This window comes from Dermacentor andersoni, chromosome 4, assembly GCF_023375885.2.
Source record: "Dermacentor andersoni chromosome 4, qqDerAnde1_hic_scaffold, whole genome shotgun sequence".
In the NCBI taxonomy this organism is placed as follows: Eukaryota; Metazoa; Arthropoda; class Arachnida; order Ixodida; family Ixodidae; genus Dermacentor; species Dermacentor andersoni.
The window spans coordinates 115,435,180-115,670,490 of NC_092817.1; the positions used below are offsets into that span (position 1 = coordinate 115,435,180).

Consider the following 235,311-nt stretch of genomic DNA (forward strand, 5'->3'; position numbering starts at 1 on the left):
AACGCTTGCCCAAAAATTGTACGTAATTCGGGTCCTCCACACGAAAAAGGGTCATACGACGCTCGACTGTGCTAAAATACGGAAAGGAAGAAAAGAAAAAAAACCTGCTTTCCTGCTGAGGAAAGCAGGCGATCTAGGCCATCTCCGACGAAATGCTATAGAGCGCGCGCTGGCGTGCCTTTTATTCAATCAAAATGATATGCGACGTCTAGGTCGTCTAAATGTGTTTGCAACGCATCCTAAAACATTCGAGCGCCCGAGCTGCTGCAGCTGCTGTTACCGCGAGCTTAGTTTTTGTTTTGTTTTTTTCACGGCTCGGTTCCGCGTGCGCACGTGACACGTGGATCATGCAGCTGCGCAAAGCTGACCGTCCACCGACGAAACGCGGGTAAACGCACATGAAAGATCACGCAAGTGCTCCCAACGCCTGCGCAGCTTCGAGGAGCGTAAGTGAAACGGTTCCCAGCAGTTCGAAGTTTCTTGACGGTCGTCGACCGTTGGTTCTACGTCGCGGACCTATAACCCCTGTGACGCGTAAGTACTATTACTTCTCTCCGTTGATCTGTGCCAAGGTAAAGAGCACTCCGAGTCTCGGCAGTAGCGGCCCTTCGGATGTGGTGTCTGCCTACTCCATGGTAGTTAAAGAACGCGTGGCTTATATGTGCGCCCATTCTCAAACTTAATTTTGCTCAGGTTGTCAGCGTCTGCACATTTGCCTTTCAACGCGCAAAATTTGCTTATGCATGGGCGTCTTACTTGTTATACCTTTAATTGGCCTTTAGCTTGATGTTCCACTAAGTGAGTACGTCGGTATGTGAATTTTGCGTGTATGTGGCTGTCTTCCTCGCGATGTACATAGCACCGATGAGTGCCTAGCTCCTATCCTAGCACCAGGAATTGATGGAGGTGAAATCCAAAATATGCTCGTATACTTATATAGGTGCAGGTTAAAGAATTCCAGGTGGTCAAAATGAAGTTCATGACAGTGGCTTGTTGGGCTAGTTGGTACAGTCGCGGTCAAAAATACGCGGCCCACGGCTCCAGTCGGCGGAGCGGCCGCGAGCCGCACCGCGGCGCTCGCGTCGGCGCTGCGAGAGTTTGCGCTCTGACGACAGGTATCTCCCTCGCTCTCGGGCGGATACGTAACGGACGATACGTAACGGGCGGATACGTAACGGTTACGGACGATACGTAGGGAGATACCTGTCGTCAGAGCGCAAACTCTCGCAGCGCCGACGCGAGCGCCGCGGTGCGGCTCGCGGCCGCTCCGCCGACTGGAGCCGTGGGCCGCGTATTTTTGACCGCGACTGTACATGGTTATACTAGGAATGTGCCAGCAAACTTGAAAGTAGAAAAAACATTGAGAAGCTGACAGACAAGGCTCTCCACAACGGCATCCCTCGCTAGTCATAAGCAACTGTTCTCTGTCGCGACAGTAAACCCCACAAAAAGGGTGCAATTTTCTTTACTGCGTTCATCGCCTTTAATTACAACGCAAGCACCTGCAAATGTGACAGTGAATACCCGCCTTGGTTGCTTAGTGGCTATGGTGTTGGGCTGCTAAGCACGAGGTCGCGGGATCGAATCCTGGCCACGGCGGCGCATTTCGGTGGGGGCGAAATGCGACAACACCCGCGTATTTAGGTGCACGTTAAAAGAACCCCAGGTGGTCTAAATTTCCAGAGTACCCCACTACAGCGTTGCCTCATAATCAGATAGTGGTTTTGGCACGTAAAACCCTATAATTTAATTTTAATGTATACCCGTGTAACTTTCAGTGAAGCAAGCGATTATAACGTTGCTTGTTTCAATGAAATCTCCTTGCGTGTATTTGTGTGCAATGCTCCCGCAACTTTACCAACCTTAGCACCTTTGGCAGCATCATAATTTTAGACAACTTACAGCGCCACCAACTTTATATATTTCTTTGTTTGCGAAGTTGAGTCGAATCAGTTGTTTGCCAAAATGGCGTCCCGCAGTGGTGGCGATCTCTCGAAGTTGCGCGTTGTTGATTTAAAGGAGAAACTATCAGAGCGCGGATTATCAACATCAGGTAACATTACAGATAACACAATACAGCTATCTTCGATTTGGGATCCAGATATGTTAAATTGCGCGCGTTCAGAGACCGCGTTACAAGAGCCGTGTTGTGACGCACACGCCGGCCGGTAGTAATGTTTGGAGTCCGTAGCATTTGTGATCAACAATTTTAGCCTCCGTGACTTCACAAATTTTCGAAAAGACATAGTCCTTAGAGTAATTAAGAATTTATGCATTTCCTGATTATTTATCCGTTCGCGGGTAATGTGTCAGTGTGTGCACCTCCGCTTTCAAGGTTCGTTTCGGTGCTGACTCGCCGTCTTTCGCTTTGATCGCAGGACTGAAGGCCGACCTTGTGAAAAGGCTCCAGGCCGCGATAGACGAAGAAAATGTAAGTACGAGCCATTGGTGATGTGCAAGTGCAATTGGAGTGTTTGCGTGTTTTGATGATCGACAGCAGGTTTAACGAAACCACGATCGGCAGCTTTTTCGTTCTACCATTTGCGATTAGCCGGGCGCTTGTCAGTTTTATGATCACGTTGGTATTTTTGCTGCTAGGAGGTGACTCCAGCGCAGGAAGAAAGCATGGACACTGAAGAAGACTCGCAGGTGGGTGTCGATTCTGCAGACACTCTGTTGTCGCTCTCGATTTTCTTTTGGTCTGCATCTACTCGGACCCAAAATAGTGCCGTCACAGAAACGCTCTCTCGTTTGAGACATTACTTGACACCGTACTTCTTCTTGTCAGGGTGCCCAGGAAGCCCCTGCTCTTGAGCAAGAAGATGCGTCGATTGAAAAGCCCGAAGACAAGGTATGTTTTGACCTTTGCCATCCTTTTGAACATATTAGCAGGTACCCCACTTTGATGGGCCTTGATTTTCGTGCCTACTCCTTCGTCAGGGCCAGTATTGGCACACACCAAAAATGTTGCTGCGCTAGAACTCCTCTTAAGAACAGCTGTCTGCCAGTCGTCATGTTGGACACATTAGCGAAAGCGGTCGGCCAATGGCAAAGAGTTTTGTGAATTCGGCCCCAGTTCCCTAGCCTAAAGCTTTTACCATGTAGAATACATTATAACCTGTGCAATCATTTAAAGAGAAGACGTACACGGCAATACAGGCTTGTATTCTTTTTTCCAGCAATTACGTTTCCTCATCCATACAGCTATGTCATTAAGAGTTTGGTGCTTCAAGACGTAAGTAGGTGGTTTTAATGTAGAGTTACTCGCTTACTTCTTTATAACTTCTGTACTGGTTTGTAAACCTGGGCTATTCGATACTGAATTATGGCTCGGAAATGCGAAATGACAAAGTAATGTGTATAAAAGTCTTTCACAGCTAGACAGCACTTGTCCCGTGTTGTAGCTATTATTCTGCTGCATTACAGGGCACAAAATCTATGAAGCAAACAAGCACACAGACAGACCAAATAGCTTTGTAATGTAACCTGGAGGGCCAGCACTCACCTATCAAGACTGCCCTTGTCACGTTTTGTAGACTGTCACAACCCTATAATCAATAATCATCTGTGCCATTAATCGAATAAGGCTTCCTGCCTGCCTGAGCATTGACCTAAACAAAGTGCTTTCTTTTTTTTTGAGGTGTCATGAATTTTTGAAAAGTAATGACATAGACAGTATCAGATTACTCCTGCTAGCACGAAATGAAGGCACCCAGTGTGGTTGGGATGGCGAAATCACACCATGCTGCCAGGTTATGTGGTGCTGCTATATGGTCTGCACTAGCATGGTTCAGTTCAGTTTATTATTCTTTAAATGCAATGAATTGGTAAGACAATATACAGACGAGGGTCCCAAAGCCAAAGACTGCAACGGGACCCTCGGTTCACTAGCATTTGTCTCTAACAATACTTGTTGCATGTTCATGGGATGCAGCTGAAACGTCTTGGCTTTTGGAACTAAAAGCACCTCATCTTTGCAGCTACATGTAAATTTTCTACCAACTTCATTTTGGCATCGTGAAGTTGTACAACAGTTTTATTTTGTGAGAGCACTTGTGCTAACTTTTGGAAGCTGTGTTTGGTGAGCTTAATAAAAAAAAGTCCGCCTCCATTCTACCATGTGAAAGTAAATGTACAGCGAAGCTGTTGCTGACGTTAGTTAAGCAACACCAACATTAAACGACGTGACACAAGCACCACCACCACGATCAACATGCATCACGCGTGCATGCATGTTTGCAGGAGTGCTGCATACATCCTCATTTTTCTGGGCTCTTCGTCAAGCGTAAGTGCCTTGTTGAACTAAATGAATGTTTAAAAGTAAATTGTGTCAGAAAATGCATAAAGTACAACTTTCACACAAGCCACAGGCACGACAACTTCGGATTGTAATCTGAATACACAAGAAGACATCATTTCTGTTATGCGGAAAGTGAAAGACAAAGCCCTTTTCCAGCTGCCATTTGAGGTCTGTTTGAGTGGCTGCGGCTGCCTTTTGGTGGTACTGTTTTTCGACAGTGTTTGCCACAATGCCGATTACAACCGCAGCACACGCTGTGCGATGCTTGCAATGGGCAGAGCGCCCACGCCTCAAGGACAGATACATTGTGTGCACACGTTCGTCGCACGCATGTGTGCGAAAGTGCAGCATTCATCCTCATTCTCCACCTAGCACAACTGCGATATTGAACTAATTGAATCTCTCAAAGTAAAATGTGCGATAAAACTTGTAAAGTGCGACTTACACACGACCTGCAGACATGACAGCGTAGGATTATAATTTGAATATACGAGAAATCTTGTGGGATAATGTAGGAGAGGTGCTGTCTTTGGGTCGCAGACCAAAATATCCTGTCCAACTAAAGGCTTACAGCTTCGCTGAAAAAAAAAAAAAAGTGGCACTTTTGTTGAAAGTGTGATGCACTGGCATTGATAGCTAGTGCAATATATTACGTACATGAAAACTTTCTGTGTTTCGTTTTGTGCCAGTTGCAGAAAACATTTGTTCGAAGTCAGACACTGCACATGCCTCTGGAGAAATGGTTGCATGTAGACTAGTTGGTTTTCGGTTCATGGATGCAAAGTTGCGCTGCATAGTTCTAACATTACACATGAGAAGAAAACACAATCACACAAACAAGATGACATGATGTGCAACGTCGTGTGTGTGTGTGATGCAGTTTTCTTCTTGTGTGTCCTGTTAGAACTATGCAGTGCACCTTTGAATCCACGAACTTTTTAAACACTAGCTTTTACCTCCTAATGTTATTTACTCTGATTCTTTAGTTTATTTGGCACCTGCGCTGTGCCGTCATTGCTTAACTTGTTTTACCTTGGTGCGGGTTTATGACTGCTTCATGAGCCTTGGTGCACACCAGAATTGGTACCTCACGAGCTACTAGTTCTCTTAGCTCTTGCATGCCATTGATGTCATGGTAGTGGGATTGGCTAGAGCGTAAACTCCCAGACAGAAAGTCCCAAGTTTGGCACTGGTTGAGATATTCTCTTCCTGGAACGTAGCCGATTTATTTCATTTTATCATCATCATTACAACATTATGACAGTGATTAGAATTGCATTGTCAGGAGCGTACTACTCTTGCTTCATTTTGCGTATTTGTTGTCCCTTCTGCACTGATGGGCTTTCTCCTGTTGTGTGACCATCCTCAGGAGCTCTTGGAGCACCAGAAGGAGGTATTGGGCAAGGAGCAGGTGCGACTGCTCGAGGAAGAGAAGGAGCTCCTCGGAAAAGCACAACAGCAGCAGATCATGCTCGAAGCTGAGAAGCAGCAAAAGGTGAGCAGGTAGTTCGCCATTCCTTGCCAACAACCTGGTGCGCACATAGCCTATTTATCTATTGCATCTCACAGGCATTATGCAATGGTGTTACATCACTAGGGTTACAGAGGACGTACTATCGCTGACAATTAAAACACAGGCAAGCTAGGGTTAACTGGGAGGCATTCCTTCATTTTCCACTTTTGCTAATTCGTGTGTGGTCGGTGCAATTTTGGCTTGCACGGTTATTGCGAAACCTACACCAGTCAAGGCCTTATATACTAGCCATGCAACAAGACACTGTTCAGAATTTGTGCTTGCAACGCATGCTAAAACATTAGAGTAGATCAAGATCGTACCTTTGAGTAGTTACTTGCAGAAGTGTTGTACTATGTAATCTCTTGTTTGTGTCATTTGTCTGTGATTGTACGGTACCAATCTGACGTGAGTGCAGTTTCAATATCCTGTACAGTGGAAGGCTACATTTCAATGAAAGTAAAATCCCAGCCTGATCATGTACTGAGATTTCGGTGCTCTTTCAACCTGTAGCCATTCACTACTGTGCTTCTCATAGTACCTGCTGTAGCTCTGGGACCTGGAGAAGTCGTATAAATGAAACCACAACAAATTAGGATGAAAGTGCCTGCGATGGCTCTCTCTGTGTCTTTCATTGTGGTCGTCTCATTGGTCTGCATTATGTCTTTAGGCCACAGATGTGTGTTTACTTCTTTTGTGCCAATCAGGTTGCTTGTAAAAGCAGCAGCAGATTAGTTCCCTCCATTCTTTTGTGGCAGTTAGCGCTTTCAGATGCTATGTGACACTTTGATTTGCCCACTCTTTTCAGTCTTTTTCTTGTGGTAGGTAGTGCTTTGAGACCTTTGGCAACTTTGTACTGCCTTTGGGATCTGCTCATGCCATAATGGGCCAGATTGTAACATTTTCTCGCTGGAGTACAATACGAAATGTGTTGTCATGCTGTCGCCATCATACTACCGTCGTCCCCTTTCTACTGCCGTCACAGGCATTCTCGCATTGCACACTCTCACTTTGCACTAACGTGCCCATCCGTCTAGCAACACTGCGTAGGAACCTAAACAGTGGATAGCCAACTACCTGCAGAATACTTCGTATAACACTGTTCGCACAATATGTGGCATCAGGATAGTTTTTTGTATTTTACTTGCACTGTGTAGTCACAAAAAGCTTCAAACAAGCACACACGGGAGACCAAGGTGAGCTCGGGCTCCCCGTGGTAAGGCAAAGCAGTGAAGACGAGCCCGTTGGTTATATTTTAGCAGTGCTCAAGAAAAGGATGACAATCACTTTTTCATGTCTTCAGAAGAAACTGTACCATATGAACCCTTGCCACATGCGTGGAAGGAAACAATAGAGAGCGCAGAAGGGAGCAAACTTGGTTATTCCATGCACCGGGATGTAGAGGCACTATGCATAAAAATTCAGGAATGTTTGTACAACTTTCAGCGGCCACTTATCACAGACAAATAACAGCATTCAGTATTGTTTTACTAATCAAATTAGGCTAAATGTGGCACTGCACGACAAGGAGTGAAGGTGTCTAATACATCTTTAGCAAGGAAGACAACTATTGGCGTGGTAATAACTTTTGTGAGCAGATTGAATTCAAATTAAATAGTGACAGAATCGAATTGAATACTTTATAAAATGTATTTGAATAAGAAAAAGCCGTTTTCACTTATTAATATAAAATTATATTCATATCGTTCAATGTTAGCAAGTTTCTGTCATGACATTGCACGTTATGAAGAAGCATTGTTTAATAAATGTCCAAATGGAGTGTTCTGAACAAATAAGCAATCTTATTTTAACAAGTAATGCTTATCTAGCGTTCTTTGGAAAGAGGGGATGTTTGTGGTTTAGAAGGGAATGTCTTAACTTTCTGAGCAATGCATAGTGCACTCTACCACATAACTCCTTGTCCACTACAGTTGTCAGGATTAAATTTATTGCTCTTTTGCTCCAATTTATGTTTTCCGCAACTTGATGATTTACGCTCTTCGAAAGCTGTTAGAAACGTATTCGTTTTAAAATACTGATTTTTTTATACTAACAGTTGATTCAAAGACGGAATAAAATAGTCTATTATTCGAATTGTTATTTGCAGTTTGTTAACATTCGCCCCCTTAAAGGCAAATGATAGGGCTGTTACTGGTCATGAGGCACAGAATGCCTACAGGATTGGTGCCGAGTGCCGGAAAGGCAACTACTGCACTGTGCAGAAGTCTATGCAGCTCGACAGAGATCGCAGCAACCTCTCGAACATCAGTTTTTATCATTGCAGCGTGACATCACAAAATGCATTGCTGGTGCTATAATTGTGTGCAGCGATTGACCAATTCAGATGAATTTACTCCTGGATGATTTAGGTACAGCAGCAAAAGGCAATTAGGCTGACCCTACACTTTTTGTAGCACCGCACTTTGTTCGTCTCACTCAACTTCTGCAATGTGAATCGCTATGCTTCGCGACGGTTTTCATCTGGAGCAAAATGTGGTACAAGTGTGTCCTTCTTTTTGCAGATCCTGGAGCAGACTCGCATACTTGAGGAGGAGAGGCAGCACAGGCTTCAGCAGCAGGTGAGGCAGCGGCTCTCCACTAAAATTCACAAGTGAAGAAGTGTTAGGGACTTGGCTGTAAACAAACATACTGTTCTTTCCAGTTGTTGCTCCGAGCAAAGGTTAAACTTCACTTGCATTTACTAGAATGTTCTTAGAAAGCCTCATTGCTAAAGAGGACACCTCAGTTTTTCATCACTGCTGCTTGGGGTTCCGATTTATCTACTATATACTTTGCATCACTAATTTTAAGCAGTGCAGTGGAAGCTGCGGGTCGCATCAGCAGACCAGAATAGAGAAACCGAAGGACTCCTCCATCGTCCACCTCTGGTCGACCTCTGCGTTACACCAACTTAATGGAAGCTTCTTAGTAGGAATAGCAGCACACGATGGCTGTGCCCTTCTCAGAAAGCGCTACTGGCTCTGGTTGACACATGTCCCAGCCTTAACTGCGCTGCACAGAGACGTTGAGCCGAAGTATAGCTTGCATAGTACCCTGACTTATACTTTGTAATTGTCTTGAGCTATAGCATTACTGATGTTATAATTCAAACTCCTAGGGATGACAGATATTTTTCAGTTTTCTGAAGTCGATTAAAATGGATTGAAGACGAAACTTACGATTTGTGTGGAAGCAGATTCATACACAGATTAATTTTATGTCATAAAAGCACTGTACAACTGACCACTGTAAGTTCTACGTTAAAGCTGTCCCATGAATGCACATTCTGAATAGTGGAGCCACAAATGTGCAGCGTAGTCATTGTAATCTTCTTACAAGGCATTCATATTCACTGCTACCTTGCTTCATTGGATTTTTCCAGAAAGCGTTCATTCCGTATTTCTGTACATGGTTGCTTCACGAAACGCTGAAATAAGTTGCAGCAGCACTTCTTATAAAAATTGGCATGCAGATGAAGAGCTTTATGCAGACCTTGGCCAGGGCTTGTGTACTATACTACTGTCTTCCTTGTGGGGCACAATCTACACCCTAGATGGCACCGCAAACCGGCCATCTGGGAGGCAAATTCAAAACCACGTAACGAGCGGGAGTGTGCCTGCATTCATGTGCATTCATAGCAGCCTTCATTCATCTACATCATGGAGGAATAGTTGTTTGTCAGCTGGCATTTTACTTAACAACAAGAAATGACCCTGCTTCTTCAACGTCAGCCTGTTAAATACACTGAGGAGAGACATCGTAAAAAAAAAAAAAAAAACAGCCATGTGCTGTTTCTTGAAGCATTGCAAGCTTGGCTGAGTTATTTCTCCAGCCAGCTGTAAAGTGTAACGCACTGGATGAGTGGCATGTATACCAGGTGAAATAGTTGCAGCTGATTGGCACAGGACATCTGAAGAAGCTGTGTGCTGTGGCTTGCAGCAGGAAACGTAGTTCCAGCAGACCAGCACACATTCAAAAAGGACAAAGATGGGAGAACAGATTGGCGTGAAGCATCGGCCTCCAAGGAAGATTTTGATCCAATGCAACACACAAATCGGAACACCTTCCGCACACCAAATTGGATGCCTACATTTAGTAAACCATCAGTAAATGTAAAATGAAACTGGTTTTTCACCAGGCTGGCCAGTAGCCAATGTAGGCTAGTGAAGTAACTGAGCTTCTCCTGTGACAGTGGGGATGGCAAACTAGGTTCGTTCATTCTGGTCAGTATGCATTATTCTGTCAAAATGAGAACGAACTGACAGAGAAAGCACGCAAACACAAGTGGTAGCTCTGTTGATGGTGCGTCAACAAATGTGCAAAGTGTGCCAGGTTGCATGTACTTGTGTTGCATTGAAAAATAAAACCTTTGTTAGGAGTCAATTCACCTCACTCTGTCCGGTGCTGTCCATTCTGCCTTTGTCCTAAGGCTGAAATGGGTTTGGACTGAGGCTGAACTGACTACATGGGACAATAGGGAAATGAGGTAAGGACGTCACTGAACTATCAACCAAGGGGAGGGGTGTGCATGTGTCAGCACTGTCTCTGCACCTCTGACCACCAAAGGAAAAGCATGTCTTCCTGGCAGGTGACTTTCGATGGTGTATCGGCCTCCCTACGGGGTCAATATTGTTACGTGTGGAAAGACACAAATGCAGATGCTGTGTATTTGCATTGTATTTGTATTGCGGTGGCAATCATATGGACATTCCACATGCATTTCCACCATCACCATGATGTTCCGGATAAAGTCCAAGTGCAACAACATTGTGGCAGTGCGTTCTATGCTGTGTGTAAGAGTGAGCCGAGGATGGTGGCTCCATCTTGGAACGCCCAAGTGACGAAGAGGGGGGAGGAAGCGCGTTGTCTTCAATAGCGTGTAAGGCACTGGGGGAGGGGTTCTACTCCGCGTGCCCTATCTTGAAAGCGATCTGCGTTAGGGACAGAGTTTAGGTGCACCGATGGCTGATAGCTTCATGTGCACTGTGTTCTTGCCGCTTAGTTTACGTTTAAGCGAGAGGCAGCGTGAAGGTCAATTCGCTTGCTGCTGCTGCTGCCGCGCTTCCTCACGCCGGAATTCTGACAGCGAGTGTCCGCGGTCATCAAGTGAGACGTGTTCATGTTTGCCTGTTGCGAGACACCATGCTTGTTAATTTAGTTAGTAAGGGTATGTTCTGAAGTTCATACGGCCGATAAAACTACTATCCTTACTTCATATAGCTGTCTAATAATTTGCTGTTGCGATCGATGCTTCGCCTTTCGGGCGAAACTGCAACATTATTTGCATATGCACAGCTTTATGTGATACAGCATGCGAAAAAATAAAACCAGGTTGATAATTCAACTACGTCCCCGTCTTGTTTTCCTCATGTCCCATGTCTTCAGTTCAACTATTAGTTCAGCTGCCTTAGCGATGAACCAACTAGCTCAGTTAAATACCATCCTGACATGCCTTTGTTCATTTTGAATTGTGTACGTGTCTGCTGAAAGTAACAGATTATATGATGCCGTCCAGTCCTGGTATCTGTGTCCAGTCCTGCACGCGTACGTTTCTGAAAGAGTGTAGCTTTCATTGTTGAGGGCGCCGCACTTACGCTTCGTGCAGCTGTTCCCCGTGACCGAGCAGGTTGTGGCCCACCAAGTGGTGACCACACCAGCAGTGCTGGTGACTCCCGCTGGTAGCCCGCTTGCTGTGGCCACAGCCAAGGCTGCGGCAGCCGCTGCCCCCGCTGCTCCCATGGTGCTGGCGACAGCCGCCACGGCCATGTCCCCCATGTCAGCAGCCATTCCCCAGCAGGCCACGGTGCTGGCACCGGTCAGTCCCCCCCCTCCCCCTCCACTTGATATCTGCTCACATTGGAGGGACACTAAAAAGAAAAAAAAAATAGGTGGATTCATGAAACAATGCTAAGGGAACAACACTCTTACAATAAGAGGAGGCCTGATGAACCAGAAAACAAAATACTGGTGGCAGCAGCAACGTCCCTCAAGTTCCTGCACAAATTTGCCAAGATGTTACGGATGCTGATGCTGTCTACTCAGTGCAGTTAATTTTTTATCGGTACAGACGGACTATATTGTGTATTTGGATAGCCAGAAATGCAACTTGGGAAGTTTAGAGAATGTTTACTGCACCGTAATGACCTTAAAAAGAAGGAACGAAAAGAAAAGTAAGCTTTAATAACCGTGATCTCGCACTGAATAATGGCAATGGGTTTTCAGCACCAAATTTATAAAGGGGTAGTTTAGCCTTCAGTTTCCTTTCTGGTAATTTCCCTCTTACTTATTAATTAACGAAAATCCAGTTTTTAAAGAATACCTGTTTAGTTTGAACTCACTGACCGTTTCTCGTTAGTATTCCTTTAACCAGTAGCAAGGTACTGTCAGAAAGTGGTGAGCAAACCGTGCTTGTACCAAGTCAGCAGAAGAGTCTGCTGATGAGAAAAAAAATACATTTTAGTCTAGGAGCAAGTTATATTTCGTTTCTTTTTCCTTGCACCTTATCACTTGAGCAGGAATTCTTGTTCATGTAAAGTAGGACCTTGTGAATGCATACCTGTAGGAAGTGTCGGCAAGATTCACAAGTGGTAGCATGAATTAATCAAGCTTTATGCCTCCCTGTTATTTCCGGCAGCAGCAAGAATTTGATGTGACTGCCGTCAATTTCAGAGCAGGCCCTTTCTTTCCCTCTGGCTTCTTCTTACAATTATTTTCTGTCTACTTATGTTGCAAGAGCTTGGCAATGGCTCCTTGAGACTTCCGTGTAAAGCAGAGGTCTCAGACTTGCTACAAGTTTCAGGCCACACAAGAGTATGTGCGCCATTGTTTGCTGCACAGTTGCGTGTTCAGATTACGAAGCTGCCTGTGGTTTTTTAATTGGAGGTGGGGGACACTGACTACTCGAGAAGGCTGGCCAAGTGGCATAGCCTCGAAGGCTGCATTTAATACCCATTATCTAGAGGTTGTTAGGGTGGCTGCTGCTAGTGGAGGGACAATGATGCTTGCTTGCAATTTCGCTGTTGAAGTTATGTAGAACTGCACTTGAAGCTCTGTATATTAACAAGGTTTTACTGTAGCCCGCATGCTGCACCTGTGTTCAACACATGCTAAGTCATTCAGTGTGATTTTGAAGCAACTGGTTTGAAATGGCAAATGTTACATGTGTGGTTGATCACTCCGGTTTCACATATGCAAGCAGTTTTCATGGCTAATTAGGGCTTTGTTAGTACATATGATTGGCAGCTTCAGGTATATAAGTTCAACCTGTTGCTAAGGTCAGCAAAAGTTTTGTGCCACTAGCAGAATTCTGGAAAAAGTGTGTGAGGCAAAGTACGACTTATGCGACTGTGGCATTGTTTGTACTGGCTGGTAGAGAGAAGCTGGTTTTGATTGCCAAGCTGGTTTTAATTGCCAAGCTGGTGTTTCTATAGCTTTTCACATTGTGCAAGACTGGTGTGATGAGTCGCCTGTACACTTGACACTCAGGCATCCTGTATGCTGCTCAGTTTAACGATAACAAATGCCCGTGCGCTGGCGCTTATGCTGACATTGCTACCATAGCGTTACTCATTGCTGCCATTTCACACCGATAATCTTTTTTTTTGAGCACGTGCTTGGACGTTTGTTTGGAAATACTATTACTTGGTCAGGATGGTAGCTGCTGGTGTCATGTAGTACAGAAAATTTCTAGAGCAAATGTTGCTCCCATCATTGACATCAGTTTTCTTGATTTCAAGTCAAGTGCATTGCAGTGACGGCTTTCTAGGAATTGCCTGCGTGCATGTCTCGTATGCTGTACCACTTTTTTTACTGAAAAGTTGCGACGCATTGTCATTCCCCGTGTCGTGCCCCTTTTTTGGCACAGGTGAGTCTGGTGGGAGCAGCACCTGTTGCAGCAGGTCAGGGCACTACCATCCTGACACCTGTTATGGTGACCCCCGTTTCCACCGTGGTGCCTCCGCCACCACCGCCACCACCGCCGCCGCCACCGCCACCACTTCCCCCGCCCCCTGCCTCATCCCCAGCTGGTGTGACCCCCATGGGAGTCATGCCACAACCTCCACAAGCACCAGCTGGTCTGCAGGGTCCTGGTCCTGTTCCACCGCCACCACCACCACCACACCTCCCACCACAGGGAGTACCTCCTCCAGGGTTACCCCCACCCGGCATACCGCCTCCTCCAAGGGGTGCCCCTCCCAGGGGTCCACCACCAGGAGTACCTCCGCCGGGAGTACCTCCGCCAGGATTACCACCGCCAGGACTGCCCCCACCAGGAGTACCGCCACCGGGGGTACCGCCACCTGGAGTACTGCCACCAGCTCGTCCTCCAACTGGCACTGTAGGACAGAGAACTGGTCCTGCCCTGGTGAGTGTTTTGAAGTTGCCTCTGTGCCCAGTGGTGGGATTGGTATAAGACAGGCTCTGGAACTCTGGGAGGGGGAGCACAGCGAGTGCATACCTTTCCTGCACTTCAGGACCTCTTCTTTCATTTCTTTTAAGCCTCTGGTAAGGCTTAAAGGGGCCTTCGAACACTTTTCATTCCACCTTTATTCAGTCGCGGATTGCATAGATTGATTTGGAGAGATAAATGCAGCAAGAATGCAGCAATTGGGTACACAGTCCGAACTTATTCAGCTGAGAAATTTCAAAATGCAACAAGAGAAATGCGTGCCCTCAACTCAAATTTTGCGATGTCTTCTGTCCCCATTTCTCTCAGCCACTGATCTAACCCCTCGCAGCCAATGGTAAGAGCCCGAAGCGCCTATGTAGCGAAAGGTTGCACTTCATGTTTGCCTACGCATTCTGTGCTCACGGATACCGATTACTGCGGTGTACTGATGAGGCCGGTAGAGCAACCTGGGACTGCGCAACGTCTCTTTCCTTCAATTCAGCTATATTTCAGCGCAGCACCGCGAACTAGAAAGAGTGTGCAGCAACAACGATGCAACGAGGTGAGAAGGCTGCACCAAGAGAACAACGTGCAAAACGAGGCGGTGAGGCTTTCAAGGCTGCTCACTAGCGTACAAAAGCAAAAAGAGAAGCGTTTCTGCTCAGAGTCCAGAGTTATGTCACCATACCAGAGGTAAAATAACAGCCAGCACACCTACCTAGTTTTGTGGTTTTAGTGATTTTTTTGTACGGCCGTATCTGTTTGCACCAATATAAATATTACAGCAAACAATAATAAACTCAATTCCTAAATTATTACGTTCTTGCTTCAATGCATTGGTTATCTGCAACTCACTTTTTAACCAATCACAGAGCACTGGGTTGCGACATCGATGATGGTTCTGGCGAGCGCCACTGCGTGATGATGTGGTCGGCAGCGACGTAGTAATTTTCTTGCGTGATTAAAATATTAAATATTGCTATATAACTGCTTTGACCTATGCTTGAAGCATCTCCAACTGTTAGTCTGCGCAACATGCAACAGAAATATGGTGGCTTGAAAAGTGTTTGAGGGCACCTTTAATGTGAGGACAGGCTGCAACAGTGTTTTGTCTCTTGCTCCTTTTTTCACTTCAATCCTATATTATTTCTGATTATTTTCTGAGAGGGGGTTAAGGTAAAGCTCCTGCATTCTTCCCTCTTCCCTACGCACACTTAAAAAACTCCTGGAGCCATTGGAGAGACAAATGTGTGCAGATGGGGGTGGGGGTGCGATGTGGTGTCAACAATGTTGAAACAAAAGGCTCTTGAAGCACAACCTTGGTGACACGAGCAACAGTGATAGGCTTCCACGTGGATTACAAATGCTTTGTTGGCTGTGTTGGTAGTGCACAGGGACATATGAGAGTTAGGGTGGCGAGGATGAATAGCAGTAAGTGGTCTGCTATTCTGGCCGAGTCGACTGGCTGGCCAGGCCACATGGCAAAAGCATCAATTAGTAGTGCCACAGTCAAGTGACGTGAAGCACTTCGGCAACAGCAAAGCAAAGTGTAACTGACGGTGGTTGATAGCAGACTGAAGTGATGACGCTTCATCACCACCACCCTGTCCCTCTCTTGAGCACCCATAGAAGACTGTCCACGCTCTTTTAAGCTCTCCCATCCGCTCACCACTCATGTGACTGGCTTCACACGCCTCTTACCAGCTTCACACACTTCACACACACCTTTTTTCCACTTTGACACTCCAAATGCTAATGCACTAAAAGAAGCTGGTTGGCTAAAGGTTGAAGCTTGACACTGGGCCTTTCTAGTGTATGGCACTTTCTAGTTTACTTGAATATCTGCAGTGCTAATATCGTAATACGAGATCGGACGCATACTGTATGTTGTATATGTGAACATGGCATTCTGAAATATGATTTACCGATGCCACATTTAGACAGTACAAAGCCTCATACATACAGGACAAGCGCCAATGTTTAACTATACTCACTATGCAATTGCACAACTGTTTGACAAATCCTTACAATAGTCGTAACATCCATTATTGCTGCACGGTGAAGATGGTTCAAGTTCAGTGTTTTGCGCTGCATCTATGTTGTTCTGTCCGGACTCATAGCCGATAAATCGTATTTCACAATATGTACTCTTAGCCAATAGGGCTAGCTTTATTGTTTGATTGCCTTTGCCCAGAAAAGAGGTTACACTGAAAGAACAACGGTATCAGCAAGCACAGTTGGCGATGGTTGAAAATCAGATCTGTGAGTCAAGCGCGTCAGCTTTTATGCATGACTCATCGAAGGTTCCAGCATAATCGCTGATTCCCGCATTCCTCCCAGAAAGTACTACACAATTCGTGTTGCGCATACGATCTGATTGCACAAGGTTCGGCAAGAATATACACAACAGATAGAATCAACGATAACATTCGAGTAAGTTCCAATCATGAATGTGCATCTTGCGCTTGGGGATAACTTTAAGTTGTTAGCGGTTGAAATGCAGTCCTTGAGAAAAAGATAGTACATGTGTCAGTATGTATGACCGGATGTGACTTCTGTGCCTTTGTATCTCTGTTTTATTTCTTATTTGGAGCATGAATGATGATTCCCTGCGTGTCATTTTTGTTAGTCTACTGTTAGTGTAGTGTTAGTATAGATGCCCTTGCTATGCCATTTTCAGTTACCTATGAGTGGCAGCTTGAATAGCGCTGCCTGTAGCAAGAATCTGGCGTGCAGATAAAATAGTTTGCATCCAGCTGCTCATGCAACAAAGTGACTTTTTAGGGGCGTGAAGGAGTCTCTTATTTACGATCCCATTCTAACTTTGCTGAACCTCGTACGAAGGCCCAATTTATGAAGAAGTCTGAAGACTTGTGTTTAGAGCATACCGGAGAATGAAATGAACAGGGTGTGGTTAAGCGAAGTGTATCCAAGTTACTGAAAGGAGCACACAGACTTTTTTCTCTGTCTGGTATTATAAACTCGACATCAAAATGAATTTTTCTACTGTGTCACATATGTATAAAAAAGCAAAGGCTCTCTGGCGGCCCTCACTCAACATTCAGGTATGGAAGATATTTTTTTTACATTCTCAGCACTGTCATTTCAACTTTTCTTTTTCTTCTCCTTTGCATTTTAGCTGAATGTTTTATCCTGGGGAGCATTTAGTGCAGCCACTATAAATTCGCATCTACCACTTTCTTATACTGTTTTCTTTACTTTACTTTTTACTTGTTAAGACAAAGGTTTACTTGGGAGCTCCAATCTAAATACATACATTAAAATGGAGAGATCATTTTGTTTGTCAACCGCTCCACCTAATTTGATGAGGTTTGCTGCATTAAAAAATAATAAATAAAAAAGTAAAATAAAGTAAAATTGAACTATTGTAGAGAGCAGGCCTTCTTTTTAGGCTTTATTTTTGTATTTATTATTATTATTATTATTATTATTATTATTATTATTATTTCTATTTTCTTGTGCACTGCACATAACTCCGCCATGCTGCCTTTGGCATCCTCAGGGCATTGTTGAGAGTCCAGTCAGTCTTTCCATTGTGCGAGAGTGATAAACAGTGGCTAGTTAAATATCCTACCAAAACAATGCTATCCTCAACAATGGTATCTTCAACATTATCTTTCTTGTATTTCTTCTATGCTTTCTGCAATGACTAAACTTTGTTAGTTGGACCTTATGTCTGCATTTATGTCTGTCTTTATGTGCATTCTAAAGAGGCGAGGGGACAGTGATACCACTGTGCTAAGGTTTCGGCAGGCAATGATGGTAGTAGGCCAGAATGCATACCGCAAGTGGTCTCAGGTCGTGAATGGCAGCTTGTGAGTATCCTCCTTGAAAAGAAAAGTGTATTATTAAGCTATTTTTCAAAGTGCTAACATATGGGTCTGACACTCAGGATAACGACGACACATAGGTAACAAAAAATGTTAAAGAAAAGGTGATGATTATGCAGCAAGTGATGCAACAAAATATGATAGGTGTAACATTGAGGAATGGGAAGATGGTTGTATAGATTTGAGAGCATATACATGTAGATGGCATTCTAGTTGAGGTTAACAACAGGAAGTGGAGTGGAGTAGGTCACTCAATGCATAAAGCAGATAACCGGTGGTCTATTAGCGACAGAATGGGCACCAAGAGAATCGAGGGGAGTTATTATGTGGTGTGAGGTGATTAGAAAGTTTTCAGGCATAGGACAGTGTTAGATAATGAAGGACAGAGGTAACTGACAATCGCTGGGAGAGGCCTTCGTCCCTCGGTGGACGTAGATTAGGCCGATGAATGATGGTTGTAGAAAATTATTTAAAGTGCTCTGCTACACTGTGATTCACTGACGAAGTGTAGCCTTGAAATGTTAAAGTCATTCAGCTCTTTGCAATTCTGCCCACGACCTGGAAAAAGAAACCTACACAGACATTTTCATTTCTGACACGTCGGTACTTTCGTCGCACAGCCGCCACCACCACCACCACCTGGCATGCTGTCGGGGGAGAAGATGGACACAACAGCATCTGGCACAGACGTGACCAATGTGGAAATCCCTCAAGTCATCGAGGAGATCTTTGCCAACACATCTGAACGAGCTCAGGAGCTGGCCTTGGCACCGCCAGAGCCTCCTGCTGAGAAACCAGGTACCTGCTCTGGCTGATTGCCTCGTGAAAAGGCTTGTTGACCTAGTTGGTGAAGTACCATACACATTGAATTGAAATTGCCATAAAAAATGATTGTTTGCCATTGAGGGGTGAATATGTAACCATCTGTGGAATTGAAGTATGGTAGAACCTCGTTCATACGTTTTGGAAAGAAACATGAGACAGTTCGTACTGATCGAAAATACATATGACCCAAAGTGACTGAAAATTTTGAGAGACCCCACTGTAGCTGATATCTATGTAATGCGAAGTGTTGCATGAATCATTGTGCAAGAGATATGAGACGCCGATGCTTGTCGAGCTGGTGGGCGTTCAGCCAGACCGAGACACATTCTGTTGTTTTCCTATTGCATAGTGTTTAAGGACAGCCACAGAAAACCAAAACAAAATTGGAGCTGCTGGGTGACGCCGGATGCCGCCACCGAAGCGGAATGGACGCTCACATTGCACCGCCTGCAGCAAGGAACGGCAGCACATTTGGATTATCGCCTACTAAATGCGTGCACTAAGCTACCAAAGGCACTACGCCCCGCACACTGTAAAACAGATAGTTGAAGATGCTTATTACAACAGGGTTGGTGGCGATAACTGTGCATGCCGCATGCAACGACCCGGGAGTTGATTTGCTAGTACCGGAATAAGGAACTGAGTGTGCGGTGGCATTTTCACACGAGATGGGTACACAAGTATTACGGGGAAGCTGATGCAGTGGCTGCTCTTCGCACTTGCGTGCACCTTGAGTTTTTCTTGTTTATGTGATCTAGCAGCCGAAAAGCATATCTTACCATCGCAGTTTGGTGACGTACTGAGTGTTGAAGCCAAAAAATTCTGTTTTCCGGGAACGTATGAACCGGTTAAAGATAAGCATAACTTTATTGGATAATTTTTTGTTTTCAATCGCGAATGTTGGCGCTGGGAAATAGTATGTAACGCGATCATATCGACTGTACTAGCTAGATGAGTCTGTTTTGTGCCAACCATTAAAAAAAGAAAACTGAATTTCTATACTATGTAGGCTTGCTCATTTTGGTGCTGATCACTGGTACAGAACTTCTTAGGTGTCTCGTACAGTCTCCGTCATCATGAAACAGAACTGTGGATTTGTGTTTAAAGTCAATAATTTTCCTTGCATGTGCTTGTAATGAGGAAAAGTTCCATGAGCAAGATTCTTAAACAGGAGAGCAACCTAACAAATAGCAGTGACAGGGGTTCTGACTTGCACATTTGCAGTAATTGCAATTTTAGCACAGATGAAGTGTCTCCTTTCATGTTGGCAGAGCATGTACTTGAGCATTTGCACATAGGTGGCTCAGAAAAAGTGACTGCTTCTTTCAGCACCCAAGAAACCACATCCACCCAGCAAGCCTAGACTTGTGGCCATGGACGAAGGGGATGATGAAGACGACGAAGAGCAAGAAGGAACCAAGGTGCCCTCGGAGGTTGGTTGCTTGTACACTCTTGCAGCCAGGCATTTCTCTCACTGTCTGGGTAAGGGTTGCAGACATAACGTTTCGAACAGCTTCAGATAGGTGTTACCAGGGTGCAGCATGATGCTGAAACTCTTGAATAACAATGTGCATGATGAAATTATGTGAATATTCAGTTCAACTCTGTTTGAGCATAACAATGCACAATACAGCTGTGTTGTGGGACAGGACCCATACAAGCTCTGTTGCTTGGCTACCTATTGGCTGGTTTTGAAATCTAGTATCGCAGTAATACAGTGTATTTCCATTCATTCGACCCTGATGGGCGTGATTAAATTGATCTAATAAGCCGGCAAGTTGAATTAAACGAGATGAAGAAAAAACATCAGAAACACAGCTGATTTGTTTGGCAGTATTTGACTGATTCTAACACACACCTGCTTTCTATGTGTCCACGAAAACTATCGTAGAGACAACATTAAAGCTCCTAAGCAAAGTAGACATCTTGTCTTTTAGCAAGAAAAATCAGCTAGGGTCTAGTATGTGTTGCGCAGTGGTGGTTTGTTTTCTAAAGTCAGCTTCGCTGCACGATTTTAAAGTTAGCTTCGCCGTAATACAGCCGGGTTATGCGGCAAAGCATACGAACGTTGCAAAGGTGTTTTTTTGTCCAATTTTATTGAGGGGGGGGGGGGGAAGGGGGAAGTGCGCATTAGAATCTGGTAAATACTGTGATCAGACATTGTGAGCTACTGTCGCTGCTTGAAAATCTGCCTCAGTCAGGCGAAAAATATGAGTTTTCGACGGTAGATGACGTATTTTCAATACATTCACTGTTTCCCAAAGCTGTGCCAAGACACACAGTGCCAGTCGGAGTCGCCATAGAGGTCACGTGCATGCATGCTGGCTCGTCAAGTCAAGTTCTAATTGTCTGGTGAAGCCCAATTTTAGGATCAACATAATGAAAGTTTGGACCCATAGAAATGCATGGGCGCTGGCCGGGACCTTCAGTTGGCGTCGAAGTAAAAGAAACAATCAAATTAATCATATTTGAATTAACCAGTGTCTACTCTACTGCCATAAAATTCTGATAGTAATTGTACTGTACATGAATTGGCGTGTTTTGCGATGTCACAGTAATGTGCACTCTGCTGGCTTCACTATTCTGTTTTCTACAAGGTGCAAAATATAATGCAGCTGCTATGGTGGCTTCGCAGAACACAAGGTTACGCATTTTATTCCTAGTTACGACAGGTTGGGTGTGAATTGCAAAAATGGTCGTGCAACGAGCTTTGAGTCTACTCCAAAGGAATCCAGGTGGTCAGAACTAACCTAGAACCTTCCATTACGGCATCTCGCATAGCGTTGTGTGCTGCTATGGAATGTTAAGCCCCACCAATAAATTAAAATGTAATACCAAGTCATCATTCGGACATGTCTTGCATATCTGCATTGAGTAGCACAGAGTGGGGCAAAGAAATTGAACATCAAATTCATGAATCAATGAGTCATATTCAAAGAAGCACTCTATTCGAAAATCAGGATATTTACAGACTCCTAGTTTGCTGCTCTGGAATATGGCACATTGTAGTACATTAGAATATACTGTTTATAGAGCTGGAGCAGAGGAATGTGTGTGGGCCTGTTTCGCTCACTCAAATTTGAAATTGTGGGACCAGTCATTCCACATGGAATGATGTGACATCCCTCCTCGAGTTCTTGTGGCTGCAACTGGGGCCTGTAGTAAAAATGAAAAGTTTCAAGTGCATCTCTGGAGGCATCGTGGCTGAAGAGATCATGTGGTGACATTCAAGCCACCGTCATGCATGCACAGGGGAGGTGGGAATATTGCCGAAAAATCTTGGCCGTACCTTGTTGCTGGGCTCCTAGTGTTTTGCTCATTTTGCTGACCTTTGCTGTTTCATGCTTAGCAGGTGACGCTTGGGGAGCTACACAGGTAGTGCTGTCGTAGAAGTGTCGCTCTGCACATTTCGCAGTGCGGTTTTTGATCTGCAACGTTTTCTAAGGAATACAGTGAAATCTTGATGTAACAAACTTCAGGGGACCGCGGTAAATTGTTTGTTATTCTGAAATCTTGTTATAGTGAAAGCCCGAAAATGAACTATTCCACCCATTAATCCATCAGTTGATAAGTTGTCACCGTATGGGCTATCCACGAAAATGTCGCTGCTGGTTCTTGGCATGCGCTGTTGCTATTTTCCATAGATTCTGCCCACCATAGATTGCACCACCGAAGCGCCGTATAATAAGAGTGACACGTGCAAAACAGACACCGACGCCGAGAAAACTACCGACAAAAAGGTAGCTTTATGTCGCCTCCAAAGCACAATGTTTCTTGCTTTTTTGTTTTTCACATTTGTTGCCGTGGGCGACGCAACTGTCTCGCTCGAGGTGGACACTTGAACTTTGTCGTAAGCGACACTGTCCGTAAAGTGTGAAGTGCGACCGTGTGGCATCCCCGCGAGTAAGGAGGTTACATTTCACCATGTGTATAGCTAGTACAGTTGAACCTCGCAATAACGAAATCGGCGCGAAACTTCGCTGTCGTGAGGATTTCGTTGTTGCGAAAAGAGACAGCGCAGATAGGTAATGCATCGCAGAACAAAACTTTACTGTCCAAATTCTGTTAGCCTACTTTGCAAGCTTTGCTTGAGGATATAAAATCGCATTGTTGACAGTACAAAGTGTGCCGCATGCGTCGACAAGCAGTGGCAGTACTGCCGTAGCGCAGCATTCTGGGTTAACTGCTTTTGGAGATGCGATCACTTGCAGAGATTTTGCGTAACTTGGCACCGGACGCAGAGCAACAGCGCATGCAGCAGCATTTCTCCAGCGCACGCTGTTGCCCGTAGGTGCCGACGCGGCCGGTGCCGATCGCAAAAGTGATCGTATCTCGTGTATGCGAAGGCAAACGATCGAGATAACAGCCCTTCCGCGCAAATCTACATCCGGCGTATAATCCGCACACGATGCCTATCGGGTGGCACCAAAACCAGCATTCTTGAAGCAAGGGATGCGTATTCCTGGACGATCGGTCAATCATGGCCCCATGCGTGACACTCCATATGCCACGATCGTCATCTCAAGCGCCATAAACAATTCCACGCAGGTGGGACGTGGACTTCTTTGTTTTTGCTGCATTTTTCTCACCGAGGCGCACATTACGCAGTGCATTACCCGCCGTGGTTGCTCAGTGGCTATGGTGTTAGGCTGCTGAGCACGAGGTCGCGGGATCGAATCCCGGCCACGGCGGCCGCATTTCGATGGGGGCGAAATGCGAAAACACCCGTGTACTTAGATTTAGGTGCACGTTAAAGAACCCCAGGTGGTCGAAATTTCCGGAGTCCTCCACTACGGCGTGCCTCATAATCAGAAAGTGGTTTTGGCACGTAAAACCCCATAATTTATTTATTACGCAGTGCACTGACGCGATCGAGGATTGTTGTTCGAAACGCGCGTCCAGTTTGCGTTCAGTCTCGCCTCACGCGATTGGCCTAGGCCTCGCTGAGTCGTCAACCGCGGGGAACGCAAAATGAACGCGCGTTTCGAACAACGATCTCGCCTGGTAGGCGTGCAAACACCGTCGTCACATGTCGGTAGCAACGTGCGTGCCGCTCATGGTGTCGCTTCAAACGAGCGATCAACAAACAAGATGGCGGCCATGACGTGTTTCCAGCGCACTGATCGCTTCCGGTGCTTGGTTGTTCTTGTGAACAAAAATGGCGGCGCCCACACAAGTGTAATGTGGTGGTATTTTACGCAATTTTAATGCAAGACAATCGCATTTGAGCACGTTTTGGAGCCTACTAGCCTTACGCAATATGCAGAGTTACGTTCCGGCAAATTTCATTTATGCAGGATTGCAGTACAGCTATATTTCGTTGCCGAGAGGTACGAAATGCATTGAATCCTATGGGCGTTCGCCGGGGATACGAAAATGTTTCGTTGTCGCGAGAATTTCGTTATAGCGGGTTCCGACTCTACGGCCACAGAAATAAGTGCGAAAGAAAGAGGCGTGCACAGGAAGAAGGGTGAAACAAGGAAGAGATGCCTCAGGTGACACTTTTGTGGGCAGAGCATGCGCTCGCAAAACTTGATCCGTGGTCGCCTCCACTCGCCCACGTTCTTTTTTTTTTTTTTTTTTTTTCTCTCTGGTGCCATCTCGGGTTTTCTGAACCATGCGCCGCGACGTCTGCTCTCTGCGCCCTGTTGTTTGCTAGCCTACTGTTTCGGCTGCCATGAAGAATACACAGAAATCTAAGAATCCCCAGATTTCTGAGTATTAGTTTGTAGTACTGATACGTTAACATCATGGGGAAACTGAATAACAATCGTTATTCTGAAAAGTTTAATATTCTGAAGTTTGCAGTACTGAAATGTTTTTACATTGAAACTATGAGGAGTCAGCAGGGGATTTCTGAAAAGTTCGTTAGTCTGAAAAGTTTCTTAATGTGGCGTTAATAGTAACAAGGTTTCACTGTAGCTACTCCATGTATTGCAACTACAAGTTACGGACATCAAGTTACGTCAAGTTACGTATTTGTGCATGTATGTGCACTATAGGCGCATTCAATTTGATGCACCATGGTGAACCAGTTCGCGACGCTGTACGAGAAGCTCAGGAAGTGTGGTGCTTGAGTACACCGGTGCAGGCACAATGCAACACTTGAAAACGAATGCCAAAATGCAGACGTGGTACAGGCATTATGTGTTGTCCAACTGACATGCGCCGACTGCGTAAGTTTGGGATGTCCCGAACCGCAGATACGATTTGCTTCTGAGGTGTAAATATACTTCACCTTTGTGTAGACACAGCAGACGCATAAGTGAAGTTTCAGAGGCACTTGTGGCCGTGTGCAGCGCCGTCTGTTGCACTGCCACTTCGCATCTGTACATCTGCACCAAGTCGGCACCAACAGTAGGGAGGGTGCAGAAAAATTGTGAACCAGCCCTGCACCTTCTCTGCACCTTTGGAAGCAAATGGAATGGTTCAGAGGGCGCCATTACTGCACCGCTGAAATGAATGGCAGGTTGCAGCACCTCGTGAAGTGATTCAGGGAGTGCAGGCGAATTGAACAGACCTTATATTTTGATTGCAAACAAAAGTCGTGCGCTGGGGCTAATGGGTGCAAAAATGTGTTAGTCCGGTAATTTGATAGTAACACCTGTGACAGTTTCCATTTAATAAACATGCCATCTTTTGCAGTATAAAAGTGTGAGGCTTGACATTGCATGTTTTCATCTTTTTCACTCATATAGGATGCAGTATATTTTGGGTCGCGAATGTAAGGAGAGAGATCTCTCTAGCCTGCGTAGCGTGGCCTGCTATTTAGCTCTGTTGCCAAGGGCCATTGACTGCGCGGTGGTATTGTCACATGAAGTGCCAACCTTGCTGGGATTGATCTTTTGTGCCCAGTCCAAGAACAAGAAGAAGAAGAAAAAGAAGAAGAAGCGCGCTCAGCGAAAGCAGCAGCAGCAACAGCAACAAAAGCAGGATGATGCTGCCAAGAAAGTGGGTGGGAAGGACAGCGACAAGACAGACAAAGAGGATGTGGATGTGGAGTGAGTCTGGTGTTTTCTGCATCTTCTGATTGCTTGTTTATGTACTATCAGTGACAGCTTTTTGTGAGCTCAGCGTTTAACGATATCACCCCAGTGACAAGTATTGCAGTTAATCTGCGGACACTATCCTCGTGAAACCCAGTGGCCAACTTCGTGGGCGTCGGCTTTGATCCTTTTCAAAATTAAGCCAGAAAAGATAAGCAATAAGTGCCGTATTTCCTTGTGTAGAGCCTGCCCTTGTTTAAGGCCCGCGCCCCCATTTTGGAGTGCTGGTTAATTTTTGTGAGCCATTACTAGATGACCCTAATTCCACCCTGCCAACAATGGCATTAGTACCATCATCTCTGTATGCCGCAATTGGCACAAAACCACAATGTTCATCGCCAACTCTATTGAAGCGGCATTGGTTAGGCCTCGCCGGTAGGTATGGTGGGCGGCAAGCCAAAAGCGAGAAGTTTGCCCTGTTCTTCCTTAAAATGTCTGTACCAGTAGACCGCATAGGTGGTCAGGCGTAAGATCACGTGCACTGGCTGGATTGACGGCCATATGTGTGAAGCAGAGTTTATATCCGGGAGCCATCAGTCGTCAAGTACCATGAATGCCTACCAAGTTTATGTTTACGCTTACTCACTGAGCAAAACAGCCTAAGTTCGCTTGTGGGCATAATGTCAATAAAGCTCCAAGCTAATTTTGTGCAGCACAGCCTAAGCTGACAGTGTCACGAAGTCAAGGCCGTGTGCGTGGTATCTGCATCCTCATGACAACCTGTGACGCATGTTGTGCTGTGTGATGGGTGAACGAGAAAACACACCCGCAGCCACTGCCATCACGAAATATCAAGTAAAGCTTATTTTAAGTCTTTGAAATAATCTTTAGCTGAGCTGTTGCACTAGGCAATGACACCCGTTCTACCTTTGCAATTTATCGTATTCAGACAGTGCGATATTCGGACATCTTCATACTATTGTTTGTGTCCAAGTAATTTGGTCGGCGACTGTAAATGTGTTTATAGTCGGCCACCAGTGGTTGTGTTCGTTTACATAGTATGTAGTCTGAGTACAGTTCGAGGCTTGAGTGTCTAGCTGTAAGCCTGCCCTATTAAAGAAGGCCTGCATCCGGCAAAAAAATTTTAACTGTGGGCCTTAACAAGTAAATGTGGTATATGAAGCATTGAATCATTTTGGTGCCACCGGATTTCAAGAAATTCAAGAAGCGGCACCAGTGAGCAGTGGTTACCCGGATGGTCTATAGATGGCAGCAGTTCCCATAGATGGTGCTAGGTGTGCAAGGAGGACAGTGGGACGTAGTGGAGCCATCTTGATGTGGAGTAGGAAATACCGTAAGCCCTTGCTATAACAAAGCTGCTTTACTCAATTTATCACTTTATTCGAAATTTCTCTCAGTCCTGACCAAACACACACATTTTAAGTTGGATTACTCACAGCATACTGATAAGCTGCTCCGCTTAAAGCGAACTGTCATGATGTGTGTGCACACTTACAGCGGCACTCGGTGCCTTTCGCTCTGAGTGAAGCATTCCATGCTGGGCGAGCAAGCGACCCTCTCCATATGCCAGCTGCACCAGCGACCTGCACACCCTTTCTCTCCATGCTGCACCCGCATGTTATCAGTGGCTAGCGGGTGCTCACTCACGGCGGCGCTCAGCGCCTTTAGTGCCTAAGCCCCTTGACTAAACTAAAGGTAGTGCCATTCCTCCTCTCCTGGCCTTTCCTTCTTGCCACGTGCACCTTCCCTCAGTGCTCCGCCTCTGGTTTGTTCTTTTTGATCATGGCGATCGTGTTGCACAGCATGCCGATCATCGCGGTCGCCAAATCCACCATCACCGCAGTCATGGCACAGGCACAAGTCAAAACAAAAAACTAAATAAAACAAGGGCGCAACCGGCAGCATACTGATGCTCGTGGCCAGAAACACTCAATTCTGGACCTCCTCACCTGCCCTCACTCGCTGGCACGGGCTGCAAAATAAAACAATGTTACTATCTTTAGTTTTAATCGGGGGACTTATTTGTGCCAAGCAAGCAAGCGACCTTCTTCATTGACGCACCCTTTTCCTCCTAGCTGTACCCTCGCGTTACTGGACAGCTCCGCCACAGACAAATGCAGACAAATGTTACTCTGTGCCACGTTCTGCGTGCCTGGCGAGACCAATCACCTGAACCAAGACCCTATTGGCTCCACCTCGCAGCTTGGACAAAGGAGGCAATCGCTACCGAGAAATTCAATCCCGATCTGGCTTGATTGTGATTAAAAATGCACCATATGACGCCCATATTAGACTTCCACAGGGTTGTGCTATATCACGCATACTGCGATGATCTCCGCAGTAAACTAGTTTTTACCGCCGGTCTTGTGTTTATTAAATGAAAGACGCTGTACGCTGCCCATGTATGCGCTGTTTTATTGATTGTTCCACGCTCTGCGATTCGCTCGCCTGCATTCGAACGTGCCTTCAGAAGCTTCTCTCTCATAAATGCATACGCATAATTGGTACTAATTGCTGCAGTTCAGCCTGTCGAAGTGGCGAAATCGAAACGCGACAAGCGTTGTATCACGCTGGCTGGCCCGCAAGTCACTTAAACACATTTTTTTGGCTGTCTCATTCACGTCGTCGTAATGAAGGTTTACTGTAAAGAGTGCTTGTTAAGTGTAGCATGTGTGATGTCGCTGTTTATCTTAACCTGCCTTGGCTTCCCTTTTGTCAGGTATGTTCAGGAGACAATAGATACTAAGGACCCGTACTACTACCAGTTTCTGCTCATCTTTGAGAAGTTCAAGCTTCAAGAGCCGGAGAAGCCCAAGACTGAAACTGGGCCTGTGACTGATCCAGCAGCCATTGCACAGAGGCTTTTGGAGCGCAAAAAGCCAGCTGACTTGGATGAGAAGGATGATGATGACGTAAGTGGCTGACTTGTTTGTTACCCTGGATGGTGTTGGTGGCATTTTTAGGACCTCTTGGTGTAGTCTGGCGCTGGTCATTTGTGATCTTTTTCTCAGCTTATATGTTCCTGCTTCATTTGAGCTGCAAGCTTTTTGCCTTGGAGGGTTCCACTGCAAACCAACCATGCATTATTTTCCTTGCATTCCAATAGCTTGGTTGGTGTAACCTGTTCAGTATAACTGGACACGGTTGTAATTTTTGCTGCACTATGTTTGTGAGAGCTCACACACAAAGAAAAGCCAAATAAAGTTTGCAGGGTGGTAAGCCACAAGTAATCCTAAACTAAACCTCAAAGCTCTGAGCGCATCCGTCACATCCTTTAAGCCGCTTTCAATATTGTTACCAAGAACAAAGATTACAAAGCATGCTAGCTGGATGTACAAGGTTCACAGTAGTGAAGGGCCACTCAAGCTAACTAAAAATGATTATAGCTTGGTTTTGTATGATGAATAATGTCATTGCATCCTGCCATAACGAGGATACTTCGCCATTGATGTTTGCATGCTTCAAAAGCAGTGTATGCCCAAGCTAGGTTGTGATTTCGCTAGCTGAAAAGTGAATCTAACAGAGGAGGGTAAATATGAAAGAAATGACTGACAAATTTGTGGTCATCCTTCCTTGTGTGCTTATAGTTTATCATTCGGGTTAAAGAATGTAACAATCCAGACACAAAATTGAAGTGCTTGCTGCCTCTACAATGTATTATCATTATGCAAGAGGCTCCTTTAGCCGCAAGCAAGACATTAAAGTGGAAAACACTAACATGGTGTGAGTCACATTTGCAGATTTTTTGACTGTCGGTCACAGAATTATGGGATTATTTTTCCTGTAAGCAAAATAGTTGTTGGTTTATGTGCATCAGTGCATGGTCTATTTAGGGGGAGGGAGGGAATACAGAGATGAATGACACATTTCTCTGCAACTCTTCAAAGCCGTGCAGTGCAACTTTGCATTTCTGATCACCATGGATGTCTTGCCACATGCTGTAACAAACCTTTCTCTCTTTGAGACAGTTGAAAATAGAAGACAAGCCGAAGCTGTCAAAACGTAAGCTGAAGAAGCTGAGCAGAATGACCATCGCCGAGCTGAAACAGGTCAGTGCCCAAGAGGCTACATTTGCCAGCCTATAAAAAGTACATTGTCGCAGTTCAATAGACCTCAGTGCATCTTATTTCAAGAGCTACCAACGGACATCCAGCCTTGTTAATTCAGAATGTTGACCTGTTCAGACAAGCCATCTTAAAGCTAGAAGACGTAAGTGGAGGATTACTGACATGACGTGTTTGACTTTTCATTTCTTTCCCCGCAAAATCATCAGTTCTCGCTAACCACTTCTTCATGGCTTCTTTCTGCCTCCCTGCAGTTCTCTTTTCCGACCTGTAGTCTCTTAATTCCGCAAAGCAGCAGTTCTGTAGCTCTGCCTTGACACCCATCTTTTGCCAGCTCGACACGGTGTCTGCTGCACATGCAAATGTAAAAGATGGTTTGGTAAATGTTGAGGAAAAAAAAAAAGATATTGAGCAAGTCTCATTGTGCACAAATTGTAATTTGTGTATTTGTTTGTTTATTTATTTTCTCAAAGGTCTCTTCTTGAGACATTACACAAGGGAGTGGGTGGTTAATTGCAAACAAAGATAATACAAGTTACAATGGGATGTTTTCGATGAGCCACTTGAATGCTAATGGGGCGATGATAGTGCCAACTTCGGTTAGTGCCGTGCGCAGGAAAAATGAGTGCTGAAAAGTGACGGTATGGGCTTGTGGGGGACATACGGTGTTAGAGTGACTGGTGCGGGCAATGTGGTGGGGCTCTTTTTATGTTCAGGTTATCAAAAGGCAAAGAATAGAAATACTTATGAAAAAGGTTAAGATATGCTATGCGGGCAAGTTTATTTGGGCTTTTAATGCTGAGTTGCTTGAATTGTATGAACAATTAGACAAAATAAATTGTGTCGTGCAGTTCTGAACCTACTCGTGGACGTTAGCAAGGTTATTGGGGTGGGGTAAAAAATATTGTTGGCATACACCAGCTTGGGCCGCACTAAAGTTTGGACATGGTACGCTCTGAGCTAGAAAACAAAACTTTCTTGCCAAGTTTTGCAGAGGTTAAGGAAACCACTCTGGCATGTTGATTTTATTTATTTATTTATTTATTTATTTATTTATTTATTTTATTTATTTATTTGAAATAGTTTCTGGGCCCTGAGAGTACAAAGTGGTTAGATGCAACAGTGTGCAGAAACTAGATGATTATCAAAACATCTTGTATGGTAGTTTTGAAGATGGTAGTGTTTGCAATGGCAATGGCAATGACAGAGGTGGGAAGGTCGTTCCATTCACTGCTGGTTTTTGGGATGAGAGTGTCATCATACAGGTTAACTTGGCAAGTTGGTACACCAACTTTAAATCTGTGATCAGCCTGTGATAAAGTGTATGGTGATTGAGAAAAAAAAGATAGCTTTTTAACTCGAATGTAATGACAAGGTTTGTGAAAAAGGCAGAGGCGAGAGCATTAACAGCGGGACGATCGGGCAGGGTTAGCGTGTTCATCATTGATGAAACATTGGTGTAGCGGGAGTAATTTGATAGTATGAACTGGGCAATGCAATTCTGGACAGACTCGAAGGCTGTGATGAGTGTAAATTGATGGTGTTCACAGCACACACATACTAAAGAAAAAAAAAAAGGGACAGACAGACTGAAAGAGCACTGTCTGCAAACACCATTAAAATGAATCGGTGCTGACTTGCTCAAGCTTCATAATGTGGGTGCAGATTGGTTGCGTGTGTTAACAACTTAACAACCTCAAATCTTCTTGGTCTCTGCTATATAATGTTCCTCGTTTTATTGGACGCTGTTTTCTCAGTCCCTCAACAATCTTTTTAAAGTTTTTTTATTTAGGTTTCTTCAAGTAATAAACTTGCGTGCATGAAAAAGGCTGAAGAATTTGATCCTCATTCTCTGTGATGATGCCACTCATAGGCGCCAACTACGGGGGGCTCTGGGGTCCGAGGCCCCCCCACCTAAAGTGTCATTGCCAGAGTTTTGTCACCCACATCATCTGAGGTTTCTTTTGAGTGGCCTTGACCTTTTCACTTAAAATTTTATTGTGGCTAATAGCTTAGTGCTTCATTGTTGGTGCGGACATGCACAGCTTTTAGTTCATGCTTTCGCACTATTTCTGCAAATCCTGACAATAGGAGGACAAGCGCATTAGAAGCATCAGCGGTGGCTGCCTCATCTGTATTTTGCCACTTCAACATTGTTTTAAATTTCCTCTGTAATTGCCGTGCACATACACGATATATTTAAATATGTGTACAGGATAAAGCTTATTATATTTTTGAAAGAGAAGGAGGTAGCCCATTAACAATTATATCTAAAGATGTGGATAGCCTAGGCCTAGAGAATGAATATGTTGCTGTATGTTCACCTCACTTCAAATTGCTTTGCATGCTTTTTTGACCATGAAAAAACCTGTAGACTTGGGGACTCCTTCAGCAGAGTCTCTTGTCAGTGGCGTGTGAAATGCACGTAACCGATACATGTCTCAGTAAGGCATCTCTTTCCAGTAAACAATGCTAACGACTCATGAAAAGAAAAGCACATTTCTAATAATTTATAACATTTATTAGGGATGGAAACATCGTCACTTACATGCAGAGGTGATAAATATATACAGCGTGTCCCAATTAACTATCATGAACCAAGATTTAAAATAAAGGAGAATGCGTTGCTTGGAGAAAACCTAGTGCATATTGTTTCCAGTACAGTGGAAAAGCTGCCAGTAATTTTTTCGTTACTGAGATTTAATTAGTTAACTTTAAATAAATATCTAACTCGATACAGACTATCCTAATTATCAAAGTGTCAATGAGGCATTTGTAGGCACAGCCAAGAGACATATTACTGTGGTGTTTTCAGTGACATACAAATTGTGTACTAATTTTCCCGACTGATAAATAAACCCCGCGAAATATGGAAAATACCATGTGACTGCACTCCCACCCACATCATAAAGCAGCACTCTCAACAAGCTCCCTCTGAGTTAGCCAGGACGGAATAAAAGAAATAAAGAAAGGCATTGTGATGGAGCTAGTTCCTTATCTGCCGCGTCCCAGCTGAAGTAACACGTTGTGTTTGGTGTTAGTTGGAAATAAGCTTTGATAGCTATTGTCTTGGCGTAGGTAAAGTGCACAAATAGTTCTTTTTTTTTTTTTTTTTTAAACCACGAACTCTATCATCACAAATGCGAATTGACAGCGTCGGTGCAAATATTTAAAGGTGCGTTTTGTTTCTTCCCAGTCGCCATGTCTTTCTCTAATGCGTAAAAAATCATCCCTGCTTTGGGAGGTGCAAATGACAAGAGGAAGACCTCAAATATATGTATATCAGTCATGGAAGTGTGGCGCTAGACCAAACGCGTCGACTATCATCAGAAATGATGAAAACCTGAGACAAACCGGCAGCTTCAAGAAACAGCAGCGTAGATTCCATCTTTCAGTCCTAGTCTATGCACGGATGTTCTAGCATTTATGGCCTCAAAATCTCCTGCTAGCGTGCAGGATGCGGCCACCCAGGTACCAATTTTCAATTCGTTTGGAGGATTATAAATGACTTGGCCTTTCACTCGTACCACCTTAACCAGCACCAATGATTGGAAGACAGAAACCTATAGAATCATCTAGATCTCTCGGATTGGGTTCTCACAAAATTTGATGAATCACTGGACTTTTTTTGAGTTACCATGTATGCAGATGAAGCAAATTTTCACAGAAACGCCTAGATAAATTTGCATAATGCACACTATTAGGGTGACTACAATGCACACTGGGTAAAGCGCAATCGGCACCAGTACCAGTGGTCGTTCAATGTGGCATGCGGAATTTACGCTGGTGCTATAATCGGTCCCATCTTCGATCACACACTGGACAGTGTTACGTAGACGAAATCCTTGAAGAGGTTGGTGAGTTTTTCAGCAAAGTCCCGCTATCACGTCTTCCACTTCTGTGGTATCGGAAAGATGGGGCATCAGCACACAGCAGCAGCCAGGCACGAAACTGGCTGGATGCGACTTTTCATGGGCAGTACGTTGGAAGGCACGGGCTTGTAAATTGGCCGGCTACGTCAGCTGACCTCTCGCCACTCAATTTATTTCTTTGGAGCTAGGTGAAAGATCGTGCTTACATGATCAAGACGGACGTCAGATTAGCTCAAGGCCAGGATAACGGATGTCTGCCGTAGAATTCCAGTGTAGGTCATCAAGAAAGCCACTGAAGATGTGATAAAGCGAACTCAGTACTCCGTAGCTGCAGAAGGAGACCTACTCAAACATGTCCTCTAGGCAGCAGCTGGTGTTTAACGGCGCTTTCGAATTCATAGATAATAGGGACACACTGAAATATGATGTTCTTTTCATTTTGTTTCGTTTTTCTAGCAAACGTCCCGATTGCCATTGTGCACTCATTTAGAAGTGGTATATTTACTTCTTTGAACGCATCAGTTTTGCCTTTTCTCTACCTTTGGGTCGCTTACAAGTCTGTTTATTTCACTTTTATTTTTTGCCATGAACCTGATTTTTCAGCATGTTTTTTTCAGCGCTCTCATGAAAAAATAAAACAGTCACTTTAATTTGGCTTTGGTCCGAAGCAAGTTTCTGGCGCAAAATGTAGCTGCGCGCCCACTCTTTCGATGCGGTGTGAGCAAAGCCGGGATATTGAAACCGTCTGTGCCTATTACATTGCTTTTCGCGTTTCGTGCATGGTCAGAGCATGCTTCGGCTGAGTTATCAGGGGGTTCTGTTATCAATATGATCAGTCTGTCTTGAGAGACGGATAATAAGTGTGATGTAGAAATGAGAGCAAGGAGTAGCTGCGAAGCCGTGAAACCTGCTGTTGGTGCTCCTTCCGTACCATTATCAAGGTGATGCGCTGTCTCTTTGGGTTTGCAACAGGAAATGCTGTTGCTTTAAATCAGCTTATTTGAGGGTGCTGCTTTATCATACGGGTGGGAGTGCAGTCACATGGTATTTTTCATATTTCGTCAGGTCTCCTTGCCAGTCGAGAAAAAATGTACTCACTTAGTACGTCGCTGAAAACACTGCAGTTAGGTGTCATTTGGGGGTGCCTACAAATGCCTCATTGACACTTTCATAATCAGAACAGTACTTCTAGAGTTAAATAATTAATTGCAATTACCAAATTAAATCTCAATAACGAAAGAATTACTGGCGGCTACTCCACTGCACAGGAAACAATATGCACTAGGTTTTCTTCGAGCAACGCAACTGCTGTTTTTTAATGTCTTGGCGCATGATGGTTGGGACACCCTGTAGGATTCGCTCAGTAACCGAAATGAGGCCAAGCCGGATTCACTCGAGATCAGAATCAGAATTGGCTTTTATTGAGACGATTAGAAAGATTACAAGATGTTAATATATAGAAGGAGGTCCCGAAGTCAAAGACTGCAGTGGGACCTCCTTTACAAAGTAAACGTAATAAATCAGAAATTACAGCAGTTTCAACAAATCGTTAACATGGAAGAATTACAGGTTTTAGTACGAACAGCATGATTGAGGGATTACATGTGCATAAATGTCAAGAAAAAGAGCACTGTAACGTAATCTCGCTGAAAACTAATAAAGTAACAGAGAAGCTGACGTGACAAACACAGTATAATTTGCTAGCTCAAATGTATATGTAAGGCAGCATATATATATATAATCAACAACAGTCATGCGCAGAAGGGCTTATACTCAGACTCGCAGCAAAAGAAAAAAAGAAAGGAGAGAGAGGCTGTAGTTTGCAGGAAAGGCAAAGCAGTATTAGTGATAACGAAGTATACGACAATGATGTGAAGGAAGATTTCGCCACCAAGAGATGAAGGAAGATTTCGCCACTTGGTGGTGCGAGAGGACTGGCTGTGAAATCTGTTTCCTACTATGAGGTCTTGTAAATTCTCATATGAGACTTTCACTTACGTGAACAATTCTTCGAGGTCAAACGAAGTTTCTTCAAGTGCAAGAAATATATATATATATATATATATATATATATATATATATATATATATATATATATATATATATATATATATATATATATATATATATATAAATGAGACTTGGAAAGTGGTTGGCCCCTCTTCCCCCCTTGAAAAATGAACTTTCTGCCCATGATGCCTCTTGAGTGAAATTGGTATGCAGATGAGTGATAACGATAGGAAGTGGTAAGATTAAGGTTACCTATTGAGCACCAAGAGAGTGGAAGCAGTCAAGGACGTCAGAACTAGATGGTGGGACGAAAATAGGAAATTTATGGGCATAACATGGGCTCAACTAGCACAAGACAGGGGTAATTGAAGATCGCTTGGAGAGGCCTTTGTCCTGCAGTGGACATAATATAGGCTGACGATGATTGTGATGATGATGATGAGTGATAGCATTTGCCAAGCACCTCTTGTATGAAGGGGAAAGTCCAGCCCTTTTATTAGCTTGTTGTTACTGAGAAAGCAGGAGTAGTGCAGGTTTCTTTTCTGAACTTTTTGTCAAATTTGCTTTGCAGAAGGTCATCCGGCCCGAATTGGTGGAGATGCATGACGTGACTGCCAAGGACCCAGTGCTTCTCCTCCACCTAAAGGTGCGTGCACAACTGTACTACAATTTATGACCAGCTCGGGCTTTGGCTGTGGTCATAGAACATCTCGTGCTGGTGTGGGCTTAGGCTACCTGCCGGCAAAAGATGTCCTTCAGTACATAATGTGCGGCGAGTTTTCCAGCGAGACATAGGGATGTGGAGTGTGTTGTTTTTCTTAGTGGGTCAAGATTCTTGGGACTTGATAGCATGGTGTGATACGATGTGATGGAATGTGGATGTGAAGATTTATGGGACTCTAGAGATGGTGTCAGAGCGTCTCCTGAAGTTAATAGGTAATGTTGGCTGGGTATAATCGGGATATCTTTTCTCTAACATTTGTCAACATTGTGAAGTGCTAGGTCTCATTCATGCAGATGCCATATATCGAATCCCATCAATGTCATGGGAGATAAACGTTGGCAGCACAAGGAAGCAGTGTCCAAACGGACGATAACAATGTCAGCGCCTGCGGCCGTACATGTTTCTGCAGTGGCTGTGGCCCATGTTGACCACAGCTACTGTTTACCACAATGATACTGGTTCAATTACTGCCGTAGGCACTGTCTGATGAGATCAGAAAGGGCAAAAAGAATGCCCATGTCCTGAGGTTGCAATGCGCGTCAAGAAGCCCAGTTGTCTGAATTTACTATGGCATGCCTCATAGCTCAGATTCAGGTCCAGGACATAGTAAAACCTATATAATTATCACACCACTAATTACACCAAACACTGTCATACAAGTGCAAGGGACCTATGTCACTGGCAGCCCATTCATATGGAGAAACCAGATTGAAAACCCTTTCCCCTGACTGAAGTAGACACCATGTAACAGTGATGGGACAGAGCAAAAAATGAGGTTGTGTGAGCTAAGCCCTTCAAGCATACAGACAGAACAGTGCCAGTGCGTCCTGCAAGCTAACACACCTCACACATTCGGTGTCTAGCAGCAGTGAATTTCAGTATGCAACAAAAGTTCATCTGCTTTTCTTTTGTGCGTTGCAGTCCTCACGAAACACGGTGCCAGTGCCCCGCCACTGGTGCTTCAAGCGCAAGTACCTGCAGGGCAAGAGGGGTATTGAGAAGCCACCCTTCGACCTGCCTGGCTTCATCAAGAAGACGGGCATCATGGAGATGCGGCAGGCCCTCCAAGAAAAGGTGCGAGTCACTTGACAAGGATGTGTTGGAATAAAATAGTTGTAGTAGCTGCAAAGGGATAGAAAGTTGGGTGAGTTAGTACGGTAACATGATCTTATAGCGCGAAGTGGCACAGACGGAGACTAGAAGCAGACAAGATGGGCACTCATTCTGTCTGCTTCTAGTCTCTGTCTGTGTCACCTTGCGCTACAATTCAAGATCACGTTAGTTGTAGCTGGTTTGAGCATTATTGTACTATTAGTACGTAGGCTGTAAGCAACAGCACTTGTGGAAGCATATCACCATGCTGTGCTTAGCCAACTTGTGTGGGCCTCCTCCCATTGTATTTTGTGACTGTGTACCATTATTTTCTAGTATAGTAGACTTCTGTTAATTCGACCTTGATGGCACTAACAAAATTGATCTTATTTTCCAGCAGGTCAAATTAAATGAGATGAAGAAGATGTACTGCTGATTCATTTAGCAGTATTTACCCAATTCTACACACCCCTGAACCAAATGTGTGCCCACTTGCTATGTGTCTAAAGTAGAAAACTAGCGTAGAAATGGCATTAATGCTCCCAAACAAAAACAAAGTATGAGTCTAATGTGCACCCAATTTTGTAGCAAGAAAAATAAATCTTGGACAATGGCAGCCAGTTTTCTAAAGTCAGCGTTGCCGCATGGTTATTTAAAAACCAGTTTTGTCACAATATAGCTGGGTTATGCGGTAAATCAAATTAATGCCACAAACTTCGCATTGGTTTTGTATCTGATTGCACCATGCAGGCAATTTTTAGCCCAATTTGCTTCCAGGAAAAAGAAAGGCTGGTGGAAGAGGGGGTGTCATTAGAATCAGTTAATACCGTAATTTAATACCGTCACTGTGATCTGCCGTTATTGCTCGAAAATATTCCTAGGGCAGGCCAAAAATAGGTGTTTTTGATTGAAGAATAATGTGTGTTCACTGTCCCCTTAGCTCTGCCGAGACGTATTTCCATAAAGGTGTCACTATTAGAGCCGCCATAAAGATCGGGCACATGCATGCTGGCTCATCAGGTTCAATTATCCTGTGAACGCCAATTCTAGGATCGAAATAAAGAACGTTTGGGCCCATAGAAATGTGTGGGTGCAGGCCAGTACCTTCGGTCAGGATTGATATAATTGAAAAATCACATTAACCAGAGTTGAATTATTGGAAGTCTACTGTACTAGCGTAAGGGATTTTGTAAGCATTATAAATTTCATATACAGTCAATGTCCAATTTTTGGACACCTTAGGGGCCGCATAAACATCAGAAAAATCTTGCATTAAAAAAAAAATGAATGCTTGCCTTTTACTGCTCCCTAGAGCACAAATCACCACAGGCATGTCCAGAGTAGCTGTGAAGGCTTGCGAGTACACTTATTAGGTGTATCGGCGCTCGTAATATGGCACGAGACGACGGGTACACGCATGCATAATTATGTAAGGACATACCGTGTCCCGTGGCAAAGGCTCCTTTCCACTCTTCGTATGCTTCACCGTGTGACACCGCTGTAATGCGGAGAAGCTGACTTATGGGAACTGGCATTATTTAACGTTCGACCTTTGCCATGCCTTCTGCGCTTTGAAGTCAGCGAGGATGGCTAAGGCAGAGTTGGCACCGTTGCTGACAGCGGTGAATTCTTTCAACGAAAAGCACAGCAACAAACAGCAGAAACCTTGGCATAGCGAACATTGAAGCCGCTAGACCTAACATTGCAGCAGTGGTGGCTATGACTGACATCAGATCAGCATGGGGAAGCACGGGTTCAAGGCTGCAAGATAATAAAAATGGTAGTGCTCGTGGTTTTGATTAAGGCTACTTAGGACCTGTGGTCATGGCAAAAAGTAAGAATAATTGGACAGTGAAGGGTTTCAGCGTTCCAAATTTTAGATGTCCTTATGCATTGGCACTATGGGGTACGTGGTGTTGCCGCAAAGGCATCCGAATTAGTGGGCATGTCCAAAAAAAGGCCATGCGAAAGCTCAGCTGTTGACTGCACTTAATTTTTTTTTCCTGCCAAGAAGTGTTGCAAAACAGATCAATATTCCAGCACATCCTGCTTTGAATGTAGCATCACTAGATGTTACCGCTAACAGTGTTGTTCATATTTCCGTTGCAGTATTTCACTAAGATGGTAGTGGTGTAAACATAATATTAACCGATTGAAGCTTTCTGTGTTCTTTTTTTTTTTCTTTTTTTTTCTTCGTGCTTACCGCGATAATTTGGAGTTAGCTTTTTTGGAATTACTCAGTGTGAACAGGTGATAGGCATCTCACTTGCCTTGTGTAAGGTGCTACAGTCTACTGCTAGCTGGTTGTAGAAACACTTCTGCATGCCAGAAACAAAATCTACAGCACATATTGTGACCAGTTTACGAAATTAAACGCACTTGTGGTTGTATCACAACAGTGAGAGTTCACATCCGCATTGCATTGCATGCACGAAAGATTTTGTACTGACATGGAAAGCTCCCTTGCCAGGAAACATGAGTTGCATTGATTTTAGCATTGTTTCTTGCTGTTTCTGGCTCATGAAGTGACACTCATTGCAGTTATATCACACACACATATATAGCTGCATGGTCCTAATGACTTTACTACCCTCAGTGTTAGTATAGTATTTAAGGTTAATAATTCATCTTGCATTTAGTGTGTCTTTCTTATGACTTTTAACAACATGTGGCCTTTGAAAGGGTCCAGACCATGAGCTGCTTGTCATGTAAAGTTACCTGTGCTTATGTTGAGGTCCATTTGATCAGGTGCTGGAATTTTTCTTGTGCATTGTCTCCACATTAGCGGCCAGACTCGTAAGCCCTGTCTTCTGTCTTTGCAGGAAGACCAGAAGACAATGAAGGCCAAGATGCGCGAGAAAGTGCGTCCCAAGCTGGGCAAGATCGACATTGACTACCAGAAGCTACACGATGCGTTCTTCAAGTGGCAGACCAAGCCTCGCATGACCATGCACGGTGATCTCTACTATGAGGTGAGCTCTCTTCTGAAGCGCTGGCTTTTTGAAGTATTTGTGTGTGAGCCACAGATGTTTTCAGCAATCCACGCTGTTCAAGTGAAACATACCTATCAGTAGATTTTCTTTGTTTTATTTCACTAACAGATTGAAGAAGTGCTTTGTTGTGCCTAGTTGTACCAGTTTGTTGTTTGAATCAACAAAACCCACCGCATAAATTTTTTTCCTGTCAGAGTGGCCATAAAACAATAACTTTTCATCAAGAGAGCTGATTCCTTTGTAAAGACTGGTATGCATTAGTTTATGATCAAAATTGACACTGACCCTGTACTTGGAGGGAATGAAAAGGAGGTTAAGGTAAAGAGCCTCACAATTTGTTTTTTGTAACGTCATGACAAATTTTGCTATTAAATTGGGAGCACTTTTTTCATGCTATGCAGCTGCGACCTTGCATTTTTGTGTTCGACATTAAGGGTTCCATATTGGAGGATTAATGACATCCATGTCAATAATCAGATTATCGAGAAATCTGCAGAATACAATAAGTCTCTCTATATGGTTTCATACATTACGAAACGGCATTTGGTTCAGTAGAGATACCATCAGTCATAGGGGCATTACGTAATCAAGGAGTACAGAACGCTTATGTAAATACCTTGGAAGATATCTACAAAGGTCCTGCAGCTATGTTAATGCTACACAAGCAGGAAGATACCTATAAAGAAAGGGGTCAGACAGGGAAACACAATCTTTCCAATGCTATTCACCGCGTGCTTGGATGAAGTATTCAATCTATTAAACTGGGAAGGCTTAAAAGTGAGGATCGACGGCGAATATCTCGGCAACCTTTGGTTTGCCGATGACATTGTTCTATTGAGCAACAATGTAGACGAGTTACAACAAATGATTGAGGACCTAAACAGAGAGTGTAAGAGTGGGGTTGTAGAATAATATGCAGAAGACAATGATGTCTAGCCAGGCAAGGGAGCAAAAGTTCAGGATAGCCAGTCAGCCTCTAGAGTCTGTGAACGAGTACTCTTACCTAGGTCAACTAATCATAGGGAACTCTGATCATGAGGAGGAAACTAATAGAAGAATAAAAATGGGTTGGATCGCATACGGCAGACATTGTCAGCTCCTGACTGGAAGCTTACTATTATCATTGAAAAGGAATGTGTACAATCAGTGCATTTTACCAGTGCTGACATATGGGGCAGAGACTTGGAGATTCCGCAGCCTTCAATACCAAAAGTACGGGAAGAGAGCTTACATGATGCTACGGCGTCTTGGCACGCCCGCTCTTTGCACATGTGGTAGATTACCTCTAAAGCAGGGTGTGCAGCTGTGTATGCTTTCAGCCGCTCAAAGCCATGCACAGCCACAGCCAAAACATGTGGCAACTTAACCCCCCCCCAGTTCTACCCCTCACGCCGCTTGATCGCATTTCTCCACTCCCTCTCTTTTCCTTTGCTCGCGTGGGAAGGTGGCACTCATGCGTGAAGCCACCACCTTTCTTTCTCACCCTTGCACACTTTCACTTGCACCTAAAGCACAAAGTGTGTGGGGCACAATAAGATCTTATTGCACTTGGACTTTATACGAAACATGATGTGGCTTCACTTCCGTGGTCTCGCTCTTGTCGCACAGCATGCAGTTTGAGAGGTGTGTTTGCAAGCAGCCACTTGTAATTCAATCATTTGACTGTGTTCATCTGCAGAAGTTTCCATTTATTGTCTCGGCATTCCTTTGCTGCGGTAGCAAAATTGCGTTATATTGAAATCGCATACAAACACACTTCGTTATATTGAGGTTTTAATTGCATGGTGCTCTATAGCCAAGATGTTATGAAAAGTTACATAATTCGTTATATTGAGAATTTTGTTATATTGAAGTTCGTTATATCGAGGTTTAACTGTGTTGTAGGGACAGAAAATTCTTTCTTAATTTTCTTTTCAGGGCAAGGAGTTTGAGACACGCCTCAAGGAAAAGAAGCCTGGCGACCTCACTGATGACTTGCGGATTGCTCTAGGAATGCCCACTGGTCCAGTGAGTTGTTTAGTAGTGGTGGCCTTGGGGAAGTCTTTTTGGCACACTGGGAGGAATGGGTGTGTGTTGTGTGTTGCAGGGAAGAGGATCTGCAGGGTGGAAGAAAATGGGAGGTGAGGATGGGAAGAAAAAATTTTCAACAGTACAGTCTAACCCACTTATAACAATACCAGTTTTAACAGTGTATCAGTTATAACACTGGGAAGCTGCTGCACCATCAACTTTTGTATGCTTTCCATGGTGAAATAGCCCGTTTACTATAATGCCCCAATGCCACATTATGGGTTACAATGATGAAGTCTGGCTGTTGGGTGTGCAAGCGGAAAGGTGAAATGCGAAATCCTTGAAAAGAAAAAACGAAAACGAGAAATTCGAGCCACTGCACAATGGCCTGCTGCTCCAACAGCTGCTGCACGCTAATTTTTCAGCCTTCTCCACACACCTCTCTCCCGTTGCCCTTCTACCCTCCGAACACGAATGGGCTGCGCCCATAGCTCTAAGTCGCGCCACCCTCCGAAACATGAATGGACCGCACCAACTGTACGTGGAGCACCTGGATGCCTTGAAGAAGAATGTCAGCAAGCTTTGCGTAAAGCATGCAAGGCTGATGGACATAGGGTTTTCTCGCGTGAGCCAGTGAGTAGTACGTGGCGAGATGCTTGTGGTGATCTCGCCTCAGTGTTTCTTTTGGATTTCTCAAGCTGACAGGCTGCCGCGGCAACCTTCTCACATTTCACTAAAGTGAAATGTGAGTGATATGTGAGCCTCAGTGGGGCTCGTATATCACTTGCCACCCGTGACCCCTCTGCAGTTGTTATAGCAGTGTCATTCTTTAATGCCAAAAGCCGCGGCTTGTTACGCACGATTGGAGCACCCAGGAAGCAGTTAAAATGAAGGAACACAATCAGCAGCCAGATGGAAGAAGATGGTGGGGAGGGGCACTGGCCTCCCCGTCATTATAGCTTTCTCACATCAGCTCTGCCATCCCCTATTTTGATTTTTTTTTCATGCAACCCGATTATAACAATTATCGGTTATAACAATGGAATTTTCGTGGCAATTGAATATTGTTATAAGTCTGTTCGACTGTATGTGGTTTCTCTCATGTCGGCATGTGGACAAAAGTATGTTCTTTGGAGGCTAGAAGGGGCTAGCTGCTTTACAGCTTCTCCACTGCTTATTCTTCGCGACATTCACTGCATTTGGATGTCACAAGCAACACATCATAGGCACGGATACAAAGTCTGTGCCGCTAAAGCATCTCATTATTTTGCTTCTCTTGGTGGCTCACTGGCTACGGCCGTTGTTTGAGATGGCTGCTGTTCTAATGCGGATGGCAAATCTCAAATGTCTTTTGTGGCTAGTTGAGTTCCCAGTACATGTGTTAAGACTGCGTTTTTTTTCTTATTCCACCTTTTTTTTTTTTTCTTCCATGTTCATTTAGAACTCCCACCGGTGCCCTCCACCATGGCTTATTGCCATGCAGCGGTATGGGCCACCGCCTTCGTACCCGAACCTCAAGATACCAGGCCTCAATGCTCCGATTCCAGACGTGAGTGTACACACCAAGCAAGCGCATTTTTCATCATGTTAGTGTAAATTTAAACACACACAGGAAAAACAAACTAATTGGAATGCTCATCATGCATAGTTACACGTGGGAGTGTGACATGCAGTTGCTCTGTAGCTGGTTTCTAAGCATGGCATAGTCCTAAATGTAGATTTTGGAACTGGAATCAGAGTACTGTTACTAATTCAGTGCAATTAGCACGAACCTGTAAGCATAACAATGCATTCTAATTGTTTTTTACTGGCTTGCCTCTGAATAACGTGGTGAAAATACATTTCTCCAAAGGTCGCCTCTCAAGGTGGCTAAGCAGCAAAAGCGGCTTTTCTACCGTATTTACTCGTGCAAAACCTGCACTCTTCAAAATATTGGCGAGCTACAGCTCCTGCATGAGTCGGGCATATGACTACCTGCTAAAACTACGGTTCATATTGTGAATAATGTATAGAAAAATGCAAACACTGGCTACACATTAAACAAGCATTTATCCAGGATTCAGCACTGCTGATCGAATTCTGCTGCATTCTTCAATGCTTCTGCTCTCTTATGTTCTCGTTGTCACCAGAGGTTACTACTTTGCCAGCACGCTCCAAAAGATGGTCATCCTTAAAGGGTCCCTAAAACAACTTGGACAAATTCTGTAGACATGTAGGGTACAGTCAAAGCAAAACTTTTATACCGTAATTTAAAGGAAGTGTCTCATATTAAGAGAGCTACGGACGATTAGAAGTTATTTTCCCCCCTAGCCATGCTTTTTCTCCTCAACTCGTTTGCCGAGTGGTCGGGACTACGCTCTGCCTTCGCTGGCTCTGCATCATAATGTGTGGTGTTGGGACGTCTACTTCCGGTTGTCTTGGAGCCAGTGCGCAAAGCCTCTCCAACATCTCTAGTAGCTGCCTGGCCACAGATCCCCGCGAGAGCTATCCAAGCAGCGTGCATTGCGAGCGCTTTGTCACAGTACCAAGCGTATTCCGGTAACCACAGGCAAGCAGAACATTTTTACGGATGGGCGGCGCCATAAACTAACACCCCTCCATACTACTACCGCTGTGATGAAGGGGCTTCAGCATAATCGTGAGCTGTCTGCATGGTGCAGCCACCTGGTGGCACAAAGCTTAACTAGCCAAACACGAGCAAATATTGCTGTAACCAAGTGAAACATTTTATACGATTAAAGAGACGTGTTCACAATCATGCTTCTGCCGAAAATTTACACCAGCAGCATGGTAGAATCCACTTGGTTACTGCTATATTATCTCTGTGTTTGCCTGGTTGAGCTCTGTGCCACCAGGTGGTTGCACCGTGCAGGCCTTGTCTGGTCAAATAGCCAGTGCACTTGTGCTTCTGTTGTGGTAGTAATCCCTTGGCGTGAAGTGACAGCCGCAAACGTGTAGATGCTGGCACCGATCGGAGACCGACAGCCTGGTGCGCTCCAGCCACTCCGCTCACATGTTGCCTTGCAGAGAAACATGATGTCACAGCTTGACATGTCGCCGATCACTAGATTTGCACCCCACAACACAACAAGGGCGATCCATGGGGCCCGCAAAAAGACACCTCAAGACCAACACTGATTGCACAGCTCGCCTCAACACGGAGAACGTTGTAACACAAGCAGACATCTGTCTGCCAGAAGTGCTTGAGCATAGTGATAAATTGTCGTTGTCTATTCTCTTCCTGTTACCTTTTTTTATAGAAACAAATTAACCAACATTCTGACTATTACAAACAACATTTGTTCACCATAAAGTTGGAAAATTATTGATGGCGCTACCTGAGCAGCCAGTCGAATAGCTCGCCCAACTGACGTCATTTGGGCTAACTACGTCAATTGTGAGAGGGCAGCTGAAAACTCAGGGGAGCGGCACCGCTGCAATCTGGAGTAGTGCACATTTTTAAAACCTTATGATAAATTACATTCTTTATGTGCAGCGCTTAAATGTGTCACTTAATGATCAGAAGGACCTACTCTAACGACTCAGTATGTTTGTGCAATATTGTCAAAATCATTTCAGGGTCACTTTAATGCCGTCCATGCTGTTATATAATCCTGTAATTTTAGAACGTTTAGCGATGGTATCAACTGATACTGAACACCATTAATTCAAAATCCATTCTTTGGTGAAACTTAACATTTTCAACCTTGGAAAGGGGTGGTTGCAGATTTTATGCAAGGGCATGTTTTAAATACAGCATCTAACAGTATGATGATGATATGTGGGGTTTCGTGCCACAAGGGCCAAGTATTGCCAAAGAGCACACCAGGCCAGTAACTAACGGTATCTAACGTTGGAAGCCATCATCTGAGGTTCCTTATAACCACTTACACTTATGAATGACCAGACAGAATAAGGATAAGTTAGCTAAATGAATTGAAAATGTTTTATTGCCCATTGCAGGCACATTGAACTGTGCACCCGTGTTCATGCATGGATGCAACATGTTGCGTTTTTCCTTTCCAGGGTTGCTCCTTCGGGTACCATGCTGGTGGCTGGGGCAAACCACCTGTGGACGAGATGGGCAGACCACTGTATGGTGATGTGTTCGGCACGCAGTCATCTGACTCCACAGTGAGTGTTAACCAAGGGGCTTATCAGTTAGGCCAGATGTGCTGCTAGCTTGCGTTCACTAGAGGTGTCCATAAGGTTCATCACGAAGAGTTGCAGTCTATTGTACCAACGCTGGCCTTGATTCCCGAATTTATCTACAGTAGAATCCCATAGATTCTGGCTGAGGACCTATTTAAGTTTGCTATCCCAGCTGCTGCAGCCACATTTTGATGGGGGCAAAATGCAAAACCACTCATGTATTTAGATTCGGATGCACAGAACCCCAGGTAGACACCAGGGGTTCCCACTATGGCACACCTCATAATCAGATGGTGGTATTGGTTCATAAAATCCATGATTTGAAGTAAGTGTTTAACTAATCAAGAGATTGACTTTAAGCATAGTTGCGGTAAACATTATCTTGAACGAAAGATATAGGCAATGAACAAACGATGGCTATACAAGAACAATAATTTGTTAGCTAGCGAAGTGTATTTAACAGGTGTGCAACAATTAGCTTGTTAGTTATTCATCAATAATTATGCACCCGCCACAAAAGTTAGCAGAGCCTTACAAAATAGAACTGCCCATTCTGACCTGATGCCGACCTGTTTTTCAGAGCAACATGGTTGATGAAGAGGTGGATCGCACGCTGTGGGGTGAACTTGAGAGTGAGTCTTCAGAGGAGGAAGAAGATGAGGACGAAGATGAGGACGAGGGTGTGGAAGATGAAACTGGCCTGGTGACTCCCGCGGAGGGCCTGGTGACACCGAGTGGCTTCAGCTCAATACCGGCAGGAGTCGAAACACCCGACATGATTGAGCTGCGAAAGCGCAAGATCGAGTCGGAGATGGAAGGGTGAGGGTGGCTTGCTGGTTTGTGTGGCATGTGTGACTGGACTTCGATAAGCCAGTTTAAGAAAGTCGAGCCATCCATTGTTGCAGAATTCATAATTTGCAATTTATTTGATATGTGTGAACAGCTGTATTTCTGTATTTAACAAATGAAATTGGCTAGCAATGTGGGACGGTGGTATTCTTGGACAATCACTGTCAGGGATACCTTTACTTTTGCAAGATTTGAGCCAATTTGTACTGGACGTTTTGGTGACAATGGGTGATAGCGTCCATGGCAGTGATAAAACAGCATCCTTTGTGCCAAGAACGCTGTGACTAATAGACGTGTGTACATGAGTATCTAAGCATGTTTGCAACAATGAAAAGAATTGTACTCTAAATGACGTGCACTTGTTGCAATGAGGATATTTAGATATCATTTGTTTTAGCACTGAGTAATTTTGTAGAAAACAAGGCCAGGAGCCTGGACGTCTATAAGGTTAGTGAAGATGGTACTAGTGCTGTCCCACTTGCAACCTAGTCGGCAAGAAAGCAGGAGCACCCAGCCAGTAGCCATGGTCAGAAAAGTCCAGAAGGGTTTACAAAGAAAGCTTGGCTTTAAATAAGGATTTCAATCAAATGACTTCAGTTAGCCAAGACCCGGTGATACTGTTACGCCGATACCAATTTCGTGACGATACAAATTTTTCAGAAGTCCCTGTACAAGTCTATCAGCTTACAGTGCACAAAATTTTTTATGTTGCCAACCGCCTTTTGTGCCAGGGCAGATGATACAAACAATCGAGCCACCACAAGCTGCAATAAGAAAGAAAGAAAATGGAAGAAAAAAATTTCGCTTTGTGCAGTATCATGGCAACTTGTTGACCATTTTCAAACATCTTGCAACTTTATCAGAGCTGGCAATCACACGTGAACAATCTTACCACGTCAACAAGGTCAGCGGCATTCACTACATGGGTAGCCTTATCTCTGTTTCCCATGCTTTCCGACCTTTTCAGCACCCGATGACATTTCGAAACTTTCCTTCCTTTGCACCTATCAGATCACACAATATGACATAGCTTCACCACAGCAAAGAAAAGTAAACAGATTCCCCCGCCTGTTAATTTCCCAATTTGCGTTGCATTTTTGGGGGGCACAAATTTCAGGTGATACGAATTTTCCTGCCATACCGAGAGATTCGTATCAGCGAGATTCAACTGTATTCATGGAATACTGAAAGTAGCGTTTTCTTGTGAAGCTTCCATAGGCAAGTGCTAGTATAGTACTTTTTGAGTCTGCGCTGGGTCTTTGGTGACTGGGCTCAGGCTGTGTTATGACATGTCATTCTTTTTCTGTCTACAGTGGGGACACCCCAGCTCTGTACACCATCCTGCCCGAGAAGAAGTCCGAGAGGGTGGGTGCTGCCATGATGGGATCGACGCACGTCTACGACATGAGTGCAGTAAGTTTCACCAGCTGTGCATGGGCTGTGTGTGTTTGTTAACCTTTATGTTGATTTCGTATTGCATGAGTTGGACACATAATCTCTTTCCTGTTTCCATGTGGCCGAATGTTCTGGCTTACCACTGCTTTCATTCAAAGGGCCCTTCCCTAGGCCCCACAGCAAATTTCGATTATGCGCTGGAAGTTGTTACGTGCCCTCTGAAGAGCTTTCAGCCGCAATAATTTTTCAGATTGGTGCATTAATAGCCGCGATAAAAATATTTCAGTGCCGTGAACCCATGATTTCAGGAGGCAAGCACCACTGCCAAGAGAGACACTCTCTCCATGCAACAGATTACGGAAAGAATGTTGCATTAAATAATACTTGAACTCACGAGTCACTAAGAGCGACGTCACAGCAAAGAGACATGTACATAGGTGCACTAGCATGTATACATCATCCCTCCGGCTTGGAGCGCGGCACTCGCGAGGAAAAGGGCAAAGGGCGTTCGGTTTGAAATTTCAGTTCCTCCTGCGGTGCGTAGCGATGTAATACTTAGCAGACATGATCGTTAGGGCGCATTGTATGCACGGCGCTTGTCAACTCGGAAGTGGCCAGACCTGGTGAGGGCCCCTTTAACCCTTTCGCTGTCGGACCTTTCTGGCCGTGAAGCACCCCCAGTGTCGGCTTGGTTTCAGGGAACGAGCATAACAGGGAATGAACATAGCAATTTATTTTTGATTATGATTGGTATACAAATAACGTAGTCAATGCTATATGCACATTTCAGTGTTCTGCAGCTGCTGTTAGTAAACATCATCATCATCATCAGCCTGACTATAAAATCCGTTCAACATCTGAATCTGACGATGCGGAACCCTCTTCCTCGCATGCGACTCTGTCCGAGTCCGAATCCGAGCTCGGCTCGTATTCTAAATCGGAATTGAGCCACCGCACCAATGAGCAGACGAAGGTCCCGCGCGCTCAGCCATCCGAAAGTAACCGCGTGCTGGGAGGATGCGCTTTCAGTCGCCCGCACAACGGAGAGAAATGGGACGTTGCGTGATCAAGAAGACAGAGGGAGATGGAAAAAGGCTAAACAAAGTTCGAAGGGCTTTACGTTTACTGCTGCAAGTCGGAAGCGAGGGTTCGGCGAGAGAGCGAAAGCAGCAATCGAGTCACCCTTTTCGGAGAGGCAACGGCACGTGCGCCTGAACTTGACACGGCGTAGCAGACACACTAACAGAAGAAAAATAAAAACCTTCAAACCAGCGGAGATGGCAGTACAACCCTTGAACCCATATCCACACGCGCGCGACGCATGATCCAGCGAACGCGGAGCCACCGCGCCACTCGGCAAAGAGAAAGTGGGGAGTGGCAGTCGCACCGTACTCTTCAATACATGGGTTAACACAGGTCGGGGAGAATATACGAACTTGTAGAAAGAGTCAACAGATGGCGTGGCCAATTCAGGAGCGCCAGCTTTGCGCTCAGGCACGAAATTTTGAACGTACGATAGAGAACGTACCGGTACGTCAGTGATACCGTGGGGGGGAAGCGCGATGACGTACCGGTATGTCCGTGACAGCGAAAGGGTTAAAGTGAAGCTAGCTGCCTCTGCTTATTATGAATACTTGCTTTTATACGAGGGGGTACCCAAAAGTAACTGGAATAATTTTTTTTTTAGAGCTATGTATTTATTTTTTACAATACAACCTTGTCACCTTGAAAGTACTTCCCATTACACTTAATACATTTGTCCAATCTGCGATTCCATTCTTCGAAAGATTTTTGAAACTCGTCTGTTTTGATGGGCTGATAGCTCCTCTCTCGTTTTTTCCCTCACCTCTACTGCTTTGTGAAATTGCAGTCCTTTCATGTCATTCTTCATCCGAGGAAACAAAAAAAAGTCGTGCATAGCAAGGTCAGGAGAGTAAGGGGTGCGGGCACCTGACCTCACTTCGTGCGACTTTTTTTTGTTTTCTCGAATGAAGGATGACATTAAAGGACTGCGATTTCACGACGTAGAAGAGGTGAGGGAAAAAACAAAAGAGGAGCTATCATGCCATCAAAACAGACGAGTTTGAAAAATGTTTCGAAGAATGGAATCGCAGATTGGACAAATGTATTAAGTGTAATAGAGAGTAAGTACCTTCAAGGTGATAAGGTTGTTTTGTAAAAAATAAATAAATATATGCAGTGAAACCTCGTTAAACCATAGTTGGATGGAGCTCAGAAAAAGTATGTGCTAAACAGTAGTACTGCTTAACCGAAATAGCGTGAGATTGCCTACTTACCTGTCCAAAACGGAACTCGGAGAGAGTGCGATGAAAGGGCAAAGAACATGCAGTCTTTATTCATTTCGCACATTTTCGTTTGATGATGCGGCGGCCTAGCAGCAGCGACATTGGCCTCAAACTCTCTTAAGCTGCAAGCCAGCCTTTCTGCCAGCCCCCTCTTCTCAGCAAACACCTGTGTGAGGCTGACATAATGTGCAGCTTCTGCCACTGTCGGGCCTGAATCGACCGTGCTGTCGCTTTCCGTGTCGTCCTCATCACTGTCGTTAGGTGACACTCCAACAGTAACGGATGCAACGATGACGAAAAGTCAAGCCTCGAAAAGTTGAACCTCATAGCCAACTTCTTTTTGCAGTCCCAGCAGCACTGCCAAGCATCTTCTCCTTCACATTGAAAGTGCCACACACCATAGTCAACGGTAGATCCCTCTCGCGTGCCAGCGCCGACTTTATGCCACATTCAATAGCACGAATGATGTCCAATTTTTCTTTTATGCTGAGCGCCCGGTTTTTGTCCTAGCTTGCACGACACCACAACACAGGCCAGCACTAGCCAGCCACAGCAGTCTCTGGCACGGCGCCGAAATGAAGTTGATGTCAATGTGGTTTCACCCTTCCAATTGTCCTTTGCATTCGCGCTTGGAGGTCGTTCTGATCACTGAGGCTCATTCCGCCTGGCTGACCTACCGCCGTGATTGCGCTTCAAGAAGTGCAAACACTACGTGTCAACCGATACGTACGCAATAAGCTGGTGCGAGTTATGCGGATACAAAGTGCACTTTGTTCAATGGCCGCTGAGTCAGGGATTTGACTTTATCACTTTTAAAATGAAACTACTGTTTAAGCGGCTATGGTTTAATGAGGTTTTACTGTAGCTTTTTAAGAATACTTCCAGTTACATTTGGGTACCCCCTCTTATTGTGCACACAATCAGAGTTCTTTACAGTGAAGCTGTATATACTATATAGCTAGGGTTCCATGTATTTTTTGCTCTCCATGAACAAAAACTACCATCATCAATGGCTCATACCCCCGTAAGCATAGTAAGGCAGAGGCTACAAGCACTCGGCAAAGTGAAGCGAACAGTGCTTAAATTCTTTCTAATCATGCATACAACATACAGAACAGCATTTCGAAAACTGTCATCATAAATGGCTCATACCCCTGTGAGCAATGCCTCATACTCGCGTAAGCAAGCAAAATATGCAATGGCTCACATACCCGTAAGGTTCATGGCTACTCTCTTTGCAAGAATTAGCTGCAATAACACTGCCCCTGTTGTCGTCGGTGATTTCACTGTGGATGTGTTGGTACTGAAAAGGGAGTGGTTTACGCGTTCCATGTTGCAAACATATCCCTTGCGATGCCACACTGATATGGCCCAGCCGACCACCCAGCAGTGTACGTGCATAGATTTGACATCAAAGAATGTGATTGCAGTTTCAAATGAAATAATGACCGCCCATCAAAACAGTGAATGAGTTCGTACCTTTGATCAAAATTATGTGTCACCTCCATGTCGTGTGCTAAACAGCTTCTCTGGTCAACCACCTTCACAGAGTGGAATGGCTTATGATTTTTTGTGTTCCTTTTTGAATGAACCAAGTTGATTTCATGTTAGTAATTCTGCTGCATTCCAGTGTAGAAGTGTGCCTAATGAAAGCTTAGAATGAATGTGAACAGAAGCCTACCTTCTTTTTCCCCCTGAATAGCTCTTAAAATTTGCTTGCCATTTCCTTTGTTGGTGTTCTTTAAGCATCAGTAGACTGAAACAGCAAGACACCCTTGCTACCAGTTTTATTGCAAGTGTTAAGTTAAGCTTTCTTTGCTGTGTGTCATGTGGCATTGTTGGTGGGTTCTGTGCAGGCAATGGTGAAGGGCCCCAAGATGCCGACTGCAGTGGCGGGGACAGCCAAACAGTCTGGAGGTGTGGAGATCGCGCTGGACCCGAGTGAGCTGGAGATGGACTCGGCCGCCATGGCGGCTCGTTACGAACAGACGTTACGTGAGCAGCAGTCTCACCTCGCCAAGGAGGACCTCAGTGACATGGTGGCCGAACATGCAGCACGGCAGAAGGTGAGCTTGCAGCACACATCTCTGGCCGCCTGTAATTTGCTCGGACTGGCTAATTGTGCTATGCAGTAGAACCTTGTTCATACGTTCTTGGAAAATAATGCAAGAAAAAACGCAGTAACTGGGAAAACGTATGATATGAAAACAGAAATATTTCACAGATTTAACTGTAGTTGACATTGACATAATGTTAAGCATTACACAAATCGTTGCATCACGAGACGCCGATGTGTGCTGAGCTGGGGTACCAACCCCGCTACCAACCCCGTATTAGGTATTGGTAGCGATAGCTGTGAATGCGATGTGTGAAGACCCGGCAGGATATTTGGTAATGCTGCAATAGGAAACTGGTTTCACGGCGACGGTCTCACGTGAAACAGGCGAGCGAGTATTGAGGGGAAGCTGCTGTGGGGGAAGCTGCTGCTGTTCTCGATCACGAGTGTCTCGCATCTTTTCTTATTTACGTGGGATCTGACAGCTGGTAAACGTACCATTTAATTCGTTAGTAAAATACAGTCAAACCTCAACATAGTGAACACAGACAGTGGCATAGCTAGGTCATCTGGCGCCCGGGGCCATTAGCTCTTCTGTCACCCCCCTTTAGCGGAAATCGTAGCATCTACGTTAGCATCCCAAATTAAACTTGAACTGCGCTCTGTGTTGACATTTAGAAGGCGGAGCATTGTGGGCACGCCCCACTGCACCGTAGCCTTCGCAGTGCAACTCATTGAAAAAGGAACGGGAGCACAGTGCAGGCCGTGTTTGGTTGCCAATAACTCCACTTCTGCTAAATGCATTGAAATACTTTTTGTAGCTAAGTATTTCTGAAATAGCCTATTTTCACTTCAAATACCTCTCTACACTTCGATAAAAAGTGGTTCAGGGCCCCTTTAACTTTTTTCTCTCCATTGCACTGACTTTTGTCGTTAAAATCTGTCCAGGGGTTTCTTAAAAAAGCATTTTGAATTTTACACATAGTATTTGAATATAGGTGGCATCGTAGTTGGACCCAAGTTTTGTGATGGCAGGAGAAGCTCGCATGGGAATTTCAAGATGGCATTGCCACCCGTGTTTTGTTCTGTTTCGGTTAACTTAAGAGACTAGCTTACTTCCAGGAGTGCAATGCACTAATTTACCTGAGCCTCACAGTTCTCCTTAACCATCTTTTTATTGTGACCCCTTGAGTAATGAAATTCATGGTGTAATCAGTTCTGCATCACAAGAACAAAGAGCAAAGATGCATACTACATTGTAGTATTTTTTTTTTTTTTTCACTGTCTGGTCAGTTGGCACTGCAGAAGATATGTTGTGTTGAAAACACAACACTTAGTCTCTTCATTGTTATAAGTGAGCCATCCTATGTTTCATTGATGAAATGGGCATCAGAAGAAGTGACAACTGTCAAAATCGCGTGCTTTTGCCTGGGTGTTGACCAAATATTGCCCTCTTGCCTTTTCAGAACAAACGGAAAAAGCAGCAGCAGGACACCACCAAAGCAGCAAAGAAGTACAAGGAGTTCAAGTTTTAAAAGTGTCCCATCACAATTTCCCAGTGCATTCTCATCTGTTAAAAATAAAACTATCATTTCCCACTGTATAAACTGCTATTTGCAGGAGCAGTCACTTTTCAGATTAAAGGACATTGCACTGACTGTTGGGCTCTGTCGAGAGTTAGCATGCATGCTTTTGTGTTTGGGTGCACCATCTGGTGCACCAAATTAATAGACCATGGTTGTAAAGGTGAAGCCACACTTTGTGATAGAAATTTTAAGTTTATATTGACATTCTTATAAAACTTGCACAGATCTTTCCATCGTGATTGAACCCATAGCTGTAGGGGCTAATATGTGTTCAAGGACATAAATGAAACATGTTGGTATCGCAACAGAAAAAAAGAAGTGTGTGAAATTGCAACGCTCATTAATGCAGATTCACAATAATAGTAGTTTCCTAACTCATTACTTGATAATTTAAAAGGTCATAAGGCACCTAAATTGCAACTTTGCTTTAGATTTGCAAATGCGAAATTCCAGGGAAGAGCGCTGGTAAATTATAAGTTTCCTGCTATATTAGTGTATTTCTGAGACAAGGCAAATTGAAATGTATATTGCAAGCAGATCGTATGTTACTTGCTGACAGTGTAAATATACTGATCTGCAAGATATCATTACACATTATTATCGGACTTATCACTTAAGCTGTTTGAACATACGAGTCAAATCCAACGGAAGCATGCAAATACAGTATAATCTCGTTGATTCGAACTCCAAGGGGACCAGAAATTTGTTCGAATAAAACTGAGTTCGTGATTGAGCGTGCCCTAGGAGGGGGGCGTAGGTAAGCATGTAATTTTTAGCATTCTGGGGGTCTCGCTTGCTCTTGGGACAGAGGAATGACAACACAGTAGTGCAAACAATCAAAAGGGCATTTATTGCATCTTTCATACACTGATGCCTGCTAGCCGAATTACTGCCCATAGAATGTGCCAGAGTGCGCTCGACAAATTGAGGAAGTCTAACTTGCTGCGACCATATAGCAAGCAAATATGTTCGCTCCCATGCTGGATACCAACACCTAATCGTTCGCATGAACAGTCACGCTAACGGTGTCGTGTTCGTCCATTTTGGTGCCCTGCGCCTAAGGTCTTTCGCAGGACAGTCCCACGAATGGTGGGCGAGCGCACAAAGCGTCCATGCGGCTCCCGAATCTAAGCTAAAGAGGTAGAGCCTACTTTTTTTCATGGCCCAGTAACCCCTTCGTTAGGTGGCTTTAGCAGCACAATACTCGCGCCATCTTCATAATATGCTGCAACCACACCGCCTGCCGCCTGCACTTAGCTACGCGAAGTCGGATTACAGGAGATGCAAGAGCCATGCGGGAAAAACATCAGGGCATGGGATGCGTGAGAGTCAAGCGTCCTCACAGTGTGCCTGCTATTCCAGTAAATGCAAGGAGACTGGGGCGTATTACTGAATGAGCAGAAGCACAAACATGGACGTCCTGCATGGTGCAGCAACCTAGTGATGCATAGCTCAACCATACAAACACAGAGCTAATAATGCATTAACCCAGCGTATTCTATTTAGCTTGTAGTGTAAATTTTCGGCAGCGGCGTAATCTTGTTGCTGCCAAAAATTTACACAGGCAGAAAAGCAAATACACTTGGTTATACAATATTAGCTTTACTGTTCTGGTTGAGCTCTGCACCATCAGTTGGCTGCACCATGCAGGATGTTCAAGTTTGCGCCTCCAATAGTAAAACCAGTAAAACGACCAGTACACTTGCATTTACCGTAATACCGGACATGCTAAAACACACTAATGTAATCAAGCGCATGCTAGGAGACGCTAGGGTGGGGGGGGGGGGGGGGGGAGGCGTAGATTAGCGCACGCTGGGCGCTCCTTTCTGCTCCTCTTAAGCAGGATGAGAAAGGACAGCGCACACCACTCTGCTTGCTCCATTTTGGTCTCAGCTTCCCACGCCTCTTTCCTTGTCATTTTTATGGGACGTGCCATTACGGTAGTTAGTGGCGTATTCAATCTTCGCCTTTGGATTAGGTTTGTCTGAAAAGCGGCCCATGAGCGTGATACATTTTGTTCGAAATAACTTGCACAGTTTTTAGAGTTCGATTTCGCGGGTGTTTTTCTCCATCCAAATACATAAGACTTTGCCGGGACCAACGTGGCAGTTGGAATTGTCTGTCGCTTCAAATTAAGGGATTTCGAATTATCAGGATTTCATTGTATACTGAAATAGAGGTTGCAAAAGTAAGGATAGACACGTTGGGGAGCAAGTGTGTGCAACTCTACACGGAATAAAAGAAAAAAGCCAGTTTCAGAAAGAGTTTAGTTGAGAAGCATGATGCTGCAGTGTGGTGAGGTGATGGTGTTGGTCATGACCGATGTTTAGATGTGCCTTAGCAGTGGCTTCTCTTTAGTAAGCGGCTAGGAGGCAAAAAAAAAAAAATGGGCTGAATGCATGTTTGTTTAGGTGTGCATACAATTGGTACCTGTGCTGCCATGCCAAGGTTTTTGGCACACTTGGCTTCAATGTGCTTTTTTCTTTAATGGGAGATAATCGTGGCCACCTAGTGCTAAAGTTCAATTGTTATTTTCACTTTGTTTTGAGGAATGAAGTGTTGGTAGAATAGGAAAATATGAGATAGTTAAGAACCATCTAAATGTTAAAAATACAAGAGATACAAGCTGGAGGTCGCAGGTTCGATCCCAGCTGCAGTGGTTGCAATTCAATGGGGGCGAAATGCAAAACCACTCATGTATTGGATTTAGGTGTATATTAAAGAAACCTAGGTGGTCAAAATTAATCCAGTCTCTCCCAATATTGCATGCATCATAATCATTTTGTTGCTTTGGCATGAAAAACATCAGAATTTAAGAGGAAGCTTTAGCTCGGGTGCTCCTATCTAAATGCATGTAAAAGGAGAATTCGTTTTTCTCGGCAACCACTGCACCAAACTTGACTAGGCTTGTTGCGTTTAAAAGAAAAACTTAAAATCTAGTGACTGTTGGTTTCGAATTTTTGATTTAGGTCCTCAATTCTTTATTAAAAATTGGCAAAAATCAAAAATTTTCAAAAAACGAAACTATCAAGTTTACTACTCTAACTCAGAAACAAAAAATCATAATACAATTCTGTGAGTTGCATCTAATAGTAAATCTAAAGTGGACAAAATTGATATGCTATACATGAATCTCAAAAAAATTAGTAATACCGAAATACAGCTTTTGCAGAACCTTTGTAAACAAAGTAACAAATTCACATAAGATACAAAATGACAAATCGAATTTGTCTGCTTTCAATGGTCTAATGGAAGCCGTTTACAGAACGGCGATATCTGTTTTTGATGCAGAGTTATGAATTTGTAAACTTTGTTCTATTTTTTTTCGAACTTCCGAATTTTTGAAAATTCCTTTAACAAAATTCAGGACCTAAATCGAAATTCCACTTCCAACAGTCTCTAGAATTTAACTTTCTCTCTCAACTGCAACAAATTTCATTAAAATCGGTCCAGGGGTTATCTCAGAAAAACGTTTTTGCGTTTTACATGTATTTGAATAGGCCACGTTGGAGGTGGGCCCAAGCTAAAGCTTCCTCTTAATGAATTTCAGATACTCGGCTCGCATAACTTTAAACTACTGAAAAAGGTCTTTGAAGAGATAATGTTTTATACCAGCTGTTGTGCACATCATTCTTTCTGCTATGGGAAACCATATAGATGGGACAAAAGAAGGGGGTGCATTAACTGTAGCTTTATGCCACCATTCCCCACTGAAATTTTCTTCTCGCCTGGTGTTGAACTGCAGCTCCAGCTTTTTCTAATGGAAAGCATACAATGAAATAAGCAGGTTACGAACAGGTTGGAAACTCCCTGAAACAATGTCATGGTTGTAACACCAAATGGCTTTTGCCACTGTCGTGCTACATTCCATAACACACAAGAATTTTTTGAAGTTTTTATTTTCATACTCTTGATTGAATGAAGACGTTGCAGAGAGGAGGAGGGACAAGTATAAATATGAGCATTGGTGGATGTATTATAGTTAAGCGGTGGCAGTGATGGAGGCAGGGAGGTACCTCAGTTCCAGTCTTTTGAGAAAGGGGCACACCAACCCTTCTGGAATGATCAGTACTATATACGACATGCACGACATCGGATGGAACAACATTTTTAAGGGTCTCATTGGAATAAAATATTCTGTGGAAGAAGCCTAGCAGAAAATATTTGCGGCACAAAGCGAAATTGTGACATTAAAAAATTGGGGGCAATTTAGCTGTAAATACAATGGAAATGTGTTTGCATTACCTCACACCTCTTTGAGGTCCCGGATCTATGATTTAAACCGTGTTCACCATATTGTAAAGTTTTGTTCGCAAACTCATTCAACACCTGTCCTGCCTCTTCAAGGAGTGAACTGAAACTGGCAGTGGTTCAATAAGACTTAAACTGGGGAGAGTTGGTATGACATATTTCTGTTTACTGCACTATAGTGTTATACAAAGGACAAGAAAAGGAGACTGGCACACATGCGCGCACATGTGTGTCAGCCTCCTTTTCCAGTCCTTTGTATAACAGTTTAGTGCAGTGAACAGAATGCTGGCAGTGGTCCGGAGCAGGCCACTGTCAGTTGCACTATAGTATACACATTGTCCCACATAACTTGAGCCAATGTCTTAAAAATTAAAGGCACTTCGGACGCGAGTTGAACCGAATGCATAATGCTGGCACTGGCCTAGAGTTACTCAGACAATTTTTTATTTTCCCCTTAACTAATGGGCTAGTTACGTTTATTTAATCAACTTGTTAAGTATTGGCTGCAGACCCCAAGTGTGACACGCAAAGTTGTAGAGCACCTTGAGAAACCTCTCAATAAATTGTTTCCAACACGATGTATCTCACGTGGTCCTTCCTTCTGCGTTCCAAAAGAAAGCCCACGAAATATGGAAAAAAAAAATACCACGTTACGGGGTGATTGTGCACTGTTAATGTGCTGCTCTCAAGCATGCAATGGATGAACAAGGTCAGCTGCAGTGAGACTGGCCCGCGACAGGGCATTACGTCTGGTGTAGGTATCTGGGCATGCGGCTTTTATCGCATGACGGCGCAAATGCGTGCTGCTGGCCAAAGTGGCGCTGAAGCGATAAAGCTTCTAAGGAGATGAAAGAGAACAATAACATGGCTTTATTTTTTTATGCTTGAAATGAGCAAGAGCTGGCAGCCTGCCGATGGAGTGTAATGAGGTTGGGTGGGGAGGCGGCATTACGGGCTGGAATTATTTTCCAGTTACCTTCAGTCCAAAAAGCGCCCTTTGATTATAATGCATGTTTTAAGAGGTCACCATCTGCTGCAATGCACATTTGGCATCTCATAGGCACATTTTCCGAGGCGTTGTTGATCATGGTATCAGGGATGGAGTTGCAGACTTGTCTTATTTTCTCTTTTAGGTTCTCTGATGTTGTGGTTGGCGTCCGCTATACTTGATCCTTGACGTAGCCCCAGAGAAAGAAATCGAGGAGAGTAGAATCTCGCGACCACGCGGCCAAGCAATGGGCCTATGCCATCCAATGCACTACTGCGGGAATACTTCATGTAGCCATTTGCAAGCTTTGCTGCTGCCGTGCACGGGAGCACCATCATGCTGATGCCAGATATCCTTGATTCTAGCCAATGGAACTTTGCAAAGAAAATCCTCAAGTGCCCCATCAAGGATGTCATTGACGTATCTTTTGCCTGTAAGTGAGTTATAAAAAAACACGGGGCCAATGATAGTGCCACCGTAAATTCCACACCACACATTAACCGACCAGTGATACTGGTGATGTGTCTTCAAAACCCAGTGAGGGTTTTTGTCGCTCCAATAATAAGCGTTGTGGATGTTCACTTGGGCACTACGTGAGAAGGTAGCTTCATCGGTCCACAGAATTTTGTTGACAAAGCCTGGGTCCTCTTCCGTCTTGATTATAAACCAGTTTGCAGTCCTTTCGATTTTGGAAATCACAGGGCTCCATCATCTGGTGCAGCTGCACATGGTACGGATGAAGTTGCCTCTTCAGCACCCACACTACAAACACTTGCATGTGGGTCAGAAGAAAACTGACAGAATATCTGTCTCCACGTCCTCACCCAGGATTGAAGATTTATGTTGTTTCTTCGTAAAAGTCGCAGTCTGTCTCAGCGTGTCATATGCACGCACAATCGTCATTGAGCTCGGACGTATACCTGGATGCCAGCATTCAAATAGCTCAACTGCTTGCCTTCTATGACCACTTGATGCACCTAGAGCCAAAACCATATCCGCTCTTTCCTCATTGGAGTAAGCCATATCTGCTGCTCAATATTGGTCACAGCCAACTAGTGTTGCTGTGGAGAACACACAGGGATATGGGCGCCCGAGGAGCACTGGATATATTGCAGTTTGCTGGGATTGGTTCAAACGAGGTACATAAGATATGATCTACATCCGGTAAACTGGAACAGCCTGTGGGCGCACTCTCTCAGGGACTAACGCACCGGTCACGGTGCACAAGTGCGAACTCAGACACGGCCACCTGATACTGCGACCACGAACCAATGTGCACATGTGGGGTGCGAGATCAAAAAAGAATGTCTGGTAGACAGTAAGTGTGAGAAGGAGAGCAGACGGGGCCAGTGCGAAAAGAGTCATCGTCTGAAGAAGACACGCGTAATCTTCCTTGAATATAGCCAAGGTTTTTTTTTTACCATTAGTTAGTTTTGTCCCTGTGTGATTTATCCGCTGTTATTCGAGCCCTAAGGTGTAAAGTTGTAGCATCATCGTTCAATTCGAAAACTGCTACAAGGTCACTTGTGTACAAAGGCAACATTGTAGCAGCTGTCATCAACTTCCATCGTTCCCACGTGCTTCGCCCTTTCCTTCTTTCAAGCAGAATCAAAATGCAGCTTTCGTCTTTTCTTTTTCTTTACAACTTTGCACATCACACTTGGGGTCTGCAGCCAATACTTAAAGAGTTGATTAATTAAACATAACTAATGTGTTAGTTAAGGAGAAAATAATATATAGTCTGCCAAGAGTGAGTACGAACGTCCAAAGAAAAAAACCAACAAAAAAGTCGCAGTTTCGTCCGAAAAGTGAAGCATCGATTGCGATAGCAAATTAAGATAAGCACAGCAGCAGCAGCCAGCGAATTGACCTTCGTGCCGTCTCTCGCTTCAATGCAAACTAAACGTCGAAAGCACAGCACATACGCAGCTACAGGCACTGGGCACTCTTTGTCCACCCATCACAGATCGCTTTCCGTTAACAGCAGCTACCGGAGTAGAACCCCTCCCCTCCGTGCCTCGCGCGCAAGAGACCCAGTTTCTCCCTCCCTCGCGCGCAGATATTGTGCCACGATCATTGGCTGACCCTCGCAAGTCAGTTGCCGGCTCAAGTCGACATGGCAAAAGTCTGTTTTATATGCCCCATTTTGACAAAAATTGTCGCTAATTTCGTCCGATGTAGCCGATAGTCCGTTGTGGTGCGGTCCATTAAAAGCGAACTTCGTTGCATTAAAGTATAAACCCATGCAAGCGATCTTGCGCGCGACAGCGGCAAGCGATGCGATGGAGATGGCTGTCGCGTTCGCTCGTCACCTACAAGTCCTACCCCATGCAAGTGACGATTTTAAGCGATGTCTCCTCAGTGTTTCCGGTATGAGGGCAACAATATAAGCACCGAAACTAGCGTGACGCATGCTTTATTAATTTAAGTTGATGTATTTTGCTGTAAAAAGCAGCATAAAATATTTCTGAGGTTCTTGCAGTAGGTTCTTATCCTCGCACATATAAAAATTTAACCATCTGCTCCTTCCGTGAGACAATCAGTAGTATTTGAGTGATGCACATCCAGTTACGGCTTTGCGCTATTGGCTAGTCGCTCATAGTACTTTTGGGCGACGAGCGACGAATTCTAGATTTCTAGAACCTAGCGATCGAGCGACAAAACCGAGCGATGTGTTGAAGCGACTGCCTGTTTTGTCGCTGTCGCTCGTTGCCGTCGCACACAAAATCGCTCTACCTTAATAGGTAGGACAACTAAGGTTGAAATATGGCCCGTTATATTCAAAAGTCTGCTGTACGCGGGCACGTTGTAATGAACGTAGACTGTGTGTGTGTGTGTCTCTCTCTCTCTCTCTCTCTCTCTCTCTCTCTCTCTCTCTCTCTATATATATATATATATATATATATATATATATATATATATATATATATATATATATATATATATATATATATATATATATATATATATATATATACATATGCACATACATTCATACACACTCTCCCATCCCTGCTCTACCTCTACCACGTTACCAGCTTCCTACACACATACACTTTTTTCCATGTTGACACTCCTAATGCTAATGCATTGAAATTAACACAAGAGACTGCCACACTCAAGTGTTTACAGGGCACTTAAGATGATGCACAAGTCGGTTATTCTACAAGAAAATCAAATAACATTGTTCATGGCATTTTATTCTACATTCAAATGCAATGTAGTCAGCTTTCTCTAAAATAACTTATTTTGCAATTTAATTGAATGTGTGTGTTGGAATGTATTTTTGCTCTTGCATCACTGCCGTATTTCCTTTTGTATGTTTTCTGTACATGCTTGCCCAACTCCCTTCTGCAATGCACTATGAACCTTGAAGTTATGTCAATAAATAAATAAATTATCGGTCAATGGCTAGACAGATTATGAAGATTTATGCCAACAGGAGCTAGCTGCTTGTGCATTTTCAAAGTGGTGTCATCATCCATCTTTCATGTGCACATCATTATCTTGCTCTGCGCTCGACAACAGTAGCATATATATACAGCATTTCAAAACACTAATACATTAGTAGTAGTGCTTGTTGAAAACCTGTATTCGTAGTCCAAGGAACAAACAGAGCTGAGCTCTCGCTATAGACAAGCACCTCTACAACGAGATGACTTATAAACAAACAAATAATTCTGCCCCAGTTCTATTGTGAGCTGCATGACCGGTATAACAAAGTGACCTGTATAACATAATTTCGGAGGCCCCAAGCACTTTCTTATAAAGCCATTCAACTGTGCTATAACCACAAGTATTGCATTACAATTTACCGTGGAGTTTTACTAGTACGGTAGTGAAGAGATGGCCTAATTTACAATATGGGAGATGTGAAAGGGGAAGATTGTCATGCACCTGACTGCAGCACGAAGCTACAGTTAGGCGGATGACAATTTTTCCCTTTCATGAACCTTCCTCCACCCTGAAGGCTTTCACAAAGCTCATTTGCCAACATGGGATGTAGTATATGGTGAACCCAGTTGTGCTAGGGACACTAATATTTGCTTCCCCTTGCACGGTTAGCAACTACGATCTTAACTGATATGAAAGCAAAAGTTTGATTCAACTGAAAGCACTTGGGATTTGCAGGCTTGCTTTTGTTTTATAAAAGCAGAGCTAACTGAACTTTGAAGTGACTTGTTTCCAATAATTCACTCGCCAGTGTAAATTGCATTAATTTCCAACCGTATTCATTTCTACACACATTGCAGCACACACAACTACAATCCTCCGGGAAAAGTGCTAAGCCCTTCTTAAAATGTTTAATTCTGTATAAAAACTATGCTGTGGTCAGGTTATGTACTCTTTCTTTACAATATGTTGCCAGCCAATAACCTTAGAAAATTTGTACTTCTGCTGGTTCTTGTGATTTGTTGGTTCTGTGCCATTTCCTGTGTATCAAGATTTTTTTTTTTTTTTTTTTTTTTCAATAACCATCATGCAAGACATTAGCGCATCTTCATTCTCTAAAGCTGAAATTGAAAATGTGACGTTTGAACCAGATGTCGGGCACGGTGTGGCAAATTTTCTTATTTTCCAAACACTGAAGGAAGAATAGGCTGGTGCTTTCGACATAATGATTTTTTAATTGAAACTCAACATTCTTAAGTGCGAGCATGAAAACAGAAACAAAAGAACTATAAACGCATTGTGCACTATGGTCCTAAAAAAGCATGTGGAGAGATTTCCAGTGTGTGCAGTTTCCAGCGGCCATTTGAGCAGCTTTGGAAGAAACTGCATAAGCTCACCGTCCTCGAAGGCTTGAATCTGCAAGAATTGTTAATGAAATAAGGAATGAAAAGGCCACATGAAAAGAAAGTCAACAGATCTCACACGATGTGGAAGCCTATGTTAAGTTGAAGCATTTGCTCGCACAACACACGTGAATGTTTACTGAATGATTATTATGTAGATACCAAGTAATGTGGGATCTGCATAAGATATAGAAGAATAGCAAGGGTTGATGTTTTAGTCGACAGCACTTGAAGTACTACACGCCTACTGTATTGAAATGTCCTTCCTAAACGTGTTGACGTGTTTATGCTACGAATTTGGCATTTGTCGATATGTGCTGGTTGATGGCGTCATGCTCGGTGCTGCATTGAGAAGTGTGACAAGCAGCCTATGAAGACTGAAGCAGATGTAGCCATGGATGTTCAAATTGTGAAGTCCCCTTGTGACCATATGACCAATGACACCTTCTGTATCTGCTGTTAGTGTTACACTTAAAGCTCAATATAACGAAGTATTTAACTTTGTATAACTTCTTGTCTAAGAATGCCATGTATCTTCAATGAAATATAATGAAATTTCACTGCCGTCGTGATGAAATACGGAGGTTAATACATGGAAACTGCGGTGGACGCAGATGGTCAAATGGTTGAATTACATGTGGCTACTCGCGAACACACCTCTGAAATCATGCACCACATGACAGAGTGTGGCCGCCGAAGTGGAGCAGCGCAGTAGCAAGACCCTCTCACTGTCGTGTTCCATATAAAATCCACGTACGATAAGATCCTATCGCGACCCCCGCAATGTGTGCTGTAGATGCGATGGAAAAGCGCACGAAGGTGCTCGATGGTTGATATTAGGATGCCTGATATTAAAGTCACCGGTAACGAACATTTGGGTGTGTTTATCTTTGGTATTGTCATAGTATGACAGCATTGCAAACTTCTGATATTGGCACAACAATGTTTGTGCAATTCAATTCGTTCAGCAGTCTAAGCTCGCTTAGGTGCCATTTAGAAGACCAATTTCACATAGGCACCATAATTTCGTTGTCCGCAGTAGGACAGCTGCCTACAGAAAGGAAAATAAAGTGCTGCTCGTGAGAGTGCATGGCACGTGTTGCCTTTGTCTAAGCTGTGGAATAAACTCCAAATGAAGACTCAATGCTTTGAGCTCCATTCCTGCATATCGTCCTGCACTTTTCATTCTGTACCATTCACCCATTCCATTAAGAGGGCTGTGTGCTTCGGAGATAGCTAAGAGACAAAATTACACATAGAGCTTTTAGGCCTTGATTTATTGCTCTATTAGGAAAAACAAAGGTGCACTGTCTGGCACTACATTGTAGTTTAGTTAATACATACTACCCGGCCCACTGTACAAAGACAGCTGCATATCAATCCCAATAACGCTTCGCATTAAAACTTCCTCATGCTACATAACCATGCAGCAGCACTATCAGGTTTGACCACTCATACCTTTGGTAACACTGCTCCTATTCTGTGCTGAAAAAGTTGAGCAGGAACCACTTGATAGAACTGCTGAGATATGCTGCAGGGGAACCTCATTAATCAGCTCTACTGGCTGATGCCACGAAGTGTGTGGGCGCTGTGACATATGGAGATGCCAGCTTGTACTTGGCAGATTGTCTTCAGCATCACCATTCAACAAGATGACAGACGCTAAAAGGTTAATTAAATTCTGGGCTTTTGCATGCCAGAACCACAATGTAATTACAGTCGAACCTGGATATATCGAGCTCGAAGGGTATTGCGAAATAGTTCGATATATCAATAATTCGATATATAAAATTAAAAATTTCATACAAAATTCTTCAGGGGGATTTTACAGCTGTTTGTTATACACAATAATTTGTTATATCAGGGTTTGATATACCTGGGTTCGACTGTATAAGGCACACTGTAGTGACGCACTTCGAAGATGAACTTTGACTATCTGGGATTCTTCTACATGCACCTAAATCCAAGTAAACGAGCTTCTGCATTTGGCCCCCACTGATATGTGGCCACCGTGACAAGGATCAAACCTGTAACCTCGAGTTCATCAGCACAACACCATGACCATAGCCACCTGGCTACCACTGCAGGTAGATGAGAGGCATGCCGATGTATTATACATTTTCCTCGCCCTCATGGTTGCACCATATCAAATATGCTAAGGCCAGCACCTTGTGAAGCGTTGTCTGTGTTGCAAAGTGCTTTTATTGACCCTGCATTCACATGCCAGTGCTCCAGCAGAGAGCATCATGTTCTAAGGAGAAACGCTGCGTGCAATGTACGCAGAATGTCAGTTCTGGTTGCAACCTCTTTTGGCCCCCTGAAGGCGGCTCGTGCGTTCGCATAATTGCCGTTGCAAAGTAGATCACTACAGTACTCACCATCAAAGAGAAGTGTGCGCAGGCTGGCAGTGCTACAAGAAGGAAACCCCGATGCCAAATTGGAGGCCGTGGTTCAACCTGCAATATGGCCATGCTCTGTGTTGAGACAATTTCTTACAATCAGAGCCCCTTTTTCTCATGAAGCTTCTACAAGCTTGCCGTGCCAACCAGTGTCGTTTGGAGGGCTATACATGTACCTGGCAACTGAACAAAGCTCATTGACACGCATATTCACACAAGCTGTGCGCGCTTTTTTTTTTTTTTTTTTTTGCTGAAGCGTTTTAGAAGACAGTACAAGAAGCAATGCATTCAAGCATTGACCACAGGTGGCAAAATTCCTCTTAAATCTAACACTACTGTGTGTGCACTAAACGTAGAAACTTGAATTCAAGAGTTATTAACAATGACCACTACATTGATGTTGCACTGTGATAATTTTTCACCACCCTAGGTAATTAGACTTGTTCAAGAATGAGCCAAAGTATGCATGTATTTGGTCATTATTTATTAGTAAATGGACTGAAGCCTCTGCCTTTGCCATGTTTCTACCAGTTTTCTATTCAAAGAATCGTGTCCTTAGTAGTCTGTGCTTTAATTCACCATTTCTTGTGCAGTCATCAATAATACCACAGCCTGAATGTTTATGTAGCTGGCTTAAAGATATGTAAAAGTTAGCCTCCCATAGCTGAGAGCTACTGCCTTCAAAATGATGCTGGGTGGCATAGTGAGCTATACCATAAAAGTTTCATGACAAAAAAAAAAAATTTTTATCAAGGAAACCTCATGTAATTCAGAGCTTATACTATAAGTAGCAGCAAAAGTGCGGATAAAGCTTTTCACATAACAACTTTTATCAAGCCATCGCTATTTCAAAAGATCCCAGGAGTTGCACAGAATTATTCATTTATTCCTACGCTTGCTGAACGTCTCAATTCTTGTCATTCCAATAACTTGTGAGTGCCTCTACATTGTACTTCCTTTATTACTTTCATAGCCATTTCAACCAATTCTATGCACATGTTGCCTTGAGCATGAAGAGTTGCACTAGAAAGTGTTGCTACAATAATGCTATTCGTATATACAGGGTGTTTCACGTGACTTGTGCCAAGGACTTAAAAAAAAGGTGGTTAGCCGCAGCTTGATGAAACCAACCACATATGGTTTGCCATCATGTGGCGCTCCTTAGTGTATTTTTATATTCCACTTAATTAGTTAATGAACTAAGATGAATCATGCAAAACTTTTAATATTCACTTTAGGGCCAAGTGCGTCTTGTTGCGTTGTAAAGGGGGGCTCAGAAACGACCGATCCAATTTTTTGTGGCAACAAACATGCTGCGTGGCGATCTTTTTTTGCCGTTCAAAGAAAGCCTGCGAAATATTAAACAAAACCGCGTGACGGCGCTCATGCGCTATCGTATTGCAGAGCTCTCAATCACTGTGTGCGCATACCGTGGCAAAATGAGCGGCCGCGGCTCTAGGCATCGGCTTCACAGTGCGCCAGCATCTTTGGCGGTGGCACACGGAAAGGAAGCGCCGTCGTCCCTGATAAGCGATAGGCTCGACACACGGTTGAGAGCGCTGCAATACGAAAGCGCACAAGAGAAGCCATGTGGTTTTATTTCATATTTCGCTGGCTTTCTTTAAATGCCAAAAAATATCGCCATGCAGCACGTACGTTGCCACCAGAAATTGGGTTGGTCGTTTCTGAACCCCCCATACAACACAACGAAACAAACCTGGCCCTAAAGTGAATATTGAAAATTTTGCATAATTCATCTTAGTTAATTAACTAATTAAGCAGAATGTAAGAAATACTCTAAGGAGTGCCACATGACGGCACACCATATACCATTAGTTTCGTTCAGCTGCAGCTAAACCACTTTCTTAAAATCCTTGACACAAGTTACGTGAAACACGCTGCATGTGAAAGTATCATATAAAGTAATCTTTTACAGAGCATGGGCCCTGAGCTCTGTTCGGCGTGCAATTCCAGCTTTGCGCAATACCGCTGCCTATAGCACATGACAAGACACCTGAAAGACTTGCCTGTCACCGGTCTTTGCCTTCATGGGCAGGCAGTAATTCAACTCAAAACGAGCAATGTGTCCGATGGAGAGCACGATGCCGGCACCAATTGACCACCGCAGGTTTCGTGTGACCATCTCGAGGTTCTGCTGCATATCGTTAGCTGCAACAAGCATGAAATCAATGAGTAAACTGAGCTCTTCACTACTCACTAGTTAGCTCTGCCTAATTCTTTGTTTCTATGATTTCTTTTTGATTCAAATGAATCTAGTTAGTGAGGACACAAAGAAATCTGCTTCAGGTGAATATCCCACAGCTCCACTTGTGTATAATGTAAAGATGAATGTTGATATCATTGATACAGATATAGCAAATTATGGGATATAATGGAGTACAGTCGACTTCCATGAATTCAACCGCAATGGAACCGAGGAAATCGATCGAATTATCCAGTGGGTCAAATTAAACAAGAGGCAGAATTAACTTCAAAACACACCACTGATGCATTTGGCAGTATTTGCACAATTCTAACACATCCTCAATCAAATGTGCACCCACTTTTTATGTGCCCTAAAGAAAAGTAACCCAGAGGTAACATTAAAGCTCCTAAAGAAAGTAGAAATCTAACATGCACTTGATTTTTTAGCAAGAAAAATGGACAAGGGTCTAATATGCGTTGTACAGTGGCGGCTGGTTTTCTAAAGTCAGCTTCGCCACGTAGTTATTTTTTAGCAAAGAAAATGGGCAAGGGTATAATATGCGTTGCACAGTGGCGGCTGGTTTTCTAAAGTGAGCTTCACCACATACAGCGGTATTATGAGGCAAAGCATATAGATGCGGTTTCTGGCTCAATTTTATTGAAAAAATAAAAAAATGAAAACAAAAGGCGCGCGTTAGAATTGGGTAAACACCATAATCGGGCATTGTGAGCTACCGCTATTGCTTGAAATTTTCTTAGGGCAGGCCGAAAATAGGCATTTTCGACGAGAGGCGACGTGTTCACCTACCACATTCACTGTCCCCTAAGTTCCGCCGAGACGCGATGCTGCCAGTAAAGGGCATTAAAGGGCAGCCAGTAAAGTCACTACTGGGGTCACCACAGGGGTCAGGCACGTGCATGCTGACTGGTCAAGTTCGAATTATTCAGCAGAGACTAATTTCAGGGACCGAAATAGCGAAAGTTTGGTCCCATAAAAATGCATGGGCACCAGCTGGGACCGTCCTTCGGCTGGGATTGAATTAACCAAAAAATCAAATTAACCGGTTTAGAATTAGCGGAAGCCTACTGCATAGCCATAAAATTTGGTTGACCATGCTTTGTTTTATTGAGTATTCTACTGGTTAAAGTGAAGCAAATATTTGCTTGCACACGGCTCAAGGTATGTATCCTGGTAGCAAAAATGTCAAATATGCTCAGTAAGAGCAACATTAAATGGCTCATGCTGGATGTATGTGTGCATTCTGGCCAATGTCTTTGCTTGGCTGGCCTACAGCCCCAAAGTCAATGCACTTACTCATGTGATAACACCAGCAGCATGATTGAATACTGACGATGGTGCCAATGCGCTGGTAAACTAAAGTTGTTCATGCGCTGTATCAACATGGCAAGCAGCCCACAGGCCATCAAGATCAACCGGAGACCCTTTGTTGTCCATCAGAGACATCATGCATGTGTTTATTTTGCATAGACTCAATCACGGTGTTCATTCGTATTTTTTTGCCGATCTATCAATGTGCACACTTATAAGGAATATTGAATATAATGAGGATAATTTCATGTCAGATGTGACTGCATTATAGAGTAAAATCTCACTATAACGAAGTTGCAGTTGACACAAAAATACCTTTGCTACATCCAATATTTGTTATAAACATATACAGTAGAAACTCATTGATATGATCCTGTATTGTATGACTTTCTGATGGCAGTTTGCGATCAAGAACAGAAAAATATTACTCAATACTGTCGCGCTTTTTTTATTGGTTAATACATTCCTGGAAAAACAATTCTTCGGCACCAGCCTTCAGCACATTGCCAAACTGCAGTTGTGCGATACGTTTTCCAGCCGTGAAAATGTGCTGGGCATACATGATCACGATCGAGAGAAGTAGGTGCCCGCCACGAAAGCCTTTCTGCAGCACTCGCCCAACCATTTGATGTGTACATGTCAGCATGCATTCAGTTTTCTCCTCCTCTCTTCCAGTACAAGCAAATCTCCTCATGGGTCGCCTTGCATCGCATTCACAGCTGTCACCGCGGACCCTACTGCAATAAGCATCTTCATCTATCTGTTAGACAGCGTGTGCGGCATAGTGCCATTGGAAGCATACTACACGCTAGTAATAGGAGATAACCCAAACGTGCAGCCATTCCCTGCTGCAGGCGGCACAAAGCGAGCATCATGTTTCGCTCTGGTGCCATTGTATTGCGCTGTAGCTCACCAACTCGAGTTTGTTTCAGTTTCCCTTCTCTGTCTTAAAGCACTGCGTCATAGGAAAACAACAAGCATGTCTCGGGTTGCGCAGGCCCAATAGCCCAAAGCATCGGCGTCTCATGCCGCAATGATTCTTGCCAAGTGGGCATGCCAAAATTTCCCGCCAAAATGTCCCAGCCCAAAAAAAAGTTGTTGAGAGAGGCCAAATTCAAGGAGCGCGAATGTAAGTTTGCCAAAGCCGCAAGAAAGAAAATGCGCGACTGCGGCTGCTCAGGCTCCATCAGCTCGGCGCATGTCGGCATCTCGAGCAGCAGCAATGGGTGACGTTATCATGAAGAGCGTCGGCAGTGAATGCCTCGTCTGCCTCTCGCTTCAGCGAGACTCCAAAACTCAACATAATGCAACCTCCAACACCAAATGAGCAGAAGCCAGCAGGCAATGCCATGTTTTCTCAGCTCGCCCAACCTTTGCACATGCGGCAGACCAGCTCTAAAATGAGGCGCACTGGCTGTGTATGCACCTAGCCATACTGACAGCTATGCACAACCATGGCCACACTAAAAAAGGAGACGTGTGCCAACCTGCCCCCCCCCCCCCCCCCCCCCCATGCCTCACCGCCTTCCCCTAGCCTTGCGCATGTGTTTGATCGCATTACCATGAGCTCGCTCCCCTCTCCCCCATTCTCTTTGCCCGTGCTGGAATACGGTGCTTATCAAGCTGCCAACCTTCTTGGCTCACCATCGCACGCTTTCGCTTGCATGTAAATCATACAGCATGCGGGGTGCAATAGGACCCTATCGAACTTGGACATTTAACGGAACATGATGCTGCTCCCCTTCAGCAAGGTCATGAGCGCACGATTTGAGAGGTGCGTTGAAATCGTGTATGAATGCACTTCATTATATTGAGGTTCAATATACATGGTGTTCTTTGGATAAGAAGATATAAAACGTTAAATACCTTGTTACATCAAGAAATTCATTACATTGAAGTTCACTATATACTATCTGCATTCTTTATAACAAGGTTCAACTTTACGTTGATTGCCATTGCAAACACACACACAAAAAAAATCTGACAGCATGACACAATCCAGTGATATTAAACAACTACAGTGCCCCAACGAAACCAAGCACTTTACGCTACGTTTCCCACAGCTGAGTTGCTTTACACTCGACGCCATCAAACACTTTTGCAGCTTCACAGAGCCACTGTACTTACTGAGCTTGAAGTCATCCACATTTCCAGCCGTTGCAAAGGCATGGGTCCGGAAGTAGTCTCCCAGTCCACCTTCGCCCGGCCGGAAAGGCAGTGGTGTGTATAGATGAAGGCCAGCGGCCCAATAGGTCTCACCTCCTAGTGAATGGCCTGAGGCACAAAAAAGAAGAGAAAACAGCCAGTGGCTGTCAACATTATGAAATGCAGAAGAATGACCTTTCATCAAAACTTAAGGAAGCATCACCCACCCCCTCGGCTGCAAAAATAGGCTGTTTCTCAATAGCAAGATGGACCTATACAAAAAAGAATAGTCCCTGCAGGAACAATGGCCTATACGGCTAACTAGAGCTCACTTGGCTAGATTTCTAATTAGATTACTTGTTATTCCCTTTGCACATACACAAAAACACACAAACTATATATATATGGACAGCCCATATATGCATCGGAGGACCCCTCAAGAACAGGGAGACATTTGGCACTGTCCCTCAAGGTCCCCCTTGCACAGCATGGCATATCACCCACATCCTTCATCAAGCTCTAACTGACGTTTCCTGAACAGTAAAAGTACCAAAATACTCTCTACACCCAATCTCACCAACTCCGTACAGTGTTGCAGAAAATATGAGCAGCATCAGCCAACCAGAAAAGGGAACCAGAAGAAAGGTGCCTTCATTGTCTACCTTTTAACACCCTTTGTGCCGCAAATCATCCCTCACCGTTCACTATCATCACCCATGTGCACTTCTCACCCAAAAAAGGATCACAGGTGCATGACGGGTGAGCCCTCCTTCCTTTTCTGGAACATCTTCATCTTTTGTGCCATGCTTCCTGCACCAAGTCCCATCATGTGACAACATAAACTTGCCTTACTCTCGATTCTTCACTGAAATAAGCCGATCTTCAGCACAGTCGTTATCACAGATTCCAATTAAGTTTATTCCAACGCATTTCAATGTGTACAGCTCTCACGACGCGCAGTGATGTTTAAAGCCCAGAACTATGCACAGATGCTGTTGTGTACTGAACATGGCTTCCGAGTTCAGTGGATAAAATGAGCATGGTCGGTGGACCCTGATATAGGGAGCGCCGTCTCCTGGGTACAGAAGCATATATATACTTGTGTTAGCCAGTTTCCCTCGTTCCGTGCTTGGTTGTTGTGATGGCAATAAAGTCATATTGACGATAACGCCTTGTGCTGATACTGTCTCATAACTCGACCCGTGCTACATAATACTGCCGACGAAGATGGGATTCGCTGAGTCACTCGAATGAAACCGCCACCATGAAAGGCTAGCTCCGGTGCGTACTCGTTCACAATGACGACCGCCACAAGAGAGGAGCTTGAGCTTTTCGACATCGCCCACCCTGAAGAGTGGGAGGACTATGCACAACGTTGCGAGTTCTTCCTGAAGGCACAGGACATCATGGATGCTGGCAAGAAGAGGTCGACATTCCTGAGCTGCTGCAGTCCCACTACGTTTCAGCTGGCCAAAGCACTTGTGGCACTGGCCCAGCTGAAAAATACCTAATTCAACACAATCCTCACCGCGTTGCGAGATCACCTAGCACCGAAACCACCGGAGCTTGACAGGCGATATGAATTCCACTGCCACGACCAGGCACTGAGTGACCTGAATGCCCTTCGAATCACGGCACAGAACTGCAATTTCAACACCCTTGACATCATGCTATGTGATCGTTTCGTGTTCCGACTGCATAACAACATGGTGAAGCAGCGACTACTGGCCAAAGAGGAGGTGTCCCTCACCAGTGTTGTCGAGGAAGCAGTCGCCGCTGAGGCCATTGCGCGGGAAGCAAGCAAACCCATGCTCCAAATCACAAACACACTGCGATTCGAACCAGTGCACCAAGGGACGACGACGGTCTATGACGGCAAGCATGACGCTGCCGAACACGTTTTTTGGTTACATACGAGTCCCGGTCAGCAACAGGACACCGAGAGACTCGTGAGCGGCTCCTGCGCCAGCTGTGGGGGCCCACACGAAGATTGCCTGTGTCGGTTCTGTGAGGCTTAGTACCGGGGATGTGGAAAAACTGGGCGCATCGCTAAGGTCTGCTGGTCCTGGAGGCAGCCTGGCCCACGCCAAAATTCCAAAGCCAAAGGCTGGACACACCTTTTCAAGACCACTCCTCGTGCAAACATCTACTGCGATGACTTGGCAGTGATTGCTATCAATGATGTGCGCCTCAACCTGCCGAGAAGAAGCTACATGTGGGAGTCAGAATCAAAGGCATACAGTGTCAGATGGAGGTGGACCCAGGATCAATCTTTTTGATCATCTCCAATGCCACCGCCAGACATATTTTGCCAAGGGCAGTCCTTCTTGATTGTGGTGGACTCTTATTCCAAATGGCTTGAGGTCATACCAATGCCATGAATGACATCGGGCACTGTAATTAGTACCTACGAACATTGTTCGCAACACATGGCCTGCCAGACACTCTTGTCTCTGACAATCCGCCGCAATTTACATCCGCAGAGCCTCAGGGGTTCCTGGACGCCAAACTTATTCACCAGGTGACGTCTGCAGCATTCCTTCTATCCACGAAAGGGCAGGCTGAAAGGATGGTACGGACCCCCAAAGGGGCATTATCTCGCATAATCCAAGGGAGCTGTGCACGGCGACTAGCGGACTTTACTCTACAGTAGCATGTAACTCCGCACAGTGCCAGAGGATGCTCCCCATCAGAGCTACTGATCGGCCACCGACTGTCTAAAATGCTGGACCAGCTGCACCCAGACCGGGCCCCTGACAAGTCCTCCTGGCTGACAGAAGCTATGCCTACCCCATGCACATTCCAGCCCGAGGACCATCTTTGCATGGAACTACAACCGCGGCCCATCATGGGTCCCTGCCATGATCTCAAGAGCAACTGGTCCGATATCTTATAAGGTTGCTCTCCCACTGGAAGTGGTAAGGGAATACATCTACTTAGGACAGGTAGTGACTGCAGATCCGGATCATGAGACTGAAATAATCAGAAGAATAAGAATGGGCTGGGGTGCGTTTGGCAGGCATTCTCAGATCATGAACAGCAGGTTGCCATTATCCCTCAAGAGAAAAGTTTATAACAGCTGTGTCTTACCAGTACTCACGTACGGGGCAGAAACCTGGAGGCTTACAAAAAGGGTTCTACTTAAATTGAGGATGACGCAACGAGCTATGGAAAGAAGAATGATAGGTGTAACGTTAAGGGATAAGAAAAGAGCAGATTGGGTGAGGGAACAAACGCGAGTTAATGATATCTTAGTTGAAATCAAGAAAAAGAAATGGGCATGGGCAGGACACGTAATGAGGAGGGAAGATAACCGATGGTCATTAAGAGTTACGGAATGGATTCCAATGGAAGGGAAGCGTAGCAGAGGGCGGCAGAAAGTTAGGTGGGCGGACGAGATTAAGAAGTTTGCAGGGACAACATGGCCACAATTAGTACATGACCGGGGTAGTTGGAGAAGTATGGGAGAGGCCTTTGCCATGCAGTGGGCATAACCAGGCTGATGATGATGATGATGATGCTCTCCCACATGACCGCATGCGTCGCCGGCACGTGTACCTGCTACATCGTCGAAGCGGCAGTCCCATCAGGTTAGCAGAACCTGTACCTGCAGAGGTTCAGCCCGCACCAAGCCCTATGCTTGGCGGAGCAACCAGCAGCAAGACATCAGAGCACAGTGAGCCAGAGGAGCAACCAACAGTCATGCTACCCTTGGACGAAATAGCAACACCTCAGCCAGCACCAACAGAGCAAAGGGTAGAACTGCCAGGCCCACGCCGTTTGCAGCATTTCCAGAAAACATCCCAAGACCTTAGGGACTTTGTGCTGGCGTTGGCTGACTGTTGAGTCCGAACTAAGGAGGAAAGGGTGTTGTGTACTGAACTTGGCCGCTGAGCTCAACGGATAAATTGAGTGTGGTCAGTGCACCCTGATTATGGGGAGCGCCATCTCCTCGGTACAGAAGCATATATATACTTGTGCTAGCCGGTTTCACTCATTCCGTGTTTGGTTGTTGTGATGGCAATGAATTCATATTGCCGATACTGCCTCGTGCTGATGCTGCCTTGTGATACAACTCACGCAACATAACAGACGGAGCAGCGAGTCGAAAGGAAGGTGCACCCACCTTCCGCGTGCGGCCCGATGCCCCTCTGCTGGAAACCCCGCAGGCCGAGTGGACCACCAAGGAAGAACCGGTCACAGATGCTGAACGTCTTGTTGTGCCCAAAGCCCACCATATGGCCAGCCATGCAACAACCCTGCAGCACCTGCACACCATTGTGATAAGCAAGACAAATCTCATTATAATGTCGACAGAGGCAGTTTGCATGGCACTGGCTTACACTGATGAAGCTAGGTTATAAATGCCTGCACACAAATACGAGAGAAAATAAAAGAGGGGCACCTGTCTCCGCACGTCATTTGGTACAGAACCATAGTTTTGCAGAGTACTGTGTTGAATAAGTTGGTGCATAGCGATCTGACGTACTGTGGCGCAAAGTAAGAAAACCCAAGGAAAAAGATCAGAAAGACAGAAAGAAAGAAAGAGACAGAAAGAAAGAAGACAGGAAGAGCGCTTTTTCTGTCTACTGTTTTTCTAGTGCTTTTTTTTTACTTTATACCACAGTAGGTGGACTGGTAAAGAACCACATGCGCTGCATGGAAGTCATGGGTTCAGCAAGTGCTGGCAAGTTGTCTTTGCTTCACCTTTCATTTTCATTTAATAGGAAATTTATTGCTAATTTAACTGTCATAGAAAATTAAATGTACACCTCAACAAAAAATAATAAACGTTTAATAGGGAACATGCAAAAATTCTATAAGCAGGTTTTCCCCACATACCTAGTTTGGTCTAACCTTGATGGCAAACATCAAGTCACAATCTTAATTAAGGTATTAACATGCGGGCTGCTGACACCATTCCTGCTGCCTTCCCTCCCTCGCACCATACAAGATTTCAAAATGCATGTCTCTGGTTTAGCAGTGCTACTAGCTTGAACACGGCCGTCCTGGTTGTGGCAAGTTGGCTGTGTTAAAAAGCCTGCTTACGAAATTTCACATATCCCCTATTCCTCTAGGTTTTCCTTGGCTTCATTTTTTCTATCTGGCTGGGGTGCACATTACAGAGTGATTGCATAATGATTACAGAGCCCTAAGGGCTCATTCACACCAGTGACTCACAGAGGTTGCATGACCAAGTTGGTTGCAATTGGTCGTAAATGGTCACTTTGATCAAAAAGCAACTGTTATTGGTCAGTCGCTTGCTGCTAAATTTTTCAGTTGCGCAACTGTAGTCACAAAGTTGACGAACCGATCAGCAACACAGGATCAGGATGTCTGTTAGGCCATTGCCTCCTTTACTAGATGCCAGCCGCTGACACCATGCTTGTTGATCCACTTAATAAGCAAATGTTTCCAAGTTTATACTGCTGATAAAACTACTATCCTTACTTCGTATAGCTGTCTACTAATTTGCTATCGCACTCGATGCTGTGCCTTTCGAGCGAAACTGCAACATTTTTGTCCCAGATTCCCATTGTACAAGGAAAATCTGTCGCCCATCAACAGTAGAATGAAGCTACAAAAGAAGCCTGTACAGGTATCTTCGAGAGAAAGCCTTGCAGTTCAAATAAAATTTGTACAGGTACGGGGATTAAACCTGGGAACCAAGGCCTTTCTGGGATGGTCACTCTACCACGTTAGCTAACCGGGAAGCTGGCATTCTTCTTAAAATCTTCTTCCTCCTTGCAATTTCTGCAAAACTGGTTTGCTAAATTCAATTCCCACTGCGTACATGTTCTAAGCAGCACTTTAACTGTGCGGAGTGTGGATATACTGTATTTGCACTATTCTACCATGCCTCTGTTTGTAACGTGCAGTTATATTACCGCCAACATATCCACAAAAATAAATTGGTGGCGATTCTACCGCGCACATCAAGTGACAAAACCTGAGTCGACGCGTATTGTGTTGAGACAATTTTATGGAACATACAAAGGCACACAGACACACACACAGCTGAGTTTTAGCAGCTAGTTGCTATCAGAGTCTGACGACACATCCCTTTCATTGTCTACCGAGCACAGAAGTCACCTTCAGTTCAATCTAATGCATTAGAAATGCCATACGTACAGCAAACTGGAAAAATGGTGAGCGCAAATTAAGGCAGAAAAAGAAAAGGTCCATTCAGTGCCGCACCTTGCATTCAGCCTTTTTCTGGTTAAGAATCAGTTTTTTTTTTTATACTGAGTAGAATTAGTTACAATTGTAACATGCATGTAAATTTGAACTTAGTTTTTGTCCCAAAAAGGTGCGCGTTAGAATCGTGCACAAATATGGTAATTCATTATATGGCTAAGTTCAAGTGTATTACACAATAAGTGTGGAAGCTTCAAAATGTTTTTATGTGGTAAGCAATTTTCATGCTGCTTGATTCAAGTTATGCAGCAGCTGAAATATTGTGTAAATCTGAAATTATGGGGACAAGGTGTGGCGAGAGTGCACCGTCATTACAGTTATCACTTCGCTTGCTTATAACGTTATAAAATGCTTCACGTTATGTGCTTGAACCGATGAACAGCTAAATATTTTAAACATCTGTGGCCAATAAGGCATGCGATGATAACGCAAGGCACGTTTGTCAAAGATGATCACTGGTCTCATTAATGTGATTGGAATTCTTTGGGAACTTCATCCAGTTTGCGACATATTTGTCTGTCTGTTTGTATCTAACCTTTTGCAAACCAACTTGGGTCACTGGGTAGTTCTCGGTCTAATGGGTAGAGCACTGAACTGCTCTGAGGGAACCTTGTTCAGAGCCAACCATTGGACAAACTTGGATCGTCATTGGGTATGTGACATTAAATATGTGCCTCTCTTCAATGAACCTCTTTCATGCCAACTTGTATCCCTGGGCATGTGCAGCTATTCAATGACAAAAAAAGATCCTTTAAAATTTATCCAATGCTGTGTGGAATTGAACCCGCATCATATATATGTATTCACACAATCTTGTCTGAATACAAATTCTGACACATGTGGACTCCAAAGCAGCGCAATCACTAAATGGCATAGCAAGTCCCAAGGGAAGCGCAAGAGAGGAACTTGGCTGCATAAACGCCTCATACATGATGTCTTATGGCAATGGCAATATGGTGTGTCGCTTCATTGCTTCAATGTTAAGTGCATTAACCTTGAAAGTCATCTTATGACAGTTTCTGCAGCAACCTTTATTTTCTTAAGTGCAAGGTGAAACGCTCCTGCTCATTGTCAAAAAAGGCAGACAGGCTATCACGAGTGCGCTAAAAGCACAGAACAAAGAATCTTTACAAGATATGCATGCTGTAAATGTCTGTGTGTATATATATAGGTGTTACGAACTCATAGTCAGAAGCAGCAAGCACTCACAATGTCCCTCGCTATTGGCACATTAAGCTGATATTCCGCTTCATGCTTGACAAAGCCAACGTCGCCACCAAGACCAGCAAATTCCTGTAAAACAAAGAAAACCGCATAAATGTAAACTTATACTGACAGCAAGTGTTGTGTAGTGCATGGTACAGTGTCGCCATCTCTGCGCGAGAACATGGACTGCAAGGACAGTGGTCGCTGCGGTGCCTGCCAGAGGGCGCGCCACGACCACTGCATTCCCCCCCTGGACACCTCTGGCAATGGCACAAGAGTGCCAGCCGTTGCCGTGCAGCTTACGTTTTCATCATGTGACCATTAAGTGTACATTAAATATGCATTGTGTTATATCGGCCATGCTCGAGACACCACAAGTGGTGACAAGAATGGGATCAAGCCTGCAAGAGACGAAGCTGGAACTGCATAACATGTGCTGCCGGTGAGACACTGGTGCTGCTGAAAGTGCATGCATAATATCAGTCCTGACCCGTTGTGTTTGGTGGAGACTTCAACTTCATCAGCGCAAGATGGCAGCTCTTGGCCACATCGAGGAATTCGACTATCTTTCCAGAGTAATGAACTGCCTATTGGACGCGGCTCAATTTCTTTTTCAAGATGAATGGAATTATGAAAGCTGAAAGAAAGTGCAACGTTTTCTTCAGCATTTGCGGTGCTGCCATGTTTGACTTAGCACAATCGCCGAATACCAAAACATTAGTGCATATATTGGTCGCCTTGAATGAACACTTCATGTCTCAGCAGTCAGAGGTAGTGTTCCGAAACACAAAAAGAAGCCAGGGTCTGAGAGAGTCGGTCAGTATCTTCAAGGAGAACTTCGGCGGTTAGCACAGTACTGCAACTTCTCGAACCTGGAGGAGATGCTCCGTGATCGACCGGTGCCTGGCCTGCGGAATGAAAAGGTGCAGAACAGTCTTTTTGCCATGAAGAAACTTACCTTCAAGACCGCCTTAGAAGAGGTATTGGCAGCAGAGGTGGCAGACTTGAGTATTCGTGAGGTGAGGGTGTCAGAGTCAACGAGCAATGCGACACAAAACACAAAAGACATCAATGCCGTTTGTCGTGAGGAGCCATGAGGAGCAGGAAACAAAGAAGACCCAACCACCAGAACGAAAAACGAACTCATGCTATGGGTGCAGTGGTTCACACAATCGAGAGGACTGTTGTTTTCAAGACGCACAATGTCGTTTTTGCAAACAGGTTGGCCATATGAGCAGGTGTGCCAAATGAAGCCAAATGCAGGTGCAGCTTCGACGCCTACTACGAATGCTGTGAGTATGAGCACATCATATGAAGAGTATTACACAAACTACCTGTCACCTCTGCACACTTTGGCCACATAGAAGAGGTGCACGACCGTGTTGATCAAAAGCAAACCATGCATAATGGAAGTCGACTCCGGGTCAGAGTTTTCAGTAATTGCGGAGCATACTTATAACCAACTTCTTGAATGGAACTCTGAGCCTTTGGTTTCATTTGGTTCGAGACTCACTGGCATATGAGGCAATGTCGTAAAGATACGAGGTGTATGCCATGTTCATGTTGAATATGGCGACTTCAAGGGATTCCTCAAGCTAATGGTGCCACAAGATCACCAAACAAGCCTGCTGCGAATGGACTGATCCAAGCCCTTGGGAACTGAACTTTAGGCATGCACAGTATGGATGGGTTGATAGTGGAATGCATCCTGGAGAAGTTTCATTGTGTATTCAGTTCGGGATTGCAAAATTTCGATGTTTCACTTGTCACACCTCACTTGGACACTGCTGTCACACCAATATGGATGAGACCTCGACGAGTCCCCTTTGCACTCAAGCCAAAGATCGATGCAAAGCTTGACCGCCTCATTGAGCAAGGAATCTTGGAGTCAGCAACTGAACCAAAGTGGGAAACAACCATAGTAACACCCATTAAGCAAATGGAGACATACGAACATGTGGTGATTACAAATGTACAATCAACAAAGCACTACCCCATACCCCATTCCTGTCCTGCAACATCTACTGGCTTCACTGTCTGAGGGATGCACATTGTGTTTGCAAAACAGGACCTTGCACAGGCATACCAACAGCTAGAAGTTGATGAGGCTGCAGCTGACACACAGACCATGACAACTCCCCGGAAACCTTTCCAAGTTAAGAGGTTGCAGTTTGGTGTGAGCGTTGCACCTGGAATATTCCAGAACTTCACGGATGACCTCCCGAAGGGACTTCCAGGAGAGGGGTTCCATATTTTGACATTTTTGTAGCAGCCAGAATGGAAAAAGAGCTGGCTGGGTGCCTTCATGATGTGCTGACATACATTGCTAATGCTGGTCTCCGTGCGAAAAGTGAGAAATGCTGTTTTGGTGTATTTCCAGTGGAATTTCTGGGATTCATGATCGACAAAGATGGTGTGCACCCATTAATGGAAAAGGTGAAGGTGATCCACAATGCATCAGTCCTAGCCAACAAGCAAGACTTGCAAGCCTTCCTGGGCCTTCTAAACTTCTACCACATTTTCCTGAAGAAGAAGGCAACAGTGGCCAAACCACTTCGTCTCATTGACAAGGATGCCCCATGGGAGTGAACAGCTCATCATGACCAAGCTTTCGGGGACACAAAGCTGTTATCGTCGGAGAATGTGTTGCATCATTTCAACGAGAGCAACCCTCTTGTGATAACACGCGACACTTCACCTTATGGCATTGGGAGTGTACTCGGCCACCGACTGGAGGTTAGTCATGAAGCCCCTGTTGCCTTCTATTCAAGAACAATGACATAGAGGTATTATGCACAGATTGACAAGGAAGCCTTGGCTGTGGTGTCAAGCGTTAAGAAGTTTCATGATTACATCTATAGGCAAAGGTTTGAGATTGTGACAGACCATAACCCACTCCTGGACCTGTTCACACCATGAAAGCAGACACCTCAGATATTATGCCCAAGAATGCTGTGTTGAACTATTCTCCCAAATATGTACGGCTACGTTCTCACTCATCGGCCCAGAAAAGAAATACAAAGCGCTGATGCACTGAGCCACCTGTCCCTCACTGTTTCAGTTTCCAGTAACACCACCCTTAGAGGTGTCATTCCTGGAGGACACACCCAACCCCTCACTTCATGCTCAGGACATCGCGAGAGTGACAACACAAGACTCCATTCTGTCACGTGTGCTGAACTGGGCTTTGAGAGGATGGCTGTCAACCAATGTGGAGCCTGAATTTCAGCCATTCAGGATCAGGCAGCACGAGCTGTCAGAGCACAAAGGGTGTGTCATCTGGGTGCAATTGAGTTGTGATACCCGAAAAGAGGAGGAAGGTGATCCTTGAGGTTCTCCACAGAGCTCATCCAGGAATTGTACGTATGAAGGCTCTTGCTCGTAGTTACATGTGGTGGCCTGAAATGGATATGAACATTGAAGACTACGTCAGTAGCTGCTTGGCCTGCCACGAGTTCAGACCTGCTCCTCCTAGAGCATCTGTCCACACGGACAGATGCTCTATACAATAAGGAAGGTCTGTCCCTTCCAGGGACAGACCTTCCTTATCGTCGTGGGCTCCTTGTCAAAGTGGCTGGAGGCGGCACCTGTGTCTTGCATGACTATGCGAAGCATCATTAGTGTTCTCGGGCAGCTTATCACAACACATAATATGCCAGATTCTGTTGTCTCAGACAAAGGAGCCCAGTTTACATCTGAGGAGTTAAGTGTATTCCTGAGGGCTGGACTGATTTGTCACATCACATCTGCTCCCTTTCATGTCTCATCCAACGGACACGCAGAACGCATGGCCGCACGACAAAGGAGTCGTTGCGATGCATTGTTGAAAGTGGCTGAGGGCATCGCCTCGCCAGTCTTTTGGTGCAACAACACACCACACTGGGCACTGCTATGGGTCCGAGCCTAGCAGAATTGCTTGTGAACAGGAGGTTGACGACACTGCCGGATTGCATCCATCCAGACCTGAGAACTCATGGAAGAGGTTAAATGGGAACACTGAGGAAACACAGCCCAAGGCAAGGTCATTTATGCCACATGACCAGGTACTTGTAAGGAACTGCAGTACCAGCCCTGCATGGGTCCCAGCCACAGTAACTGAGGCAACAGGACCTGTCTCTTACAGGGCCTGCACTCAAGACGCACGCAGTTCTGCGACATCATGTGGATCAGATGCAACGGTGTAACGTGCAGGGCAACACAACTGTCGTGGGGATGAAGCAACGCATGTAGCAATGGGACACTGTCTGGGTGGGAGGTGCAAGCGCGAATCGCGAGCTGTTGACGCCGGCTGAGACTGTCTTTGCTGTGCCTGCCGTGCGGTCCTTCCGCCTGCCAACATTAATAAACCCCCTTTCAACATGGCAGAGGTGCAAAGTATTCAAACCTGGAACTCCGAAGTCGGACGCTACCAACTGCACCAACAATGCCTGACGAAACCACCCACCAGGCCGTTGCCCAATCCCTGCAGGTTTTCATAACCAGCACACTGCGGCAGCATGACCCTCCCTTCTTTAGTGAAACATATGACCACAATGTGGAAGATTGTCTGGCGACATGTGAAAAAGTAAGCGGCCACAATAAGTGGGACGACCCGTTGAAACTACAGAATGTCTTGTTTTATCTCAAAGACATCGCAAGTCTGTGGTACTACAACTACAAGTTCTGCTTCACTACATGGAGTAAGTTCAAGAAATGCTTCACAGACGTGTTCGAGTGCCCCACCGTGCGCAAACTCCGCACCGAACAGCGCCTCTGCAGGTGTGCACAGCAGCAAGACGAAAATTTTACTAGCTACATAGAAGACGTGATTGACTTGGGTAAGTGCCTGAATCCATGACGGAGCAAGAGAAGATTAAACACATCTTGAAAGGCATTGACGACGATGCCTTTCAAATGTTGCTGGCCAAGGACACAAGAACGATGATGGCAGTGAAAGGGGGCAGCCGGTACCAACTGATGAACAAGTGCAATGTGGCACCTCTCAACGACCCCCACATCAAGTACAATCACAAGGCACAAGTGCTGTGACATGCAATAGGCCATGCAGGTCTGCTGCTCCCCCTCAGTGCTGGAAGAACTTTGTTTAGGATGAACTTAGGGGGGAGGAGTGTTGTGTAGTGCATGGTACAATGTCACCACCTCTGCATGAGAACATGGTCTGCATGGAGAGTGGCGGCTGTGGTGCTTGCCAGAGGGTGTGTCACGACTTCCAATTCCTCTTCACGATTTCCTTGTCCGGTACCAGCAAATCTCGTGAGTCGCCAACTCTACTGTGATAAGCATCTTCACCTATCTGTTTCATGTGTTTCACAGTGCGTGTGGCATAGTGCTGTTGGAAATGTACTGCACGCTTTTAATAGGTGATAATCCAAACGCACCGCTGTTTCCTGCTGCAGGTGGTGCAAAGGGAGTGTCATGTTTTGCTCAGGTGGCATCGTATTTCGGTGTCGCCTACTAGTTTGATTTCGTTTCAGTTTCCTGTCACCATCTTAGAACACTACACAATAAGAAAACAACAAAGTGTGTCTCAAGCCACTTGGGCACCACCAGGTCGACACATGTCGGAGGCTCCCACCACGATTCTCACCAAGTAGACACGCCAGAACTTCCCACTAAAACGACCCGTCTGAAGAAGCCGCTGACCCAGGCTGAATTTGAGGACTGAAAACGTAAGCTTGCTGAAGCAAAAAAAAAAAAAAATGACAACATGCATCTCAGGCCGCTTAGGCCTCACAAGCTCGATGCCTATCAGCGTTTCGTGTAGCAACGTCTTACAGATGTGAACTACAGTTGAGTTGGCCAAATTTTTTAGTGTCTTTGGGTTGTACGTTTTCCCAGTTAGCATGTTTTCCCTCGCATTTTTTTTCCCAATGTATGAACAAGGATCTGCTGTAAATAAACCATGCAGCCAACTTCTAAACTTGCTCAAATTTATTTTTGCATGGAGAACAGCGCAAAAATACACACGGCTAAGGGAGGAATACAGTCCCGTGTTTTTCCTATGTCCGTGTTTATTTTTGTGCTGTTCACCCATGAATCTGTACCAACTAGCTCGCATTCATACTCTTTTAAGTCAGATTTATTAATTATATGCTTTCGGTATGTTTATATTGAGAATTTTCACATAGAGTGCACAAGTACTGACGGGTTGTGGAGAATGACATGAGCAAATGCGATCACTTAGGCTTACCTGGTGCAACCTGAAGTAACCTCCTTCTGTTGGCAGAATAGAATTGTCTCTTCTGTCCACAGTAACTATGTGCTGAGAGACAAGGAAAAGAACAAAGGTTACTCATCGGGTGAGTTGACACTAAAAGATTTGCCACATACCTTTAGTGACGACTTTAATGAGTGTCCCATCTCTTCTCGAACTACAAAGGGAACTGTCGGCCCTAGGCAAGATAGCTCGCGCCACAGAGCCTCCCATCGTAGGCTATGGTGTACTCCTGGTGTTGACTCAAACTGAAAGGGTTAAGGATGAATGACTCGTTGAGGTAGTTAGTAGAGTGTAGGCACATACAGAATGAAGCAGTCATGCATCAGTCCACCCACATAACTTCTTTTGTCCCATTGGCAGTGTTGTCGTAACCAAAGTTGATTGAATGTCTTGAGGTAACCAAAGTATCAAATGTTAACTTAGAAGAACTGAAGTCAAGATGCTTGACTTCATTGCTTGAGGTGAATTGACTCTAGAAAGCTCAAAAATCTCTAGGTGACCGTGGTATTAGCAAGAAACACATTGAAAAATGGCAGCAGAGCTTTGAGCCAGCACCAAACAGCTGCCATCGAGGCAGGTATTTCTCAAGCACTATTTGCATACCTTCAGATGATGGTGATTTCCTACAAGCCTGATACATCACGACTGCTTTGCCTGACTTTTTTGTCGATTCTGTTTCTTACACTTAAAAGAAGTGGACATACTAGATTTTAAAAATAAAAATAAATTATTTCAGATAACTAGCAGGGTAATGATAAAGGCTTAACCATAGCAATGATCATAAAGAACAGCCTCAACTTTCTGCCACACCATGCATAGATAGAAATTAATAAACATCACTACACTTGTGGGAAAGGTAGCAGAGGCAAGGTGCAACTACAAGGAGGCTAAAATAGCACATTCGAACATGAATGAACAGCAAACAGTGCATACCAAGAGCTCTGTTAATAGGCCACGGTCAAGTTGCCTGAAGCCACTCCACGTGAAATCTGCCGCTTGCTGGAACACTGCTCCTGTAATCCTGTTAAAAAAATAACAAGGCATAAAAATCTGAATATGAGCGCATCCCAAGGCCTTACCGAGGGTTGAGCCAACCAAGGAAGGGCTTACTGACTGTAATGTTAAATCCACTAGAGTGCTTTGTGCCGTAGTGGTACTCTGATTGCACAAACTCTCCTCGGCCCCAGGTGTTTGGAAATTTTAGACCTATGACCTAGAAGGGAATCCTAAAAATGAGCTTCATGACTAAAGAAAGCAAGCACCCTATCAAAGGCTAAGAGAAAATGTTTGTCTCATTCTTTTGCTTTGTTGGATAGCTGCCGACTGACTGCATACGAGTGGTACGAGGCCTCAAATGCACAACAAACCATGTATTATATCATCTTTTGATGTGACAAATAAAAAATATGCCCCACATGTAGAGCAGCTGCGTGATGTTGACCAAAGGTTCTCAACATGTCACAAAGATCGGGGGTTGTGGTCACGTGATACCACTGACATGTGAATTGGTGCACTGGTCACAACTAGACCATGACAGTCTTGCCGAAAAAGGGGATAATATGGGAAGAGGAGGTGACGAGGATGTGGTACTTTCCGAGGGAAACAACAGCAGAGAACCAAGCTTACACGTGTCAAATGCACAGAAGTACTGGGTGAAAGAAGAAAGAATGGCTGACGTGACGCATGCCCAGGTTTCGGTAACACTGTCATCGTGCGGCACAGTCATTGTGAGTGCACAAGATGGGGACAAAGAAAGACACACACAGCACTGCGTGTGTCTTTTTATCTTTGCTCCCGTCTTTTGTGTAGTGCTTGTTTTACAATCAAATACCAACGTGCCAGGTCACTACCCTTGACTGTGTCAGGCTGACTGATGCATGCTGCAGTGGTGTGTGTGACACCAAGAGACCATTACCTCCGATTTTCGTGATGTAACGAGGGGTCCTTGTCAGCACAGACTATGCAGCGAAGCTTTGCTGGTTTTGGTGTGCATTCTGAGCTGGTCACATGAAAATGATATTATTATTTGAGCAATTTTGGTACCACAGCATTGCTACACAGTTAGCAGCTATATAGAAAAACATAAAAAGCGAGGTACAAAATTTTTGTGTCAGTACTCTTCTAACACAATAACTGCCCATGGGGGTATGCCTACCATACTTCCTTCATTGTTGCCAACAAGAGTGTTGATGCCTCCTACAAGACGTCTAACTTCCTGAACCTTGAATGTCACTTCTAGACCGCTGGGACTTGCATCTGGACCTAGAAGGCACAAGGGATAGAAAGAGGCTAGCAAAAAGCACTAGCAGTTCTGCATGTTTCTGTAAATTCGCATGCCTATGCCCATGTCTACTTTTACGGAGTGACATGCACAAAATACTCCTACATTCATTGCATGACCTGAATATGCGTCGCATTCCTTTTTCTTTTTGTAGTATTAGGCATTCTACTTTTTGCAAATAAAAGACAAGGGGGAGTTCAATTTTGCAACAATACAGTCCGTACATTGACTCCATGTATATGTATACTTGAATGTTTTTCTGTTGCTTTCTTCTTTTCCGCAGCACCTTGTGAAAATTTATTAACTGTACACTGAAATATATGTATGCCTGCACACTCATGCCAAGAGATACCAGTCTTTTCTATACGCTAAGGCTGGCGGTGGCATTTACAGGTCAGTAATAAGACCTTAACGCTACGTACCGAGTCAATAGACTTTGAGTGGTGGCTTGCCCCTGAAAGTATGGACTATGGAGCTTGTGTGTATGCCCTGATTATTTATGACATATGCTGGTTGGTGCTCTTGCCCATGTAAACAGCCAATCACTGTCAGAGCATGTTATTATGGGCCCCTTGGTTAGATTGCAAATCTAATTTCTGGACTATCCAGGCTTCAATTGGTATGATTCAGTACGTTTGAATACCAGGCTCACTTGTCATGTAGGCCTACTTGTCCCGTACTTTGCCTCTTCTATTTATCGTAATTGTCACTTGTCATTAATTTCTTTCTTTCCCTTTTCCCCCATGCAGAGAAGCTGGATGAGGGATTGTACCTTAGGCTGACCTCTGTGCCCTTTCACACGAATAAACTTTCTCCCTAAACTTTCTCCCGTTCTTGTACCACTGTTCGCTTTCTTGAATGAATAATTGCCAAATGAAGTTACATGAATCGATTTCACATTGGTGAACTGTACCACGTAGAAACGAATCACCATGTGGAAGGGATAAAAAATGCAACAAGCACATAAACGAGTGTCAACAAGGTGACGAAAGGTGGTAGCTCGACACCTTTAATTTTGGCGAGCTGCATTAACTGGCCACAAAATGACATACAAAAGGAACACACAATATGATAGGCACAGCATGTTAACAATTTGCCCCTCAAATATATTCAATCATTTCGTAGTTGCTATTTGGTGTTTACTATTGAGTTTAGCTTAGCAGTAAACCAACAAATCCTACCTGAACTTGTATCGATGGTCACGGAGATCTGTTTAAATGCTCCCAACGTTTCCAGTTGCTTTCTTACATAGCGTGTTTTTAATATTACCTGAAGAGGAACGGAAAAATAAGGAACACAATAGTGTGCTATCACACTTAGGAAAGTGTTAAAGACAGCCACTGGACGGGGTTCTACGCTCACCTCTTGGAAATCTCTGGCGTTGAAAAGGTCATTGACAGCTTTTTTGAGGATATCATCCTTCGTCCGGATAACACCGTCAATAAATACCGTGTCGACACGAGCCTGTAACAGCAATCCCGTTTAAGGAATGAGGCACACACGCACATAGAAGACAACCTCGCACTGACCTCTATTTGATCCAAAGGAACTTGCATATCCTTCGCCTCTTGTCTCTCGAGTGACTGCAACGCGCACGGACGAGAATTACAATCATTTCACATGGGATCGTACTAAGTTTTAGATCGACAAGATGTCTATTAAAAGTTGTCGAGTTCGTGAAACATTGAACGGAAATGATGTGTGCACTCGGATGAAATTTGCAACAGCTGTAAAACGCATTACAGAATAAATAAAAGCCGCACTACATGTGTAATATTACCTTTGCTTGGACGGTGCCCATTTCTTTTGTTGAAGTTCAACGCGCACTACACAAACTTCACCCCACCAGAAATCCTCAGCAGCTCTGCTCCCGGGAGTTCTCGCATAAACATAACCGAAACGACGTAAAGCGCGCACTGGGGCAAAGTTTTGCGAAGTTTTGTGCGCCGATCGTCTACTTCTCAACAGCCGGCCACAGTACCGGCATGTTTTGTGACCTTCCCCTAGCGGAGCGGCATGTTTTCGATGCTGATATTTTGAAGCTCAATGCTTTCTTATTTCGGCTCGTTTCTAAAGCGTTTATTGAATAAAAGCATAAAATACGCTTAATTTATACGCTAATAGTTAAGATAACAAGCGCTGAATAGCGTTCATTCTTCATTTTTCCGGCAACGCCACCATTTCTGACCGTTTTTAGCGCAAGAAACTTGCTAGATAGCGAACTATGGAATGAGCAGCTCCCGAATCCCGAAGCGCCTAAAGCTGCCGAAACTTCAAGAAGCACCCAGAAAATCGGAGTGAGCGACGGGGAATGCCTGTTTCTCGATCTATGAGTTAAGTTTGTGAGCTGATCCCGTTGGCAAAGTCACGACCGTGAGTTATCCTGATTCCTAACGTTTAGTATCCGTTTGGAACCAGCACAGCTGCTAAATTTTCACCACAATCATGAGTGGAGACGACAACCCGCGAAACCCCAAGAACCTCCCGGCTCTGCTCAACTTCTGTGTCCAGAACACGGCCACGGAAGGCGCACCGAGTTCATCCACGGCGTCGATGGATCCTGAGGTAAGCTCTTTGGTTCACGCCGGCACCTCTAAATGTAATGGCACGGAAACATCGAGCGATGTAAGCAGCCGGTGTTTGCGTTTCCCTTGGCATCTTTGTTACGATTTCGGGTCTTTCACCTGCAGACGCTTCGAACAAATCGAGCAAAGAAGCTCGATTTGCTTGTGAATTAACGATGAGGTGTTTGGTAATCGTAACGCTGAGTTTAGTGTCGCAAGTTGGCGGCGGCGCACGTCGCATGTCTCCTGCACCGCTGGTGCCTGCGTCGCGCTGCACATCAGCATACGGACGCACGGACCAAAACTGAAAAAAAGAAATATATAATAAACTTCCGCAGGCGTGCGAGCTGCGACCTGCTGCATTCGCTGCGGAGTGCGTGGTTCAAGTTCCGTCTTAAAATTCTTTGGGCACGTATGTGACTGTCTCGATCCCGTTACATGTCATGTAAACACAATATTTTTCATGAGAATTGAACAAACTTCTTTAACACAGAAAGTGTCAGAAACGATTGGCGTACCCAGATTAAGCTTCGGAGTACGTTTAGTTTGCCCATTATTTCGTTAAGTTACGAATTTTTTTAAATATTCGTTTCAGGGCGTACGTTGTATGGTGTGTTCAGAAACATGCGATGCGTTAGCTTCAATAAAGCTAGAAAAATAAAAGACTGGAATGACTATGCGTTTATGCGCCTTATTACCGCACTCGCAATTGTTTTCGACGAGCAGAAACCGCACGTCCGCCGCGCAACAAGCGGTAACTAGAGTTTCTCTCAGTGGTGGTCTACCGCTTTTCACCTTTTAACTACGAAAATCACCCCTCGGAAACTGCAATAAAATTTCCCAATGTTCTTTACATCCCCAAGGGTTTGCAAGTAGTGTACACTTTAAAAAATATGTTAGATATATGCTCTATTCTTTGCAGTCAGCGAAAACATTGTTTAGCAAACCATGTTTTGATCGAAAGAGAGAGTTTTTCTCGCAATACAGGAAAGCCTTCAATAATGTTTGCTCAACGCATGACAGCAAGACAAGTCATATGCACGAGTACCTTGCAAGCTCAGCAGCAGGCGTTAGGATGAGCACTTGTTCAATAAAGCAATGGAAACTGTGCCATGCACGAGCAGGGCTCGTCCTCGACAATATTAGTACAAATTGATACGATGAGCACAGCTCAAGCTTGGGGGTTAGTTAAGTTTCCATTTACCGATGGTTTTAGTTGGAAATTCTGTATTTGGGCCGGCACATCTTAGGCTTACAGTCAGCATCAACATGTGCCATCCTTACCGAATGAAACACGGCAGGAAAACTTCAAAATGGAACACCTGTTGCACGTAATTCTTCAAGGTTACAATGGCATGCCGCTACACATCTGGTCACTAAAGGTGGCATGGATTTTGGTCATTGTGTAAACTAAAAATCCAACTGATCTTGCACTAACTAGAAATGGTGGAAGTGAAGGTGCATGTATTAGTTGGCCCTAAATGACATGCTGGTCAGGTGGTCAGTGCAGATGCAAACTGCTGATTTTGTTTTGTCTAAACAAGCTTGATCAGTTGATATTATATCATTGAGGAGCCGTAATTATGCACTGCTATAATGGTCATGCTTTGTGACAGTTTCTTGCAGGTTGATTTCAGGTGGCAATAGCTGCACCTCCTAGCTGAAATGCCAAGGTGGTCCAATCACAACCTTGATTTCTCATGCAGGGCCACATATTTGTTACGGCAGTGCTTTCTGTTCATCATATTTCACTTAAATTCCCAATTCAGCAGAAAAGAGACTAACATATATGCTGAATCTCCACATATTTATTATCAAGAGCCTGGTTTTTGTACTACCTGAAACTGATAAATGCAATGCGGGGGGGGGGGGGGGGGGGCACTTTAGTGGTGCTAAGGTCCTCAGGTAAAACGGTTTTCTAGGGACCTTATGTGTGGAGACTTTGCAGCACCCTCTTAGTTAATTTAACAGACCGATATATATGGCTGTACCAAAGCCAGTTGCTTCTTTGTGCTGCGCAAGAACTCGCGTTTCATTCCATATACTGCACTGATAGGAATTATTTTTATTTTCTGTATTTCATGGGTTTTCTCAAAGTGTGAAAAAAAAAACAACTAAAAAATAACCTTATTGAAACAATTCCACTTGATGTTTCTGAGCATGCTTTGAAACTATATGAAATATAATTTAGGCTTCGAAGTGAATATTTAGAAGTTACCAGAATTCATCTTTCTATAGTTAGCTAAGCACGCTACAAATGTATCCTATTTAGCACGAGACAACTACAGACATAGCAGTGTCAGCCGCGTCCACTTACAATGTATCACTTTAGAAAGTGGTACGATTTACGATGTACCACTTTTTAGAAACTTGAAGGAAATTTAATCGTTTGGCTTTTCTTCACAAATGCCTGACAGGAAAATTTAAATTTCAATCTACCAAGTTGCGCTCATCCTCTCAGCATTCGAAGAACACGCCACAACCGGGGACATTCACTTGATCCTATATTTGCAAAGACAAGAAAACTTTAAGTTTAGTTTTTCTTCCAAGAACTATTGAGGACTGGAACTTGCTTCCCACCACTACTGTTGCATCAAGTGATATTGTTGCTGCAGTTGAGCAATTTCTTTCATGTTAAACAGAAATGTATAAATTGTGTTTCTGATATTGTTTGTAATGATGGCTTGCAAATTGTATTTGCCATCATATACTTCTTCTATCATTTGTCTGATATATTCATATTGTAGCCTCTTCTGCTTGGGCCAGATTGATGGCTTGCAGTATTTTCAAATAAATAAATAAAATAAAAAGGGTGTTCCAGTTGCATGAAACCCACTCTTTAGTAACATGCATTTTGCAAACAAAAGTGATGCTAATAGAAACCGGTTTGTAAGCCGACCGTCAAAGAGATTATTCATCCAAAACTTCATTTGCATTTTTTAGCGAAAAAGGTTTGTTTATTAGTGCAGAAAATGAATGCCAAGCTTTAGATTTTTGAATTTCTTGTCCGAACTGTGAAACAGATGGACATATTTCACAGTATTTGCAAATTTGGGCCGTTGTGCACAAAATGTTTTCAGAAGCTGTTAGTAGGTTAAATCTTTGTTTACTTTTGCGCACAGTATAAGCATCTTCTATTGACAAAATAATTAACTATCACCTACTGAAGGTTGCCAAAACCGAAATACATTATGAGTACATGGCACAGAAGTTTCAGCATTTTTGCTCATTTTTCATTTTTGCATTGTTTCTGCAAGTCTCTTCTCAAAGTAGGGCCACCAAATTAGCGATTCCTGAAGTCCATTCTGTCAATCTCAACTAGCTTGTAATTTCCCTTTGCTGTCTCTTTAGGAACATAGCTCTATTAGTAAATTATGCTTCTTGAATATCAAAGCAGCCACTTTTGCCTTGAAGTTGGTAATCCAGAAATGATGCAGACAACAGACGATGCAAAAAGAAAATGACTGGTGATGCAGCCCTGAAGTTCTTGTACCAGCTAACAACGACGTCATGGATTTTGACAGCATCTGCTCATCTCCAGTTTGGTTATTGATTGAGAAGGGCTTCACTGCATTCTAAAGGAACCAATGAGTCAACCTAGCAAGTGTTGATAACTTTTTCAGTGGCAGTGAAATTTTTTCGTCAGGTGAATGCAGATATAGCTTTGAGAGAATACTTTATTAGACTAAAGTGATTTAATAGTGCTCTATAGCTCTTTAACAGGCTGCAGTGACCATTTCGTTTTTTGGCCAACCATGCGCAATTTGTATGTTCTAATTATTCTTTGGAATCTTATTTGTCTCAGAGGCGGAAATGGCTGGAAGAGGCAATGTCCGACATGACCGTCTCCCCCGTCGAGGAGATGCAGAAGAACCTGAATGTGATCAAGGAAACACTGAGTCTCCAGCGAGAGAGTGCTGAACAGGCACCGACCGAGGAGGCCTGCTGCACCCTTGAGTCCGCCCTTGAGAGCATCACCGAATACGTTGGTTCCATAGACTACGCCAAGGGTGACTATACTGCAATACTCCATGCCTTGAATCTTCACTAGTAATGCCTGCATCTTAGAAACAGAAAAGGCTTGCCCTTTAGATAAGATGCACTGTAAAACTGCTCACACCACTCCAAAGTAGAAAAACTTGTACACACTGGTGCACAGGTTTTGAGAATTAGTGTTTGGTTGTTCGAGCTAATGGGTTGTAAGGATTCATTTTGCCCAGTTCTATTCCGTTGATCCACTGCTATAGAGCTAAGATAACCGCTTTTGTATACATAAAAAAGTAAATAAGAAAATAAACATTGCACAACAATAAATGGGGGTTACATGGTGTTGCTAGATTTGTTGTCAAAATGTTTCATGTATCGCACCAAAAAAAAAAAAAAAAAAAACCAGGAAGAGTCGTGATAAATATTAAACTAACATCACTCTATGAAGGCTTATGCAACAAGCTTTCACCTTCACCAACATTGCTGCTTGAAAGCTCGAAGGTTTAGTTTGCTAGAAGTTAGTTAGTTAGAAGGTTTAATTAGAAAAAGTAAACTACTTACGTTTCGTTCTCTCTCTCTCTCACACACACGCACGCACACACGAACGCACAAACACACATACACCGTAAATAGTTTACTTTTCTGACATTATTTCTGACATATAATTGAAATTATATCTCCTGACATAAAACAATGTCTAGTGCCTGAATTTCGCGTTCCTTTGTTTAAGTATACCACGTGACCTCTTCAACTATGGTTAACATCAATGGTGTTCCCAACATGTACAATTTCCCAGTTTACGCTGCCACTGTGGAGAGCATCGAAAGTAGTACTACACTTTGTCAGTATGGTTAGTATATATTGTTCGTAACCAAATATGCTCAAAATAGCATATTTTATTACAGGCAACATGCCTCTGTTTACAATGCACATGTGCATTTGTGTTCATAGTATATTGGCGAAGTTATACTTCGTGTGTCAAATACCAGATGTGCATGTGCCAGTCAACACGTGGCTCTTGTTGTGCAAACAGCACTAGTGTTTGTCTATTTGGTGGCTACCTTGTTTAGATTTCTCTGAGCCGCCTATCTTTCTTTTTCTCATACAGATTTCCATAAGATTGGCGGCTTCGACGTGCTCGAGGACCTACTTTGCTTTCCAAACAGCGGAGTCCAGTCGAAGGCTTGTGAGCTGGTTGCCGAGCTGGTACAAAACAACCCTTACTGCCAGAAACAGGCTGCGCAGAGTCTCAAGTTCCTGTTGCAGCTTGTGGACGCCACTCAAGAAGCTGTCCGGCTGAAAGCTCTCTACGCTGTGTCATGTGAGTGATAAGACAAGTCGCAGACTAGAAGTTGTAGATTAGAGAGATCTCTGGTCATGGTAGTAGTACTAGCAAAGTCATAGCCATTAGGGCTGGTAAATGCACGGCTATCGTCAAAGTGAAGCGGAATCTTCCCAGTAGATATGCTGAGATATGCTGCTGGGAAACACTTATTGGTTAGCTATCTTGGTTAATACTGAGGCATGTGGTTGCTATGATGGATGGACATGTTGAAATGCACTTGTGCAATCCAACATGTTGCATTCCCAGCCATGCAACAAAACAAGAGACATGCTGATGTATCCATTTTTGTTGCGCCTCTGGTTATGCCGTCTAATATGCTTTAGCCAGCATCTCTTGAAGCATTGCTCAAGCTCCAAAGTGCCTTCTTTTTTTTTTTTTTCGAAAGGGGTGAAGAGCACGTGCCAGTGCTCCAGCATAGCCTGTCATGTTCGACAACGAACAGCTGGTGTACATAGAGTGCTACGCTCTTTAAAAAATTTACGCCCTTTGGGGCTTATCTTGTGCCACATCAATAATCATCATCTGTCGTGCTTGTATTTCCTTTCTTTAATGTTGCGAGCCTGGCACTTCCAAGTCACAAATGGTTTGCGCGTTATCAGCGTGACACAGCATTCTCGACAAGAAAGTAGCGAGCGCCGAGTTTTCAAGAAAGGAAACGCAAGCAAGGCAGATGACGATTTTTGTTGCGGGACAAATATACACCCTAAAGGGTGCAACCATTTTAAGAATAGTTCTGTGTTCTCCTTCGCTGCCTGAAGAGGGCTGCAGGTGACCAGGACAGCACACAGTAACCCCTGATTTATAACAGAATAGCTTAACTGAAATATTGCTTTATTCAAAGTCTTTCCTGGTACTCACTGCAGTGCGTGGACTTTATTTTAGACCATAGTAATCGAAGCACAGTGGCACAGGATCCCATTTACTATGAAATTGGAAGCATGAAGTTTGCATGGGCCTGCAAATGTCCATGTGACGAAGCATATATGGCAGCCCTTTGCTTTTCTTTTAATCGACCCGCAGATGCAAAGAGCACTGTAAAGATCACTCAACCACATGGCAGCTGCTGGTTGTGCCTACCTGTATAACATGCCTATGACCAACAGACAAGCCAGCTGCTCACAGTTGTCAGCAGAATTCTTCCACTTTCATGTACCAACTATTGAGTGTGGGTGTAGTAGAGAGTACGTTTTACTAGCTCCCGTGCTGTTGGCATCCTCATCCTGCCCTACTATGGCTCATTTAGAGAGCAGTTCAGCACACTTCTGTGGAGACCCTGCACTTGTAATGAAATACCATTTAAAACAGGTAAAACAAATTACACTTCTTGTTGTTCCAATGGCTTCATTAAAATGAGCATTTATTGTACACACACGCATGCACACACGCACCTGTGATGATGCCAATGTTGTAAATGTTGTAGGAATATTTGTATAATTGCCAGCAAACAACAAAATGAAAACAGCCCAAAGACAGGACACAGAAGAATGAAAAGGACAATGCGCCGAGTAAGAAAGATTCATTTCATTGCTTGTGTTACAGTTTGCACATTTTCTTTTCAGGTCTTGTGCGCCACAATATTTTAGTGTACCTGGAGTTTGAGAAATTGGACGGCTTCTCAGTGCTGCTGAGGGCGCTGCAGTCAGAGTCGCCGAGACTGAAAACCAAAGCAGGTTTTCTGCTTTCATCATTGTGTTCCCAGCAGGGGAAAAGCAGAGGTGGGTGTTATTTTATAGTGCTTTCTCTTGAGATGTACGTTCACTTAAATAACACAGCTGATCTCAGTTTTAAAGTACACATAGAGCACACATGTTAATTGTTAAGTTATTGGATGGGGCCTCGTGTTAACATATCTGTATGAATATAAGAATTTTCCTTTCTTTCCTTTCTTTTTCTCAAAAAAGATTACTAAACAGGTCTTACTTACATTGTATCCGCCATAACTGTTGTATTTCTCCACAGACTCAGACTAGGGTTTTGTGTTTAATGGGGTTGTTTTCTTTCTCTCTCTTATTCACATGGCACGTCGGGTGATCATTCTTTTATAACTAGGCATATTAAGAATGTTCCATGGCATTAAGGGAAATTCTGTCTCATCCACTGGATTAGTTTTACAGGCAGGCATAACATACACGACAAATTGCATTGTCATGATAGTTAATTAACAAAGTATCACTAATTTAAAATTTTCACTTTAGGACACACGTTCCTGTTGAGACATTGAAACCAAGCTGTAATGAAATCTACTGCCGTAGTCACACACTCGCTTTCATTGACCTTGAAATCGAAGATCGTTGAAATCGACAAGCACCATTTTCTCCTTTCCACGAGCTTGCATAAACGAACCAGTTAGGCACGCCCACATCAATGGCTTTGGTTTCAGTGGTTATTGAAAGCGAAAGTGTGACTGCGGTATTATCTGTTTAGCAGAAATCCTGTGTTTAGCGCCATCTTCATAAGATATGTTCTGTAAATCTGTTGTAAAATGCATCCATGTTTTCTTTAACACTTCTCAACACTTAAGTCTTCCACAGTGCCGGCACGTGTGACAGTAATGGAATTTGCTCTTGTTTTTTGTTGCTGGTCACGAGTCCCTCGGATTTTTTGTTTTGTGTTTTTTACAAGGGATTTGCATAACGCATGTTTTTCTGTAATAAAATTCTCAGTTGCGAGCTGGTGCACGTCTTCTGTGTCTATTCTATGTCACTGCCCTTTTCGAGCTAGAACAGTGAATGAAATTTGACTTCGATTTTGTTAAATCAATCAATCAATGCATGTGATGTCATATGCTCTCTATTGTAGACACGCTCATCCGAATGGGCTTTGTGGAGCAGTTGGCTGCAATGCTCCGGCACGAGCCGGGCCCCCACCGCGAACACCTGCTATCCGCTCTGGACACGCTCGTGAGTGTATGCCCTAGCGCACGCGACGAGTGCCGTCGCCCCGAGCTTCAGCTGGAGGACACACTCCGCACCGGCCTGGCTTCAAGCCACGGCCGCGAGGAACAGCGCGAAGAACACGACCACAGTACCCACATTCTGGCCACCTGCTTTGCAGACAGTGGGACCGGCGGCGAGCATGCCGAGATGGACAGGTAAAAAGCAGGTCAGCTGGTCGACGGAGCATGTGAACTTTTGGGGGGGAAGAATTCAAGGGGGAAACTGCGATGTGAGGGACATAACATCATCACGTCCTATGGTGTTTTTGTTCCGAGATAAAGGAATGCATCAGTCGTATAACGTCTATCTTGTTCATCTGTGGCAGTGGAAGTCGTCTCTGGTGCATCCAGGGACATACACAAACTGAAGTTCTCTGCACAATTTAGTTAAACCCTTTGTTTTCTTGTACTGCGTTTTGAAGTTTTAACAGTGGCTCAGTAGCATTAGTGTCATTCCGCCAAGCACAATATCGTGGCTTTGGCTTCCAGCTGCTACGTCCATATTACATGTACAGTCGAACCCACTTATAACGATGTTCAAGTGCCACGAAAATGTCATTTTTATAACCGGTAATTGTTATGACCGGGTTGCATGAAAAAATCAAAATATGGTGCCATTCTAAGGACCCTTCTGGCGAAGACGGAATCAAAAACTGTCACGGGGCAACACATACAAAGACTTATATACAACTTCCAGGGAACCGAAGAAGCGCTCGAAGCCATCACCGGGAAATACATCGGAGACGAGCAACAACGGAAGACGCAGCCAGTCATTCACCCGGAGTATGAGGGGGAACCCAATCCGGATTTAGGCCAACCTTTCACCAAGTCGGAGATCGTGACAGCCTTAAGAAATCTCACAAGAAACACGATGCCCGGCAGGGATAAAATTAACAACAAGACCCTCCGTAACCTGGACGACGGGGCGACGGAGAGTTTACTAAAGTATATCAATGAAAGCTGGGAGACCGGCAGTCTACCGGCTTCCTGGAAGCACGTGGACGTAACGATGATCCCGAAACCCGGCAAGCCCATTAACCTACAGAACCTGCGTCCAATCTCTCTCACGTCATGCACGGATAAACTCTTCGAGCACATGGTCCACAATCGTCTCTCGCCCTACCTGGAAGAAGGTGGGCACCTGCCAAACACTATGTTCGGTTTCCGGCCTAACCTCTCCACCCAGGACATTCTACTTCAGCTTAAAGAAGAAGTCATCGATGGCCTCGGCACATTCCACAAGAGTGCCATCCTGGCAATTGACGTGAAGGGAGCCTTCGACAACGTCTCACACGAAGCAGTGCTAAACAGCCTACAGCATACCAACTGCGGACGGCGGACATACAACTACGTCCGGGACTTCCTGACGGGTAGAACGGCGACCATAGGCCTGGGGAATCTCAGGACCGAGAAGTTCCAAATACTGCAGAAAGGAACCCCCCAGGGGTCGGTGATCTCCCCGTTGCTGTTCAATATAGCGATGAGGGGATTGCCAAACCTCTTGGAGAACATCAGGGGTATCTGTCACGTAATGTATGCAGACGACCTGACCATGTGGACGTGCACGGGATCGGCGGGCGAACAACAAGACGCCCTGCAGGAAGCCATCGACAGGACCGAGCAGTATGTACACCGCTGCGGTCTATCATGCGCGCCGGAAAAGTCGGAGCTCCTGATCCTCAAAAAGAGGACAAGAGGGCAGCCTCCGCAGGAGACACCTGACCCAATGTTGACACTAAATGGAGTCAACATACCCAAGGTGGACACACTCTGTATTCTGGGCCTCACTCTCCAGAAGGACGGTGCCGGTCTTGCTGCCATTAAAAAACTGCAAGCGACAGTTACGCAAGTCGCACACTTGGTGCAAAGAGTGACAAACAAAAAGCACAGCCTGAAAAAGCAGGACACAATCAGATTAATACAAGCCCTGATAATCAGCAGAGTCACTTACGGCACCTCGTACCTGGGTCTCAAGAACAGCGAGAGAGACAAATTGAACACCCTAATACGAAAGACCTACAAGCTGGCACTGGGGCTTCCACCGACAATGGCGACGGAGAAGTTACTCAGCCTGGGCATCCACAATACTTGGGAGGAACTAGTAGAGGCCCACAAGACGAGCCAGATAGAGCGACTCAAGCTCACCAGCACGGGTAGGGACACGCTAATAAGGCTGGGCTACCCAGTCGAATATGAGTCCACAAAACAGCGGGTTCCTCTACCCCTGAGGGAGGCCCAGCTGACAAGCTCGAGCCCTGAAGACCAGCTTTGCCTGGTGAGCAGGGCCAAGCTATCAGCTGAGGCCCACGGCATCCTGGACTAGGGACGCCGCCCACCTCGGATGATTTTAGCGTCGGCTCATTTCAACTAATAAAGTTTATTCCTCCTCCTGGTGACGGCAGAGCTGTTGTGAGAAAACTATAATGGCGGGTAGGCCAGTGGCCCTCCCCACCACCTTCCTCCATCTGGCTGCTGATTGTGTTCACTCTTTAACTGCTTCCTGGGCACTTTAATAATGTGTAACAAGCTGCGGCTGTCGGTGTTAAAGAATGGCACTGCTATAACAACTGCAAAAGGGGTCACGGGTGGCAAGCGATATGCGAGCACCACCGAGACATTGCTGTGGTGACCCCGAAAGGGGCCTTAAAAATTGCAAGAAGGTTGCTGCAGTAGCCTGTCAGCTTGAGAAATCCAGAAGAAACGCAGGTGAGATTGCCACAAGCACCTTGCCAGGTACTTCTCACTGGCTTGCATGAGAAAACCTTATGTCAGTCAGCCTTGTATGTTTCATGCGAAGCTTGCCGACATCCTTCTCCAAGGCATCCAGGTGCTCCATGTAGTGCAGTGGAAGGTTCCTCGTGAATGTGAAGCTCTAGAGGGTATAAATCATCTGCCGGTCCTCCTGTGGGGACAACATTGAGGCAGCCTGCCCTACCGCGTCATTACTGGCATCCTCACCGTCGCTATCTGACGCAAGCATTTTTGTGACGATCGCCTCATCGGTTAGAAGCACTTATAAAATAGATAGTTTCGAAATCTTTCTTTCCAGCGCTTTCTTTTCACCGGCAACTTCGGGCATTGATTATGCTCAGGGGGCGGATCAGCCTTCTTCCATTTCGACGGAAATTCAAATGAGGCTGAAAAACTGTGTGGCCAGGAACGATTTTGACGCAACCAACAAAGACGAACGCAAATGATTAAGCTGTTTGCAGAACTGCGCCAAATGAGGAGCCAGCGAGCAACATGTGAGCAATCTGGGAGCAGCGCAGTTGGTGCGGTCCATCCGTGTTTCGGAGGGTGGGGCGGCGCAGAGCTATGGGGCACAGCCCATTCGTGTTCGAAGGGATTGGAGGGCAACAGGAAAGAGGTGTGTAGAGATGGCTGGAAAATGAGCGTGCGGCAGCTGTTGGAGCAGTGACCCATCGTGCAGCAGCTTGAATTTCTCATTTTCTTTTTTGCTTTTCAAGGATTTCGCATTTCACTACCTTTCGGCTCGGACATCCAGCAGCCAGACTTCATCGTTGTAACCAGTAATGCGGCATTGGGGCATTGTAGTAAGCGGGTTATTTCACCATAGAAAGCATACAAGTTGACGGTGCGGCAGCTTCTCATTGTTATTACTGATATAATGTTAAAACCGGTATCTTTATAAGTTACATAAATACCATGCAATGGAGCGTTGCGCATTCATCGCAATGTAGGCATTTATAATAATACAGTGCAGGGTGTATGGCGTGGTACAGACTCAAGTGTGGATATCTACAGACTCAAGTGTGGCACACATGGTACCACATGGCTGGTACTCCCCACTGGAATGGCCACTTTTCACCACGAGAAAACAGAGTTGTACACCAAGGTACAGGAAATCAGAGAAGCCCATCTGGTAGGCCAGCAGGGAAAGGCTAAAAAAGCACGATAGCGGGTCGCTGCGTTTTAAAACATATCAAATATTACGTACAGAAGAGCAGCGCGCCAACAAAATCCCCACACATTGATGGAAGCGCTACACCAATTGTGCCAAACTGCGCCGTGACAGAAATGCTACTACATGCTGTGCCAAATTGTCGTTTATTGCAGATATTGTGCCACTCCTCCACCGACACACACCTGCTCCAAATTAACCAAGCATAGAAAAAAAAAAGCCTTTTGTGGTGACACTCAATTTTGTTGCTTTTTAGAATGCTAGCTGTACTACAGAAACGCCTAATTTTGATCTGTGTGGTGCTTTGTTCACATAGTCTTTACTTAATGCCATGGCCGTGGCAGCAGGGGCACTTTGCATTCACTCGTCCCTGGCCCGTTCTGCATCCTGGTGCGTGTTGTCGCAAAGTGCGTGATGCGCACAATTTTCATAGTTTGCAGCTTTGTGTCTACACCATTCCATTAAGTAAGCACACGAGCATACATTGGGTGAGTTCGCAGTCGTTCCTGGCAGATTGACCGTGTACGATACGCTATGACTAGCATGCGCTTCAAGCACGTGAGCTTATCCAGGCACATTATTATTAATGTGCCAGGATACATTGGGCGGCTGTACGTATTCCACTTGTGGACATGAGTTTAGCAGATGAAACGGACCACGAAGCCAAGGACAGCATGCCAAAACCATAAACGAATTGGGCGGCTGTACGTATTCCACTTGTGGACATGAGTTTAGCAGATGAAACGGACCACGAAGCCAAGGACAGCATGCCAAAACCATAAACGAATTGGGTGGCTGTACGTATTCCACTTGTGGACGTGAGTTTGGCAGATGAAACGGACCACGAAGCCAAGGACAGCATGTCAAAATTTGAAGGGCCACACATCGTATTCGCACACCAGCTCCCCCCATACATACACATTCTGAGGACTCTGGGGCATGAATATTTCACCCGAGCGTATGCACAACGGAAGCCACGCGAGAGGCACCAAGCAGTTATGCTCCAAACCAATACCATCAACCTACAAGCACATCCTATAACACTATTGCCTGCAATGAAGAACACTACCACCGCCGCATAATGCTGTCACGCAGAAGAAAGCTGTAGTATGGCAGAAACTCCAAACAAACACATATCCATACTTGAGTCTTTACCATGCTGTACATTCTGTGCTGTATTCTTATAAATGCCAACACTGCAATGAATGCGCAATGCTCCACCATATGGTAAGGGCATGTGCAAGCACACCGGAGCTCACACCCATAATGCACCCCACCACATAAATGGCTATGGGAGGCAGCACTGTCCAGCTCAGACTTGATGGACCAGCTTGAACTAGTCAACCAAGCGAGAAGGGCAGCTAAGGCCGCTGTGTTTCTGAACTGAAGAGACCACTCACTGTAGAGTGGAGGAGAAACCTCTGCTCGCTTTGCTTGCATGCTGTTCTGCATAAAGTTTATTTTCTCTCTCTCCACATTACAATTTGGTGTGATACAAAAACACTTTTTGCTGAATCTTGTGCGCGCATTAAAAGAACAGGTGGTCCTCCACCATGGCTTCTTTCACAGACCTGTGTTGCTTTAGGATGTTGAACCCAGTCAGTAAGATGATCAGTTCATCAATCATTCAATCAATGATTACATTATATGTGCAACTCCATCTGGCCTTACTCTGCAGCCATACAACTTGGGGTATGCCAGCAAAGGAGGACATTGAGATGGTCATAAATACCATAAAACCTGTAAGCATGTTTCTGAACCATTGGGTATGAACCAATAGGTGTGCTACATTTGGTTGGCATATAGTGTTGATTCAACCACCACGTGACAATATCTTGTACTGCTCTTCTGACCACCTTGTACACTGGTACAGCTGGATTGGATGCAACTCTCTACAGTTTACATATGTACAGCCACTTTGCAGTGGCATATTTGGAATGCTTTAAGCATTTTTCTTTATCCTTATGCATGCAGCAATAAACAGCTAATTGTAATTATTACCACTGCTCTTCTCTGAATGGGTGTGTGAATGAGAAATATAAATCAATTGAAAGGAATTCTAAAGCTATTATCACATTTTAATTAAAAAGCTGTTAATCTTCCTTTACCATTCTGCCTACCCCCCCCCCCCCCCCCCCTTCCCCCTTAGTGTAAAGTAGCAGGCCAAAAGGCAGGTGCTTTGTCTGGCTGGGCTTACTGCCTTTCCTCTCGTTAAACTTATGATGGTAGCCATTGTTACTATGGCTAGTATGTAAATTATTGGAGCTGAAATGGGAATGCTAAGCATTCAACTGCATATCGGCTCCGTACATTTTGCTACCAAAAGCTGCGGCTGCACAAGTCCTACAACATAAATCTGAACATGCAAAAGTAAGCGCAGGGGCTAGGTTGGGCGAGACCAATGGGCAATTGCTCTGGAGTCCTTACAGCCACTTTTCATCAGCCTGCTTATAAGGCTTAGAAGCATTCCCTTCCATCTTGGTCCATGCAGTAGTAAACAGTAAATTTTGATTTCGTGCAAAACTGCCAGCAGGTCAATCTTGTGGCTGTTAAAAAAATTCGGCAGAACCCATCTCTTGATGGTAATGCATTTAGCAATTGAATCAATATACCGGGTGTTTCTGCGAAGACTTTCAGCAATCTTTAAAGATTGCCTGTGGCAGACAGCAGAGTCCATGAGCTGATCTGCTTGAAGAGGTGGACATTACTTGCACAAAGCAACTGAATGAATAAATTAATTAAGATAAATGACTAATTAAGTTTCTAACTAATTAACTCACCGCACATATTGCAATTTACAAATTCTAGCCGGGGAGTTCACAAGGTGGATACACTCGGAAATAATCGTGTGGATGACACCATTTACAAGATATGCGCCATCAAACTTTTGGTAGCAATGCACTGTCATTCCACTTACTTCTTTAAAGGGGCCCTAAACTACTTTTTATCAGAGTGGAGAAAGGCATTTGAAGTGAAAATAGGCTATTTCAGAAATACTTTGCCACAAAAAAATACTTCAATGCGTGCAGCAGAAGCGGAGTTATTGGCAGTCAAACATGGCCTCCGCTGTGCTCCCGTTCCTTCTTCAATGCCTTGCATGTGAAGGCTACGGCACAGTGGGGCGTGCCCACAACACTCCACCTTCTAAATGTCACCATTGCGCACAGTACTAATTTCATTTTGGGGATGCTAAGACTTCCACCTTTGGTACCTACAATGCACTAAAAAACATAAGCCAAACGCAGTTTTCCTCAGCGAGCTGCAGTACGCTTAGCCAGTGGATTTGTGGCAGCACTCCACGGCGGTACCCCACGGTGGCCGAGGTATCTATGCCATGTAGCTGACCGCAGCTTGATGTCAGCTATCGCCCAATAGCAGCCGTCTAAGGGAATGACAAAATAGTGCGTCCAATGACGAAATAGTACGTCTAGAGGAGAGCGAGGACAGGGCCTTTTGTTGAAAAGAGAGCGTTTAAGAGAAAGGTGGCTTTGCAATCCACTTGCGGGCTCCATGCGCTGTGTACAACAGCAAAACTTGGCCGAGATGTTCACAGCAGCATATGCTACCCACGGACTATGTTATTTCAGCAAGCCCGAGGGGTGGTTCAGGGCCCCTTTTAATTCTAGTGACTGTTGGGAGCGAAACGTTGATTTACAGCTTGGACTAAATTGGTAAAACATTAAAAAAAGAAAACTAAAAAGAAACATGGTTTACAAATCCGTAACTCTGCAGCAAAAACAGATAATGCAGTTCTGTAAACTGCATCCGATAGAACATTCAAAAGCAGACGAGTTTGATATACGTATCAATTTCTATTTTACGTGGATTTATTATAATGCATTATAATAATATTTATAAAAACGTCATTTTATACATTGAAGCAAATAGTAACTGGATCACCAATGTATTTTTTCACAAAGTTCAGAAATTAATATCTTGAAACTGGTGTCATCCTGAGAACTTGTTACAACTGGATCTGCCTTGTGAACTTCCCGGCTACAATTTCTCGCTTGCAATATGTGCCATAAGGTAATTAGTCAAAAACTTTAGTGATTTCTTGTTAATTAGTTAATTATGCATTCCAACTGCTTGTACAAGCAATGTCCACCTCTTCGAGTAGACCAGCTCATGGGCTAGGAAATTTTTTTTAAATTGCTGGAAGTCTTCACTGAAGCATCCGGTAGTGGCACAATGATTGCCACCATCAAAATAAGTTATTTATGAGGCATGTACTGCAGCGGGACTCCTGTTTCATGCTTCCCTAAGAACACTTGGTGCCATCAATTGTCATGCAGCAGCCACGCTCCTCTCTCGTGCTTCTTTCTGGACACACTGTGCCATCTATACTCTTTTACAGTAGTTTCTCACAGCACAACCAACGCTGCAAGACCTGTGAGCGCAGATTCTTGCGCAGCAAAATGTAGTGCCGTAGTTCGGACCCCGTTGCTCGACTAAATGGCCTTGACAAGTGGTCTCGTTAGCAGGTGCTTACATCGAAGCTTTGCTGCTAGTAGTAGGGAGACTTATTGTGCGATTTTGCCTCGTTTCTTAAATAAAATGTCTATTGAGGCTCTACAATACTGAAAATAGGGTTCTCCATTTGTTTGAATGAAAATGTACAAAGAACACAATATTAATGCAACGCTGTCATATAGACGTTAATTTGCATTTAAAAAGTACAAACAATTAATTGCTTTGACAGTGGCTAGATTCATAGGTGTAGTTGGCACAGTCACAACTCCGTGGAGGACTCCTCCTTGGGTAGGGCCTTGTCCGTCCCAAAAATGGCATCTGGAGACTTGCTTGTGGTACCTTACCAGGCTGCTCAGTTATGTGAAAGGAAAGAGTAAGATAGCATTGAACATGGTTGTAATGGTGTGTAAGGAGTGCGGTAAACGTGCACGAATTCTAATTAAGAAAACTGCTGCACTTACAAATGTCAGCAAGCACACTGGGTTCAAGTGGACGTTGGAAGAGGGATCAAGAGGTGGCGCCACCATCCTTTGCGACATGCTGGACGACTGTTCTTTGTAAGCTCTCCTCCTCCTCCTCCTCCTCTGTATCTTAATATATCTTGAAGACTCGCACCTCTTTGGTGTCAGAGTGAATATGGGATGAATTCTCTACTGCTGTTATCACAACTGCTGAACTCTCTGCATAGTTGCAGTCTTCGTAGATGCTGCTGCTGCCTGCGCTGCAGCTCTTGCTGCTAGCAAACAACAGGGTGCGGAAGGGGACCTTTAAGATGTGTTCGCCCACCCGATTGGTCGAAGAAGCCTGTAACTTCCAAGTGCTGCAAGAACCTACTGAAACAAAATATAGTGATGCTTCCAATAAGTTGGCGCATGGCCTCCAAAACTTAAAGCGTAGTGCGTTGGTGCCTGTGAATGCTGAGAATTGTTCTCTCACATGCCCAGTGACACATACTCAATGACCCAATTTGGCGAGAGGTTCATTGAAGAGCAGCACATAACCAGTGCATTTGTGGTGCAGCCTGCTAACGCGCCGGGTTGCTGTCCTTGAGGAACACTCTGATGCTGGTTCGATTCTGCTCAGCTTCGGAGAAATTTAAGGAACCTTTTTTGCGATTGTTGAGCAGCGCATTGCCAGTGTCACATACCTGGTCACCCAAGTTGGCGTCAAAGACGTTCATTGAAAAGTGACACACACCTACCGGAAGATACCCAGCGACCGAAGTTGGCATCAAAGGGTTTCATTGAATAGTGGTACCTACCCAGTCTTGCATCTACAGTGACCCATGTTGGCGTGAAAGAGCTTCATTTAGGAGCAGCAGATATGCACACGTTGCCACATATTCAGTGACCCAAATTGGTCCAACGGTTGGTTTCAAGCCCTGTTCCCACAGCATAGGAGCCCAATGTGCTACCCATTCAACCATGGACTACCCAGTTACCCAAGTAGGCGGGAAAATGGTCAGATGCAGTTCCTTACAAACATAAATACCTAGCTAGCCCACAGAAAGTGTGTGAAGTACCCTAAAACTGCTAATGCGTTAAAATGTCATTTGTCTCCAATAGAATTGTAATTTTTGCCGCAAACTTCTGGTCATGTTTAGAACAGTCTCCTCAGAGCAGGTAACGAGGGCATCATCTGTGGCCTCTTATTCCTGGCACTGCGAGTGAAGCAGCAGTGGCAGCACAACTGCAAGATCCTGTACCTACTACTCTCTTCCTCCTCTGGAGTCATAGCTTGCCTTCTTCACAACGCACACTGGGGCAACTCAATTTTATTTGCATGAACTTTCCAGTAACTGTGTGATCGAATGAACTTTCTTTACTATTTATAGCATCACCATTTGACATGTTTGTCAGACTTTTCCTGTTCCATAAGTTGATGAGGTAGTGGTAGTTTCAGGTACATTAAACCAAGTTTGTAGACATTGTGCCTATGGATGGCCAACCAAAGTTGATATCATTGTTGCCATGCATTTTCGTTTAAGCAAGTTTCATTTATCCGGAGTCCACTGTACACCACCAAATGTTGGACTTCACTTGTTTCTCTTCCACATTTGGGAAAATGTGAAACCATTGCAGGTGGAAGCTTTGCTAATTTAGTTTCTGCTCGAAGAAACCAAAATGCTGTCACACTCTGCCAGACTACTTGGCACAGTAGCATGTTCGCAGATGCTCAACCCTGTAGCCTTTTTTTTTTTTTTTTTTTGTCATTGCCACAGGAAGTTGTCTGCAAGTATAACCCAGCCTGCCTACTCTAACCTTATTCAAAAAATCCATCCTAAGCTATCTTATCCTAATCTTGGAATAGCCATTTGTATAAGTTGTGCAAAGTCCTGCTGCCGATGGATGCAGAATGGCCGTTTTTATGAAGTCGCTACGAAGCAATGCATAAGTATGTGCTGTACAACTGCAAAACAGATGTGTTTTATTGCTTCGGAGTAGAAGTGAAGATGGGTGCTCCAGCGTCACTTGAGAAGAGAACCTGCACTGGATGACAATACCGGTGACCTTGTCTGGAAGAGAGACATTTTACAGGTTTAATTAAACGTGATGAGATGAACTGTAGACACTGCACTATTTCTCGAACGAGTGTGGAAGTTGTTGGAAGTAGTGCTTGGCTGTAAAAGGTTTGAATGAATGTGTTGCATGCATGCATAGACAAGGGGTGTGAGACATTGTCTTACAGAGGCTTTCGTTAGTGTGACTATGGTGCGACATTAGCTCCACGAAACCCAAAAACCATTCCATTTCCATTCCGTGTTCAAGTTCATGGCCGTGGAGAGCACATTGGTGTGAAAAAAATCAATGCAGTGTTATTTCAGTTGAATATTAATACAGCAATTTATGCAATTGGTTTGCAGAGTTATCCAAGATAGAAACTTGGCCTCAGCGTACCAAGAGTGCCACTATGGGTTCTGTGTCAAGTTTCCCAAATTTAAATTAGCATTTTGTGGTATCAAATTCAGTGCATCCAAAATGATAAGTTGGAAGTTGTGGGGTTAAGGATTAGGCTTGACGAGCTTGTTTGTAGATTCATGCACCAAGCATTAGTGCTGGCTTATTTCCTGAAGGTGCAGTTAGACACACAGCACAGGAACGCATACAGATGCAGGAGTGGACACAAACAGCACCAACCTTATACCCAATCATGCATCAAGAACAAGCTCTCTTGGTGCCAGAGGTGTTTATAGAAGTTTGCTAACATGTAAATGGTGCAAGGCTGTCATTTTATGAAGTACATGACAGCGCGACAAGACAGTCACACAGAGCAGCTGAAACACTTTTCCCATCAACCAGTCTGAGAAATTAGGAAGGGGCCTACAGGTTTCAGGGTTAAACAGGCAGAGCACAGGCAAGGTAGGAATGAAGACGAACAAGCACTCTGTGATCCGATTGATCCATCATACTCACCTTGTGCTGAACAGCTCTGATGCAGTCATTTGTCTACTTTGTGTGCTCGCGCTTATCCTGTTTACTTTAGCTTCTGTTTGTGGGTCACTAAATGCAAATGTTGAAATTGAACCGATGCGATGGATTGTAGTGTTCCAGAGAGTCCAAAGCATTACTTTACGAATGACAGAGCTTTTGTAAGCAAGGGAATGGTGAAATCAGCACAACTGTGGAAGTGCGGTATGAGCTCTCATGATATCATAATGTACCCCATTTATAATTGATAAATTGTACTCAACAAAATTTATTTAGATGTAATCTAACATTACAGATTGATGACCCATTTGCCTTTAACAGGGCTAATCTCCTTGTAGTACTGGCTACCAATTTGCAAACAAGTCCCTCGGCTCCACCCAAAAGAATTCTATGTGGCTTTGCATGTTGCTCGACTTGGCCCTGTACAGTAGAACCTCATTCATGTGTTGCGGGAAAAAAACATGTGAGAAAAATCTTTCTAACTGGGATAATGTACGATCCAAAGTAACTACAGAATTTGAAAAACTCAACTGTTGTTAACATTTACGTAATGTGAAGCATTGCTCGAATCGTTGCGGCACGATATGGGCGTCAAGCTGGTGAAGCTATTCCTACTGCATAGTGTTTCAAGACCGGAATGGGAAACCAAAACTAAATCATACTGGTGGGTGACGCCGGATGCCGCCGGAGCAAAACTTAACGCTCGCATCGCGCCAGCTGTAGCAAGGAATGGTAGCGCGTTTGGGTTGCCTACTAAAAGCATGCAGTATGCTGCCAACGGCACTACGCCTCATGCACTGTAAAACAGATATGCTGCTCATCACAATAGGGTTGGCGTCGTGCAACCCGAGAGGTGACCAGAATAAGAGACTGGGTGCACGCCGGCACTTTCACGTGAGATGGGCAGCGAGTATCGCGGTGAAGCTGTTGCAGCAGGCAGCTATTGTTCTCGATCGCTCACACCTCGCGCATTTTCTGGTTTACATGAGTACGAGTGGCCGGAAAACGTATCATAATATCACAATTGGGCAATGTACTGAACGGTAGTGCTGAAAGATTGTGTTTTGCAGGAAGGTGTGGACTCGCAATAAAAGAATCATAACTCTGATGGGTCATTTTTCGTGTTCTCGATCGTGAATATTCGTGCCAGGAAATTGTACGTAACAGGATCGTATCAATGAGTTTCTACTGTATCTGACTCTGCGTGCCAAATTTATGTCCACAATCATGACTACAGTGATTGCTGTGGTGCACAATTTTAAAATTAAGGCACATAATACAAGTAGGTTGCAGAAATCCTCTTAGAGCACAGAGACAGAACATGCTGCTTCCTCAAGAGGAGGACACTTTTTGTGTTTGCAAGGTATGCCCAAGGCATACAAGGCAACACAGAATTTTTTTACAAACTCCAATCCCTAACCTTCAGGTTAGCCTCCGAAGTCACAGCTGGAGCAATTTCTCAATGATTCGTCAACTGTGGTGGAAAAAACACTAAAGAGAAAAATAAGTTCTATGAGTAAACTACTCTTCTGCAGTACTTACTAGTGTGCTCATGGCAGCCTTCTATAGATTTAAGTAGCTTTTTTTTTCTCTGATCAACCAGGCACGGTCCATTTGTTGACTCTTCACCCTAGTCTCTTTGCAATAGCCCATTCTTCAGCATATCACTTGCTAATCTGCCTAGACATCTTGGATACTATGTAATGTTGAATAGCATGTCATTGGCATATCCGTACATCATGCTGCCACATCAGCTTGCCTTCAACTAATAGTGGAATACTGTCATACAGCCACACATTGTTTGCATTGGAGCAGAAAGCTAAAATTACCTGGCTAGCTTTTGGGCACTGGGCCAGTGCTTTGGTACCAGTCCAAGGGCTTTGGTACTGGACTGGTACTTTGCTCTTTGTAGCAACGTGAAAACGGTGGAAGTGCGACACCAACACCAAGTTTTAGCATAGCATGTCACTTTCCTTCCTGCTCTCACATGTGGAAACCCGTGTAGTGATCGACACTTTAAGTTAGTGGGCCTCATGCAGTTTACGCGCGTTTGCAGGTGAGTCACTCATCTGTGAGCAGATGAGTAAGATCACAAATAAAAATAATTTGAAGGTGACACCAAATCCATCGCACATGCTTGCTGTAAAACATGCCCTTCATTTGAAGAAAGGCAACACAAATGGGAGAAAGCGCACTATTTCCATGGAGATGCGGCCATGGCACAGCTGGTGTTTATGGCGACACGTGCCTAGTATCATCCACTAACCAGCGGTCGGACAGGCATCGATATATATATGACTAATGAGCACCGGACTTGCTCTGGGATCGTAGTGCGTAGTCACTATAAACATTGCCATACAGAACTTCAGGTTTTGTGGTCTACTGCATCCTAACAGCCGCAGCAGTCTGAGAGCTGCTTGCTGCCTGCGCGGCTGCTCAGGACTCGCCTCAGAAGTGCGCAATAAAGAGTGTTTGAAAGGCTCCCCGAGTTGGCGTCCCTCATGCCTGGAGCCCCCTTATGTTCAGCCAAACACAACGGAACTAAATACACCACATACACGCATTGTTTAAAGCAATCTAAAAAAAAAATCTAAAAATACACCTGGCTTTGGCTCATGCACAAGGCAATCACAGCAACAACCTGTACAAAGAAGTCATTGCTGCAAAAGCCAAGCAGGAAAACAAATATGTCTGCTAATGCTGGTACTGAAGCCCCATCGTTTTTCTATCACATGGATTGTATCTGTAAAAGGGGCTCCCAAGTCTCTGTTACGACACAAAGTAGCTTTTAGCTGCTTTAACAAGTAAAAAAAAAATACTTCAGTAAATGCACTGCCCTGAAAAATTTATTTTGCAGTCCTAAACCACAATGGGCTGGGTGGGTTGGGGGTAGGTGAAGGATAGAATGAAATAGACTTTGTAAAACACAGACCTACACAAGACTCAACGCCTTTCTTTATCCATTTGTAAATACATTTGGCTGCAAAGCACCTTTTAACTCATTCGTGTGTGGAAGAGTAGCACACAACAATTCAATATAATTTTTAGAAAAATTAGATGGGGCAAGCTTTTTCTTTCTTTTGCTTCCATTTTGACTCCATTTCCTGCAGAAATATACAACATATGGCACAATTTTTAGAGACACACACAGTGAAATTTTGAAGTATACAAGATTGCCCAACAGGTTCATCAACAAGGCTTGAGTATTGGTGTGCAATGTTAAAGGGGCCCTGAACCACCCCTCGAGCTTGGTGAAATAACATAGTCTGCAGGTAGCATGCGCTGCTGCAAACATCTCTGCCAAGTTTAGCTGTCGTACGCGGTGGGTGGAGCTCGCAAGGGTAGTGCAAAGTCACCTTTCTCTCAAACATTCTCTTTTCAAACAGAAGCCTGCTCCTCACTCTTTTCTGGACGCTTCATTTCATAATAAAGTGGATTCCCATATGTGGCTATAGGTATCTGCAGTTGGCTGTGCAGCATAGTTACTGCAGCCACCGCGGGGTGCCACTACGAGTCCACTGGCTAAATGCACTGCAGCTCGCTGAGGACAACTGCATTTGACTTACATTTAGTGTGCCATAGGCACCAAAATGGGAAGTCGTGGTGTCTACGTTAACATTTAAAATGAAATTTGAACTGCGCACCACGGTGACATTTAGAAGGCGGAGGAGTGTTGTGGGCACGCCCCACTCTGCCATAGCCTTCACAGTGCAAGGCATTGAAGAAGGAATGGAAGCACAGTGGAGGCCGTGTTTGATTGCCAATAACTCCACATCTGCTGAACGCGTTGAAGCACTTTTTGCGACTAAGTATTTCTGAAATAGCCTATTTTCACTTCAAATGCCTTTCTCTTCTTTGATAAGAAGTGGTTCAAGGCCACCTTAAAAAGAAAATGAACCCAGAGGAACACTTGGATGACATTCAAGTTATGTTATCAGTTACGCCCCAAAAGCTTGTTTACAGAGGCAGACAACTAAGTAAAAGGCCACCAGCACAACATAAAAAAGGGGCATTTGTTAACTAATACTGGCAAATAACTCCCGTAACTATCAGCCCACATTTTGTACTAGATGCCGTTCATGCACACCTTTTAAAAATTCACATATGCATTAAAAAAAAACGATGCTGACCAGCAAGAAAAATTAGCTCGAACTGCAGCACTGGAGACACAGCATGCCTAAGACAACACGACAGGTAAATTGTTCTTGCAAAAAGAAAAAGCGGTGACAGACTACACACACGGGTACAGTTCTGGAACATCGCTAGATCCAAACTGTCTACTTCGAGCCTCAGTTACCATTCACACCCGCCGAAACAATGCACCCAATGGCACTAGTACAGAGAAGTTTAAAATTGTAACAATTTAACATACAAATTGCTTTGGGTTGTAGAAGGGGCAAGGACATGTTGTGAGATACATTGGCATCTTTCTTGAATCCCTCTTATCAGAAGAAACAAGTCAAGAATGTGAGACATGGGGGGCATCGTGTCTGCACGAGCTCAACGTGAAGAAAGGAAGATGGGAGAGGGACAGGAAAGGGACTAGTGCAACACTCGGTGACAAGTGCCGACGACAGGAAGCAACAGTGGCTTAGACATCAACGAAAAAAAAATGTAATAAAAACTGCTACCCTGGAACAGCAGCTGAAGAGTAGGAACGCCACGACAAGCATTATAGCAGATGACTACTGTTGCTGCCTGGCTTCTCACAACAATGAACCGAAACCGCACATTTGACATTTCTTGTAATGAGCATGGTTCATCACTTCAGAGTTATTGAAGACCACAGTTGTAATGACTGCAGAGATTGGTTTTACCAGACAAAAATACTACCAAATATTGCATGCAAGATATACAGTTGTGGCAAAGAGTAAAGAGACTAAAAGTGAACCTTCAACCCCGTAGAGAAATAGCCATCACCGTTTTTTTTTTTTTCCTATACCGATGCTACCACGAGGGAATGACTATAGGGGTGGGATGTGTAGCAATCTGAGTACTCTACCACCGGCAGGATTGTGCATTAGCCTCAAGAGCGGCCACTGTTGGAACGGCTGTGCAAGAACACTTTGCGCTGTTCACCTCGCTTGTGAAGCAGTGAGCCGGTCGTTCCTCCATGCGCTATCCACATGTTGGTTAAAAGCAGCAAAAATCATCAGCTCGTAAGCACAACATGACAGAGTCTGGCTTGAAGGCAACCCCTGCAGAACACAGGCAACACAGAATGAAGTCATGGGATGTCATTCACAAGGGGAAGTGCCAGCCAGCACAAAAGAAACTTGTTTCGAAGTGGCTACCTAAAGCAAGTATGACAAAACAACAGAGCTTCCTTTCTGGCGGGGCCTCTCGCTTCCCGCTTGCTTACTCATACCACATGGAGCATTTCAGATTACATCGCTACAACACAGAGTGTGGGAGAGGGGATTGGAAAGTGTCAATGGCCTATTTGCTGCTGAGTGCCTCTCGCTCCACAGCGTCGGCGTATTCCTCGTCATCCTCATTTTCTTCCTCCTCCTCCTCATCTTCGCTACCATGCTCCGAGGGTGCTGGCGTGGAAGTACGCGATGCCGACGGTGATGGCGGTTCTGACATGGGCCGGGGATACCGCATTTGCAGCTTGGGCTGGAAATATTTGCAAGTAGGAGGCAGGGAAATGGGGCAGCAGAAGTCTCCTGTTAAACACTGCTCGACAGGTGCACTGAGAACGGAAAGTTTTCAGGAAAGGAGGTAAATGGCAGTGCAGTCAAAGTGTAAAGAGCTTGGCCATTCCATTTGTTACAATACTTGAGTGTTCAGCACAGTAACCTGTTAGCCTTGCCTGTCATTTAACTTTGCTAAGTGGTGTGTCATCTTGGAAGACAACAGTGAAGTGCGTGCACAGGCACTTGGGCACGAGCACACCTCACACAGCAAATGCTAGCCAGTGCTTTTACAATGCCTGAGCTACTGTCTGCTGATACATTCCTTATTTCTTGTGTTTAATTATCAGCAGCCACCAGTGGCTGTGCAGATGTAACATTAGGAAAACTATTACAGCTCTGCCAAACACTGCAGGGTGATTCAGCATTTGTTCTCTCAAGCAATCCACACTACTGTAATCGCTATTTTTACCAATACTAACCAATAAGCTCATGTAAAGGGTGCCATTATCTGTGTCATTATGAAGGTCAATCCATGCAGGGTAAAGGTGTGTAATGTCTGTCATACACAAGTTGCTCCATTAAAAATGGGAATCATGTTGCTACTGCTCGGTGGTTATTCTGCATATGAAAAATTGCATAACCTGTTTGTGTACCATTGGGTCAAATCAAGGTGCAAATTGCAACACACAAAGTGCATTCCCATTTGATTCAAGTCAAACTTTCGTAGGTCACATACTCTAATACGAGCACTCGCCAATGTGTTTTTTTTTACATGTGTATATTTTGGCAATTGCTCACTTAAATCTTTAACCACCAAGCCTGAGCTATGTTTGTTTACAGTTGGTATCAATATTTCCGAGGTTGAACTGTAGTCATTCACATTGCACTTTGATTTTCTCTGTGGTAATGAGTTACTCACATCAGCTCATTCCACTAATAACTGCAGACTTTACACACTCATGCATGTCACATTGTAGTTTAATTTTGCTGTCGTCAGTGCAGAGAATATCATTGCAGACATTGAGAAAAACTTTTTGCCGGCACCATATGCAATGTTTTCATTGAATACTGAGGATAAACCTTACAGCTAATTTTTTTTTTATTGACAACATTACTTGCAAAATATTGGCTATGTAAAAGAAAAGACTTGGGAATTTCATACACTTCTTGAGGAAAAAACTTGGGAATTAAATGGTTAGGTCACTTTCAACTGCACTCACTGAGTGGACAGGCTTCCGTCAAACTCGTAGCCATGCAAGTGTTATACCAATAACTAAAAGTTTTGATGCAGCCCAAGTTATCCTTGGATACAAGTACTACTGCTGAATATCAACTTACCCCAACATCGCCTTCTAAGAGCTCCGGATGCGTCTTGTGCAGGGCCATTTGTCGCGCCTTCCTGTAGTACTGCACGAAAATAAAGAAGGCAGGACATGTCACGTGCTCAGATGCTAAGCTCAAATTTCAGTGTGTGTGTGGTTTGAGCTGCACAGCTGTTTGTCGTGGCACTGAAAATTGCACTTGGCAGTAAGGACAGTAATAGCCGGTACAATGACAGGCACAGGACATCTTTTGTATATTAATCTTAAAGTGCCCATAACATACTCGTCCAACTATTCTCAGTTTATCATTGTGATTGAATGTAGAGGGACCAGTACAACTACACACACACACACACACACACACACACACACACACACACACACACACACACACACACACACACACACACACACACACACACACACAAACAAACAAACAAACAAAGGACTCATCACATAGTTTTAACCCAACATTTGAATTTGAAATTGCTGCTTCTAAGTCCCCTCACAGACAGTGACCATTTCGCATGTCTTGTGTGACATCAATGAGTCCAAGGCCACTGTTGTGTTTGTGCTGGAAAATTCCAAAATTTTATCTGCAGTGTGCCAGACCTTCCTTCCTCCACACCCAATGGTGCAGCAAGGGCATCGGCATTTCATTATGCCTGCAATTATTTTTCTAGTATCTCCAGCTGATCACTGAGACGCACACAAGAAAACAAAACCGCGTGTCAATGCTCGGGTATATATCGTGCACACTGACCACATACAGTGCAGTTCATTTCATCTACAGAGTTAATATAAACAACTCTAGAGGAAAACCTCCCTATAGCAGCCATGCATTAAAATTAGCAACCACAACAGGGCGCCGCCCTGTTGCTACCCCGTGCAGGCACACAGTTGCAGAAGACGAGATACAACTCAGACAAGTCGCGCAATCAAAGCGATCCCGAGCCACCCTTAGTATGGTGGCTCCATCTAGTTCAGGTGCCTGCAAATGCATCCTTTCAGGCACCATAAATTTTACATCCAAATTTTATAAATAGCCATCCAGTCTTTCTGAGAAACACTGGCCAGATGTACACGCTATGTGTAAATGCTTGTTTTTGTTTAATGTTTTGAATATTCATAGTGCTACAAAATTGAGTTATAGAAAACATGACAGCACCTTTGCAGTTGCCACATTTAGAGTGTAGCTCTTAGTCACCCATTACTGCATTTAGTGTTGGCATCCCCTGGTGTCGTCCCTTGGCGTAACCGAGCATGCAAGCACAGCGAAGGATGAAAGAGCGAACGTGGAGCGCAGCAGGAGATGAAAAACGGTGATAGTGAAGAGAGCTTGAGGAGGAGGGTGCAGCGCAACCATCAGGTGGAAAACGGAGGAGGAGGCTGTGGTGAAAGTGTGAGAAGAAAAGCATAGTGCTGCATCTCGTAGCGGCGTAGCGCTGTGATGGCTGCTACGAGATGGCACCAGAGTAGGGCGTCCTTGTCTCTTCACTGATGGCACGCGGCAAGCGCATTCACCAATACCATATGTGGAGACAAAGTGCTGCATGAGCAGAGGTCTGTCGGTGGCGGCTGTTGTGAATCCCGCCCATGCGTCACCCACGCGCTGCCTCACGTTATCTCCTGATTAGCAAGGTAGTTGTGCCACACTTTGCTCAGTTTGCAATACGCAGCACGAGAGAGATTGTCCATGCCAGCCAATATATCGCAAAATGAAAATGTATATGGAGCTCCACTCATATTTCAGATTAGGGAGTATCATAATCGGAAAATTTTTTTCACCCAGCTTTTGCTCAAGGTTAGTATACGAACTCTATAATTTTATCACTTGTCAATGTTGTCAGACTACAATACATTTCAGCTATAATTGTACCTGATGCACTAAAGCTTTGCCAGCTTGCCATGAGATGTGTACAGTTTAACATGCAATGTAGGATTCAAGCCTGAAAATTTGATGCATTGGCCCCTTATAAAGGCCAATTGCAGCAAAATCTCACCTTTGCTAAACTGGTTATAAATTGGCAGTATAACATACCACTGAAGCAACATTGGCAAAGCCACAGCGCTGGTAATTGCATAATTTTGTTATTAGCAGCCTCTAAACAGCATCTAAGAAGATGACATGTGCAGCTGGTGGTTAGCAGCTTTGACACAAGTCCCAGCTCGTTGCTACCGGGATACTTGTGTGGCGCGGGCACCACCTAATCTCGACGGTCATGCTGAGAAAACACATTCTAGGTCATGCGTTTCTTCTGGTGAGCTATAATAATCAAAAATAGCTATTTTTGCCAACTTTTTGTAACGCTTCCACTCGTATTTCAAATGTAAAATTTTGCACGGAGGCTTCTTTAAATCTACATTATCTCAAACTAGACTTTTTATGCAGTCTAAAATTTTGTTGCAGTTACAGTTCCTTGAAAACCAGGTGAACTAAGTTCAGTTGAGGCCTGGCTGTCAATAAACCAACACCTGTTTAGAGGAAACAATTGTTTTAAGAGTTGTTAATTGTTATTTTTTATTCTTCAATTCATTCAATTATTTTTTCTGACTGAATCCTGCTCTGAACGGCAGTATAAAGTAAACAAGGTAGGTTCAGGGTGTCTACCAAGTTGACATTTCCAAATTCCCTGAGTTTTCCAGGTTTTCCCTGAGTGCCTTTGTGAAATTCCCCGAGTGCCTTTGTGAAATTCCCTGAGTGATACAGAACTGTGTTTTATGTCAAGACGGGCTGGAACCATATCGCCCAATGCTGTCACTCTTTAGTAAGCATATGAAATTTTTTTTAAGAGAACAGACTTAATCCAATTTGAATACTAAGGAGTAGTGTTTATGTTATTCAAAAAAGGAATAGAAGGGAGGGGTTAGTAAAATGCACAGCAAATAAATTCGAAAGAAATTGCAAATCGAGTCAGGCATTCTCAAATACAAAAAAAAGAAGATGCATACAGAAGCAAATATTTTCGAATATGAGCTATTTATACCAACTGATAGCAAGCTGAGTGGTATGAGGTCCGAATTTTGTCACAATTGAGTCTCTCTCGCAACAGCTCGTAAGTCAACCTCAACTGTCCTGACATACTCTCAGCCCGCGCACGACGCCTCAGTGTTGTGTTTCACTGCTTTAAAGAGTTTATTTTGGTTTGTATGAGGGACACCTGCATCTCGGCGTCAGCCAAGAGTGTTTTTGAGCTCAGGCTCCTTCAAAGAAGCACTCGCATACTTCATTCCCCATTCATTCCTCAATGCGTCGGTCATTTCTGTTCTCGTGCTCTTTTTGCCGCGCGTTCGCACTACGGACCATTTGAAGCATACTCTTGGTCAGTTTACAGTCAACGTCCAATTTTTCGGACCCCCTAGGGGCCGCGAAAACTTCCGAAAAATCAGGCAGTCCGAAAAAATAAATGCATGTCTTTTACTGCTCTTAAGGGCTCAAGTCAACACAGACAGGTCTGGAAAAGCTCTGAATGCCTGTCAGTACACTTATTAGGCATAGCGGTGCTCCTACTGTGACATGAGAGGGCGGGTGCACACGTGTAAAATTAAGGAATACATACTGTGTCCAGTGACAATTGCTACTTTCTATGCTTGTTAAGCTTCACCGCAATACTTTTGCTAATGCTTCACCGCGTCACACAGCTGTACTGAGGCGAAACTAACTCTCAGGAACCAGCATTATGGAATGCACCGTGCTTTCCGAGCTTCAAAGCCAAAATTATTGCTGACAGCGGAGAAATGAAGAAACACGGCACCGAACGGCAAGAAACTTAATAGCGAAAGCAGCTAGGCGTAGCGTTGCCGCAGTGGTGGCTACGGCTGCCAGCGGATCTGCGTGCGATAGCGCCGGTTCGAGGCGGCAAGGCAATCAAAATGGCAGCGGTGGTGGCTTTGATTAATGCCATTTCGGACCTGCGGTTGTGCAGAACGTCCGGAAAATCGGACGGCAAACAGTTCTTGCGTCCGAAATTTCAGATGTTCTGATACATTGACTCTGTGAGGTACGAGGTGGTGCCGCGAAGCCGTCCAAAGTATCGGGAATCCGGAAAGTCGGTCGTTTTCTCTACACTGGCAACTCCCCCAGCCGACGACAGGGCATCAAAGATGATTCGTTATGATTCCTGTCTGTTACTCGAGCCAGCATTACCGCGACTTTCGACCCTTTCAATAAAATTACAGCTAATTTTCCCTGATAGAGGTACAAATTCCCCGAGTTTTTCCAGACCACTAAAAATCCCTGAGAATTCCCGGTTTTCCCGGTTGGTAGACACCCTGTAGGTTTATGTACAGGATCTAGGGGCTCTTAGCCTGTTACATTGGTCTCATGATGTTCACAGCTTAGACATCCAGTTGTGCAGTGATGTAGACATACACAACACAGGAACAGGATTGTCCACTCTTATGCAAAACACTTCATTACTGTTCATGCTGACAAAACTTCTACGTTATGAGGGGAAAGAACATGGCCTTAGATTACATATTGGGGTTAATCTCGAATAGCACACATTTTTTTAAATGGTTTCCTTGACCACACACCTTTCCAATGATACACATGGCTTTTGTTAACGATTATTTAACTTTAGACATAGCATACAAGCTGCAAGAAACCTGGCACAGCAAATACTGGCAAGCAACTTGTTAGATCACGGCAACTTATTCAGTGACCTTAGCGTTGCCGATTTCACCTGCTTCAGGAACTTCTCTGCATAAACTTGCTTGAATAAACGTATCCCTTTTGCACCCTTTTACTATCAAAAGATTTCCAACTGAAAGTTTAGGGACCAAGGACTCTTTCGTGAACAGAACTTCGTTTTAGTCAAACTTGACGCAACATTCATAAACTTTACGAAAAATTCAGGAGAGTTGGTAGGTGCCAGTGTGCCATGCGACATTATCAAGCTGCGTCTGTACTGTGCTGCTGCTGAGAAAGTGATTGCATCATGCCTGACACTTTCATAAATCGCATGCTCTGCTGCTGCATTAACTAAAACGAGCACTCACCAATGTGATCATATGTATGTGTGTATATATTTTAGAGAGTGCTCATTTAGCCCTTAACTCCGAAGCCTGAGCTCTATTCGTGCCAGTTTGTATTGATATTGCCAAGGACAAACGATATGCATTTACAGCATCTGCTCCTGTTCTTCCATAGACACACACACACAAAAAAAATGCTGCGCAAAAAATATAGTCAGGACGAAGCACCGCATTGTCACACTTGGAAGGCAGCTGCATCCTGAACTGCAGCTGTTACAGAAAGGCACAGTGATAATGGCATTTAAGCTTCATTAAATTGGTAAAGAAATCAATTTATCTTTTCTCGAGTGTGCGTGGCTTGCTTTCAATCTTTTTTTTTTCTGTAATGATAAAGTACACAGTCTGCTACATTCTTAAAAGTCAAGCTGTGCAGGCTTACCACTCCTAGGTTTTTCCAGTCTAACAGGTCGCTCAGGCGTTCCGTGCGGTTTCGCTGGATTATTCGTTGCCGCCGGGACAGACAGGAGAAATCAAACATATACTGCAAGAAGAAACAGTGACAGGGTCACTAGGTGCGAAGCCGCAACCACGGCTTAAATGTTTGTGATATTCTCTTGTTCTGGTCTTATTATGTTCATTATTCACTGCGTTGCCAGAGCTGTAATGAGTATTAGCATTCAACACTGGTGTATGGAGAATGTCTGCAAGTAAATGCCTACCCATACCCCCAATAGGAAAAACATGTAAATGCAGATATAAGATACCTCAAAAGTCAAATCACAGTGATTGACTTTCTAAAGCAGACACATGGGCTAGGAGAGGCGGCGTGTAGTGAGGAGGGAGCTCCAGATTAAATCTGATACCAGAGATTAATGTGCACCTAAATCCAGGTGTACAGATGTTTGTGTTCCGTGCCCATTGAAATGCAGTCAACAAATTAAACTGTGAACTCATGCTCAACAGAAGAACGCCTTAGTTGCTGTGGCAAACACGCATATCTCGGCTTCCATGAAGAGGATTAAAGAGACAGTGAATTTTGAATGTAGATAATTCTGTTTCAACAGATTTTTTGTACGATCTTGAGTTCAATAAAAAAAAAAAGAGAAAAGATTCTAAATTTCCCATGTGCAAATGAACATTGTTTAGCATTGAAACACAAAAGAGAATTGGAGGAAAAATAAAAAAACTGCTTGTTTCGCTTGCCCATTCACGCCATAAGCTGCTAGCAATTGGAGAAGCACTTTCACGAATGTGTACTGGAAGCGTACATATCAAAGTGGCCTTGTCGATGCATGTCGTGCCTGCACTTTTGGCAGTGATGTTTTCGAGACACCACAGGTAGCTCAGGCAAGAGCTGAACAGGAGGACCTGATCTCGTTTCGGCGGAAAACAGGGAGGTCTACTATAAGAAAACCAAGATGGGTTATGTCCCTTACAGTTCTCAGACATATCAAAAAAGAAAGAAAGAAAGAAAGATCATAGTAATAATGAAAAAATAGGGTTATGGGGTAGTGGGGGGAAGCGAAATCTCCAAGATGTGGTTAGCAGTGCCCCTGTTGCTGTCCCTGTGTCGCATTTTTCGCCTTTTGGATATTTTAACGAGTATTTCTGTGCTCACTTTCCAGATGAAAAGGCTGTAAAGCTTCAGCGCACTGGTTTCCAGCATGTGTTTGTCGAGTATGAGAAAATGGTGTGCGACTTGCAAGCCCAGCCAATCACAAGGAGCAGCCTAGCTCATCACATCTGTTGCCAAAAAAATTGCCACCTCTAGCTGCAACTGAAGTTGGCAAGGAATACCACGTTCTAGAGCAGATTAATATACCAAATACTACTCTAATATTGGAAGCGCTGTGGCACTTGAGGCATTGCCAAGACCTACAATGTGCAAACTGGATCCTGAACCTGTGCTGCAGGGTCCCTTTAACCCCTTTAAGGCACCAATTAATTCTGCACATTGAAAATTTAGTTTCACCACATTTATTGCATCATCAGAATCCTGAAAAGCATATAGCTGTAGAAAGGATGAGGAATTTTCAATTCATCAATGAGTTCTGTCAAGTTTACAGAATGTGGACTCTCTATGTGAGAACTCTCTACAGGAGCCTCAGATATGAAAACATCGATGATTTCTTGTCTAGCATACCTGCAAAGCACCTGTCTAGCCACTTGAATAATATGCATGATGCAAGATGTAAAACATTGTGAAAAACAAAAGGGAACCCACTACAAACACCAAGAGCACACAGTCGACCATCTGCCTTCCCACTCGTTTTACTAAAACGCTTTACATGTGTTAATCACACTTACAGCACAGGTAAAATAATAAGTGTTTCAAGATATAGGCAATATGTTTTAAATATAGTTATTTTTATTGGTGATTTTGAGTCTTCTGTATTATCTTGCTGTGCACAATTGCCTACACAGTGCCTAGAGGGGTTAATACATATGCAAGTGGTAACTGCAAGGAAAGTGTTTTCCAACATTTCTGGTATGGCATTGTCTATCATTGCAACATCCCACTTAATGCCGCTTAATGATGTAGTGCACATCTCTCAAGTGCCCTTGCATTCTGCCGCTATCAGAATGCTGTTGTCACCGGGATTTGATCCCATGACCATGTGCTCAGCAGCGGAGCATCACCACTGCTGAGTCACTGTGTCGGTGATAGTATTAAGGGTCGACCTGGTGTAGTAAGTGCAGTGACTGCACTGGTTGTCCAGTCACGCCATGCCCTAATCATCATTTATACTATATTCAGTGCAAACCCCTGCCATTGCAGTGAGAGTCTGCGACAACAAGAAAAGAAAGAAAGAAAGAAAGGAAAAAACTTCCGTATTACCTGCCCACACCCCATGCCATGTCGTGCAGCAAGGAGGAAAATGGTGCCGATGTGCCATTGGCGCACTTTAAGCCCCTCCCATCAAAGTGCCACCGTTTCCCCATGTTATTGCTCACACCAAAATTGCTTCCACACCTTCCGCTTCTGACATTCCTGCTCCCATAGCTGCTTGCTGTTGCATGTTCACACTTCTATGCAGCAGTAGCAGAGGGTGAAACAGCCCAAAAAGTGTCATCCACAAGCACCTGCATGTTTGTTGCCTGTATGCTGAAACTGCATACTTTGCTTGTCGTCTTTATCATAGCTGGTGTACAAAGCACCACGACTGCTGCTGCATTAGGAAACATGACGTCGCTTTTGCTCCCAACCGAAAGCTGACAATGAAAGTTCCACTCAACAGTGGAAGCTGAAATAATAAAAAGAGCAGCATGGAGGAGGAACATACATTGGCAGTACTTAAACTAGTCTGTGAAGGTGTGTATAAAGGGACTTTAGCTCTCTGTCCACTGCCAGTTTCACATGTCATTGCTTCAGCTTTGGCATAACAGCTGCTCATTGTATATGATGTGTAGGTAATGAGAGTTATACAAGCTTCCCCAACTTCTTTACTGCTGTATTTGTGAACTCGCTGTTTTCATTTGAAAAAATGGCATGTGCAAAGGTGGCAAGGGATTGAGTCAAGGAAAAGGGTAGACAGTACTGATTTGGGGGCTCCTTGACCACTCGGGGAGGGTCACAGTACACACCTGAGCGAGCTGCTGGACTGACTCCTCGGCATTCTTGAATCTCCTGTCGACAATGTAGATACCATAGGACATGGGGTCAGCAACATGCTCAGCTATGAAGCACCCAAAGCCAGACAGGTTGGTGGTGACGCTGGGAATGCCCATGACTGTGCACTCCGCTGAAAGCCACCAGCATTGGTAAAATGAGATGCTGCACCAATGAGTGTTCAAACAAAGATTCACTGGTCCTCTGTTTGCTAGTCTTGCTGTTGCTAATAAGAATCATACTAAAGGATTTAAAGCTGCTGCCTGCGTGGTAGACTAATTGCTGTCAGCCCCACGTGCTGCTTAATTGCATGCATATCTTAAGTAGTATGTATGTAGTAGCAATATTCTGTTACTACATACTTCTCTTTCAAGGCACGTATGTATGTAGTAGCAATATTCTGTTACTACATACTTCTCTTTCAAGGCACAGAAGCAAAAACAAAATTAAATGCAAACTGAATTTTAATACTTGCGGACACAAATGTGCAGATTAACTGCCAAGTCAATTGTGGCAGGACTGTTTATATGTCTGCTACAGGGGGGAAAAAGTAAAAAGAAAGAGGGAAAGAAAAAGCTGTTTGTCGTTATATGTACATGGTGTGTTCCGACTTGATGCATATGTATGCTGCAGGTGTTGCACCATGTGGATGATTGCAATAACCTCTCTATTCTTGGAGTTCACCTTTTCTGTACAGCCTTTGTCATCCTTAACCCAAACATGCCTCAAGTGCTTTTTTGCATTCTGCTGCAGAGAGTGCTGGAGATTTCTGGTTTGGGCAGTTTGAATGTGCTAGCTTAATGCATCTTTCTTCCAAGGCAATGAGATGTTTGTTCCTTATAGCTCACATTTGTTAAAGATAAGCTGCTAGACATGTGTCTTCAATATTCGGGTTAAGTGTGATGCATTGCAATTGTGCCTCTCTTCAACTACCAGTTACACCAACAGCAAGGGCAGTCAAGTCACGTGGGAAACCATGTTCCTCCTCATTTGCTTTAGAAGACAATGGCACAGACCCTGCCTGTCTGTCTCTATTCCTTGCCAGTGGCTCAAAGCTCTGCTGGTTCGCATCCTGTGATGCGTACCTCAGGTGGCCTCAGTTGCAGGTACTATCATGAACTTTTGAAAAAGAAACGGAAGTGTGCAGCCATACATTCCATGCCAATGTGAAATGGCTAGAAATGAAAGCAAGAAACTGGTGCTGTTCTGTGAGCCAGTGGCGCCCGCCGTAAGCAATGAGATGTTTCCAAGTTGGTCCTCAAGAATGAAACTCACTATGCCGTTGTTATGCACTGTTATTGGTTCACGTTTTGAGTTGCATTCCAGAACTATAACCAATCGTCACCACATTATCTTACTACCAGACATTAGAAACACGACAGGAGCAAACAGCAGCATCAACTGCTATTTAAAAGGCACGAACATGGCACATTCCTGTGGTACCAGCATTAGCATGCCAACTATGTTCTAAGGAAATTTTTGCAAAGGAAAGTTTGATCTATAGAAAAGTTTATGTGAAGGTACTGCCAGTGATGGAGAGAACTGCTACACTTTGCTTTCAATTTTTGCCACACCATGTCATTTCTGGCACTGTCTCAGGCTCCTAACACAAGCATAAGCAGGCACTCATGTGTACTCGTGAGTGAAAAGTCAAATACCTTCAATTCTTTGGCATAGTCTCACTTGATAAGGCAAAAGAATGTATCACACATCACAATCACATGTCAGAGATACACACTGTGAGGTTCTATGCTGCAAATACTGAGCATTATATAATAGGAGCGCGAGGTATACATGAGATTTTCTGCTGAACTGCTGGCTGGCCTTTACTCAAATTTTGTGCAGAGCTGCCATCTTGCATGAATCTTAGCTTAATCCCATGTTTTTGGGCATTACTTGCCTGCTACATCTTCATTAAATCCAAAATGAAACCGTTCAAACATTTTTCACTGCAACACAATGATGTCATGATCTGTCATGGCTACGATGAACACTGCGTTTTCACTGTAGCCATGACAGATGGTGCCACCATTTCGTTGCAGCAGAATCAGCATGTTTTGATTGGCATTGCTGCAGGTGACCCCCACTCTAAGTTTATTCTGGGCGAAAGTAATGCCCGCAAATGTAGCATTGAACTAAACTTGATGCGAAATGGTACTTGAGTGAATATAAGGCAGCAGTATAGCAGGAACACTCACGTGCACCTGGTGCTCCTGTTTATGCACCACTTAGTATATGTCTCAAGCAGTGCCAGGTACATAGAGAGATCCAATCAGTGGCCTTAGTGCAGGTGAAGAATGCACACAATATGTGCATCAAGAGTGAAGATTCTGTTAACTTTTTGAAGATAGCCAGTAAAGGTGACCTGCGAGTTAGCTCTTGCTTTGCTTTTTCTGAGCAAACAAACACTTCTCATTTTCTGGCCAAAGCGAGACTAGAAGGAAACACTGTGTTAATGAATGCATTTAGTACATGAACTTCAACAGTGCAGCCAAAGGTAACACTGCCACATAATTCTGTTCGGTTGGTAGCTTGTCAGGAAGCCGATTGAGATAATACACTTGCAAAGTGCCACAAGCAACTAGCAAAAAAGAAAGAAAAGTACACACGTACACTTAACCATTTAGCCCCTGCTGTCCCCATATGTGTCAAAAAGAGTTGCTGGGTAACTTGCCAAAGAATGGCAGCAGGCAACAGTATGTATACACTGTGTTAACACTGTTTTGGTATTATGTTCCACATGGAATATTGCAGTGCTGTGCAGTGCTACAAATCATATGTACAGCAAACATGCACTTACCAGGCGTGTAGCCCCAAGGTTCGTAGTATGAAGGAAACACACCCAAGTGACAACCCCTAACAAACTCTTCATAATCCATGCTGAACAATGGGTTTGTAGATGACAAGAATTCTGGATGAAAAATGACCTGTAGGAAATGAAGCAATGTTGTAAGGCAGCCCAGTTTCTTAATACGCATACACATTTCTATTTTTGCTTTCTCCAAGCATCAGTCTAGTCAAAAGCTACAGCTAGTAACTTACTTCAAATTAAAGTGTCTTCTCGCTGAACAGTGCTCTAAATTGACTGCACTGTTCCAACAACGGGCTTTGTCTACCATACATCACATGAAGAACAGATGGTTTTAAAATGAAGGGACCAGAATTTAAAATTTAGTCAATGGCACAACTGGACTGGAATATATCGCATACATGCAGACTAATTCAAACCTTGATATATCGAACACGGATATATCGAATTATTGCCTATATCGAACACTTTTTATATCATCTGGAAAATCAGACGCATCCTTTATTTTTTATTTCGAACGGGTTCGGGCATGAAATGGATATATCGAACTCCGCCACCCCAGACCATGTGTGCTCCGTTGACAGGTGGTGAGCTTTCCCGCAACACCCTCGAAGATAGCGATGGCACGATGGGCGTTCCCAACTGCTGCGATTGTGCCGAGGGTGCCATTTGAACATAGCAGCATACGCACGCGGCGGCTTGGCTAGTTCGACAATGTCAATGATGCATTGCATTTATTGCACTGACTCCTCCTTGGTGCTGCGCTCTGCGCCTGCCGCACCTCGCGAGGACTGGCGGTTTGCACTTGCACCCACAAAGACGTGCTCACTGGGCTCACTCAGACGCCTTGGCAGATGGCACTCAATACTTTGTTATTGACAGTGTTTCAAAATGCTTTGATTGATGGACTTGGAGATCGCAGCAGAAGTAGCGGCCAAACGAAGACGCTGCTGAGGTTGATCCCACAAGCGCTGATGTTGCCCTGCTCCCAACTTCAACTGGTGCTGTAGCTGCTTTGGCCCTTCTACGCCGCTACTGTGGCGCAATAGAGGGCAACGGCCTATCGCTTGTGGATCATTTAGCCTGTGTTGAGGACTCCATGTTTAAGCACGCGGCTGCCAATGAATTAATGTTTGATGTTTAATGGCGCAAGGGCCAGGTATGGCCAAAGAGCGCCATGCTAGTGTTAATGAGTTCGTAGTGGTAGTTCGTAGCGGCTGCCAATAAGAAGCAGGCTACACTGCTGCAGTACTTTAAGCCAAATAAATAAATGTTTTGTGTGAAGCTTCAAGTGTGCCACCTGTGCCACATGATCATTGATTGATTTGCAGAAGCTTTTGATGCATGTTTTACGCGATTTTATATATCGAATTCTGGCTATATCAAACTATTTCGCTATCACCATGCTGTTCGATATATTGACGTTCGACTGTATAAGACAGACTAATATAAGAGACACAGATTTCAATTTACAGAGTGAATACCCTCATTATAGGTGACAGCTAGCTGTTGTTCATGTTCACTTCAGGGACCGACGAATTGGTGGGCGTGTTGTGCATAATGTGCAGACAGCACCAAAATTGGAAAATTAAGGAGAGAAGACAATGGGACTGCCTTTTGCTTTTTCATTTTAGCACTTCACCATTTAACAGTGTTTGGACATTATGGTTCCAGGAATGGCAGCCACCTTTCAGTTGAGTGGCTGCATGTGTGCTAACCACTTTACTCCTATGTACATACATGTACGTACTGAGTTCAAACAGATAGTTACCTTAACACGATCCTCCCTACGATTGAAGAGCTGACACCGTCGAATGTGGCACAGAACAGGGTCAGAGGAATCATCCAACATGTTGTGAGTGCAGATCGGAGGTAGCGTTGTGCGCTGTGTCGAATAGATACAGCGTTTCAACCGCACCAAGTCTTCTGGGTAGATCAGTTCTTCACCTTTGGGAATCTTGCCCCTGCAAATTTCACCTGCTCGTCCACAACGAAAGCCTGTACCTTCTCTTGCTGACCAATTACTATCAGCAGAAGCAAGGCCCATTCGTCCCCTATCATTTCTATAGCACTTCTCTGCATTTATTGCAACAAACAAGTTGTGCAAGTGACTAGCTTTTAGATAAGCACTTTGATGTGCACACTTTAGCTGCCAAAGACCAAGACACTTTCATGAAGCATTGTAAAAGGCTCAAGCAGAGCCCTACCCACAATATGCAGATGAAGACAAAACCAACAGAATGCTAACTTACGAAAGGCAGATCTCGAACATGCGCTTCCCGATTGTAGACTGTATTTGTTGCACTGTGTCACGGAGTTGCTTGGAGATTGCTTGGCCTCGTAATGACTCAACGTTAAAATTGTTTGTTTTGGCGGGGAAGATTAGAAAAGCAACGACGGTAACCTCGCTTCCTGAAGCCTGTTTTGAAGAGAGCAAACAAGAAGCACATTGAAACGAAGATTGCGCACCCTCAGACAGTTTGTTTTTACATGCTGTTACCTAATACTATGAATCAGTGTTAGTGCTCTAAAAGGGATTTCTTGTGTCTTCTCAAATATTGGATAAAAAGTCATTAGTGGCTACATACACACAAGATCATCTTGGAGGACAAAGACTTAGCATGTTATTACATGCAAGAAGTGCACTAGAAGGGCCACATACCTTTAAGTAATGATTGAGACGTGCCAAGGACTCTATGAACATGTCTGCTCCCTTGTTGGAGAATTCGTATCTTCCCGCAATGAAGCAGTACAAAGTTTTGTCCAGGTCGAAGTCGTAGTGCCTAAAAGGTTCAGACACGTTCACCGCTGTCTCAAAAGACGGAGCAGCTTTGACAAAAGTGCTCACCCATAAAAGTGTCCTCTGACGAAGTCATGGATCTTCTCCTTGGCTATGGCATGCATGTTTTGAAACTCGTGCAGTGCGCTGAACTTCTTGACGTTGAGCCCGTTTGGCGTGATGGCATCTGTGAACAGAACACATCACGGAAGTGAGCGTCGGAATTAGCTTTAGTTGAATAAGCTAGGCAGCAAAGCATGTTCTTGTGAACTCGGCAGTAATAAACAAGCCATCACTTGCCTGGCTTTCTCTTCAGCAAGTGCTCTGCCTCCATGCCTGTCACATCGGAGACTGTAGCAAACACGTGAGCGCTGTGGCAGGCAGCCCGCTCCATGCAGTAGCGGTGGTATATCCCTCTGTCTCCGGCCTCTTTGTCTAAACTGAACTGCGGTCATGCAGAAACGCTTGTCTGAAAAAAATCTGCATGGCTGCCTAAACAGTAATTAAAACTGCCGAGCCGAACAATAATAAGCAGCTGACTGAGGGCACTGCTGAATGTTTGAATGCTTAAACTAACCCAAAGAGCAAGAAGAATAAAGGGAATAAACCAACAGACAGTGAAGCCAAGAAAAGCATTGAGGAAATTAACTGCTCAATTAAATAACTCACTCCATGCTCAATAGTGTCAGCCAACATGTTCTAGGAGTGCCTCTGGATCCATCAGTGAACACTGGGCTGTCTTTGTCCACTTGAATGCTCAACCAGTTGGCACATGGTTTAGTACAAAGTGTATTCAGAATTTTCATAACATTTAAAGGCCAACTACAACAAAATTTCACTTTGGCTAAATTCGTTATAAATTAGTACATACTATTGAAGCAATGCTGGGAATGCTGCAGGGCTAATATAGTAGACTTATGTTAATTAGACTCTGGTTAATTAGATTTTTTGGTTAATTCGATCTAGGCCGAAGGTCCCGGCCAGCACCCATGCATTTATACGGGCCTGAACTTTCGTTATTTCGATCCTAAAATTGACCATCGCCGGATAATTCGAAATTGACCAGTCAGCACGCACACGCCTGACCCCTATGGTGACCCCAATAGCGACCCCTTTAATGGCAGTGTCTGTCTCGACAAAGCTTATGAGACAGAATGTGTTGAACACACCTCATCTCCCGCCGAAAAGGCCTATTTTCGGCCTGCCCCAAGAAGATTTTAAAGCAATAACTATAGCTCACAATGTCTGATTACGGTATTCACTTCGGTTCTAACACGCGCATTTTTTTCAAAACAAGAATTTCAAGAATTGGGCCGGAAATTGCCTGCGCGCTGCAATCGAACACGATACCAAAACCGCCTTCGAGCGTGTGTTTGCTTTACCGCATAACAAGAGTGTATGGAGGTGAAGCTGACTAAAAACCGTGTGGCGGAGCTGACTTCAGGAAATCGGCCACGGTTGTGCAATATGTTAGACCTTTGCCCACTTTAGAGCGCAGCTCTTAGGCGCCCGTTCCTGCGGTGAGCGTCGGCGTTTTCCCTCGTAACTGAGCGAACGGACACAGCGAAGGATGAAAGCGAACGCGGAGCGCAGCGGAAGACGAAAGACGGCGATAGCGAAGAAAGCGCGAGGAGGAAAGCGGAGGAGGAGGGTATGATGAAACCGTGAGAATCGTAGTGTCGCGCAAGACTGGCTTTGCGGCAACGATGGCTACGAGACGGCGCCAGAGTAGCGCGCGTCTTTGTATAGAAACAAAGCGCCGCAGGCGCGGAGAATCTGCGGCGGCTGTTGCGAATCGTGCCTACGCGTCACCCACGCGCTGCTTCTTGCGATTTCCCGATTAACGAGGCAGTCGCGTCACATTTCGCTCCGTTTTCAATGTGCCACACGAGACACATCATCCGCGCCAGCCACTATATCGCGAAATGAAAACACATACAGCTGCGCTCAATTAGTGAGTATCGAATTAGTGAGTATCATATTCAGTGAATTTTTTTGTTGTTAAGAATCGGGTGCCCATTAGATTTTTTTGTCTATGAGCTTTAATGCCATTTGTACGTTAGTTTCATGCTTTGGAGACATAGAAAGTGCATGCATGTTTGATTCGGGGGCATCTTATAATCTGGCTCATACTGCCAAATGAATCGGTAGTGTGCTTTGGTGTTTTTTCTGCATCTAGTTTGATTCGACCAGCCGGGTAATTAGATCAGCTCTATCAGTAACGTCAGAGTTGAATTAACGGAAGTCAACTGTAGTTGTCTAATTTTATTACTAATGGCCTTCAAATGCACCTGGTGGTCAGCAGATATGAAGCAAATACCAGCATTTCACATCTGATATTTTCAGCGTGCCACAGGTGCTGTTTAATCTCGGAGACGATGCCATGGAGCCACGCTGGTTTTCAACATTCTAGGTGCTACATCACTTCCAGCAGGCACTAACAACAATGTTTCTGTTTCTGTGAGGTTAATGCAACGCATCCACTCATATATCAAAAATAATTTTTCCACAGAAGCTGCTCTGTATCTGTGCTATGTGAAATTACACATTTTTACACATTCCGAAATACCACTGCAGTTGGCCTTTAGGCAAAGCAAGGTTTCTTGTAGTATACGCCTCTGCTTAAAGCAGCAGCAGAATGCACGGGACACTATAGCTGACCTTGTCGAGGTTGTTGTAGAAGTCCACGTTCCCTGCACACAAGTACCGGCCCAGTAGGGTTGCGTGTGTGATGAATATGGTGGCCACATCAAGGTGCCTCGTGCGACACAGAATCAGCCCGATGCCAGCGAGCCACTCGTGGAACTGAGCCGTGACCAGTGGGGGGCCCTTTTCAGCATTCACTGCCTTCAGGAACTGCAAACACGATAATTAAAGCTAAGGTTTACGACTTATTAGCATGCAATTCCTTTTTGTGTCTTAACCACATCTGCACAGGCAAGTGTCATGTGAAAAGAGGAGCGACGTTAAAGGGAGACTAGGAAGAAATATTATTTGAGCCATAGTATTAGTAAATTACTCTTGTAAAATACCAGAAAGTGCCGATCTTACCGTGAGAAGAAGATTGGCAAGCCAGAAAAGACAACAATGAAAGAAAGGCGGTGTTGCTGTCTTGCACCAGCTCACTTTGATGTCAGTCTAGCCAAAGGCCGAACTTGGCAAGTTTCAAGAACATTTACCGAACCACAACAGCCAAAATGTGAAAAGATACTTTGAAATTTAAGATCAGAAACTGATGATGTACCAGCACTGGGATTTCACCATGAAATTGAAGAAATGAAATTTTCAGCTTCATTTTCTCATCTAATAATTAACTTATCCCTGCAAAGTTAACGAAAAACAGTTTTGAAAGGCTGTTTTATCAGTCTAAATGGATTTACTGTTTATCTGTAAGGTCACTTAAATGGGTGCTTCAGTGCTTTTGTGAACATCGTAAACAAACATTCTAGGGCGCTAAACAACACTGTCACAAACACATAGGGATATTATTTTATTAGTCTTGTGCTCGCACCAGGGAGCCTGCAGCTTTATTCAAAACCGATTTGCTTTTCCCTTAACCTTTCTGGAATCCTTGCCACTTTTTGTGTTTATTTCTACACATTTTGAACATGATGGAGATTACCATTTGTCTTTGGTGTCAACTTGCAACAAAAAATGGTGACACAGCTTCAGACAGTTAAAAAGACAAAAAGGAGGGGAAAGTTGTGAGGGCATCGTAAAATTTGTTTGCCAATAACTCCTTTCATACAAGGTGCATTCAAAAACCTTTTGTTGGCAAAGGTCTGCAAGGAGATGCTGTTTAATACCAGACACATTCCATACCTTTCATAGCAGGTGCTTCAGTAAGCTTATCGCTAGAAAATACAAAAAAAAAACAAAGCCCATGTGATCTGCAAAACCAGCACTGCCATACCTTTACTGCGGCCACCGTGTTGCACAATGGATGGTATAACTTAACCATTTTTCCAAGGTGAAAAAACAGCAAGTGTGCGCGTAAACAGAGAAAAAGCTGTAGCATTAAGAAGTTGATGCATGAGTGTTTAAGAATGCAAACAGAACTTATAAAAAAAGGGCACCCACTCACATCTTGTAAAAACCAAGCGACAAGGTAGCCAAAGATGATCGCATCATTGGACTCCCGGTCATGCCATGGGACGCCGATGCTGCACGTATTCCACAGGTCGCGCTTCCACTCGTCGAGTTTCCAGGCGGCTGAACCAATGTCGAAAAGAATGACTTGAGGGTAGCCATCGATGAGCCACCTTCCATAGACAACCTATGTGCAGAGAAAAATGAAAAGACTTCAAGTCACAAATGCATACAGGTGATTAAGTAATAACCATGTGTGTGTGTTTGGTCGTCCACTCATTAAAATTCTTGCACAATGCTTCAACTGTGAATGGGAACAATTATTTGATTTCTTTAAGCAAAACAGCATGAAGCCTGCCGGATTCACTGCTATTGTTCACTCTGAGGCCAGTACTTTAAAGCTGGCTTCATAGCAGTGACCATGTGCATGCAGTGAAACTGACTAATTTGTCCAGTTTTTGTACAAGCAGCTGCTAATGCAAGAACGATATTGCTAAAAAAATTAAGTCTGCTGGGTGCGCTGTCCTGCAGAAGGCTGGATTCCGCATCATAAGTGACCATTTTAATGGGTCCCTGAAACAGTTCGGACAAATTTTGTAGACGCATAGGGTACAGCTACAGTAAAACATTCACACCACAATGTGTGAAGCGTCTCATATTAAGAGAGCTATGGCTGATTACAAGTTATCCTCCTCCTTAGCCATGAGCCATGCTTTTTCTCCTCGACTCGTTCGACAAGTGATCGGGGTTTAAGTTCTGCCTTCACTGGCCCTGCATCATGATGGGACGACGTGTCGTCTACTTCTGGTTGTCTTGGAGCCAGCACACGTAGCCTCTCCAACCTCTCCGCCAGCCTCCTGGCAGTCGATCCCAAGCAAGGGCTACCAAAGCAGCGCGCATTGCCAGCATTGTGTCGCAGTGCCAAGCGTGACCAGTATTCCGGTAGCCACAGGCAAACCGGGCGTTTCGACAGATGGGTAGAGGCGTAAACTAAAGCCCCTTCATACCACTACTGCTGTAATGAAGGAGCTTTAGCGTAGACATACGTGAGCAACCTGATCGGTCTAAAGCCTCTCAATGTTCAAAAGCAGTGTCATCCTTTGAACTTTCCCGCCACTGCACGGGTTCTCCATTATTTCTAGTTCATTCGCAGCACCCTCAGCCCACTTTTCTTTGTTTGCGCTTTAGCTAGGGCAGACCGCGCCGCTCGGCCTGCTCAGGCATATTCTAATACACTCCAAATACTGCCACTCTGGCCGTTCTGACAGCAGCGACGACAGCAGGGAGTAGAAGCGCTGGAAAGTCCAGTGGTATACGCGAAAAAATTACGAGAGAGTGCATGGAAGGCGCCGTTGCAAGGTGTGCGGAATGTGAATGATTGCACTATTTTTTGGTGAATGGATCCACTTGCTGTTCGCGGCCACTGCCGAAACACACATGCCAAAGCCGTTCTGGTGCAGCAATGCACAGTTTCGGTCAATTTTCCATGTTTGACGCAATTGACGTAGGAGTCCCACTCCTGCATGTCGTGAAATTTTGCATGCTGTCTTTCTGCTGCACATAGTTGGCTGTAATAGCTGTTGTGCGTGAAAATCAACCAATGATACGGCTACAGTTATTTCTAACTTAAAAGAAAGGGCTAAAGGGCTCCTCACCAGGCCCCACCAAAATTAGGCTGTTCTTGTACGACCACTGTACATAATGTGTCATTACATTTTGATGGAAATGAAAAGACCATGATTTATAGTGATAGAATGAAGCATGCTGTTTGCAGTTCAAGTCAGAATTATAATTTAAAAGTTGCACAGAAAGTGGTGAAAAATGGTATATTGTGCCACTTTGTAGTGAAACCTCCATACTAAAGCAGGATACTGACCACATTGTTACCAAAAATTATTGTATGCAAGTTGGCTGTTAGTTAGTGCACCATATATGTATTGTTTGAAATTGCAGCCTTTATATTATATAGATGGTTGCACTTTATTCTATGCATATTACAATCAAAGAAATTTAACGGTAGCAATCAGCACTGCCCTTCCAGCAACAAGTGAAGCTGCAGACTGCAGAAGCGTGGTGTTCCTCATAGCATGCCGGTGGCACATGAGTGCTCTCGTCCATGTGCGAGTTTGCGAGGGAGTAACTCAAGTTCACTGGCCCCCTCGCACGATACAACATGCCATCACCTGAAGATCACCTTACAAAACAAAATAATTTTTCACAGCCAGGGACGCAGTTGTCTGCTTCCCCAATTCCAGTGAGTGAGTGAGTGAGTGAGTGAAACAACTTTATTTGGTCCACTATAGACGTAAGCAAACTCAACGTCACCTGGCCAGGCCCACTCGGGGACCATCAGGTGAAACCTGACTGCCCTCTCGCGAGCCCTCTGGACTGCCAGGATTTGAGAGGTCTGATCCTGGGCCCTAATTAGCTTCAGCATTTCCTTTTGGGTGAAAGGGGGACCGGCAGAGGCGCAGCCCCACAGGACATGTTCGAAGTCCGCATAATCACCACGCATAATCCCCAATTCCAGTGTAGAATCGTTATCTCAATCACCTATCACAATTTCTAGCATGTGTCTAGCGAACGACTTCATAAATGCGATAGCGACTGCAGATGGAAAAATTCTGATAAAAAATGTTCCACAACATTTTCTGCATTACCACTGCAGGATTGGACACTGACTAATAAGCTTTCCGTTGCACACAAGAAAAGAACGGGTATTATAAAAAGTCATTGTTAGTCCCTTCAAGAAAGAAAGCTTGGCTAGTTGGAACTAGATATCAGAGACATTTGTAGTGTTTGCTAGTAGAAATTTTTTGTGCACTAGAAGTTGTAAAGTGCTGCCCAAGAAGCATTCTACCACAACAACTAAAATGAAAGTTATAGCGGAGATGAAGAAGCAAATACAATGTTGCAAGGTGATGGTGTGATGAGGCGTGCTACTCATTCCGTGCCAGATTCTCTCTCCCATGCTGCAACCACTCGCAAGTGACATTCCTCTCCTGCCTCCATCCATAGCATGAATATACAAGGGCCTGTGTAACCTTTGCGCTTCACCTGTTTTCTCCTTTTCTTTTTGCACAGTGCATTTCCAGTGGCAATTTTGTGCACCCTGCGTTCAAAGGGAATCTCCGAGCTGTTTCACATTGTGGCGGGTGGTACGTGTGATGCAGAGATGAGAGCTCTGATGCAGTCTCTGCAGGCGGGGAGAAGGGCTTCCTTGAAAATAACTGTGTGCGTGCTTTCATATGAATTTTCAGCTGTTCGGTGCACATTGGTGCGATGCTCTGCAAAAACAATTGTCGTCGCGTAGACTATGCAGTGATAATGCCTGCTCCCAATGCCCTAACCCGAGGAGGGACCTTTTAAGCTAAAAGAACGGAGTGTCTCAGGCAACCCGAGGAGGGACCTTTTAAGCTAAAAGAACGGAGTGTCTCAGGCAAAGCTGAAAGTAATACAACTGCGCAAACGTAATGCAACTATATAACAGGAGATGGGACTTGTGTGTACTCTGGAAAAAAGAAAGTAAAAAATAAAGCAACATTACAAGAATAACTAATGAGCACCATCACTACTGCGACGCGTGCTGTCTGATGAGACAGCAAAGTGTTGCTTCTGGGAGAGGTGCATATGCAGAAGCAGCTGGCTGTGCTTGCGTAGGTGAGGCCAAGCAGGTATGCACCGTTGTAGCAAATTTGGCTGCCATATGACTGTACTCTAACCCATACCATGTAGCATAGGGCCCTATAACGTAAAACTATTCCAATACGTTTTTATTCCAATCTCCTGACGTCAAATTTACGTAACATCTTGCGCAAGCATTGGGTGGTGACCTACAGCGTTGCCTGCACAGCCCAATCAAACGATCTCCTCTTTTATAGGACGTCTCTTTTGTTTCCTTTGAAAATGGATAACATGGCCTACATTGAGTGGCTTTATCTAATTGGCTGACAAGAGGAGAGGAGCACGCTCAAGTGGGGAGGGTTCGACGGGGCCGAGCCCGCGCACTGAAAAAAGATAACTGGATGAAGAGGGAGGTGCCGGCGTTTGTGATTGGTCCGCTTTCACTTACTTAGCTTGCGGTGGTTTGTCTAAAATCGCGGTGACGTGCAACAGATAGTTAAAAATGCCGCTAAAATGGATCCTCAGTCAAGAAAAGTTGGCAGAGCGATGTCATATTGCTACGTTCCAAAAGGGCTCAATGCCGTTATGCATCCACGCAAAAAGATTTGTTATACACAAATAAACCCATGCTCTCCGGCAGGTGCGAGTAGCCAGTGCCTGAGGCGGCAGCCATCTTCTATTCCTTTTGGAACGGAGCAGTCTCTGGCTATGCAGAAAAAAATTGTTTTGTTCGGCATATTAATGCATCTTTAACGCATATACGTCACTTTGATGCACTGAGTTTTCGCAGTTTTGTAACTTCAAGTGACACAGGTGAAGTGGGTGCAGCCTGAAACATTTTGACCAATAGCAGAGGGCTAATGACAAAAAGGCGTCGACTCAGAAATAATTATTTTTCTTTTGTTCGGTCGAATATGAATAATCATTGTGTACACGTCATATCAGATTGGGAGCTATTGCAGTTTTTGTGGTGTCGCATGACAGACAGGTGAAGTGGGGGTGTTCCGCAAAAAGTTTTTGACCAATCGTGGAGGGCTAATTGCAGAATTCGAATAGAAAAGTTTGGAATAGCTTTATGCTATAGCACCTATGGAGTTGCTATGCAATACCTATGGACGTGTAGGTGTTCTGCAGTTGAATAGCACTTGTAGTATCGCCACCTTTCTCTTTATTATGCTTGTGATTCATTGCAGAGCTGTGTATCCTCCTGCACGTGAGCATTGTGTTGCCTTCACAATACTTCTCAAATGCATTGTGAAGTTCACTATGCATTTCTCTGCAAAGTTTGGGAATTAATATCTCAAAACTGTTGCAATCTTCAGAAGTCATTGCAAGTGGATCCACCTTGGAAACTCCACTGCTAGAATTTGTAAATTGCAATATGGTCCACAAGGTAATTAGTTAATAAGTTAATTAGTGGCTTTTTTGTTAATTAGACAATTCTTTATTTCAATTCATTGCGCAAGTAGTGTCTGCCACTTCTAGTAGCCCACTTCATGAACTAGAATTGTGCTAACTGCCACAGGTAACCTTTAAGAATTTTCGGAAGTGTTCGCTGAAGCACCCTGTATATTGTGAGGTGCTTTCTCGCACATGTGATCACTAACAAAAACACACAAAAAACTAACATCCGTTCCAATGCCACATTTGTGTTGTGACCAGTTCTATGCTGGACACAAGTGTCCTATTGTGGATTCCTTCATGCCAGTTTCAGAAAGTGACTCACCTTGATGCCTTGTTCTCTCAGGGCCTTGATGCTGTTCCAAAAGACATTGTAAGGAGGGTCCAAGACCTCGACCTCAGTGCGAACCAGGCTCTCATTCAAGGGGCCCAAGAGACAGAACTGGTCTCCCAGTTCTTCCACGCTCACCTCAGCCTTGGAACGGATCACTGTGTAAATGCCTCCAACTGCACAGAGATGAAAGCCACTTTCCGATCATTCTACCTACTTCGCCTGTGCAATTACTTTGAAAGGACTGTTATAGTTAACAAAGCTGAGTGCATACAGTGTGGTTCACATTGTTAGTCAAAGGGCAGATATAAGCACCACATCCTCCAAGAAAATTTTTCCATGTACCGTATTTACTCGATTCTAAGCACCCCCTTTTTTTCACAATCTCGATGCCCAAAGTGTGGGGGGGCGCTTAGATTCGAAAAATCTAGAATAACCCCTCCTCCCTCTTTTCGCTGCGACATCATGACGAGATGGGTGCGAGAAATAACATTTTATTTTGCGAACATCCAAAAGAAAAATCGGTGCACACAGTGAACAAACCGCTTGTGTAGGATGCTCAGTCGCTATCACTGCCACTCGAGTTCGTCGCACCACTTGAACCGCTGCTCTCGGTATCCCATAGCAGATCGTCTTCCGTTCCGTCGAAGTTGTTTGCGATCGAGCACTTCTTAAATTATTTGACCACAACGTCCACTTGGACCCTCTTCCACGCGTCCGAAATCCACTTTACGATGGTTGATGGGGACGCTTCCTGCAGCTTTCCCGTCGGCTTCTTCTTCCGGTCAAGGTTTCGCACCCACTCTTTGTACTCCTGTCTGAGATTGGCTTTGAAGGGCTTGTTGACTGAAACGTCGAGGGGTTGCAGCACTGGCATCATGCCACCCGGAATCACAACCACGTCGTTATTTATGTTCCGAAGCTTTGTCTTTACCTACGGGGTCGGATGGCCGCGAAACGCGTCCAACAGAAGCATCGACCGCGTGCCTGCAGGTCCGCCGAGCAATGATTCCAGAGTGAGCAAGCGCGTTTGGCGGCCTTGGCTACGCGCTCTTTCTAACAAATGCAGGGGGGGTGGGGGGTGCTTAGATTCGCATACAAACTTTTTTCCTAACTTTTTCGCGAAAATAGAGGGGGGGGTGCTTAGAATCGGGGGGTGTTTAGAATCGCGAAAATACGGTAGGTACAACTGGCACACATTAGTTTGCTTCTTGGCTCAGTAAAACTGATGCCTGATGTCCCATGGGCCATCTTCAAACATGATGTCACATACATTCGTGGAATCACAGGTTGATCTTTTGTTTTGCTGACCCTTCAGCTTTTACGTGCGTTTGCAAGGATAAAACAAGTCCAGCTGCTGTGTAGGCACTCCAGGTAAGTGCATATACTTCAAACATGCACTTGATGTCCAGGGAACAAGAAGCCGTTACCATGAAAATACAGCAGAAAAAAAAAAAACATTGCTGAAGCCAAAGCAGATGCTTCATGCAAATAATGCATGAATACCACTAACCGTAGAGGACTGGCCTTAACTACATATTAAAACAAGTAAGAATGCTGTCAAAGCAGTTACTTAAGGCAGGATGACTCAAGGAAACAAACTTTAGCTCTGTTTACTTTTGACATGGAAAGCTGTTCCCACACTCTTTTTCTAGATGAATGTAATAGATGCAATAAACATGTCAAAAAGATGCACTTTACACAGACTGAAAGTGGAGCTCTTATGAAGCAATTGTTTATTTATGCTACAGTAATAATCAAATTAAATTGCAATTTTACAGTATTTGGATAGCACTATGGAAACTGTGCTTCTTATACCACTGCAAAGAGAAATATCAGTGTCAGACGGCAAAAAAAAAAAGACATATTGTGCCCTACAAGTAAGCAACTCAATATTAAGAAAAAGCCCGGAGAGGTATTTTGAAGCCCCTAGAAGAAAAGCTGAAAATGAATTATGATAAAAGAGAAGAATGGGCAGTTTGCTCTCTTATTTTTAAAGATGACAAATATGATGCTCTACTAATAGCATGAAATTTCTTGCAGCAATTTGATCACAATATTAGAACGCTCTAATAAACAAGAAAATCCTTTTAGTGCACCAATGTTATTAAACATTCTCGCATGGATGACCAGGAAACTTGCAAATGCATGGGGATCTGGAGGTTGGATCAGCAAACAGTAATGTGCAAAGTCTGACAAGCTATCGACCGCACAAATACTGGTGCAAGTTGCCATGAATTTATTTCTGCGAATCCAAGCATGGCAGCAAAGCCATGTGCCAGGTGCGCAAGGTACTTGAATACATAATGACAATCTCAGGAATAGCATCAATATTTCAGACAAGGTTCGGTATACTCATTCCAAATATTTTGCAGTTCTTCTGTTGCTGCTTTTTTATATGAGACTGTGAAATAAAAGCACCTGGAGCCTCAATTATTGACTGAATTTGGCTTTGATAATGTCTATACTCTCGGACCGGATGGTGCGTGTTGATGTTGGGTAGTGTTTCCACAATAGAAGGCTTTATCACGTTTTTATAATTGTGTGGCTGTTTGTTAGTCTTTCTCTCAGTGACGCCAACCATACATAGTGCCGTACAAGTTTAGATATCTGGAACTAAGACGCCATATTGAAGAGGACTTGGTCGCTAAAGTTGGCAACCAAACATTCTTGGGTGGTGTTAGCATCGTAGGCACGAGCAAATCCATAACTTAGGAATAGCACCTAACAAAATCATGTACAGGCAGCTTGATTCTGCCACCTGAAGCTGATTGTCAGTGGCCATGGACAGCTTTTCAGGGTTCTCACTCATCATGACCTCCACCTGCTGGAGAAATTCAACTGTCTGAATGACGTCTGACCACTGGCAGCGCTTAATTGTCTTTGTCAGAGATGAAAATTGGCCACAAATTTTTGTCTCAGCCAGAAAACAAACCATTTTGCAAAAGTCAAGAAGGTGGTGATATTGAAGTCAGTGTGACCAGCATGCAAGGTGACTAGGTGAATGTACTGCTTCATCTCCAGCGTCAAGAGTGAAAACTGATATCCTGGAATAAATGCGCTAGATAGGTGACAGAGGGGTTGGTGTGGACGATGTTAAGCACCTGACAGATAGAATGAGAATGTTAATGTCTATGGCGAGTTGAATGCACGTCCTTAAATACCTCACGCATCCAGTAAGTTGCCCAATGTGGTGGACAGCAGCAAAATTATAACAATCTAGCAATTCTGGGAACTTGGTCACCAGCTGTATTAGTCTGCTCCTTTGGAACTTCACTGTGCAACACAGTGTCCTCAATTACCTTGCGATCCTGGTTAGTACCTTTGGAGCTGTGAAGTGCATTCTATGATGAACCATTCTTTAAAGATAGCGCCAACTGATTAAAGAATCTGGCAGAACCCATTCCACAATGAATGCCGATGTTAAGGCAATTAGCGTTGCATCAATCCAGTGACACACCGTATTGCCACCGTTGAAACGCGTCATGAAGCGCATTTGCAAGCTGGGCTCCTCTCTTGTGCTTCCCTCTGGACACACTGTGCCATCTAGCTGTGCTGCCATGAGGTATTTAATCAGTTGTCTGAGCATATATGATGCAGATGCGATTCCACCCAGCAATGGAGAAATTAGAAAGGATTTTTGTTTCGTCATTGAAGAGCGGCTTGCACCAAGCAACCCAAGTCGCAGTAAATAAGGTTCGTTGACGAGCGGCATATACCCGATGGCACGTACCCAGTGACCCATGTGGGTACAATGGTTGATATTGAACCTGGTTCCCTCAGCACAGCAACGTGATGCTCTGCCCATTGGACCATGAACTAACAAGCGAGCCAAGTTGGTGGGAAAATGGCTAGAGGTGTAGATAGATAGGTAGATACCAAAAAGCGTGCAACATATCCTAAGAGTTCTAGCCACATTTATAGACACCACCACAGCAGACACACACAGTTTTCGGAACTACATAGGATAGTGACCTGGCATTATGGTTTAATTGCTGTGCTGCTGATAAACACATACACAGCTAATCTACAAGTGTCTAGCTGCATGTGCAGACAGGATAAGTTGCCTTGCGCAGCAGCATTGTTCACAAAAAAATCTTGCCTATTATATTAAGGCAAGGAAGAACAGTGGCACACTTTGTGAGCACCTACTGAAATATAAATAGTATCTCCCATTGCATCACTGCTGATATGAAACTGTAGATAATGAACTATGTGTGTGTATGCAGGGTGTTTCAGCTAACTTGGGCCAAGTATTGAAAAATTAAACATAGACGCAATGCATGTCGAATTGCCGCAGTATTCTTCTGGTCCATAAGGAGCACATCACAATATTTTTTTTTCAGTCTGCCAAGCTGGGTAATTAACAAACTTTGCTTAATTAACTTGTTAAATATTAACTCTAGCAAGATATCTTCAGTACAAAAGTTGTAGTGTTTGTTCTGAAAGATCAGATTATTTCATCTATGCTAAGATAACTGCCCTGTTTAATTTTTTTTCAGCCTTTCCTTAAAGTGCACAAACTTTAAAGAATACCATGTGAATGCCGGCTATTGTGCCGCGCTTTTAGTGCCGTCAAATGTAAGTTGAACGAATTAACAAAGGCTGCTCCGCATACACAGATAGATTTAACACGTTGTCGGTGACTGCGATGGACCAAAGGCAGCATGATTTTTATCTGTCTTTCATTGCACTGTCAGCCTTACCCCCTCCATCGTGTTTCTGCCTATGGGTCCCATATCGCATTCACATGTGGCAGCCGCTCTTTCGTTGAATTTCTTTCTTTAAACAGTACACCCCTTTTGTTTTTGTGACTTAATGTCTATTGCAGTCACCGACAGCCTGTTCAATCGATCTCTGTGCACAGAGCAGCCTTTGCTAATTCATTCAACTAGGGCACTAAAAGCGCAACGCATTAGCCGGCAGTCACGTGGTATTTTTATAATTTCGCGCACTTTAAAGAAACGCTGGAAAAAATTAAACAGGGCAGTAATCTTAGCATAGATGAAATAATCCGATGTTTCAGAGCAAGCGCTACAAATTTTGTATTGAAGATCTTTCACTAGAGTTAATATTTAAATATTTAATTAAGCAAACTTTGTTAATTACTCAGCTTGGCAGATTGTAAAAGATATCATGACGTGCCCCATATGACTCATAACAATACTTCGGCAATGCAAATCGACATGCATAGCGCCTATGTTTCATTTTTTAATACTTGACCCAAATTAGCTAAAGCACCTTGTGTGTGGACACACACACACCACACACACACTCTGGGAGTCGCTTTAAGGTTTCTTACATGCACAAGAGGACACTAGCGTAGTGGCCCGGTCAGTTCGCGAGTAGGACCTGCTGTCAACAGCTACAAAGAGCATTATATCTGTCACAAGTGTGTCATCCACACCACTCAATCTACACGGCACGTCCCGTTAGCAGTATGCATGCATATAAGAGTTCATGTGCTCATTTCGATATGTCGCAACCGTGGAGGATGACCCAGCTTCACTCATGCTGTCACAGTGCGCGTTTTGCAATGCGTTTTTCACAGCTGCGATTTCTGCAATTGTGAACTTCATATTGCCGTTTCACATGCAATGAGCACGGCAGCTGCGATTTTTGCACTTGCAAGCACCTAGCGGAGGACTAAATTATTCTGATGGTCACTTTGCTTCAGTGAAAACAAAGTAAAACAACTTAGAAACTCTTTTCATGACAGATGTTTGTGTTTGAGTGCATTGCTTTATCAAAAAAAAAAAAATTGAGGAACCATTCCGCTCTGTGAAGGTGCATGACCAGTAAAGCTGTAGCACATCACACTGGATTAGACAAGGGTACATGCATTTGTTTTCATCATTTGGTAATGGCAGTGATGATAGCTTTGCGATTACTGCGATATACACTGACTGGTTCGGTTACAACCTTAGACAGAATCTTGGCCAAAGTTAAATCTATACACAACTGTTGAGTGACTTGGATTCGTGTGGCACTTCAAACCAAACTCTTCTAGCACAAACTGAGTGAACCATTTCTTGTCTGGCTTTGAAATGTCCACATTGAAGTCTCCAATGATGATCACAGGGTAGTGTCATCGCGTCTAGCCCATGCAAAGTGCGTGGTCATGAACTTCTCGATATAACACTCGGGTGTGCCTGGAGATATATGCACAGTGGATGTCACAATTCTGTCTTTCATTTGTACAGCAGAGACACCCCCACAGTCGGTGGCATTGTCCTCTTGCGAGTCAAGGGTGTATGATTGTACATATATTTTGTACTTTGTGTATATGGCAATGCCTCCTGCTCATGAGTATACATGCTGTTGACAAACGATTCCAGTATACCCATCGATTTGAAACAATGCACCTTAATTTATTTATTTATTGTTAGGGGCGGAGTGCTTGAAGCCTGCTTCACCAAGCTTCGCCGCGGGTTGGCCCGATATTTCAATATCTAGGAATCGGCCCAATTTTCGCCCACGGACACGACAAATGCATTGGGGGTAGATGTAGGCCACGATGACATGTCCGTAATGGACGCTGTGATTGGTTCTCCGTCCTTGCCGCATGTGCGTTTTCGCAGACAAGTTCAGCAGCAACATAGAAAACATCGCACGCACGAATTAGGAGTCTGACGTACGGCCCATTTGCCGCAACTGCGAATTCGCAAGTGCGAAAACGCAGTCAGATTCGCACCATGTGAAACGGGCCCCGAGTCACATAACGTAATCGACGACCTTTGGAGCGATTGGACGACCTTCAAGACAGTTTTTGGCAGCAGTGACAGCTATGGAGTGGGCGTGCCCATTGCATCAAGTGGCTGTATTGTCCGGCGGTTCTTCAAAACAAATACAAGCCGCCGGTGCATTGCCCTGCTGACCCTAACCGGCACGCACTCACTTGAAGCGCGGCACACGCAAACGATCTGACCACGCGAGTACGCATGGCCTGAAAGTGTACGTTTGCCGCGCGCTTATCATTCAAGATCGCGGCGGATACCCTTCGTTGCTGCCGCCGAGACACCGACTCTGGGGTTGACAACCGCGTGATCCCGACACCTGACGCAATGGCGAATATTTTCGTAGAAGTTTGCGCATAATTAGTTGGCGCAGTTAAGTTCAGTACAGTTGACAGGCTAAAGGAACGAGCAATTAAACCGCTGCATTACGGCGCGCCTCACGCTACGTACGCCGCGCTGAACCACAGCCTTGGCTTTGTGTACGTGCAATTAATAACAAGCCGGCCGTGCCTCTTGCGCCCAAAAAAATGTGGACTGGCCAGCCGGCGGTGGGCTCACCTTTATTGACGACTTCCCACGCTATTTCGAATACCCATCGGTTCTCGGCCTCGGCGCTGGCACCTCGGTCGAGCACGAGGTCTTCGGTGCCTTCTAGCCGGTAGAATCGGCGAGAGATGCGGGAAGCCATCGCGAAGATGCTTTTTGAAGGCTCCCCCGGCTCCCCGCTGTGACCTTCCCACTTGCGAGTGACCGGCGCGGCGGCTGCCGCTGCTGCTGATGCCACTGAACGCACGAAGAAAAGAGGAAAGGATGGCCGGCCCGCCCACTCGTCCCATCGCACTGGTGGTGCGGGTGGTTTCGTTTCAGTTTTGTTTTCAACCGGGCGCGCTTTCCGCACCTGTAAACTCTCTGGAAAATGAACCTTGAAAGACACCGTACAACCTAGTGTAAAGGGTTTAGTCCTGCTATTTTTAATAAAATAAGGCGAGCATATTGATAAAGGAGTACGAACATTCGCGCTGGCTTGGGCGTGTAGGTGAGTGCCCTCCGTTTCTTTGGTCGTAAACTTTGTGACTCCGCGCCTTTTCGACTACTTGTACGATGGCAAAGTCATGCTCAGACTTACTTTACATATTAGGTTAGACGCGGGCGATGTGCCAGTCGTATATAGGAGCTGGGAAATGTGCGCGATGAAGTTGGCTTGATCAGCGTCGGCATGCTAGCAACTGTTGTGAGCACATGGCGAGCGTTGGGCGCGTTTGAGCTTGTTTCTGCACGTCGGAAACTGTGCAGATTGCACGAAGTCGGCGCGCGTGCATCGGCGCGCGCTTTTTTCGCACCGCGGAATAATTGAACCAGGCGAAGCGAGTCTGCGGTTGACTTACGCGGATTTCTTTGTCATTGTTACACTTTTGGGCTACCTAATGCATTGAAAAGCGACGAGTCAAGCGAGAACCGACCTTCTCCACTGCTTTGTTTACACTTGGAGAACCGTGACTTGGAGTTTGCCTCCCTTCGTCAAGGTCTGTAAAAGCGGCAAGGACGTGCTTGCCACTAATTAGTTGCTTTAATTAAAGCCTCAGTCGCAAAATTCTGCACATGTGCGCATAGTTGAGTGTAAAGTTTTAAGCGTCAAAAATGTTGATATCTTAGAGATCCTCGCAAATTACCTTTTCTGCCGCCTTCCTTGAAAAATGTGGTTGAACAGCTGATGGGGTTTCTAGTGACTGTGAGTAATGTAGCCAACGGTACTTTGCATTCGGCGCCTACACCAGAATATGGGCCTCTCTTTTTTTCTTCCTTGTCGCATTATGTGAGAACTACATGCTGGCAACGGTATCTGCAATGTAGTTCAACAATTCAATAATCTACCTGTTGTAAAAGCAGCCCTATGGTAAATGCATACATTTCATTGCGTTGACCCCACGCGCGAAATTTTGGAGGGTAACTTATAGGAAGATTTGTTTTGTCGACACACGATATTTAGCAAAGTTTGTAGTATATGTTTGGTTTCAGATTAATCTCCTTCGTCAGACTCTACCAATAAGAGAAAAAAAAAAGCTACTTTGTCCTCTCTCTCAAGTACGTGCTGGCCGGCACGTACAAAAAAAAATCATTAATTTCATTTGCTTCGTGTCTGCATGAAGTCTATGTGCGGAGAATCCACTGCAGTGAGTCCAGTGGCTCAGAACTGTCATTCTGCATCTCCTTTATTATTACGCATCCTCACTGCGCCTTTTTTATTGTTTGTCTAATAAAGGGCTGAATAGCGGAAGAAAACCTGGCAGGCATGCTGAGACATGGCCGGCAAGTTAATGCGGTATTCCTATCTTTTGACGAAGTGTCCTGATAGCAGCGCTGCCGACATGGCAGGCTTGACTTCTGGCATCTGTGGAGTGTCGTATGGGCGCTACAACTACATCATGAAACAACTGCATGGTAAGGCAGCCTTCATAGGCACGTTCAATATGCACAGATGTTCTGTATCATTTTTTTTTTCAACGCTTGACTGTGGTGATGCTGCATCATAAACATCTGGAGCGTTTTGTATTAGTGGATATGGTGTTGTGCTGCATGACATGGGTTTGATTCCAGTCGCGGTAGCCACACTCTGATGGGGCCAGAATGCAATGACATTTTTGTACCGTAGGGGCTGGTTACAAGAACCTCAGGTGGTAAAAATTAATCCGGAGCCCCCCTCCACAGCATCCCTCATAACCCATTATGCAATTTTGGGACGTTACGTTTTACAGTTTGATTTAATTTTAAAAAATTTCCCACAGAACCCTCTCTCGATGAATGTTGACAATAATGCGATTAGCATTGAAGCAATGTAGTTACACACCCTTATACGTGGTGCCCAAAACCTGATATCTATGACATATTTCTGGCTCCCACAATTGCACCTGGCACATTTAACCAGGAAGGAGCTGCTGCCGGCTGGCAGCGACACAAGTCTGTGCCAGGGCCGGCTTTTCAGATGCCATTTTTTTCCATAGGCGAAAACAGTTTCTCATTTTTGTCTTAAAAAACGAACGACTAATCGTGCGAAGTGTTACTCTAAACGAAGTCGACGGCAAATTCCGATTGTTCTGCAAAATTTGAGCAAGAACAGTGCAGTGGTGAGTGCAAAATCTTTTTTTGAACACACGCAGCCAAATATTCAGGACCCTGTATACCAAGCAACACTAAAGTTTGGTTTCTGAATAACGGTAACCATCGTATGCCTTTATTTTTATTACACTGCTACTAGTGAAGCTTGTTTTTGATTTCAGGTATGCAAAGGTACTCTCTGGCACTCCCAAAAAGCTTCATGCAAAGGCGGGCCATGGCAACAATGCTTAGCACTAGTGACGTTGCTCCTGTGACTGTGTCAAAGATCAAGAAGGTCCTCAAGGACAATTCGGTTGGATTTGAAGAGGGATACATCTGCCTAAAGATTACATGCCCCATCTGTCGGCATGATCCTTCTTGCACTGAGGTTCAGAAGAGCTTGCCTCCAACAGCTTTTATAAATATCAGAACAGGTATAGTATGGCCCACATGTACAGGCAACCTGCTGATGCATTGCTTGCAGTAATACTTGCACCACATTGTATTTACTGCATGCCTAATGTTTGTCTTTCGCATTTTACATTGTTAGGTGTTTTGGGCTCTTGCGGTAGTTGGTTTGTTTGGTGTCCATCCATAGAAGTGCAAGAGCAGAGCAACAGAAAACATTCCTAACTAGTGGCAGTAGGTATCAGACCCATGCCGCACGGACCAGGTGTAACTGAGTGTCCAATATGCTAACCACTATGCCATTCTGACATCTTGCTAAAAAGTCAGCTGGAAAAGCAGAATGCTAAATATGGCCTGCGTTTGTAGACAGCCTGCAATAATTTTGGTCACAAACTTTTTATTCTAAGTGTACTCAAGGCAAGGAAAATGCCCAACCACTGAGAGTACCGCAAAGCTGCAAGGGAACACTTATGCAAAGATATACGCTGTGCAAACTAATGCAGCATACAGACACATACACAGGACAAGCTTTTAGCTTGTGTACATGCCCGTGTGACATGTTTATTTGCACAATGAATTTATTTTCTGTAGATGGCACTAATTAGCCAAACAAAATACTAATAAATGAACTATTTCCATTGGGTGTCAATTTTTATGTTCATGCATATATTTATTTGTTAATGTATTCACTGGGTACCTGAATTAAATACTGCTTTATTTCTACGTTGTTCCACTTAGGCCTCTTCACATGCTATAACTGCCACGTAGTGACCAGCTGGCGGAACCTTCAAGACTGCTTTGCAATTGAGAAAACCGCAGAGCTCAGGTTAGTAGCTGTAGCAAACAACTTTGTTGCTTTTGCTTAAAGGCCCTCTCATCAGGTCCGGGCTTTGCAAACAGACAAAACATCATGTGTAGATGGCATAGTGTTGATTGTGTGCGCAAAATATTATACCAGTGTATGCCGGTAAAGAAAGCAAAAAATTCAGTCCCGCTCACCCTTTTTGGAGTAGCCGCTCTCTCTGCCGGCAGAGATGATGTCGAAAGCAGATGGCGTCTTTGTCGAACGCTTAGTGCTTACAGTGCACAAATATAGTCAGCAGCAGCATAAACAATGCGCAGATTCCCGTAAAGCTTGGTGCGCTAAATACTGCCTATGGATATGTGCCAAACAGGAGAAGGAGATTCTTGTTGATGGGAAGGAAAGGTTGGGGTAAAGTGCAGCGCAGTAACTGTCTCTCAGCAGAGGACACCTCAACCGCACTGCACAGGGGGTAAGGAATGAAAGTAGAGGGAGAGAAAATAAGGAAGCCAAAAAAGAAAAGAAACACATGAGAGAAGGAAGTGGGGATTGTTGCATCAGTGTCATGTGGGCTTTCAGCTGTGATGTGGGAGAAGGCAGGAGAGCAATGTCACCCACGAGCTTTTGCTGTGGGGAAGAGTGCTCACCTCCTAACACCATGACGTCATAACATTCCATTTGCTTCAGTCTCAACTACTACCAAACCATTTCCGAAAATTCTTGCAGTAGAATGCCCCTTGGATGGTGCTTTATAACTTCTGTAATGTATCCAAAATTTCCAGTGGGACCTAGTGAGAGGCCCTTCAAGTTCAGTTGTAGCACAACTGAAACCTGGGTGAACATGACTAAACTGCAGCACGCATAATAGCTGCAGGCACAGGCAGCAGTAGCATATGCAGTGTTGGGCTACTTGGTGCACGGCTGTCGAGGCTAGTGGCGCAAAAGGTACGAAAGGAAAAAAGAAACGGACAGAAAGAGCATTGTGCGGGTAGCAGCATTTGCTTATTTCTCTTTGCCTGTGTATGTAGTGATGCATGCACTGCAGTTTAATGGTAAGTTATGTTGTACTTCGCAGAAAGGTCCACAAATAAAAAGACCCTAATGGCAGTTTAGCTGTGCAGCTCAGCAGTGCTGCTCTCGAACAAGATGTGCGTTAAATCTAAACTAGGTCCATGCATGGCTATGTGGTTGAAAAGATATGACAGGGTGTCTGTTTTAGTGTGTACATTGTGTGCAAAGGTGTTCGCCTTTGACATTGTTAGCAGTTTTGAAACGAGCGACGATGTCTAACACGCTCAGAGGTTTCAGTGCCCCGATGCTATTATTAGAGGACACACAGCATTCATAATTGATGATGTCATGGGCTCCCATTCGTGCCATAGTATGCTCAATGTAGACACCACCAATGGATGATGCCATGTCAGTGGTGCACCTTTTTAATTTTGGACACAGAAACCAGAAAGAGAAACGGGACCAACTGCTAGCTATACAGTTGAACACACTTATATTGATATTGGTTTTAACAATATATATTGTATGTAACAATGAGCTGCTGATGCATCATCAACTTTTGTATGTATTCTGTGGGAAGATGAACAACTTACTGCAATGTTCCCATGCTGTGTTATTGGTCATAACAATTAAATCTGGCTACTGGGCTTGCGTACTGGGAGCCGTGTCGCCACATATGCCTTTCTGCTGCACACACCGCACGCCTCTCTCTCGTCTTCATTCCACCCTCTTGCTGAGGTCGGAGGGGTGGAAGGAAAAAGTGGCACAAAGGTGGGTGTGGCAAAGCTGTTCGAGTTTTTTTTTTTTTTTTTCCCTGGATTTCATCGTAGAGGCGCCCAGTAGCCAAATTTAATTGTTGTAGCTAATAATGTGACAGGGGAACATTATAGTAAGTGGATTATGTTACCATAGGTTGTACACAGAAGTTCACAGTGCAGCAGCTGCTCATTTTTTCATACGAGTATCAAAACCAGTAATGCTATAAGGGGATTTGACCGCACTTCTTTGTCTAATTAAAACGTCTGAATGTTTGTCCCGTTTGCTTTTTTTTATGTGTGTGTGCAACCAAGTTATAACAATTATCTTAACAATGGGATTTTTTTTTTTCACTTTAATATTGTTATTAGTGGGTTAAACTGCACACATTGCTCTATGGGACTTAAATGAAACCAGCATTTCGGAACACAAGAGTCTATAAAATGTAACAAACGGGAATGTATAAATGATGTAACACAATCATAAAGTTTATCACCGGAGAAACTTAGATAGCTGGCAGAGTTGGCGCTGTTTCATATTGTTCAGTGTGAGTGGCCAGCGAAAGACACACACAAAACTAATGTTTTGTTTTTCTGTCTTTGTCGATCTTTTCCACATCACAGAGTGATGCCACATCAAGACAACTGAGAAAACATTTCTGTTACGTGATAATAATAAGCTGTAGCATAATACACACAAGACAAGGGCAGAAGATGATCAAAGACACATTTGCTAGCCTTTTTGACATGAAAGTAAATTCTGCTTTAGGGTGTTATGAACGTATGGCAGTGTCACAGCCAGCCATAAATTAAGCCCAGTCAGCATACTTCTACAGCATAGCTGTTTATGACTAGGGTTGCATGCATTTTTTGTGTCCGTCAACAAATTTGTGCGAGCAGAAACTATCATAATCAGCAATGGCTCGTTGGCGCCCCTCAGTGTAACCGCGTGAACACGCTCGTGCCACTGCTCGCACATTCGTCGTAGTCGTCTTCTTTGACGGCTGTTTCCGATGCCGCTCATCATGCTAGCGTTCCCCTACTGCACCTCCCTCTGCGAAGGCGCTGACGGCGCTGGGCCACTGCCAGTTGGTTCAGTGATTTCAGTCCCAAATTCTTTGCCTCAGTATATTGCAAAATGGAAACACGAATGTATATAATGAATGTACTATAACACGAATGAATGTGCATGTATAAAAATGAATCTGTGTAAAAATAAACCTTTCATCGCAATGACCATAGATCGAGACAATTATTGGGTTCGTGCCTTTGTTCGAAATTCTCTGTCACCTCTTTGACGTGTGCTACACAGCTTCACTGGTCATCCACCTTCACAGAGCGAAATGTCTGGTGATTTTTTGTCTCAAGGCTAGCGCAGGAACAGTAATACAGTCAAACCCACTTATAACATTCCCAGGTATAACAATTTATCGGTTATAATGACCACATTTCACTGCATTTACGATTTCCCGACTTGCCTAATGAAACTGCGCCCAGATGTAACGAATGTTTTCAACAGCGCCGTACTGTTACAAAGAACATTTCAAGCCCGATTGCGGTAAAAGGACGGAGCACGCGAAGTTCCAAAGCATGGAATTGTGACCAAACTGGCCGCACAGCAGCGTGCTCCCTGCTCCAGTCCAACAGTTATGAAGATACAATCGCCGAGAAGAGCGAGCACCGCATGTGGACTTCAGAAGCCGTGAGGAAACTTACTCACTTTCAACTCTCAACAGTGCTAGGGTAACCATGCTTTCAAGGCATGTCTCCAGCATGCTTCAGGGTCAGGCGGGACGGTGGCTGAGGCCTCCGCGATAGCACGTGCCAATGCTATCGTCGTGATGGCGTTCTGCCTTTCGAGCTTCATACTTTTTCAAGCGACATGGAAAGCGCGTAAGTTCGCGCCTGTTGGCGCATGTGTGGTTGACGCTGCAGCCGTAACAGCAAGACCTTTGCAAAATGCCGGCATGCCGTAGCAGTTTCCACATCCAGCCAACTAGAACACTTCACTATCATATTCAGAATCCACTTTTGTCCTTCTGATAGCAAAATATATAACATAAGACAAGGACAAGCTCTGAAAGCAAGAATGGCAGCTGTGCTCATAGTTTCGGAATGACAGGTGATTGGAACTGGCCGGGCACCATTTTGAAAGAGCTATAATACCGCATTTTGTTCTTTAGATTATATATTTAACAGAAATGTTTAGCTAGATGCTACAAAGGGCCAGGAACAAGAAGTAATATACAAGAAGTAAATACTAAAATACTGAAGCTTCAGTGTCGTTAATTTTTGCTCGTTTTGAAGGGCAAGTCCACATATAACAAACTGATACAACATTCACTTTTTCGCGAGACTGTCAAGTTCATTATGAACAGGTTTGATTGTATGCCAAACAAAATTTTAAACAGAAATAGCATGATGAGCTCTAACTGGGGGAGGGGATGAGGAGACTAGTGTTTGCGAAGTCAAGCTTTCATTCTGTGCTCAAAATTGCTGTCTCCTCACTGTGCTCTGCCCAGGGAACAGCTAGCAGCTGACTGTCACGCCTTTCCTAATAAGCAGGAAGTGGTGGAGGTGCAATCCCTCTACGAGTCTTCCACACGGCTAGCAGATGCTGAATCCTCGCTGCTAAAGCAGATAATAAGCAGGTTTGGTTTGCAGGTATGTCCTCTCAAGTATTGTCTGCTGGCACCATGCCTACTCAGTTGTGTCTGCTTGCTTACACCTGCTTAAGCTGCAGTTATGGGATAAAGCCTGCTTGCTAAGTTATCGAATTAGTCATGTTGGCTATGGGGCCTTGCTTTTATAGCAGTAGCTGTTACAGGATCTTGGCTCGCTTGCATCTATGCAACATTGTCAGTGTCTGCTGTAACACACATGTGGATCTGCAATGATGATATAGTGCGTACTGGAGAACTGTTGGGGAACAGTCAGAGCACATGATTTATGACAGATATGAAAAAGTTACTGCCCAGCATAAGACGAAGGCTGCAGGAGGCCTGCCTGCATTGGTGTGCCTTTAAATACCTGTGATTGCAAGGAAGTTGCATGTTCATTTTGCTGGCCTCAGGCAGCTGACATTGACCCATCTGGCTGCCTTATACAGTGGCTTTCTGCGTGCATATACACAGACAAATCCATCACTTTATGCGCCTCGATGGTGGCCTTGATGATACTAGAACTATAGGCACCTTTTGTCAATTCAAATTGGACTACAGATCGTCTTCACCAGCTTCTAAACTAGTTATCGGCAGGGGTGATCCATTATGCTAAGGCTGTACTTCAGTTCTTTTTTGTTTTCGGTACTTGCCTTTGAATTTCAGCATACTTACATGACATCTAAGTAATACGTCTTTATCACATCTGGACAAGAGCTGCATGCATGCAGCTGCTGTGCAAAGCTCTTTCAAGGCATACAGATGTTCGCTCATTATGTATACATGGAAAAATTTCAACACTTTCGCTGCACTTGTGAGTCATGAGTAGCAGAGTAGCACAGCAGCATTTTGCTACTCTAGTGATCGTTCACTTATGCTAATCTTTTTTTGTGGCTGACTGTACTTGCAGTGGTATGGTGACTTCAAAATGGTATTTGTTACCTAAGTGTGTCACCACATTATTATTTTTTCTTAGAGCAGCTTCGAAGTAGTTCTTTTTAAAATAATTTAATTTTATTCCCTCTCATTTAAAATTGGTGACACCTGTGGAAGGACTAGGCATGGGTTTTTCTAAGATCAGTTATTTTAGTGCTCTTTGAAGATTAAAACTTCATAATTCACTTGAATATGAATACAGTTGTCTTCCGTTAATTCAACCATGACTGCACCAGTGAAATTTATTGAATTATCTGGCACGTCAAATTAAACAAGATGCTGACGAAACAGTAAAGCACACCTCTGAGTCATCTAACTTGCCCCTGAATCAAAAAGGTGTCTAGTTTCTATTTGCCCAAAGTAGAAAGCTAACATAGAAATGACAGTAAAGCTTCTAAACAAAGTACAAATCTAACGCGCACCCGATGTTTTGCGAAAAAATTGGCAAAGGTCTAATATGTGCTTGGAATGTCGGCCAGTTTTCTAAAGTCAGCTTCACCGCATTACAGTTGTTAATGTTGTAAAGTATATATGTTGCGAATGCTGTTTTAGCTTTGTATCTGATCGGCGCCACACAGGTAATTTTCGGTCAAATTAACTTAGGGAAAAAAAAAAGTTGAGCATTGGAATTGGGTAACTACCATAATCAGACATTGTGAGCTACTGTTATTGCTTGAAAATCTTTTTAGGACAGGCTGAAAATAGGCATTTTCAACGAGGGATTTGACATGTGTTCAACGCATTTACTGACCTCTAAGCTCCGCCGAGACATGCTACCACTAAATCGATTGCTATCGAGGTCACCGTGCCAGTCAAGCGCTTGCATGCTGGCTGGTCAAGTTTGAATTATCCGGTGAAGGCCAATCTTTAAAAAAATAAATTCTGGGGTTTTACGTGCCAAAACCATAATCTGATTATGAGGCACACCACCCAATTTTCAGATCAACATTATGAAAGTTTGGGCCCATAAAAATGCATGGGTGCCGGCCAGGACCTTCGGTCGTGATCGAATTAACTGGAGCCGAATTAACGAGTCTACTATATTGGAAAAAATTGGCTTCAGATACGAAATCATATGCCGAATAGTTTTCATATCAGCCATAATGCTTTTTGTCACTGAAAAGAATATAAATGAAAAAAAAAAGGGGGGGGTGCAAGGAAAAGACAAGTGCTGATTAATGTCCTTTAAAATGTGTACAGAACTTCAACATGTGAGGGAAGAATCAATATAAGCTCAACTGCAAAACTTCTGAATATGTGACTTGTAAAGACACTAGTCAGAAGAATTGAACATTGCAACTACACAACACTCTGTGGAGTTATAAAAAGCAGTTTTTTATGATGCGTGACTGAGCATAACTCTTTCTCATTAAGAGAGGGAACTGAGCCAAACTCCACAGAATCTAATATTGTGTCAGGGACGGAAGAATTATGCATTCCACTAAAGGAACAGGCTCCAGTTCAAACTTTTGTGGAGACAAAAAAGAAAGTGGAGTCAGTCTTCAATCATGGCACATTTTGTGAAGTCACTACAAGTAGTATTTCTTTTATTGACACACACAAAAGAAAGAAAGAGAAGTCCATAGCACAGCTAAAGGCATGAACTCGCTCAAAACCTGGCATTACGACTCAACAAACAGACGACAAACATAAACAAAAAAAGGCTCATGGCCAGCTATCTGTCCTACGCGTATTGTCTGTCCTACGCATAACGGGGCCTGGCCAGCTCCACTTTTTCCTACTTACTACTACTACTACTACTACTACTACTACTACTACTACTACTACTACTACTACTACTACTACTACTACTAGAATATCAGACTAAATAAACAGCTGCATTTTCGTTGTTTATTGTAGAGGATACACCCGGTGACCATGAGAGCAATGGATGTTCGGCTGTCTGAAGACAAGTCCAGTATTCTGTTCCCCATTTATGGACCAGCAAAAAGACTGGTAGCACTGAAGTCTGTTGAGCTGGCAGACGGCCATGAAGCTTCAAGTGTTTTTCCAAGGTAATGATCTGGTAGCTTCATAGATTTAATGTTGGAAAAAAGTGTCTGGTTTTTGTTGCTACCATCATTTGAGTGAATACTTGTTCATTATTATGACTTAATCATTATTACTCCATATTTCCTTGCACTAGTGTGAAGTTATTCACTTCACTTCTAGCAGTTACATTGCTGTGAGCTTTCTCCAAATTAATTGCTGCTGTCGCAGCAAGAGTAGGAGACTTAGTTTCTGTGAAATGCCAGAAAGTTGTGTGGTACAAGCCATATCAAGCGTGACGTGCATGGCATGCATTCTACCAGTTTCATTTAGTTGCATGAGACTTTGTTTTTCTCTCTGAACTGTTTCGGGTGCCATGTGTGCCCCCTTTCCCGCTTTCCCCTTCAGGCCATCGGTCGTGGGCCTGTTTGGCTGGCACAGAATTAAGAGGGGCCACCATGAGCTGATCCTGACCGCATCTGAGAAAGACGCCTTGGCTGTTGTGCAGGAGACCAACCTGCCAGTGGCATCTCTGCTATCAGGAACTTCAAACCTGCCTTTAGAGGTTTGTTATGAGCCTGTACTGTTGTTTTGTTTTGTATCATTCTAGTATCATTGTATCATGCTGATGGCACCTGAGGCCCTGTTTTCGACCAGTAATTTTTAGTTGGTTGCACTGTAACTAATAGTCAGTTACAGCCACACCAGAGGAATAGACACAAGAAAAGTATCATGTGGTGGGTGCACTTTGTGTGTTAAATTATAGAAATGAAAAAATAATTGCACAATGGTAGCCTGTTTTCTAAACTCAGCTTCACCACAGGGGTTTTAAATTTATCTTCACTGCAGTACAAGCGTGTTATGCGGCAAAGCATGCAAACGTTACGAAGGTGGTTTTGGTTTTGGTTTCGTGTCTGTGTGCTCCATGCAGGCAATTTTTGGCCCAGTTTTTGTTTAATGTATAGCATTATACGAGGGAGTAGATCCAAGAAATGTGGGCCAACCCCGGAGATAGTGCAATACCAGGCCGACCGTGGGCTGGTATTGAACCCTTTCCCAATATAGAGGGAGAATGCACAGTTAAAGCCCATTGCGTGTTTGCTTGACAGCAACCAGCAGGTGTGATAACGCCTCATTGTCCATGCAAATACTATGCACATTGGTGCAAAACAGTCTGCGCGTCAGTCTAACACCCTTTATGGACGACTATGTGACTACCACAAGACAAGGAGTCATTGATCATGTATACGTATGTGGTATCCACAACATGAAAACACTGAAGTATGTGTCATACGTCAACACCCATAGACCCGTACTCTGTATACTGCGATCAAACATGTACAACAAGAAATACGAGGAAAAAGTACAAGACGCACACAACAGGGAAAGAGAAGACTGTACATGTATAGAATGTGAAATACAAGACTGCATGAGTGTATATTATATAAATTGTCTTTAATTCCAAAAACAGAAGCAAACATTACTCTTCCTGCAACACATGTACAAAATAGCGACAACAGCAGCAGAAGCGAGTCAAAGGTGAATATAATGCTACACATATCTTACATATAGGTGGTATTTAAAAACAGGCACGCGTTAGAATCTGGTAAATTCCGTAATCTAACATTGTGAGCTACGGTTATTGCTTAAAAATCTTCCTAGGACCAAAAGTAGGTGTTTTCGATGATATATGATGTGTGCTCAATAATTGTCCACACTGTCCCCTAAGCTCCGCCGAGACGGGCACTGCCACTAAGGCGGTCACTATCAGGTTCTCCATAGCGGTCAAGTGGACGCGTACTGACTTGTCAAGTTCAAATTTTCTGTGAAGGCCATATTTAGGATCGAAATAACAAAAAATTAGGCCCATAGACATGCATGGGCTATGGCCGGGATGGAATTAACCCAAAAATTGAGTTATCTGGAGTCTAATTAATGGAAGTCCAGCATGTTTGGTTTACCACTTCAGGTGTTCTGTTGTGTTGCAGGATGCTTTTTTCGTTATCATGTTTACAACAATATTTTCAAGGTGCAACTGCATTGAGTTGTATTACTCGTTTATTTTAGAGTTGACCTCTATTAATTTCAAATCATGTTGTACTATTTGCTTAGTTTGACGATACAGCCGACAACCGATGATTCAGACTCCATGGGGAACGTAAACAAGTCCAAACTATTGAATGTCCGAAAAAACGAATGTATCCGAAAAAGATCACTCTAGTTGCATTTTAAGGCCCCTGTGCATGGAACAAGTGGCCGATGCATTGCTGCATGCACTTCCGCTTACGTGTAACCAAGTCCGTCTGTATTTATGCCAGTTTTGAGTTTCACTGTATGCTGACGCAAGGACTGCAAATGCTTGAGTCAGATCTGCATGTGGAAGGCTCTGGAGCACACGGCACATCATCATCCAAGTCAGGGTCGCTGCTTGACGGTGGGAGAACCTGCTCAATTATTTCGTCATCGTTCAGTTCGGCACACGACGAAACCGCGCTTCCGGTGTCTGCAAAGTCTTCGAATCTAACGGCAGCAGGAATGGACACACCACACCCTAGCAGGTCATCAACGATGTCCACATTTGACCTCGTTGTGGTCGGCGGCAGTTCAGCCTCTTCAGTTGCGGATTCAGGCACACTCGGACTGCCAGGGCACCGTTGGGGCCATTTGACGTGGCCTATCAATAACTTATGAGAAAGACTTCTTGTAGCCAGCAGAGCGCTGTCTGGAACGCAAACTAAACAAACAAGCACAGCATGGCAGAAACAAGGCAAACTCAACAAGGCAAACTCAACAAACAGAATGGCAATAGCGGGCCATGTGCGACGACATGTGCGGGCGTGCCGGAAAAGGATGTGATCATTGTGATGTTCATGCGACCTGAATTCAGGCAAAGCCTCCAAGATTGGCTGTTGCAGTTAAATCTCAAAGGCGTAGAGCGACGACCAAGGCGAGGCCTCAGAAATTAGCTTGTGCTGGTAGAGCTTGTCATTGTCGAGGTTCTCCTTGTCCGGTGTCTTGCACACGTCCACCGTCACGGAGCCGGACTCGTCGCGGTTGAACATGCGCTCGGTCGGCGGGCCCGGCAGCAGCTGTTGGTTGCGGCACGTTTCCAGCGTCAACTTGTTGAGCATGGGCTCGTGTAATCTCCAAGGTCAGACTTGATGTATCGTCGAGGTTGCCAGAGGAAATAACGGCAGCAGGGTTGGCATATGCTATAGCCCGGACGGAGTCCGGATAATCGAATGGAGAGCTGGCAGCTGTCCGAAATATCGGTCATCTTTACACATTAAGTCTATGAAGCCATTGGCGATTCCGCGAAGCTGTCCAGATTACAGAGCATGTCCAGATTCTTGGTGTCTGATTTGTCGATCAGTCACTGTATCAGAATCCTGAAACATGCCCATGTTTTCATGTAGAAAACAAATCTTGTTGCTTCAAGCTTGCAGTTAGGTTACAAGCACTAGTCATACCAGAGACACCAACAGTACCGAAACAATTGTGAACGCTTTCAAGTTGCACACAGCCTCTATCGTCAATATGTGCAATGTCCCTGCACTGGGACATTGTCAACATCGAAGGCCTGGCTGTACCGTTCGCTACTGAGACTGAGCCACACTCTAGAGAGATGTTAACATAAAGGTCATGTCTGAAATGTGCACTTCTCCTCTTTTTTTTTAATTTTTATTTTTAGAAATGCACAATCCACTAGCCTACAGGGATATCTCAAATTTCACCCGTAATATACCTAAGGTCGGGCATCTGTATGACAGCGATTGGGTCCATGAAAAGTGTTGGGAGTGGCATTTGGCCACTGCCAAGTGCGAACAGCACATAACATCTCAAAATGGCACTTTGTGCATCCAGACATATTTCTTTACAGGGTATGTTGGTCTTGCTGCATCCTTGCTGCGTGGGTAGAAATGATCATAATCATATGCATCGAGTGAATACAGCAGAACTTCAATATATATAATGGACCCGGATATAATGAGCTGTAGAATGTAACAGAGTAAATTTACAATGATTCTCATTGACATCAGCATCAACGTATGCATGCTTAAATGAATATTGGATATAACAAATGTATTTTTATTAGTGGTGTGCAAATACTCGAACATCACTAGATCGAATATCTGCTGTTAGATTTTTCCAAATATTTGATACATTCAGTGTAGAGACCTGTGTACCGCCACTTGTCGTGTGCGCTGCGGAGCCCCTCAGGCTCGATGCTGCCCCAGCGAGCGTTTCACGTCGTTTTCGATACAAATGGAGCGCCGAGCACTTAGCGCCTGTATATTTCGTAAAGTGCGAAGATAGCGCCATTTAGCCGCCAGTAGGCACACAGATTGTGTTGGATATGCGGAGACACACTTCACGTCACTTTAACAGCCGTCAATCAGTGATGAGCCACCTTTACGAACATATTAGCAGCAAGCATCCTACAACGGCTTGTGGCCCCTGTTACTACATCAGCCAGTGGTGGATTTTCGTCATAGCCACACTGCCTCGGCCATTAGGCCTAATGGGGGAGGAGGGGTAGTTAGCGAGTGATGCGCATAATTGTTGTGACCCTCCCCATTTAAAATTCTTTGACAGGTGGCAAATCATGCTGAACCTGACAATGAAACAGTGTGGATGGTGCCTGCTTTTTACCGTTGGCACCGGCTACACATGCAGCGGTGATCGAGTCACGTGATGCACAATCCTTTCGTCTGTCGCACACATTGGCCTTATGATAACCCAACTGCCATAAAATTAGTTTAGCCCTTCGGTATTTTAAAAACTAGAAGGAAAAGCTTTGTGTGCAATAAATAAAAGATTGCCACGAAGCACAGGTCCACTATTAAACTGAGAACCTCGTTGCTATTCAGTACAACAGAATGTCACTAATACCCCTGTCACAGGACAAATCTGATGTCATTTCTAACGAATGACGTTTGTTGAAATGAATGTCATTGTTGCCATGTGCTGTCACACAGCAAAAACTAATGTTATATTAAAACGATGACAATGACTATAGTAAAAAAAAAGAGAGAGAGAGAGAGGGGGGGGGCAAGAATAGCGTCAAACCCACTTTTGTCCAATAATAATTTTCCAATAAGCTGAATTCCATTGGAATATGTGATCCTCCCTTTCACACTGTGCTTTTGGACCACTAACCCTTTGACGCTGCCAAGCAAGTTGAGTCAAGCCAAGCAGATCAGGCAAGCAACGTGGCGGAAAGTACGACAAGCGTGTCCGCTACCTCTGCTGAAGAGGAACGAGAATGGCAGTTGTGTGGCATCGCCGCTCTGATGTGCATGCAGGCTCCTAATATCCACATCGTCAGTGCGTGCCATAGCAAAACATGTACATGCATCTACGTCAAGTAAATTGAAGTCGCCGCAGCTGATGCTCCAGTGCGAACAAACACGACTGTCACAACCAAAGCCAGATATGTCTGTTTAATCACAGGATAGAGAGTAGCTTTCTGTAATTACGCACTGTAATGCACTTAAGCACCATTAAAGTAATAATTAGGTAATAAAATCGACTGAACAAGTGTTATCTTTTGTTAAACAACAAAAAAGCATGTAATTCTTACAAAGCTTACCGGTAGGCTCCTGGTGTTGAGCATACACATTCGGTTCCAAAACGAACACCTACGAGTTTGGCAAACTAATTCATTTGGAAATGTCGTTTTCAATGAATGGCGTTACATATTACTATGTGATAGCAAATAAATCGCATTATGAGCGAATGTCATTCATTGTAAATAACATTAGATTTGCTGTGTGACAGGGGTATAATTCATTAGTTTCAGAGGAAGAAAAAAGAAACACTTGATTCTATTCAACAGAAATTCTATTGGTGAAGCAAAAATATTTTCTAGAACTTAATATATTAGAACTGAGCTGTAATCAGTGCTGACATACTAATTTGGTGTTCCCTTTAATAAAGGTAGATTGTACTGCATACCTTGATTTCTTTATGTCCCTAAGTTTCTGGCAGCTTGCAGAAGTCTTGTTATGCAATGCTAGGAGACTCCTGGGCACGTGCAGCACCATATTTTCTTGCCCGAAACTTGTAAGCAATAAATGTTATGAAAATTTTTGTGATTTTCAATATTTGACATTACTTTCTCGATTCGATTCAATAGTGCATTTAAGATCTACCATTCTGTATTTGCACACCCCTAATATTTATGTCAGATGCAGCTTCCTTATAACGAGGAAGTAACTGTAAATAAAATTTACTGTATAACTGTAAATGAAAAATTTTAGGCAAGTTCTGAACCGCTACTATTACCTGTACGCTGGCAGTGGTAAATTCAAAGAAGTCTGCTGTGTTTTGCATTGTGCAGCCATTCAATTTATATTAATTCTTGGCGCAGTGGCTTTGGCGTTGCGTTGCTAAGGCTGAGGGCTCAGGTTCAAATCTCGACTGAGGCGGCTGAATTTCAGTGGGGGCAAAATGCAAAAACGCCCCCTGCCATGCATTAGGTGCACGTTGAATAACACAAGGTGGGCAAAATTAATTCGTAGTCTCCAACTACGGCGTGGCTCAGAATCATATTATTGTTCTGGCACCTAAGATTCCAGAATTTAATTGATTTATGTTAATTCTTGTGAGAGCTGATGTGTGATCTTCACTGCAAAGAAATATTGCACTCTATTTGGAGTGACTCTTTTTGTAGACTTAGTGCCCAGTGTTGTCAGATGACCCTGGGAAGCCAGTCCCTCTGCCAGTGCACTAACCCAGAATGGTTCATTGTTTCTCGTAACTTTATTCTGCTTTTATTATGTTTGTAATGTACCCCTACTTTGTACACAGGCTTGTTAGCTCTGCAGTTCAGCCTGAGGCTGCTGGTTCAATTTCTGACTATGGAGGCTGTATCCCGATGGGGAATAGGTAAAAGAACACCAAGTCATAGATGGAAAGTTTTAATTTCTGTGAGGGGGGGGGGGGGGGAGGGGGGAAGGTGCGACCAGCTTTCTGAATCCCACCTGTGTGTGTGTGTTACCTTTAATAACAGTTGCACTTAGTGTGACCTCGAAGAATTGTACACTTGGAAGAATTGTATTGTACTTCCCTATTAGTAATACTGCTTCGCCCTTCTAGCTAAACTGCAGCCTCTCCCTCTCTCTTTCTATCCATCCTTTTTTTTTTTTTTTTTTTTCACTATAAGTTTGAGCATAAGCACTGCTGCACATGACTGCTATTGATTCTGATTTCAAGTGAATTTGGCTTTGTCTTATTTCAGTTACTGAGTGAATTGTATACATTTATGAACTCTGCATGCATATGGCGATGTTTCCATCCCTATTAAATGTTGTAAATTATTAGAAAAGCTTTCTTTCTTCATGAGTTGTTAGCATTGCCTACTGGAAAGAGAAGCAATACTGAGACACACATTGTTCACATGCATTTCACACGCTGTTGATAAATGACTGCCGAAGGGGCCACTGAAGTATGCAGTTTTTGTTGTTTTGTTTTTCCAGGGTCAGAAAAGCATGTAAAGCAATTAGAAGCGAGGTGAACATACAACATACTATTGATTCTCTAGGCATAGGCTATCCATACTATTAGAAATAATCATTAGTTGGCTACCTCCTTTTCTTTAAAAAGTCTAATGTACTTTGTCCTGTGTACATATTTAATATCTTGTGTCTGTGCGTGGTGCTCACAGTGTAAATTTTAAAAAAATGCTTAGGTGAAAAAAATATGGATGAGGTAGCTGCCTCTGGTGCTTCCAATGTGCTTTTCCTTCTATTGTCAGGATTTGCAGAAATAAGGCGACAGTATAAATTAAAAGCCATGCATGACCATGCCAACAATGATGCAGCAAGCTTTTAGTCGCCATAAAATTTTGACTGAAAAGGTAAAGGCAGCTCAAAAGAAACCTCAAATGATGTGGGTAACAGAACTGTGGTAATTACACTTAAGGTGGGGGGGGGGGGGGGGCAGGCGGGGCTTTGCCTCCCACTGGAAAACTGTGGAGGGGGCTTGGGCCCTGGAGACCCAACCCCCCCTGTAGTCGACGCTTGTGCACCAGGCATCCAAATTAATCCAGAGGTCTTCACTACACTAGTCTGCTATTGTCTCCCAAAATCCCTTGTGTTGCTTTTGAGTCTCAATTGTTTTCAATCAGTCAATCAATAAAATGCACTTTTGCTCGTCTTTTGCCCTTTATTTTCAGGTACTTCCCTTATTTGAGCAATTTGACAAGATCACGCTTTGGTTTGGAAACCGCCTCCAAGACTGGGAATCCGTCAAGGTCTTTGCGAGAAAATTGTCTGAAAAGAGATGCTATTACATTAGGTGGGCCCTTAAACCATCTTTTTTCAATGCTTTTGGTGTTCACTGACCCCTATGAAACAATTGACTGATTTAGCAAAACACTGTAAAGGACAACTTCAGAGTGCTGAGAAGCTGGGTATGGAATGGTTGTGTCATAGAGAAGACTAAGAAAAAAGAGTGAATCTGCAAAAAGTTCAATGCAGTTCACAGAAGACAGTTGGTCATTGAGTCTTCTTAAAGTACACTAAATGGGGGAAATGCTGGAAAACTGGGGAATGTTTGTGAAGTTGGCTGTTCTGTACAGTCCTTGCTGCTCACTGCACCATGGTGCATGAGGTAGTTACAAACCAGGAATGAGGTTAGAGAAATGTAAGTGATACTGGCAGTTACTTGCCATCTCTCATGTTCACTTGCTGAAAGTAGTTTGGATCTCTACAAATTTTTAGGACCTTTCTGTTCTGGGGATAGAGGGGATACTTTGACTTAAAAAAGGCTAGAAATGCGGTGGTTCCTTAGCCAGCCTTCATACCACCGACAGTACTACAGGTTGATGAAAAAAAAACCTGCTGTGCAAAATCTTCTGCCCTGCCTAGGGAGTGAACGAGTTTTTTAAGAGAACTGATAACATTAAGAGGCACTAGGAGGTGCCAAATTGGCTATCTTTCACAACAGAATGTTGTGCAAATAAGTAGGGGTGTGCAAATACCGAATGGTAGATTTTGAATCGAATCAAGGGAAAAAAAAAACAATATCGAATAGAATACCAGAAAGTTTTTCACATCATTTAATGCTTACAAATTTTGGGCAAGGAAATACGGTGCTGCACAAAGTTTCCTGGCATTACATAACAAGAATCTAGCAAGCTATCAGTAACATGGGTACGTAGAAATCAAGATATACAGTATGCTCTACACCAAATTAGTATACCAGCACTGATTACAGCTAATTTCTAGGATATAAAGGTCTGGAAAATATTTTTTTTTTTATCAATATAATTTCTGCCGTGTAGAATCAAGTGGTTTTTTTCCTCTGACACTAAAGAAATGGGGATGCTCTGTTGTACTAAATACCAGTGAAGTTCTCAGTTTAATACTGAAAACTTCATTTAACTTACTTATTTAACTTATTTATTACATAGAAAGCTTTGCTTTTCAGTTTTTTTGGAAATGCAGAAGAGCTATATCAAATTTATGGCAGGTGGGCTATCGTAAGGTCAACCTGCTCGATGGACGAAAGGACTCTGGATCACATGACTCGGTCACCACTCCACGTGTAGCCAGCGCCAGTGGTAAAAAAAGCAAGCATTGTGCACGCCGTTTCATTGTTAGGGTCGGTGTGATTCGGCGCTTGTCAAAGATACTGCAATATGCAGGGTCACAGCAAGTTCCCACAACGCTCCCTCTCCCCGCCTCCTTCTTTATCTACCATCCACACCAATGCATGCAACCAGGCCATGACACTTTCACATCCGTCGTTTAAATCCAAAGCTAGTTTTTTGGCAGGTTGCATGAAGCTACAAAAGAAACAAAAAAGAGACCGATGTGCACCTATAATTGGCTTCGGTAACGAGCGACCACTGTTCCATATGTCGCAAAGATGGCGGCCGTGAACAACTTTGTTGCCATCCCGCACACGTGCTTACGTTTGCAAGGCAGTTTGTCGGCTTTCCGAGTGTTGCAATGCTGCTGCAAATAGGTCTGTGTTGATTTGGCACCGAACCATAGCTAAGTCGCCGATTCCCTATGAAGCAGTGCCGATTAAGCCTAATGGCCGAGGCAGTGTGGCCGTGACGATAATGCAGCGCTGGCCGATGTGGTAATGGGCTGCAAGCCGTCGTGGAATGCTTGCCGCCAGTATGTCTGTATGGCGTGGCTCATCATGTGATCGGTCCCAAGGTCACGTGTGCAGGTTAGATTGACGGCTGTTCCAACGGATTAGATTGACAGCTGCATATTCGACATCATTTGCCTGCCTATCCATGACTGATTGGTCCGATCTTCGCGCTTTACAAAATATGTGCTGCTTATGTTGCCGCTCCCTCGGTTCGTGCCGTTATAATTTCGATTGGGCATGCCTAGCTGGACAAACGTACCGTCGAAAGCAGTCCCGGCCAGCGCAATGCCATTCTGCAAGTTGTGACGTTTGGCTGCTGCGTGTGCAATCCCTGCATAGTGCTGACGTCAGGGAGTGCATGCAGTGACAAAGTTTGCCGTATCACGCACCTGAGCTTTGGGAGAAAGCCCTAGCCAGCTACACCCTCACAAGCCAGTGCCAGCGTGTAGCGATGGCCGTCAACACAGTGAAAGCCTCTGGTTTCCTGATGAGGGGAGACCACCCCAAGGACACCGCTTAAAGAATCCCTGAATAAAGAGGTTTATTTTCTCCCTCTCTCTCAGTGGTCCTGTTGTGCTAAAAACAAAGTAAAACGCTTACTTGGGCAATATTGAGCACAAGGGGCTCTGCAGCGCACGTTACGTGTGGCACTGCGCGGGTCTGTACACCGAATATATAAAATATTCGAAAAATCGAATAGTAGATATCCGATTCGTGAATTGAATTATTCAAATGTTCACTATTAGATATGATTTAGTGATATTCGATATTTGCGCACCCCTACAAATGAGTGAGCCAGATAAAGACCTGAGCCTTGTTATAACAAAATAATGGACATAATCAAGTAAATGCAATTCCCCCTGATATCTGCATAGAGATCCATGTACTTAAAACCTTATTTTAACGATGTAAAATTCTCTTGCTAATTGATATAACAAACTGCTTCGTCTCCAAAAACAAGCAATACCCAACCATTCTATGCCGAGTATACCACTTTCCATGAGAGTTGGAACTCTGCATACAACCTGCAGTTGTGGTTTATTCAAGGCGAAACGGGGAGTACTACATCCAAGCGTGCTGTGAAACAAAATGCACTGCAGAATGCTGCCTCTGTGCTGAATTTGAGCATGAGTGGGATAGCAGTTTTGACATAAGAGTTGTTTATACCTGGCCTCCTAATTTATGCAACATACTGTACATTTATTTCGGGCCTCTCTGACACTGGCTGTGTCTTCAGAACCATCTTGTGCACAGCACGAATTGGTTTTTACAAGCACACCGTACTATCTTGTCTTCCAGGCCCAAGGAGGGCTACCCACTGGCAGCATTGCAGGCCACACCACAGAGTAAGCTTCCGGATGTGCTAAAACGGTGCCAGCCAGTCAGCCATCGAGCCATCACAACGTTCCACAGTTTGAGAGCTGCAGTTGCGGACCTTCTACAAAACGTAGACACATTCATGGGCGTTCCTTGGCAGAGGTCTGTCACGCAACTACCAAATGTTGTGTAGATAAGGGGAACAGGCGTAAATTAGATGCTTTATACAGCCAAACATCGATATAACGAACCTCAATTTAACGAATTTCGCAATGTAACCAACTATATTTTCATTTCCCAATCTTAGTTGCATTAAAAACCGTGTATTTTTTTCGCAATTCAATGAAGTAATTTTGTGACATGCTTTCGATTTAATTAAGCTTTTGGCCATTTCAAGCTTGTACTTAGAGCCCTTATGGCTAGTAAATCTGGCAAAAAAACTATAAATATGGCAGCCGATGTAAAAGGTATTTGAAGCATCCTTGTGCATAAAAAGTTTGAACTGCAAAACCGCCGTCAAAGTGCGCATGCAAGGACGCTAGGCAGGAAATGTCGCTTCGCCATTCGTCGCGTTGGTAAACAACTTGCCGAGGCTGTGGGGCACACGGCAGTTTGCAGTGCTCAGATAGGCACAAGAGCTGATGATTCTTTTCGAGCATGTAAACAAGAACATGTGCGAGGCACGTGCGATCAAGAACAATATATAGCTGCCCGCCGTGCCAGCTTCACTGCAATACTTGCCCGCCCGTCTCGCATGAAAATGCCGGCGCGCCATCAATTTCTCATTTCGGTGCCAGCAAGTCTTCTCCGAAGTCGTCGCACACGACATTCACAGCTATCACCACCAATCCTGTTGCGATAAGCATCTTCACCTATCTGTTTCACAGCACGTGGTGCTGTCGGAAGTGTAACAAATGCTTTTAACCGGCGATAACTGAAACGCGCCACCGTTCCCTGCTACAGACTGCAATCGTATGTGTTTTCCGGCAGCTAGATCCCACGTGAACAAGAAAAGGCACAAGGCCCGCGCGATCGAGCGCAGTATATAGCCGCCCATCTTAAGTGAAAACGATGTAGCACGCAGTTTCTTATTCCAGTACCAGCAAATCTCCGCCTGGGTCGTCACACGCCGCTTTCACAGCTATCGCCACCAAACCTGTTGTGATAAGCATCTTCACCTATGTTTTACAGTGCGTGGTGCATAGTGCCATTGGTATACTATACTGAACGCTTTTAGTAGGCGATAATCCAAACGCACCGCCGTTCCCTGCTGTAGGCGGCACGATGTGGGCATCACGCTTCTTTTCGGCAGCATCCGGCGTCGCCCACCAGCTCGATTTCGTTTCGGTTTCCCGTCCCCCTCTTAAAACACCACGCAATGAGGAAACAACAAAACGCGTCTCAGGCCACCGGAGCACCACCAGCTCGACGCACATCGGTGTCTCATGCCACGACGATCGACGCGACGCTTCTCGTTACGCAGATCTCAACAATAGTTGAGCCTGTCGAATTTTTTTTAGTTATTTCAGATTGTATGTTTTCCCAATTAGTAAATTCCTTTCTTTTTTTTTTTTTTTTTTTTTTTTTTTTTTTTTTTTTTTTATACAAGCGTATGAGCGAGGTTCTACTGTATTTGAGGAAAGTGGCTTTCGAATATCAAATATTTTGTAATTTTGAGTTCACATGGAAAGAAAGATCAAAAGAAAAAAGAGGCTTATTTACATTATCTGGCAGACAGATGTAACGCCATTTACAAATGTAAGTCCAGTCAACTGGGGAGCTTGCATATGAGGAATGACCCTGACGAAACTAAAGGGAACAGGACACCACATCACGAGGTGCATATAGACTGTTGTGTTTATTGAGCTATAGAAGTGTGGTAGTAGTGCGCACCGCACATTGGTTAAAGGGATGCAAGTATGGTGAGATTGGTTAAAGAGTAAATTGTTTTTCCCACATCGAGACAACAAATTTGTACATAAGGTGCTTAAAAAGTGAAGCAGTCTTACTGAATGGCTGGAAATGATTGAGCATAAGTTGTCTGCCTTGTGCGTTTGCTTAGGAACTGGTGCTTCCGTGGAACAACTGTGGTTCTTCTGCAGCAAGATAATTGGAAACAGCCCTCATTTGCATTGATCTCTGCTTTGAAACTCCAAATTAGTGTTGTCCCTTACATTTGCACAGAAATGATTGTCCAACATTTTCAAATTGTGAAATATCAAATCGAATGCTACAAATTGAATCGCTGTTGGCTGTTTGATTTGTGTTTGTTATTCTGATTATTCGCACACCCCTAGAATAAATTGATGTTTGGGCTAAACCACCTAAATTTAACACACAAGTAGCATTTAGCCGTATATTTTGTTTAATATACCCTGTTTGGATGCACTGTTTTAAACTGCAGTTTCCTTGTAGGCTTAGATTACCTTGGCTAGCAAGCAGAAGTTAGTTTGGTCAGCCAAATCAACCAAGATACCATAGGTATCTTCTTTGCCATTAGGTTTACTGGCCAAACAGGATCTGGAAGGCCATGAGATAGTATTGCCAACAAAAGCAAGGACACAAACTTTAACCTAAATGACAGCAGCTGCATTTGTGGCTGTGGATATCTGTAAGGTAGTGCTTGGGGGTCATGTCTGAAAAATCGAGTGAGGCACCATACAGTGTCCAAAATTTATCTCGCTGCATACCTGCCAACTGTTCAGAATTTTCCATAATGCTCACGAATGCGGTTGTGTATTGCAATTTTACAAAGCTTACATCAAGTTTTACAAAAAATAAAAAGAAAGTTTTGCTCATTGATCTCTGAAGCTTCTCTAGGAAGCCTGATAGGGAAAGTTCACTAGAGGAGTATTTGCTTTGAGCAATTGTGTGCAGACAAGTTCCTGAAACAGGTGAAATTGGCAACAACAAAGTTACTGAGATAGTCGCTGTGATAGAAAAGTCACAGGTCTGCAAAGCACACGCAGCAGTGTAAGCTGGACGACTGGCCCCATAGGAGCTCCATTTCCGGCAGCACACACTACAGGGTCTTCGCGGCAAAGCCTATTTGCATTGTTTTTTTTTTTTTTTTTTTTTTTTTCAACACCCGTATACTTAGATTAAGGTGTACATTAAAGAACCCCAGGTGGTTGAAATTTCCGGAGTCCTCCGCTACGGCGTGCCTCATAATCAGAAAGTGGTTTTGGCACAGAAAACCCCATAATTTTTTTTTTATTTGCATTGTTTTCACGAGAACGATCTGAACTGTCTGCCTGGCAATGACGGTGAGTTGCGGCTTGTGCTGCTCTTTATATGGCGGTCTGCAGAGCCCGATGTTGCCTGGTTGCACCCACGTGCAAACCCCTACAATTCACTCTTTCCGCGGCGGTTCGTACCTTGCGAAGAGGCAGCATAACGTGTACCGAAGAGCAAACACAGGTATCGAGACTACACGGTGCGCATGTCACATCCCTTGACCCGTGGTACGATACAATGATGTTGATGGTGATGATTTATTGGCATCCCCTTTGAAATGGGGCAGTGAAGAATAGTCACCTAGCCTGTTTGAGTTAACCAGGTCCAGCTACACGCAACATGCAACTGCTACATGTCGGGACACCTGGTAGAAAAAAATGCAACTGCAATGCAATGTTTAGACGTATTGACGCTACACGGTGCGCATGTCACCTTGCATGACAAGTGGCATGATACGACGCTAATGATCATGATGAAGGTGATTTATTGGCATCCCCTTTGAAACTGGGCAGTGAGAAGCACTCACCTAGCCTGCTTTATGTAATCAGGTATGCCGTACACGTCTTTCCTTCCAGCATGTTTGTATAAATATTATTTTTGTATCATCTTTTTCTTCATCAAGGTTTCTCTGTCTACCCTGTACTGCTACCTATGCAACTGCTTCATGACGTGCCATCTAGTGTAATAATATGCAACCGCAATGCAAAGTGTGCATGTGTTAACCCTACGCGGTGCATGTGTCGAATCACGCCTCTCCTTGTGCACTAGAACACATATATAGGGCGTTTCTGCGGCAAGCTAGCTAGCGCTGGAATGGCTCAGTGGTAGAGTAGCCGACTCCCAAGCAGCAGACCCGGGTTCAATCCCTGCAGGAATTTTGTGTTTTTTTCTCATTCCTGGCAATAGCTGTGACGATCGCTGGTGGCGGTGCCGGCATCGGTGGCGGAAGCGAACAACATCACCTACTAAAATGGCTATTGGAATGAGCCCATAACAGTATACCTAGGAAATCTAAGCACCAACTTGCCCAGGAAGAAGTCCTTTTGGAGCCCATAAGAGCCTATGCTGTAAAAATGTGTTGCTTCTCAGTCTCTTATGCTCCAAGTTTGCTGCCGCCTGTGTGCTGCGTCCACAAGTAAATCATTGTCAATAAAGTGTGTATGTACCCCTCAAAAGGCATGTGATCAGGGCAAGCTTTAAAATAAATAAGTGCTACCCATTCCTTCATTGTCATGGCCGTGGTGGTTGACGAATCTTAATGATCACAGGTTAACAGGTCCATCACTGTTATAATGGGTGCACAAGGCATTTCAGGGCATAATGATGAATTCAACAATAGCATTGGTGTTTCAGTCCAGATTCGGTATTACTCATTCCAAATATTTTGCAGTGTTTCTGTTGCTGCTTTTTTATATAAGACTGTGAAATAAAAGCAACTGGAGCCTCAATTATTGACTGAATTTGGCTTCGATAATGTCTATACTCTCTGATCGGATGATGCGTGTTGATGTTCGGTAGTGTTGCCACAATAGCAGGCTTTATCAAGTTTTTATTGTTGTGTGGCTGTTTGTTAGTCTTTCTCTCAGTGACGCCAACCATACATAGTGCCGTATGGGTTTAGATATTTGGAACTAAGACGCCATATTGAAGATTACTTGGTCGCTAAAGTTCGCAACTAAACATTCTTGGGTAGCGTAGGCATTGCGGGCGTGAGTAAATCCGTAACTTAGGAGTAGCGCCTAACGAAATCATGCACAGGCAGCTTGATTTATTATTCTGCCACCTGAAGCTGATTGTCAGTGGCCATGGACAGTTTTTGAGGGTTCTCACTCATCATGACCTCCACCTGCTGGAGAAATTCAACTGTCTGAATTACGTCTGACCACTGGCAACGCTTAATTGTCTTTGTCAGAGATGAAACTTGGCTACAAACTCTTGTCTCAGCCAGAAAACAGACCATTTCACAAAATTCAAGAAGGTGGTGATCTCCAAGTCGCTGTGGTCGGCGTACAAGGTGACTAGGAGAATATACTGCTTCATCTCCATTGTCAGAGTGAAAATTGATACCCTGGAATAAATGTGCTAGATAGATGACAGAGAGGTAGGTGTGGATGATGTTAAGTGCCTGGACAGTGAGAATGTTAATGTCTATGGCAATTCGAATACGTGTCCCTAAATACCTCGCGCATCCGGTAAGTTGCCCAAATGTGGCGGACAGCAGCAAAATTATAACAACTTAGCAGTTCTGGAAACTTGGTCACCGACTCTATTGGTTTGCTTCTTTCAAACTTCACTGTGCAACACACCATTCTTTGGAGGGAAAGTGATGTGTACTCTTAATTTAAGATTAGGTAACCAAATTCTTGGATTTCTTTTGTGTCTGCATTTAAGTTCTTACTGTTTGTATTTATTTTTTCCGTGGCAGTACGTGTGTGTGAATTTATTTCAGCAGAACGAACATTGAACTCTTTGCTAGAGTGGGTTTGTTGCAAGGTGGTATGACTAATAGTTTGTCACGGTCTTTCAGGTTTCCTGCACTCGTGCGGCTACTTAAGGGTTTTCGCACTGGGGAGCTAACAGTATTTACGGGACCCACTGGTTCAGGCAAGACTACATTTATGTGCGAGTACTCCTTGGACCTCTGCATGCAAGGGGTATGTGTATTCCTTGTTGTTGTTGTTGTTGTTGTTGTTGCTGCTGCTGCTGCTGCTGTATAAGTTTCATATGAATTAGCAGAACTTGGTACTACTTCGAATAGAGAACTGCCGTGCCCAGTTTAGAAATGAGAAATTCCTTTATTTGCACACATGGAAGATTGCTGTCATATTTGGTGTCTGCAGCGCTTTGCTTTTTCTGATCTAATTGTGCTGTAGTCTAAAGCAGAATGTCTTTTCATGCATTCTCAACTTAAACTCACTGATGCATTATTTTATGAACTCGGTGGCTGGCATGTTTTTCACTTTCACTCTTTTTTTTTTTAATCTTTATAGTTTGTTTGTTGAACATTGCGCACTCAAAGGACGTGCCAACTGTATTGCAGTTTATATGTGCGAAGTGCAGCAAAATTACTGAATCATGCTTCCCTTGCGCTTGTGCAGGTGAACACTCTCTGGGGAAGCTTTGAAATTCAGAATGAGAAGCTAGCCAAGATTATGCTAACCCAGTTTGCCAAGTAAGTATCTGTGAATAAAGCAATTAGCGTTTCTGGAAGTTCTATGTTAGCAGGAGGTGCTCAGTTGTGCATTTGGTAATTTTACATGCATTGCTTGGATACGTAAAACGAGTTTGCATCAGATTAGATGCTGTAATAGAGAATGAACAGGCTTAACCCGGTATTGTTTACCTCTGCCACATTTTTTCTCTCTTAATGGACATGTTAGCGTTGTGTTTGTAAAAGGAAATTCGATGCATCTGTCATTCATGACCTTTCACTTATCATCTACATGCTTTCACAATGCTTGACATTGACCACATGTGACCATAAACAGAAATTTGCAAGCGTGATAAAAATAAATGCACTAGTACTAATGGAGACATTGATTGTTTCTGTGTGCATTGTTCTGTTGCGAGCTTGTTTCTTTAAAACAACCTGTACTAAATTGAAGACGGTGCTTCTGTAAATGAAGCTGTGGAATTGCATGCAACCCTTTTTACCTTGGCTGCATTTCATTTTTCAGGATTTCACTGGAGAATAACATGGAGGAATTCGACTCGTGGGCTGACAAGTTCGAGCTTCTGCCCCTGTACTTCATGACTTTTCATGGAGAAGAGACTATGAAAAATGTGATGGATGTGAGACTCTCCTTTTATTTTGTTCTTTATCTCTGCACGACACGTAAAAGGAGACTTTTTGACCTGCAAAGTGCAGTGGCACAGTAACTGTAATACAGCAAAACCTTGTTGGTATCACCCTGTTTCGCATGATTTCCTGGCGTCAACGTTTGCGATCGAGAGTGCAAAAAATGGCCCAATACAGTTACGCCTTTTTTAACCGATTAATGTGTTCCCAGAAAAACACCATCTTTTGGCAGCAATGTTAAGTATATCGCCAAACTGCGATCGTATGATATGTATTCCAGCCGCTAGATCCCATGCAAACGAGAAAAGGTGCAAGGCACTGCGATCGAGAGCAGTAAGCATCTGCAACAGCAGCTGCCCTACAGCAATTGCCAGCCGTGTCATGTGAAAACGCCACCATGCATTTCTTATTCCAGTACCAGCAAATCGCCTTGGGTTATCGCACGTCACCATTCACAGCTATCACCGCTAGCTGATTGCAATAAGCATCTTCACTTATCGGTTTGATAGCACATGTGGTCCAGGAAGCATACTACAGGCTCTTAATAGGTGATAACCCATACGCGTCTGTGTTTCCTGCTGCAGGCAGCACAAAGTGAGCGTCATGTTTCACTTTGGCAGCATCATGGCATCATATTCATTAGATTGCCAACCAGCTCGATTTCATTTCAGTTTCCCATCGTCATTGAATGACAATGCTCATCTCTGGTTGTTCGGAGCCCATGAGCCCGACGCACACCAGCGTCACGTGCTGCACTCACTCTCACCGAGTGGGCATGCCAAAACTTCCTATATCATATGTATAACATGTGCATGTAGTTGTTCGGATTGTGTCAGAACAGTGTTTTGACAAATCAACAGTGTTTATCAGCCAATTGAATAACTCTCATGGACATTTTGCAACACAGTGTTATTTGCATCTTAATAGTGAGTGGTTCAACTGCTGTTGTTTTCAGGCAATGTCCCACGCTGTCTATGTGCATGACATACAGCATGTTGTGGTAGACAACGTGCAGTTCATGATGGGCGTTGGCATGGACAACTCCAACGTTGACCGTTTCTGGAGGCAGGATCTCCTGATTGCTGCTTTTCGACGTTTTGCCACGCAGCACAATTGTCACGTGACGCTTGTCATGCATCCACGCAAGGTAGGTTCTCCCTGTGTGAGCTGCTTTTGGAGCAGATACTGCAAGGGCAGGGTGTAATGCAGTTGATGTTAGGCCCCACTCATAGCACCTCTGCACGTGCCTACGTTTGGGTGGGGCTGCATTTTTGAAGGCGAACTGCTGCAAAATTTTACTTTGTCTAAATTGGTCTATATATTGAAGCACTCTTGGAAAAGCTACAGGGCTTGTAATTGTATAAATTTTCTTATTAGCGGCCTTTAAACAAAGTACACTTCTATTAATTCAACTCCAGTTAATTCGATCTCTCAGTTAATTCAATCCCGACTGAAGATCCTGGCCAGCGCCCATGCATCTCTATCGGTTCAAACGTTCATTATTTCGATCCTAAAATTGGCCTTTGCCAGGTAATTCAAATGACCAGTTGGCATGCATGTGCCTGACCCCTATGCATCCCCGATAATTGCCCCTCTTATTCACAGTGTGTCTCGGCGCAACTCAGAGGACAATAGATGCATTGAACGCACATCTTCTCCTCTCGTATACTACTATTTTCGGCCTGCCCTAAAAAGATTTTCAAGCAGTTACGGAAGCTTGCAATTACTGATTACGGAATTTGCTTGATTTTAACGTGCACCTTTTCTGACTAAAGAAAACTGGGCCGAAAATTTCCTGTCCGGTGCAATCAGAAACGAAACCATAGTCGGCTTCACGGCGTTTGTGTGCTTTACTGCATAACACGGATGGATTGCGGCGAAGCTCACCTTAAGGAATCGGCCATCGTTGTGCAGGTTTGGTTTCTGCTGAGTAAACCATAAATACTGCTTTGGCGCAAACAAGGTAGGAACAAGGGGAGCGCTTGTCCTTCCTTGTTTGCGCCAAGGCGATCATATTTATGGTCTACTCGGCAATATGAACCGACTAGCCCAGCAACATCTACTTCTGGATTAGATTTCTGCTTTGTTTAAAAGCTTAATTGTCATTTGCATGTTAGTTTTCTACTTTGGGCTCATAGAAAATGGGTGCACGTTTGATTTGGGGCAGTTAAAATTAAGCAAATACTGCAAAATAAGTGTGCGACACTTTTTTTTTTCTTTTTGTTCAACCTCTTGGATAATTTGGTCAATTGTGTCGGTCCCGTCAGGGCCGAATCAACGAAAGTCGACTGTAGCACCGAAGCAGATGATGCGTGAGCCTGGTGGTTAGTAGGTATAACATAATTCCTAGCACGTTGCCTTCGCGATATTTTAGTGTGCCGTGGGCATGGCCTTTAAGGTCATGGGTCACTTCCAACTTGCAGTAAGGGTGTCATTTTTTTTTTTAGCTTTCAGCATCAAAAACGTCTGTTTTTGCTAGCATTCTGCGGCACATCCACTCGTATTTCAAATATAAAATTTCACATGGACACTGCTCTCTATCTACACTATCTGAAACTAGACATTGTAACACAGTCCAAAACTGTGTTACAAAGGGTCTTTAGGAACTGCAAAAGTTGCATGCATTCTGAAGAAGCACAGTGGCACTTGAGAACAATTACATTAGATACATGCATTGTATTTCAAATTGTAAGTGATTAATTTTGCTGCTGTGGTGATGCTCAAGTGAAGAAAACGAAAGTAATGTTGTACCAAATATGCATTGCTGTAGCAACAAGTCCGAACCTACACACTGTCAACATAACACAGAGAAAGCAACTTGTATGACAGGCAGAATTATACCGATACATCATTTGTTTCATTTTTCTAGTTTCACTTTCCTTGATCTCTCTTTTTTGAACTTTTCACTTTCTTTTAATCGTTACCCATCTCTGTTATCACTAGGATGTTGCTGTATGTACAGTATGGTGCAATGTTAAAGAGGACACCCAACCAGTTCTATAAAGTCAATTTAACTGGATTATTACGTACAGCGTGCACATCAAACACTGACAGAGAAGAGAGACGTAACACAATACTCATGTTATCTCTCTCTTCTTTGTCTGTGCTCGATGCGCGTGTTGTAAGTAATAATGCAGATGTATTGACTCGCCCAGCTAGCTACTGTACTACAATTTAACTGGAACCTTTCTTCACCCAATATCGAAAAAAAGTTACTGATATGATCAGTTGGACCTACACCTACACACAAAAAATTATGTTGTAGGCCTTTGGGCTATACTTCTCCAGCAACAATGAGCGTCAGGACAATGTACGCTTCACAAGTGGCAATATAGGTGTCACTTCAACGTAGCCATGTTGTTCGTGAAAGAGCATGCTTGATGTTGCAAATAAAAGAACTTTTGTTTATTCTCAGAATAAATGCTTTAGGAGGCATGACATTCCGGCAAATCAAGCGCCTTTACTGGCTTTTTCTAAATCTGGTGTGAGGAAACATGGGCGTTTCATAGGTAGCATTTCCAAGTTGTGCAAGCACCAAAAATTGATATGATCACAATCACAACCATTTATCTTTCATACTTACTAAACTTGAGAGAGCTGTGGACAGGCTAATTCGTTTTGCCACAACTTATACCTTAAAATGGGAATTGTCAAAAGACCTTGCGTATACCGAAAAATAAGTGTCAGAACTCCGTGTAGACACGTTAATTTGTTGGATCTCGAATTGCATCATTCACCGAGAGGCACCGTGTTTGCACTAGCCATTGCATAGACCAGGCAGGGTGCAAGGACAGTCTCTCTCTCTTTTTTTTCCTCCTTTCTTTGAGAAAGAGCAGTGTGGCTTGGGACAGTTTTCTCAAAGTTAAAGTGCTCACTAAACTTCCGGCCTGAAATGGAGTGAAATGTGAACGCTCCAGGAAAAGGATTCGGAGGAGCTCAGCACCAGTTCCATCTTTGGTGGCGTCAAGGCAAGCCAAGAGGCAGATAATGTACTCATCCTCCAGGACCGGAGACTGACCTCCCAGCAGGGACGCAAGCATCTGCAGGTGAGCGTCTTGCTTGTCTGTTTTGGGTGAATTGCCCTCTTTGATTCGTCATCAACACCACCTTAATACATACCACCATAAATGGCCACAAAGTGACCCGTGGACTGTGGTATCCATGGTGATACAGTAAAATGTCGTTGATTCAGCCCTCGTCAATTCGGAAAAGCGGATAATTCAGACTCGTCCTCTGGCCTTAGCAGGTGTATGCATTACTTAATGGAATCGAACTCTTGTTAATTCAAACATATTTGACTGCACGCTGATTAATTCGGACAACTCTCGGTGTTCGACAAGCTTGGAACGTCACAAATGTGCAATGCAAAAGAGCAAAACCGATGCTAGGGTCCAACCGAAAACGATGCAGTGGAGTCTACATTGCTGTAGTCATCCGTGGAAATTGTTTGTGAACAACAGAAATGTTGGAATGCTTCATGCCTTTATAGCCTTTATTGTTGCATTTACCGCTGTGCATAACACCATGTTGGCCAAGTGCCTTCATAACTGCATAGTTGCCATCCATGATCGAATCGATAGCGACCACGGTTTTGTTCATAGTGGTTATGGCACACAGTAGTTTCGTTCCAACTCTGTACACGCATCGGCCGTGTGCCTTCGGAACTGTGTGGTCACAGTCAGTTATGGTGTCGATAGCGACCGCGGTTGTAGTGTCAAGTAGTTTTGTTTTGACTCAGAGGGCATGTTGGCCGCATGCCTTCAGAACTGTGTGGTCGCCATCCACGATCATGTCGATAGCGGCTGCAGTTTCCTCCACAGCGGTTGCGGCAAACAGTAGGTTCATTTAGACTGAGTGCAACTACTCTGCACGCAATGTCAAAAACAACGGCGGAAGCCGTCAAGAATGAAGAGTGCCACCTACATTGCAATGGACGGGCGATCTGTTAGCTCCCAACTCACTAGCAAAAAAATATTGGGATGTGTGGCTGATAGTGAAAAGCGTGTCTCGAATAATGATGCATGCCACTGCCATGCTGCAAAAGAAGTTGCGAGGTCTTCATCGCTGCGAGTGCTAATCAGTCACGAGATGACCAGAATTGCAGCTTCTGCATTGCTATTGTGCAAAATGGAAGCAGCACTTGCCAATTCATTCAGTAAATTAAAAGCATGTTGACTTAGTAAGCATTCATTTAGTGTTTTCTTGATGCCCTCAGTAATTCAACATTTGGTTAATTCGGGCTATTGTTTCGGTCTCGTGAAATTTAAATTAATGAGGTTTTACTGTATTTGTGATATCCTTCATTATGACTGCCACGTTGGCTAACTACCACGCTTCCTATCCACAACTGCGTCTGACTGGTAAAATCTGTGAACTGACAAGTGCAGCCAGAAAGCAGTCGCAAGCTTTGTAGGTGGCCTTTTAAAGCTGCTGATAATTCGCAAAGAGGTGTACCAATAATTTGACACATTGGCATTTTACAATGTGTCATGTAGTACTTGGCGTGTAAATGAAGCAGAGATATTTTTTTTTCTTGTAGAAGACACTAAAAGCTATTGTGTGAAATAAATGTCACTGCATGCAGCTGTTTTACTCTCTTAATGGTAGCATGTACTTTCAGTGGAACAAACGCTGAAGTTTGTTCAAATGAAATTTCACTGCATCTCGGAGTGGTTACCAATGGTCACTTGGTGAATTAGCTACAATTTCCCATTTACTAGGAAAACGGCAGTGTGCAAGCCAGTCTTTTGTATAGTATTTGGCTCTGCGCATGTTGCACTCGTATATATACATTTTCACCCGTCTTTCAGGTAACCAAAAACAGATTCGATGGAGACATTGGGTCAGTGCCACTGGAATTCAACAAGGAGAACCTCACCTTTTCTGAGAGCACATGGCCATTCAAGAATGCTCCAGAAAGGAAAACAAAAAGTGCCTTTTCCCGCTCCGCTCTTCCACCACCCAGATAAATATTTCTCCCAGCACAGTTAGGGGACATCACACTAAATGCAACTCTTGGGTTGATATTTTGCATCATCTCGTGGTTCTGGAGTCCACGTCTTATATTTTACCACCCTGCGGTGAAGTAGTAGTCACTATATATAATTATATTGCACTGGTCATGTTGCTGCAGCCTCATTCTTTGGGAAATAGCTGTGGACTGATGTATTTATAAACAAGAAAATGAACTGATGTAATTTGTACATAAGAATGCCAAGTGCCATGGTTATGTTACAGCAATTGTACTTCAGCTTACTGAAGCCAGCACTAATAAATTAGGCTTTATTATACAAAGAAACGAAAAGCATTGTTTGTCATAACTTTCCTTTTTTTAATTTACACATCTAAGGTTAAAGAACAATAAATTCAGCCGGATAAAACACAGGATCAAGCCTGTAAGTCATTCAGAACCCCCGTGTGAATCACGTGAGCCACATGGTTAGTGCCTGTTGTGCTCCCCCAATTGTTTTGACCAACACCACAATGCTGCTGCTGCTGTTGCATGTGACTAATGAATGCGTGCCACACAAGTTTCTGCTGCATGTCCTGTTTCTCTGATCTGCACACTGTACACAGACACACGCATTTGAGTGTCCAAAGGTGGTGCTTGGTGGAACCGTGGTGAGGAGACATAATACTAAGCAGCACACGAGCAGGTTGCCTTCAAATAGCTGCCGCACATAAAGAAGCGATGATGCGTCAGAGCACTGTACCATTTGGAGTGATTTGTATGCTTTACTGGGACTGGTGCAAATGCAGTTCAGATTGCGAACCTTAAAGGACCATGAGCTGCTGCAAGCAGTGTATCATGGGCCGACTTGCTTTGCGCCTGCGACATTAAAACTGTGTCCCAGAGTGTGCTGGCAGTTCTTCGCCGCGACAACTCAGCTGAGAAGGTCATCCATTTCACTCTTGGACAAGGGCTTGACTGGCGCGGCAAAGGCAGGCGTCGAATTCTGCACTGGCGGTTGCATACCGACAAAGTTCCCAAAGTTGTTCGTGGGTGCCATTTGGTTCAGCTTGGGCCGCGGTGCACCCATCTGAGGCCCCGATCCCAGACGCGGTAGCAAGTTGTCAAAAGCAGACGTGTTGATCTGTTGTTGTTGCTGCTGCTGCTGCCTACTGAGCGGCTGTGGTGGTGTTGCAAAGCGCGTGGTCATCGCCATCGGCGATGCTGCTGCCTGCTGGGTGCTCTGGAACCCCCACTGAGGCGTTGCTGGAGACAGTCCGGCTGAGGAGAAGTCGCCGGAGGGTGAGGACCCGTAACCGGGAGATGATCCAAAGCCTGGCGAACCCCCAAATGGATTGGACCCGGTTGGGCTCCGGATGTTGAGAGAGGCCAGGTTAGAGCTAATCAGGCTGGACGTCAAGTCCTTGGGTTCGTGCACTGGTCGCGTAGGAGCGGGCTTGGCGGGAATCAGGGACGGCTGCGACTGTATGCGCTGCTGGAACTCTTGTTCTCGGGCCAACCTCTGTTTTTCTTCCATGGAGAGAGACTGCTGCTGCAAGAGTAAAAAAAGAATGGGGGGCGGGGACTTGGCAATGCATCTAAGCTTTTTAAAGCTTTAAAATCGCAGCATGATGAAGGCATACAATCTTCATGAACACCGACTGAGCTGTGCTGCGCATGCCATGTTACCACCATAGAATGCAGCCGGCATATACCATTAAAAGAATAACTCCACTAATAATTCTTAAATAAAGTTTAATAGCTTTAACTAAATTAGCTATAGCTATGATTTATTCCAACTGTTCTTGCCAAATGTACCTGGCCATGTCTATTTCACCTGGTGGCATCCTTTAATATGCCTGTAAGTTCTTTAAATGACCATTAAGATCCACGCTGCCCTCCATGAATGTATCGTGGCCATTGGCTTCAGCATATATTGAAAGTGATTGACACAATGATTAATTGAAGAAGCTTAACGTCTCAGAGCAACACAGGAACTAGGAAAAATGCTGTAGTGAATGGCTACATGCTTTAATTTCAACCACCTGCAGTTATTTAATGTACACCTAAATCTAAGCACACAAGGACTGTTGCATTCTTCTCCCGTTGGAATGCTGCAGTTATGGCTGGGAATCAAGTTCCATGCAAGGAAAGTGTGACTGTATGACTTGAATGTTTTTTACTGTGTTTCGGAAAAACCCATGTGGTTTTCTCAGAAAGAAAGCTTTCCTTGTAGCTTTGTGCTACAATTGGGTATTCTATCTTTCATGAGTTTTCCTCCACCATGCGAGCTTCTACAAAACTTGCCATATTTTGCCACACTCTGTGTTTCCCTGTGCTTCAAATTGTCTATTAATTCGGCCTCGCACTGCGATCTGCTAACCTCCTGGTTAGGCCAGGTGGTAAAGTTAGTGCCCGAAAGGGCAGTGGTCGTGAGTTCGAAACAGAGATCAGGACAAATTTTTTTGCAACAGTGAAGCTTTCTTTATAGCTTCATGCTGCAGTCAAGTGGATGACAATTTTCCCTTTCACTGTGCTTTTTCTTTTTCTTTTTCTTTTTTTTTTTTGTACAAGCTGTGCAATATATATGAATATGGATGCAATCTATGGAATAAAATTTCCTAATAGAAACTCTTTTCAGATATGACACCTATCTCGCCCTCCTACAGCTCAAAAAAATTATCAGCAGCTCATACCTTAGGTTTCTGCGTAGGCGACTTGGTGGCATTGGCATTTGGCGATGATGCTGAGAAATTAGAAATTCCCAGGTCATCATAGACATTACTAGTCTGGAATAAAAAGACCCAGTATTTGAAATTGCCACTCATGCTACATCATCTTACTACAGCTGTCGCAAACTTCTTACATATTTTTTTTACATACCGTAGAGTTGGCTTTGTTTGACAGCGTAAGACCAGGAACAATTTCATTGGGATTGCTCATCTCCATTGCGGCACTGTCAAGAAAAAGAAAAAGGAAATAAGAAATCCAGCAAGCCTAACATCCCTGACACATGAGCAAGTCTAGCAAACCTCTGCTTTACGCTGAAGGACCCTTTACCAAAAAGCTTCGCCAATGACACTAAATACGGTGCAGTCTCCTTCACATGTTTTCAGTAAGCGGTTGCAAAACACATGGCGTTAGAAAATAAATATTAGAAAATAGTGCATCTGGTCAATGAAAAGTAAAAAAAAAGCAACTAATTTTAATCTTGTCACAGCATTAAAGTAGATATAACGTTGCTTACAGTCCACTCCGCTTCCATTTTATTTGTTCAGGCATTGTGGAGAACTGCCGTTAATTTAGTATTTCTACAAGTGTGTCTATCAGATGCCAATTACATGCAGTTCACTTGGCTACCAAAGTTCAGCCAGTTCGGCAGTGGAGCAAGGACAGAGTTTTGCCAAGCTGGTTCTGCCTTCCGGTACCGGAATGAGAATTGTGCGAATGTGTGCAGGCTTGGAGAATCTGCTGACCTGAGCGGATAGGGAACATTGACCTAAAGGTATGCGGTGCTTCCAAACACTGACAAAACAAGAGCCATGAGGATCACGCTGCCTCATGTAAGCCGGATACAAGGTCGCAGAGTGATGAAGCTGCCAAAGGCCAATATGATGCGGCAGTGGCAATCATAATTGTGGAAATGACTATGGTGGTTTGAGAGTATTGCTGCACTAAAGGTACACTGCCGGACAAATTGGCACTGCCAAGTATAATATTGCTCTTGCAAGCACTCAAATTAATAATAAGGCACCATTGCGCTTTGTCAAGTTTCTGTTGTCGAAAAGCTGCACACAAGGATACCCCTTTAGGCCCATGAAAGAGCTAGGATATCTCCCTTTCCACAAGAGACCCATACCGAGAAGGTGATACTCCTTTGCCGTGTGTCACTCCACGTGAATGCTTTTCCTGTAGATGTCCCCTAGCCTAAAGGCTTTTGTAGTGCCCGTGTGTCGGGGCTATAAGCCACTGGCAGCACAGGAAATTGAAAACATTTTGAACACACTGGTTCAGCACATTTTACTTCAGCATGCATAACAGCAGTCAGCTATGAGTGATACATATTTTTTTTCTGCAATTTCCTATGGTGAAATGGAGATCTACGGCTATTTCACATGCACTTCTTAAATATGCTGCGTTGAGTCGCAGGTTATTTTCGCATAACGTTTCTCACTTAGTAAAAATTTTAAAATCACAGTATTGTAATGTTGTTAATACTATTTACCCAATATTAGTGGACTTTGTGCGTGAATTAGAATATGCACAAGCAGTTGTTTTTTTGCAAGGTAATGCACGCTGAACATGTACACTGAATGACGAGACAGTGTATGCTAAGTGCACTCCAACTCATTTCAGTTTTCCTGCTGGTGAACCAGGTCCCCATGACCACAATCAAACTTCGTCATAATGAAATTACATCTAACATGAAAATAGCTTCATCATGTCTATTATTCGTTATAAGCATACATTTACTAGGTGCTGATAATAGCAGACAAACATTTTTATTTCATTATATCGCGCTTCATCTGTACATGGCCAGCAAGTGTTGCACTGGAATGAGTGCTCCAATGAACGAAGGTCTCTAGCGTTACGTCTATGAATATTAGAATATTAGAAATATAGAAATAGCGAACAAGCACAACAGCGAAAGATGATAGAGTAACGCAGAGCAGAATATGAAAGACGCAAGCTGCGAACGGCAGAGACCAATGAGACAGTGATGTGCGCATGGGAACCTGGTGTCACGTGGACCTGCTGGACTGCTCACTTTGTACTCTCATCAGCTCACAACTCTTGCTCGCATTTGCTTGGTTTGCCTGGCTTGGTCTCGTTCATGCTTGTTTTGACTGTCATGTTTTGAGATTGTTTTTTTACAAAGATGAGTGTAAACCAAGACGTCCTGATGGAAATGTTTTTGTAGACAGTGTGCCATATCCGATTCTGTACGACAAGACAGACCCTGAATTCAAGGACACGGAGGCGACACCCAGTACCTCATTCTCTTTGACTTTGGAATGCAGCAACGTCGTAGCAGAAGAGCACACCCCCAACATGATTATGATCAGTGGCAATGTTGTTATCATCATAAGACATGACTCACGTTAAGAACGAAGGATGAAGAATGTAAACACAACACCAACCTATCAGCAAACGAAGGAAAAGACACCTGACATCTAGCAGCTACATAGAGGAGGTAAGATTTTCATGCTTGTCACGTGACTGCCATAGTGGCTCGCCACCAGTTGGTGTGGGGGCTCTGCTGCAGCTGCATTTTAACACAGCCAGCGCACTGCACGCATTTTGCTGCTATACTCTTAAACAAATGTACACCCTTTGGGTCATATCTTGCCACACAACAATAATCGTCATCTGTCTTGCTCGCATTTCCTTTCTTGAAAACGCTGCGCTCGCTACTTTCCTGTTGAGAATGCTCTGCCATGCTGATAATGCGCATGTCGTTCGTGACTTGGAAGTACCGGGCTCGCAGCGTTAAAGAAAGGAAATGCGGGCAAGACAGACGGCGATTATTGTCGTGTGGCGAGATACAAACCAAAGGGTGTGATTTTGCTTAAGAGTGTAGTGTGTGTGGGGCTTTCTGCGGCAATGATCGTTACGAGATAGCGCCAGAGTAGCACGCGTCATCTGTTCACCAATGATGCCACCGACAAGGCATGGGCGTCAAAACAAAGCGCTACGTGAGCGTAGGTCTGTCTACGGTGGCTGCTCTGAATCGCTGTCACACGTCACTCCCGCGCTGCCTCTCACAATCTCCCGATTAGCGAGGCAGTCGCACCACACTTCGCTCGTTTGCAAGGTGCCGCACGAGACAGACTGTCCATGCCAGCCAATAAATGTGACATGAAAACACTTACAGGGCTGCGCTCAAATGTTGCATTAGGGAGTATCATAATCATCAGTGTTCCCAAGAACAGCCCTACAAATTTACTCGGCATGCTGTGCTGAAAAACATCCTCTTCATCAAAAATAAGCCCACGTAACAGCTACGTTACCACACTAATTAACCACGAAGCCATTTGCCAGAGTGGCTTATTGGTCTTAACTGCAAGCAGACATGATACACATGGTATGCTTGTGTGTTTTGTCTCTTCATGCACAAAGTCGTACATAATTTAACAAAATCACCTGCAGTTATTATAGGGTGCCTTTGACCTAAACATCAAATTTCTGAATGACAGCTATAAAAGACAGGAAGAGCCAAGTGAAAAAAAGAAAGGGTGAACAAACCTTTGTTCCTGCTTGATGGAGTTGAGCTGCTCCAGCTTGGCTTTGTGCTCCATTTCAACGGCAGCGATCATGTCCTTGACAACGCCCATGATGGCTTGGAACTGGTTGAGCGTTAGCCCATTCTCTATGGTCAGGGGCATCAAGAACGGGATCACTTTGCACGCCATCACATCCTTGGTGAGCCCCAGCTTCTTGTGGGACATGGCCAGCTTGTAGATGCCTGCAAAGGGCGTGAGGTCCGAGGTTTCAAATTTGTGTGTAGTTGCATAGGTGTGACAGTAAGGACACAATTGGCTAGTTGGGGCATCTCTATGCAAGTGCAATATACACAAAGTACAAAACAAAAACATGACTTGCAACTGCTGCCTTGCCCTTCGCAATTAAACTTAGTCACTGTGACGCTACGTGCGCATTTGTGTATGTGTAATGTGAAACAGTTTTCTGTCGCGTGTTACTGTTCTAAGTATCAGTACATGTTTATCTAAGGCCTAAGTCAGTATATTTCACACCTGGGAACTGTTACAATATTGTCATAAAATTTCGAATATAAAAATTTTGTTAACGACTGCCATGATGACAACAATAACTTTACAATGTTTTATTTGCATCCAGCTTAGGGCAATACTCATAGAAAGAATATGGACATAATTGCTTACCAATTTCTCAGAGCTCAATTTTTTTTAACCTGCTGAACTATGCGGTTGTAACTGGAGCACTAGCACCAACTCCACAGAATCACTGTATAATCGCATCCAAACTTTTGGTCGCCATTCTATGAATGCTTTATGAATAAATCTCACAATTATTTCCATTTGCCTATGGTACAGCCTGTAGAGTCTGTACAGGAGTATGCTTATCTAGGTCAACTACTCACAGGGGACCCTGATCATAAGAAGAAAACTTGCAGAAGAATAAAAATGAGTTGGAGTACCTATGGCATGCATTACCAAATCCTGATCAGAAGCTTAACACTGTCACTGAAAAGAAAGGTGTACAACCATTGCATTCTGTTGGTGCTAACGTATGGGGCAGAAACTTGTTTAACAAAGAAGCTCGCGAACAAGAACCGCACCAAGAGTGATGGAATGAAAAATGTTAAGCGTAACATCAATAGCAACAGCCGATATTATAGTTGACATTAAGAGAAACAAAAAATGGGAGCTGGGCAGGCCATGTAATGCATAAGGTGGACCATCAGAGTTACAGAATGGGTGCCAAGGGAAGGAAAGCGCACTCGAGAACAGAAAATGGGATGGGGCAGTGAAACTATGAAATTCGCATGTGCATTGGAATCAGCTAGCACAAGACAAGGGTAATGGGAGATCAGAAGAAGTCTTCGGCCCGAGTGGAAAAAAAAAAAAAAAGCTAATGATGATGATGGCAAACATCATGCTAGCTGTGCCCATAGAGCAGAAGGCCTGTTCACAGCATTCCTACAGCATAAACCCTGGAAAAGTTAATAAACAGTCAACAAATCCAGTAAGAAAACAAGTTCAGTATTTTTGAACAATTTTTTTTTTTAGTATCTTAAAATGTTAAGTTCACCAAATCTGATGTTTGTGCAGAACAAGAGGCACGTTTCTCTGCTTAACTTCTGGTCGTATGCTTCTGCAAAACTCAGCTCCTAGCTTAAACTTTCCGTGATCGTAGAATAAACGTTGTTGTGAGTTGTGTTCTGCTATGCATGAACAAACTAGCCTTGTAATGCAATTTGTATTTTTAAATAAAGCACCCAAACATGGTGCTACTAAAGTGCCCCATGAAATCTGTTGTGTATGAAATTTGGACCCAAATGAGCCAGTGGTTCAATTGAAAGTGCCACTGATACTGGATTGTCTTGCCTATGCAACATTCAGTGTAATTATCCGACTCCCGATTCCTGCCACTTTACCAGAAATAAGCACCTATGTGAGAAACATATTGCTGCTCCTTTCAGCACATGAACAAGTAATTGAGAGAGGGGGAAAAAACAAAAAGGTCTACCCAGTATTCCCATGAGGACTGCAGGTTCTTTGGAACGTATTTCAGGCAGCACGGGAAGGATTTCATCCAGCACCAACCACTTGTCGAGGTGCTCAAGCAGCTTTCCCAGGCACACCAGACAGTTGACACGCACCTAGAAACAAGGGAAATGCACTACTGGTTGACAGCATTCTTCTTTTGCAGGCAATTTAACTTGCTAGATTAGACTGAATTGTGAAGGCATTGACTTGTAAAACAGGAGGCATGACATACTGGTCTCCTATGCTGCCTCGTATTTATCATGGCAGCACCACACCTTAGACTTGGAGCAGTCACAATATGTAAGTGTAGTGAAGACAGACACCAACTTCGAAATAAGGTTACCATAAAAACCAGCATCTAATACAAGATTTTTTTTAAATTACGTATTAGGGTCTAAATTTACGCCTTGTACTAGATGCGAATCTAGACCAAAATTTCAGCCAGAAATCAGGCTCGAGGTTTTGGCTTTGCTATTGCTGCCTGGCTATCATCATCCTAATCCTCTTCTAGTGTACAGGAGGCATCATTTAGAGATGGCAAGGGTTTGGCCGCCTTAATGTGCCGACATAGCAAGCAAGTGCGCACCTTGGCAGCGCACGAACTAACATGCTAACCACGTGACGTGCACGCTATCAGGAAATTGCATTCTTTCTACTCAGTGAAGCACCAAAATGTCAGTGCCACGGAAGTAGTACCCGGCTGCCTTCTAGGACAAGGCGACTTTAGCTGTAAAGAACATCGGCAATTGTGTTGCCAGGAGGCGGTTCGGCGTACTATACACTTGTACGACATGCATATTACAGTAACACCTTGTTTATATGTTCTGGAAAAAAGAAATGTGAAAAAAAAATGCACTAACCGGGAAAACATACAATTCGAAAAAACAAAAAGAAATTTACAAACAACTATAGTTGACATCTACCTAATGCGAAGCATTGCTCGAATCGTGGCACGAGGTGCTGACGCACGTTATCATCGGCCTGTCAAGTGTAAGAAACATTCAAGCGTGCATTCCCATGAAAAGATGATTTATCTCATCCCAGAAAAGGCTGTTAGGATAAGCCTGAACATCGACCTGTCAAGTGTGAGAAACATTCAGGTGTGCGTTCCCATGAAGAGATAATTGCCCTCTTCCCCAAAAAAGTGTCACCCTTTACACCCTGAGCAGACATGAAGGAAAGGACGAAGAGGAGAAGACGTGAAGGGGAAGGGCTCGTCGAGTTCAGAACCTGACAGAGGCACTGATACTTCCATAAGCTCCCCAAGTTTTCCAAGAAGACATCGATGACCACAAAAGTGTGAGGGGTTATTTAAGGCAGTCCGGGTCTCGAGCAGTTCTGATTAACACTGGGTGGCCCCCGCGTTAATCAGAGCCACTCAGGACTCGGATAGAGTCGCAACCATGTACCAATGAAGTGAATACATTCTTTTCTACTTTTTTTCATCATCACAATGCCAGCCTTCGTCGTCGTTTCCTGATTCTTGCAGTGAAGACCCACGTCACCCAGTCGAGATTGTATCAGCGTCAAGCTAGTGGGGCTTCGGCGGCCCAAGACGTTTATAGTAGTTGTTTTCCTATTGCGTAGTGTTTTAAGACAGCGATGGAAAACCGAAACGAAATCGAACTGGTGGGCGATGCCGGATGCCGCCAAAATGAAGTGTGACGCTCACATCTCGCCGCCTGCAGCAGAGAACAGCATGTTACCAACGGCACTATGCCCCAAGCACTGTATAACTGCTAGGTTAAGATGTTTATCGCAATTGGTTGATGGCAGTAGCTGTAAATGCGGCGTACAACGACCCGGGAGGAGATTAGCCGGTACCAAAATGAGAAACTGAGTGGGCACCGCCATTGGCTACTGTTTTCAATTGTGCCTCGTGCCTTTTCTTTTTTACATGGGATTCGGCAGCCAGAAAACAAATGATTGCAGTCTGCAGCAGGGAACAGTGGCATGTTTGGGTTATCACCTATTAAAAGTGTGCAGTACGCTTCCAACGGCACCACACGCTGTGAAACAAAGAGGCAAAGATGCTTATCGCAGTAGGGTGGCTGCAATAGTGGTGAATGCGGCGTGCGACGACCCAGGATGAGATTTGCTGGTGCCGGAATAAGAACTTGAGCGTGCCGGCATTTTCAGGTGGCATGGGCAGGCGAGTACACGGTCGTCCACTTCCGATTTGAACACGGCTCCGGGCGGGCGGCGAGGCCGGCGCTCCGCGGAGCGCCGCTCGTGGGCGCCGGGATAACTAATGCGCCGGCGCACTGGCAGCCACAGGCTTGGCCGCAGCCGCGTCGTCTGCTACAGCACGCCAGCACTAGTGTGTGCTGGCGGCTGAGGCCACGCCTGTGGCTGCCAGTGCGCCGGCGCGTTAGTTACCCCGGCGCCCACGAGCGGCGCTCCGCGGAGCGCCGGCCTCGCCGGCCGCCCGGAGCCGTGTTCAAATCGGAAGTGGACGACCGTGTACATACTGCGGTGAAGCTACTGCGGCGAAGCTACTGATTACATACTGCAGTGAAAAAAATGCGCAAACTGCACCGCAGCTTGCGCATTTTCTTGTTTGCATGAGATTTAGCAGCCAGAAAACGTATTGTATGATTGGATTTTGGCAATGTACTGAACGCAGGCACCAAAAAATTATGTTTTCTGGGAATGCATACCTGCCAACCCTCCCGATTCACCCAGGAGACTCCCGATTTTTTACGGAACTTTCCGATTGTACGATCATTGTCTGATATCTCCCGAAAAGTGGTCTCTGTTTGCGCTATAATGGTTTTTGCGAAACCAGCACCGCGGAATCTACAGCCACATTGTAATCGTCAGTATCACCAACAATGGCTGCCATGACGGCTGCACTAGCACCATTAGTATCATCGACTAAGCAGCCGACTACAGTGCCTAGTAAGCTGACCAAAGCCACAGCCAATGTAGCTCGTGCATTTCATGCGTGCATGCATGCATGCCTTCCTGCATGGTGCATTGTTGCTGGTGCTTGTGTGTATGATTAGTGTTGGCTAGGTCGTGCGTGTGCGGCGCACCGTGTAAAGTTAGAATCCAATGTGCTTGATGCCATGGCAATATCAAAGCCCAAGAAAAGGCATTTGTAGAAGTTTTTACGATCTTACACTTCTGAATTTCCGTGCTTTTTGACATCAAGAAAAGAACATTTTGAATTTTGTACAATGTGTGGATGCGACGTCAGCATGTCTCGCGGTGGCAAAGGCGACTTGAAACTGCACGTTTCCACGGCGAAGCATCACAGCTATGTTCGCACCGCTGAGCAGCAAGACAACATAGTGAACATAGACAACTGTTTATGGGATTCCTCATCAAACACAACCTACCCCTTAGTGTCAGCGACCACACTGGGCCTCTTCTTTTGGAAAATGTTTCCGAAATGCGACAAGGCGAAGCGTTACGGGTGTGGACGCAACTCTGAAACGCAACTCTGAAGAATGCGGTGGCGGCCAACCTGAAATTTATTTCACAGGCATCGCCCTCGAGTCTTCAATTCTTTATTCAGAGTTTCCCTCAGCTGCTGCCCAGAGAGTCCAATGAATCTGCTGAAGATGCATTAGATGCTCTCGAAGCTGAGCTTGCCACACTACAGGCGTACAGTCTTCCAGACGACATTCTGAATCAAGAAAGGTGGGATGTGCAGTGGTCTATGGTTGGAAAAATGAATAACACTGATGGAAAACATGTTTCACCGAGTTGCTAAGGTGATGCTGGATTTACTCGCGATACCGCATAGCTATGCAGAGTGTGAGAGTATTTTTAGCACGGCGCGAAAAACTAGGACTGAATTCCGATCATCGATGTGCAACACAACCCTCCAACACCTACTACTAGTGAAGGGCCATCAGTCTGGACCATGTTTTGAGCAAAGCTACTCCAACAAATTGTTTGAAGTGAGCAAAGTCTGCTACTGCAAGGTCCCTGATAAAGGACTTATCGGACACTACCGGAAAGTTTGAACGACCCCCATCCTGTTGGCGCGAATAAATTGTCTCTCGATTTTTCATCTCGCCAGGTTGGCAGGTATGGGAATGTATGAACCGGTAAAAAATAAGCGTAACTTTATTCGGTCATGTATTATGTTCTCGATCGCAAATTTTGGCACCGGGAAATCGTACGTAACGGGACCTCATCAACAACGTTCTACTGTATATATGTGTATTATACTCGGTGCTATATGTGTATTATACTTGGTGTTATATGCGAATGAAACTTTCTCTTTTTTGATTAAGCATGTGTGCTGTGCAAATGCTCTCGCACAACTTATACAATCATTATAGATGGTTTCTGCTGGAATTTCTCCTAGGTGATAAAGGTCCAGCCTGACTTGGATGTGTTTACAAGCGAAAAGAATAAGGGGAACTGAGGAGGCTCGTCTATTAGTCTGTTACTACCGCACGACGTCAACAGACAATGAAGCCAAAGGGAGAAAAGAGGAAATTAACTGCCCTTTCTCACTGAAACTTCAAGCTACTAATAAGGAACAAACGAAAGCGGATGAAAAGACAAAATGGTGCTGGCTGACACCCCCAGGGCTAGATCTTGTACCCACACGCAAATCATTATTCTGTCCATTGTCATCCCGAAAAGTTGCTGTTTATAATTAATGCCAGTGCCTATGCCACACAACAAATACCCAAGATAGTGAACGAGAAAGCAGGTGCCAGTGCAATGACGGAGCATCACACACACAATGCAGAACATGTGGATTCAGCTCAAGCTTTCTTTTTGTCCCGCTTTCAAATCCCCGTTCATTACTATTACCACGTTTATGTTAACCAGAACAGTCAATTTCCCCCGTGCTTTCCTTAGCTTCATTGCCTGCTGACTTCATGTGGTGGGTGCATTTGTGACGGTCGTGTCAGCACAGTTTAAAACCAGCAAGCAATGACCATCTCCATGCTGTTGTAGAACAAGCACGTACCCCGAAAGGACACGCATGGTAAGATCTACAAAATTCAAAAAGCTGTCTTACGGAGAGGAAACTGGTCTGAAGGCACAGCCTCTTAATCCTTGGCAACAGGGCATTCTTCATTGACGGGTAGTCGATCAGATGGGCAAAGTCTGGGATGATGTTGAGGCACAGTTCCTGGACAAGATGATGGGGTGTCGTTATTAATAATTGTCAATATCGTTAAGTTTAGAGACAGAGAAATACACATAAATAGAAAAAATAAAGATGCTGGCAACTGCAAATGGAAGGGATGCAAGCCTACTTGACCTTCATGATGGAAGGAACGGAAGGGATAGAAAGAAGGAAAGGAAGGAAGGAAAAGTCGCACCAAAAAGGTTATGACAAAGAGTAAAGTGTGGCAGTGGGAACAGAAAAAAAAAAAGTTAAGCTCAATAGTATTAAAAAAATATATGTTCCTCTTCCTTTTGCTGCCGCCGTCAAATCTTGCATCCTCATGTTATCCGTATGAGATGTACGCTCAAATTTCATGCCATGTGATATAGCAGTTCTGATGTTTAAAAATTTGACACCAGTTGGATCAGAAGCTTCAGGATGAAACCTACGTGTACTTTAGGCGGGAAAGGACCTATGGTGACTATATTTTTGGCTGCCATAAACACACTCTTACTGACTGTAGCTACAGAGACGTGGCTTCATAAAAATATTGTCAACAAAATTTGAACTTTTAATGCTGTGTTTTACCTGCCTTGATAGGGTCCTCCTTTACCTTTCACCCTACCTGGATTTGTTGGGCATCTGATTCGAGCGAGCCATAAATCATTGGCAGAACGTGGTTTTTGATGTCCTCGGGAGGGCACTTGGTCAAAAGTAGCTCCATCTTTTGCATAAAAATCAGTAGTATCTGTAACGAAACAAGGGAAAGGGAGTTTTTACAACAAAAGGTTGACATCAACAATGTTGCCAATAATGGTGAAAATGTAGCTTACTTTTCGCTGAAAGAAAAAAGGAATACCATTAGACGCTCAATTTCCTGTATATATGGACACAAAATTTTCAGGTGATACCCAATTAATTGGCCTCAAGCACGCTTCTCGCAGTACAGCACAAGAAAACGGTGAAATTATAAGTGAACGTCTGGAGCCTGCAGCTTTAACTATGAAAGGCACATTGCATATAGCTTACATTGTAGCTGGGCGAGTTTGCTTTACGTGATGGTCAGTAGTAAGCGTGGAAATGCTACAGTAAACTTAGCTTGTAGCGAAATTCACCAGTTCAAAAAAGCAGCATTAATCACTCAATTACATCAGAACTATAAATATATTGAATTTAAATTAATAAAAAGAAACTGAAGTAACTTTATAGGTTTTCAAATTAAGCAAACTAACTAGTTTTCAGCCTTGCAAATAAGAACTTGTTGCAGGCCACAGCTAAGTGTTGGGCAAACTTCAAAATTTCCTAACCTGTGCATGATCAACCCTGAGAAAACGTCGTGGCACTAGTTGTTGCAGTATCATCTTCTGCACAGTGCTTGATGTATGCCTCAAACACGATAGTGTAGCTATTCGTGGTGCTACTGCCATCATCAGAAACATCTCGAGTTTCATTATTACAGTCAACTTCTCATTTGACCCCGACTGTTCAAATGGTCCAATGCTTAGCAGACTTGTGCACGTTACAGAAAAAAAAAGTAACCGATTGCAATCGAAAATTTCTTCATTCAAGAATGTAACTGATTACAGTTACCAATTGCTGCTCCACAAACATAACTGAGGAATCGCTCAATGGTAATTGATTAATTCTAGGTTACTTTCCTCCAATGTTTTATTAACACTGCATAAATACATAAACAGAATGAGCTGCCTTGACACTTTCAGTATGTCCTCTGCAGCCCTTCATATATTGATTACCTACACTAACAGCTACATTGTCAGTTGCTTATAAAGAAATTTATCGGTCGCTGTCCCTTGTTTTTGTTCTGAAGACATCAGTGACAGAGAAACTTCTGCGAGGAGAAAGAAGAAAGGTAAGAAGGGGGGGTTATCCAGTTTGCTCTATGTGCGCTCTGGGGAAAGTGCCGTGTTGTACTGTGTAAACATACAATTTTTTGGTTACTGAGAACCTGGGTAATGTGACCAGCAGATTCCTCGGATGCTTTGGCGTTTGACGGGGGGAGTTGAGGCAGGAACAAGATTCAACATTTATTCCACGTTTTATGGGAACCCAGCCAGTTTTCGAGCTAATCAGTAAGTTTACACTTGCATTTAGGCATTATTCTATGTGCTTCCAACACCACATGCACGCCAAGCAAGACAACATTAAGACAGTGGGGTCAGTGCACTTTTGCTTGGTTACAGATCACTAGACAACACATTGAGAAGTCCATAGTAGCTGCATTGAGAAATTATACAAGGTCTGTCCCAAAACTTCCCAGAATGATTTTTGTAGTCGGCAACGCCGCCCGGCGGGGCGGGGCTTCGGGCAGACAAGTTAGTGGGGGATCTAAGCTTCAAAATGAGACCGGTCTTGGTTGCCTGCGGGCAGTTGTTGAGGCAGGTCATGCTCCACGCAGAGGTATCCTACTGTATCCTCGCTGAGAAAAAAAATGGACCAGTTTTTCGTTATGCAATCAACTTTTGTGTGAAACTGGGTAAAAATGGGGCGGAGATGCTCGAAATGCTTCAGAAAGCTACGGTGAAGATGCAATGAAACAAAGCCAAACTTTCATGAGGCACAAGAGGTTACGGGAAGGTCGAGAGTCTGTCAATGACGACGATCGCTCGGGATGCCCATCGACATCCCAAATGGACGACTCGGTGCAAAAAGTGCGTCAAGTTTTGGACAAGGGTCAGCGATTAAGTGTTCGGATGATCGTAGAGGGCAGGCATTTTGGGATAACTTGGGGTGCGAAGAGAGTAAAGCAGGACAGAGCACTGTCCCACACGTAAGCCGTGGCACTGCGGGAGCAAGGCGGTAAAAGGAGGCATCGTCCTGCCTAAAATCGGGATGTTTGACCACTTTACATCTGGGCCCTCTATCAAGTGCAGCACTTCATTTGTGCTGCAACTTGGAAAAGACACTCCTGGTTGCGCTAATGAAAAGCTGAAAAAAATTGTCCATATGTAATTTTCTGCTATTAACGTCCTAAGTGGCCTTTGCTATTGAGATATACCAACACCGGTTCAATCATCGGCCAACATATGGTGGAACATTAAGATGAGGAAACAAATACTGATCCCTGCGGGTTTGCCTGCATGAACATGTGCATTCATGAGGCAGCTACATGGCACAATCTTGGGCGTTATACAGTAGATCCGACGGTGTGTAACAAGTCGCGGTTGTCGGCGTTAAAGAATAGCACTCGTATAACAACTGCAAAGAGGGGTCACAGATGGCAAGCGATATGTAAACTCTGCCGAGGCATTGCTTTGGTACCCCCAAAAGCCCAAAAGGGACCTTTTAAAAAATGTGAGAAGGTTGCCACGGCAGCCTGTCGGCTTGAGAAATCCAGAAGAAACGCTGCGGTGAGATCGCCACAAGCATCTTGCAACGTACTTTTCACTGGCTTGCAAGAAAAAATCCGATGTCCATCAGCCTTGCATGCTTTACGCGAAGCTCGCCAACATCATTCTCCAAGGCATCCAGGTGCTCCATGTAGTGCAGCAGAAGCTTTCTCATGAAAACGAAGCACCATAGAGACCAGTGAGGACAACGTTGAGGCAGCCCGCCCTACCACGTCATCGCTGCTGTCGCCACCGTCTCTGTCCGATGCAAGCACATTCGTGACGATCGCCTCATCAGATAGAAGCACTTAGTTTCCAAATATATAGCTGTGCACTTTCTTTTCACTGGCACCATCGTGCATTGCCGATGATCGGCAGGCAGATCAGCCATCTTCCATTTTGGCGGCGAGTCAAACGAGGCTAGGAAACCATGAGGACAGGAACGATTTTGACGCAACCAACAAAGACGAACGCGAACGATTAAGCTGTTTACAGAACTGCGCTGAATGTGGAGCCAGTGAGCAAACTGGGAGTAGCACAGTTGGCACGATACATTCATGTTTCAGAGGGTGGCATGGTGGCATGGCGTAGAGCTATGGACACAGCCCATTCGTGTTCGGAGAGGTGGAAAGGCAACAGGAGAGAGGCACACAGAGAAGGCTGGAAAATGAGTGTGTGGCGGCTGCCAGGCCCATTGTTCAGCAGCTCGAATTTCTCATTTTCGTTTTTTCTTTTCAAGGATTTTGCATTTCACTACCTTTCGGCAGGGGCACCCAGCAGCCAGACTTCATCGTTATAAACGATAATGCTGCATCGGGGCGTTGTAGTAAGCGGGTTACTTCTTCATAGAAAACATACAAAGTTCACGGTGCAGCAGCTTCTCATTGTTATGACCGATATAGTGTTAAAACCGGTATCGTTGTAAGTAGGTTCTACTGTACTGTAGTTTTTGCCAAATTCAGGTTCTCAAAACTGTGTTGCCTGTTACAGCTTGCCTCGTAATAAATTGACTTGTTGCATGTAATTAATTACTGGAACAAAGTAATTGAATTACAGTGAGCGTTACCAAGTCAACAATGTAATCATTAAGCTACAAAATTACTAAAAAATGTTACTGATTACAAACAACTAATTACATGTAATGCATTATGCACAAGTCTGATGCTAGGACAAGCTTGGACTGTTTAAATTTGCTTAACTAAATGTATCTGAAATTCCCATTCCATTAAGGTGGGACAAGATGGCTTCATGAAAATGCTTAAAGAGGCAAGTTATCGAGTCACTATGGCCAGTGAAGCTAGTGAGACTCATCTATGGTCACATTATATAAAGATTCTTTCTTTCAATTCCATTTAATACTGGTAACAGCAAAGGCTTGGTGTCATGCCAAACAATGACGAATGGCCGAAAGAAAAAATGAGAAGTTGCTTTATACGACCCCTGGAATGGTCTGGCAAAAACTTGGCAGGCTTGTCCAGTGGTTAAGATAAGGATTTTAAAAAGTACAGGCACCTTTTTGTTGAATATGGTCATACTAATCATGGTCGACCTAACAGAAGTTGACTGTATCAAAGTCATGTCGCACGTGACTCTTATATTATTATTATAACTCGTAACTGATTAGTGTGACGAAGGCACTCAAGGTCAAGCGATCGGTTGAGCACTTGCAAAAGAATGGCACCCTAAGATCACTTTGTTAAACCAAGAAGACTGGGAAGGTGGCAATAAGGACGTCTAAAGCGACACCAACGACAAACATTATGTATAGTTATAATGATGAATTAGTGCATAACACTATGTGAGAGTGCAGTTCCTGCTCTCGTGATATAACATGTTCTCTTTGTAACCGGTAAGCTGGTCAACAAATGATGGTAAACAAAAGTTATCCGATGATAAATATCATGCTCCGTGATAGTAATAGCCACTAATGATAAAAATTTAATGGTGCTACTATTTTTTTCACATCACGATGTCAGCTCTATTTGCAGGAAATTACACTTTCTCTCTCTAGAAATCCAACTCAAAGCAGACAGTAGCATCCTGGAAGAACATGACCTCTCAAATTGCCAGTACAGCTACTACAATGGCACGTTGTTCGTTTCAGAAATTCTTAATTGAGGTATAATGGTGCAGCCTCCTTTCAGTTGCAATCTCCTTTGCAGCTAAATCATCTCTACACAAAAAAGTTGCGGCGAGGATGCTAGAGGGCTAACCTAACATTCTGGGTTGATCCAACGTTTGCTTCCAATATTTCTTTAAACTCGAGCACAGCTTCATACAGGCAAGACAAGAAAGGTATGCGCTACCTCCAAGAAAACAACTCGGGCACTACAGTACTGTGAACGCTCCGCCTGACATACCTGAACGGGTTCCCTCAGCCTAAATATTGGGATCAGGTCCGGCAGGATGACTGAGCAGAACTCCTCCTTGCTGGCTTGCTCAGCAATGAGCAGCACGCTAGGTAGAACAAACGGCACCATGTCCGAGTTGGCGTACTCTTTCACCAGGCAGGGCAGGACGCGGTGCAGGGCCACCCGCTGGAATGCAGCCGCAACAAAGTGAGCATGGGGCCAAAACAGCATGTGCAGCACTGTGCATCTTGTATGCCCTTTCAGTAGGTTTATGAGCTATGTATTTGCTGATTTCGATATTTTTTATGTGCAAGTGTGCATGCCCCGTCTGTGAAATCAGCGAAACTAAGTCAGAGGCCGCTGAGCTGGGAGAGGAAAGTGAGCACCGGAGGAGGAAGGTGCTTGGAGGTGGAGAAGAGGAGTGAGCGGCGGCGGGGGGAGGATGGCAGTTGCTATGGGCTCTGTGTGTGCTATGGATGTACCGGGTTTTGTCTGGCGATCGAGAGGCCGAGCATTGCTCAAGAAGGATGAACAGCAAAGCAAGCGGCGGCAGGCCGTGCACGAGTTAACTGACCCTGAAGTCATTGGAAAGCACCGGGTACAAGCTGAACAAGAGTGGCCAAAGACGCAGGCTAAGCATTGTGGTCTCCATCTAGCGATGCTTCTCTGGGCGTCACCTAGACCACCGCATAGGTTCGAGGATCCAGGGGGACAATCATGGGGACCATCAGCTCAGCCGCATGTATAGCATGTGCCCGAAGCGGATGCTTGTTCGGTTTTCACTGGGAGCAAGGCAGAGTGCCGGAAGGAGAAAGCCCAGAGTACAAGAAGGGCATTTATTCAACAACTACCTTGCCGTTGACTGCAACTGTTACACCCGTATTGGTACGGGGCCCATGAGCCGAAGTTCCTGAAAATCAAGGGTGGCACTCAGTACCAGAAAACGCTATAACACGCTGCTATACAGGAGGATGGCTCCCAACAACAGTGCTACCAGGGCAACTCGACGCAGTACGACCACGCACGTGAAGTGAGCCGCGTCTCTGGTGTGGCCTCCAGAACAGGAGCAGCGAACAGGTATGCACCCGGCTTGAGTCGAGGACCATCGGGAAGGCCGGTCAAACAAAGGGGTGACCGAGAGAATCGGAATTCAGCACGCACCGTTTCGCTGTTCAAGAGCTCCTCCCTGCGTTCCCACTCTCTGGTTGGCTTGAGCCACCAGGAGAGGGAATGCAAGCTCCCACCTAAATAGACCAATCGGGTGAGTCCCTGGACCATTTGGGGGCGGACAACAGCAAGTGTTTTACAGTCCCGCTGCTGTTTTGCGGCCTTGGAGGAAAGAGAGAGAGGGAAAGCAGTGGCCTGTGCAAGCGAAGTTCGAAAGCAACCTTGCTGCGATGCGGCTCCTATGCACAAAACATGCTGCGCTATGCCACCGCAATGAAATGGACAACTTGGCCGGGAGACTCCCGAAGAATGTGCTAGGCAGCCCGCGATAATGCGGGTGTCAAGCAAGATGATATAGCTTAGGAAATCTGGAACAGCACCCGTATGCTTGCATGTAACCTGCATTCACGAAGTAAAATGTCACTATAATATTTTTTTTATCTTGCTGTTCTTACAACTAACCAATTTCTGTGCTTGCTGCAGTAGGTTATCATGCGTTTCTGCTATTTTGTGAACACACCCACCCCTCATCTAAGGCCCTTCCAACAGGAGTATTTGAGGTATTGTAAAGAAAACAAAAAATACAAGAAACAGACATGATATGACATTTTGTTGTCTACAGTTTTAGCGCCTACTGTCTTGGGTAAATGACCTGGTAAACTGCCATCAATGTGTTTTTGAGGTGGATCCAGACTGTTCATGCCTTTGGTGTTCCAAACTCAATTCAGCCAGGGGCTGGCACCAGAATTTTGTTTGGGGGCAGGGGCAGAGCACAGTTATTCATTTTTGATAAGGCTGCAAGTGGGAACTTAGTCAGCGAGTACTCTGTGTTAGTAGGAGGGGCGTGGTGGGAGGGAAGGAGGAAATCTTTGGGGGTCGCAATTCCCCCTTGCCCCCTGAATTCAAAACAGAACTAACTTGGGCTCTTTCCATTTGTTTCAGCTTGTCCGCAAAATGTTACAACAGTCTGATAATGAGCAGCTACATTGCAGCTTGCCAAGCTGTCAGAATCTAGAGGCTAGGCAAAGTGTCTCACTCACTAGACTGATTACTTTCCTTAACATGACCCTAAAAGCTAGAAGCAGCAGCTCTTTCATATCTTCCTTGTACCTTGGGCATTTGTGCCAGCACCTGGGGCAGCCCCTTGTAGACATGGGACTTCTGAAGGTTGTCCCACTGGTAGAGGGAGTCCAGGTACTGGAGCGTCTTGACACCCACATCCTCCAGAAACTTTAGCTGTGGACAGAGGGCACATCATCAACACATAGCACACTTGCCAAAGAACGACTAAAAGAGCTTGGCACTGTCTACAGGCAATCATGGCCTTGGGACATCATAACCAGCAGTAAAATGATGCACAAGTATACACAAGACATGATGCTGGATGTTCGACTGATTCTTTACTTCCAAAGAAACAGACACAATTCACAAGGTGTGGAGGACTCAGCTGCAGGAGCCTTCTACATATGGACTCTACACCTAGCATGATTTTTGCTTCTTGAAAATTGTTGGCTATGGCGTTGAACTGCTGAGCTTGAGGTCGCATGTTCTATCCTTGCAGCAGTCGCAGCACTTCAATGAGGGCTTTAGGTGCATGTTAGAGAACCCCAGATGGTCAAAATAAATTGGAGTCCCCCACTATGATGTACCTCATGATCAGATTGTGGTTTCAGCACGTAAAACTCTAGCATTTAAATTAATTTTAATTAAATTCAATGTCATGTCCCGTGTCCCACTTTGTCTCATCATACGTATCTTTAGCATTATAACGTTATAGTAATGTGTATAATAATAATAATAATGACTGGTTAGTCCACCTTTTAACTAAGAATCATGCTAACACTTCTGCAACTAGATACTGAGCCTGGGTGGCACGTTTATGATCCTGACAATTTGGCACAAGCCTCAAATATCAAATGACATGGCAACAACAAGACGGAGCAAAGGCTTTCAACAAAACATGGCAAAACTATCAGAGGCGTAAAGGAAAAATGAAGTGGAAAGATCTTTCAAAAGTTTGTTGCAGTAAGACGATACTGGCTAAATAGAAAGACCAAGTGTACAAGACAAAAACGGAATGAACCATTTTTTGTAGAAACAAGATCTTTCACACAAAGATCCCTAAAAAATGTGCAAAGGCGGTTCCAAATTGTCAAATGGAGGATCAACACATTTTAGTTGGAAGGTTGGACCTATGCACTAAAGAAAGACGGCGGAAGCAGACTCTTTGGGTGGTCTGAGCAGCAAATGGTGCAGCCAAGATTCAAGAGGCAACAGTTTTGCCACATAACAAGGATAAGAAATGGGTTGAAATTGAGGAATTACGATTGAAGATGAAGCAAACAGTATGTGAGGTCATCCCCAAAAAATGGCGGCAATGCACTGTCAAAGACAGTCTCAGAGCTAAAATTGCTCTTTTCATAATTCCCTGACTTTCTGCGGTTTCCTCAAACTACTGGAGCAAGGTAGCTCAGGCAGAAAATGGCAAGCTCTAAGAGGCACTCTGTGCTGAGCTGCAACAATGTCAAATATTTAAAAATTTCGTACCAGGATAAAAAAAGAAGAGGATGAAGGCACACTGCCGTGGCAATCGTCCTTGTAGTTGCACTTTCCTACGGGGCAACTCTGTGCATGCGATTGGCATGTGGTCCGTTAAAATAATCTAAATTTGGCTAGAACATACTGTCGAAGAGAAGCCAACTTGCCAAATTTTATGAACTGTCCATTTCATTTAAATAGTTTTCCTGACATGGTTCATTTTGCGACAGTGTTGCTGACAATTCCAAAGTCTTTATGAGAACTTTATGAGAAGTCTTATGAGAAAATTTCCACTACAATTCTAATTTATCCCTGTTTGCTAGAAACTCTGGAGGAAGCTGGGAAAGGAATGGGCCAACACTAGGGAAAAGAATAAGAAGAACTCAATGAAAGCAACAACTGTGGATAACGACGTGCAAATGATAAAAGTAGCTGAAAGCGGGATCACTCACTTTAGAGAACTGATGTGCATCTGGCCTAATGTCTGGTGTCACACTCAGGAGCATTCTAACGTGCTCCTTAGCATCTTCAGGCAGACCACTCAATCTTCCCGATGACAGATGCTTCAAGTGCTGTGGGGAACGAGATACCAAGGCCTTTTTCAGCACACAAGACCACAGCTTTCATAGAATGGGCTCACTTTGTTTATGCACTGCTTCAGCGAGGCCACGCTGTTGTTGGCATCGTACAGAGTACCGCCCTTGTTGTAGACAGCATACACAAGAATGCCCAGGCTGAACATATCGCTTGCAGTGTCGTTGGAGTCTGCCAAGATGCATTCGGGGGCCAGGTAATTCAAGTTTGGCTGGGCAATGGGCGGGAGGTCTGGCTCCAGGTTCAAGCTCCGGTAAGAAGGCTGCAAGTTAAGTAATGGCACAGCAAGAAACCATCTATATTGTGCTGCTCTGTTTCATGGGTGATTATGCTCAACCATGGCTTTCCCGTCTGCGCTTAGAAGTGACGCAGTCAGTGAAACACGTACACCATTTGATGCACAGTACATGTAACCTATTGTTTCAGGAAAGCACACTGTTTCGCACATAACCAAGAACGACTTTAAAACAAGACAGATATGACACCCAACACATTGCATTTGTCTTCTGTCCCGTTTTGAAGAGAGAGAAAGATGTTTATTAAATGAAAAAAAAAAAGTATTGTACATATATTAAAAGGCAACCCCAGTGGTTTTTCCAGCAAGGTGCCTAGATTAGGTCAACTATTTTGCTTCGTGATATGTAGAGCAGCAAGCTGTCGTATATAGCTTCCTGGTGTTGAGGGGTCCCTCTTGGAAGGATTAGAGCTTATCCAAAACAATGTATGACCAACTGGTTTCCAAGTGAAGCTTTCACGTGTAGTCTACCATTTCAGCTTAATATATTGCTGCTAGTGTCCCTTTAGCAATGTAGCCTGCATACTTCTCTGGCCTCTCAGAGCTTAAAGCAACATGCATGCTAATGTGAGTACGCTTTCATAAAAAGCACACCTGCGGATCTTGTGGATTGCTAGCACCTATGCTGAAGTCAAACCCAGCGATCTTCCAAGCACCTTTCTTGTTAACCACTATCGACTGCGGGCAGAGGTTACGATGAAGGCGTTTCACATCATTGTGGAGGAAGGCCAAGCCTTCGGACACCTGAAAGTAGAAGAAACTGAGAATGAATAAGCAACAACTGCACCTGTCACATAATTCAAGAAATGTTTAAGAAATTAAGAGACAATCAAACGATCTCTAAGAAAAGCACTTATCTGAATCAGATACCTATGTCCTGCCTCAAACTACATATCACAAAACTTGCACGCAATTGACAGCATTATAGGTGCATTTTAATACGCAAGGTAGTGCAAATATGCCTTTATCGATCAAAACAGTTTACTTAAGTGAACAAGTTTGTGATGCAAGAGAGTTTATGAACGAGAGCTGCCTGTGTGCAACGTACCTGTAGGAACCCATACTTGATTTCGACATCAAACAACTGATAATCCTTGAGCTCGGGAGGAGGTGGAACAGGCATGTTCTCAGTTTCACCAAGAATGTTGGCTAAGCTACAAAACGCTGGTTCTGTTGCGAATGCCAGGCTTTCCCTGCACACATACAGAAGAGATGCAACCAATGCAAACAGTTCAGTTTTACATAACGTCTCCAAACCTGATTAGTGGCAAACATTGCTCAACACTTTGAAGCCTTGTGTTATGATATGTTGAAGGGAATACCAAGGTTACCATCATGTGGAAAAGCAATAAAGGCCTAGAACAAGCTACATGTTCACTCCCGCACTTGTACCTATGAGTCATGCATGCATGCCTGAACAAACAAAAACAAAAGGTTAACTTAGCCATTTATGGCATGGCACTGAAAAAACTTTTCTTGAAACCAGCAACATGCTGGATTGATTGCGATGCTTTTCAAGAAATATCACTTTCATCATCAACCTATGTTTATGATGTCCACAGCAGGATGAAGGTCTCTCCCAGCAATCTCCAATTACCTCTGTCTTGTGCTAGATGGTTCCAACGTGTGCCTGCAAATTTCCTAATTTAAACACCCCACATAATTTTCTGCCATCCTCTACTGCACTCCCCTTCCCTTCACTCATTCTGTAAATCTAATGGTCCACCGGTTAGCGATGGCGACGCGACATGACGGAGATAACTGCCGCGTTTGCTCATTGCCTGCAAGTTGAACCCCATGCGAGCGACGACGTGGAACGATGTCTCCTTGTTGTTGATGGTATGAGGGCAGCAAATACCCACCGAAACTGGCGTGATGCATGCTTTAATAATTTAAGTTGATGTGTTTTGCTGTAAAGAACAGCATAAAATATTTCTGAAGATCTTGCAGTAGGCTCTTATCCTTGCATGTATCAAAATTTATTTGTATGCTTGTTCCGTGTCATAATCGGTAGTACTTAATTGAAGTACATCCAGTTCTTGCTTCGTGCTTTGGCTAGTCGCTCATAGCACTTCTGGGCAATGAGCGACCAAGTCTCGATTTTCAGAAATGAGTGATCGAGCAACAAGAATGAGCGATCTGCTCACGCAACGATCTGTCACTCCAAGCCGTCGCTCATCACTGTTGCACACCTCTCATGAGGTTTGGGCTTTATCTGCCCTGTCCATTATATGGTCTGCTCAGCTCCATTTTTTCTCTTGACGTGAACTAGAATATTGTTTATCCTTGTCTGCCCTCTTATTCACACTGCTTTCTTCTTGTCTTTTAATGTTACGCCTAACATTTCTCGTTTCATCGCTCATTGCGTGGTCCACACCTTGTTCTCGAGTTACTTTGTTAACCTCCATGTTTCTGCCCCATATGTTAGGACCAGTAGAATGCAATGATTTTACACTTTTTTTTTCAAAAACAGATGGAATATATTGCTGAATAAAATGTTGAAAATTAACTTATAAGAATGGAGATACTACTTTCCCCATGCCTCCTCAACTAATTATTACTTCTTCTCAGCTGGGGCGGTGCCAATAGCAGTACCCTGCATATCACTCCTTCTTTGAGGTTGGTGTCCAACAAATATTTCCGAGTGTGATAAAAGAGCAGTGACAGAATGGGTGGGGCACATTAACAAGTACCACTAATCTGTTTCCTTGAAGGAGGCCTGGAGTGATGACTATGGGTACATGCATGGGCTTTTGCTCGGGAGTAACTAATGATCATAAATGCCAGCCTAATGGCTGGCATGTACAGCGAGACGCTTGTAAAACAAAGTGCTCCGGACCTCCGAAATCCTTCATTATAATGGTCACTTCATGTAAAGGTTGCCCACCGTACCGCTCATAATAGAGCAGTCTAAGCATATAAGTTCGATAAAAGAAAACCTTTCTCTGATATGAATTCAAGAGAGGCTTAGGAAAATAAATCACGAATTTTTTTAGCAGAGTTCGTCTGACAAAATGTGCAATAGCGGCCAACCTTAATGCATCAAGGTTCACAGCATGCTCAGTAACGAAACGCAATAGATATGCAGACTAAAGCTGCAGATCATCGAACGCTGCTATCACCTCCCTTCGTGTCAAAATTAATGGTCCGGTCACAGGATCTTCATCACTCTTGCCTTTATATACACTTGCATCCTTTTCAACGTGTATGGCTTTGAAAACGTCATTGGCAGTCAGTTCCGATGACATCACCACACTGTCACTAAATGTGATGTATTCGTCAGCCAACCCACCCGCTGACTTACTACAACCAGCGTACAAGTTGAGTCATTCCTGAAACAGTGCAGCAGGACTACATGTGACATTGGCAGACTGATCAAGCACTGCTGTTAACTCTAGTGCACAGTGCACCTCAGTGACGTATGCGGAGAGCAGTGGCAGAACTGCTACGTGTTGTTCACTGTAAAGCAACAAATCAGCCGCCGGGGACACCAAATTCCTTCGTACAGGCAAATTCGTTGAAATGCTCTTCGCTGTAAAGATGTTCACAATACATATAGAACATAGAAATTCAGCTGGGACACAATCAATCTTTTATAATACAGGTCGTTTCCCTGCAGAGGCGTTCGTTGTAAAGGCTCTTAACTGTATATCCTGTTACACATGTCTATGATGTCATAGGCAGAGGTAGAGGGAGCCTCTTTAAATCCATAGGAAAGAGCGAGCAATTAGTTATGTGAGTTTGTAGGCGCCCTGCCACATGCAGTAAAATAATGTTTGCTTCACATGCTCATGCAGCACTGTCTACAGACTAGGAACGACTTCACAGTGTGTTGAAAAAATTTTTCGGTGCCCCTTTAAACAAACAGGCTCAATAGCAGGACTCTGTAGTTAAGTGTCATTTGATTGATACAAAGTGTAGTGCCGAGGCACTATGAATTGTCACCTTGATTCTTCCATCGGATGCTGAACGGTGAGAATGCTGGGATGACGGAGCCGTGTTAGCTGCGCCACGCCTTGCTTCAGAAGTTCCATTATGTGTTCCCTGTCCCTTCTGGAGTAGCGGTCAAGCTGCTTCTTCTCGAGGACAAACACAGCTGCCTCCTGTTGATAAACAATCAGTGTTACAATGCTTAAAGTTGTGCAAAAGTTAAAGTTATTCAGTGCTTAAAGTTGTGCGAAACATTACAAAGTACCATCCTGGCATGACAATTGTCTTCTGCATACATTGCCTCTGTATTAAATGATTGAGCTGATCAGTGTCACACTTCTGCTTTCTTCTGGTTGCAGTGATCAGAATATCTACGTGCTCTGTATACACATAATGCTATACAATGTGTTTTAGCAATCTCAGACATAATGCACAAGCCAGTACCTCTTTGGTGCTTCGCTTTGTGGCCTGGAATATCTTCCAGAGGAGACCGGGACCAGCGCTTCCCACATGTTTGATGATTTCGTACTCTCGTGTGACCGGGTTGCCTGGAAGAACGGTGCTCAGGTTCGAAACTGTGGTCCTTAGTCGGTTGAACACCTCCATCCTTGGCTGTGATCACAGGGAAAACGAGGTTATCATTTCACACAGCTTAACCCATCACCAAACAAATGCTCGATAAATAATAAAATAGAGGCAATTGACAGCCCTGCACTGACAAGCTAGTTTGCTTTTATTTTTACAACGCGGAAAACGACGTTTACAACGCTTTAAACTGCGTTCTCAAACCAATCTGCACACATGCGACTCGTCCACGTCCATGCTGTGCGCGTAGTGGTTTTGCGGCATGTGTTGGCATGCAGTGTGCGACATGTCCGCGAAGCTTCTCGTCCGTTTATTTGCAATAACACTGGCGGCAAGTGCGGGCGATGGTTTTCAGCGGTTTAGCGAGCGGCTGTACAACACCGGTTCACGCGTCTGCGCTCGCAAAATGAATCATCGCGGTCGACGTATGCTTACTGGTTTCTCCGCAGAGCGCTTTCGTTGAGCGCTAGCCTTGTAGAGCGCTATCTACGCCGGGTCGGTCGCATCGTTTTGAGATTGAAGAATATAGATCGCAGCAGCTGTTTTTTTTAGTAGCCGGAATGCACAGTCAGGGCGTCTACCAAAATGCTCTGCAGACAGCTCAGCTGACGACGACCCTGCCACGAGCCAAAGTACGCAGCATCGCAGTCTCCCGACGTGGGCTCATGAGGGTGCTTGCCCAGCTCAGGCCCAGCGAGCATGAGCTAGAGAATCAACGCTGCAGTTCAAAAAGATTTGGGCAGCGCATTGCCCAAATGCACACACACGCACACGGGATCGCAGACAGGAAACTACGTCGGCTACGTCATTACGGCTATTGCATAAAACCATAAAACTGCAAGGAAAGCTGCTCTGCCGGCTCTCTGCGCCTTCAGCTTTGCCCACAGGTGCCGCTGTGAGCGGCGATTGTCGCGCTTGCCACCGTCGAGAGGAACGGACCGAGACAGATCCCGAAGCCGACGGAGCCGAAAGTTCTAGAATAGCCGCGCTCAGTCCTTGCGTGAGAGCGTGCACGCCACGCTCCTGAAGCGAGTCTCTGTTTGCGAGATCGTCGTTTGCGCTGCGTCGGTTCTCCTTCTGCGTGTCGGAGATTCTCTTCGTTGTCGTCGAAGCCAGTGGAACGTGGCGTCTAGCTGTCTTTGAGCAACACGATGACGGAGGGAGACGACCAAAAGGCTGCAGCTCAGGGCGACCAGCAGCACGCGGCGGCGGTGGCCGCTGCCAGTTCCAACGCCGTGGATATTACGCCGGAGAAGAACGGCGGCATATTTAAGGAGATCGTGAAGGCCGGAACCGGCGATGAGACGCCAAGCGATGGGTGCTCAGTCTCCGTTCACTACACGGGAAAGCTGGTGGATGGCACGGAGTTCGACTCGAGCCGCTCGCGGGGGCCGTTCGACTTCAACCTCGGCAGCGGTGAGTCTGCTCTCGAAATCATTGCCGTAGGCCATTCGTTTGCTCATCCCCTCCCCGCTTAGACTCCGCAACGCGGAATTGAAGGCGGCCGGCTTTTCATGGCGAAAATTCATTCCTTCGTGGTTGACCGGCGGAAAGCCGGTGTGTGGCGTCTTAGCGCCCGCAGCGTTCCCTCGATCACGTCGCGATCGGGATCTCGCAGCATCCTCACCAACGAAGAATATGTACCTAGACATCGTGCAAATTAGTCGTAGCCTTTTCTTTTTCTTTTCTTTTTCTTTTTTCCTCCGTCCGCTACTCGTGGAGGAGTTGCTTAGTATAGCTACCGTGTGGACGGCTTGTTATTTATAGGTATCGGAATCGAAGGATAAACGCCCCCGCTCCCAACCCGCCGAGCGCCAACGAAACAAAGAAAAAAAAAGTGTTTATGTAAGATTTATGTGCCTTCATTGTTCTCCAGTTCCTCTTGCTAACGTAGTTCGTCAATGCGAAAAGTAATCCACTTGATCGAAAGTGTCTGGAACTGACGGCTCTCTGAGTGAATATTCCAGATTGTGTGGAGTTCGTGGGCTCCAGGAAGATGTTGAATATTCCTTGATGTCTTAGTAATAAACTGCGCTTATGAGCAAGGGAAGAGAGATATTGCCTCTTCGAATTCTGGAAGCGTAGGAATCGTCACGGCTTTGCATGTTTAGAGCTCTTAATTAGCCAACTCTTATTGGATAACCCCCATATACTTTATTCCGACTTACGGCTTACTGGATAGCAAGTCTTGCTTGTGAAATAATAATTAAAAAAAATCTATTGGTGCTGCAACGTAAGTTAAAGTGACAAATATAAATGCAGCAAGGTGACATAACCATATATATAGTTTTCTTTGATATAGTGAACTTTGTGTACCTTAAACATTCATAATTTTTTTTTTACTCACCCTTCCTCTATCACAGATTTCTATAGGACGAAATTTTGGCAGCATTTTTTTCGTATGCACTGTTTTCGTGAGAGTACCATCATTCACTTGCAACATCCCAAGTTCTCAGTTCTTAACTGGCAATTCTGTCACAGTTAACCAGCCACTTTGTCTTACTGCACCTACTGCTTTGTCATATTACTGCCTTGTTATACTACTCCCTTTTTGCAAGAGCTGTAATAATTTGAAGCATTTGTTTTCATGCTTAAACAGGTGCTCAATTTTGTCACAATCCATTTTTAAACATTGTTCACGGTTTGTGATGCACTACACTGTTTTGCTACACCAGTGCTCGTTGTATGAACTCAAAGTGAGGCCCCTCCTGCAAGGACCCTCACTTTGGGCCTGCAGTATTGTAAGAATGAAAAAATAAGGTTAAGGAGTTAATTACAAGCTTAGCAAGCCTTATGTAAGCCTTCCGCCATGATGGCTTAATGTGACCTGCCACTGAGAATGAAGGTCACGAGTTTGATATCCTGTTGTAATGCAGCCACATTCTAATGGAGCCCTTAGATTGAGTGGCACACTAAGGAACTGTAGGTGTTCAAAATTGATCCAGAGCCCTTCAGTACAGCTTGTCTCCCAACTCGTCTTGCTTTCATTTGGTCAAGCCCACCGTGCCTTCATGTCCTGTTTGTCCTGCTGAAGTGTCGAAAGGCTTCAGGTGGCAAGCTGAGCCATTCTTGAAAGAAGTATATGATTAAAGAACGCTACTGGTTTACATGAGATGGCAAGAGTTGTTCACTTGGTGGTAGCGTTACTTTTGTTGACTTTCTGCATCTCTTGGCTGAGAAATCATGTTTAGTTTGCCAAAATCCCACCTTTATTTTGCCAAGTAAAAATTACTAATTTCGTGCTCGCCTATGCAGCTTTTAGATCATCTCCCATTGTTTCTTGCCAAATTTACTCTGCTAACCTTATTTCTTCTCAACTCCAGCTCACAGCTTCATTGTTTTCTGGGCGGTGCAATTGTCTTTTGTCAATGCATGGCTACAGACCATGTCAACCTTTCCAGTTGTCCTAACTGCCAAGTCCATAGCCTTCAGCGTCCCCCATCAATGTCGTCATTCTGAACCCCTTTTCCACTCTTGTGACACGTCTGATGGTAAAAAAGAACCTTGGTCTAGCAATGAAATATGTACTGTATATGTTCTGCAGTTCTGGTGATTTCCCCGCTGGTTGTGAATATGCGTGAACAAGGGTCTGGCTGCTTTGTGCACAGGTGCTGTGATCAAGGCATGGGAAATTGGCATCAAGACGATGAAGAAGGGGGAGGTGGCCATCCTCACCTGTGCCCCCGAATATGCCTATGGCAAGAGTGGCAGCCCTCCAAAAATCCCAGCCGACGCAACACTCATCTTTGAGGTTGAGGTGCTCGACTGGAAACTGGAGGACATCAGCCCTGACAACGATGGCAGCATTCAGCGCAGGATCATCACCGCTGGCGAGCTCTACACGAATCCTAAGGAGGAGGCCAGTGTAAAAGGTAAGAGGCTGGGGAGCGAGGAGATGACCTGTTTCTGAAAGTAGGTGTATCCTGCTTTGATGGTAGTGGGGTCCTTTAGGGTGATTGGTGTGGCTGAAGCTAGTGTAGCTATCGTTAGCCTCAGCCTAAGGCCAGTGTAGCCAGACCTTTTTCATTTTCTCATGCTCTTTAGCCTGCAAGACCACCAAAGCAGGGTTAGAAGGACTTCACTCACACAAGAGCAGAGTTATGGAGGGCATGGTTTTCAGGCTTTAAACTTTTTTTGTTATTTTTTTTTAATTTTATCTGGGTGGGGGGAGGGGGGCTCTTTGCTGGGACCAGTCTCTACTGTGTCTGTAAGGTAGTGAGGCACACGATCAGCACAACTTTCCACTACTGTTCTGGCCTGTCACTCGGAGTGCCTGCTTTCCCAACACACGTAGGCCTTGTACCTGTGTGAGCACTACCATGCTACCGTGCACTACCATTAGCAATAGGCACCGGGCTTTGGCAAACTTTCCTCATTGTAAGTTCCCTTTGGAGCAAAACAAAACACCATGAAACAAACACGCAGGATGTGTGTTCGTAGCGCTGTGTCGCCGTGGGATCCTGTTTTCTCACGAAGCGTAGCACAGCGTCAGCAATGCTCGCTGTAATCTTTCGTTGCCATTTCACAGCTCGGAATAAACGCACGCGGCACAAATGGTGCATCATAAGGTCTCAATGATATTTCCGGCACGATAGACCACCACAAACAGATTAGGGATTCGCTCTGACTAGGGACAGACCCACAAGACTGACGTGACTCAGCCCAGTTCGAAGCGCAGGCAGCCATCTTCTCCATCGGCGGGGTCGCCGGCCATCCAGCTCACAACATCGGTCTAGAGTGCGCGCCTATTGGTGGAGGCTCGTGCACCTTGGAAGAGTAAACTCCCCTTTTTTCTAAAGTTGTACCCGACTATAGTTCTGTTTCTCATTCACAGATGAAACTGCAAAAAATTTAAACCCGTTGCGGTAGCATAGTGGCTTTGGTGTTGCGCTGCTAAGCCAGAAGGCACGGGATCGAATACTGTCCATGGTTGCCGCATTTCTTTGGGGGTGAAATGCAAGAACACCTGTGTACAGTGCGTTGGATGCACGTTATAGAACCTCAGGTGGTCAAAATTAATCTGGAGTCCCCCACTACACCGTGCCTCCTAATCACATCGTGGTTTTGGCATGTAAAATGCCAGTATGCAGTTCTGTTTTAATTGGAAGTTTTACCGGAAACATCTTAAAGTTGGCCACACACAAAAGAAAATGGTGGTGTCGTTGCCAAGTGGCACATGTAGTGACTGGAACTTTCTGTAAAGGAATTGCCTAAAACGGGTAGTCGGTGAGAATTTTTCAGACTCTGAAGAAGAAGTGAGCTTTACGTAGGAAAGAGACAGTGATATTCTGCCGTTTGTTGATTTGAGCTCCCAATTCTTCAATGAAGGAGACATCTCACCAGGCAGTCAATGGAACAATGGATGCAAGTCAATATAAACAATCCACCTCCTTCGCCACCACGTTTTCGATTTACTGCTGTGCTCAGCTGGAATGTGGATATACTCACTCTCAAAGGGGGCACGAAAATCGAGTTTTGGACATTCACTTCTTTCTTTTTTTCTTTTTTTGCTTTATTGGCGCTAAAGAAAAAGAAAAAAAAACTATTTCAAGCAGTGCAATGAAGCCAACTTTCCTTAGCATTAAAAATATTTATGAGTATGCTCTCTAAATAAATATATATTTCTAAATGTATTTCTGGCATTTGTTTAATGCACTGATTCCATCAAGCATATTTTAAAATTTGTATTTTGGGAACATTCTTTTTTGCCCGTAAGTAACTGAGGAGCTAGAGGTTTAAAGGGACACTGTAGGAGAAACGCTGACTGAGTTTAGGTTGTTAGTGTATCGTTGAATATCTCTACATTTGTTGATCTTGCGGTAATAGGTTGGTTAATATTATAAGATGAAATGGCGGCCAGAGCTTCATCTTTTTTTTTTTTTTTTTTTTTCATGCCAATACCTCAGGAATGGTACGTCATTGTCACAGATCAGATTCCAAAGTATTTTTCTTTCGGTCGTTGTGGCTCAATATAAATGTTCTTGAAGCCTGCTAAGTTCAGTCCTTAGCTCTTTTGGAATACGGTGTAGTCCATTTTGATAGCTAAAATTTTTCCAAGCAGACGCTGTCAAAATCCACAACGTTGCGGCAAGCTGGTGCGGGAATTTCTAGGTGGCGCTGCTGCCCATGTTTTGTTTTTGCACCTTGTATGGCTTATTAAGTGTCTTTTCATGGTAAGAGCATGGTCACACTGGGTGATCCAGTGTCTAAGGGCAGCACGGAATCCAATTCGGCAGCGGCAGGATCCATCGAAAAGACCCTCTTAGGGCCGACCAGTTCCAGACCAATTTTCGCTCCTGCTTCAGCCAGAATCCTTTGCCACTTACGAATCGGAACACGAGTCGGAAGTCTCGCAGAGCAGGCCATACCCACGATCGCCACTGATGCCATCTCTTCTTTGCCAAATGCCTCTTCTATTCCCGACGCATCGCCAAAAGTGTGCTTGCTAGGAGGTGCAGGAGTATCAGTTCTGTTTCCTTGGGGTTTGCTTCGGGATTGATGCATAAAAGAGAAATCGCACAAACTGGACGCGAGTGGTGACAACATAGGGTGTTCAGGGACATCTGGGATACCCCGCCTGCTCGCATAATTTGGTGCGTACTTGGCAGGTGGCATTAGTAATAAAATATTGTGCAACGTTCCCTGTTTTTCATAGTATCTCGGGAGCTCCAGCGGGCTGCTGGGCAAGCGATATAAGTGACACAGCATTTCAGTGACAGGTAATTTCCGGTTGCTGCGGGTGTCAAATACCCCAATGTGAACATGGCATGAGAATGGCTGGTTTGATATCATGGAAGGGTAATGTATTACCAGCTCAAATTTTTCTCTCTAGTGGTTCTTTAAGCAGCCACTAGATAGCCATTACATTTATGTTCCTCTTTTCTTTGTTTTTTTTTTTTTTTTTTTTTTTTTTTTTTTTTTTTTTTTCGTGCGCACAAGCTCCTGTAGTTGTGATGATTTGGTATGTTTAGCCAGGGGAGTTATTCTGCAAGAGTTCACCTAGCGGACTGTCCATTTAGCCGGCTGCTTATTGGCTAGGGCCGTTCGTCTTCTCCTCTCTCGTACATCTGCATCCAATCAGCAGCGGCGGAAATGGACAGTCCACTAGGTGGACTCTTACAGAATGCCCCCCAGGACTGAACATTCATGGAAATTTAGTGCCAAATTTACAAGTCGAATACTTCATGTTGCACTCGAAGCTCTGAATATTTGCACACCTTTATTAAAATGGTTGAAATTTATTTTTTCACTTATCTCTGAATCCCTTTTCCTTTTCAGTCCACCTCAAGGGCATGTATGAAGGTCGCGTCTTTGATGAACGAGATGTTGAGTTTGTGGTCGGTGAAGGCGCGGACCAGGGTGTCGTAAAGGGTGTGGAAGATGGCCTGCTCAAGTTCAAGAAAGGGGAGAAGTCGCTTCTACGGATTGCGCCCAATAAGGCATTTGGCACAACGGGCAACACACAGTTCAGCATCCCACCCAATGCAACAGTCGAATACGAGGTCACCCTGAAGAGCTTCGAGAATGTGAGTGCCTGCCTCTGCGCCATTTCCGCTCCTCCTGTTCTAGCTTTGCTGAATGATCTGACACACTTTGTGGAATTGAAGAATGCACTTGGCAACAAAGGAAATGACACACAGGAGTGTGAAATTGTAAAAAGTAGCATTTATTGCTCTTTTCGTGCAATATTGTTAGCTAGCCTGCTCCCCACCCCCTTAAAAGAAAGAAATAGATCCCTATGAGGAAAGTTTAGTTCGGGGTCATCCCTCCAAATGCATTGGAATGGAGAAATCGTTTTTCTCGGCAACCACTGCATTGAATTTGATAAGGTTAGTTGCAATTCAAAGAAAAAAGTCAAAATCAAGGGATTGTAGAAGCTGGCTCTTTATTGAGGCTGTCAATTCTTGAATAAAGGTTGTATATTGCAAAAATTTCAAACACAAAACTATGAAATTTACATCTTTGTAACTCAGCAAAAAAATAACATCGTAATTCTTCAAACTACATCTAATAATATATCTAAAGCAAAAAATTTATTTAGGCAGTTGTCTTAAATATATGTCACTAATTTGTGAGTTAAATTTCTGTGAGTTGTAAACATGAGACTTTTCACCTGTGCCAGCTCTATTACTTAACAGGAAGCCTTCCACGGGACACTCTTGTGAAGAGCGCTGACAAGCGCATGGTCAGTCCCTGCGTGCTGACTTCCCATAGCCTTAAAGGGGCCCCGCTGCACTTTTTTAGGGCGACCATTTTTTGCTCTACACCTTTTCTTATCGTGTCAAAGAACCAACAGCAAAAGGAATTAAGCAAGCAAGCCCAGCTTGTCAGACAGAAAAACATCAAAATAGTACAGCCAAAGTAAGAGCAACCTCAAGTCAAATTTTCGCGACTCAGGATAGCACATTTCACCCTCCTGTGATGTCATAGATCGGTGCCCAGTAGCCACACAGAAACAGGGTTACACAACAGAAGCAGGCACAGCATAGTTGCCATGCCTGCTCAGCCTGTTGGTGGCATTTCCATGACCTCCGCAATCAGGCATTGCACGATCAAACTAAGAAAGACCATAGAGCCATTTCAAAAATTACAACAGCTTTCATGAGGCGGTCGTTGTCACGCCATGTGCTTGGCATGTTAATGTATCATTCCCATGGTTGCAACACCTTGGCCGTGGCTGTGTGGTAATCGGGTAATGGTTAAGATTGTCGTAAAACATGATGAATAGCTTTTTCTACTGCCTATTCCTGTTGTAAATACGTCTGTGTGTTTGCATTTGTCTATTCCTTGTTTCACTCTATATTCAGTGCTTACTACAGTTGATGTTCGTTAATTTGACCCTGGCGGGACCAGTGAACTAGATAAAATTATCTGGCAGCTCGGAATAAACAAGATGCAAAAAGACACCAAAACGCCCTGCAGATTAATTTGCTGTATTGGCCCTATTCTAACACTGTTCCGAACCAAATGCACGCCCACTTTGTATGTGTCCAAACTAGAAAACTAAACATGGAAATGACATTAAAGCTGCTAAACAAAGTACACATCTAATGCACAACCGATCTTTTAGCAAATACACGGGTTGGGGGGGGGGGGGGGGGGGGGGTGCAAATTGAGGTGCACAATGACGCCCGGTTTCCTAGTCAGCTTTACCGCAATACATCCGTGTTATGCGGTACAGCTTACAAAAGAGATGAAGGTAGATCTGGTTTTGTGTCTGATTGCACCGTGCAGGCAGTTTTCGGCTTAATCTACCCGGGGGAAATAATAAAATGTGCCCGTTTTAATTGGTTAAATACCGTAATGAGACACTGTGAGCTACTGTTATTGCTTAAATATCCTAAGTCCTAGGGCAGGCCAACAACAGGCGTTTTCAAAGGTTAAAAAAAAAAGATATTATGTAGAAGGGCAGTGTTGAGGATAGCCACCTCGATAATTTATTATTAGGACATTGCTCTTTCTGCAACTCGCTTTGTCAAATTGTTTTATTCAATGAATGGAAATGCTCTTTCAATACTGGAAAAAAAATTTTGTGTCATTTTACCTGCCAGTCTATCTTCCCTGACCTAATACAGTCGAAAATAACTACTACGTATTTCATTATTGAAGTCATGGCCCATTTTTTTGCACTGTGTTGAGTGGGACTGGTGTATGCAGCTGTTGACGTTAAGGGCTACCTTTGTCATTTTTAAGGGAAACTTCACTGTTAAACTGGAGTGCCATGTTGTAAAGGCCACTTAACAATGCATATTGTTTGTTGTACCAGTACACTCGCCCACAAAATATTGTAGGGTGTGCGAGCACATGGCGAAACGACCCTTGGCGCCTTCTAGCGGCACACCCCTGTTGTCCAGACCGACACCTGCACGCATGCACGTCCCACCGGGACTGCAAGCGTGCATGTTTCTGTGCTTCCTTGTGGTGCGCCGGCGTTAACCGAATGCAGCCACGAGCTGCCGCTCTCTCATTTGGCGCTGTGGCGGCTTCAACGGGCAAAACTTCGTTTATAGAATGGAAATCAAGAGTTCATTTTCGCCTTGCCTGTCTCCTTATATAGAGCGCTTTTTCCGCCACGCTCATCTGTGGGAGAACGCCCCGTTCGTAAATAGAAAGAAACAACGAAGATGGGCGAAGAAAAGGTGCAGCACATTAAAAAATTACTTTTTGCATTCACCACCGGGCCCTATGTGTCCGCGCTCGTGACTCGACAAAAGGCGGCCATAGCGGCGCACGCAAGCTCATGCTTCACATAGTTTTGCTCGTCGAAGCCGCCAAAGCGCGGGCATCTCGCAACTACATTTGGTTATTGCGGGCACGCAAGGAGGAAGCGCAGACACATGCAGGTTTGCAGTCGCGGAGGGACACGCATGCGCCGGTCTCGACAACAGTGGTGTGCCGCTAGAAGGCGCGGAGGGCCGTTTTGCCGCACGCTCGTGTGCCCCGCAGTATTTTGTCTGCGATTGTACATTCACTGCATTGTTCCGTAGTGTGTTGCTGTGTCAAAAGGATGCTCTTTGTTGTGTTTTGAAATTGTGTGGAGCTACTTAGTCGTGCCAATTCTCACCATCTGGTCGCAATGCATTTCAGGCAAAAGAGTCCTGGGAGATGGACATTGAAGAGAAACTTGAACAATCAGAAATCTGCAAAGGCAAGGGGACAGCATTCCTGAAGGTGAGCCCAGTCATCTCCTTCACCCAGGGCGACCAGACATTCCAGACCGTGGCAGCGATGGTCACGAGATGCGATTACAGCTGCCAACACTGACTTGTAGAACTTCACTGATGTTGCATCACTTGCTGGCACATTTTCTTGATTGCAACATTGCTAAAGCTCAATCCCATGCAATGCTAACAGCAAGTCTAGCAAATTTGCGTAATGCATTTTCTAAGCTGTGGTGGTGCATGCTCTATACCTGTAGTCCCGTGAGCCTTGTTAGAGGTGGTGTACTGAGTCTTTAGCTGTCCTCACACTCATGGTAAGGCACTGTAGACCATGCAGGAGTGCTGCATAGCTTGTGTTGCACTAGATGCTAATGGTAGCCTGCAACAGACAGGAATGTACAGTCAGCATTAAAACTTGACATACTGTGGACCAGCTTTCTTGTGTTTCTTCATGTCAGTATTGAAAAGCAAAGAAAGCTGTAAAGGCCACTCTGCCACATGCATATGTGTAGTAAACCTAGTGCTGGAAACTCTAGCCAGCAGTGCTCGAAGCTGGAGTGTCAGATGGAGAACATCCTGTCAATTGTGGGCATTATGTACTATTGTGAGTGATATGGAAGGGAACATGGGGGCATGTGGCAGATAGTCTCTAACCCAACTTGGGGTGATGGGCAGTTGCCACCGGCAAAAACAAAAACAAACAAAAATGAGGGAGGGGAGCAGGGTTAAACGGAAGTGCTGTTCAGTTAACCAGCGGCATTCCCACTGCAATGGGTTCCTCCAATGTGTGTAACACCTTGCCTGCTGCTAAAAGCGATAACGCTGTCCACTAAACTCCCTATTCGTCCTCCCCCATTTCCATCTATGCTCCCACCCATGCCATCATGGGCAGTCGTGATTGTCACAGAAGCGATCGTGCGTACCCACTGTATCGCTATGTTACCCATACAGTGTTTGCTAAGAGCAGTGTACACTAACAAATTGCACACAGCCGCTCAGTGGTAAAGACACATTGCAAGCAGTCAACATTTGTGTGGGCAGCGGAAAGCATAACCCTGCTGTAGCCCGACTGTCAAACTAGTTGAGTGGAGCGTGACTGTAAGCATCCACTTGGTTTCTTTGTAATTTTGCAGCCAAGGTGACTGCATGTTGCTCGCTTTGTCGGCATATGCACTCATGAAAAAAAATTCGAAATCAATGCAGTAGTACTCTGTACTGCTTGAGCATGTCAAATGTGAGTAGGGTGAACCATAAATGCCTGTTTATTGTCTGGCGTAGACGATGCGCCAGTGGGTATGGATCAGTCTGCCACGTCACGTGTGCTCCACATCACATTGTTCAAATGCACATAGCGTTGTCTAGCATTGCTAGACAGCAACAGATATTGAGCGAATACGGGTGTCGGTGCCATGCGCGCAACCATGACGTGCCGGTTCGCCTACCTAGGGTATTCTACCTGCAATCATGCTTCACACAAGTGCAGCTGCTGCCTCCGCCGTCACAGCTCTGATCATGCCGAGCCAAAGAGGCTGGATGTCATACATGCGGAGAATTCTGATTAACGTGGATATCGTAGTCCGGCACCACGATAGATCATGTTCTATCTCTATGTCGGTGCTATCGAGGCGTGCCAACCAACACCAGTTACAACAGACACTTTGGCACGCACAACTATAAAGGGTCGACCTCTCCCCATTTTGACGACACATCCGCACATGTGCTGATGTTATGTCAGACTATAAAGTGACCTTAGTCAATGCTCAGCTAAAGCTCTCTACTAAAGGCTACACTCGAAACGTACTGCCAGTAATTGCGACACATAAGTTCATTATCACTGCCAGTGGCCAACCACTCTATAGAGACCAGCAGGATGCAAGTCCCAATGATTAACCTAATGGCCCCTCCCTTTCCATTTTGCTCTCAATGATGCGCTGCCACTCAGGGCTGTCCCCACGATGGGCAGCAGTGGAAATGTTGCGCACCATTCCGATGAACCACCCATCCCAATAAGGGAAATGCAACAATGGAAATGGTTAATGTGGTCAAAATTCGTGATTTCTAACCTTACTTTTTTTCTATAATCCTCAGGTGTTCCTTTGACATGTTGTGAAATATCAGAAAGTAATATGCAGTAGAAGTTGAAAAAAATTCTTTTTTTCACTTTGTAGTGTGCTGCTGACAAAAAATCTGGTTAAAAATCAAGCTTAAAACGGCGCCTTTGTACCACGGATCACGGGGCTCTCGGTTGACACAGCACCGCCATCATGGTACCATAGTAAAAAAAAAGATTGGAGCTTCAGACAACTCTGTGTGCTATATATAGAGATATAGATAACTATAGATATTTCTCTGTTCAAAAATAAAAGAAGTAGTGAGCAAGAAAAAGCAAAACTAGCATCACAATCAAGGAGCTTCCTTGGTCGCAATTCGTTATTGCCATAACGTGATGTACTGCTCCTATTGGCTGATGCAGATTTTAATTGCTGGCTCCCCTGTTTCGTGTGCATATTGGTAGCAACGAGCTGTGCATTTATTGTTCCACTGAAATTTAGCAATCAAGGTAGGCCAGCATTTCAATGTCTACCTGGCCGGCGCAAGTTTCTTTCGTTATTGCGTCTTAGCTGCTGCCAAACAATGTTCAAGACATGATTTGCGCGAGATAAGGATATAGGTACCTTTTGTTGCGTCAGTGAAGCTGCTTCATGTTGTCGTGACAGAGACTTCTCTGCGTTGTAGTTCACCAATACACAGCTTGGAAACTACCTGAAATAATTTTGATCGACTAGGGACCTGACACTGAGGACCACCCATTCGACAAGGGGCTAGAAAAGTGGGTGAAACTTATTAGAAGGCTTAAAGCGTAAACTGCAATTGCAGATTTCTATCGAAATGTGTTGATGTCTCGAAATTACAGTATTGTGCAATGTACCAATCAAAATGGCAAAATTGTTGCATTTGTAGAAAGAAAGCGTTTATTTGTGTGAGTGCAACTCCCCCCCACCCAAACTCCAGTTGGAAGGTGCCCTCCCCTCAAGCATTCCTGGTTAGAACCGTACCGCTGCATGTCGCACCAAGTTGGGTTTGAGTCTATCTGACGTGTGCGCTCCTGTGTTCCCTTTCATATTTCTCACAACAGCACATGAGCTTCTCAGGAGCAAGAAACCGGCCTATAAAACCTTGTGTACTAGCTCAATGCATCAAGGCTGCTCGGGTCAAGGACCTTACTAACAATGAGCAACGAGAAACTAGGGGCTCGATTTCTTGTTACTAAGAACTGAAGGAAGCTTGGTTCCCCTTGCTTTGTTCTCCTCCCATATTTGCTTGACTGACTGTGTGTTGCATCCTACTGAATTTGGCGCCCGCTTTTCCAGGAGGAGAAGTACGAGCTGGCACTGGGGAAGTACCGCAGGGTAGTGAGCCTCTTGGAGCACGAGGACAACCTAAAAGAAGAGCCGAAGGATCGGCGCCACGCTCTGCTCCTCGCGACCCAGCTCAACCTGGCCCTGTGCTACAACAAGCTGAATGACTCCCTCGAGGCCATCCGCGCTTGCGACAAGGCGCTCGAGCTAGACCCTCGCTCCGAGAAGGCTTTCTTCCGCAGGGGACAGGTGAGGCTGTTGCCTTTGTGGCATCACTCACCGTGACTTCTTTTGAAGTAGTGGACTGGCCGCTATGACTCACTGGATGTGGTGTTACGCTGCTGTGCACCAGGCAGCAAGGATAGATTGTGAGCAATGGGTGCTTGGCTGCATTCGTATGGGGGCAAAATGCGAAAATGCAAAAATGCTCATTTAATTACTTACTCACCCATGTACATGTTGACCCTGTAATGCCCAAACACAGTTCCTCATCAATGAATAGTAAAGCAGCTTGTTCACCTTTACTCCTGACTTTTACTTCTTGCATGTCAGTTCCACAATATAAAACTAAAGAAATATTTGAGTTAGAACCTCATTATTTTAATTATTAGTAATAGGTTCATTGAGCTTTCCAAAACTAAGAACAGCGTATAAAAGACGCTTCCATATGCTATGTGTTATGTTTCCAGTGTATAAATCAACTATAGCATATGTGGTACGTTGGGCATTACAGGGTTAAAGCCTCACAGTGTGGAAATTTGGGCAAGTTGGTTATTCATGAACATTTAATGACAGTGCGTAAAACGAGAGATGTAACAAAAGAGACAATGCTGCACTATGTGTGTCTCCTGTATGTTACATCCCTAATTGTATGCACTGAGACATAACACAGAAGACGCAGCATCAGTGCTGTGGATGTCTCTTCTATGTGACGTTTCTTATTTTACACATTGTTATTAGATTATAATAAGGAACCTCAGGTGGTAAAAATTATTCTGCAGCCCTCATTTTTGTTTGTTTGTTTGTGTAAGATACCTTGCAGATCCAAAGGGCATTGAGTAAGGGGGGTCTAGTTATTACAGTGAAAGTAGAAGAAAACTAGTAAGGAACAGGGTGACTAAGCAATTGAACATCGAAACGTAACGCAACAAAGTAATTGCAAAGTGCAAAACAAAGTTCCAACGCAAGTGAACAAAAAAAAAGACGCAACTGAACAAAATGTGTTTGCTAAATAAGCAGTAAAAGAGCATTTGAGTGCAAGTGAAGAAGAAAATGCAACACATCACAAAATAAACAAATTATGAACTTCAACGACTAATCCATGATACAGTGCTATTGCAAAAAATTCACCTCAAGCTTGTGACGAAATGTATTCAGGCTATTATCAGAGGCGATATCGTCGGGAAGATCATTCCACATGTGGATTGCTTGTGGAAGCGCGTATGTGTTAAAAGCATTCGTGTTGCCAAAGATGCGCGTGAAGCTGAGGTGATTATGTAGCGTGCACAACGTCAAAAAGGGGTGTTCGAGATGTAACGAGGGTATTTTATTGCTGTAGACATATTTGTGAAACAGGCATAGGAGCGACATTTACGGCGAATAGCCAATTGTGATGCTTCACCATAGTATAAATGTTGTCGTTGAATGTTAGGCCTCATCAATCGCTCATTCTTCTGAGGCTTTGGGGAATAGATAAGTAATGTGGCAAGTTTTATTGCTATCACTGTGACAGAGGCAGCGCAAGGCCACTAGCTCAGCCGTTGCATTATTGGGCTCTTTCATTTTTCTGCATTATAATTGTATCTTGTTTATAGTATTTTTCCTGGCAAGGAAAATCCAGTAGCAGCCTTTAATAGCACCTCTGCAAAATGGAGCACGTGTAGTCTAATTTCTTGCATCTCGTTGGCCACGTACATATCTTTTCTGTATCAGTGATGAGTGCCACCATTTCACTCAACCATTTCCCACCAACTGTCTTGCCAGCTCTTGTACCCGGGTCACACGGGCAAATTTAGTGTCCCTTTGGGCAAGGGAACTTCAGCGCCCTTGCCCCCCGTATGTTCAAATGTTCCTGTGTTATGTTCAAAACTATATTTCTCTACACGTACGTCGATATCTGCCAGCATGTTTGCAAAACGCTGATAGCCCAAGCAGTTGCTGAGAATGTAAAAGCAGGACATGGTTTCGCATGTGCAGTGGTTTATAGTATTGGTATGTCCCATGTACTTAGCTGCTTGTGTTTCACTCCAGAATTTGGTGTAATTCTAGTACAAAACACTCAACCAAGGCATAGCATGTCGTGTGCACAGACTGTGCAAGTTGGCAAAGGTGCAATGGGGATGTGACATGGCTGTGTGCAGGGGTAGAGTACAGAAGTTGAGTGGCTGCTGACTTGGCAGTGTGGTTGGTCTGGCACATTGCAAAGTGGGCGACAGCTCACCGAAGAGTTTCTGCATCCAGCAAGTTACTAGCAATATCATTGCCAGATCTTAGCATAATTTTAGCATAATTAGCATGGAATGATCAGCAAGCAAATCTTCATTATGAAATTAAAGTACTTCGTTATATATCCACTTGTAGGAAAATATTGCTTAGTGAAAATGACATTTAAAATTAATGGGTTATAATTATGTTGTTATATCTATTAGTTCATGATGAGCTGTTTCGTTACAATAAAGTATGACTGTAATTAGTGGAGAGAATGTTACAGAATTGGCATCTATGATTCAGTTCTGGCTGTAAACATCCACATGCTCACACATATAATGCTCATGCATTGTATGTATTATCATGGCAACCAGTGTGATGGCAATGCACCAGGTTGTTCTGCCACTTTAAGAATTTTTCAGTGGCTTTAATGATTTGAAACAAGTAGTGCTGGCAGCATGGAATCTTAAAATGATCTGCCCCACACTGTGCTCTGATGTGGCCATGGTCTGGGAATGATTTGGGGACCATTCATGAAGTTTTGTTATTTTCCTCTGCACTTAAATGCACTTGTGAATAAGCAAAAACCAGCATACAGACACATACACAAAAGACAAGGTGGATGGCACGAGCAACTTCCTTTGTGTATGCATCTGTTAAGTTGTTGTTGGGTTTCTTTTTTTTACTGCTGCAAATGCTTGCGAGCGTGCATGTTGGAACAGCATGAGGCACTTCGCTGAGAAATAACAACATAGCAATGATGTTTTGGCGTAGCCAATTTCCTGCCCCACCGTGGTTGCATATTGGCTTTGGTGTTGCCCTGCTAAGCCCGAGGTCACGGACTGAAATCTTGGCTGCGGCGGCTGCATATTGATGGGGGCGAAATGCAATAACACCTGTGTACTGTGTACTGGGTTCCCGTTAAAGAACTGCAAGTGGTCAAAATTAACCTGGTCAAAATTAACTGCGGTGTGTCTCATAATCATATTGTGGTATTATTCTGTAAAAAAAAAAACTGAATTTAATCTCTAATTTTAAGCCAATTTCCTGAAGAATCATTTTGTTTGTTGTTACTTACTGTAACATATTTTTGTGTGCTTTGCCAGCTGCTATTATTGTCCTGTACTATATACAGTCTTACCATCTAGTGTGCAAAGTACTATTGTGCAAACGGTTTACACTGCGAAGCTTGCCTCTTGCCTCTGTCAAGTTAGGAGTGCATTTAGAGAGCAGAAAAATTTCAAAATATCCTTTTGCAAATGATGTTAGTGGTGCGGCTATCTCACGAGCCTGGACGGCTAAATTGCACCTGTATGCAGAGCATCTCTTTGAGACATCCTGTTCCGTGCCTCCTTTCTAGGCCTACATTGCAACCAAAGAGTTCGACCTTGCCCGCAAGGACTTTGAGGAGGTGCTCAAGATTGATTCGAACAACAAGGCTGCCCGCAACCAGCTTAGCATTTGCACTGTCAAGCTGAAGCAGCAGTTGCAGAAGGAGCGTCAGATGTACAAGCACATCTTCGACCGCATGGCCGCCCAGGCTGAAACTGTAAGTACTCTCTGCTGGGCACGAGGTCGGGGGTTCGATTCCCGTAGTTGCTGCATTTCGGTGGACGCAAGAATGCCTGTGCACTCGGACGTAGGTGTGCATTAAAGAATGCCAGGAAGCTTGAAATTATATCCAGAGACCCCTACCATGGCGTCTTTCATATCCTAGGTACTGCTTCTGACCACTAAAGGGCCCCAAATCGCCTGCGAGATTTTGAACACGTTCTTAAAAAAAAAATCGCATGCATTGTCTACAGAATTTCATGGCTATGATCATCAGCAAACATGGCAGTGCTGTGAAGAAGCCACAACTTCAAAGAACAACCCTGTGCTCCTCTCCGGGCCTTTCCATGCTGTCTTTGCACACTGTGACACCAGTGGCATCACACATGTCACATCACCATGGTAAAAAGGTGTCAATTGGTTTATTGACGAGTTGTGAGAGCACCGATGTGACAAGAGAGCCTACTGTGTTTTCTGTAAAAGGAGGGAGTTGTACCCATTGTGCACCACTTACGATATCTATTCGAATATAATGCGAGGCTTTTTCCTAGAATCCTTAGCCTTGATAAATGACTGGTGATAACATTGAAGTTATCACCAGTCAAGTTTCGTTACCTACTAGGGAACCTTGTCCTCTCCCTGCCTCCCCGTGTTGAAGCTCCCTTCCCCCCTATTTCATGGCCTCCATTTTGAGTTTTGTCTGTGTTAGTAATTCAGTGTTTCAGCCAATCCCCGCTAAGTCTGAATAATACATCAGCTACTCTATATCTGTTTGTATCATTGCGCATACTTCACAGTTTTCTTTCTGGTATCCCACAACTGCACCCTCCCCCTATAATTGTGACTGCCTTATAATCATAAATACATTATTTTTATGGGACTCTTCCTTTCAATCGGGGTCGTGTGGAGGGGTCATTCTTTTGGTTCTCTCTTTTCTTATCAACTGGTGCCGCCCATTGCTTTTGCTTCAGGTGGAGTTGGTTAGAGGAGGAGAGAGCACTGTGGGGAGGGTAGTGAAGGAAAGTGTGACCTGAAAAGATATTTGGTTGTTTTAAGATATTTTACATTTTAGTTCTCCCACAGATTAAGGCAAGAAAATGTAATTGTTTCTTTACATTGTATCCTCTTGCTCCTTTCTTTTTCTCGTGTTGTCAGACCGTTTACTTACTCTGTCATTTATTTCTTTGGAGCTTTTCTTTTGCACCCCTTGTATCCTGTGAAAGGTTTGCAGTATGCAAAAAAAAAATTAAATCTTTCTGGCATTGCCATTCCTGGTCAAATGCCCAACGTGAGTGGGCAATGACAGGTGGAAAGGGTAAATCTGGAAAAGATGTGCTTGCAAAATCTGGCCCTAGGCTTCCAGCGTAACTGCTGTTTGTCTTTAGCGCATCAGGAATTTCTGAAGTTTTATTGGCACTTTCAACCTTCCTCTCCTCAGCTTTTGTCTTGCTGTGTATTTCCCTCCAGAATGCTCCTGCTAGTGCCACCAAGGAACCAGGTAAGGAAGAGCCCCTGGAGCCGGGAGTCTGGAACCGCTCTGACGAGAACAACCAGGAGGCCGCTACGCCGGAGGAGTCTAAAACAGCCATGGAAGCTGACAAGGAAGTGCCACCAGAATCTGTCCCTGCATCGTCATAGTGTCCTCCGCACCCTGAAAAGCCAAATCACATGGCTTTCGAGCTTGTCTGAGAAACGGATGAGGAACCACTGTTTTTTTTTTCCCTCTTTTTTTTCTTCTGCATTTCTGTGGCACCTTGGTTCGTTGCCTCTGTGGTCACTGTCGTCGGCCAGTTAAGGCAAACTTGCAAGTCTAATCATTCCTCATGCGCCCTGCTCGGCCAAGTGGTCGGAAATACCTCTGAGCGTCATTTTCAGCCAGTGTTTTCAATAAAAACTTGTTCATATGCACATGGGTGTTTGTTTTATTAGCACATGGCATGCACATGTTTTGTCCTTTTAAAAAAGAAAAGGTTGTAGTTTTGTTCGTAATTCAAAGCAGTGGTGCAGTAGCTCAATATTATGTACAGTAGGTCTTGCACTGTTTTGTGTGGTATCGGTAGAAGGAAACATTTGCAGATATGTGTGAAAGTCTGCACAGTTATTTATGGCCTCCTTGTGTCAGCTAGCTTCTATGTTCTATTCATGTTATAGCATGGAAGTGATGTTTTGCCTTTGAATAAAAAACTTGCGTAGTTAAGGGAGAATGAGACATCCACCCAATCGTAGCAATAGCTACTGTTAGCTGCATGGTTAGATCGGATGGTAGAGCGGCTGCCCTGGAAAGGCGGTGGTCCTGGGTTCAAGTCCCAGACTAGGACAAAGGCTTTTCTTTCGAGGAACCCGTATGGGTTTCCTTTGTAGCAATTGCTATGATTGGGTGGATGCCAATTACTTCTTTCCACCTTGCAGGTTTCTGCAGAACGATTACATCAAAAAACTTGCTTGTCCATTATAGACGTTGAATGGGCTAGGATATAGTTTCTAAACATTGCGGTTTTGAACGAGAAAAGCATAATAACAATGCAGCTCAGGCATTTCCTTGAAGTGAAGTGGTGGCAGGTGCCAGAAATCTTTGTTGATTGTACCTCTGCACTGTATCCATGATTGGGAGCAACAAGCCGTAACATTTCCCATTTCTTGCATTAAGTTGGTATACATACTGTAATGCAGAATGGTCACCGAGTATTTTGTCTGCGTCAGTGCCACCACTATTAGTATAGTCTCAACCACAAGTACGTTTGCATTTACCCCTACTGTCGTTGATACCCAAAGCAGTATGCACTGGAAACATGTATGTATACCCAAGGCGTGTACGCATGATGCATTCTGTGACATTCCAACAAAACATGCTCACTGGTTTCTGGATCATTTCCAGATGTTATGTATGAGTAGTCATCCTTGCAGTAAGTGTTCTAACAAGGCCATGGGCCACCTGATATGGCCTTGATGAATGCACACACCCCTTTGAATTGTGGTGAAACACTTGCTTTATGATTTTTTTTTTCGATACAGTTTTACACATGATATATAGCTAGCTTCCACTGTGCCTGTTCTCTGCACACCATTATCGCTGTTGGTGCCTGCTCTCTCTGCTGTAGTTTGAAGGATTAGTTTGTAGATTTTTGATCTGCGTCTAGTGCTAAAATTCTAAGAGCCTCTAGATAGTACCTGTACTTTTAAACTTGTTCCCAAATGTGGCGCTGAAGAATGGCTACCATTTCTTCCCACGTGTTGTGTTTGAATAAGTGTCTGTGTGTGTGTGTGCAACGCCTCCTTTATTATAAAAAGGAAGGCGTTGGTGTGTGTGTATTTCCACGCGCTGCTTTCACTTTTCTCCTTGATCCACACTCCTAGGTATTTGTATTCCTGTAACCTAGGGAATTCGAACGTTGTTCAAACTCGAGAGCATCGCATTTCTCCTGCAAAATACATTACGTGGTAGGATGGATGGATGGATGTTATGAGCGTCCCCTTTGGAACGCGGCGGTGGGTTGCGCCATCAAGCTCTTGCTACTATGCTGCCTAATATCCTACCTAGGTTAACCAATGAAAAAAGAAAAAAAAACTATGAACTACCACGTCCAAACTTTCTGATCCCCTATTGCGAATTGTGCTTTTGTACGTCTCAGTCTTCTGTCGTTTCCCTACTTTTCTTCCACCAATCCTCCAATCGCCTCTTACTAATGTCTATTGCGGACCTGTTTGCTTTACCACTGCTCCCGCTGAACCCAAGGGCTTCAAGGAGGCCAGTGATGCCTAAATCGACCGCTGGGTAGACGTCTTCACATTCTAATAAAATATGCTCCGTCGTTTCCCTAGCTTTACCGCAGCAAGCAAACCTGCCAGGTGGCGCCATCTGGGAAGCTGCATCAACGCTGCTTTGAGTAATTATTGTGGCCTCCGAGATTGTATGCGCCTGCGCAATCTCGGAGGCCGAGAGTGTAGAAATTTACCGTTGTTTCTACCACGTTTCGACAAACAATATTAGTGCAAGCTCCATGGTCTATCACATTGTCTATGGTAATTAGCATGTCATTGGTATTTTACGTACCTAACTAGGCGAACGTTTAGTACATAGCTCTTGCAATTGTCGACGCCACCTACCACCATGGCTGTCGT

At 44.3% G+C, this 235,311-nt stretch overlaps 7 protein-coding genes across 14 annotated transcripts; 4 read left to right on the forward strand and 3 right to left on the reverse strand.

Annotated features, from left to right (window-relative positions):
- Positions 1–365: 365 nt before the first annotated feature.
- LOC126537499 (splicing factor 3B subunit 2-like) lies at positions 366–55,066 on the forward strand. Of its 3 annotated transcripts, none has more exons than XM_050184525.3 (23): positions 366–534; positions 2,379–2,431; positions 2,599–2,649; positions 2,789–2,851; positions 5,670–5,795; positions 8,336–8,392; positions 11,419–11,628; positions 13,678–14,178; positions 18,674–18,851; positions 20,208–20,311; positions 25,734–25,879; positions 28,605–28,797; positions 29,854–29,934; positions 36,403–36,477; positions 37,477–37,629; positions 40,470–40,619; positions 42,558–42,647; positions 44,092–44,199; positions 46,677–46,784; positions 47,383–47,621; positions 48,965–49,064; positions 53,209–53,418; positions 54,875–55,066. In XM_050184525.3, the coding sequence occupies exons 1-23, from the start codon at positions 399–401 to the stop codon at positions 54,941–54,943; spliced, it is 3,201 nt and encodes a 1,066-aa protein (XP_050040482.1). In that variant the 5' UTR covers positions 366–398; the 3' UTR covers positions 54,944–55,066. The 3 variants fall into 3 exon arrangements, with proteins under 3 accessions (XP_050040482.1, XP_050040484.1, XP_050040483.1); XM_050184526.2 differs by lacking the exon at positions 366–534 and adding an exon at positions 1,953–2,053; XM_050184527.3 differs by lacking the exon at positions 11,419–11,628 and having other exon boundaries at positions 369–534.
- A 9,775-nt stretch (positions 55,067–64,841) lies between these two features.
- Positions 64,842–91,010, reverse strand: LOC126537515 (sorting and assembly machinery component 50 homolog). The gene is made up of 15 exons (XM_050184596.3): positions 90,791–91,010; positions 90,540–90,593; positions 90,373–90,474; positions 90,192–90,279; positions 88,885–88,991; positions 87,809–87,942; positions 87,663–87,750; positions 86,843–86,974; positions 86,703–86,774; positions 80,516–80,599; positions 77,235–77,376; positions 73,091–73,237; positions 69,456–69,597; positions 67,408–67,485; positions 64,842–65,042 (listed from the first exon to the last, which is right to left on the reverse strand). The coding sequence occupies exons 1-14, from the start codon at positions 90,809–90,811 to the stop codon at positions 67,440–67,442; spliced, it is 1,359 nt and encodes a 452-aa protein (XP_050040553.1). The 5' UTR covers positions 90,812–91,010; the 3' UTR covers positions 64,842–65,042; positions 67,408–67,439.
- Positions 91,011–91,224: 214 nt separating this feature from the next.
- Positions 91,225–142,461, forward strand: LOC126537516 (hsp70-binding protein 1-like). Of its 2 annotated transcripts, XM_055074319.2 has the most exons (7): positions 91,225–91,575; positions 95,380–95,584; positions 96,670–96,882; positions 98,466–98,621; positions 99,706–99,997; positions 139,974–140,123; positions 142,261–142,461. In XM_055074319.2, the coding sequence occupies exons 1-7, from the start codon at positions 91,456–91,458 to the stop codon at positions 142,289–142,291; spliced, it is 1,167 nt and encodes a 388-aa protein (XP_054930294.1). In that variant the 5' UTR covers positions 91,225–91,455; the 3' UTR covers positions 142,292–142,461. The 2 variants fall into 2 exon arrangements, with proteins under 2 accessions (XP_054930294.1, XP_050040554.2); XM_050184597.3 differs by lacking the exon at positions 139,974–140,123 and having other exon boundaries at positions 91,226–91,575.
- Positions 110,647–149,792, reverse strand: Glys (glycogen [starch] synthase). 2 transcript variants are annotated; one of them, XM_055074317.2, is made up of 14 exons: positions 149,541–149,792; positions 142,240–142,421; positions 136,885–137,076; positions 135,462–135,656; positions 133,101–133,245; positions 132,870–132,987; positions 132,684–132,804; positions 132,274–132,440; positions 131,793–131,985; positions 130,013–130,139; positions 127,188–127,345; positions 124,042–124,143; positions 118,642–118,710; positions 110,647–110,751 (listed from the first exon to the last, which is right to left on the reverse strand). In XM_055074317.2, exons 1-14 carry the CDS (start codon positions 149,668–149,670, stop codon positions 110,704–110,706), a joined length of 1,947 nt encoding a protein of 648 aa, XP_054930292.1. In that variant the 5' UTR covers positions 149,671–149,792; the 3' UTR covers positions 110,647–110,703. The 2 variants fall into 2 exon arrangements, with proteins under 2 accessions (XP_054930292.1, XP_050040570.1); XM_050184613.3 differs by lacking the exon at positions 110,647–110,751 and adding an exon at positions 114,493–117,283 and having other exon boundaries at positions 149,541–149,789.
- A 402-nt stretch (positions 149,793–150,194) lies between these two features.
- Positions 150,195–185,228, forward strand: mtDNA-helicase (mitochondrial DNA helicase). 3 transcript variants are annotated; one of them, XM_050184592.3, is made up of 15 exons: positions 150,195–150,505; positions 151,243–151,421; positions 152,258–152,509; positions 153,222–153,309; positions 157,574–157,715; positions 160,508–160,662; positions 161,045–161,201; positions 168,816–168,937; positions 172,049–172,228; positions 177,831–177,957; positions 178,402–178,475; positions 178,981–179,095; positions 180,058–180,249; positions 183,020–183,148; positions 184,913–185,228. In XM_050184592.3, exons 2-15 carry the CDS (start codon positions 151,283–151,285, stop codon positions 185,069–185,071), a joined length of 2,031 nt encoding a protein of 676 aa, XP_050040549.1. In that variant the 5' UTR covers positions 150,195–150,505; positions 151,243–151,282; the 3' UTR covers positions 185,072–185,228. The 3 variants fall into 3 exon arrangements, with proteins under 3 accessions (XP_050040549.1, XP_054930295.1, XP_054930296.1); XM_055074320.2 differs by lacking the exon at positions 150,195–150,505 and adding an exon at positions 151,045–151,064; XM_055074321.2 differs by lacking the exons at positions 150,195–150,505; positions 151,243–151,421; positions 152,258–152,509; positions 153,222–153,309 and adding an exon at positions 156,551–156,753.
- A 181-nt stretch (positions 185,229–185,409) lies between these two features.
- On the reverse strand, positions 185,410–213,981 carry LOC126537510 (SCY1-like protein 2). 2 transcript variants are annotated; one of them, XM_050184591.3, is made up of 16 exons: positions 213,630–213,981; positions 213,054–213,221; positions 212,625–212,782; positions 209,728–209,872; positions 209,274–209,423; positions 208,431–208,646; positions 208,243–208,362; positions 206,363–206,488; positions 204,095–204,271; positions 199,013–199,135; positions 198,295–198,408; positions 193,282–193,414; positions 191,299–191,518; positions 187,936–188,008; positions 187,749–187,841; positions 185,410–186,601 (listed from the first exon to the last, which is right to left on the reverse strand). In XM_050184591.3, exons 2-16 carry the CDS (start codon positions 213,213–213,215, stop codon positions 185,987–185,989), a joined length of 2,625 nt encoding a protein of 874 aa, XP_050040548.1. In that variant the 5' UTR covers positions 213,216–213,221; positions 213,630–213,981; the 3' UTR covers positions 185,410–185,986. The 2 variants fall into 2 exon arrangements, with proteins under 2 accessions (XP_050040548.1, XP_050040547.1); XM_050184590.3 differs by having other exon boundaries at positions 185,410–186,604; positions 213,630–213,980.
- Positions 213,982–214,154: 173 nt separating this feature from the next.
- Fkbp59 (FK506-binding protein 59kD) lies at positions 214,155–233,100 on the forward strand. The gene is made up of 7 exons (XM_050184594.3): positions 214,155–214,610; positions 216,803–217,066; positions 220,473–220,720; positions 223,782–223,865; positions 227,227–227,463; positions 231,002–231,190; positions 232,660–233,100. The coding sequence occupies exons 1-7, from the start codon at positions 214,346–214,348 to the stop codon at positions 232,828–232,830; spliced, it is 1,458 nt and encodes a 485-aa protein (XP_050040551.1). The 5' UTR covers positions 214,155–214,345; the 3' UTR covers positions 232,831–233,100.
- The last annotated feature ends 2,211 nt before the right edge of the window (positions 233,101–235,311 follow it).

What these genes read in the sequence shown, in the direction of transcription:
- LOC126537499 (XM_050184525.3), top strand. Translation starts at nt 399, where the DNA reads ATGAAAGATCACGCAAGTGCTCCCAACGCCTGCGCAGCTTCGAGGAGC. An exon ending in ACCTATAACCCCTGTGACGC is followed by an intron (nt 535 to 2,378) that starts GTAAGTACTATT and finishes CTTTGATCGCAG; the next exon opens with GACTGAAGGCCGACCTTGTG. An exon ending in ATGAGAAGGATGATGATGAC is followed by an intron (nt 28,798 to 29,853) that starts GTAAGTGGCTGA and finishes TCTTTGAGACAG; the next exon opens with TTGAAAATAGAAGACAAGCC.
- LOC126537515 (XM_050184596.3), bottom strand. Translation starts at nt 90,811, where the DNA reads ATGGGCACCGTCCAAGCAAAG. An exon ending in GCAACAATGAAGGAAGTATG is followed by an intron (nt 87,943 to 88,884) that starts GTAGGCATACCC and finishes ATTCCCTTCTAG; the next exon opens with GTCATAGGTCTAAAATTTCC. An exon ending in AAGGCAAAGACCGGTGACAG is followed by an intron (nt 67,486 to 69,455) that starts GCAAGTCTTTCA and finishes GCCATATTGCAG; the next exon opens with GTTGAACCACGGCCTCCAAT.
- LOC126537516 (XM_055074319.2), top strand. Translation starts at nt 91,456, where the DNA reads ATGAGTGGAGACGACAACCCGCGAAACCCCAAGAACCTCCCGGCTCTG. An exon ending in TTCCATAGACTACGCCAAGG is followed by an intron (nt 95,585 to 96,669) that starts GTGACTATACTG and finishes TTTCTCATACAG; the next exon opens with ATTTCCATAAGATTGGCGGC. An exon ending in CCAGCAGGGGAAAAGCAGAG is followed by an intron (nt 98,622 to 99,705) that starts GTGGGTGTTATT and finishes TCTCTATTGTAG; the next exon opens with ACACGCTCATCCGAATGGGC.
- Glys (XM_050184613.3), bottom strand. Translation starts at nt 149,670, where the DNA reads ATGGCTTCCCGCATCTCTCGCCGATTCTACCGGCTAGAAGGCACCGAA. An exon ending in TCTACAACAACCTCGACAAG is followed by an intron (nt 133,246 to 135,461) that starts GTCAGCTATAGT and finishes GCATGACCGCAG; the next exon opens with TTCAGTTTAGACAAAGAGGC. An exon ending in ATGTTCGAGATCTGCCTTTC is followed by an intron (nt 131,986 to 132,273) that starts GTAAGTTAGCAT and finishes TGAAATTTGCAG; the next exon opens with GGGCAAGATTCCCAAAGGTG.
- mtDNA-helicase (XM_050184592.3), top strand. Translation starts at nt 151,283, where the DNA reads ATGGCCGGCAAGTTAATGCGGTATTCCTATCTTTTGACGAAGTGTCCT. An exon ending in GCTTCAAGTGTTTTTCCAAG is followed by an intron (nt 160,663 to 161,044) that starts GTAATGATCTGG and finishes TTTCCCCTTCAG; the next exon opens with GCCATCGGTCGTGGGCCTGT. An exon ending in AAGAGATGCTATTACATTAG is followed by an intron (nt 168,938 to 172,048) that starts GTGGGCCCTTAA and finishes CTTGTCTTCCAG; the next exon opens with GCCCAAGGAGGGCTACCCAC.
- LOC126537510 (XM_050184590.3), bottom strand. Translation starts at nt 213,215, where the DNA reads ATGGAGGTGTTCAACCGACTAAGGACCACAGTTTCGAACCTGAGCACC. An exon ending in GCAATCCACAAGATCCGCAG is followed by an intron (nt 208,647 to 209,273) that starts GTGTGCTTTTTA and finishes CTTAACTTGCAG; the next exon opens with CCTTCTTACCGGAGCTTGAA. An exon ending in TGAAGCAGTGCATAAACAAA is followed by an intron (nt 208,363 to 208,430) that starts GTGAGCCCATTC and finishes CGTTCCCCACAG; the next exon opens with CACTTGAAGCATCTGTCATC.
- Fkbp59 (XM_050184594.3), top strand. Translation starts at nt 214,346, where the DNA reads ATGACGGAGGGAGACGACCAAAAGGCTGCAGCTCAGGGCGACCAGCAG. An exon ending in CGACTTCAACCTCGGCAGCG is followed by an intron (nt 214,611 to 216,802) that starts GTGAGTCTGCTC and finishes CTTTGTGCACAG; the next exon opens with GTGCTGTGATCAAGGCATGG. An exon ending in GGAGGAGGCCAGTGTAAAAG is followed by an intron (nt 217,067 to 220,472) that starts GTAAGAGGCTGG and finishes TTTCCTTTTCAG; the next exon opens with TCCACCTCAAGGGCATGTAT.